This window comes from Ananas comosus, linkage group 4, assembly GCF_001540865.1.
Source record: "Ananas comosus cultivar F153 linkage group 4, ASM154086v1, whole genome shotgun sequence".
Classification (NCBI taxonomy): Eukaryota; Viridiplantae; Streptophyta; class Magnoliopsida; order Poales; family Bromeliaceae; genus Ananas; species Ananas comosus.
This window is the reverse complement of record NC_033624.1, coordinates 1,162,989-1,374,547: the sequence shown is the minus strand read 5'-3', so window position 1 is coordinate 1,374,547 and position 211,559 is coordinate 1,162,989. Positions and strand designations below refer to the sequence as shown.

The 211,559-nt window shown below is 37.2% G+C and overlaps 33 protein-coding genes and 1 pseudogene across 43 annotated transcripts in view; 16 read left to right on the top strand and 18 right to left on the bottom strand.

Moving 5' to 3' along the window:
• LOC109709326 (UDP-glucuronic acid decarboxylase 2-like) lies at positions 12,986–17,452 on the top strand. The gene is made up of 6 exons (XM_020231505.1): positions 12,986–13,762; positions 13,894–14,036; positions 14,883–14,962; positions 15,129–15,212; positions 15,865–15,939; positions 16,777–17,452. The coding sequence occupies exons 1-6, from the start codon at positions 13,149–13,151 to the stop codon at positions 17,104–17,106; spliced, it is 1,326 nt and encodes a 441-aa protein (XP_020087094.1). The 5' UTR covers positions 12,986–13,148; the 3' UTR covers positions 17,107–17,452.
• LOC109709325 (caffeoylshikimate esterase-like) lies at positions 17,596–23,151 on the bottom strand. Of its 2 annotated transcripts, none has more exons than XM_020231504.1 (8): positions 23,013–23,151; positions 22,571–22,664; positions 22,398–22,430; positions 19,891–20,037; positions 18,759–18,889; positions 18,462–18,599; positions 18,221–18,319; positions 17,596–18,108 (listed from the first exon to the last, which is right to left on the bottom strand). In XM_020231504.1, the coding sequence occupies exons 1-8, from the start codon at positions 23,031–23,033 to the stop codon at positions 17,737–17,739; spliced, it is 1,035 nt and encodes a 344-aa protein (XP_020087093.1). In that variant the 5' UTR covers positions 23,034–23,151; the 3' UTR covers positions 17,596–17,736. The 2 variants fall into 2 exon arrangements, with proteins under 2 accessions (XP_020087093.1, XP_020087092.1); XM_020231503.1 differs by lacking the exon at positions 23,013–23,151 and adding an exon at positions 22,814–22,955.
• On the top strand, positions 25,094–27,344 carry LOC109709645 (60S ribosomal protein L22-2-like). Its single transcript, XM_020231955.1, has 2 exons — positions 25,094–25,429; positions 26,962–27,344. Exons 1-2 carry the CDS (start codon positions 25,182–25,184, stop codon positions 27,104–27,106), a joined length of 393 nt encoding a protein of 130 aa, XP_020087544.1. The 5' UTR covers positions 25,094–25,181; the 3' UTR covers positions 27,107–27,344.
• On the top strand, positions 27,627–29,329 carry LOC109708702 (pentatricopeptide repeat-containing protein At3g62890). The gene has a single exon (XM_020230517.1). It carries the CDS (start codon positions 27,627–27,629, stop codon positions 29,094–29,096), a length of 1,470 nt encoding a protein of 489 aa, XP_020086106.1. The 3' UTR covers positions 29,097–29,329.
• Positions 40,066–42,151, top strand: LOC109708469 (50S ribosomal protein L18). Of its 2 annotated transcripts, none has more exons than XM_020230225.1 (2): positions 40,066–40,211; positions 41,549–42,151. In XM_020230225.1, exon 2 carries the CDS (start codon positions 41,573–41,575, stop codon positions 41,915–41,917), a length of 345 nt encoding a protein of 114 aa, XP_020085814.1. In that variant the 5' UTR covers positions 40,066–40,211; positions 41,549–41,572; the 3' UTR covers positions 41,918–42,151. The 2 variants fall into 2 exon arrangements, with proteins under 2 accessions (XP_020085814.1, XP_020085815.1); XM_020230226.1 differs by having other exon boundaries at positions 40,074–40,211; positions 41,505–42,151.
• LOC109709466 (dormancy-associated protein homolog 3-like) lies at positions 42,540–44,700 on the top strand. Of its 2 annotated transcripts, none has more exons than XM_020231724.1 (3): positions 42,540–42,750; positions 42,843–42,986; positions 43,847–44,700. In XM_020231724.1, the coding sequence occupies exons 1-3, from the start codon at positions 42,636–42,638 to the stop codon at positions 43,933–43,935; spliced, it is 348 nt and encodes a 115-aa protein (XP_020087313.1). In that variant the 5' UTR covers positions 42,540–42,635; the 3' UTR covers positions 43,936–44,700. The 2 variants fall into 2 exon arrangements, with proteins under 2 accessions (XP_020087313.1, XP_020087312.1); XM_020231723.1 differs by having other exon boundaries at positions 42,843–43,018.
• LOC109709399 (phylloplanin-like) lies at positions 49,030–50,088 on the top strand. Its single transcript, XM_020231614.1, has 2 exons — positions 49,030–49,266; positions 49,494–50,088. The coding sequence occupies exons 1-2, from the start codon at positions 49,104–49,106 to the stop codon at positions 49,784–49,786; spliced, it is 456 nt and encodes a 151-aa protein (XP_020087203.1). The 5' UTR covers positions 49,030–49,103; the 3' UTR covers positions 49,787–50,088.
• LOC109709227 (late embryogenesis abundant protein Lea5-like) lies at positions 54,445–55,275 on the top strand. The gene is made up of 2 exons (XM_020231342.1): positions 54,445–54,652; positions 54,859–55,275. Exons 1-2 carry the CDS (start codon positions 54,582–54,584, stop codon positions 55,088–55,090), a joined length of 303 nt encoding a protein of 100 aa, XP_020086931.1. The 5' UTR covers positions 54,445–54,581; the 3' UTR covers positions 55,091–55,275.
• LOC109709226 (bidirectional sugar transporter SWEET16-like) lies at positions 57,136–60,163 on the bottom strand. Its single transcript, XM_020231340.1, has 6 exons — positions 60,022–60,163; positions 59,876–59,912; positions 59,452–59,662; positions 59,171–59,332; positions 58,029–58,148; positions 57,136–57,670 (listed from the first exon to the last, which is right to left on the bottom strand). Exons 1-6 carry the CDS (start codon positions 60,053–60,055, stop codon positions 57,353–57,355), a joined length of 882 nt encoding a protein of 293 aa, XP_020086929.1. The 5' UTR covers positions 60,056–60,163; the 3' UTR covers positions 57,136–57,352.
• Positions 63,860–64,899, top strand: LOC109709354 (dynein 8 kDa light chain, flagellar outer arm-like). 2 transcript variants are annotated; one of them, XM_020231547.1, is made up of 3 exons: positions 63,860–64,021; positions 64,120–64,225; positions 64,602–64,899. In XM_020231547.1, exons 1-3 carry the CDS (start codon positions 63,881–63,883, stop codon positions 64,682–64,684), a joined length of 330 nt encoding a protein of 109 aa, XP_020087136.1. In that variant the 5' UTR covers positions 63,860–63,880; the 3' UTR covers positions 64,685–64,899. The 2 variants fall into 2 exon arrangements, with proteins under 2 accessions (XP_020087136.1, XP_020087134.1); XM_020231545.1 differs by having other exon boundaries at positions 63,860–64,225; positions 64,602–64,630.
• On the top strand, positions 65,812–70,287 carry LOC109708653 (malignant T-cell-amplified sequence 1 homolog). Of its 2 annotated transcripts, none has more exons than XR_002215806.1 (9): positions 65,812–65,916; positions 66,853–66,934; positions 67,042–67,109; positions 67,283–67,380; positions 67,566–67,702; positions 68,222–68,289; positions 69,136–69,199; positions 69,711–69,778; positions 69,858–70,287. XR_002215806.1 is itself a non-coding variant. In XM_020230466.1 (9 exons), the coding sequence occupies exons 1-8, from the start codon at positions 65,906–65,908 to the stop codon at positions 69,726–69,728; spliced, it is 546 nt and encodes a 181-aa protein (XP_020086055.1). In that variant the 5' UTR covers positions 65,812–65,905; the 3' UTR covers positions 69,729–69,774; positions 69,858–70,287. The 2 variants fall into 2 exon arrangements, 1 of the variants encoding a protein (XP_020086055.1); XM_020230466.1 differs by having other exon boundaries at positions 69,711–69,774.
• Positions 70,785–75,617, top strand: LOC109708651 (lipoamide acyltransferase component of branched-chain alpha-keto acid dehydrogenase complex, mitochondrial). Of its 2 annotated transcripts, none has more exons than XM_020230463.1 (8): positions 70,785–71,295; positions 71,412–71,564; positions 72,429–72,554; positions 73,334–73,737; positions 74,149–74,396; positions 74,688–74,776; positions 74,860–75,090; positions 75,274–75,617. In XM_020230463.1, exons 1-8 carry the CDS (start codon positions 71,104–71,106, stop codon positions 75,385–75,387), a joined length of 1,557 nt encoding a protein of 518 aa, XP_020086052.1. In that variant the 5' UTR covers positions 70,785–71,103; the 3' UTR covers positions 75,388–75,617. The 2 variants fall into 2 exon arrangements, with proteins under 2 accessions (XP_020086052.1, XP_020086053.1); XM_020230464.1 differs by having other exon boundaries at positions 71,181–71,290.
• On the top strand, positions 76,500–78,797 carry LOC109708652 (60S ribosomal protein L18-2). The gene is made up of 5 exons (XM_020230465.1): positions 76,500–76,609; positions 76,697–76,786; positions 76,900–77,028; positions 77,130–77,312; positions 78,401–78,797. The coding sequence occupies exons 1-5, from the start codon at positions 76,607–76,609 to the stop codon at positions 78,557–78,559; spliced, it is 564 nt and encodes a 187-aa protein (XP_020086054.1). The 5' UTR covers positions 76,500–76,606; the 3' UTR covers positions 78,560–78,797.
• On the bottom strand, positions 79,815–82,397 carry LOC109708909 (epoxide hydrolase A-like). The gene is made up of 4 exons (XM_020230838.1): positions 82,036–82,397; positions 81,071–81,253; positions 80,576–80,817; positions 79,815–80,284 (listed from the first exon to the last, which is right to left on the bottom strand). Exons 1-4 carry the CDS (start codon positions 82,315–82,317, stop codon positions 80,038–80,040), a joined length of 954 nt encoding a protein of 317 aa, XP_020086427.1. The 5' UTR covers positions 82,318–82,397; the 3' UTR covers positions 79,815–80,037.
• Positions 82,921–85,597, bottom strand: LOC109708908 (epoxide hydrolase A-like). The gene is made up of 4 exons (XM_020230837.1): positions 85,118–85,597; positions 83,842–84,024; positions 83,503–83,744; positions 82,921–83,342 (listed from the first exon to the last, which is right to left on the bottom strand). Exons 1-4 carry the CDS (start codon positions 85,403–85,405, stop codon positions 83,096–83,098), a joined length of 960 nt encoding a protein of 319 aa, XP_020086426.1. The 5' UTR covers positions 85,406–85,597; the 3' UTR covers positions 82,921–83,095.
• On the bottom strand, positions 89,313–92,261 carry LOC109708907 (epoxide hydrolase A-like). Its single transcript, XM_020230836.1, has 4 exons — positions 91,746–92,261; positions 91,268–91,450; positions 90,018–90,253; positions 89,313–89,769 (listed from the first exon to the last, which is right to left on the bottom strand). The coding sequence occupies exons 1-4, from the start codon at positions 92,118–92,120 to the stop codon at positions 89,523–89,525; spliced, it is 1,041 nt and encodes a 346-aa protein (XP_020086425.1). The 5' UTR covers positions 92,121–92,261; the 3' UTR covers positions 89,313–89,522.
• On the bottom strand, positions 93,073–94,426 carry LOC109708700 (annotated as a pseudogene).
• LOC109708522 (ethylene-responsive transcription factor RAP2-3-like) lies at positions 100,281–101,619 on the bottom strand. The gene is made up of 2 exons (XM_020230308.1): positions 101,315–101,619; positions 100,281–101,139 (listed from the first exon to the last, which is right to left on the bottom strand). The coding sequence occupies exons 1-2, from the start codon at positions 101,442–101,444 to the stop codon at positions 100,613–100,615; spliced, it is 657 nt and encodes a 218-aa protein (XP_020085897.1). The 5' UTR covers positions 101,445–101,619; the 3' UTR covers positions 100,281–100,612.
• LOC109708805 (putative GTP diphosphokinase RSH1, chloroplastic) lies at positions 109,461–120,778 on the bottom strand. Of its 4 annotated transcripts, XM_020230639.1 has the most exons (25): positions 120,397–120,777; positions 120,098–120,309; positions 119,554–119,721; positions 117,526–117,591; positions 117,307–117,399; positions 117,041–117,172; positions 116,841–116,942; positions 116,686–116,763; positions 116,534–116,605; positions 115,757–115,864; positions 115,558–115,655; positions 113,835–113,895; positions 113,673–113,735; positions 113,534–113,590; positions 113,009–113,110; positions 112,694–112,852; positions 112,175–112,306; positions 112,017–112,103; positions 111,874–111,945; positions 111,174–111,260; positions 111,001–111,091; positions 110,635–110,913; positions 110,211–110,272; positions 110,051–110,119; positions 109,461–109,960 (listed from the first exon to the last, which is right to left on the bottom strand). In XM_020230639.1, exons 1-25 carry the CDS (start codon positions 120,419–120,421, stop codon positions 109,856–109,858), a joined length of 2,580 nt encoding a protein of 859 aa, XP_020086228.1. In that variant the 5' UTR covers positions 120,422–120,777; the 3' UTR covers positions 109,461–109,855. The 4 variants fall into 4 exon arrangements, with proteins under 4 accessions (XP_020086228.1, XP_020086226.1, XP_020086229.1 ...); XM_020230637.1 differs by having other exon boundaries at positions 110,635–111,091; positions 120,397–120,776; XM_020230640.1 differs by lacking the exon at positions 112,694–112,852 and having other exon boundaries at positions 110,635–111,091; positions 120,397–120,778.
• On the bottom strand, positions 124,372–126,704 carry LOC109708953 (cell wall protein RBR3). The gene is made up of 2 exons (XM_020230928.1): positions 125,217–126,704; positions 124,372–124,800 (listed from the first exon to the last, which is right to left on the bottom strand). The coding sequence occupies exons 1-2, from the start codon at positions 126,462–126,464 to the stop codon at positions 124,627–124,629; spliced, it is 1,422 nt and encodes a 473-aa protein (XP_020086517.1). The 5' UTR covers positions 126,465–126,704; the 3' UTR covers positions 124,372–124,626.
• On the bottom strand, positions 130,139–131,810 carry LOC109708954 (multiple organellar RNA editing factor 3, mitochondrial). The gene is made up of 4 exons (XM_020230929.1): positions 131,373–131,810; positions 131,192–131,289; positions 130,838–130,903; positions 130,139–130,635 (listed from the first exon to the last, which is right to left on the bottom strand). The coding sequence occupies exons 1-4, from the start codon at positions 131,762–131,764 to the stop codon at positions 130,415–130,417; spliced, it is 777 nt and encodes a 258-aa protein (XP_020086518.1). The 5' UTR covers positions 131,765–131,810; the 3' UTR covers positions 130,139–130,414.
• LOC109709622 (endoglucanase 3) lies at positions 137,733–140,812 on the bottom strand. Its single transcript, XM_020231929.1, has 8 exons — positions 140,635–140,812; positions 140,335–140,541; positions 139,601–139,801; positions 139,427–139,519; positions 139,079–139,240; positions 138,733–138,844; positions 138,466–138,629; positions 137,733–138,377 (listed from the first exon to the last, which is right to left on the bottom strand). The coding sequence occupies exons 1-8, from the start codon at positions 140,680–140,682 to the stop codon at positions 138,045–138,047; spliced, it is 1,320 nt and encodes a 439-aa protein (XP_020087518.1). The 5' UTR covers positions 140,683–140,812; the 3' UTR covers positions 137,733–138,044.
• LOC109709621 (pectinesterase-like) lies at positions 144,984–151,666 on the bottom strand. The gene is given in 4 exon segments (XM_020231928.1): positions 144,984–145,774; positions 149,147–149,417; positions 150,772–150,842; positions 150,845–151,666. Coding segments are annotated over 4 exon segments (1,743 nt in total). The 5' UTR covers positions 151,551–151,666; the 3' UTR covers positions 144,984–145,079.
• LOC109708699 (pectinesterase) lies at positions 162,533–164,794 on the top strand (the record flags this gene model as incomplete). Its single annotated transcript, XM_020230516.1, has 2 exons — positions 162,533–163,472; positions 163,840–164,794. Coding segments are annotated over 2 exons (1,611 nt in total), but the record flags the coding sequence as incomplete, so codon positions are not given.
• Positions 167,013–170,573, top strand: LOC109708621 (pectinesterase-like). The gene is made up of 3 exons (XM_020230428.1): positions 167,013–167,690; positions 168,020–168,398; positions 169,737–170,573. Exons 1-3 carry the CDS (start codon positions 167,037–167,039, stop codon positions 170,429–170,431), a joined length of 1,728 nt encoding a protein of 575 aa, XP_020086017.1. The 5' UTR covers positions 167,013–167,036; the 3' UTR covers positions 170,432–170,573.
• Positions 171,211–173,394, top strand: LOC109708697 (pectinesterase-like). The gene is made up of 3 exons (XM_020230515.1): positions 171,211–171,903; positions 172,276–172,600; positions 172,700–173,394. Exons 1-3 carry the CDS (start codon positions 171,211–171,213, stop codon positions 173,392–173,394), a joined length of 1,713 nt encoding a protein of 570 aa, XP_020086104.1.
• Positions 174,021–175,089, bottom strand: LOC109709347. Its single transcript, XM_020231535.1, has one exon. It carries the CDS (start codon positions 174,850–174,852, stop codon positions 174,283–174,285), a length of 570 nt encoding a protein of 189 aa, XP_020087124.1. The 5' UTR covers positions 174,853–175,089; the 3' UTR covers positions 174,021–174,282.
• Positions 175,192–180,837, bottom strand: LOC109709346 (dual specificity protein phosphatase PHS1-like). 2 transcript variants are annotated; one of them, XM_020231533.1, is made up of 11 exons: positions 180,478–180,830; positions 180,335–180,382; positions 180,070–180,245; positions 179,417–179,636; positions 178,605–178,781; positions 178,362–178,522; positions 176,742–177,801; positions 176,512–176,658; positions 176,218–176,445; positions 175,851–176,008; positions 175,192–175,701 (listed from the first exon to the last, which is right to left on the bottom strand). In XM_020231533.1, exons 1-11 carry the CDS (start codon positions 180,556–180,558, stop codon positions 175,329–175,331), a joined length of 2,829 nt encoding a protein of 942 aa, XP_020087122.1. In that variant the 5' UTR covers positions 180,559–180,830; the 3' UTR covers positions 175,192–175,328. The 2 variants fall into 2 exon arrangements, with proteins under 2 accessions (XP_020087122.1, XP_020087123.1); XM_020231534.1 differs by lacking the exon at positions 180,335–180,382 and having other exon boundaries at positions 180,070–180,288; positions 180,732–180,837.
• On the bottom strand, positions 181,607–182,068 carry LOC109708695 (RING-H2 finger protein ATL64-like). The gene has a single exon (XM_020230514.1). It carries the CDS (start codon positions 182,066–182,068, stop codon positions 181,607–181,609), a length of 462 nt encoding a protein of 153 aa, XP_020086103.1.
• LOC109708586 (RING-H2 finger protein ATL17-like) lies at positions 186,768–187,738 on the bottom strand. Its single transcript, XM_020230389.1, has one exon. The coding sequence runs from the start codon at positions 187,615–187,617 to the stop codon at positions 187,081–187,083; it is 537 nt and encodes a 178-aa protein (XP_020085978.1). The 5' UTR covers positions 187,618–187,738; the 3' UTR covers positions 186,768–187,080.
• On the bottom strand, positions 191,414–192,536 carry LOC109708538 (RING-H2 finger protein ATL64-like). Its single transcript, XM_020230326.1, has one exon. The coding sequence runs from the start codon at positions 192,461–192,463 to the stop codon at positions 191,630–191,632; it is 834 nt and encodes a 277-aa protein (XP_020085915.1). The 5' UTR covers positions 192,464–192,536; the 3' UTR covers positions 191,414–191,629.
• Positions 201,770–202,810, top strand: LOC109708694. The gene is made up of 2 exons (XM_020230513.1): positions 201,770–201,907; positions 202,145–202,810. The coding sequence occupies exons 1-2, from the start codon at positions 201,770–201,772 to the stop codon at positions 202,646–202,648; spliced, it is 642 nt and encodes a 213-aa protein (XP_020086102.1). The 3' UTR covers positions 202,649–202,810.
• On the bottom strand, positions 203,848–206,523 carry LOC109709679 (60S ribosomal protein L19-2-like). Its single transcript, XM_020232004.1, has 5 exons — positions 206,357–206,523; positions 205,113–205,235; positions 204,488–204,801; positions 204,330–204,370; positions 203,848–204,240 (listed from the first exon to the last, which is right to left on the bottom strand). The coding sequence occupies exons 1-5, from the start codon at positions 206,466–206,468 to the stop codon at positions 204,216–204,218; spliced, it is 615 nt and encodes a 204-aa protein (XP_020087593.1). The 5' UTR covers positions 206,469–206,523; the 3' UTR covers positions 203,848–204,215.
• Positions 209,071–211,559, top strand: part of LOC109709556 (phospholipase D zeta 1-like) — a 14,179-nt gene continuing 11,690 nt past the window's right edge. The window contains exons 1-2 of the mRNA XM_020231840.1: positions 209,071–209,515; positions 210,447–210,548. Of these exons, the coding sequence (XP_020087429.1) occupies positions 209,300–209,515; positions 210,447–210,548 (318 nt within the window). The 5' untranslated portion in view covers positions 209,071–209,299. The remainder of the gene's footprint in view (positions 209,516–210,446; positions 210,549–211,559) is intronic.

Here is a 211,559-nt window from a genome sequence, read left to right as displayed (position 1 = left end):
TGCGTAGACTTAATCCACCATGGACCGGTCCTTCTAAATCAAATTATATTATTATTAAGTGATTTCCTGTACTTAGATTTTAAATATTGTTATTGCGGATCGAAGGTGCTTGAATAGTGTAGTTATTTCGTCTTCTTCGACACTTCTGATAATGCCCGCAAAGTGCAGCAGCTATTGATTGAGTAATTCAATTTTGTAAGGATCGATGATGTTCTCGTTGGTTGTCATGTCTTAAATAAGCGAGCCAAATGGCTAGAACGGTGTAGTTATTTCGCCTTTGACACTTTTGATATTGCGCGCAAAGTGCAGCAGCTATTTGAGTAATTCAATTTTGTTAGGATGATGTTCTAGTTAGTTGTCACGTCTTAAATTTGAAATTTAAATCAATCACTAGTTTTCATCTGTACGGTATTTGGGCATGCATGGGAGTGTGACATAAGTTGGCAACTACAAAAAATCTTGCACAACACTTTAAACAATAATTAGCGACGCTTTAAAACGTCGGCAAAAAAAATTTCGATGCTTGTAAAAGCGTCGAGTAAAGAGTCGTTAAATAAATATGTCGGGATAAATATACCGACGTTTTAATATAGCGTCGGAAAAAATTTGTAAATATTTGATAAAAATATATTTATTGGCGACGCTTAATCATAGTGTCACTAAATGCCAAATATTAAAGACGCTAAAATAAAACGTCGTTTAAAAAGCATCGTTTAAAATATATTTTATTGTAGCGCAATATTCCCCCTACAGAATATTCAGTATTTTAAATTGTGTACGTCCTTGTTGTGAGTAATGAGATAGCGGGAGAGAAAAGCTTAGAAACAATGCGAAGTGTACAAAATTAAATTTTCTTTTTTGTTATAATTCATGCGAAGAGTCTCATTATTTGGCTTGATTTAGATGGAGATGTAGTGTGTGTGTGCGCGCACGCGAGTGTGAGTGAGATATATATACTTACAGGCAAGACATATTGTTATTGTTTATAAAACTAGCATGGCAAGTATTTGGAAATGTGTAATTATGTGAAATAATTGTTATTCCTGGTATCGGAGATTGAGATTTTTTTGATAGATTCAAAACATAAACCTAATTATCGAGAGAAAATTAAATAAAATTTAGAGTCTGACGGAACTCGAACTCAGAAATTTTCTACTCCGATATTATGTTAAAAAATAGTAATTTCAATATATTCAACAGGAAATAAACATTTGTACTACTTGATATACCACACGTTCATTTCCGGCATTGATGTGCATAAAAAAAAAAGATGTTTGGTTAGTAAATAGCCATTAATAATAAACTATATANTATATATATATATATATATATATATATATATAGTGTGTAGAGCTACTATGCCACCGGAAATATAGAAGATTTGATACTTTCGATTTTTTGACCCTTAGATCAAGAATTGTACAGTATAGAGTAGAGTTACTATGCTATCGAAAATATAGAGGATTTGGTATTTTCGACTTTTTGACCCTTAGATCAGTTCCTTTAATTATTTTTAATTTTTGGATTAATATTATTATCCTGTAGGGACCACTAGATTCAACCCTAGAAGGGACTGTAATCATCCCAAACGTACAATTGTTAATCCAAGGGTTAAAAAATCGGAAGTATTAAATCTTCTATACGTACTTCCAATAGTATAGTAATCCTACACTATATATATATATAGGGTTGAGCTAGAATACTATCAGTAGTAAATAAGCCGTTTTACTACCGATTTGTTTTAAATGATAGAGCTTCCAAATTGACGATCGGCTCCGTTAAATATGATCTAAACCATTTAAACTACCTAGAAATCAAATTTCACGCACTTTCGATATTATTCTTTTATCCATCAAGTGAACAGAAAAATGAATGGCTGAAAATGAATACTCTTTAAAAAATAATGATAGGAGTCTTGTAATCAAGATCAAGAGTATAGATCTTGTTTTAAATAGTTTAAAGAATTTTCTAACAAAAATTCAATTGATTTGGATATCTTTACGCCGTTAAACGAGAAAACGTCTCTTATCGATCATTAAAATTACAAATTTTGAAACCCTTTGATCATTAGGCAAATGATGTNATTCTAGCAAAACTCTCTCTCTCTCTCTCTCTCTCTCTCTCTCTCTCTCTCTCTCTCTCTCTATATATATATATATATATATATATATTCTCCGGCCACTCAAAGGAAGCTTCTTAAATCCACTCTAACCAACACTTCTAATTTAAACCCAACTTTTTCCCGTTTCCTTTTGTCGGAAGGGATCTAACTGTGCATGTAGGGGCTCTATTTTCAATATAGCAATTAGTCACGTGGTTGAAATTTACAAGGAGAGTGCATTGAGCAAGGATTGGTGAAATATCAATGTTGCTTCAATGATAGAATATGATTTATGTACATGGCTGGGTTATTACTTACTAATGAGATTTCATATTAATTAGGATAATTGATAGGAATAAACAATTAAACTAGATATGATGTACTGGTCAAAGAAAAGGACTCAAAGCCAACCTCAATGAAAGAGTGAGGAAAAAGAAGAAGAAAATATTATTTCCTTTTTTCCTTTTTGGTACCAACCCTTGCATATTATAATCACTAGAGCTCCATAGGCTTTTTTTTAACGCACCTCGATCCCTACTTATTTGACATTTTGACAACTTTTTTAGGTCCTATTTTTGATGATAAAAAGTTTCTATTATTCAACTTTATTGTCGATCACTAGTGTAGTGTGGTGTATAATTAGCCCAAGTACTGTTTTTATAGGCTATTAATGTGTCTACAAACTAATGCGTCACATATACGTATATATCCTTAATTGAAAATGATCAAAAGCGTTTTCGATAAACCAATCTCTGGGTATCTCTCGTGTGTGCTTCTATTGTAAATCATTATTACTTTATGCGTGATACATTAGTTGAGCAATACATTATCATTCCACAAAGACAAATTATCAGGGTATCAGATGCCATATTTATTTAGATATTATTTTACATCAAAGCACGTGGTTAGGTGCAATTCAAACCTCTAGCAACTAATCATCATCTTAATTAACCATCATTGCTATCAAATAATGAATGCTAGCTTCTGATCCTAAGTAGAAAATTTAACAACCTAAAACTTTTCTCTCTCTTTCGCATGCGCGCCATAAACTCTATTTCTTTACAATGAAGAAGACAATAGAGAGAGAGAGAGATAAAAATAATCAATATATATATATACAAATTGAGCCTAACATTATATTATTTTTGCTTAGAACTCTCTCTACAACAAAAAGTAGATAGGAGAGAAGTGGACAACTTGGTAGATTGCATCTACCACACATTAATTAATATATAATATATATATTACTGCATGCATAAAAATGGCATGTTTGTATAACTGTTCTAACAAATGATTATGAATTAAATAATAAGTTTACCAAAAAAAGGAAAAGAGTTAAAATTAGTTGGTGGATAGCAACTTTGGAGCGATTAGGACAACATCATTAGATGAGTTGGGTGTAATTAATGAAGAGATATATCGCAAAAGAAAATGTTGCGTGTTGCAAAATTTGAGGCCTCGTCTATTGATATTATTAACTTTTTGTTTTTGTTTTACCTCAAATCATGTTTCAGTAACAACAATAAAGAATTTTTTTTTCAATAATAACAGTAAATTTAAGACTTTCATATTTTACAAACAGTTAAAAAAAAACTAATAATAAGATTGTACTGTAGACTTAATCTATAGACCAAGCCTAACAGTAATTTTGTACAATTTTCATAATTAATGCAAATGTTTTTAATTACGTGGTCCAAAGTTCGAATTTAGCTCGAATTTATTTACCCAAATGTGACCAAAATTTTGAACTTTGCTTTAGCCAACATGTTGTACGTGGACTATAAAAGTTTTTTGTTTGATTCCAACAACCTAAATTGATTGTATCCGAAGCGGTTGCTGTTGGTGTACAGTGTTCCTCAATGGGAATACAATTTAGCCTTTCTCCACTTCCATTTTGACCAAATTTAATCCATTTCATCGCTTCTCTACAAAATCAGTGGTGATTAATTTTCGCCCGAATTTAGATGGAAAAGTTACCTTCATATTCATTGGCTAATTTGATTTTAGGTAGTCTATCATATAATCTCTGTCTATATATATATCAATGTGTTCGCATTTTATATGTCATGCTTAAGACAAATAAGTGTGACATATAAATCATACAGGTATAAGGTGCAAATAGTTATCATTCATTTTTTTTAAATAAACTTAGTTAAAAATATAAAATAATTAGACTTCAAAGTTGGGATATTGGATATATACCTACCATTAAGCTCTTAAGTTCCTAACCAATTGAGTTAGGTATGGCCGTTAAGTGTTCATGACTAACGAACATGCCCTAAGGAGGAATTAAGCTTGACCTCATGACTAGTCTGATAATTAAGTACAATAACACTAATTAATCAAACAAAAAAAATCATATATTGAATTTTATTTTTGTTAATTACCAATTTAGGCATGTTTTTTTTTTGGCCCATAAACTTACAAGTGCATGTCATCTAATTTGGATATATAAATATATATATAGAGCTAGGCTGCTATACTATCGGTAGCACGGACGCTTCCGTGCTACCAAGTTGTTTTCAATGACGTCACTTCCAAATCAATGATCGGCTCCGTTAGACTTTATCTACATTATTGAAAGTATTTAGAAACTAAATTTCATAGTTTTTCGGTATCATTTATCTATCAAACGAGTAGTCTAAAAATGAATGACTGAAAATAAAAATCTAATAAAAAATGATGATAGAAGACTTGAATTTAAGATCAGATATACTGATCTTACTCTAAATAGTAAAAAAAAAAGTTTTTATAAAAATTTCATCTGATTTGGATTGTTTTACACCGTTAAATTTACAAATGCATCACATCTACCATTAAAATTGTCAATTTTGAGACCTTTTGATTACTAGCCAAATGATATCGAAAAATTTTGAAATTTAGTTTTCAAATACTTCCAATAGTGTAGATCAAGTCTAACGGAGCCGATCGTCGATTTGGAAGCCGCATCATCGAAAACAGCTTGGTAGCACGGAAGCTTCCGTACTACCGATAGCATAGCAGCCGGACTATATATATATATATATATATATATATATATATATATATATATATACTATGTTGAGCTATAATACTATCGATAGCAAAGCGGCTCCGTGCATCCATTTATTTTGATGATTAGAGTCCACCAAATCGTCGATCGGAACCGATGAAACATTAATCATATACCACTTGAAGTTTTAGAACAATTTCAAATCATCGTTCTTCGACATTCATTCTGCCTAATGATCAAAGGGTTTTCAAATTTCTGTAATTTATGGTAATAGAGATGAACGTTTGTTCGTTTGTAACTGCTAAAGATTTCAATAAATTGAATTTTTGTAGAAAATTTTTAAATATTTAAAACAAGATCTATACTCTTGATCTTGAACAAGACTCTACGTCATTTTAAGAATATTCATTTTCAGCCGTGTCATTTTTGTGTCCATGGTCGATGGAATAAGAGAATAATATCGAAAATGTATAAATTAATTGTCGTAAACACTTCAAAGTTGTAAGATTCATATGTCAACGATGCGATCGTTCCGGATGTTGGAGGCTCCATGCCTGAATAACAATGGGTCTGCAACGGAGCTTCCGTTTGTTATTCTTTTTATATTTCTATGGCTCAACTTCTATATATTTAGTATGTATTATAATATATAGTGAGTTGTGCTAGAATTACTCTCTCATAGTAAATGGGCGTTTTACTAGTTCGAGTTTTTTGTTTCGATGATGAGATTGTCTTCCAATTTGACATCGGTGCTCCGTTAAATATTAGCTAGTAACCATTTTAAATACTTACTTCTAGATAATCAAATTATTCATCTGTTGGGACTTTGCGTATTAATTTGTTCTTACATCCATCTGAGGTGAACAAAAAATAAGTGCTGAAATGGAATATTCTTTGAAATAATGAGAAGGAGTCTTGTAATCGAAGATCCAAGAGTGATAGGATCTTGTTTTAAATATTTAATAGAATTTTCCTAACAAAATATAAATTGTATTTTGATATTCTTTTACATCTGTTAAACGAAATACACGTTTTCTTATCCACACATTAAATTACAAATTTGAAACCCTTTGATCATTAGTTTAAAATGATGTCGAAAAGATTAAATTTGATTTCTAAAGCACTGTCAAAGGTATAAGATCATGTTCAATTTCGGAGCCTGCGATCGTCTATTTGGAAGGCCTTATTTCATCGTGAAAACAATCTCGATAGTGTAATTGACGCCCCGTTATCTATCTGAGAGTATCTAGCTCAATCTCTATATATATATATATTATTATATTATATATATATATCATATTTATTATTATCTATATATATTCTAATACACTTCTTTTTTTGCTTCTCTATATTTAACCCTTGACTGAAAAATATAGACAGAATGATATTTTATCTTTAAGTTGAGTGGCCCCATTTGGTTTATAGTATTTAAGTCCAATGGTTAGAAATAATGAACTAGAATTGATCCTCCATGGCTAAAAAACTGCGTAGCACAATGAAATTTTGCTACTTAAATAATAGCCCAGTCCCCAACTCTCTCTCTCTCTCCTCTCTCTCTCTCCCTCTCTCTCTTCTCTTCTCTCTCTTCTCTCTCCTCTCTCTCGTCTCTCTCTATATATAGTATATAGAGAAGAGAGAGAGAGACGAGAGAGAGAGAGAGAGAGAGAGAGAGGTCCAAAATTAGGTCTAAATCCTCCAAAGTCCAAATCAAAGCTGGCCTAATTTTATATGCGGAGGATGTACTGTTAGTTTCCACCAGATCGGGGGAGAGTCAAATGTTAAGCATTGATTTCTAATTGCATATATATGAAAGAGACTGATAAATAAATGCAATAATAATAATAAGTGGGATGATGAATGAGAATCGTGTCAATTGCTCTCACATAAGTTGTCTCATTCTTTTCTTTTAATCAAAAAAAAAATCTTCTTTGAGGCATATAAAATTATTGCCTAACTTTTCGTTTTCTTGCTAATTTGTTCACACTAAACTCATTTTCAAATTCCGTCGTCGTCTCACAAAGACTTTTAAGAACTGTTTGGTTCATAAGCAACTCACGCAGATCGAACTGCAGTTAAGATACTCACATATATATAAATATAGTTTAGCATTATTATATATAAACCCCTTCTAAATGTTTATGTGATCGGTTTTGAGCTGAAATTTTGGCCTTCGTGAATATTTCAATTAGTTAATGGCATTCTTTTTGATATGAAAATTCACATTTTCAGCAAGAAAAGCACTCAAATGAAAAAACTTGCACAAACCAGAATTTATTTTTCAGCGTGCAGATATTATTTGCATGCGAGTCTCAGTATTTTACGGTATAAACACAAATATATATAAGTTATTTCTTAGAGAATACATGTGGAGCTTCAATTTATTTGAGGGATCCATTTACGTCACATGAAGTACAAAACTCTCTTAAATTTTTAGTATTAAAAAAATTGATAAGACCGGTGAAAAAAAAAAAATAGATATTCGATAAAAATAGGGTATGAATTATATATCTAGTTTAAAATATATAGATAACATTATTCTTCAACAATTATATCAATATAATTTGAAAAGTTTCGAGGGATGAATCGCGAATTGCTACTTTTTGTGTGTGTGTGTGTGTTGAAAATGTCCGCAGGATCCGCCACTGATTGCTGGAGAAATTCCTACAAACTTTTGAATTAGTCCACATCTAGAGAGAGAGAGACAGAGAGCACTCATTTTCAAACACTAAGTAAGTGTTTAGCAAATAAAACAAGCCCATGATTTTACTGCACCAGGAATTAGACATGAGATCAATTCTACAGTTTAAAAGTAAAAACTCTAATTTATTGCTCCTGCTTCTGCTGTATTAAAAATATGTTAAAGTAAGTGCTTTTTGGAGAAGAGCTATTCAAATATGCATACCTTATTTTTTCTAATTTCTTTCTGGTGCCCAATCTTTTTTTCTTTTCTTTTTTTAAATACGATTAGATCCTTAACATTTAGGGTTGATTATGCAATTTATTTGTAACTTTTACTCTTTTTTTTCATTTGATCCTTAATCTCTTCTTCCGTACGTGTTCATCGCACCAAACCCAATCTCACCACTCTTAATATCATCTTTCATACCGGACTGCAATCATCTCAACCTCGCATACTATACCGGCGGTCTCTTTCAAAGCATCTGGCATTTTGGCATCACACCCTGCGTGCCACGGAGCTCTTTCTGAAACTGAAAAAAAGTCGGTACTGAGATTCACCAAAGGCTATATTATAACCGTGGTCTAATAGTTAAAAAAAAAAAAAAAAAAAAAGAAGAACCCAAAGTGAAAAACAATAACCAAGAGAAGAAGCCCTGGACGAAAAAGGGCCGTTAATTGGCCGTGAACAGTACAAATCACGTGGACAAATTGGAATGCGACGCGACACCTGCGCCGTCCGTTCAAAATGCGACGGCTATTGATTGTCGCATGTGCCACCATCCATAAAGTAAGCCACCTTTTTATATTTTTCATGGGCCCCTCATGGACGTGGTGGGCCCCATGATACATACTTATATAGCCATGCATGCACGTCGATTATGACATATCTCTACCATTCGTTGAAATATATTTTTGACACTTTATAAGTTTTTTTCAATCTAAACTACTCATTAACTCTAATTACGGATTACTTCCTTGAAATCAAGCAAATGATCCAGAATTTTCCACGCGTCATGCTCTCAGAGGCTGAACCCCAAAATCTTCTCGGAATAATTTAAAAGCCAAAAGCTTTAACACTCAAATCAGAATCCCGACAATCGAAAAAACTTTTTAGAATAACAACCAACTACACTATACAGCTGTGGCTGTTTCACGTCAAATTATTTTTCTCCTTAAAATTCAAATATATATGTCGCTTCAGATGCGACTAAAATTTTATTTAGATTTTTACCCCTTCCTTTATTCCAGGCCTTTACTTATACAAGCCACAGATGGATAAAAGTTCAAACTAAAAAACTTTGATTCAAAAAGGATTGAAAAATTATTACATTTTGTCAAAACAGATTCTAAACTGTTTTTTATTAAATTAATCTTTTAAGGCCCCGTTTGGTTGGAGGGATAAGCGGGGATAATGAAAGTTATCCCCGCTATTCCGCCAAACGGGGTGAAATTTGGCCAGGATATTTTATCCCGATCAAACCTTGCTATTCCCGGTTATCCCGGAATAGCAAGGGATTTGCTATTCCACCATTTTGATGGAATAGCACTATTCCAATACTTAATTTCAAACTTAATTAAAATTATAAATTGAATTAAAACTAAATTATATAAATATAATATGTTATATATTATAATACAATATTTTTATTATAAAATTATTAATTGTAATATATTAATATATATTATTTATATTTAAATATTATAATAAAATTTATAATAAATTATATTTAAATATTATAATAAATTCTTTTTATTAAATTTAAGTTTAAGTAGAATTTTAAAAAAATTTATAAATTTATTATAATAAATAGTTTTTATTAATTGTTCCCACCCCTATTCTTATTTTAAAAATTTAAAAATTAAAAATTTAAATTTTTAAAATTTATATATTATAATACATTATTTTTATTATAAAATTATTAATTGTACTATATTAATAATTATTATTTATATTTAAATATTATAATAAAATTTATAGTAAATTATATTTAAATATTATAATAAATTCTTTTTATTAAATTTAAGTTTAAGTAGAATTTTAAAAAAATTTATAAATTTATTATAATAAATTATTTTTATTAATTGTTCCCACCCCTATTCTTATTTTAAAAATTTAAAAATTAAAAATTTAAATTTTTAAAATTTATAATTTATAATCTCAAAATTAAAGTTTAAAATTTAAATTATAAATTATAAATTTTAAATTTTAAATTTAAATTTTGATATTTTAAATTTTTGAAATTTAAAATTTGATATTTTATATTTTTTAAATTTAAATTTGATCTTAAATTTAAAGTTTGAAATTTAAAATTTAAAATTTTGAATTTAAAATTTGAGATTTTAAATTTCAAAATTTAAAATTTCAAAGTTAAAATTTTAAATTTAAAAATATATATTTAAAAATTTAAAAATTTAAATTCAAATATAATAAGAGGATAATATGATTATTTTTTATTTATAAAATCCACTATCTTTCTTAATCCATCTTACCTAACCAAACGCTATTTTTTTTATTCCCAGGAATAACCCAATTTTCATCCAAACGCAAAATTGATCTAATCCCCGCTTATACCTCAATTTATACCTATCCCTGGAATAGTCATTTTTTTCTTATCCTCGAACCAAACGATACCTAAGTAAATATAATATCAGAATAAGCCCTAAACCCGCTTGATCCATTTAAGAGGCCCCAAGTTTTTTTTTTTTTTTTTAAGTTAGTGCACAAGGAATAATGATTTACTCGGCATAGACAATGCATGTAGCGCCGATGTTAAGACTAATTAATTATGAGTAACACATTTAAACAAAATTTTAACGTTTTAATGTGTGGCCTAATAAATTGACAAATAAATAATGCGAGAGTCACGCCTTTGTCATGGCCAGCTTTGTTTTGTCCACTTTGTTGAGTTTGAGTGGCGTCTGAATCTCTCGGAAACACCCCCTCTCTGCGGTACCCCCAACTATACGGGACCCACCTACCACCTACCCACTGCATTGCAAACAAATAAATAAATAAAATGTATTTTGAAATGGACCTATAAATATTAATTCTTTTTATTAATTAACACTTGTAAATTACCGACTATATATATATATATATATATATATATATATATATATAGCACACAGTTGGTTAAGAACTTTACATTTGATATCAAATATTTCAAATTTAAAATTTAATTATTTCATATTTATATGAAATAAATTAAGTGACAAATCTGTAAAACCCGTAAAATTAATAGCTTTATAGATAGCCGGTAACCTTTCTCTCTCTCTCGAATTTGTTTTTTCTTAAACAAGATTACTCACTAGTAATGATCATGAGATAATTAATTATAAAAACCCCACATGGAAATCAAATAATACACACATGATCACAACCACACATGACCCCACACGCAAAAGCCTAGCACCCTCCAACTCTATCGAGTCTACTGCATCCTAGCCGTTCGATCGAGATCGGACGGATGCGGTCCAAAGTCAAACGAAATTCCATTCCAATGTACAGCAGGGGTACAACCCTCCAAACCCAATACCATAAGAAATAATAAATCTTCCACATGTACAATCTTAGTAGAAAATTAATATAATAAATGAGATTAGTATTTTAATTTTCTCTAACTAACTGTTGCGTTAATACAATTTAGGGAACATGGGGAGCATCCGGCCGCGCCATCTCCGCCGTCCACGTGGCCCGGGGAGATATTATTGTTCTGGGATATAAGTTGGTCAATTTTGGATTTTAGGAAAGGGTTTTTTCGTCATTTGGATGACTTGGAAGCGTAGTGCAAACCAACTAACGTCGTAATCTCATCGCAACAATTGCATTTTACTTTCATAAATTTTTGAAAAAAAAAATTAGTACATGATCCGTATTATATGGACTGATTTTTTTTTAATTTAATTATAGAAATCTTAAAATGCAAAATAAAAGTTCTTTTTTTCTTTTATTCTTACTAATGAACCTAACAATTAATACATATCTTATATATTACTTCTAAAACTAATGGGAGGAAAATAAATTTTTATTTTTATTTATATAATAAATTAATAATTTCTCAAGTTTAAGTAGCTAGTTAATAAAAAAAGCTCATCTTTTTATTTATATCCGAAAAATAATAAAATATTAAATTCCAGACTCCTGGGATAAAGACAAACACTTTTACTTGAGTGGTGATATTACAATTTCTCTATAATTACGGAAGAAAATCTATAGTACCACACTTGCACAATATTATCAGTAACAAATTAATTATATATATATATATAATATATATGAGTCAGCTGGTATATTATCGGATGACGGAAGCTCATACTACCAAGTTGTTTTCGATGATGCTGAGCTTCCAATATGCATCAGGGCCGTTAAACTTTGTCTCACTATTAAAAATATTTGAAAATTAAATTTCATAATATTTCGGATATTATTTTTATAAACAAGTGTCTAAACAATATTGAACGGACTGAACAAAAAAAATCTATAAAAATGATGATACAAAAGACTGAAATTTAAGATAGAGATATACTGATCATTAGTTAAATAGTGAAAAACAACTTTTATAAAATTCATCAAATTTGGATTATTTTACACTATAAATTCCACTGCATCAAATCTATCATTAAAAATTTATTATTCTGAGACCTTTTGATCACATAGCCAAATGATATCGAAAAATATATAAAATTTATCTCACAATCTTCACATATTGTAGATTAAGTTTACGGAATCAATCGTCATTTAGAAGCAGGTATCCATTGAAAACAATTTGTAGTACGAAGACCCCGTGCTACAAAGTATAACACTATATATATAGTATATATATATATTATATATATTATATTTATATATATAAATAAAATATAATAAAATATTTTTTAATTAATAATGTTAAAATAGATTGATTAAAAATAATTTTATTAATTAAAATTATATATTAGTGATATAATATGAACTTCTTAGAAATTTTTTAATTATAATATAATATTATATACATTTCTATAATTTTTCGCAATTGCAAGGCGGCTTATGTAAATTGTCACTTTGCGGAAGGCGCTGTTACAGTCCACGTGGGCGGCGATTAGTGCCGTTGAACAATCCAACGGTGGAGATGATATGGTGCAACTTAAGACGTGGTGGTCCGAAGGAACATTATACTGCAACGACATCTCTCCCCCAGTTAAATAGCTCTTCTCCCCCCCCTCCCCACTACCGCACAACGCCACCGTTCACGCGACTCTTCGGGCGCGGGTTCCCCCCACCAAAAAAAAAAAGGCCCTCGAAGTTTCCTTCGTTCTCGAAAAAGCCCCCCTCGATAAATTTTTGCACGAAGGGATAAGCCCCTCCGGATCGGATCTGTTTCAATTTGGTGTCCTCCGATGGGTTCCGAGCTCATCTACCGCGGCCACGAATCGCCTCCCCAGGAGGTTCCCGGGTACTCCCCGAAGCCCGCGAAGCCGCTCCCGTGGCTCTCGCGCCCGATCCGGTACCTCGTCTCGGAGCAGCGCCTCCTCTTCGCCCTGCTCGGGATGGCCCTCGCGGCGATCGTCCTCTCCCTCGCCCCGAGCGGCGGCGGCGGCGGCGGAGGCGGCGAGGTGGCGGCGAGGGCGGCGGTGGCGGCGGCGGCGGTGGGGCGGAGATCGGTGCACCGGGCGGCGATCGAGGGGGTGGGGGTGGGGATGTTCGTGGGGGGGAAGGTGCCGCTAGGGTTGCGGAGGAAGGGGAAGAGGATCGTGGTGACGGGGGGTGCGGGGTTCGTGGGGAGCCACCTGGTGGACCGGCTGATGGCGCGGGGGGACAGCGTGATCGTGGTGGACAACTTCTTCACGGGGCGGAAGGAGAACGTGGCGCACCACCTCGGGAACCCCAACTTCGAGCTCATCCGCCACGACGTCGTCGAGCCCATCCTCCTCGAGGTCGACCACATCTACCACCTCGCCTGCCCCGCCTCCCCCGTCCACTACAAGTTCAACCCCGTCAAAACCATCATATCCTTAATTTTCTTCTTCTTAATCATCTTTCCTCTTCTTTTTCCTTTTCCTTTTTTAAATTCATTAATTAATTCGTTATTATTATTATTCTCTCTTTCTCTTTCTCTTTCTCTTTCTCTTTCTCTCTCTTTTGTGTTGTTGTTGCTGTTGTTGTTGTTGTTCGTTTGGCGAAGAGGGTGGGGGCCAGGTTCCTGCTCAGCAGCACCAGCGAGGTGTATGGCGACCCCCTCCAACACCCCCAGGTCGAGACCTACTGGGGCAACGTTAATCCTATTGGTATATATGCCTCCTCCCTTTCTCTCTACATATGCTCTTTCTACGTTTTTTGTCGGAACCTAAAACACACACAAATATATATATAAATAAATATATAGTAATATCACAACTTAATTTGTTCAATAGTGTTGATACGAGCGCATATGTTTGGTTTCTGAAGAAGATTATGGTTTGAGCTTTTGGAGGAAGCTAGCTAATAGTTAGTTTTAAAAAAAAAAAGCAAAAGCTGTAACATGCATTATTCTTCTGGTACTGTACGAGCAAGTGCTGTGAAATTTTTATTGCGTCTGAGACAAAGCAGGGCTTTACAGCTCCCAGGAATAATGAGAGCATTTGCTAAGTAATTCAGAAGGTTCTCTCAGCTTTTGTACGTGCATATTAATTCACAAGATAATAAAATTCTGAGATTCAGTTCTCGGTGGAACTAATGCCACCATCTTACAACTCCATTTATATGCATTATATTTTTATTATATCAAATATAAATATTAAAAATACTATTTTTTTAATATCTTAAAGTTATTAGAGCGCAATAATTATTTTATTTTAATATAACGTAATATCAGAATAAAAAATTTTCAATTTTTATTTAGTCAGAATTCTAATCCATTTAATCCACACTGTAAACCTATAAAAAAAAGCTTAATTGTAGATGCGAGAGGGACAGTTGTTTTACTTTAGTTTAATATTATAATTCAAATAATATAGGTAATGAGCTAGCTAGGTAGCACGTATATTATATATTATTAATTATGTATATTCGTTCTAAAAGATATAATATAATTAAAGAAAATGATTGGTAGTAGTAGAGTATCTGACACGTTATTTGTTGTGGGACCCACGCAGGCGTGAGGAGTTGCTACGACGAGGGGAAGCGCACGGCGGAGACGTTGACCATGGACTACCATCGTGGTGCCCAGCTCGAGGTAGTTACATAGCCTAACTTTTTCTTTTTTTAAAAAATTTTTTTTCTCTCGAGATAATATCTCTAATTAATTTAGCAAAAAAATAAAAGGTAATCTAATTTTAAGCTATTAATATTCGGTGATGCAATTGGGTGACATATCTATATCTACATGTACAAAAATATAGGTGAGAATAGCTCGGATCTTCAACACTTATGGGCCTCGCATGTGCATCGATGATGGCCGCGTCGTCAGCAACTTTGTCGCCCAGGTCTAACCACCACAAAACCCCCCTCTCTTTGATCAGAGTTTGCATGTTCATACCTACAAAATTATGTATTTACTTTTATCAATGCGCGTCGACTATCACTTTGACTTCAAATATTTAATATATTATCTCTTTAATTAAGTCGGTGCACATTTCACATCTCTATATATATGTACTAATACGTGGCACGAACCTAATGCGATCAGATGAATTACTTCACGTATGTTAGGTGCGACTACGCGTGTTCGGCCTAAAATTTTAGAAAGTTTTAACGTAGAGATACATTCCATATTGTTATATACATATTATGGTTTCAGTTTGTACTGATGTAAAGATTATTGTTCTTAACGCAATTCTCCCCTTCTAGGATTTAAGGGTTAAAATGACTTAATAGATTTAATCGCTATTTTGTATTTGTTAAGCGAGTAAAGTTGGGTATTAGAGTAATTACAGAATCGTTAGCACTTCATATGATTTGAAAGCAGTTCATATGTACTTATTTCTAAAATAGTAATCATAATTATCGATCAATCATATCCATCAAAATACGTGTTAATATGTTGTATATTGTTTTGTTAGATTAATTTAGATGCTAATTACTCCTTATTAATACAGCTACTGATTTTTTCTTCTTTTTTTTTTTTTTGTTTTTAAGGCTCTGAGGAAAGAGCCCATGACAGTTTACGGCGATGGAAAGCAAACGAGGAGTTTCCAGTATGTCTCCGATCTGGTGAGTTTTCATCCTTTTCTTTGCAGATCTCTCTCTCTCTCTCTCTCTCTTTCGAAAGTAATGTCTCTCTCTATTCTTTTTAATTTTTATTCTCCCATTATTATTGTTGCCATGTTTGTTTTTATGCACCTTTTGCTCTTTTGCATGTGCCGTGTGACCGTGTCATGTAGGGAAATGTCTCAATAATGGTCCCAAAAGCCCCAAAATGGTTGGAGGATTAATGTCACCAAAAAGCTTGACTCTTATTACTATTTACTCTCACTTTAATTGTTGGGTCACTTAGTTGGAGTTAATGTATCAAAAATGCATTAATTTGCATTAGATGATAAATGAGAAGAACAAAAGTGTAAGGGAATCTCTTTGCATTTCCCAACCAACTTAAATTCTGAATAGGTCAAAAAGAACAGAACTTATCTGAACTATAGACTATTGTGAGCTGACAATTCAATCTTTCAAAATTTTAATTTTACTATCCAATCTTTCAATTTGTTTGATTTATTTTGGTCAATGGCACTTTGACTTCATAATTAGAATACATTAGTATACAGCATGCAATTCACGTAATTATAAATTTATTAAACTAATTAACGTAAATTTTAAAGTCAAAGTATCGTTGACGGATCCAAAACAAAAAAAAAGTAAATTAACAAGATTATTATTAACTGTTAATATAGTTCAAAAAAAAAAAAAAAAATGGATAGTAAAATCAAAATTTTGAAAGATTAGATAGTCGATTCAAAATGGTCCGCACGCCTCAGAAGTTCCCTTTATTATTTGGTTGCATATCTTTCGAAATTTAAGTAGACGTTGCGATGATTCTTATGTGAAAATTGTCAGGTGGAAGGTTTGATGCGATTGATGGAAGGAGAACACATCGGCCCGTTCAACCTGGGTAATCCCGGCGAGTTCACGATGCTTGAGCTTGCGAAAGTGGTCCAGGACACGATCGACCCGAACGCCCGGATCGAGTTCCGGCCCAACACGGAGGACGACCCGCACAAGCGCAAGCCCGATATCACTCGGGCCAAGGAGCTATTGGGCTGGGAGCCCAAGATCCCCCTCCGCGAGGGCCTCCCCCTCATGGTCTCCGATTTCCGCAACCGCATTTTTGGCGACCACTCCACCTCGTCCTCCTCCACCACCACCGCCACCGCGGGCTCCTCTTAAGTCTTTAAGTTACGACCGTCGGATCATCATCGGTCCGAGTTATCTTTACGCAAGTCAAAGGAGGAAGAAAGAAAGGAGCAATAAGTGAACATACATCTACTTGAACTTGAAGGCTTACTATAAGCTTTGGCTACTAAATCAGAGTAGCTACGTAGAAGTTAGTAGTGGAATCATTTTATTGTTACCAATAATATTTTTCATGCTTACTCTGTATTATCATTTCTTTTTTGACCTTTTGTTGGTAGTTATTTTTTATTCTCTCTTATGAATTGTCAAAATGGATGCTTCTTTGTTGATATCCTATCTATGTCAAAATGAGACCATTAATACAATGCTTTCAAAAAAATACTGTTTGTTTTTGCTCATCTTTCCTTTTAATTTGAACGTATGACACAGGATTAGGCATACCGGAAAAGGTGAAGGAAAAAAGATATACCCTTCTGAAATTTAAACTAATTTTTATTTGACAAATTCATTTGTAACACCCTATTTTATAATGCTCAACACACCAATTTATTATGTTTTTTATTATTATTATTATTACTGTATCCTCTCGTCACATTTTATTTTCCCCCTTTCCACAGTGTTCGATGAAATGCCAACGGAAAACATTCCCCTTTCACGAACTCTTTACATGGCCGAGTGATGCTGCGTCCGACCCTTCCACCCGCAAAGAAAAACCCGATGCCGCGGCCGCCGCGTCTTGACCGGCGACGTAGGGCTATCGCTACCGATGGTAATGATGTCCGGCTCGGGCTTTTCGGGACAGCGTGTCCGGTCGTGGGTCCACCGACAGCTATGTTGGTCGAGCCACGCTACGATGTCGGCGAACACGGCCTCCACATTGTCGTCGGGCTCGCCGGCGGTTAGGCCGTGCCACATTCCTGGATATAGCTTGATTGTCTTGTCGGAACTTCCCGCGCGCTCGTACAACGCTCGGCTCACCTCCGGGTCGGTCACCGTGTCGGCCTCGCCATGAAGCACAAAGAACGGCAACTTCACCTGCAAATGTTGCACGACTTCAGACTAACTATTTTCGCAATTTGTCACGTATCATCAAAGATAATTTAAATTACAGTTAATGAGTCAGCATAACACACTTATTACGAATTACCTTGGATAAGCTGTCCTCGAGGTCCATGCTGGTTCTGAGCAACTCAAGCGCGGTCTTAAGGCGAGGCTTATCCTGGTAGATAAGCTTGTTGCTTCGTATCTGTTAATTCCAAAAATTAATTGGTATTAGATACTCCACAATAAGTGAAAAAAAATTACTATTCCACGAGGAATAAATTAACACAAAATATATAAAAATATTATTCTTTAACCGCTTAAGTTTTTGAAAAATAATCCTATACCTCTTCACGCTTGATAGGGTCCTTAAATGCGGAGTCGATTACGTCCTTAGTGGGGACAATTTTCCACTTGGGGATTATCTCCTCCACGCGCGTCAAAAGGTTCACCACTACTGGGTGGGGCTTCACCTTCTCGGATATCTAAACCAAAAATTATATAAAAAAAATATGCTTAGCTAAAATATTTAAGCAATAAATTTAAGACCAATTCATTTTTCCGTCCTGAGGAGTGGTTATATATTTGGTTAAATAGTATGAACGGTGAATTAGACAGTTAGAGTACATCTCGCGTAAAGTTACCTTGCACATGGGCGCGACGAGAACGGCACCGTCCCAGAAGGTGGGATCCTTCCTGTGAAGGAGAAGCGCGACGGCGCCTCCCATCGACTCCCCGTACAGAAACCGACTCTTCGTCCTGTTCTCTTCCAATTCTATAATCGCGCAACAAAAATAATGACTACTGATTTTTTGTAAGAAATATCAACAAAAGTTAGTAAAATCGGCAAACCGATAATGAAATGTCTTAACATCAATCAGAAGCTTGATGCATTTAAAACAAACCAGGAGCATAACGCATCCAAGTCGTAGCCGATGTATTTGTAATCGTTCAAATTAAACGGTTAAAATGCATTTTGTTACTGATGAATCAGTAAGTACCTACATTGTTCGGTACAAATCATCCATAATTGTCTAACTAAACCCTTTGAACCCAAAATGATGGGATGTGACTCATGTGACTGGTCACTTGCGTGTCCCTTGGAACATTAAATTATACATAAAAGCTTTTCCATGCTTTGTTATAGTATATAAGGAATATTGGGAGTGACATCTCAACAAACTTATTGGGAGTGATAGTGATTTTTTGCCCATCAATTTTAGAGAAAAAAAAAGTTAGTCATAAATGATTATATGTAACATCAATATTGCAGGTATACATCGTTCAATTTCAAAATCAAACAACGTTATATATCATAAGCTCTAAATCGTACTTAATCAGTACTCGTTACTCTGATTTTGAAAATTTGAAATTTGATAATAGCGAAAGCACGGTTTATCCATAAGATGACAAAAAAAGACTAGAACAAAAAACATGACACTTGTGATGTGATTGCTTGCACTTATATAATATATATAATACTATGTAGATATGAAAAGAACTCTCGCGCATACTCTAGAAATAAACGAGAGAGTAATCGTTTGAGTTATCTAGAATATGCTAAATTTTATATAACAATCTATTTCTTGCACGTACAATCTATATAATATGCTAGGCGTTTTATTGTTATAAGTTTAAGCTTTTGAATTGATTCTGTGTCCTAAGTATAAAGTCAACATACTATTCCAATAAGCAACATCATATATCAAAATCAGCTATAATTCTTGTTGATGTGATGGAAGGAAAGTTAGAGAAAAAGGTCGGAAATATTTTTACCGCAAATGGATTTGAAGAAACGATCGCAGTCGGCGACGATGTGGTCGAACTTCTTGATGTAGCATCGAGCTCCCATGGACCTCCCGTGCCCCTCGTAATCGATCCCATGAACTCCGTATCCAGCGGTGGCTAGCCTCGTCCCGCACCCTATCATCACCAAATTCAATTCAATACTATATATATACGCTCTTTTATTAGCCATTTTCGTCCAAATAACATCACCGCGCTATTCACAACAATGATCGAAGAAAATAAATTGGTATTAAAAAAAATTTGATCAGATTCAATAAATTTGATTCGCTTGTTGAAGTGTCACATTTTTTATAATTAGGATGGTGAAAATTAATGCAACTGTAAATAAATATAAATGGGTTCACGTAGTGAGCCCACACGACGCAATGGGACTGAGCCCGAATTAATGAGTCACAGAACCCGACAACAACCCGGGCTCGGATTGGTGGGGTAAATAAGGACAATACTTAATGCACCGTTAACTAAATGTGTATACAATTGCCTAAACCTGGTCCACCAAATCACCTATGAACCGAGAACACATCAGTTAAAATGCACTAGTTTTGCTGTGCTGCTGAGTGTATTGCTAAATCATATTGATAAATTTTTATTTTAACAAAAGTAATAAACTAATATATTATGAAAATAAAATTGACATATTAATTTGATTATATTTCTAACATCTATCTGAACCAAACACCGACAATAAAAATTAATTCATTCCGATTCCAATTCAGATGTCGAACCAAACAAAATAAGGTAATGAATCATTCCGACCCCGGTTTCAGCTTTATTCTCATTTCGATTTCGATACCAATTCCGACTTCGAACCAGACACACCCAATAATTGAACCGCAGAGATTGTAGCAAATTAAGAAATTAATTTAAATAACAACTTTCTTATATATCCTAATAAGTGTCATGATGGAGGCATTATCCTATTTACTTTTTTGGGCTTTATATTATTATATATATATATATATATATATATATATATAAGTTTANTACTCTCGTAGCCTAGTTCGTTGGACCTGGTCCACAAAAATAATTTCTCAAAGGTAAAAAATATGGTCCAAAGCAAAGTACAATAAAAGGGTTCCGAGCATGCAGTTGTGGGAAACGAATAAAAAACAACTTATGCATTAAATTCGGCATTTTAAATGGATTTTAGAGAATAATGGTTATGTAAATAAATTTTGGGGATGTGGTGGTAGCTCACCAAACATTAACCAATTAAAAGGATATATTGACCCAATAAAGGGAAAATATTTTGACCATGAATTCCAAAAAAAAATAAAAAACAAGAATTTGTAGGTCGAAATTATGTTAAAATGGCAAATAAATAGTACATATTACTTAGATCGGAATTGTGATAGTAATTTAAGAAACAAAATTTAATTAGGGTTACTGTAAGTTATAAAATAGAATAGTAATTTTATTTTGATATTTCTCTTTTTTAAGCCTATAGCGGGGACTAAGTTAACTACATCTGAACACATTCTAAATCAATTGAAGAGAAAAAATACCATATGAAAAGTGACAGAAATATAAAAACAGTAAATTTGACCAGTTTCAGTGCATCAGATCATCTCTGAATAATAATTTCTGTTATGTTCTCACTAACCCTTGGTAGTATATATTCTTTTCTAAAAAAAGCAGCATATGTTCAAAATCAAATACTTTCCATAGAGGTGCATTTAATATATATAGGTGGTTTCCTTTTATTTTGGGAGAGAAAGTATAAAGGTGGTAGGTGGCTAATAAATATTTTCTATCTTTTAAATAAAGCACCAAGAAAAAAAGAGAGATCATTCAATTCTCTCACCTCTCTCAATTATAAGAAATGCATGCCATTAAAGATGGAGTGTAAAGTGGTCTTGTTATTTATTGTTCCCTCTAGAATTTTCTCCTAAATTAATAATTACTAGTTTGGTTCAAATTATTTATTTCATATATTAACATACAAGTGCCCTTTAAAGTATTTGTTTAATTTGATCCTCAATAGTTTTGAAAATATACACTGTGAAAACTTTTAATGCCACCCCTAATGAAGAATGTAGTTTGATACAATTATTTAAATATGTTTCAGAATTAAGCAAAATTAGCAAAGTGAGAAAGGAGTGAAAATAGGATACAATGTATTTTTCCAAAGGTATTTTTCTTTCTCTAGCATATGTATGTCACATGTACGTAGAGATAATATATTCACATGTAACAACCAAAAAGCTACAAAACATTGTACCCGTGAAGTAAAAAGGCTACAGAGAATGAGCAGAGGGAGAAGTGGATTACATGTACACTTTTTTTTTTTTTCCTTTTTTTGAGACCTTGATTTTCTTGATTTTGAAATTTATATTGTACTAGGCCACACAAAAAAAAAAAAAAAATCTTGGAGCAAAAAAGGACAAAAAAAAAAAGAACCTTCTATAAATATTGCATTTGAGGACTATAGATTACTATAAAAGAACCTTTAAAAAGATTATTGATATTGTTACCTTTCATGAAGCCACTACATTCCATGCCATAGCCTGCACCAAATAAACAACAGGAATGTCATAAAATTATACTTAACAAAGAAAACAAAACACCATTCTTGTATAATTTTTTTGTTTTCCAATTATATCATGATATTTATTAATGATGATTATAATTAAGCATAAGAACATACCATGGCAAAGGAATACAAGTGCTTTGGGTGGTGAAGAGAGTGGTAACCATCTACATGTGAACAGTTGCACCCCTCTTGAACTCCTAATATACTCCTAAAAACATATACATAAAGAAAAATTAAGGTTTAATATATATCAAACCAAACAAGGAGATTACTAATGGGATTTAATAATAAACACACCAAAACAAAACAAAAAAAGAAGAAGGAGAAAAGGATTAAAAGAAATCTAAATGAACCCACCTCTTGGTACTCCACATCCATTTTGATTTATTTTAAGGATCTTCCGAATTTCAAAGCAACAAAAAGTAAAACAACAACAAGCTAGGAGAGGAATGTATATGTAAAGAGAAAGAGAAATATAGAATTTAGAGAGAGGGATAAGAGGATGNCAAAAAAAGAAGAAGGAGAAAAGGATTAAAAGAAATCTAAATGAACCCACCTCTTGGTACTCCACATCCATTTTGATTTATTTTAAGGATCTTCCAAATTTCAAAGCAACAAAAAGTAGAACAACAACAAGCTAGGAGAGGAATGTATATGTAAAGAGAAAGAGAAATATAGAATTTAGAGAGAGGGATAAGAGGTGGGTTCATTTGCAAAATGGATGTGGAGTTGATGAGCTTTGGTGAGGAGACAACCAAAGGGGAGATGGGGAAAGGGTGAGAGAGAGAGAGAGAGAGAGAGAGAGAGAGAGAGAGAGAGATGGGCTAAAGATGGAAATATGGCGTGTGCAAGTGGAGTGACACGTGCCATGTGCACATCCACATAGGTGACAACCTCTTAACAAACTCTCTCTCTCTCTCTCTCTCTCTCTCTCTCTCTTTAAAAAAATAAAAAATACAAAGTTTTTTGAACTTTTTTACTTGTTTGAAATCCTAATTCTCCCTGTTCTGTATTTTATCAAATAGTTCAATAAAATTTTCTCCTGAATCAAAGTTTCTATTTATATATTTTATATTTATTTACTTGTATGATCAGGACTACTATACTTTTATAAGTATAAAGTATAAACTTCTTTATACTTATAAAGTTTTCGATCGTTTGGATCATAGTAGTCGCCGATTAAAATGATAATAGTCTTCTAAAGTTGAGTGAGTGGTTGGTTGAATAGTATGTGACCTAACGGATGAAAATGGTTATAAGTATAGATTTGACGGTCAAAAATTTATGTGTACAAAAAAGTTTATAATCATAAAAATATAGTAGTCAGACTCTCCTTGCATTAATCACAAATAGATATATATTTTTTATTTTAGTATAGGCTTTAATCCTAGTACTTAACTATCTTATTTATAAAAAAATTATGTTTTAAAATTATTTAAAATTATGTATAAAATATATGATCAAACAAGTCTCGTCAAATAGTAACTTTATTCGAAAATAAATGCCTATTAAGCAATATAATAAAATTTAAAAATTAAATTTAAAAGTTCTAACTCTCTCTCTCTCTTCCTTGTACTCCCCAATTCACACCGAATTTGTGGACCCAAGAAGATTGGTTTCTTTCTTATCTTATTCTTAATGTAGTATTTTATCTTCTTATTTTACTGTGTTAGTTATCTCATTGCAATTTAAAATGAATTGTTTATTTGGGATGCTGTGGAGTGTTAAACAGCTCCTCTATTCCCATCTTTTTTTATTGCATGAAAAAGAGGGATAGTAACATGTAGACCAATGAGGATCCTACCATTGTTTTCAAACATTAGATTTTTGCACTTTTATTTATTTTTACCATAATTATTCCAAAGTGGTTATTGGTAGGTACTTCTCTTTTAACAATTTTTGATGTGACACTTTATTCTTGGACATTTTTTGAGTTTTATACCTTTGTGGCTTGGGGAGATTGGGACTTGAATACCTCATTTGATTAAGACTATTATTAAATAAATCCATCTAGAAAATATTTGAAGATTGGACAGATTTAAATATGGATTTAAAATTTGATTTCCCAATTTACAGTGTAAGTTTGAAACAATTAATCTTCCCTTTGAAAAAGGAATCGTCATACTAGGCACAAATTTCATTTTATGTTGAAATTCAAATTCTGATAATAAAAGTGAAAATAAGGTAAAAGTTCATAAACTTGATAAACTAATAAATTGTCACGGCCGAAAAAGTGAAATCAAAATATAGCTCAAAATTTTAGGATTAGATATGTCATTAAGAAAATATGTCTCGATCCTGATTTTTAGCGGATCGGGCTTGTTTTGAAAAGTGAGGGCAAAGTACAATAAATCCGGCCCAAATTCTTGGTTGTTCAACCGAGTTGGCCCGGCCATCAATTTTGGACCGGCTCCGGCCGAACCTAGGTGTAATATTTTGAGACCAAATGTAATTGGGCCCAAGATCGGAAATTGAGCCGGTCCGTAATTAGACTCGGCCCATCGGCGTAAGCCCAACAAACCGGTCCGGTCCAACTCCATTGCTCAAACGCTACATCAAACAAATCTCCACCGTTGGAACTTTTATACGACCCAACCGGGGAGCGGGGTAACACCGCACACCCTATATAAACGCCACTCACTCTCCCCCCCGCAAAACCCTAACCCTAGCCGCATCAGAGAGAGCGCTCGTAGAGAGATCCGAAGCGGCGGCGAAGGAGACGAAGATGAGCCGAGGAGGAGGGAGCGCTGCGGCGGCGGCGGCGAAGGGGGGGAAGAAGAAGGGCTCCACCTTCGTGATCGATTGCTCGAAGCCCGTCGAGGACAAGATCATGGAGATCGCATCCTTGGAGAAGTTTCTCCAGGAGCGGATCAAGGTCGCGGGGGGAAAGGCCGGTGCCCTAGGCGACGCTGTCATCGTCACCCGCGATAAGAACAAGATTACCGTCACCTCCGAGGGGCCCTTCTCCAAGAGGTGATGATCTCGATATCTCTCATCTTAATCTTATATTTTTGGTTTTTTGTTGATTTGAACCTTCTTATTGTGTTTCTTATTCGAGATCTGTATCATTGAATGTATGGCTGATGAATTGATGGTTGATAAGTTTCTAAAAATTTGTTTTCTATACTCTGAGATAGAAATGTTATGTGTTTTCTTTGTTGCTATCTCCGGTGCTTGATTCTATAGATTGATAGTGGGGAATATGTTTCTGAAGAATATACCATCAGATGAATTACTGGAAATCTAATTAAATTCACTATTCGATGAGAAATGATAATATTCTCTCTTGGACGGGAGATAGCAACAAAGAAAACACAGAGATAGAGGATGATGGTCTTTGTCATAAGGAGCTATGCTCATTTCTTATGCATATGTTTCAAAATAGTGGAAAGGAAGTACTTATGTTGGATTATTCGATTGCTACATTAAGGTCAATTTGAACTTATTGTAGTTTCGAAATGGATGAACTTTTGTTATTATTATTTTTTTCTTGCTATAATAGAGAGTACTTGTTCGATAAAATAGTGTCCAACCTGCCTGCCTTAGTAGTATATAGGGACAAGAGGATTTGAATTTTATGTCGTCCTAGCCACCTGGCTACTTTTTGTGTGGCTAGAGCAAAATGCAGAGGTAAAGAAGTTATGAAGAACCCCTTAACTATATGTCATATGGAAATATTTCTATATACCCCTCAACTTTAACTTTTTGGTCGACACTCTGACAAATGCTTGTCTTTGTATGAGCCATTTTCAATTGACGAGACTATAGTTTCCATTACAGTTAGCTGATAGCAAATTGAGCCCTTCTTTTTGATGGTTTGACCAATTAAACTGACTGAAATAGCTCAAATCAAAACATGCAAGAGTTGATGACTTGGTGGGGTGGGGTGTCAATCAAGATAATAAATTTATGTGTTTTCCATTTCAAAATGGTCTATAGTTTGAGGGGTCTTGTGCATTTTACCACATGCAGCTGTACTCCTTTGCCTTCAGCCTTTCATAAGAAATTTCTCTGATTTGCTCTCTAATATCTTCTATTTCGCTTATATTCTGTCTTACGACTGCCGGAGACAGAGCTCTGCAGCAATATAACGGAGTATTTCTCGATTGAGAAAATATTAGCTGCAATTGTTTTGCTGCAGCTGATTAATGGTATACAACTTGCACTAGCAGGGATTAACGACCTCTTCCATTAATTATTTGTTTAGTTCTTTTATCCATTAGAATGTACACAGTTTTATGTTTGGTACTATTGACTTGTGTGTGAGATTAAATGTCAATTAATAGTACAGTATCTTGCCTAGTTTACAAATGCTGCAATTGTGAATTTTTTTTTATGCTTGTAAATTTCTGCATTTGTTCACAGATTAGGATGAATACAATCCAACTGCAGGCGTGTTTCCTATTGAACAAAAATGTTTTGAAGCGGATTGTGCTTTCTGTGCCCCTTTTATCTTACTGACTTTGTCTTTTGGTCTGTCTTTTTCCGGCCATTTTGTTATCCAGATACTTGAAATATCTTACGAAGAAGTACCTCAAGAAGCACAATGTGCGTGATTGGCTGCGAGTGATCGCATCCAACAAGGACCGCAGCGTGTACGAGCTGCGATACTTCAACATCGCCGAGAATGAGGGCGAGGAGGAGGATTAGATGCTTTGAGCTTTCTTTCATGTTTTGTGCTGAGCTAGTTCTGGGTCATGGCAACTGCTTTTGTAGTTTCAATCAGGGATTATGTTACTCAATTATCTATTTATGGATAAGTAGTAGACAGCATTGATTTTGTCAGAAGTTTGGTTTTGTTACTCTCTTATCTTTGTTTTGATGTGGCACCAGCTTCTCTTACTCAATTTTTCAATTTGAAGTGTGTGAATGTGCTGGATTTTCTCTAGTGATGATTGATGTGTATCTCAGTTTGCATTCCTGCTAATTAGTTCTGGATTTTGTGTTGGAGATATATATATATATATATATTTTTTAGCGCAGGTTTAAGATTTTGTAAAACATCTGCAAAATTAAGAAAAGCTAGACTAGGAGGGTAAAAACCTATAATCCTATTAAATGAAATAGTGTATGCTAACTTCGAACTCTGCTCTTTCAAATTTTTGTTGAAACGCAGTAATAAAACTCGAGCGGCTTCTTCGACAAGCAGCACTTTCCACAATCGCGACGAATGCGATCGCTCATCTCCCTCGCCCCCCACATCCTCCTCCTCGGCTTCCTCCCCCTCCCCTTCCTCCTCTCCTCCCTCCTCCCCCTCTACCCCTCCTCCCTCGCCCTCCGCCTCTTCTCCCACCATGCCCGCCTCCCCGACCTCGCCTCCTTCAACTCCCTCCTCGCCGCCCACCTCCGCTCCGGCCCCCTCGACCGCGCCCTCCGCCTGTTCGACCAAATGCCCCGGCGGGACGTGGTCACCTGGACCTGCGTCATCCACGGCCTCGCCAGGCGCGGCGACTGCCGGGGCGCGCTCCGCGTGTTCCGCGCCATGCTGGAGAGCGGCGCCGCCGCCCAGCCCAACAGACACACCCTCACGAGCGTGCTCTACGCGTGCGCCAAGCTCGGCGCGCTCGAGCAGGGCGAGTGGGCGCACGCGTACGCGGAGCGCCGCGGCATGGCGCTCGACGCGGTGCTCGGCACGTCCTTGGTCGATATGTATTGCAAATGCGGGTCCTTGGAGAGAGCCCTCGAGGTGTTCGATAGAATGGGCGATAGAAAAGATGTCACGGCGTGGACCGCGATGATATCCGGGCTCGCTATGCACGGTCATGTGCACGATTGCATCGATCTGTTCGAGAGAATGATCGGATTAGGTGTTACGCCTAACAGCGTCACGTTCTTGGGGTTGCTCTCGGGCTGCACCCACGGCGGGTTGGTGAAGAATGGAGAAGAGTACTTCTTCCGAATGAGAGAGGAGTTCGGGATCGAACCCACGATCGAGCACTACGGTTGCATGGTGGATCTCTATGCGAAATCAGGTCTCATTAGCAAAGCATGGGATGTGGCGAACACGATGCCCATGAAGCCCGACGCACTGATCTGGGGAGCTCTTTTGAGTGGTTCCCAGAAGCTCGGGGACATAAGCACTTCCGAGGCCGCCGCCAAACAGTTGGCGGAGTTGGAGCCGACCAACTCCTCAGCTTACATCCTCCTCTCCAATGTGTATGCCAAAATGCGTAGGTTTGATGACGTAAAGAAAGTGCGAGCTCTAATGGATGAATTGGGTGTTAAGAAGACTCCCGGGTGTAGTCTCGTCGAGGTGGACGGACGCATTCATGAGTTCTTTGTGGGAGATCGGTCGCACCCTGATACGTGGGCGATATACATGATGCTTGATGAGATAATGGAGAGGCTAAGATTAGCAGGGTATGTAGGGAGCACTGAAGCGGTGTTCCTTGACTTGGATGAAGAAGGGAAGGAGATGGCGCTCTCGCTTCATAGCGAAAAATTGGCCATTGCATTTTGCTTCACAAAAACAAAGCCCGGAACGACAATAAGGATATTTAAGAATCTTAGAATCTGCATGGATTGTCATGTCGCGATAAAGCTTATATCTAAGATCTACGAGCGGGAGATTGTTGTTCGCGATGGTAAAAGGTTTCACCATTTCAGAGGAGGATCATGCTCCTGTAAGGATTTTTGGTGATTCATTGATTCACATGTTATGTATGTGACTACTATAAAATTGCATAGCTCAATAGATGTTTACTTAGTTTGTAGGAGCATAAAGATGCAACAGGGTCGGAATATAGTTTGTTGAGGATTGTTGGTGATTCAAACTTCTTTTCCTGTTTTTGTTTGATAAAGTTGTAGAAATTACCTGAAATGATCTTTTGCCTCTTTTAGATCAAGAGCCAACCTGCATGGAAATTTTCAATCTGCGAATTTGCGTCTACGACTATGGTAGGTTCATGAATCAAATATCTTTTCATGCGGTCAGGTTATCGGTTCGCAATGTGAAAGATTCTGCAACTGTTTCATGAAATCTCTCTTATTGGTATCTCTCCTCATTGTATCATGTTGCACTTCTCTTCAGACTAATTGCTTAATTTTCCAGGTTCTGGCATAGTTTATACACTACTGTAATCATTTTTTCTTTCGTATTACATTATCTAGTAGAAGTTTTATATGTCGCTGTAAATAGCAGAAGCCAAAGCAGAGCCAAACAAGTCCTAAATAGCATCGGGCAAATGCCCTGCATAGTCCAAACGGGCCGCAGGTCTCTACAATCTAAGTTATTGGAAATCATCCTACGGTAATTTAACTCGCGTGCTTAAGCTTTTGGATAAGAATGTGTTCTATCAAGCATGTTAACTTTTATTTTGCAGGAATTTAACAGATTCAACGTTTCTCAACAACAAAGAAAGAAGAAAACTCCACCAGTAAACGAATGGAAAGGTTCCTACCTCTTTGGTACTCGAATTCATTTCGATGTGCCCTTGATGTGTTAAATCCTAACCGTTCACTGAATTGCAGGCTCTGATTAAATCTCACAATTATTGTCTAGACCAAACTAACAAAGTTTGTCGCGGAATGCCCATCAATCTACCCTCGATTTCTTCTCAATTTGAATACCCCATCATTCGATAAGTTCTGATCCCGATTATGAACTCAAGACTTACTCTGGTACCATTTGAAATAAATGATTAAGTTACTAGAGAATAGTGGAAAAAATAGATCTTCGGACATAGTTCAGGAATAATTTTGCCTGTTCACAAAACTATATCTATATATGTTTATGTCAATTCTTAGCTCTTAGCAATTCAAGACCTAAGAAGACCCTAAAAAGGAGAGACTTATCAAACGAAACTAAGACCTGCTACAACAAACAAGAGCTAGAGGAAAGACGTGCTTAAGTTTCTTGATACATACTGCGCTCCCACAAGATGGGACGTGTGGAAGTTTGAAGGACCACCTCGACCTAATCTCACCACCCTCACTGCCGTCTAGAAAATCGAACGCGCGCGCACATATCGCACATCGCATCAAGTCCGATCTCAGCAACCGCATTGTCGTACTCCAAATTTATGACTACCTCGGTCTCGTACACGACACCTATTGTTTCGTTTGAAATACCCCACATTTTTGGCGTCGAATCGAACATACGAATACCAGCTACCAAACTATTTCAAAATCTTAAAAGATAAGATAAGGAAATTGACCGAGCACTTTCAGACCATGACGGCTATCTATATGAATAGTCAGTCAGACCATGACTGCTATCTATATGAATAGTCAGGGCTTTACAGAAGTTCTCAAAGATTTCATCAAAATTGATGAATTTCAGAAGATGATTGTGATCTAATTGAAACGAAATATAAAAGTTCGAAACCTAGTGGCCAGATTTAAAAAAAAAAAAAAAAACTTTAGGGGCTGAAGTTAAACAATTTAATCCAAGAAAGCAGTACACTTATCTTTGCACAAGCAAATAGGTAATTCACAAATAGGATAGTTAAGTAAAATGAAAGGTGGATTGATTGAATGTTCCTTTCCCTGACAGGTATAATTAAGGATTCATACTGATAAGAGTTTGTTGCTTTTTTACTCTCCCTTCTCTCTCTCTCTCTCTCTCTCTCTCTCTCTCTCTCTCTCTCTAATGTATGGCTCACTTGAATTTGTGGGTCACACCATTCTATGAATGATGGACATGTCTCAACATCTATACACATATCCAAAACGAACAAGTAATAAGCTATCCAAGGTTGAAAAATTGATCAAATATAAGGGAATTAATTGATTATTGCATCCTATCAACTTTCCTATCATATCATTATTGAGCATTCAATCTTTGACCTTTCCCCATCTTCACAAATCCCTTAGGTGTGGAAAAAAAAGTGTGTAAACAATTTGGGCACATTATTTCACATCTAAATATCCTAGGAGATGAGCCTGTTCCACGTTTTAGGGTTTCATCTAGATGCGCCAAAACCAGCCCGTTTGAAATCGCATATGAATTCAAACCTTTTACCAAGTTTAGATCAAAATTTTGATCTAAATTAAATGAAACCCAATTCAATTAACCAAAATTTTAATAAAGCCAACAAGCAGACAGATTCCTACAAAAAACTAAAACAAAAATAAGCTCGGAACCTTTCAGGTGTGACAAATGAAATAACAAAATATTCTCTTTTACAATAAACAACAATGCGAGAGATCTTAATTACTGCAACAGATAAAAAATTATCAAACCTGATAATTATTAACTCACTAAATTTAATCAAATTTAGTAAATTTACTTTTTATATTGTAACAAAGAAATGTATGGATTTTTGTAATTAATTGTGGTGTTGAATATAACACTTCCATTTTGCTACATCTCAGCTCATTTTGGGGACAGGAGCTCAGATTGCGGGTCAAATCTTATCTTATGCTGAGGAGAACACTCAAAACCTCACCGTGAATTAGATTCAAAAAATTGTGACATGTGTCTCCATGCGAATCCCATCACCTTCGCCTTTTAGGTTGGAGGGTCAGATTCATACAACAGCAGGTCAACTCTTCCAACTTTTTCTTTTTCTTTTTTTTTTCTCTTTTTTTTTTTTTTTTTTTTTTTTTTTTTTTTTTGATTTGATGGGTTCCACATGTTGCTCCCCCCTTTTACTTTTCACCGTGTATTCGTGAACCACATAAACAGAGGTATTATTGTTGAGGCAGATTTTCTAATAAATAACAAAATTATTTTGTAAATACAAGTCAAATAAAATTACTAACTTAGTGAGTAAATAACTTAAACTAAAAAAATTGGTAGCAAACGAAAATATCTACAAACAAAAAAAAAAAAAAAAAAAAAAAAAACTTGAGAGGGCCCATTTAAGAATGGTCTATGCAATTTGGTGCAGTAAAATCCAATGAGAAGCTGCCACGTGGGGGTGGATGTACAATGAAAGCTACAACCGGGGTTGTAGGGGGATGATGCGGGTGGGAGTGGGAGTCCCATCACACCGTCAGATCCCCCGTGAATTTCTCGCGCTCTTTTTCCCTTCCCCTCCCCTCCGTTGGGAAAAGCGCATTAACACCCCCGTGAGACACTCTCTCTGATCGCTTTGAGATGCGTGCGTTGCGTGTGATCTCATACTCTCACATCCCCTTCCCGAACACATACGCACCATCTCGATCCTCTTCCTAGACCGAGCCTACCATGTCATCTGCGGGTGTTTATTGTTTTGCACGAGGGATGCTCAAAGCTGTGCGCTTGTACTGGTCAGGTCCATAAACCAGGCCCACGTAATAAACTCCCGAATTTTGGTGATCCCCTGTTTATAACTTGGTCTTGGAACCATGACCAACCTAGGCAAACAGGGATACTACTGCACGTGTAGGCCACGACCATCCGTACACTTGTGTTCCAAAAGGAAAATATACTTTTAACTAATAATAATAATAATACTACCATAATAACATATTATTAATTTTTTTTTACGTGATAGATAATACGCTACCCGTTTCATTTATTTCATTTAGAAATAAATTTAGCTAGAAATGTGAATCAACTAGGATTCGAACTTGAATTTCGGATACCAACCACCAAACCCTTTGCCACTTATTCTAGGGATGGTCGGTCATATTTTATTGTTGATAAAATCAGAGTTATATACAACAATTATTAGTTAATTTATAACTAGCATTATATATATATATGTGTGACAGTACTTAAACATTTATTAATGGACTAGAGTTTTAAATTTAAACATAAGTCATCTAAATTAGGCCAACTCCTGTAGAACAAGTAAAAGTATAATTAATCTGAATAATAAACGCTATATAAGAGAACAGTAAATTGTAGTGGGGATAGGATAGTGTAGAATGGAGTGTACGTGCAAATTACGTTCAAGGTACATTTGGGGTACGTATAGGACGAGCCTTGAACGTACGGACCTATATAGTTGCGTGTCAACGTATAAGAAAACTAACGTAACTCGGGCTCGTGAATTGTAGGTTTAATATATGAAATATGAAAAGAGAAAGGTGTAGTAGTGGAACATAAGGTGCTCCTTCCTGCAAGTAATTACACAGTAAATTAATCACGGTGTACACTAACATTACAAATAAAGACACCACTTTAATTAGTTTATGCAAAGTTAAAGAACAATTTAAGGCTTTTATATTGTCATGCCACAAGTGCATGCATAATTGATGGTTATTGGAGAAAAAGAGGAAAAAAAAAAAAAAAAAACAGATGATATATAGAAAAGCCATGCACATTTAACAAATTCCTTCATTTTAATAGAAAACAATGCTTAATTAGGATGTGAATATGTGATATTAATGCAACAGTAACATTAGTAGACCAATTAACTCAGAGAATAGATGTAAGCTTAAACAAAGAAATATAGAAATATATATACACAACGAGGTCATAATATATATAACCCATAATTCACAAGAAATACCACATTGGTTTATATGCAGGACATATATATATATGTATGTATATATAAATAGGAGGTGGGTATTGTTTAAATGTACCTGGAATATTGATACCTTGTGCTAATCTTGGGTGAGCGAAATAAGAGGTACTGGCGAAGAAGAAGGTGAGAAGGCCATGGTGGAGAAGGGGAGCACGTGCAAAGTTAGAGAGAGAGAGAGAGAGAGAGAGAGAGAGAGAGAGAGTAACCACGGTGGGTTCCTTTGCACGTGCCCTGCTTCTCCAACAAGGACCTCCTCACCATGTGTACAAATGAAGAAGCTCTTGAAGAAGCAGCATATGCAGCTACATATATATATATATAGTTGGCTGAGCTTTCGAGTCTATAGTTTGTGGGAGAAGTGGTGTGGAGATGAGAAGAGGCAACTCCTTTATATAACAAGAGAAAAGGACAGAGAGAGAGAGAGAGAGAGAGAGAGAGAGAGAGAGAGAGAGAGAGGTGGAGTCTTGGAGTGGGTTTGCTTCTAAAGGAGATAGAGGCGTGGAGCAATCGAGTGCTATTGAGAGGGGAGAGGAAAGGGGGGGTGGGGTTTAAGTTTCAACTTTTTAAGTTTGAAGGGGTCATAATAACTCAATAAATATGTATATATGCCTCCTTATTTTAATGCAATTCGATCCTGTAGAAGACCCCGACTTTGTCGGGCCCCATAAAAACCTGTGTTCCACCTAAAATAATAAATGACTATAAAAATAATATTTAATAATATTTCAAATACAGAGAAATATGACTATAATATTTTCATCAAACCATATATCATAATTATTTCAAAAAAAAATTATGACACTAACTAGTTAATCTATGCATGCATCTAGTTTTGACGTACACAATTGTTCAATTTTTTTGACGGTAGTAAAGATGTGCAAGCACTAAACAGTGGGATCGTGACAAATGTTAAAGTGTACTTGTTACCTGTATGGAAGAGATTAATTAACATAGGATTAAAAGAAACAGAGGGATCCAGAAGAGAATAGGTCCACTGGTCACCATGACTTCTACGTCATCTACATGGTCGTACATAAATATCTCTCCGACCAAATATTAATTAATTAACTAATTTATGACGTATGTCTAGATAAGTTTAACAGTGGATACGTTTTAATATATGTAGTTTGGGTACGTTGTGGAGCAGTTGTTGAGATCTAAAGCTATAGGAAACTAATGAGGCTTCTCAAAATGGATAACATCCTACGGTCATGATCCACATGGCTCTTCTGTGAGATGGTCACTGTCACCATATATATATATATATATATATATATATATATATATATAATTAGGCTACTATACTACCTATATTATCGGAGCTTCGGTGCTATAGTCTTATTTTTTATCTTAAAATATTCAAATTAACGATCTACACCGTTAAATATGATTTAGGTATATAAAGTTTTTAGGAATAAAATTTTAGTTTTTTTCGATATCGTTTACTTAGTAAATAAATTATGTCAAAACGGTTGGTGAAAATTAAATAATCTTTAAAATTTAAGCATAAGACTTTTAAATTCAAGATCAAGAATGTTAACCTCAATCTAGATAATTTAAAGTATTTTCTATCAAAATTTGAAGAAATTTAGATTCTTCTACACCATTAAACTCCAAACTCGTCATAGTAGCCATTGAAAATTAACAATTTTGAAATGATTTGATCATAAAGTAAATTATGTTGAAAAAATATACAATTTTATTTCTAAAAACTTTAAATACCCTAGATCAGTTTTAACGGTGTGCATCGTTGATTTGAACACCCTAAGATCAAAAACGAGACTATGGTACCGGAGTCCCGGTACTATGACAGTATAGGAGATTAGCGCTATATATATATATATATATATATATATATATATATATATATATATATATATATATATATATATATATATATATATATATATATAATGCAANTAAGTCGATTTCGATAATAGAGCTTCCGAATCGACGATCCATACCGTTAAACGTTATTTACAGCATTTAAATTTTCTAAAAATCAAACTTTATAATTTTTCGACATTATTTACCTTACGATCAAAAGGTCACAAAATTAACAATTTTTAACTGCCGGTATGGAATACTTGCTAATTTAACGGTGTAAAAGAATCGGAATTTGTTGAATTTTTGATAGAAAATTCTATTCACTATTTAGATAAAGATCAATAACTTCGATCTTAAATTGAAGGATCTGATCATCCATTTTTAGGACGTTGTTCGATTTTAACCGTACATTTTATTCTCGCTTGATGGACTTTATTATGATTACGAAAATTTACGAAATTTATTTTCTAGAAGTTTCAAATACTCTAAATCATATTTAACGGAGTGGATCGTCGATGCGGAAGCTCCATTATCGAAAACAATTTATGAGTACGAAGGCTCCAATACTCATAAGAGTGTAGTAGCCCTACTCTCTCTCTCTCTCTCTCTCTATATATATATATATAGCCTTTGAAACAAATGTTACACAAGACATGTCACGTAATTTAGTAGGAAAAATATGAAGCAAAAGCAATTCTTAGGCAGCTAAGCAACAATGTTGGTAGCTTTCCCAACATCAACGTTTTAATCAACAATATCATTAAGTTTTAATTGTTACAATATTAACGTGTATTAATTATCAATAGGGGTGAATTGCGGATGTATAGACATGATTTTTACATTAAGTTCAACCATTATATTTTATAGTTTGTAAGTTAATGTTGAATTTGTATGTAAACATAGGATTAATTAAGCTCTCAGTTTGTACTTCTAACTACGTACATGCATGTTTTATGTTATTAGTGACAACACTCTTGTTATATTTAATTTCCTTTCATTTGTGTTGTTGGAAAAGCTCCAAGTGATGATGATATTGGGGATCAGGGAATTAAATATGTTGTGCAGTAAGAGGTGGTTGCATTTGCGAGACTTGCACGAATCATGGCAACAAAAGGGTGAGGACAAGAGGAAACCAAAGAAAATGAATGTAGGTGGGGCACTCTCTCTCTCTCTCTCTCTCTCTCTCTCTCTCAAATTAATAATGGGGGGGTGTGGGATTGGATTGTGGAGAATTTAGCAAGAGATACACCCACGGTGGGTTGCGTGAACCACAAGCAGTGTAGGGAGAAGGGATACATGATGGATGGACACATAGAATGATAGATGGAATAGCTAGATGGAGAAAGATAATAGGAGAGGGGGAGAGAGAGAGAGGGAGAGAGAGAAATAGACGTATATGTTTGAAATGCATGAATTTATATGTAACATGTGTATAGTTGTTTTTAATGTAGCTGGGGAAATGAAATGAGAGGGTCCCCATGTTGATTTGATCGCCCTTAATTTATGGCCCTCTACATTGCAACGACCATATGTCACGTCGTATGTATATGGTGCATGTAGTATGTAGTATGTAGTATGTACTTAATTGCATGCATGATTTACTTTTTATCTTATTAATATATTTAGCTAGGTTGTGATCGAGCAATAAGTGTATATGTTCTTCGTAAAGAAAAACAAACTAACCACACTTAATTGTGGTGCATTAATTATGAATTATGCCATAAAGGTTTTGTCATAACATACAATTTTATTTTTAATTTTTTTAAAAACTGAGTTGTAATTAATGTTAGGTTAATTAAAAAAACGTAATGAAATAAAGGAAATAAAATGCACGGTTACGGTGAAACCTAAATAGAGTAATTTGCTAGCGAATTCTCTTCACGCATATCGAACTCTTTAGTGTGTATTTTGTACTGGTCATAAACTATATCAATAGCATGCTTGATGAAAACAATTCGATTATTAAATAAGTACACGTGAGCCATGAAAAAATAAACATGATACAGTAGACTAAAGAAGAAACTAAACTATGAGACTGCATAATTTATAAACTATTCTGAAGTTTCTTTTGTAAATTCGACTAAAATAATTAATAGATAAGTGTGAGCCACGAAAAAATAAACATGATACAGTGGACTAAGGAAGTAATTTAACTATTAAGCTGCATAATTTATAAATTATTCTGAATTTTTTTTTGTAAGTTTTATTTGAGGTTTGGTGGCCTGCATTCATTGCCACCATCAGAAAAATGTGCTAAAAAATTCGATATAATGTTTTCAACACACTAGATTCGAAATACCTCATCTAGTAATAGAATCACTGGAAAAGCTCAAAGTAAATCATTATTAGGGCATTTTATACACCAAGAGCAATTGATGCTTCTGCTACTCTTTGGATTGTGTATGGATATTACACTTGATACTTCTTCTGGGAAAACACTCAATCCCTTTTAATTGGATACTTTTTATTCCCCTGTAAAGATTATGAGAAAGGACACTCAATAGATTCATATGATGATAGTGAGATGATATAGAGAGGAGGATTGGGTAGTGGCTTTTGGATCCTTTGAATTCTCACCATCTAATTAAAGGAAACTTTTCTGGAGCATGATGCAAGATGGGCGAGAGAGGATATTTGGGATTCTTAAAATAGTTTGGTTTGTACCTTTATTTCCCCATGTTATTGCTAATTTAGGTAATTTATAATGGTGTTAGTGAGTGAGAGAACTAAATTTGTTTCTTTTTCTATTTGAGAAATAAAGTACAATGTTTAACAAATAAAAATGTTGAAGCTTATTATGAAAAGCTAAAATAAGCTATTGTGCTACACAAATACATTTCAAAGAATCGGGCTTCTTTGATAGTTCTTTTAGATAAGATTTCTATCAGAAAACCGAACCAGTTCAAATGTGACCAACATCAATAACTTATTGAGTCCTAATTTCGGAATACATGCGCTCACCATGACNTTTGGAGAATAAGGTAGCATGCTATCCGCTTCATTCATTGAAAAAATAAATTATGCTACAGAAGTGAGGCAGCGGGGCCTCGAAGGAAAAAAAAAAAAAAAAACTACCGATAAGTCGATAAGAGTTTATTCCAAGAGGAAAGCAACTGATTAACCTTGCAAACAACTTTGAGAGGGTCAAGCCGGATCGATCTGAAAATTAAGTTGTTTCGGCTCTCCCAAATGGTCCACCAACAGGCCGCTAGTTTCGGAATCCTAAACGTCGAAGAGTGTGGACCCATTCTAGCCGCCCACCTGTCCCATACCCCTTGAACATCAGCTCCCAAGTCACCAGGCTACACACCCTCCATTTGTCATGACAGTGATGAATTTAGCAAAAACACAAGCTGTGAACAAATGATCAACCGTCTCTTCATCGGACCCGCACATTACGCAACCTGGGTCACCACTTCATCATGTTTTAAAAAGCTTATCGGATGTAAGTAGCCTCTTCTTAAGGACAAACCAACAGAACACTTTAACTTTAAGCGGGACACGGAGTCTCTAGAGTTTGCTTGCGCGGGCATCCCTCGTGCCTCCTTCATTCAGTGCAGAATAAGTCGACTTGACATAGAAGCGCCCCCCAGGGTCCCACCGCCAAAGGATCCTATCAGGGCGCAGAATGTTGATCATTTGTTACATCTGATAACCTTCTTAAAACAGGATGAACCGACTACTTAATTTGACGTTTTTGAAATGTTCCAAATTTTAAAAGTGTTTTAACTCCACACATCTTCAGTAGAAGCTTCTGCAACTATTTTGTAGTATCAGAAAAGGCAGAGCACTATAGCATTTTCGTGCTTTATAGTATCAAAACAGTTGCGTTCAGGTGTCGGGCCTAACTGTATCTTCTCCAAATCTCATAACTCTAATTACTGGCAACTAGAAATTCCAATTGGTTTATTTGAGTTGGGGCCAGTGTAAAACCCAAAGACCCTTTAGTTGAACCCATAGTCCGGCCCATAGAAGAGGCCCAAATAATGGGTTTGTTTACTAGTAAATTATTTAAATCAACAAATTGAAAGTTTTACTAAATTTAACAACTCTTTTAGTTGATGAAATTTGCAGTTTTATTAGAGTTAAAACTATCATTAATTCTAAAATGTCATAGTTTACTTGAAAAATTAAAATATACCCCCCAATTGAGTCAGTAAAATTCGATTTTTTTTTGTGAAAAATAAATTTAAGTTTCTTAATTTTTTTCCCTTTCCCCACCCCCTTTTTAGGGTCCTCTATTTCTAAATGGTGTATAGTTGAGGGAATCATCATACATGTGACCTTTTTGGGCCTCGCCCATTTATAGTTTTATGTAGCCGCTCGTTCGCCATGCGGATATGATGAGGGAATATCGGATCCTTTAAATCTCGGATCCGAATCCGATTTATTACCTCGCTAGGGTTCTTCGTCCCCCATATCCCGACTCCCTAGACTAGGCGATCTCTCGCAAAACCCTAATCCTCTCTCTCACTGTCTCTCTCTCACCAATCCTCGTGGCGGATCCCAATCCATTTGGTAACAAGGTGAGCCTTTTCTCCTCTCAAATGCATCTTTAGATCTTTATGTGATTGCAATGGAGTAGGTTTCTTTGTTTGAATCTGGCGTGTTTGGGTTTGAAGCCCCTTTCCCCCCCCCCCCCTTTTTTTTTTTTGGTTGACACTAGCTTTAGCTTTTTTTTCTTTTTAAAAATTTTGAGTTGTTGTAGTTATTCAAGTGGATTTTTGTTGAATTTAATGGCTCCGTTAGCTATAAACCGTGAAACATTCCAGTTTAATTTGCGGAAAAGTGATTAAAATTATTAAATTTGATGAGACATGTATAAAGTTAAGTGAGAGAAGTAAGGATTAGAGATGAGAAGAGTGCTTGATTAAATTTTCATGTGATCGATTACTTATTCATGTCATTTGTTGCGTATTGACACTACAAGTAAGATCTGGGATTTGGAATTGTATAAATTAGCCTTATGGCTTTTTCTGGTTCAATCTTCGGAAGTTAATTGACAAAAAGAAAAGAGGAAAAAGAAATAATTCTTTTCCAGATTACCCTCTCTCATTGTACACTTCTCGCATTTTTTTCCCCCTTCATATTAATGTATTATGTAGGTGTATACAAAATGATAGCTGTTACACGAATAAATAAAACCATGCAAAAGTGTAAAATCAGGCAACTTTTGTAAATATTTGGTTAACAAAATCAACCTTTCACTTTCCAGAATCGAAGTATATATAAACAATTTATGTTGCATAAATGTATATTGTACCTTATATTTCTTCTATAACTCATAGACATTCATATTATATGAATCGAGGAGAAACAAGTCACTCACTCCTATAGTACAGGGCTTACTACACATCAAAATTGGATACGTTAGTATGTTGTAAAATTATGTTGATCCATTTGTGGTATCTGTTCTAATCCATAATTTTGTTTAACAAAGGTCTAGAGTCTGCAGCTAGTAACAAAACCTTTTTCACCATCGATAGAGCATTCTTTTATAGTCAACTTCAGAACTTCTCTGAAGAATCGAGATTGTAATAGCCTACATCCTTGTCGTTTATAAGCCTTTTCTACTCTTGTTGCATGTCATAAAGGCCCTGTCGGGCTAGGTAGAGCTTATGCAGTAGTGTTGTTTGAATAAAGCTGTTTGAGAAAGCATGCATTACATTTTCATTAAGATCTCAGCAATAGCATCTCACGAGTAGAAGCTGAAGCTTCATATTGAAGTTTCTACTTTAAGAATCTAAAAGCTCTTTCTTGGCGAGAACAAGAGATTTGTTGTTTTTTTTTTCTTGAGCTAAATGTCTAATTTTCGGTAGGTTCTTCTTTGTTTGACACTGCTTCTCCGACCGCGACTTTGCAGAGCTTACAGGAAACTTCACCTGCAATGGTGATCCCTCCCCCAGTACGACCGGCCAGAATCACCAAGTACCTCAAGCCCTACCTTCTCAGGATGCACTTCTCGAACAAGTTTGTGAGCGCCCAGGTCGTCCACACCCCGACAGCCACGGTCGCCTGCTCTGCCAGCTCGCAGGAGAAAATTCTAAGGCCGAGCATGGAGTCCACGCGGGACGTCGCTGCGGCCGCCAAGATCGGGAAGCTATTGGGGGAGCGGTTGCTGCTCAATGGCATCCCCGCGGTCTCCGTCTTCCTCAAGAGGGAGCAGAAGTACCACGGAAAGGTCAAGGCTGTTATTGATTCTTTGAGAGATGCTGGGGTGAAACTACTTTGATGTGCTATGTATTGTTTTTGAATTTTATGATTTTCGTCAAATCTTCGAGAACTCGCACAATGTTCGGATTGAGAGATAGTGTAAGTTCAACCACATTTACCCTGTAGTATCGAATGTGATTTGAATTGAGTGTCTTCTATTTTTGTGGATCTTGTTCGTTAAAACTTATTCGGGGTTTAATTTGTATATTTGAATTACTGCGTGGATCTATTATTCCTGTTTGGGCTTCCTTTCTCTCTGTAGTTTTGTTTGAACCTTCTCATGTTATGCAAAAGCGCGTTATTATTATTATTTTTTAAGACTATTTATAAGTGAAAGAATAAAATCAAGGGCAATCTCGTTATTATCGAACCTTACCCTGGATAATATCGTCCATCCAGGTTCTCCCGCAACCGCGGATCACGTGATTACCGAACAGAGGAGGGCCACGCGGCACCTTCTGTAAGGCACGGCTCAATTCCCCATAACTCCTTATCATGCCAATCTTATCCAGTACACGTGGATCCCACTGCCACGTCACCATCCAGATCCTCATCGGCGGCTCAGATCTCTCCATCAGCGCCCTGATCACTCTCCTTGTTAGGACCAATTCTCCCTCTATAAATATCACCCCACTCCCATTCTCTCGTCCTCTTCTTCTTTCTACTCCCACTACCCAATCCATTAATCATCGTCTAGGGTTTATTAGGGACCTTTTTTTGTGAGTGGATCGAATCCCATGGGGCTTCTCGACAAGCTCTGGGACGACACCGTCGCGGGGCCGCGCCCGGAGACGGGGCTCGGACGCCTCCGGAAGCATAACTCCTTCGGAGTCCGGCCTGACGCCGTTAAAGGTCCGTTATATCCCTTAACCCTAATCTCCTTCCACCTCTAGCTAGGGTTTGGTAGGATTTGCCGATCATCTGAATGGTGTTGGTGGTGGCAGATGAGGCGGCAGCAGCGGCGGAGGGGGCGATGGGGAGATTGCGCCTCGACGAGGCTCCGAAAGTGACGCGGAGCATCATGATCAAGCGGCCCTCGGGATGCCCGTCGCCGGCGGGGACGCCGCCGCCGCTATCGCCCTTCTCCGGTGAGGCCTCCTCGCTCTTCAGTGCGTTTCATGTAATTATTCCCAATTATAGGGCTAATTTGGTAATTTAACTCGCCCTCGTCATTTATGTGGACGAAATTGCCCCCGCTTACCGTGGCGATCGCTATCAAGTGTACAGGTTAATTTCGGTATGGCAAATAATGTCTCTGTTACCGAAACTTCTGGATAGAGTTTGAAAGGACATTTTTACCCTTTTCATGCCAACATAGATCACATCGATTTGTTACTCTGTAGCAGTGTAGCGTAGTACCAGCAAATGAGATGACATCGATTTGGCTGGTGTAATCCTATACTTATACAATACGGACGAGTTATGTACGTATGCCATTGCTGAGGCGGTCTACAGTATACTTCGCTTTGTATGCAAAGTTGTGTGAGGGGAGACACCCACTTAATACGTATGATCCAAATCTCATTCTCGCAATTAAGATTTGCATCAAAATATCTTAAGCTGTATATGAACATCTAATAAGTTATGCACAAAAAAAAAGAAGAAGATGCTTTTTCCTTTACCAAAACTAGAATTACAGTATTTTATTAGATATAATTTACTTATATTATTATATGATTCCTTTCTGTTGCCACCTAGAAAGCTGCACACGAATTGGCGGTTGTGTTAGAACTATCTTTGAACAGTTCTTCATTTCATAGATTTGATTTGGAACTTGATATCAGAGCAGGTCTCTTAGTCTGGTTGCAGATTTAATAGTTCATTTTTGTGATACTCATTACTGATCAAATTTGTTCTCTTGTTCGTATATTTGTCATTTGAGCTTCCTCGCTCCTACATCTTGCTATATTTTGTCTAAGTGAAGATCTTTGCGGCTTGTGACGAACAGGAGGCCGGTTCAGAAGAAAATCATTATCAGATGCATACGAGAGAGGACGAAACGGACCGAAGAGCCCCGCTCCTCCTTTCGAGGCGTGAGCTCTCTAATTTGCTCCTCACATAAGTCCGTTCCGCTGCGGTAGGAACATTAACATCATGAGAGATGGGAAGAATGATATGACGTGAGTGAGAGCGTGGGGGTTTTAGTTGTACTCTAGTTGCCTATGTTTATATGTTTATATGTAGATGAAGTTGTGTTCGTGTTTGCGTGTTTGTGTGTTAAAGTAGCTTCTTTCTGTAGATAAGCAGGGTTGGGGTTTGTGTGGTGTTGCTAAAAGTGTATGGAACCCCCCTTTACTGTAGTGTTTCATTTCAATGTAGATTTCTAAACTTTGTATCTTACTGTCGACACCGCTTGAACTCTTGTTCGTTTTAATTTGAGTCATTTCCCTAAGAGTAGTTGGAGAGTTCTTTAGCAGCTCTGTTTACTACGTGTCACTAAATCAGGAAACCTGCAGTTTTTGTCAGCTAAAAAGCAGATAATGCCGTTAAATTTAACAGGAAATCATCTTCACATTTTAAGGAATCTCCAATTTATCTTAGGGCAATGGCTCAAATGAAAAAACAAAGAAAAGTTTAGGGATCTGTTTCTAAATGGCCTGTAGTCGAGGGGGTCTCCACATTTTTACCTATGAAGTTTGAATGTGGGTCAATTTAGTGCGTGTTGTTGTGGGTTGTTTGAGACCCAAGAGAGTGCGTGAGTGGTGTATCAAAGCTGTCTATGTTGTATGTCTCCTGCTCGAGTATGTGTACTGTTGCCTTGTTTATATTCTCAAGTAGATAGAGTTGGCTGGTTTTCGTTGTGTCTTCCATGATGCTAATTAGCTGTGTGCTTTGTTTGCATTTCAAAGTTTGTCATCTTTAGAAAATTGTGTGTGATGTTATTAGGCTTTTTTGGTGTGCCAGTGAACTGTTTGAAGTTTCGAAGAAGATTGCTTCGTAGCTCATTGAGATTCGAATATAGATTATAGATGTGATTCTGGTTTATATAGGCTCATGAAAGAGCAGGATTTCTTTGTGGTTGTTCCTCTGTAAATAGTAAGACTTCGCTTTCTCAACTACAAATACTCTTACTCTGTAAATGAATTGTCCTTCATTATTGAGCTTTCTCTGCTACAATTCTTCGTCTTTTTCTTCCCCATTTTTATTTCCGCTGCTTGCTTCTCTCTTTTAAGAGTTCGCTAGCTGCATCTCTCGTCGAAGTGTTATGTTTACAGTAATCTGAAGGAGCTTCTCTAATTTCTCATGCTAATCTCGTCTTGGTGATTTCTAGGTCTTCTTTAGCTCATTTAACTATGAGAATAAAAGAGGTATACTTTGTGGAATGCCAAATAAAGGCATAGGTGCTGTGCGTTCTCTCGCAGTAGATCCTTAATCAATGTTGACATTGTTCCTGCCACCGACCATTCTTAGAGCAAGTGGCAAAATGACTTGGTGGTTGATACCCGAGACTCAAGTTCGAATCTTTGTGGATTCACATTTTCTAGCCATGTTTATTTCTAAATGAAATAAACAAAGCGGGTAACATACTATCTTTCTTTTTCAAAAAAAAAAAGAAAAAAAAAAGACATCGTTCCTACCTTAAACTGATAATAAGCACCAAAAATTATAAATGTGGGAGATTTTGTTGCAATCAATCTAGTGGTATCATATGTAGCAAGTCTAATAGTAGATATAGAATCTTCACTGACTTTATGGATCTGAACCAAGTGTAAGTAAACTAGTGTCCTAATAATCCTTTTTTTTTTTTTGCTTTTTTCCTCGCAAAATAGCCCGATTGGCTTGAACATGGACAAAATGAATACTTGGTTCGCTTNTGAGAGTGATAGATAGCACACTATCCGTTTCGTTTATTTCATTTAGAAATAAACTTAGCTGGAAATGTGAATCAACTAGGATTCGAACTTGGGACCTCGGGTATCAACCGCTAAGCCCTTTGCCACTTGCTCTAGAAACGGTCGGTCTTTTTTAAGGCACTTAAACTTGGACCAATCTTCAAAGGACTTGGTGGTTGATACCCGAGACCCAAATTTGAATTCTAGTTGATTCACATTTACAGCTAAGTTTATTTTTAAATGAAATAAGCGAAGCGGATAGCGTGCTACCTATCTCTCAAAAATACTTTTTTAGTTATTTGTATTAAAAGTTGGCTTCTTTGTCAAATTCCACTACAAACTTGGCATGGGAAAAGGACTGCAAGCATGCGCAATGAAGCAATGAAAAGGCACTTAAACTTGGACCAAGCTTCAACCTAAATGCTATTCCTATTTAGGAAAGGAAATTAATATATTCAAAACAAAATTTTACTATTGCCTGAGCAAAGAGAGAGGATCAAATCACGGCTAGATATAATATATCTGCTCTAGCAAAATAAAAAATTATCAATCCCCTTATAAAGAAATTATAGCACTCAATCCCCACTTAATCCACTAGCTTCTCAACTTGCACCTCCTACTTGCTTGGCTTCTTTTAAAAAAAGGCAAAAAACAGAGCCAATGCAAATGCACTTTTCAAATGTGGGGCTACATATTACTAGTTGTGAGAGGTTGCATATTTGAAAAAGAGGAGACAAATCAAAACAAGGCCATGGTGAAACATACGATGATACTCTTTGAAAGCCGAAGTTATTACAGAATAATATTTAATTATACCACCGACGGTCCCTGGCGCAAGTGGCAAAAGGCTTGGTGGTTGATATCCGAAATTTGAATTTCGAATCCTAATTGATTCACATTTCTAGCTAAGTTTATGTCTAAAAAAAATAAACGAAACATGTAATATGCTATCTTTCTCTCATATAAAAAAAATATTTTACTATACATATATTCAATTTTTCCTTAAGCTTGGGCTCGAGACCTACAATAGATTTAAGAATGAGAGGAACCATTGGCTCCACGCCAATTTAGAATTTTTCATTGTAATTCTTTCTTAAGGAGCGCTAGCTTATACTAATTTTCTCATTGATAGAAAAACATTGAAAAGTTTTTTTTTTTTTTTTTTTTTTTTTTTTTTTTTTTTTTTTTTTTTTCTATNTTTTTCCTCGCAAAATAGCCCGATTGGCTTGAACATGGACAAAATGAATACTTGGTTCGCTTTATTTTCCTTCGTTTTCTATTTTAGTTTTTTTTTTTTTCTTTTTTTTTGTGAGAGATAGATAGCACGCTACCAGCTTCGTTTATTTTATTTAGAATAAATTTAACTGGAAATGTGAATCAACTAAGATTTAAACTTGGGACCTCGGATACCAATCACCAAGCTCTTTACCACTTGCTCTTGGGACGGTCAGTCTTTCGCACTGAAACTTGGACCAATCTTCAAGGGGCTTGGTGGTTGGTATCCGAGACCCAAATTCGAATCCTAGTTGATTCACATTTACAGCTAAGTTTATTTTTAAATGAAATAAGCGAAGCGGGTAGCGTGCTATCTATCTCTCAAAAATACTTTTTTAGTTATTTGTATTAAAAGTTGGCTTCTTTGTCAAATTCCACTACAAACTTGGCATGGGAAAAGGACTGCAAGCATGCGCAATGAAGCAATGAAAAGGCACTTAAACTTGGACCAATCTTCAACCTAAATGCTATTCCTATTTAGGAAAGGAAATTAATATATTCAAAACAAAATTTTACTATTGCCTGAGCAAAGAGAGAGAATCAAATCACGGCTAGATATAATATATCTGCTCTAGCAAAATAAAAAATTATCAATCCCCTTATTAGGAAATTATAGCACTCAATCCCCACTTAATCCACTAGCTTCTCAACTTGCACCTCCTACTTGCTTGGCTTTTTTTAAAAAAAAGGCAAAAAACAGAGCCAATGCAAATGCACTTTTCAAATGTGGGGCTACATATTACTAGTTGTGAGAGGTTGCATATTTGAAAAAGAGGAGACAAATCAAAACAAGGCCATGGTAAAACATACGATGATACTCTTTGAAAGCCGAAGTTATTACAGAATAATATTTAATTATACCACCGACGGTCTCTGGCGCAAGTGGTAAAAGACTTGGTGGTTGATATCCGAAATTTGGAATTTGAATCCTAATTGATTCACATTTTCAGCTAAGTTTATGTCTAAAGAAAATAAACGAAACATGTAATATGCTACCTTTCTCTCAAATAAAAAAATTATTTTACTATACATATATTCAATTTTTCCTTAAGCATGGGCTCGAGACCTATAATAGAATTAAGAAAGAGAGGAACCATTGGCTCCACGCCAATTTAGGATTTTTCATTGTAATTCTTTCTTAAGGAGCGCTAGCATATGCTAATTTTCTCATTGATAGAAATACATTGAATAGTTTTTTTTTTCTAATAAAAAAAAATCGAGAATAGAGAAGAGTACGGGCCCACTTTATCGGTTTCCAAAAGTACAATCCATTTTTCTTTTATCTCTTTAGTTTTATCAGTTAACCCGACCGTTCCAATTTTTTTAAAAAAATCAAGATTTTTTTTAAAAAAGATTTTCGCCCGTTTGGCTAAAAAAACAACTAGCTTCTTTGAAAAAATTTTGTCCAAATTTTATGAAAAAAATAGTATTTTCATTTTCCAATTTTTTTTAGGAAAACAAAATTACCAATTTTTCATAAAATTTTAAAAAAGACTGTCTTAAAAAGTTAGTGTTTTTTGGATTCAAAAGAACGAAAAACTAAAAAAAAAAAAGAAAAGAAAAAGTTTTCTACATATAAAAAAAATTCTTGTAAATTTTTCTGTTCCACGCTTTTTTCTTGATGAGTGCTTTTATTTAAGTGAAGGACTCAATTAACAAGTCTCGGAAAATATCCCATACCATACCTAGCTAGCTAGTATCTTCGCAATAGATATATATCCATTAACTAATTGCCCAAATCCAAGGACACTATGAAACTAAAAAGGAGGTGGGGACAGTCCCATTTGCAATCTAAAGCTAATCTAATCTAATCTAATGAGAAGGTTCTTCGTGGACCATCCTATAAAAAAATGAGCACGCGGCAAGGCCAATATTGTCTCATTTCAAACTGTTTCTGTGATCCAAAGTGTCAAAGTTAAGTGAACCACACGAACTGCAAATAATAAGAAAGAAAGAAAGAAAGAGTCATAGAAAACGGCTGCAAATTGCTCACTTTTTTGCCTATAAATACCAATTCCAATGCGAAGAAACTAAGCAAGCAACAAAAATCATAACATAACAAACTCTCATCTTAACCCCCGCTAATCTTGTTATATCATGGCGATATCGAGGACCCTTCTCTTCGCAATGGCGATCGCGGTTTTTGCCGGATTGGGTGCGCATCGGGCTCAAGCTCAACTGGGGAGAGCCCTCATCAGTGGCATAGTCCCTTGTAGCACTGGGAATCTGATCAATGCAGCTACTGCACCTGTGTTTCCAAGTAAAATAGCTAGCTATACCTAAATATTGTGGAATTTGTGCTTTTACGTACCATTTTGGATTAATCTTTTCAACAATATTGCCATCGATAGATAAATTCATTTGCTTCGGATAAAATTCACATACAAACAATAGCAAACAGTAGAATAACACTCTACGTAACCACGTAATTACTACTACTACTACTACTACGTACACTAAACAGCATGATCACTACCGGTACTGCAGATGCGACGGTGCAGGTCCGTTGCGGAAGCAACGTGCTCGCGAGCACGACGACGGACAGCAACGGAGCGTTCAGCATATCGTTGGACCTCGTGAGCTCGCTCCTGTCGGCGCTTATGAACAGCTGCAACTTGGTGGTGGAAACACCTCTAATATCCTGCAACGCCTCTCTCCCTGCGACCGGAGTCCTCCAGTCGGCGCTGCAGCTGCTCCAAGGAGGCCTCATCGGCGGACTCCTCAGCGGACTCCTCAACCTCGTCCCCTCGAGCTTCTCCTTCATTCCGCTGCTCGGATAATATTGAACTCTCTATCAATTATTTCTGCGCTTTCTCAAGGACATCACTGCAAAATGTAATCTAGCTATATATATATATATATCTAGTTATGAATAATGCACCCTAAGGGTGTTATTTATGCGCATGATAATTGAAATGAAGTTCTCACTAAGCTGGATGGTGGGAATAAGTGTATTTACGTACGTACATGGCTGTAGCTTGTGTGTATTTATTCTGTGCTTCTATAAAACTCTATTATATATGTACGTGTTTTAAGTGTTAACCTCGATCTTGTATCACTTGGGTGGTTAATTAATATTACAGAGTTTTTTTTTTTCGAAGAAGATTTTTGAAAGTGGGTGAAAATTTGGAGAAAAGAATCAACAAGCATACATATGACTCTCTTCGTAACATAAGTTAAATAATAAATAAAAATGAGATACCCTTTTTGCGAGAAAATACACAACAAATATTTACATGCACATTACAAGTTCTTAAGGGCTTGCCTTAAAAAATTTTGTACAATAAACATTACAAGTTCTTAAGGGCTTGCCTTAAAAAATTTCATATATATANAGAGAGAGAGAGAGAGAGAGAGAGAGAGAGAGAGAGAGAGAGAGAGAGAGAGAGAGAGAGAGTCCGACTATAATGCTATCGATAGCACCAAGCACTTGATGCTATCAAATTTTTTGTCATTAAATCTATTAAATTCGACAAAACTCAGCACATTCCTTTGCCAACACTTCAATATGATGGGCTGTTAACGTATAGACTTCTACAAAAAATATAAAAGAAAATTAATGTCTCTCCGATGGAGAGTTCCTAGCTACAAATATCTAGTGTATGCTAATTAATTGTAAAGCTCTTTCTCAGTGGCATTTTAATTGGGTCCCAATATTTACCAGCTGGTATATAAAAACTTTTATTGTTTTACTTTTTTTGAAAAGCAGGCATACAAATATCATTGTTGGTATATAAAATAAAATAAAATAAAATTGATTGCAACTGGTTTTATCAACTTTTGCTTGTGCCCGAGAACAAAGATAATGAAAACTAAGCAAATTCATCATTAGCACCATCATCAACATCATCCCATTAACTCAACAGTTTTTATTAAAATTGCTACAATATCTATGTCTCTATTTTCTCTTTATTACCCATCAGTGTTCTATCCATATAATTTTCTCTATTCTATATTTTAATGCCAATTTTTCCATTAGCTAGATATCATATGAATTCTACATCAATATTTCTTATACTCTATATACAATGAGAGAGAGAGAGGTCTATCGTGGACCTTCATCTGATGCGGTTCACGAAGATTACCGTGTTAGCCATGTTTTTTTGCTTTGTGGTTTTCGTTTTCTGATGATCTCACGTGGAAAATGAATAGAGCAATTCTCTTCAAAATATGTAAAAGTGTTTTTCACCGAAAAAATTTTTACACCAACATACCAAATGATCCGGAAAGCATTTTCGGACCGAAAATAATTTTTCACTTCACTTTCACATCAAATCAAACACATTCTAAACTTAAAAGTAAAAAAAGTAATTATTGCAAGCGTTCCCTCCAAACAAATTTAGGATTGACATGGTGATTCTCTTTTTAGTCAGAGTGGCAACTTCCTTATACTGTTTCTCATTGGAGGAGAATGGTCCGTAGTTTTTTTTGCAAACAACCCAATTATTTATGTGAACTAATTTATTTTTTCTTTAACTACAAAACATAGGACGACCGGCTATATCTAGCACAATTGATTAAAAATTTAACAGCTGGTATCTAAAATCCTCTTTTTTCTTTTTTTTTTGAGAGATAGGTAGCATGCTACCTGTTTCGTTTATTTCATTTAGAAATAAACTTAGCTGAAAATGTGAATCAACTAGAATTCGAACTTGGGTCTCGAGTATCAAGTACCAACCACCAAGCCCTTTACCACTTGCTCTAGGGACGGACGGTCCGGTATCTAAAATTCTGTATTCGAAATTTAGTTATTTTACATTTCTAATAGATCGAGTTCATTCAAAATGAAGTGGACAGCAACCTACATCTACACAAACCCGTGTTAAGTCCAGGGAAATATCTCATGAGCTAACCTAGTCTATTAAGATGAGTTTTCATGGACCATCGCAATGACGTCAATACATGTTGTCTTGATTCAAATTTTCCTTCTTTTTGTCTTTTTGGTTTTTGCAGTCCAGGTGTTCAAATGAAGTGAACGGCACCAACTGCAAATAAATGTTGGTATATATATCTTATAATATCTCATTATTTATGGATGTTTTTGTAATAATTGTACTTATTTTGCCATAAATAGACATTGCTCATACTAAATTTGGATTTGGAGTCTCATAATCTACTAATAAAAGCAACAAATAAATAGTCATAAAAGGCGGCTGCAAATCGCTTTCTTTAATTAATTTTTTTCCTGTAAATAGCCAATAACCACAAATTAAGAACACCAAAATTAAGTTATAAAATCATAATCTTCAGGATATCCTCAACATAAATGAATATAAACTTTAGACCATAAGTGTGTGAAGACGTGAACTTGGTCTGGGATAGATGGAAAGAAAGGAAGGGGGCGCAATCGATGAACAACGGGCTTATTAGAGTAATAGCCTGTTGGTAAGTTATTTGGGAGATCATGAATGGTGCGATTTTTTGGATGACCCGGACAGACCCATGTGCTAGAGCCTTCAAGATTAAACAGCTGGCGAACCAGTGGGAGCACCTTAGCTCAATGGATAGACATCAATGTAATCGCTAATAATTTACTCTTTTCTCCTCTTTTTTCTTTTTTCGCAATCTGTTTTGTTTCACCACTATCGAGGCCAGTGATGCCTCAGTCTTGTATCTTAATTCAACTTCGTAATGAATGAAACGGGTAACGTGCTATCTTTTTCTTAAGAAAAAAAGAATCTTCAAACCATAAGATAAAAAAAGGAATGTCTCCTCAATGAGTAATTCCTACACCAATTCTTCCTTATTGGGCCCCGATATTTTACCACTTAGGATACAAACATATCAAATTAAGATAGCACTGATGGTTCCTTATTGGACCCCGATATTTTACCACTTATTAGGATACAAACATATCAAATTAAGATAGCATTGATGGGGACATGCTTTATCAACTATTGCGTGTGCTTGAGAACAAATATTAAAGATAACGACGCAACAGGTAATCCTAATAATCAAGTACATCATCATCACCTCAATCAATACGCACCATCTGAATCAATAGATATTTTTAAAAACTCACTACAGTACATTTTATACCATAATATTACGCTTCGAATGTATTTGGCTCGAGTTGTGCAGCATTATAGATTATTTCGACATAATCATATATCTAAAATTTTTAAATATGATTATTACTGATATTATATTACTGCGTTTGATTCAATACAGTAATAAAATACTGAATTATTGTGTATATAGAACTACTTTGTTTGGTTTGTTTTATAAAATTCAGAAATTTTTATAGTGAAGTGTATATAGTCTATTCCAAAATTATATTTATGATCATATTTAATATTATTTTTTTTATAAATTATAAATTAATATAATTTGTACTTGATTAATTTTATTAATAAGCAATATAAGACATAAATTTAAAAAAAACACACAAGAAATCAAATTTATAAAGCCAACCGGTTTCAATCCATATAAGAATAAATAAAATAAATTATATTAAATAATCGTATGATCATATAAGAATAAATAAATTTTAATTTTAAAACTCATTTATGAGCAATATCATTAACTAAATATCTTAAAAAATCCTTCTCACCCCAAAGTCATTAAAAGACCTTTTTTTAAAAAAGAAAAACACCCATGTACTAAAACTCACAATCTCAGTTTGATTCCTTATTGTTTCTGTTATGGGGCAATGCTAAAATCTGGTTTTTATCAATTTTTTTAGCCCGCTTCCTCAATTTAGGATTTGGGTTTTCTCCATTAGATCTCTTGGATTTGGGGATTTGGGCAAAAGTTGTTGCTTTTTGGCTTTCTCTTGGGCGTTTCTTCAAACACCTTGTGCACGGAGCTCTTTGATGGATTGCACCTTTGCTTTACTTCGTGTTTAATCGTGGCCTCTTGTTTTTTTTTTTTTGGGTAATTTGTCATTCGATTCTCCTTTAATAGGTGTTGATTTGTCTCAACATTGAAACCAAACAAAGATTATAAACCATATAAACCAAATATAGTAGTATTATAGGAAAATCTGAACCAAACATTGAAATGGACGGTTCGGATTGTTTAAGCTTCTGTTGATGTGTTTCTTAAAATACGAGATATTTACCAACATTGCAATGAGTTAAAAAATAATAAAAAATAAATAATAAATAATGATTTACTCGGTGGGTCAAAACGGTGTGGAGGGACGGACTCGGCTTTGACGGAATCCGGCTCTTAGACGACCCAAGCGGCGCAAACTCCAACGCCACTCGTTACTCCCCCAGAATCGTCTAGATTCTACGACACCCCGCTCGCCACGTGTCGACCATGCGCAATACCCACGGTGGGCCCCCACCCTCCTGTGGGACCCACTAAGGTGCCACCTCCCGCTTCGGCCCAATTGTATTAGTGGAGCGACCCCCGCTGATCTACTCACACGTGTCGACATCTCAACGGGTCCCGTCCTCATCGACCCGTCTATAAATATCCGCGCTCCTCTCCGCTTCTTCCTCCTCCCCGACTTGCGAGAGAGAGAGAGAGAGAGAGAGAGAGGCGGAGCCGGTTCCCCCGCTGTAGCGAAGAAGAGATCTCTTCGATCGCTGTAGCGCGGGATCCCGGCCGCTTGATCAAGATCAGATGGCTCGCGCTCTCTCCAACGCAGGCGTGTTCGCGGCTCTCTACGAAGGCGTCGCCCTCCTCGCCAACCGGTAACGCCGAGATCTCGCCCCAATTAAAATATACCATAATTATTTTTTTTCATTTAGCGCTCTAAATATTTAAAAATAAATTATTATTTACATGATTACATCCAATCATAGCTAATCTTAAATCTCGAAAATCGTTCATTCACCTTTTTTTTTTTTTTACATACTTTAATATTTATAGAGATAAACGGTTGTTTCACATGATACAGGAGGGCTTACTCTGGAGCGGCGGCGGTGATGGGAGCGGGTAGGAGGGGTGGGACGGCGGAGGAAACCGCGGCGACGTTTATGCGCGGAAGGAGAGGCGCTTCGGCGGATGCGGAGGCGGATGCGGTGGCATGGTTGCCGGATCCGGTGACTGGGTACTACCGACCGGCGAATCGGGCCGGGGAGATGGACGCTGCGGGGCTCCGAGAGGTGCTTCTGAATCCGAAAAAGTGAAGCAGTGCTATATATGTATGATTGGATGGTCCAGAACCTTCTAGAAGTTTCCATCTGTCTCCAGTTGGCGTCCGTATGCTTCAAAAGACCGCTTGTGTGATGCTGCAGTTTCTTGCGGTTTAATAGTAGGTTGGCCGAGTTAAGATTATAAATAAAAATAGACACTATTATATTATATTTATATACGATGCCGCGTTATGAAACTCTTTAATTCTTTTATTATCTTTTCTTTATTTCACCCTTATGAAATTCCATGCATCTTAATTAACCTATTTTTGGAAAATTACAAGCTGCGTACATGTAGCTTTACTAATTAATCTAATGATTTTATTAATTGTGCTTAATAAATGAGGTGACACGAATTAAGCGTAGTCCTTGTTCCGCATATGTAACGGGTAACTTACAATAATAATAAATAATAATTTTTAACAATTAATGAAGCTGACGCGTTTCGTCACCGCAAGCACTGCGTGACAGCTTTGGCTCTGCATTAGATTCCACCTACTTGCCTTTTTCAAATTCAATGTTCGAGTCGTGCTTTTCTTTCTCGCCTCGAGCCCACAACACCGTCCTTAACATAAAAAAATAATAATAATAATAAATAAAAAATAAAGCGAAAGATTTTTTTTTTTTTTTTAATCTTATCTATGCTTACTTGAAGAGACGGACTGTGTCCATTTGAATATATGCTAAATATAAAAATATATAAATATCGTTCTCTAATCATTTAAATTTTTTATAGTATAATAATTATTTTACATGATATTAGAAGAGTTTAAGTGCATTATAGTGAGCTGGATTTTACTAAATGGCCTAAAGTTGGTAATACTTGATTACCAAGGAAAGCAACCAATATTGCAAATCTGTGGAATCTGTGAGTCTTTAATCAGATTATTCAGTGGCCTAAAAAGGCAAAGAGCTTTAAAAGTGTTAATAACCATCTCCACCATCCTTAACAATAGTAATGACTGCAAGATCAGTAGTGCTAGCTCCAAGTGAAAGCAATAGAAAGCAGGCTTAAAATTATTCTAGGTGCAAAACACTCTCTTTTCCATAGCAGGAAAAACGAAAAAAAAGAAAAAAAGAAAAAAAATCAACAACATAATCGTGGCCTTAACATCTATGGCCTTGTTTGGTCTAGCGCGGAGTGTCCCGTTACGGTGCTTGCGCTGATAACTTGGTTCTAACCACGTAGCTAAATAGGCATTATATCTGTTATGTCTCAATAATTTCATATCGGATAGAAAAATAATTCTAATTCGAATATATAAGCCCTATACACTAGTAATAATAACTGAACCTAAGTATTTTGGATTGGTAGTTTGGTCCAACAAGTTATTATTACTAACGGATCGAATCGTTACAATTGACATCAGAACCGAATATTAATTAGTCGAAAGTGTGAGAGCTACGGATTTTGGTGGGAGCTGGTTTGGACATGACGAGAACGTCGGAGTCTTAACAAGAGAGTTTGTAACGTCCCAATAGTTCCGCATCGGATCGAAAAATGATTCTCTTTCTATATGACTCTTTCTGAGCATCATATATTCATATAGAGAAAATTATAGAGAAACCATAAAAGTAATTGGATTCATTACAATGACTTCTTATCACCCTTTCCCAGCTACTATGGGACGATGTTGCAGAGTTTTCTACATTATTCCCAGAAGAGGCACATTTCATGGGAAGCACAATTTTTTTCTGTAAAACTTAAAAAAATACTATGTATAATGTATCTTTACTCAACCTGAATATCTGAAGTAATACCACATCTACAAGTAATGCCAAACACAAAAAAAATAGGGAGTACTTAAGTGAAACTTGGGTAAAATATCAGGGACATCCTATACATTTAATTTACCCCACCTGTAATATTTGGCTAAGGGAATTTGAGTTACTAGATGAGCTGGTGCTTGTTCTTTCAAGAAAAACTTAATGCTTTTACTTTGTGTTTTTTTGCCTCTCAAACCCTGTACTATAACATGAGATACTTTTACTTTGTGTTTTTTTTGCCTCATACAAGACAAATACTTGGAAGGAATGAATTAGTGCAACAAATAGGTTCATCCTCATAATTTTTCCTCATAAATAATAAATAATAACATCCCATTACAGCTAGCAGAATATGCTTAATTACTACAATCACACAAAAAAGAGAGTAACTTCTGAAATTGTACATAGTTTGAAAGTGTATAGATAATGAAATTTATGTTCATGTGTACACTTGATCTCATAGTAAGAGTCAAAGACAACTACTTAGGTTCATTTCGAGAGGTGGTTCTCCTCTGGACTCTTTATATACTCGTTCTGATACCAAATTGATTGTAGTTCATAAGCAGTCGTGGAAAGAGACTTCATGATGTTGTTAGTTAGGCTATGTTGACGGGCCGGCTTCGGTAGGCTAGCCCCTTTACTCAAGGGCTTTAGTTGGGCCATTTCCGCTTGGGTCATTAGGTGTGCTGAGCCCTCCTCCTCGTCCGGCTCCGACGCCTTCTTCGGCGGTGGCGGTGTTTTCTTTCTATAAATGGCATAGAGGATCAATTGAGTTGAACCCAAGACGAACCCAATGGCATTTGGGACCTGAAAGTGTACATCAATAACTCAATTACAACAATAATTTAACAACATTAATTTGAATCACGGAAACAACCTCTAATGTCAAAGATGAAGTAACATTTTTCGCCTTCCCAATCTTTTAATTAATTAGCTATATATTTATATGTCATTGATATACAAGGCCATTAAAATAAATGCGAAAGATTCATACCTTCAATTTTTTCTTTTTACCCCTTCCTTGGAGAAATATTAATATTTACCCTCTTCAAGTAGATATCTCCAAATATATACTCCATAATTAAGGAGAAAACAGTAAAAGTTCCAAGTAAAAAGACCTATAAGTAAAAAAGGCCAATGAACATAAAACTTATTGAGTACTTACACCAATGAAATAATCTCTCACTAGCACTGAATAAATGCTCCAAACCCCACCATTGAGGAAGAGGAAGAAGGAGAGAAAGAAGGGCATGTACTCCACACTCTTTGTTCTCACCACCATACTCTGCAACGCAAAATACACAAGATATACAAAAGATGTATTATCATACTCTATTTGAACACATTAAGCCATCAAAATAAGGATATAGGTAGTAATAATTGTATAATCTTTTTATGGTACTCGACATGCATGTAAAGTGTTCGGTACACAATTAATATTTCTTCTATGTTTTTTGCACTAGAATGGACCATGGTAGGTATGCTAGCAATTCTTGGTAAGTAGTCACTGTCCATTGTTTAATTAGAAAATTAAATTAAGGCATATTTAACTGGACCCAAATCACAAATTTTCCCTCTCCACATGTTTTAATTTCTAAACTTTCCATGAAAACCACAAATTTTCAATATTGAAGTGGTTTTGAAAAGGATGATAACTAACTAGTTTTTCTATTAGTTTTTATATAGTAAAACAATATGTTATGGTTCTAGCTTTGCAAAACTAATTTATTTAATTATTCATCAAAAGTTATTAACTTAAGAAAAATAGAAAAGATTCTTCACTGTGCCAATAGTACACTGACATGCCACGATCCAATAAAGAAATTAAATTATTGTCAGAAAAAGGAACTGCAGCAGCGTGGCCTCTCATCTATATATCTCAACATACATATACCCACCCGTTCCTTATCGCAAGTATCAAAAGACTTGATAAACATCTCAAATTCTAAATTTAGCTGTTTCATATTAATGATATTAATGATACATATCTCAATGTATATATTTTAATTTTCAACATTTTACCAGAATCTAACACATTTCAATGGAAAAACAATAGATTAGGTAGTTATATATAGTAGCAATGAAATGAAGATTACAAGCGTAAGAGATCTCCAACACCCAAACTAACAAATTATTAGCATGGTATTAGCATTCACAAAAATTCAATAAATTAATTTTATCTACCAATCTCCTAAAAACAACTTGTAAATTGAGAAATATGACTTTCCCTTCTGTTAAGTATTATTTTTAGTAAACATATATAGAGATTAAGATCAAATAAGAAGAGAAAGGAATTTGCATAATTACCATGGCCGCGAGTGGTGCCGCATACATTCCTATAGTCAACCCGGCGCATAGGACCCCCACGACAACTATGCGGACGCCCCCATGCAACGCCAGGAGCGTCACCAGCACCACCACCCCGAGAAACCCCACGTTCAACAACCCCACCAACTTTACCATCCTCATCTAAATCCAAACCCGAATTCAAAAATTTCAATTTCAATTTCAATTTCAATTTCAGAACGCACTGATCAAATTAATCAAACAAGAAATAAAAAATGGATCGACAAAGTTGAATAACTCACTCTCATATCATTCGGGGCGTAGATAAGAAAAATAGTCACGTAAATAGCTTCTAGTGCAGCGCCCGCGCCATTCACCGTGACGATTAGAAGGCCCCCGGGCTTGAGGAGACCGTAGAAAGTCCATAGAGAAGTGCTTAATAGAGTGATCACGTAGGGTAACCCTTTGAAGTTCTCAATTGATTTCTTCTTCACTATGCGACGAAACGTATCGCTGAATCAGATCATACACACAGGATATATGTACAACACGTTTAGTACTAATTAACTACTAAATAAAAAGATTGAGTGTAAGTATATATATATATATATATATATATATATATATATATATATATATATATATATATATATATATATATATATATATATATATATATATATGATCNTATATATATATATATATTTAGATGATCGATGAACTTACATTGGAGATGCAAAGACTAATATGGAGATCACATTACCTGCAAAAGTTAGCAAATATATATTAATCACAAAGTGTACGTTACGTGTCTATTACTAGCTAGTACAAAGAAAAAAGTTAAGGAGAACATAAAATTATATATATCGTACCCACAATTCCCACAATGAAGCTTAGATCAGCCATGGGAGGTAGAGAACTACAGAGTAAGGAGACAATAGTTGTGGAGAGGGAGAGGAATTAATAGTAACAATAATAATTAAGTAGGGAGGATGTGGTGTGGGAAAGAGGAGAGTAATCCATATATATCTAACTCATTTGATGTAGAGCGGTGCGCTTTATGTTTGTCACTATACAAACGGAAGCGTGGGGACCTCTCATTGTTCACTTTATATATATAAACTTTATATATATATATATATATATATAAAGATGAAAATGTATAGAGACCTCCCTCAAGTATAGGACATTCTGAAATACACGCCTAAACTTTATTTTTTTAATTAACATCTTCTAGGACCTAGCTTTTACCTCTTTAGAATTGAAAATAATTATAGTCAAATAATTTTAATCGATCATTCTACGAATTTGATAATATTAACTATTTAATAATAAATAAATCTTAGATAATTAATGATTCATCAATAGAGTTATAAAAAATTTCAAATAAAATATTAGAATTTGGTTTCAAATTGGGGTATAGGTGAGGGGCCTCAGTGCATTTTTACTTGTAATGTATCTCCTTGGTCTTTGCATGTTTTTAACGTGTCAAACATTATGCGGATACAATTGAGACACGTAGTAGTGGACAGCGGTGCAAAATTTGTCGATTTAATTTTTGTTTAGTAACTTTTTTGGTTTCGATTTGATGGGATATGTGTACTATTTTATCTACCATGTGTTACTCTTTCTACTTTTTTTGATTGAAATGTTTGAACAACTTTAATAAATAAATTAAAAATGGATAAGGATAAAGTTTGGTGAAGCCTTATGAAATTGAGTATTTTATATTATTATTTTACTTTCACTTTTTGACCTAAGCGACTTTGTCCTAGTTATTTTGATCTTAGAAATTATTGGCAATTTCAACATATGACAATGCATGCGCTAAAATTATCATTAGCTTTATTAAATCATATTATCATAGAAAAAAAAATGTAAACTTAATAACAAGTTACTAATGCTATATGTTGTTGAGAGGAACAAGTTAACTCAGTAACATGTGGGTAATAGAGAGTATGAATATTAATTAATTCCAACAACTCAGAGGTGATATGTTTAATTGGATTATAGAGCAAGGAAGCATGTGGGATTATTACAAAGACTCATTCGAGAAAAGTTATTTACATACACTCAAGAGAAAAAACCAAAAGTACTATATATAGTAGTAAATGTCGAGTTTTCTAAGGAGAAAAAAAAAAAAAAATGGGAATGAATTTAACACGCGAGATCGTTTCCTCAAGTTTAAAAGATATGCGGAGGAGACCACTCAAGTTCAAATAAAAAAACCGATCGTAATGTGATGCGTAATCACTCGGGAATTTTCTAGCATCTTCTAGTCACTCCAGTACAATACTCTTTTAGAACCAAACATTCCCACTCTGCATATAAAAAGGCACCGTTTTGGTGACGACGTTCTCAACTCTAATACCTCCATCTATTTATTGATTTTTTTATTTGTAAAACTTTACTAAAAATTTTATTATTACTTTTCATATTGTTCCACGTTAAAAAAAATATTCTCCTAAAAGCTTATCGTTATCCTGAGTCAATAATCTGTACATTTGCAACATAATTGAGAATTAGCTATTTGGAAATTACAACATTTTTTGAGAGAATATCATGCATGCATAGGCTTTCATGGTGATGGGTTTTGAGGACGTCCAGACAGAGGAGCTGGGGGATGATGTACTTGTAGTTTGGGATAGGTGGAAAGATGGGCCTGGAATGCGGATTAGGAGCGCTATAGGCTTTCCAAATTGGTCGCTTGCTGGTGGACGATTTGGAAGGCTAGAAACAATTTTATCTTTCGTAATCTTCTGCCTGACCCGGTTATAGCTGTTCAAAGGCTCAAGATGCTACTTTTTTCGTGGAAAGATCTGCGCTATGATTGACTTTTTTTTTTTTTTTCCTCTGTTCTGTTGTTTTTCTTGAGGCCCTGGCTGCCTCACCTCTGTAGCCAAATTTATCCATTCAATGAATAAAACAGGTAGCGTGCTACCAATTCTCAAAAAAATATCATGCATGCATAGGGTGATGCAGAAAACCGACTCATCATAGAAGCTATATATGATCCCAAGTTTCTGCGCTATAACGTTATCTGTAATTATCTGCGTAATGCATCATGCACCCTATGTAATATTTGATATTTGATACCTTGACATCAAAAAATAATATGATAAATTTGATTTTCTTTATTTCAGAATCCACATATATAAAAGTCACATATTTTAGAATAAGCTCGCTACTTCCATAATATATATTTTAAAAAAGAATCTAACAGCGTAGAAATAAAATATTGTTCTATCCTAATGCAATATAGATTTCTATCCTAATAAAAATAAAAATAAAAAGAATCTAACAGCGTAAAAATATTGTTCTATCCACATATATAGATTTCTAATAATTATAACTTCTAACTCTAATGCACATTGATTTTTCTGAGTTATTTTCTTATAGAAATGTGCATTCAATTATATTCTCAAATGCTGAAAATATCATATCAATAATAAAAAGTGATACATTCTAGACTTTTCCCTCCAGGAGGGGCTTGTTACAATGTTTTTTACTTGATAGATTCATGTAGCATGTGATACTGATATTTGTGAGTTAAGTCTTATAAAAATAATATTTTAAAAAATAACAAATAATAACCCCTAGACCCTATAAATCATCTCCTCGTAAAACGTTGTGAAATTAAACCCCACATTTAAACTCAATTTTGATTTGAATAATTGAGTAGGTGTTTGACTGTCATATTTTTTGCGACTTTTGTGGCACACAATGACTCAAGTGCAGTGGTCCGTTTGGCACGTGTGGTTGGGACAAAAATTTTATGGGACTATGCGGATGGGCGTCATGTCACCCATCCGACGGCCATCGATGGAAAGAAAAAAACAAAAAAAAAACCCGTATTTTTAGAAAGAAAGAGAAAGCAAAGGGAAGGGCATCCGTCGGATCGGCCACGTGGCGTTTGGGGACGGTGCCCACAAAATTTTTGTCCATGTGGTTGCACATACAACCCCACGCACAATTGCATAATTACACATTTTTTAGAAAATTGCAGCAGGAGGCCACACTGCCAGGTGAAAGAAGTCCTAAATTTCTGAAGTAAAAATCGTACTTGAATTATAGATTATTTTGATTTAGCTATCTAATTTTTTTAAAATTTTAATTATATTATCTAATATCTCAATTTATTTTATTTGACTCAGTCAACGATATTTTAATTTTAAAATTTGAATGCGTCATTTATCTATATATATTTAATTAGTATATTTCATGCAATTCTCGTAATTATAAGTTTATTAAAAGAAATAATTAACTTAAATTTTCAAGTCAAAATATTATTAATTGTTTTAAATTAAACCAATTGAAAGATTAGAAAGTAAAATAAAAATTTTAAAAGATTAGATAACTAAATTAAAATAATTTGTAATTCAAAAAATTTTATGTTTTTTTTTAATCTATTTTTAATTAGACAGCTATTTGGACGATGAACAGTAGGGCAACTAGTGGTTGTCTGGCGGCAGTCTTCTTTAGCAGTAACTTCCAGGCAGCAGTTTTGACTTGACAGAAAGGGGGCAGACTGCCCATGTGAAGGCCCCGGGGAATCCGAGCTCCAAATTCAGCACGCTGTCTGCCTCTCTCACTCTCTCTTCCTAGAAATTCGAAATTTAAACGCGTACTACGAAAAGATAGTTCGTTATATAGCAGAGATTGAGGTAACAATACAAAGAAAGATTGACAGAGACCTCGGGATTGGGGAAGGAGATCGGAAGAGGCGCGGGGATGGCGGAGGGGGCGGCAGCATCGGTGGCGCGATTGAGAGTCTCCGACAACAACCGGAAGAAACCAGCGGCGAAGATCACGTTGAAGAGCGCCGACATGGCGGAGGAGATGCGCGAGGAGGTTTTCTGCTGCGCCCGTGCTGTACGACCCTCTGCTAATATTTTTTGGCTCACATACATCGAGAAATGTAAGCTTATACATACCGTGGTTAAATTGCCTGTGATGAATATATATAAAAGGCGTTCGATGGACATGCGATGGAGAAGGACGTTGCGGAGTACATCAAGAAGGAGTTCGACCGGAACCACGGCCCGACATGGCACTGCATTGTGGGCGGGAACTTCGGTACCGGCATCTATCGATTTCCTCTTTTATTCTGGTTTACTTTGTTTAGTTAGTTTATCTCTTAGACATGCGATAAAGTAAGTACCCAATAATAGATTTCTTTCTTTTTTAAACTTATTTCAGCATTTTGTTACAGAAACACCAGATTTCTTATTTTGCCATGTTGCAAAATGCCTGTGTGAGTGACGCTAGTCGGTGTAGTAATCCAGGCCAAAAATCATGAACTAGTTATATATATTAAAACAATCAGCTTGATAACAACAACAATATATGATGGCTAAATGTGCGCGCTTATACTTTATTGAATAGTGTATGATCTCTTGTAGCGTTAGGCGAACTAACATTTTGTCTGCTTTTATTTATTCTTGCGAAACAGGTTCATTTGTGACTCATGAGACCAACCACTTCATTTACTTCTACATAGAGTCAAAGGCGGGCTTATTATTCAAATCTGGGTGAACAGGTCCATTTGCAGCTTCTATGCTTCACCTACATATCTTATTCTCCCAGTACGTAACTTGCGCTGGAACACAAAAGAATCCGAAGAAAATGGCTATGTTGCGAAGCAGAGTTCTCTGATTGATGCTCTTTAGTTCTTCTGTTGTTGTGACTGTGTTGTTTGTAGTATTATTGGTGCCCGTAGATTTTTGTACCAATCTGTTCAGATTTTATTAGAGACTTTTGATAGCAAGCGTGTATAATTTGGAATCAATTAAATATTGCAGCATAGAAAGTGTTTGTTTGCGAGCGCGTGCGCGAACAGCAAGTGCTTGCCACCTTTTTATTCTTACTGGAATGGTCGAAATCGACTATGCCTCTGAACTAGAATATGTGGACGAGAAAAAGTCTTGCAGGAGATACCTAACTTCCCACTAAATTAGGAATTGAAAAACCTTTTGAACTTCTGTTTGAACTTTTTGCTCGTGCCTAACTTGTTAGGGCCTTTTCCAACGGTTTTTTATTTTATTAAAAAGTAGGGAGACCGGCCATATCTACAGGTGTAGAGCCGAAGTGGCCCTGTGTACGCATTTTTGTGCCCAATACGAGCTCAACAGATAATGCATCACGTGCCGATTAGGGATGCAAATGGATCTAAATTGGTGGAGCTTCTGCATTCATCCGTTCAAAATTGTCTAAGTAGGGCATAAAAATAAGAAAAAAAAGTAATTGATTCCGAAATTATTCTGATCCGCTAAGAAAATAAAGAGGGAGGTGGTTGATCCATACCGATGTGCCAAAATTCACTACTGTTATGTCCTGCTCCCGAATGAAGTGATAAGTGGGAGAAAAAAAATATAAAAAAGAATCACCTCGTCATGAACCCGCTCACGCCCACCAAGAAAACGGGGCGAGGGTGGTTTGCATCCCTAGTCATGACGAACCTGCTACGCCATGGCCCAGCCCATGATGACCAGCCCATTATTGGCCCAACAGGTGACACGTCACGGCCAAGCCGATAACGGATCGGACCATTGTTGCCCAACAGATACCGCCTCGTCTCACGCGATCCGTACCATTTGCGAGTTCCCGACTCGGGTCGGATCGGATCGGATCGGATCGGCATCTTTCTCTTCTATTTTCGCGTCGCTCTTCTCCTTCTTCTTCCTCTCGCTTTGATTCGCCCCGCTCTCGATCTCCCGATCTCTCTCTCTCTCTCTCTCTCTCTCTCTCTCTTCCGCCATGTTCAAGAAGTGAGCTCTCTCTCTCTCTCTCTCTCTCTCTCTCTCTCTCTCTCTACCGTCGACATCGATCTACTTCTCGCACTCCCTTGCGATGGATCTTAAATTGAGCTTAGTTGCGTTACCTTAGGGTTGCATTGTTTTCTACTCTTTTGTTTTTAGGTTAAATCTGTAGGATTCTGGTTAATTCTGTGATTTCGAAATGGCCAATTTGGAGGGCGGATACTGCGAAACTCTATTTAAAAAAAAACACTTCCTTTTTGAGTATTTGATTGCTCGAAGCTTGAAAGTAGGAGCATCTAATCTGTATGCTTGATGTTCGAGTATTTTGGTACAATGTTTCTTCGAACAAGATGTGACGTGGACTATCGATTTGAAATTGATTTAATTTGCATGTTTGTATGGTTGTTAAATGCAGGAAATTGGCATTTTCAGTAACTAATCGGAGATTTGTATGAAAATATCATTAAGAACTTTGAAACTCGAGAAGTCAATATCGGATTTTTTTTTGGGCATTTGCAGTAAAATGCTATCTAACAATTGTTTTGAGGTTAATGTCTTATACTTTGACTTGAAAATTTTTTTGACCTAGGATCCAACGTTTGTTCAGAAAGTGCTAGTCATCTGCTGAAACTGAGAAAATTTTGCTTAATTGTAATTTGCCTATTTTGACTTAAGAGCTATTCTATTCGGCTGATCGAATTTACTAAATTTTTCACAATAATTTGATTAAAAACAATTGGAAATTGTTATTTCAGATAGACAGGTTACAATTGCTTCTTCTTCGTAATGATAAGTTGAGCTTTGTTAGTGCATAACCTTCTCTCTGTAACTTCTTTCACAAACTGCTAGTAACATCTGAGATCTGTTTAGTTTGTGCCCTTGTGTCGTAGTTGTTCCCACTGATATGACTAAATATATTTTCTTTTCTTTTCTTTTTTTGTGGAGGTTCTCTTTTGAAGATATATCTGCACAAAATCAAGTGAAGGCATCTGTTCAGCGAAAAATTCGGCAAAGCATTGCTGATGAGGTTTGTAACTTTTGAAGAGCACCTATCATTTGTTTACTATGTGCATACTTCAGCGATGATGATCTATAATTCGTGATTTATCTGTGATGAAATTACCGGTTTTGCAGTATCCTGGTCTTGAACCTTTACTAGATGACCTACTTCCGAAGAAATCACCTCTAATTGTTGCTAAATGGTTAGTCAATTCCCTCCTTTTTGTGGTGGCATTGAAATGCATGTCGATAGTTGATGTATAGTATACACGATTGTCTTTCAGCTGTTCGTGGAGGTTATTTGCTTATGCTACTTTGAAATTTTCTGAATAACTGCACTTGAAGTCCTGATGAATGTCTTGTTTTTCCTTTCTAGTCAAAATCATTTAAATCTTGTAGTGATGAACAATGTGCCACTATTTTTCAATGTCCGTGATGGTCCTTACATGCCAACTCTGCGGCTTCTTCATCAATGTAATGTATCTCCTCAGCCTTCCTGCTTTTGAATTATTTTCTTTACCTTCGCCATTCTTCGTGCTATAAAGTTTCTCTTATGTTGTATCATGAAATATAATTCCAATGTCTGTTGTGAGGGTTCCTTTGTTGGATTTGGTATTTAGAATGATTTCAAGTTTCTTATGAATTTCTTATTCTTTCAGATCCAGATATAATGAAGAAATTTCAAGTAGATAGGGGTGCTATCAAGTTTGTTCTTGCTGGTGCTAATATAATGTGCCCTGGTCTGACATCACCTGGTGGCGCTTTGAATGACGAAGTATTGGAAGAAACACCTGTGGTAAATTTTCTCTCGCGTCGTATAGTTCAATTTATGTGTTCTCTTTTATATAGAGTACTAGAAACTGGGCTCATCAGCTCCATGTTAAGCCTACAAGAACTTGTGAAATAATGGAAGAAATGGGCTAGTATAAGTAATCTGTTATTTTTTTGTGTATTTCTATTGTTAGTCACCGTCTTAAAACCTAATCTAAGTTACACTGATGAGCTTCATCTGTCATAATCTTTTAAGTAATTCCATTGAGATACTGTGCTTGAAACTTCAGTTGCTCTACAGCCAGTTGAGGTATAGGTATTTAACTTTGAGATACAGTAGACTAAGGTTACTGATCTGCAGTCACGCATTTCAATAGTGTAAGTAGCTCTACAACTTGTCAAGGATGGGCTACTCATCTTTGATACATGGTTAACCGTATAGAAGATTTTTATATTTTTAGCAGTTTAGCTGTTAATTGATATGCAAGCTCACAGTTTACTGAATGTTTATGGTGGTTGTTTTATGAAGCTTTTTTGATTGCAGGCTATAATGGCTGAGGGAAAAGAACATGCATTGGCAATTGGATTTACGAAGTTACCAGCAAAAGACATGTAAGTTGTGGCTTGTAATTTATACTTAGATGTGAGTTCTTTATTTTTTTATTTTTCTTACAGATGACTTCTAGAACTTTTATTTGTAATTGTATATAATCTGTCAGCACTTTTGATAATGAAGCCTGAAATTCATTGGAATTACATTATTGGTGCATTGTAGTACATTGGTGCTTGGCGAGTGCAACTAAGATGAAAATATTGAGATGGATGAATGTCTCACTTGAAGAGATATAAAAAAGAATAGAATTAGTCGACTGTAAGATGCCTATGATGGGTTTTGAGTTAGTTCATCAGAGAATGTTTTTTAATCAAAGCATGCCAACATTCAGTCAATACATGTTGGGTTGCTTATAAGGTCTTGAGTCGTACTTTTAATGTCAACTATATTGATACATATAATGTGCCTATAGTTTTGATGGTAACCCCTACCAACATTTTTTGGTCCAAAAGTACATTTTTGCCATCGTATTTAACAGACCTGAAAAATAGCTTACACTACAGTATTTTGGTAGAGTCTGTTGATCTTCACTTTCATGTAGTTGCTATCATAAAGTTCTGAGTTGTTCAGATTCAATTACTGCAGTACATCTCTTATTAGTACATGAATCCATGATTTTTACACATTCCATGCTTACTTATTACTAGTTATCAGGGTACAGTTATGCTGGAAACTATATGTGATTGATGCTCCTCTGTTGAATTGTTATTTCTTTCGTGCAAGAAATTGCTGTTAATTTGTTGGCTCAAAAGTCAAAAGAAATTTTACTCTTTGCACTTCATATTCTGCTCTCTTCAATTTCAAGTGCTTTGCCTTTGATCGATGCATCTTTTAAAATGTTGCAGTAGAACCGTTAATAAGGGAATTGGGGTAGATAACATGCACTATCTAAATGATGGCCTGTGGAAGGTATGTAGCTTCTATCCTTTATCTCTTCTTGATGCAATATCTCATCTTGATTCATCATTGTGCTCATTCTGTTTGCTGACAGAAAATTGATGTGACATTCTAGGTTTCGATGTCTTTCAGATGGTAGTAAGATAGGACAGTTCTTACACATCTTAATCTATTCGTACTGCATCATGGCACACAATGAAAGAAACATACAAAAATTATCAAATTTTAATTACATTATACATGAAAGAGACAATTACTTTCTCGAAGAAAAAAAAAAAAAACTACAGTATTTTGCACAACAAGATTAGGGAGAGGTAATTGTCAAACGACTATAAATGCCTTGTGCCAGCTTTTTTGGAAGCACTTTGGTGGATCTAATCTGTGCATTACAACTCTTCGTGAACAGCAAAATGATGATCGCATATAACTGCCCCCTTCATATTACGAGTATAACTATATGGAAACCTTCAATTACAATTTTCTTGCTATTTTTGTGTGGTAACTCATTATCTTTCCGCTGTAGATGGAGCGGCTCGAATAACTATGAGCACATTAGGACCGTTGGAATGACATTTTGAAGAGATTTTGTAGGTAAATCATTGTTTAACTGTTGGTGAACAGCCGAAAATAAAAATTATGCTCTCACTCAATATTTATTATATTCATGCAGGCTGCAAGAACTAGCATCTATAGGCTATAGCTGAAGTTTACGAAATGCTTTACGTCGGAAGCTGCTTTGAACGACGGCACTTTTATCTAGTGTTGTTAGCATTGGAACTTCTTGATGGTTGCTATAATGTGTGGACATTATACGATACCGTAAGTTAAGTTATGGTACCTAAAATTTATGAACTTCTTTTCATGAGTTTGCGTTGTTTTAAAAGCTCACGCGGTGGATTTTCTAGTACCTAAAAATTAGGTCCGTCTTGGACTCTTTTGGCGGCAGAAAGGAACGTCCAGCGTCGTCTTTTACTTCCGTGCACGTTCCTTATCCGAATTTTTACCTCTGCTAAGCTGAAGATAGAATGTACCCCAAACTGTAACTTCCTACCTGCACTTCTGTTATTTGTGGGCAACTATAATTATATTTCCTTCGATCAGGATGGTTGGATTCAAATAACGAATAAAAATTTGCGCCAGGATATGCAAAATGCTAAGTCCATCAAAGGGACCAAAAATAACCAAAACGAACTGTGTAAGTTCGAAGGTATACTAATTTATCAGTCACAAGTTAGTTGGATATTTTTCTCTCGAGGTGTGTGTAGATCACAATGTAACGAGAGACGCTTATTGCAATTTGAACTCAAGTTGTAACATAAAAATTTGGTGAGGACAGTTTCTAGTATAAGATTATTTCATCAATTGTTCTCATAGTGATTATTTGTATGCATTAGATCCACATAAATGATAGATAGACATTTACATGTTAGGTACTGCCCTCACTACATTCTTTCTTCGAAAGAGAAACACTATCTTTATACCTAATATTTACGTATAAATTTTACACTCTTTGTATCCAGTATCCGCTAATTTTATTAATTTCTTCTAAAATTAAGAATTCAAATTAATTTTCTAAACTCTAGTATATAAAGGGTCTAAGATTTACACATTTATAGGAGTGCATATGTAACATTTTCCTAAATAAAATACTAATTAATTGGGTAGTGGGTTTTGGGTACACTCTGGGGTCTACTTTAGCGAATACGTAGGAACCACCTCACTACTGTTTATCTGAAGTCCCATGCTAATCCTCGTCATCGGAGCTTTTAAAAGGGTCCCAACCCTTCTCTCTCTCTCTCTCTATCTCTCTTTCTCTCTCTCCGCTACTCCACTCCAACAAGAGAACTACCAAAATCGAACTCGTCACCGAACGCAAGAGGAGGAAGAAGAAGAAGCGATACTTCCCCGCGTCTCCAATGGCGTGGAGGCGCCTCGCTCGAACTGTTCGTCACCCTCGGCCGCTTCCCCCGCTCTGCGGCGCCGCGATCTCCACCAAAGCCCCTTCTTCCGAATCGGTTCCGCCGCGTTTCGGTTTCTCTCGTCTTCTTCCTCTCTCTCCCCTCGGCGCCGCTCCGATCTCGCCCACTTTCCCTCCATGCTCCGGTTCAGTGAGCTCTTCTCCCAATTACATCGTTGCTTTTCGATTTTTATGAGAAATTGAGAAATGGCTTTTGTTTGGATTGGGGTTTTGGCCCATTGTATCTGATCCTTTTTCTCGGTGTAGTTGATCGGTCGATGTGGTTTGGGGAAGGCGATGAGGTGGTTTTCAAGCCAAGCGTGGGTTGATGTGCCCACTGGTGGAGTTGTGGAGGTGCCTCTGGCGCAAACAGGCGAGGGCATCGCCGAGTGCGAGCTCCTCAAGTGGTTCGTCGAGGAGGTGAGAAAGATTTTTCTTTGATTTTTTTTATGATCAATTTACGGTTTGGGTCTTGTAGAAATTTATTTGATGGAGTAATTTACGGTGAGAGGTGATTGTGGTTTGCTTTTTCTTTTTTTTTTGTGAATTGAGTATTGATTTGTTGAGTATGAATGCTGTGTGGTTGGTTATAAGCGTAAGGTGCATAAAAATCTTTTTTTTTTTTTTACGTTGGCAGAGAAAATAATATGAGGAAATAGCATAGCACAAATAAATGGTAATGTTAAAGCAATTTGACATGCAAAATGCGGCTGCACAGATCATACTTAGGGCCTGTTTGGTCATAGTAGCGATTCTTTAGAAGTGGTCATTGAGTAGAGCTTCCCAAGCCATGCGCTTCACCCAATATTTGTCGTACAACTTCTATATTTGAGAAGTAGAGGTGGCGGCAACAGGATGGCCAAAAGCTTTTGGTTAACAACCAAATCAAAATAGGCTTCTGAACCAAAAAGAATGCTCCAATTTGCTGCTTTTGTGCCTGCTCTAGTGTGAAACTGTTAAAAAGGATTCAGTTCGAAATGTTGTTATGACTTTGTAAATTGCTGTACTCAAAAAAGACTCCTAAATCTTTCCTGTCTGCCTAAACCCCTCAGCACGTTGGCTTTAAGCCAAAAGCAGAAGCTTCAATTCGGATATTCCACTTTTGTGGTCAAGAAGCCTACTTAGGCTTCTAGTGTCAAATTGGATTTTCCACTACATAGTTCTCGTCAGACCAAACATACTGTTTCTTTGTTTGAATTGAAAGTTCAGTTATACTGATTCTTTCTCAACTATATAATTGTTCACAGGGTGGTTGTTAGATATTAATAGAATGTCCAATGGCAGGGTGATCAAGTGGAAGAATTTCAAAGGCTTTGTGAGGTACAAAGTGACAAAGCCACTATTGAAATTACAAGCCGCTTCAAAGGAAAAGTCCTTCAAATTCTTTTTGTTCCCGGTGATATAGTGAAGGTACTGCTGCATGAGCTTATCTGTGACAGATATTTATTAGATATAGAACAATTTCTTTGTATACTTTGTTTCATTTCACTATTTATGTTACTTTGACAGCCAAAAAATCATTTGTTCTTAGGTATCCTTCGTATCACTGAGTTACCCTTGTGTGTAATAAGGCTTGGTTAAGAAGATATTGGCCTATACTATACAATAGTTAGTGACTATTGTGCTTAAAAATTAGCTGTTTTACCGACCGTCCCTAGAGGAAGTGGCAAAGGGCTTGGTGGTTGGTACCCGAGACCCAAGTTCGAATCCTAGTTGATTCATATTTCCAGCTAAGTTTATTTCTAAATGAAATAAACGAAGCGGGTAGCGTGCTACCTATCTCTCTCTCTCAAAAAAAAAAAAAGAAAAAAAAAGAAGCTGTTTTCTGCACTAATTGTTGAACCATTCAATAAGATCTTTGGAATCCAGGAGATTTTATAAAGTTCTGTGAGGAGAAGTTCATAATTTCTTTAAGGGCATATGAAATATGCGCATTATTTTTCTTGCACATATTTTGGCATATATGCAAGCACTTCAAGCAGCTTTACAGTAGCTCAGGATATGCCGATATGAAACTTTAAATACATAAAATGTTTTGTTCATTTACATCTGTCCTGTCTTTCGAATATAGAGAGAAGGGTCTTTTAAAATTTAATGACTTCAAGCAGACAAGAGTTATTATTTAATTTACTTTTTGAATAGCTATTGTAGCGGAAAGATCCTGAGGCTACATAGTGTGATTTTCGTAGGTTGGTGAGACTTTATTGAAGATTCTTGTTGAAGACACTCCAAGCTCTTTAGACACTCAAAGTCCTTTGACATCTGTCTCTGATTTTGCTGGAGTAGATTGTGAAAGCTCATCAGATGCAGAAGAAGAGATTGTTGGGGGAATTTTAGCTACACCTGCCGTTAGGCACCTAGCAAAGCAGCATGGTATAAACATAAATGATATTCGTGGAACAGGAAAAGATGGAAGGGTTTTGAAAGAAGATATTCTGAATTTTGTTTCTAGCAAGATTACAAGCCAAGAACCACCTTCAATTTCACGAACTATTATTGATGAAGATGAACTTGAGCTACTGAACAATGGGAAAACATTAAATATGAATTTTGTCGAAAATCAACATTATGAAGATAAGACGATTCCTCTCAGGTAATTGTTTATACTTGTATCAGATTATACTGAAAATCAACATAATACTGCTAAGATAATGGCTAGAGCCATGGCTTCTGACAAGAGAAACTACTTTTCCAATCTTGCTACACCGAACAATGTCCTATCAATTGAACTCCTTTTCCAATCTTGCTACATTGAACAATGTCCTATAAATTGAGCACCAGGAAATAACAGAGTTTTCTTAAACACAAAGTTGTAAAATTTTTTATTATGTAAATAGATGATTTTGCAGGGATATTTATATGTGAAAACCCTTAATTTTGATTTATGCATTTGGTCCCTTATAATTTATGATAAATTATTTCTTGGGCCTTTTATATGGATCTTGTTCCAGTTTAGAGAAAACTTAAGCGCTAGTAGAATTGAAGAGAATGTTTAACATTTCAGGGGATATCAGAGATCGATGGTCAAATCAATGAGCATGGCTGCAAAAGTACCCCATTTTCATTACCTAGAAGAAATAAACTGCGATGCTCTTGTAGATCTTAAGGCTGCATTCCAAAGTGGAAATACAGATCAAAATGTCAAGCACACATTTCTTCCTTTCCTCATAAAGGCTCTCTCAGCGGCTTTGAGTAAATATCCTCTGTTGAATAGCTCCTTCCATGAGGAAGCCAATGAAGTTATCGTTAAAGGTATCTCTTATATTCTTTTTAGGTTTCAACATAAAGAAATGCAACTTGCTTTCATTTGATTTTATCTATTATAAGAGAATTTCACTACTAATTCAACCAGTTTCTTGGGGATCTCCTTTGAATTTCATGTTGTTCAAAATTTTGTTTACTATTATTTCATAGTGACATCTATATAAAATTAATTCGCGGAGTTGAAGGAATTTTATGCTTCGTATGATGCCACAACTATTGCTATCACTGCAGAATATCTCTTATGTACAGAATTTCGATTATACTGTCTTATTTATGTAGGTTGGCACAATATTGGAGTTGCGATGGCCACTCCTTATGGTTTAGTTGTGCCGAACATAAAGAAGGTTCAATCATTATCAGTATTGGAGGTCAGCTTTATTCTAAAGATACACTTATTATTTTGCTGTAATGCATGCAAGAATTGATTTAATCATGGCCATTCTGCAATCAGATCACGAAGGAATTGTCGCGGCTACAGCTGTTGGCATCAAATAACAAGCTAAGCTCTGAAGATATTACTGGGGGAACAATAACATTGAGCAACATCGGAGCCATCGGTGGAAAGTTCGGATCTCCACTTCTTAACTTACCTGAAGTGGCCATTATTGCAATTGGACGGATTCATAAACTTCCCCGTTATGATGATGATGACGAAACTATATATCCTGCTTCTGTAACCAATGTAAGCTGTCATATTTTGGGTTATTATGACTTGACCACCTTAGCTAGACGTCGACATATCTTGTATGTAAACATTGACGTATGGCTTTCATAAATTCACATCATGAAAATCCAATTAAGCATACTTTTGCAACATTTGTCGATGCAAAATCATCGCGTTTAACAGTGATTTATTCGCGTGCAGGTGACTATCGGGGCTGATCATAGAGTAGTAGATGGAGCCACAGTTGCTAGGTTCTGTAACGAGTGGAAGCTTCTGATCGAAAAGCCGGAGCTGCTTTTGTTACACATGAGATGATTCAGATAAAAATAGCCCAATTGAGTTAAAAATTCTGAAAAAGTTTGGCTCCTGAAGCTAGTGATTATTCAACTAGAAAGAAGCTTTTCTGAAATAAAGGCGAAAGTAGATATGTTTTGTTGTTGGAAAGCAGCAAAATAACCAATTTGTCTATGCATTCAGCAGACATTTGTATACATATTTATATGAAAGTGAAAAATGAAATTTGATCTTGATATATGTTGGTTCAATTTTCTTGAGTAATTGATATTTTGCTTGAATGAGCAATAATTTATGCTTAGTTGAGTTTTCGAAAACTTTTTATTTTGCTTAGGGAACAGGGGACAGTGAGAGATCTTCGGTAATGACGACGAAGTTTTATTTTTCTAAAAATCACGCAGGTGGATTTAAGTAAAAATTGTATGTCAATCTCTCAATTCGAAATTAAAGATTCTGGAGAGATAGAAATAGCTTTTAAATATTCAGTGTTTAACACACCTTTAGAAAGACCCTAATAGGTGAAATCAAGTGCTAACGGGGAAGCATTACGTAACCCGGATTCGCTATTCATCGGCACGCATTTATGCTCAATTCGAGTACATTTTGGACTCCTGTGGGTTCGGACCCGATCTACCCGATCCACTACCATTAGCTCGCTCCGATCGTGGTTACAACATTCCACTGGTACATGGCACGGTGCAACTTCGGGCCGGGCTGCAACATGGCACGGTGCTTAGCTGCCGTGTCGGCCCGGCCCGGCCTTTAGGGCCGTGCTGGGCCTATCCTCCGGTCTCATCTTTTCTCAAAAAAATTATTTTTTTTAAAAAAAATTAAATATTCGTTATTTTATAATTATCTGTTATAAATATTAAAGTTTTTTGTATCAAAATATAAATTTAAATAGAAAATTTAACCTTCATATTTTCAAATTATATTATTTTAAAAAAATTTTAAAGATTTAAAGGACCGGCTCGAAGCACGGCCCGGTCCTTGCCTTCTGAGCCAGAGAGCCGTACTGGGTCGCAGGCTTCATAGATCCGGCCCGGCATGGAGAGACCCGGATTATAATCCGGGCCGGGCCGGGCCGAGATTACTCTTGCCCGTTTTGATCCGGCACGGCCTGCACCTCACCCTCTCCTATAAATACGAAACCCCGCAAGCAGTCCAAAACCCTAGAAGTCGAAAGAGGAGAAGGAACCGCCGCAGCGAAGGAGGAGAAGGGCATCGCTAACCGATCGCCATGGTAATCCGTCTAATCGAAATTCTTTCTCCTCTTACTCTATTTCGCTTCTACTCACCTTGTTCGATCGGTTCTTCTTCTTATTCGTAGGGTATCGATCTCGTCGCCGGAGGAAGGAGCAAGAAGGCGAGGCGCACGGCGCCCAAATCCGACGATGTTTACCTCAAGCTTCTCGTGAAGGTGAGATCTCACGCAGATCCGATGGGCTTTTGTTGTAGATGTGATCTCTCTTTCCATTTTGAATCGGATTTGATAGGTTTTTAACAACTCTTTCGGATCCATTGTTGTATCAGCTTTATAGGTTTTTGGTTCGTAGGACGGGGAGCAAGTTTAATGCGGTGATTTTGAAAAGGCTCTTCATGAGCAGGACCAATAAGCCTCCGATCTCCCTCAGGAGGCTCGTCAACTTCATGAGTGGAAAGGTTTTGGTCTCTAATGCCTCAGCTTTTCTATCATCTCTTTCAGCTTAGTGACAAGGATCTGATTGTTTTCAACTTTTTTGTTCTGTTTTTCCTAAAATTAGGAGGGTAAGATCGCCGTGATTGTGGGGACGGTGACCGATGACAAGAGGGTTTACGAGGTGCCGGCGATGAAGGTGACGGCTCTGAGGTTCACAGAGACGGCGAGGGCGAGGATCGTCAATGCCGGGGGAGAGTGCCTGACCTTTGACCAGCTCGCTCTTCAGGCCCCTCTTGGGCAGAACACGGTATGGGCGCATTCCTATGTTGCTGTTTTTCTCATGCATTATGTAGCACGCTTAAATGTTATGATATGTTGCTTCACTTAAATGTTATCTTTGCACAGCAAATGTGAAAAAAAGGAGTTTTTTTCCTTTTTCCTATGGTTTTCTGGTTTAGTGCTAGTTAGGAATTACCGGATGACATTTGTAGCAGTTGCGGATAAATGTGTTTGCTTTTTTCCTTGAATGCCTTTCTTGCGGCGACTGCTGTACATGACGTTTGGAATCATATTGTTGTTTGTGTTGATGCAAATTGCAGTCGTTTACCTCTAAATTTTTGTCGTCATTATTGTTGACTTCTCTTTTGATTGTGAAAAATACACACTGTGGAAATGGTGCTAAACAATATTTAGATCAAGTGACTTTGTTGCTGTAGAATTGGCTTCTTTTGGTTGAGTGAAGGTGAATTATGGCTTGTTTTGGTTCCCAGTGATGTTCAATTTGACCATGCTAATACTGATATCCTTTGATGATATGCTATTAATTGTTCTGAGGGAATCAATATTTTGATGCTTCATGCCCTGTGAAGTTGTTTTTTCTTATCTGGGCCGTTCTATAGAAAATCTTATATCATTGAGCTCATTTTAAGCATTCCGTGACTGTTTTGAACCTCACGATGTTTTGAGATCTCCTTGTTAAGCTCTCTCTCCTGACCTCATTCATGTATGCTTCCAAGGTTTTGACTTTTGATGTTTATCCTGCAAATGTTGCAGTGATGATATGTTTTATCCCAGCTCATTATGAGATTTCCATTGAATGGAGTATCAAGGAATGGAGAATAAAACATTATCTGAGCATATGTTACTACAGCAAAATCTTTCTTCTCTCAATTCTCTTCTATATATTGTTGCATTTAAAATAATTGTCCTTCTTACTATGGTATCATCCTCCCTTTTTTTTTGGTGATTATGTACGTGAGTCAACCTATTTTTTAGTTAGTTTTTAACTATTGTTTAGTTAGCTTTTATTACTATTAATTCTGTTCTTTCACTTCATGTTGGGCATAAGTTGAATAGGATGAATGTGATGCTAATCTAATACGTGAATGTTTGCAGGTTCTTCTAAGGGGTCCAAAGAATGCTAGGGAAGCTGTGAAGCACTTCGGCAAGGCTCCTGGTGTTCCACACAGCCACACTAAGCCATATGTGCGTGCGAAGGGGAGGAAATTTGAGAAGGCCAGAGGAAAGAGAAACAGCAGGGGATTTAGAGTTTGAGTTGGTTGGCTTTTTTTTTTTTTTCTATATTTCGTCAATGGATTAAGAACAACTGTTTTCATTGTCTGTCAAGACTTGTTTCCAATTTTGTTAGAATGTTTCTTATTCAGGAAATGTCGATGTATGCTTGATCCTTTGTGATCAGGAAAGATTGTTTAGACTTGGGGGTTATGCGTGTGTTTCATCTGTTAAATGTGTTTGCTCTCTTCAATGCCTCTTGCATTAGAAGCCTGGTTTATATTTCTCTTACAGCTAGAATCTGACTGTTCAGTTAACAGCCATATTTTTGCATCATCTCTGTATCGGTTTTGTCATTTGGATGTTTAATCGTGAACTGGAAGCAGGAGTTTGAATGCACGACTGCTTGCAGATTCAACAGGTGCAATGAAAATTGTTTGACAGAACCTAATTGCAGAGCTGCCAATGTTTCCCTGAGCACCTAATGTATGCAACAGTTGTGGTGGAAATGGTTGAAGCAGAAAATGGGAAACTGCTCTTGCTTTGCTATACAGTTTTAGTGTAGGTTAAATATAGCTATCCAGTAAGGCAACGTAGTATTGTGAAGCGCCAAGTCACATGGTCGAGCCAACACTGTTTAATGTGGATCCAAACACTATATGAATCTATAGCAAATGCCCAGGACTCTATTGTGGTAAAGCAGAATAACTCCGAGAATAAACATTTTTCAACATAAAGGGTGAACTCTCATCACAGTGAGAACCCCTTCTTCACACCGCCTTTTCAAACTATAAAGTTCTTTCTCTTCATAGAAGGTCAATATTATTCACAAATGATTAATTTCCTAGAGTCCAGCTATGGTACTTGTAAAAGCACCAAGCACTTGATGCTTGTAAGTTTTTTACCGTTAGATCTATTTCTCGAATCATTTTCAACCATTAGATTATACTATTCAACCAACCACCCACTCAACCCTAGGAGGCCCACATCATCCTAACCGTATATTTCTTAATCCAATGGCTAAAAATCTACAAACAAATAACTTGATACTTTTAAAAGCATAGGAGCTCAATTCTAATTTCCTATGGTCCAAACAGACCAAGAAGTTTCAATCATTCAAAACTAGGAACCAAGGCTCTGGTCTCCAATTTCCTTCTCATATTGCTTGCCAGTAATCACAATATGAGCAACAAAAAAGCATGCAAGCATTCAATATCGGGATATCATACCTTTTTTAAATGATATCACTCTTGAAAATGCAACTGGATTTGGTGGGCAAAGGCGTTATAGATCATTGTTTTCCCAGTCATTCAACACTAACATTCAACTAGCTTTGCACACAAGCACATACATTATCTCATGCGATTATGCTAACAGCACAATCATTATTACAAGCCCATTACATGTAACTTTTCTGAAAAAAAGTGTAGTCAGTTAGAATTTACCAGCTTTAGTAGTACATATAACTGAAACAAGATAAGCTGCAAAACAAAAAAAATAAAAAAAAGTTCATTGGAGATCTAGAACTTTCGAATGAACTCATAAATGTGATCAGAGATCTCATTTGGCTTTTCTTGGTTAATGAAGTGGCCCACTCCTTCCATTACAACAACATCTTGAAGGAAGGGAACATCCTTCCTGAACCCACCCTCGTGTATGTAAGCTTGAACACCTGGGGTGTGGTAGGTCAAGTCCAAATCCCCCACAATAAATTTCACAGGCACTTTTATTGGCTCCCCTGTCCAAGGTGCTAATAGCTCCCAGTTCCTGCATATTATTGAACGAAAAATGTCACTCCATTTCAAAGTAGAAGAGATAATTACATATTATATGCCCTTCTAAATTATCAACTTAAAAAAGACAATCCTGAGTGCACTTAAACCAACAGATTACATTACAAGAATTAAAAGAACATGGACCAATCGCAGTTTATTGAATGCTAAGGAACTTTTACCCTCAGATTAACGAAAAAAATAGCTATGCTTGTTGGTTAAAAAGAGTCATGAAATTAAACTAAGCTTCTACATCATAGAGTAAGGTAAATCACGAGAAACATACAAGTTCATGCATCGGTAGTAGTTCAATCCTCCAGTAAAGCCCGACTGCTTGAATTTGCTGGCGAAATAGTTTATATCTTCTTCAGACAACCAAGAGGGCAAGTTAATTACTGTATCAAAGGAGCCGCCAAATCCTTTCTCTTTGGACACAACAAGAGCCGATGGCTTGCGATATGTTAAGAATTTCTTAATTAGTAGTGCGGTGTCAATGCGAGCAAATTCAGCTTCAGCCACTCCAGGTTCCTGCAGAGCATTCAAGCAAGTATGTAGTGATCCATGGAACCAGACCAGCTAAAGGAAAAATACTACACTCCTAAAAATTAGTAATAAATCCTCGACCTCCAATTGTAAAAATCAACACACTCTCTATGGTCACCATTGGATTAAATACATGCATGAAATGTAAAGAGGCCCTAAACACTGATATACCATTCTTGCAAAATCTATAACTAATTTTGACTGCGATAACATAATTCGATTTTATAAAAGGACTCGCCTGGAATCGGCAGATATAGTGATCTTCTCCAAAGATTGCCCTAATCGAATCCACCGGCCGTCGCGACGGGTGGCGGGCGTTGAACACAACGCTCAGGTTTACCAGCGCCTTCACCAAATCCGGCCGGAGCAAGCACAGGCTCCATGCCACCACCGCTCCCCAGTCATGCCCCACCACAAACACCTGTTCCAAATTGTAAATTCAAATTCAAATTTCAACTCTTCTTGATTTAGGGCCAATTAAAACTGAATTTAGTCCCTAAAGTTTGACCCGAGCCCTTATAATTTAGCATGTGAGCTCTTCTTAAAAACCTATGCTCCTGCACCATCTTTGTGTGTGCGCGCGCGCGTGCGCGCGTCAAAATCAAAATTTTGCAAGTAAAATCAAAATCAAGGACAAAGTAGATATCAAGGTTTTGATTAAATTAGAAACTTCCTAGATTGATCTTATATGAAATGGCTGAGGAATAATGTTAACACCTTCCATTCATATGCATGGTAGTGATCGGGTTAACCATATATATTGATTAAAGAGGTGATAAAAGAAACAAAAAACATAAATTTACGACATTAAATGGCGGATATGGGCATTTCATCTCACAATCTCTTGAAACTGAGCAGCTTAAGGCCGCCCAAACTTTCATACATACATATGAAATAATCCGAAACAATCGTTATTCTCCTAAAGCTCAAGCTTCCAAAAAATAATATTTTTAATACTTTACCTCCAACACTCCTCATCACGTTTATGCCCGAGACTATATCATTTTGTCTAACTCTCTCTCTGTCTCATCTACAACACTTTTTGATTAAGCCCAAAACGTGAAGTTTGAATTATAGTGAAAGAAAATTAAATAAAGTTAGGGTCATTTAATATTTTATACGCGACGACATGTTATCTTGGAAAAACGATAGCAAATGGTTGAGAAATAGTGGTAACGAAAACGGTGGTGCTAAATGAATTACTTGTTGTTGGCCGAGGGATTGGATGAGGGCGACGAGGTCGCCGATGACGTGGAGGACGGAGTAGGAGGAGGGACACGGGGGCGCGTCGGAGTCGCCGTAGCCGCGGAGGTCGGGGGCGACGGCGCGGAAGCCGCGGCCGGCGAGGGAGAGGATCTGGTGCCGCCACGTGTACCAGAGCTCCGGGAACCCGTGGAGCAGCAGCACCACAGGGCCCTCCCCCTTCTCCGCCACGTGCATCTTGATCCCGTTCACCTCCACCGTCCGATGCGTGATCGTCTCCATTCTCTCTCTCTCTCTCTCTCTCTCTCTCTCTCTCTCTTCTCTGATCTTTGTTCTTTCTTCTTCTTTTTTTTTTTTAAATGAAGCAGAGAGTTTTAGATATAATCTAATCTTATGATAGGGATGTGATCGTGTCAAATGCAAGGGAAAGGAAAGCGACGAACGGTGGAGGATTAGTTACTGTGTTTGCAAGGCCAGAATGGTCGAAATAGACGGCCGAATCTTTATTTCCGGATTAACCAATATCCGTGCCCATTGTTGGGCTGGAAATGGGCCTAATTAAACATAGCCCATCTTAAGACCAGCTTTCCGAATCTACATGCTACATTCGGATGTCTCAAGAAATTATCGTCGAAAACTTTATTTGGTTGAGATCTTGATTTTTGCTCCACAAATTATCTTGTATGATAATATATTTCACTCATGAGATGATTTATATTACAATCTAGTCACTTGGCCATACTACTCGTCCACCAAAGTAGGAGATTTGTAATTGGTCCATGCAAGTACTCTAAGAAAATTATCTGTGTTAACTAAAATTAATACATCAGCAATTTATAAAGATACTAAAAAAAAAAAAAAGTGTTAAAGTCATGCATTCACAGCTCATAAAAATAGTTAGTTTCTGATAAATTATATGAAACAGTAGTTGCACTCCAATAACATAAACTACTAGCGAACTATTGTTTCAAATAATTTAATAGTTTCGCCAGCTGCTTAAATTTATTCCTAAAACCACTTACTACTACACCTAATAAAATTAGCTAGGTACATTACACAATCAAAACTTTTTGATGAACTCGTAGATGTGATCAGCAATCTCCTGTGGCTTCTCCTGGTTGATGAAATGGCCCACTCCTACCATGATAACAACCTCTTGTAAGAGGGGGACATCTCTCTTGAACCCACCCTCGTGTATGTACTCCTTAGCACCTGGGATATGGTACGTTAAATCCTGATCCCCCACAATAAACTTGGCTGGTACTCTGATCTCCACTCCCGTCCACGGCGCCGTGAGCTCCCAGGTCCTGCACATTTGAAACAGTGAAAAGTTTTTTTTTAAAATTTAAATATTTCTATATGTTGTTGTTTTAGTGCATTTATATTTTACTATCCTGCAGGAGGTTGAATACAACTGATGAATAAAATGATAGAATAGTAAAATACAATCGCGGGAGAAATACTCACGAGTCCAGAGCGCGGTAGTAGTTCAATCCTCCGGTGAAGCCGGATTTCTCGAATTTGCTCGCGTAGTAGTTGATGTCCTCTTCCGAGAGCCAAGGTGGAAGCACAATTTCCTTATCAGGGAGCGATCCAAATCCGTTTCCTCTTGGCACAATAACCGGGAGTGGATCGCGGTATGTGAAGAATTTCTTCAGCAGCAACCCGGTGTTAATGCGAGCGAATTCGGCTTCGGATCGTTCCGGATCCTGCAGTACTGGGTTTATTTTGATCATTCGCTTCAATGATGAATTAACAAGGCTCAATTTAAGCTGTCCATTAATTTTATCGGAGTCTAAATTTGACCTGAAATGCGCATATGTAGTAGTCGTCGCCGTAGATGGCCCTTAACACCTCTAGCGGCTTCAGGTGCGGACTCCGCGGCTGGAAAGCCACGCTGAGGTTCACCAGCGCCGTCACCTTGTCCGGCCGAAACATGCACAGGCTCCACGCCACCATCGCCCCCCAGTCGTGACCCACCACAAACACCTTTCATGCACAAACACTAGGAACTTAATTATTACGCCTTTTCTTCTTCTTGTTGTTGTTGTTTTTTTTTTTTTTTTTGCTTCAATTTTAAGAGAATTTTGCGTATGTTTTCCTTAAAAATAGAAGCATTCATTCATGTGTATAGTACTACAAAAGTTACAAAATGCAACATGCATGTACTAGGCTAATAAATGTGTTTGTACAAGCTGAGAAATAACAAAAATAACCTTTTTGTTAGAAATAGTTTTTATTTCTATGAGAGTTTTCTCGCGTTAGAAAAGCTACCGTAAAAATTCTTATTTTTTCAATTGATGATATTACTTTTGGCATGAAAATATGGGCTATTTATCAAAGCATAGACACTTTTAAGCGGTATACAAACAAATATGCGGACGAATTCTTGAGCTCTTTATAATTAAATATATATTTTGTATATTCTGTTAGAGCGCATTTCATTCGCATTATATCCTGTCCGAATTATTAAGAATCTCGTAAATTTTTTAGAAAATTTAATGTGTTTGATTCATTATGCGTGAAATTCCGTGGGCAATGCAAAATTACTAACACTATAGGATTATACTAAAAATGTTACTGAAAAAGGGGATGGATATATATCTTGAATATACTAATTACTAGTAATCTTATAGCTGATGAAAATTTTCAAAATTTAAATTCAAAATCTAAATTTGAATTTAAAATTCAAATCTAAATCTTTAAATTTGAATTCAAAATTTGGATTCTAAAAAAAATTATATTTAAAATGCAAACTCAAAATTAGAATTTAAATTTAAAATTTAAAATAATATTTAAATTTTAATATAAAATTTTAAATTTAAATTCGAACTTGAGTATAAACTTTATTCTCAAAATTGCTAAAATCTACCAAAGGAACTAAATACAATAATCTTATATATACAGTAATTTATTTTACGTTATTGCACCGGACTAAATCTACTTACTAATGCAACACTATTAGTTCGAATCTTTTATTTATAAATTTTATTTTATATATATATATATATATATTTAGTCAGTACACGTGACATAATTTATTTGAGATTAAATTTGTTTTGAAAGTGATCGAAAAGAGGACCTTATCTTGACCGAGGGCGTGGATGAGTGCGACGATATCGCCGACGACGTGGAGCATGGTGTAGGAGGCGGCGGAGAGCGGAGCGTCGGTGCCGCCGAAGCCACGGAGGTCGGGGGCGACGGCGCGGAAGCCGCGGGCGGCGAGGGAGACGATCTGGTGCCGCCACGAGTACCAAAGCTCAGGGAATCCGTGCAGCAGCAGCACCACCGCACCCTCCCCCTTCTCCGCCACGTGCATCTTGATCCCGTTCACCTCCATCGTCCGATGCGTGATCGTGTCATCATCCATTCTACGTACCTCTCTTTCTCCTTCTCCACTCTCTACTCTCTCTCTCTAGATCTAGTCTATACTCTATAGTAGTGTGCATGATCGATAAGATATATATATATATATATAGAGAGAGAGAGAGAGAGTTATTAATCTACAGAAATATAAAGTTAGGGAAAGGGATTAATAAATGAGGGAGTTGGCAGAGGCTGCATTGGGGAACGGACGATCCGAAGAAAAGTGACGAGGCGAACTTTATCTCGTGGCAGTACTGCAGTACAGGTAGGTGAGCTGCTCTTTATGGAGAGCCTTCTCATCCTCCTTAGGCCAATTTGCATAAAAAATTCACTTATTTTGAACTTTTACAAAATCGGACCATCTTTTTTATTTTTGCAAATTCGGTCCGCTTTTTCAGCAAACTGATCAAAATATCCTTATTATTTTTTCTCTTTCCTCTTTCTCTCTCCTCTTCGTTTCTGTCGTTCTTTTTTTTTTCTCGCCGAAAAAAAAGAGGCGGATCGGACCGTCGCCTCCCTCCTCACCCTCCTTCACCGTTGCCTCCCTCCTCACCCTCCTCTCCACCGCCCACGACCCCCTCTCCTCTCCCCCGCCGCTGCCGCCGAGTCCACCCCCACCGTCGTCTCCGTCGCCGTCGCCGAGCCCACGGCCATGGCGGCGGCGGCCCCATGGCCGCNGTCGGGCGCGTTCTTTTTTTTTTTTTTTTTTCTCTCGTTCTTTTTCTTTTTCTTCTTCTTCTTCCTCCTGCTGGAGCACTTCTTTTTTCCCCTCTTCTTCTTCTTCTTCTTCTTCTTCTTCTTCTTCTTCTTCTTCTTCTTCCTGTAAGAGCACGGGGCGCGCCACGGCGATTTCCGGCCTCGCCAAGCGGCGTCCACCCGGCGGCGTTCTGCAGGGAGGGGTCGGCACCGGCGACCGCGAGCGCCGCGGCGAGACTGGGGGCGCGCGGGAGGCGGGCGACGAGGTAGAGCGGGGTGTCGCAGCCGTAGACGTCGCGCCGGTCGAGGGCGGCCGCGACGCGCGCCGCCCGGCGCTCCGCTCTGGCAGCGTCGGCCGCCGTCGCGATCTCCGACGACTGCTTCTTCTTCTTTGTAATGGTGTAATGGTGCACGCGGGCCGGTGCACGCAGCGGCAGCGGGCGGGCACGCGGGCGCGCTGCGGCTGCTTCTTCTTCGTCGTAATGGTATAATGGTGCACCATTACACCATTAATGGTGTAATTTCATGGTGTAATGGTGTAATGGTGCACCATTAGTGTAATGGTGCACCATTGCACCATTACACCATTAATGGTGCACCATTACACCATTACACCAATGCACCATTACACCATTAATGATGTAATGGTGCACCATTACACCATTAATAGTGTAATTTCATGGTGTAATGATGCAATGGTGCACCATTACACCATTTTTATGGTGTAATGGTGCAATGGTGCACCATTACACCATTAATGGGGCGTGGGCTTGGCGACGGCAATCGAGACGACGGTGACGGCGACGAAGACGACGGTGGGGGTGACGAGGGCTCAGCAAGGGGAGTGACAAGGCGATTGGAGGGTGACGAGGCGGTCGGCAAGGGGCGGGACGTGGGCTCGGCGACGGCGACGACGACGACGACGGAGACGACGGTGGGGGTGGGCTCGGCGGCGGCAGCGGGGGAGAGGAGAAGGGGCTCGGCGGCGGAGCTTCGCGTGAAGAGGGAGACGATCNCATGGCCGTGGGCTCGGCGACGGCGACGGAGACGACGGTGGGGGTGGACTCGGCGGCAGCGGCGGGGGAGAGGAGTTGGGGTCGTGGGCGGTGGAGAGGAGGGTGAGGAGGGAGGCAACGGTGAAGGAGGGTGAGGAGGGAGGCGACGGTCCGATCCGCCTCTTTTTTTTCGGCGAGAAAAAAAAAAGAACGACAGAAACGAAGAGGAGAGAGAAAGAGGAAAGAGAAAAAATAATAAAAGTATTTTGGTCAATTTACTGAAAAAACGGACCGAATCTGCAAAAACGAAAAAAGTGGCCCGATTTTGCAAAAGCCCAAAATAAGTGAATTTTTTATGCAAAAAGGCCTCCTCCTTAATCCATGCTTAATTACTCGCAAATTAATCTGCCAAAGAGATTTGATACTAATTAACGAATGCGCATAAATTAAGAGATAGGCTTCTTTATTTTTTGACAAATCTGTAAACATTATGCCTTAACCAGTTTATTAATTACCATATGCATACTATAAGTCTATGATATAATTTTTATACAAATAAATAACTTGTTATTTTTGTCTTATTTTTTGATCCTTGTAATGCTTACGCTATTAATGAACCAAATTGGAACTAAAATAGATGAGAGAAAAATAATAAGATCGTGGATTTATGTAAAATAATTGTGTTTTAAATTAAAGTGTAATATTTTAATTATTTATACTCTGCAAAAAATTTTATAATAATTAAGGCAGAGAGCTTACTAAGTACATACACCATAATGCGTTTCTTGCAGGTGTCACCGTTCAGAGCATTAACAGTTGTTAATTACTACTCGCAACTAAAATTACCATTCGTTGTATACATCGAGAGTATCTACAAGAGAAATGTTGTACTGATTGTTCAGGCGAATTCATTATGAGAAATAATACGGCACATTCAAAAATATATTTTTAAATCTTACACTCTACTTATTCAAGAGTACACTCTACTTATTCAAGAGTACACGCAAGGTTTTTAAGATATTGGGTATCAAAAAATAAACTTATGATAAAACTAGCATTATAAAATTAAATGTTAGGTAAATAATGTGTAAAATTTATACTTACTCTCGGCATGTAAATAGCATTGCTTATTCTTTATTTTTAGTTAATATATATTTTTAAATTTATTTTTTATTAGATCATCTTGTAAGTAATAAGATATCAGGATTCATTTTATTTAAATTTCTCGTACTGTGTTGCCGTAGATTTAATTCCTCCCATATTTTTGGGTTTAACCTTGAGTGTGAAACAACCGTTGTACTCTAAAAGCTTAAATGAGAGAAAATTAATATGCTAAGAGCCTGACGTGACTCGAACTCAGGACCTCCTGCTCTGATACCATGTGAAATAACCGTTATACTTTAAAAATTTAAGCTGTTAGAGAACGGTGTTTAAACATTTTTATATTTAACATTGAGCAGCACGGCTTTTGGCGCAACTGCTCAGGTTATTACTGTTCCAGCTTTAAATGCCGTTTACTTTTCCGGCTGCGAGACAGACACGTGTACTTCGGTGGGCATCTTTGAGAATTAATATCAGCTTAATACGTGTAACAAAACACCATTTTGTGGGCACTAAAGTGTACCTGTGTATAATACAACTCAGAATATTATTGACGAATTAGAAGATTAACATGTAGTTTCCAAAATTAATTAAAAAGGAGTATGTTGCGTGAAAGTGGTTGATCAATAATATTCTGAAGTACATCTCATGTAGCGTTGAGGGCTTTCCTTGGACAAGTAATGCATTTATTGAGATCTTGAAAAGCACCAGGATGTCTAGCTAAAAAAGATACTGTGGGGACTCCATCTACTTTTAAAGTATGCGGGAATTTAAATCACAAAAATCTTAGATGTACGGTTAGCGACTAGCAACAAGTTACATACAGAGGTGGTTTGGAGCTCTGGATCCATGGCCACAAATGTTACATACAGAGGTGGTTTGTAGCAATTGATTTTTAAGATCAATTAACCAAACAAGCAGTAAACAAATGTTATTAACTGATCTTCTCATTGATGATATTTTTAAATGCCAAATATGAAGTATCAATGAAAAATAGTCAGTTCCCATAGTCTCTCTTTATTTTCTGACACTTAATTTTAAGTCCATATATACGCGCCGTGCCCTAAAACTTTGCAAATAATATATTATAACCCTTCCCTGGACCTGTTGAAACTTTGATGAGACAAATGAAGGCTCCACATAGAAACATTACCAGTATGTTCAATTGAATTCACACATACAACAACACCCTCACTTCATATAATTACCGCACATATACTGACACCCACTAAGCTTATTTGTGTATATACTTACAATACGGTTACTTGCAAACAGCATGAATATAAATAATCTGTATAATTTAGCGAAAAAATATCATCACACACAATGTCAGAATTTCTTAAAGAAACTGGATATATGCTCGGTAATCTCATTCGGTTTTTCTTCATTGATGAAGTGACCCACTCCCTTCATAACAACCACTTCGTCGAGGTTCGGGACGTACTTCTTGAGACCACCCTTGTTGATGAAGTCCTGGATCCCAGGGATATGGTAAGTCAAGTCCAGATCCCCCACGATGAACTTGGTCGGGACCTTAATTTGCGCTCCAGTCCATGGCGCCGTGAGCTCCCAGTTTCTGTATGCAGTTCACATGATATTACTACTTTCGGAGGCATTACATACAGGTGAAATGTTAATTATTTAGGATATTAACCATTATAAGTACTATGTGTGCTTTGTCCTTCTAACAAGATTGTTGCGTAAGTCTCTCAGAAGTTCATTTGACAGTATGAAAAAGAGCATAGGATAATTAAAATGGCATAGGTTATGTTTCTGTGGAACTTGCACCGTGGACGAAACCAAAGTTTGTCGAGGAGGACTTACGTGTCTAAGGATCTGTAGTAGTTCAGCGCGCCCGTGAAACCGGTCTTCTCGAATTTGCTCGCGTAGTATTTGATGTCCTCTTCAGATAGCCAAGGAGGCAAAGGAATTTGGTCATTTGGCGAACCCCAACCTTCCCTGGGGATAAATAGGGGGCCGGGAGTACGATATGTTAAGAACTTTTTGAGTACCAATGTAGTCCCAAGGCGAGCAAATTCTGCTTCTATCACTCCTGGTTCCTATCATATCAAATGCAGGCATCATAAAGCTAAAAACAGGGAATTGCAGTATCAACCACATGAATTACCACGATTTTCAAACGTCAAATGCAAAGCATATATTAAAGATCTTTTCTAGATAACAGCTAAGCCAGTAAGGTTATGTTCCAGTTTACTCAAACAGGTGATACCAGAGAAACAAAGTTTCAGAGCTCAAAATGGGTCAAAGCAGAACATCAACAGATTTGCAAATAACAGTACGCATGTAAAATGCATAACTACATATAACATTCCTAATTTGTGCATTGTTCTTCTTCAAGGCATTATCATACTAATCTTAAATGTACCACTTATCATTAGTTAGTTTCTTCAGAAGAATACGATTTCAAAAAGCAATATAAGCTCACGGGGAAAAAAATATTCAAAAAACAATGTAACCTATTTCAGAAATACGGTAGATATTCCATGACTCAGGGTAGCAGAAAACTGTAGATATTTCTATTTGGTTGAGCTCAGTTAAGTAGAGGTATTTCAGTTAAGTAGAGGTATTTAACAATGGGAAAAGTAAAAACAATGAATTAAACCTGAAATGAACCTGGGGTTGAATACAAATCTACTTTGAGACAATCTACATGTAGACCAATTCTTGAAAATCATGAGCTTCGGGATCTAAAATTGAATATGAAATCTCATTGTATCAGCTATTAAAATTTTGAATTCTCGGACTACTTAATCATAGGTAGAAGAGCATCTAAAATTTATAATCTTTGTTGTCTAGTCTAGCAATAAATTTCAGATAGTTTATATTACATTTATCAGTAAAAATCTAGTTGTCCAGTTCAACTCCTTCCAATGCATGTCACAAAATATCAGCCTTTGTTTCAAAACTGAGCTTTGAAATTCTAACTTGACTATAAAATTCACACAGATATAGCTGTGTGCAGAAAACAATTTCCTAAAGATGAGTTAATAAATTGAATACTCAATACATGGGCAATAATGTAGTAGTGGCTTAAAATTAAATTTACACAATACCTGGAATCGGCACACGTAGTAGTCGTCACCATAGAGGGACCTCAGATACTCCACCGGCTTCCGCGCCGGGTTCCGCGGCGCAAACGCTACGCTCAGATTCACCAACGCCTTCACCTTCTCCGGCCGAAACATGCACAGGTTCCACGCTATAATCGCACCCCAGTCGTGCCCCACCACAAATACCTACTAATACGGTAAATTTAACCTTTTAAATATTAAAAAGTTTAAGAATTAACTCTAATAAATCTGAACTAAAACGACTGATCATGTAGAAAACAAATTCAAAAATATAAATTAACAGATAGTACCGTAGCTGACAAAGCTGTCACAACGCATCCACCTTACTTTCTAAAGATAAAATGATTACTGAATCATCAGTGACATGATTGAAATAGCAAACAAATAAGTCTTTGCCGTGAATTCAGTGCCTGCTTTTATTTTATTTTTATCTTTCGTCAAAAAGGACTAAGAATTAAACCTGATCGGAACCGAGAGTATCTATGAGGGCGACGAGGTCGCCGACAATGTGGAAGATGGTATAGTCGGCGGCTTCGGGCGGGGCTTCGGAGTCGCCGTAGCCACGGAGGTCGGGGGCGATGGCGCGGAAGCCGCGGGCGGCGAGGCCGTGGATCTGGTTGCGCCACGTGTACCAGAGCTCCGGGAATCCGTGGAACAGCAGCACCACAGGCCCCTCCCCTTTCTCCGCCACGTGCATCTTGATCCCGTTCACCTCCACCGTCCGATGCGTGATCCCGTTTTCTCCTCCGACGTCCATTGCGATCTCGGGCTCCGCAGAAGAAGCGCTACGGGGGCAGCAGCAGTGGCAGAGCCTTCGAATGCAATCCACCACCATTTGATTAGGTACGATTTGAGGTGTTTAGATGGGCCATTAATTGTACGGATTGAATCATTTTATCTTCGCGTGGGAGAGTGGAGGACGCGTGTAATCCAATTAAAGGGACTTGAGAGGTGGTTTTGTTCGTGGTAAGGACGAGAGTTCTCTGTCATCGAGCGTACGAATTTAATTCTTTGCGTGGCTTCTCGACTCTTCTCCCGTTCGCTCATGCTGTGAACGAGCCAAACAGGAAACAGAGTGTATACCCATTACTATTTACAAATAATGAAAGAAAGAGAGTGTATACCCATTACTATTTACAAATAATGAAACAGAGTGTAAATTAACACTTATCTTTTTGTAATATTGAGCAAGAACAGGGGAATGCTGACAAAGCAATTCTGATTCAGCGAGAAATTTGTTTGTTATAATAGAAAAATAAAATACTTGACGTGCATTGAGTAATGTGCTTATCATATAATCTTTTTTTATATATAAAATTGTTATCTGAGCACCGTAGGAGGAAAATTAAAATTAAAATTTTGTGGCTCTGATAAAAATTATGATAAGAACTTAATTAGGAACTAGAGTGAAAAACTCAAGCGCTAAATTACAGTGTGACATGAATAATTGTGCACCTTAACCTAGAAACCAATCCAAGGCTAACGAAGAGATGTCCTGTTTTCAGAAAAATAGCAGATTACAACTTCTCATTCAGAGAAAAATAACAGGGAAAAGCAAAGCAAGGTTGTTAACTCCCACCAACCAACCTTTGTAAGTAAAACTGCTCTGAGCATGCATGCAATTTTCAAACACACAAATCCTATGTCCTTGTAATCACTCTTTGCATCTAGCTTTCAATTACACTACCAAAAACTTAACGAAAATCCAAAGCAGAAGCTAATAACTCTGTACAAGAAATATTAGCCATTAACACTAACAAGAAACTAAGCAGAGCGAGAGTCATTTTTTAGAGAGCAACATAGTTAGGGAAGTCGCTGAAATTCCAAAGCATCTCCGGGGCTTCCTCTTGCTGCTCCATAACGCATCCTACTCCCTCCGCCGCAGCTGCCGCCTCCGTCGCCCCCTCAGCATCCACCACCGCCATCGGTGGATGCATCGGCTCCGTCGCCATTCCCGGTTCGACGTACTGCATCCCATACATGCTTACAGTCATCATCATCTCAACCTCACCACCACCATTGTCACCCACCATCGCAGCAGCATCCATTAATGGACGGTCGAGATCATGCGCCGAGGAGAAGCTATAGGCGCTGGGATCATGATGGGGCTGGGAAATTGGAGGAGGGGGAGGAGGGGGGAGAACAATGGTGGTGGCGGGTTCGTTGGGGAAGTTGACCTTGGCCTTGGAGCCGCGGATGGTGCCGAGCCACACGCGCACGCCCTTGCGCGGGTCGCGGATCTCCGCCGCCCACTTCCCCCACGGCCGCTGCCGGATCCCCCTGTAGAGGTTCTTCCGCGCCCTCTTCGCCCGCCGCGGCCGCGCCACTGCTGCTTCTTCTTCTGCTGCATGCATGCATGCATGCTTTAATTCCATGATCAAAAAATTAATTTTATCTTCCTAATGAAATGTTTCATTTAGCATCGATCAACTCTGCTACTAGTACTTCTAGGCTTCTAGCAACAATAATTTTTAACAAATTATACAATAAAAGAGAAAAAATTGCATGTTTTATTGCAACAGATCGAAGATGAGATTTTGTGGCCTAGAATTAGCTAGAAACTCCAATTGATTGTGTGGTCCTAATTACTATAAGAAGAAACGAGTCCCTAATCTAACTTGTACTTCTAATCGTCGAACTTCTAAGCCGAACGCCTAATTAGTGATCCAAAGTTAATTTTGAAAGTGTTTAACTTTAGTTTGGGATCCTATTTTATACATCAATCTCCATCGAATAAAAAAAGACATGAAAATCTAAATGTTGAACGTCTAACTTAAAGTACATATAAATGAGAACTAAAACTAAACTTAGCTAAAGGAAGTTCACCAACTTCTTGTAGAATGTACTCTTCAGCTTGTTCATCTGTCACAGAAGAGATCGAGATCGAGTTCAAAGAGAGAGAGAATTAGATTGTACCATTCTGGAGTGAAGCTGCATGGAAGATGCGTTCGGAGTCATGGCTGGTCTTCGAGGAGGCGGCGTCGGGCCAGAGATAGGAGGCCGACAGCGAGCGCTGCCGCGAGGAGGGATTAGCTCGGAGATGATGGCGCCGCCACACATAATTTCTAAAAAAAATTTTTTCTCTCTTTCAATTCAAAAAGAAGAAGAAAGAGTTTACAGTAGCTAGTAGAGAAGAGCAGAGACGAGAAGAGAGGAGGAGAGTGTTTTAATTTTACTTGGTGCATGCACAAGATGTCCATTATTATATATAGGGCTGTGAACTCGGTGGAAAAGGTGATTTTTTTTTTTTTTTTTTACCCTTTTTTCCTTTTCCTCGGATAAATTAAGATTGTTTCCATGGTGTTTCGTGGGGCACGACCGCGTTGTGCCCATGGCCAAGTTCTCATTTACTCGTTCTTACAGTGGCTATAGGATGGTAGGTGCAAATAATTGACCTTGCTCTCCTCACAAATTTACGATGCTAACACTATCTTCAATTCTTCATCTTATCACAAAATAAAATAAAAATAAAATGAATTTTTTTAAAAATAAACATTGTTCTTCGTCTTACCAAAAGGCACATTGTTCTTCGACTACAAAAGCTTCTAGCTCATTAGGATGTCGATGCTAATACGGCGAAAATCTAGTATACTACACCATTCTTTTCATAATAACATGAAAATGTTATTTAATTCACCAACAAAATGAAAGTGAAGTGGACAATGTCACAATGATATAGATAATATAATATGCACTATTCGTTATCCCTGTGATTCTAATTAAGTCATGGGCAATTTGTAAATTTCAAGCATGATAAGGGCAACATTAATATGCTTAATAAACAAGATGGTTATTCTTAAACGAATTTGCTTCCTACAGCCATATCCAAGCTGTAAGCGGAGACTCGTTGCGGTCGACTCACATTACAAAAACAAATTTGGCGGGTATTTCATTTGATGTTGGTGTACTGGCGGATCTTCATAGTTAACAGGCTATATATAAACATTTGTCTTTGTTCATTACCATGGTTAGGTCTATTTGGGATTATAAGAATATCACATTACGTAGAATATATAAAAAAAGTATAATGAAAAAATAGTTTTTATTTTCGTACATAATGTCACATTCAGACATTCTACATATTGTAATAAACTTGTTATGATATATTTTCTACATTCTCACTAAATAATATGACAATATATATATTTTTACATACTTTTCACGTAATTTTATTTTATCTATTAACGTTAGATAGACGTTAATACCAAAAAGACCCTTAGTCACGGTATTTTCTTTATCAAGTCACCAGAATTCATGAACCTATTTTGTATATGGTAAATAAAGTTTAATTCATGAATTAATCAAGTTGGTTTGAATTAGCATAATTACAACAATAGTATTAGATGTATATCTAAACAGTAATCTCTATAGCTTTTTTTTTTTTTTTTTGAGAAATAGGTAGCTAGCTACCTGCTTCATTCATTAACAGTAATCTCTATAGCTGTTTACATTTTTTGCACCATTTAACTTACATGGTGATATAAACCATTTCAATTAATAAAAAGTAATTTATATTCATACAAAATATGATTTCCATTCATAGATATTGGCAGCTATAATTTTTAGATATCTATTGTCTTCTAACTAGAAGCTCAAATTTGTACAGTAGTTTTACCCAATCATTCAGCTTATGACACGTGTCGTGACACTCCAACTTTTAACTTGCACATGCGGATCACCACATGCTAAGTCACGTTGCCTAACTCGGGTCCGGGCCCGGTCAACTAAAGAAAGATAAATCACTCATTAAAATAATACATGTAGTAGACCATTAAACCAAGGCACAAAAAAAAGTGAATTTAGCGCACAAAGTATTAAACGCCGCTTGTTTCAACCGCGAAGAAGGGATTTTAGACCGAATTGTTAATTACCGAAATGGTGTTTACGTGAGTGGAGAATTATATAAATTAATAATGTTGTGAGCCTCTGCATATATAGCATGAGGAGAAATTAATTATGCCAATATTTAAAGATAATTTATGCCTTAGTATCGCATAATTTATTAATAATCACAAAATTCTTAACTAGGTGTGCTAAAGATAGAGATCAAAGTTCTTCTAGAGAAGGAATATTTTGTGGTAATCTCCACTTAGAAATGTTTTCTTTGTTCTTTCTTTGAAAGGCGAGTTGGGTTAACAATATTACCCTTACTAGTGGAATTTTTCAAATGATATTAAGATGCTATGTTTTAGTGGGTGAATAATTTAAACCAATGAAAGATCAAGGTTGAATGAAGCACTTACAAAATTTTCTTTTAATGTTATGATAGAAAGCGTAATTAACTTTAAAAAAAAAGAGGATAGACAAAGTCATTAACACATCAAGTACATGACACCATTTCTCATACATATGTACATCTCAAGAAGTTTAATTTGTACCTTTGTCTTTTTCCTTTGACCAGTGTTAGGATTACAAAATCTCAAGGACTTAAATAATTTGATAATTTCAATGTGATGAGATTGTACAAACTAAAGCATATTAATGTGTTTAACTTTAGGTGGGAATACGAATATAACATAAAAAACCTGTACAAAAAGAGAGAGTTTAAAACTTATTTTGTTGCATATTTGACTTTATTTTTGCTAAGTTCATTTTTCTTAATAAATGAAGTAGATAGCTCACTACTTTTTTCTCAAAAAAAAGAAGATAACAGAGGCGTTTTGGTCTACGCAAGCCTTTAAAATTGCAGAAAAAAAAGAATACTATGATGTCTATATTATCGTTCTCAGAATACCCTTAAACTTCGTTAAGGGAAAAATGCAAAAAATATCAAATTGTTAGTCTCTTTATCTCCCATTAAGTTGAAATATTATAACAATGAGCATCTATTTCCTCTCATTCTTTGCTAATTAATTATATAAAACAACAATTGTGCTCGATCCAATAACTTAAGCAGATATTTTTATATATGTTTGGACTCAAGATTTTTTCATAGGCTTAAGGTGTGGACTCGAATTAAATGAGAGAAAATTAATAATACTAGAAATCTGACAAAACCTAAACTCATAGTCCCTGCTTTGATGTTATATTAAATTATTTGAAATGATCGTTGTTCTCTAATCGATTAAGATATTAGAGAACGGTATTCTCATATTTTATATTCAATAGCATCAGTTTTGATGCCCTTAGTAACAGGATAATCTTATATCCAATGAATAGCCGCCAATCGGAAAATAGGAAACAAATAGTAAAGAATTATAGCATGTTGTGAATCGTCATGAATGGCACTCAGGTTAAATTATCTATGATGACTAGAAGCGTTTGCATGAAGAATGAAAAATGCGAGTCAGTAACGTATCTTACGTACAAGTCTCTCCAATCTGCATCAAAATAGATACTGCATGAGCTCTTGCATGGAAATGACTTGGATTTAAAAAATATGCATTGGACCAACAAATTTAGTTTGTATGTCATTGAGATTAATTTAAAAGGATAATAATTCCATACATATTACTTATTATTATAAACACGTAAAAGCAATGAGAGGGACTCTTTTGATTTATAATCGGTTAACAAAACATACCCCCCCAATGCACCTGGCCATGAGCAAGACCTAAGTCAGGCCTAGTTACTTGGATTTGGGCCTCCAATAAACGTTGACAAAATCTAAATGGGGTTTGGATGGGCTTTAGTTAACTCGGACTTCGAATTTACGTGTGGATCCAAAGAAACACAACCCGTATGGAGTTGCGTAAATGTCTTTAGTAATAAATTATTTATTAAAAGCATCCTTAACATCTGCGCTTCAAAAGTCTTTATTAAAAGTATAAGAAATCTAGTTGAAAACGTAATTAAACAGTCAATAAGCTATTAGTACACAAAGTAGCATTCGTTAGATTCCTTTGGTAATAAGTATTTGATAGTGCTTTTTGGGCAAACATTTTCCACAAGCTATCTCTTAATTAGACTCTACTCTCACTTACCCTACTCAGTCAATTGACGAATCAGTGCGTTCAACGTGTGAGATTCAGCCAATTGACAAATCTAGAGTCTTGTTTTTTCACCTTAGTAGAAAATGATATTGTTGTGTATAAAGCATGTGCGTTAAATTCGATCAATGTTTACATCGTAAATATGACTAGATTCAATATCTCTGCTGTATTCTTTTTTTTTTTAGCAGTAAACAATATCTTACTCTGCACATAAATGAAATTTAGATAACCAAGCGTTTTGACAAGCTCCTAAAGTATTTGGCCAAATAAAAATATAAGAGCTTTAACCTTCGGAGTAGGCAAAAATAGGCTCCTAATTTTCAGATGCGAAACATCACTATCTTCCGCGGGTCTAGTGGGTTGTCTGGACTGAGCGCAACAACACTATCTTCCGCGAGGTGCTTTCCAATGCTACCCGGGCTTTTGAACGTGTCGCTTTTTTTACCAATGCCTGGAACGGAGCCCTTTGACCCTTGCTTGTCCCTTCTTCCAGCTCGGTCCCCACTTCTTCCTTTTCGTTATCCACTCCGTTTTTCTTGTTTACTTTGTTTAATCGGTAGGTGTAGAGTTCTTTATTTTGGGTTTTCTTTCTTGTATTTTTTCGGCTCTTTCAGGAGGCCCTAGCTGTCTCCATCATATACGTTTAGTTCATTTCGCTTAATGAATGAAGCAGATAGGTTACTATCTATTTCTCAAAAAAAAAAAAAAATTTTTTAGATGCGAAACTTCAATGCAAAGCAGCTTTTGTTTCTGCCGTATTAAAAAATAGGATAACTAAATCGAAAACTGTAGATTTTTTCAAATTCCGGGTTCTGAATCCATGGGCTCGCTTGTGTGGCGCCAACGGGTTGCGAGTGTGACCATATAATCAATTAATGGTACGAGTGTACTCCAAGACGTGCTGCTGCTTCCACATAATTCGATGAGAAAGGAAAGTTTTTGATTTAAACAGGCCTCGTCGTGTTGTGGGAAGTTGAAAAAGGCAAAGCATGGATGTTTTAGGCAACCAACCCTTAATCTCTCTATTTACGGCTTGTTTTTTTTTGTCGGTAATTAATTTTCTGATTAAAAGTGACTTTTAATTGATCCGAACTTCAGAAAAAAATTTCTGTTTTCACCATTGTTCAGCCCATAGAAAGCTAATGGCTTCAAAAACTAGAGTAGTTTAATTTTTTATTTATTTTAAAGCAAAAATTTACATTAGTATTATAAGAGAATGAGGAAAAAATTACATCCCTCCACTTTAATTCGGTGCAACAAACATATCCTTATATACCAACCGTTTCTAGCACAAGTAACAAAAGACTTGGTGGTTGGTACCCAAGGTTTCAAGTTCGAATCCTAATTGATTCATATATTCAGCTAAATTTATTTCTAGATGAAATAAAATGAAACGAATAACATACTACCTATCTCTAAAAAAAAAAAAAACAAAAAAAACAAAAAAAAAACAAACATGTCTTTAGATGCTTAACAAAAATGCTTTAGATTACCGACCATCCCTAGAGCAAGTGGCAAAGAGTTTGATAATTGATACCTGAGACCCAAGTTCGAATCCTTATTGATTCACATTTCTAGCTAAGTTTATTTTTAAATAGAATAAACGAAATGAATAGTATGCTACCTATCTCTCAAAAAAAAAAAATGCTTTGGATTATTGGCAATAAGGTCTCACATGAATTATTGACGTAGTAACACATGATGTATACAACATCTTGAATTATATGCGTAAATTACTGAGATTTCTCAGATCGTGTTTGCTCTTTGCTAATTGTTTAACAAAGAGCAAACATAATAACTAAGACCTCTTCTATGGACGTGTTATATAGCTTTGTTATCGTGTTTGCAGCGGTACGCATTTGATGCTTGCGTATGAGATTAAACAAGTTCATGTTCACAAATTTAGGTTATTATATAGTCATAATTATACTATATTATACTATAAAATATAGCAAATACAAATTTTTAAATATAGTATAGTGAAATATAATTAAATATATATTTAATTACTTTACAAGGCACCAGGGACAAGGAGATTCCAGCAAAATAGAGAGAGAGAGAGAAACTCAAATTAACGGATTTTTCATTTAACAAAAAAAAAAAAAGCCCTTTTCTCGAAACGGAAAATGGAAAGTACTATGCACATTGACCAGGAAATAGAAGTGCAGGGGAACGCCGCTGTCACGTGCACCGATGCCCGGCGCGGCGCAGTCTCCCAGGCACGCGCGCGCCGAAGCTTGCTAATTTACTAAGATTAATTAATTATTATTATTATCGCCTACTCCCCCTAGAAATCACACTTAAGAAACCCAAAACATAAGCGAATCCGTGATTAGCGATGAAACCGACAATAACCCCATCGTCGCATCTCAGCCGCCCATCAACGATCATCAGATCAGGCGAAGCTGACGTCATCCCACGCCTTCAAATACTCGACCGTACCGGTCCCCGCTCCCATTTCATTATCGAGTTCCAGAAACGTCTCCAATCTCGAGATCCGCTCCTTTATTCCCCAATCCAAAGCCCCCGTCGTCGTCGTCGTCGTCGTCGCCGCCTCCGACGACACCGAGCTCCTCCCCTCCTCCTCCTCGTCCTCCTCCGCGGCGGTGGCGCGGTGGCGCTTCCTCGGCGGCGGCGGCGGCGGCGCCGCCTCCTCCCTCCGATCGCCGTCGCCGGAGATGGGGAAGTTGAGCTTCGCCTTGCTCCCTCGGATCTCGCGCGCCGCCGCGTCGTACGCCCTCGCCGCGTCCTCCGCCGTGCTGTACGTCCCCAGCCACACCCTCATCCCCTTCCTCGGGTCCCGGATCTCCGCCGCCCACTTCCCCCACGGGCGCCGCCGTATCCCCCGGTACGCGCTCTTCCTCCTCCCTCTCGACGCCTCCTCCCCCTCCCCCTCTAGGGCCTTTTTCGTCCTTTCACCTCCTGTTCACACACACACACACACACACACACACACACACACACACACATTTTTCCACACGAGAGAGAGAGAGAGAGAGAGAGAGAGAGAGAGAGAAACTCAGAAACTCTTTCCTGTTACGCCATTGCGAGGCGATCTACAAAGATTAGAAACCCTAATTACGAATCCATAGATTACCTATAGGGTTAGGGTTGTTAGAGTCATCGGTAGCCGGAGAATCCAACGGCGAGAGATCCCGCGACGGGAGATCTCGGCCGTCCATGTTCCTATAGGTTACGAAATCGGAGATGATCGCTCCTCCGCACATGTTTTCCTCCGCAAAAGAGTTTATCCGAGATTAAGCTCTTCTCGCTTGCGTCCTCGCCTCCCTTTATATAGAGCCCTTAATTTTAGAATCTTTTTGCCCCTTTATTTTAATTTATTTTTTGACGTACGGATAATAGGGAGGGGAAAGGGACAAAAGGCGACGGTTTCTGATGCTTTTTCTGAATTATCATTATTTATTAATTTAAAGAAATGGAAAGAGGGTGTGGAACAGTGTGAGAGGGGTCGTGAGGGTCACGTGACATCGACCTTGGTTGGAGACCGGTGCAGTACGGTCTCTGTGGAGATACAATGCACCTGGGTCCCTGAGGGTCCACGTGACAGGTTGCGGTCCGTGGTGTTGCGTACAACGTGGTTGCCTCACGCAAAGTCGACAGCTGCTTCAGTAACGTCTGCACAGCCAGTCTAATGTAGGAAAATGGGGATAGGGAAATGCTATTTGTGCACTCAAGATGGAGTGCAAATTTTATTTTATCATTAACGTTCTAAAAATTTAGGTATTAATTTTTATTTTTTAATATATGAAAGATATAATAATAATATTAGTATGATGATAATATTGGTTTGGATATAAGATTTAAACTCACTTTTAAAATTTATAGACATAGATAGTATTGCTGGAGGGAGTAAATTGTGTAGGCCGCCTCTGAATTTTCATTCTAAGTTTCATTATGGTCCTTACACTTCAAAATTACATATTGAGTATTTTAAATATTTAGTGGTATTTTATTTTTATCTGTACATTTACAAAATATTTTGTTATAGTCATTATCATAGAATATTTACATAGAGAGAGAGACTATTAGAAGCACGGTAATTCTTGTGCTTTTAAGTTCATAACTATTCATCAATTTTGATAGATGGTTAGAATTAATATCTAATTTTTCTCTCAATTTTGATAGATGGTTAGAATTAATATCTAATTTTTCTCTCAATTTTGATAGACGGTTAGAATTAGAATATTTGAGAATCAAAATAAAACTAGAGATACAATTTATCCTAGAAAAAGTACTATTTATTAGACCTGGCAAACTGGTGGGTTGGATAACCCGTGGGCGAGTAATTGTATCCGCGGGTTACTTAGGCATGGGTAAAATTTACTCGCAAATTTTTGGGTAGCCAACATCTTTACCCATACCCGCCCGCTGATGGGCGGGTGGGCATGCGGGTTACTCGCAATTTTTTTTTTCTTTTTTTCCTTATATTTTTTAAATACAAATACATATATATATATGTTTTAAAAATATAGCATAATTTATTATTTAAAATATCATAACATACAATAAAAATATTTAAAGTCTTAAAACAAGAAAAAATTCGTAATATAAAAGACGCGATAAGAAATTAGGGTTAGAATTTTTTAAGATGGATAAATAAAAAAATATATATTTTAATTAAGAAAATATATTTTTTAATTAAAAAATATATGTGCTGGTATCCGTGGGTATCCGCGGGTTATTCAAAATGCCCACAGTTTAATGAGTACCCACCCGTTTTACCCGTAATTTTTTGGGTTTGAAAAGTTGGTATCCATACCCGCAAATTTGCGGATAACCCGCGGGCACCGCGGGTATGGGTCGAGATTGTCAGATCTACTATTTATAATAGTTATGCTACATAAAATATAGAAAAAACTTCAAATACCATCTCTGTGGTTTCACACTTTCACACTTTAGTACTCTGTGGTTTAAAGTGTATCAATTTAGTGCCTTGTGGTTTTATTTTTATCTTTTTATTATCGATTTTACTAATTTTTTTCGTTAAATCAGTGACAAAGTTAAAACTAAAGAGTACTAAAGTGAATATTTGATAAATCTAGATAGAATATCTAAAATTTTTTGTATATAATTTAACAAAATATTAACGGAGAAACTGATAAAAAGATAAAAATAAAATTACAGAATACTAACTTAATACACTTTAAATTATATGGTATTAAAGTAAAAAAGTACGAAATTATATGGATGGTATCTGAAATTTATCCCAAAATATATAGTAAATTAGTTTTATTATGTGATACGAGATGTTGAAAAGCTTTGTTTATAGAAAAATAGGTATTTTATGTTGAAATGACGTTTCAAAATTATTCTGAGTGAAAGACTCTAGACAGGGTTATAATGCCAAGCCACCAATTCTAAAACAAAGTCTTATACTTTTGTACACGGGAAGATCTTCCATTCAATTCTCAGAACAAATTAATCAGTAATAATTATTTTATAAATTGTTTTTTTTTATAACTGCAAATCAAGAGTTTTATTTTAGCTCTTTATAAAATTTGAAAGAATATAATTTGATAGAATAATATATTTTATACATAAAATAATATAGTTTATTTTAAAAAAATAGAAATGTGGTCTAACTATAATATTATTAATAGTATTTGGGTAGTATTTACTATTAATTTTTTAGACATCGAGAATTTTTTATTTAATGATGATACTATTATAAATCTAAAAAATAAAAACTTTGATAGGATATATTATTCATTTTTTATTAAGAGTATTATAGGTAGACTCTGAAATGTGTGTTACACATCCAAACGAAAAACAACTTAAAAGGAAAATTACAAATATTGCCGCGGGTACGTACAATTGCATCCCATACCACCCGTGCTTAGGTGGGATGTGGCCATTCCGGGGGACCGATGGAGGTCAATTTGATTGGAATTTTGCACCATTGTTTATCTGGGAAATAATTTGCACCTTTGTTTTGTCTAGGGATGTCCACATATTGATAAATTTTATATAGTTTAAAATGTATGCAGAGATATATATATATATATATATATATATATATATATATAATGGATAGCCACAAAAAAATTTTTGCTATAAAGTTTTTAGCCTTTATATCATTCTCTTCATCATTTCTAACCATTGGATTAAATATTATAACTCGGTGGGGACCACTTAACCCTAGAGGGACCACTCAACCTAAAAAACTAATATCATCCTAACTTACAATTTCTCATCCAATGACTAAAAACTTGATAGCAAAAAGACTTTTGTTATCAATAGTTTCAAACCTTAGCCTATATATATATATATATATATATATATATATATATATATATATATATATAATTAGGCTACTATACTATCTATAGTACCGGAGTTCCGGTACTATAGTCTTGTTTTCGATCTTAGGGTGTTCAAATTCACAATCCGCACCGTTAAATATGATTTAGGGTATATAAAGTTCTTAGGAATAAAATTTAGTTTTTTTCGACATCGTTTACTTAGTAAATAAATTATGTCAAAATGGACGGTGGAAATTGAATAATCTTTAAAATTTGAGCATAGGACTTAAATTCAAGATCAAGAATTTTAACTTTAATCTAGATAGTTTAAAGTATTTTCTATCAAAATTTGAAGAAATTTAGATTCTTCTACACCGTTAAACTCTAAACTCGCCATAGTAGCTATTAAAAATTTACAATTTTGAAATGATTTGATCATAAAGTAAACTATGTCGAAAAAATATAAAATTTTATTTTTAAAAATTTTTAAATATTCTATATCAGTTTTAACGGTGTGAATCGTTGATTTGAACACCCTTAAATCGAAAACGAGAATATTGTACCGGAGCCCCGGTACTATAGATAGTATAAAAGACTAGTTCTCTCTCTCTCTCTCTCTCAATCTCTCTCTCTCTCTCTCTATATATATATATATATTCGAGAGATAGATAGCATGCTACCCGCTTCGTTTATTTCATTTAGAAATAAACCTATTAGAAATATGAATCAATTAGGATTCGAACTTGAGATTTCGAGTACCAACCATGCATCGAGCCCTTTGCCACTTGGCACTTGCGCTAGGGACGGCCAGTTAAAAGCCTTTATATTATACATGTTAATACGTTGATAATGTAGAAAAATAATTGGGCAAACTATATTTTACCCCATAGTGATCTAGTGCATTTTTATTTTGTAATTATGTGCTTTAATAAGTTGCATTTAACTATTATGTCGTTTATTTTTTATTTTGCTAAAAAAATTGCTATCAAATAGGACAACAAAGTAATTTTTTTAGAAAAATTGTAAGATAAACTATTTAATGATAAGTTCTTACAGCAAAATAAAAATAAAACTATAGAGCAGTTAAATTGTAGATAAATTATTTAATGATAAGTTCTTACAATAAGATAAAAATAAAATTACGGAGTTGTTAAGTATAATAGGTTGAACCATAGAGTGTGAAAGTAAACACGCTTAACCGCAAGTTAGTTAAGTATACTTTTATAAATTATAGGATGATAAAGTAAAAATACCGTAGGATAAAATTGAAGTTTAACCAAAATAATATTTTAGAAAATTAGTAGCAATAATAAAAATTTGAGGAAACAGTGGCAATTCAATGTACTAAAATTTGTGAAAACTTTTACTGTTTTGTTAAAAAAGTTGTTGACGCCTCTCAATAAGCACTTAAGGTGTGTTTGTTTCACCGGAACTTTGAAAATGAAGTGGGATGATATAATTTTCGGTCGTAAATGTACACTTTTATTGTTAGTTTTATCATAACTTACCGAAACTCAAAATTTTTGAAATAATGTAATTAATTTCGGCCCACCACACAACAAAGTAAGTTACAGGGCAAAACGCAAGAAAAAATATAGAATGTTAAGCCATCTCGGAGATTTTCAATTTTTATGTCATTTACTTTCTGTCAAACAAATAAACAATTTGAAAAATTTTTTGATTCTACAGTTATTTATATAAACAAACAGCAGAAGAAAAAAGTAATCTTTCTTAAGTTCTAATTCACTCAAAAATCTACTTCAATCTCAACTTCATTTTGGGTGAAAAAAATAGGTCTTTAACACTTCTTAGTTCATTCTATGGCGGAAAAGTGGAAATGAGAACTTGTAACTCTTGTTTGAATTTTTTTATAAATAGTTTGACATCAAATAATTAATAAAAAAAAAAAGTTTGACCTAAAGTTTTAATGTTAAATGATTTTCATTATATATTTCATGTTCTTTTAACTCATATAAGCCTGATTTGGAACAATTTATAAGTTAATTATCGTACCGCTATTGAAGTAATAAAAAGAGATGTATCCAGGAAAAAAATATATAGAGAGATGAAAGTTTGAGCCTCTGACCAATCAAAACCTAAACCTCCTTCTATCAAAAAGAAAAAGAAGAGATGTTTTATTTATTTATCAAATACTTAGAGCTGCTTTTTTAAGAAAAAAGACATTCTAAACGAAGAAACCATATAAAAATGAAGTAACTAAATGATTACCGAGAGGGCATTACAGAGAAAGTTTACTGTACTACACTTGCACCAAATCAACAATAATAAATTAACCACATCTCCCCTTTTAGAAAAAAAGAAAACAAGAAAGATACTTTTTTATAATCATAATGTGATGGATTAATTGAAAATGGTCCATTTGATTGGTTGGAGGTGTCACGTAATTAATATAATTTGTGCATTTTAAAATTTTGTGACGTTATGGGAGGGTTGTACGTTTCTGTTTTCTGGGTAAGGGCCTGCAGGAAAAGAACCAAAATTAGTTGTGTATTGGGTCACATGTGGGAAACAATCAAAACCGTTCGTTTTTCCTGTTGTCTCGGCTTGGGTGGATCAGAACATTCTGGGCCAACTTGTGTTGGAGCATTGTGGGAGCATTCACTAAAATGTGTAAGCTAACTAATTTATGCTTTTAGGTTTTCCAATTATTACTATAGTGTCAGAGTTTGATTATCCATCTATTTTATCCAATATATATATATTTTTTTTGGTTCATATAATGTGGTTCGTGATACATGCATTGAACACTTAGGGATTTAAGAAAGATTGCATTACATGTGATTTTGTTTATTTCTATTGCATGCTCAATAGGCCGATTAAAATATATTTTTATGCCCCAGCGAATAATAGAGAAATACATATTCCTATTTTTACGCCAATTTTCTCTTGCCCAACGTTTTTGACCTGCCAATACATACTAAGGAACCCATAAAAGTTTTGAAAAAAAGTAGATATGGTTAGATATTTACTAAATGAACGATTTGTGGGTTCTCCGTACAATGGGAAGATCATGGAACAAAAGAAAAATGAACGGTGGGTATTGTCCGCCAGCGAAAACTATGAGGGCCATTTGGATGCACGGGCGCGCGATGGACGGTAAGAATGTGTCAGATGTTAATTTTTCGTTGGTTTGTTTTCCCAATTTTGAGCTTAATCTTAATGGTTTAGTAGCTGCTTATTAATCAGTTAGTAACTATCAATTTATTCTCTGTCGAGTGGTGTCGTGAGGAGCATGAATGCACCGAACGTGTCACCTGCACTTTTTAGGCAGTTGCAGTTTCGGCGCCCATCACAATGTGGGCGTGAAACTCTGTGCCTTGTTACTTTTGGCCTTTAGCAGATGCTTTGGCATAGCCGGGTCCTTGGTTATTTGGTTTTGGCTACTTGCATCTAGTGGTGCGTTGAGGATGGAAGAGTGCGCTGAATTTAGCTTCAACTTTTATCTAATTATATTTTTACACTTTATCAAATTATTTTTAAGATATATAACTAAAAATGACCGTGCAGTTGGTGATTTCAATTGAAAAGAAAGCCTACTATTTGATAGACTTCAGGGAGTCAGATTGCCACAATTGATGGTCTGAGAGTTTGTTTGCATAAGTGCTAAAGTTTATGGGACCTCTGTACATTTTTTTCCCTTGATCTTTCATGTAGATATATAGAATTAGGATTTTTTTGCTTTCAGGGCCCCTTTTTTTAGCACTTAATATTGGTTTGGGAACTCCATGATTTTTTTAAAAAAAGAAAAGTTACTGGTGGGCTCCTGATTTCAAAAGAAAATATTAGTGAATACAATCTTTAATGTCAAGTAATGGTTGTTAATGTGCTCACAATAATTATTTCACAAACGAGTAATAGTTTTCATATCTTCTAGTAAGTAATACAAAGAAGTTTTAAAAACTATTACAATAATAATTATGTTCAATTTAGAATTAAAACATATTGCACTACATGCTTCACTAAGGTGATAATGCGACATATGATAAAACTATATATAGAGAGAAGATAATATACAAAATCTAGTTATAAATATTAGATTGGGAAAAATATATATATTATACTAATCGAAATCTAAAAGAAAAAATGAAATAAAATAAAATAAAACGTACATAAGTAACAAAAACGTTTGAACATTTGAATTTTGGAATATTTGTGAGTTCACTATGCCGTCTCTTAAATTATTTGACCTGTGACACACTTAGTCCACCCGTAAGTTCCTGCGCACTGACTCAATCTGTTCTTAAGTACATCTTACGTTAGTCCAACGATCATATTCTTAAGGACAAGTACAACTCATTAGTGATGTAGATTAAGCATCGATAAACCAGCGGTACATAAATGTACAAAGGCATAATGCGTAGGTAATACTTTCTCAAAGACAACGAATAATTCAAATCAAATAGTAATAATTTCCCAAAGCCAATAAATAATTCAAATCACGAATTCTGAAATTGCATATTCCTTTTTAGTTTTAGTTTTAGAGTTTCCCGTCCTTCTTTATTCAAAAGATAAAGGAAAAACTTCAAAAAAACCCCCCGTAGTCTTTATTCAAAAAATAAAAAAAAAACTTCAAAAAACCTCCCTATAGTTTCGTAGTTTCTCACGTTGCCCCCCTGTAGTTTAAAATGTATCAAATTGTCTCCCTGTGGTTTCGTTTTTATCTTTTTGGTAACTTTTTCGTTAATATTTCATTAAATTATATATAAAAAACTTCATATATTTATCTAGATTTATCAAATATTCACTTTAGTACCCTTTAATTTTAATTTTATCACTGATTTAAAAAAAAAAATAATAAAATTGATAAGAAAAAAAGAAAAAAAAAACACAGGGCGACAAATTGATACATTTTAAAACACAGGAGGGCAAAGTTCCTTTGGTGCTCGTGCACCCAAGGAACTTTCATCTCATTAGCTGCTATGAGATTAAACAAAACAAAACAAAACGTCCAGAAGTTCCTAGAAGGAGAAAGAAAAATTCTTCGCAGTACAAAACAAATTAGTAACTCATAACTAGGCGTAGCAAAATATATTCTACAAAGCCAATTCTACCCAATCAAAAGAAATACGCCCACAACATTAACATCGATATTGGCTTCTTCTGTATTATTCGCGAGTACCCTATTTACTCTTTACCTATGTACACTCTCCTCTCTCCACAACTAGCTCAATTAGCTGCTGCTGGTTTATTTTAAGAGCTTCAACAAACAAATTGAGAACTCTCCTACACTTTAAAATTAATAACTCTACTTCCTCAGGTACAAAATTTAGTACTTACAACTATTATCATCGCTATTGCTGTTTGTCCCTGCAGTGCCCGATGCATGGCTTGGCGGAACTTTTCAGTTTCACCCCCTAACATTCGAGCAAATTATGATCATCCAAGGGACTCGACCAGCTACAACCAGACGACCAACCAAGAACGCCAAGGACAACGTCCACACTTGTGCATGCACTTATCTGCATATGATAGTTAGTTAGAAAGAGAGATAACTATGCATTAAAAATAAAATAAAGTATTTAAATTGGGTTATTAAAAAAAATTTGTACCAAATTATCGTAAGTTCCCTGAAAGTGAAACAGCATTACACCAATTCCTTTTCTTCTGTCAATCTCTGCCTGTTTTGTCAGCAGATTAGAGAGTTGGGTCAACAAAATTACAACAACACAATCTAGAGAAACATTAGTAGTTGGATTCAATTAAACATACCACACAGGAACATACTGTAATCCCACAAGCCGTTAACGCTGATGTAACCTCAGCCATCATACCTGAAATCAGAAGGCAGATGAGTGCAATATACGAGTGAATATAAATTAGATCAACTCTAATGTATCTCTGGAGTGGTCTAACCACAGCTAACATATTATGGAGGGGAAAGCAAAAAAATAAGTATCAAAAAATTAGGGCCTCATTTGGTTATGTTTATGCCTTTTTTTTATTATTCTATTGTTTGCTGTTAACTCCGAATTCTATGTAAGGTGATAGACTTCTCTAGGCTTATTATTGTTGGTTAGCTTGCAAACACATCTTCTGGGGAGGGGGAAAAAAAAAGCTGTTATCACCGCCGCATCCAAATGGCAATAGAGAACTTCCTGCTATGATTAGGCATATGAATGGGACAAAATCTTACCTCGCCGATCAATACATACGACACAAAACCACTGAACAGAACTTCCCTCCACGTTATGCCATGCAGCAATTTTACCAGCTTTCCAGCTTTCTAAACCGGGTAAAACCTCCTTATACATAGGAATGTTGGTGTGTATGAACTCGGCAAACGCGTCACCCCGGATAGCCGAATTCCCGTTAACCTTTAGACTCGCTTTTTGTATGCTCTTATTGTGTTTCCCATTAATCTTCGGGGTGTTGAAAGTACTCTTGACATGCACGAGATCTTCATGATTCATTTCTGTAAAAGAAAGCTTTTCTACATACAGTCTTTTCTCCCATATGGGTTTTCTTTCCTTCTTGGGCATAAAGGGAAGCATCTGCTCACCGTCACTCTCATCCTCAAGATCGGCGACGAAATTATTTACTGTATCAGCAGTTATTTCCGTAGCAGAAAGTGCAGCTTGGTCTCTCAAGAACTGGTACAAAGTACTTCGTTACTTATTCAGATAAGTAATGTTGGAGAACTAATGAATTAAAAGAAGAAAAAGGAGAGCCTACTTTCATGATTTTGTGCCTGGCGCTGCGGGTTTTGGCATGCTGCAACCACTGCTGATGCTTCTGGAAAGCAGATTTACCTGACAATGCCTGAAGAAGCAGGGAAACATATTGTAACTTCTATGCCTAGTGCTTCAATGTTTGGCATATGAATAACTTAATGAAAAAAAAATGTCAAAGAAATTCTACTGAAGAACATTGTTGAATCTACATGCACATGATCAATGGCTCAATGCAATCCATGAACTTTAAAAAGTGTCCCTTCACAGGTACAATAAAGTGGTAATCTATTCCTATGCAATTGGTTTCTGCACTATGAGGTACTAAGACCTCAGCTCTGATACTGTTAGAATTTTCTTTTGCATGTGATCACCAAGAACCAATCTGGAACCCAGTTTGCCACATGCTGAATAAAGGTTCCATATCAATCGGACCAAGGTTTTAGTCTGGGACCGTTAGATGCAGACCTGATCAGCCGACTCAGACCAGCTTAACTTACTCAATCGTATGAATGAATAAATCAGGTCTACTAATCTTCGATTCTTTTTAGAAAGGCCATAGGTTTTGTTTGCATAGTTGATATCCTTAGTTCGTGATGATGCAGGTCAGAAATGAGAAAAAGAAGACACGAAAAAGAATAACATATAAAGTAACAAAAACTAAGACACGAGAGAGAATAACATATAAAGTAACAAAAACTAACATTATATGTGATGATCTCTACGACTTCAGCATTTGCTAGCACATGCATCGGCGAGACAAGATTACCATTGACCTGAAAAAGAATAGGTGAATGTTTTTCTCCTAGCTTCAGTTAATAGTCAGCAAGTAAATCAGAGAACTTACTTTTGCCGCAACCATTTTGTTTCCAATTTCAGTGTGAATCAGATAAGCATAATCGATAACTGTAGCTCCCTTAGGTAGATTTTTTATCTGCACAAGAGAATACATCAACACGAGCTGATATTTTAAAGGTATATCTTTTAATTTTCAAGTTAACCAACCTCTCCTTTTGGTGTAAACACAAAGACACGGCTCCCTAACAGATCTCGCATGATTGTATCTACAAATTCCCTTGAACTCATGTTCCCAACAAACTCCTCTTGCCATTCTCGGATTGCATTGAGCCAGCCAATCTACAAGAATGCATATACAGCTAAATAGACCATAAAAATTGTTTAATTCCCAAAATAGGTAGAAATGCATGAAACACCCTCAATCATAGGCGATTTTGAAATAGCCTCTGAATTTCCCCCCTTTTTTGGATAGACATTTTCTTCAACTTCGTTTTGATTTTGAACCATTCCTTCAGCTAAATGGGGCATTCTATCAAAATTAACAACCCATTACTTGCTAGCCTTTAACTACTAACAGAATAATTCAAAAATCACAACAAACAAAAGTTGAGGGGATGTCAATCAGAAAAGATAAAGTTCAGGGGGTCTAAATGATCCATAGTTAAGGAGTCTTCCTCACATTTTTACTGCCAAAATTTTGATTACCGATTAAAGTAGCTTCTTTACCCTAAGAGCAATGTCACTGTTGTTTAAACATATTGTCTTTCCTTTAGAATTTCTCCCATTTGACAATCCATGTCCCGCATTACCAGAAAATACTCCTCTTCCACTGTAATGAGCTGCAATGCCTCTTTCAGCTATTAAATTCATATCTTCTGTTCTAATCTGTTAGTAAGAATAAATGAAACAGAATTTAAGAAAAATATAAAAGCGAAAAGATTAGACAACATAATAAAGAATTGCAAACCTCCACTTAGTAATTAAAATTTGGACTCTCAAAGTTCAAAGGCAATAGCCAACATAGTGAGTTAAAAAACTAACCTGAACTTCCAAGCGAAACATGGTCTCATAGAGAAAAGGTATCACTGTTGTATGAAGGCTTTGATAGCCGTTCGGTTTTGGAGTCGCAATATAATCTTTCATCTGTTCAGTATCAGTATTTAATGGCAGAAATTAGTAGCACTTACATAAGCAAATGGTAAAATGAAAAGAAAATCCCTGGAGTACCCTGATATTGGCAACTTAGTCTTGAACTTTTTACTTTAACATCTTAGTCCCTAAATTCCATCTCTGATTATCAAAAAAAATTCTAAATTTTTCTGGTGTAACGATGACTTTACACCTCCTCATGTAAAATAACTTTTGAAACACAGTTTTATAGGAAACAATCACATGTTGCCAGATATATTCAGGCCACATAAAATTGCAACATATGAAAGTGTGTGAGGACCAAAAGTGTGCAAGTGAAAATTTTTGGAACTAAGGCACAATATCAGTATAGCACAGGCTGTCCATACATTTATGCTAGTAACTAGAACGATACAGTAGCATATGCAGTTAACTCACAGCTCGAGGAATGGGAGTCCAAATACTATGAACAAGTCCAAGGACGTGATAGCAGATCTAAGCAAAATAAAAATAAATGAGCACTGATTGAAAACTAATGAAGCAAATTAAAAAAAGAAACAACAGAATGTCTTGTCACCTGATGTGCATTACACAAAGGCCCAACTCCAGCACTGGTTTTTGGCTTTATAATAATGCGAAGCTGTTTTAAAATAACAAATATATCAAAACTTAATTTAACAGAAGGCACACAACTATTAAGACGCCAAACACTTTCAATCAGCTTGTCAGGAGAACAAACCTGAGCAATTTGGTTAACTTCATTTATTGAGCTTTTGGATTTCAACACAGCTTTATAAATGCTGAAAGTGATACAAAGAGTAATTAATCAGCAAAAGAACAGAAAAGTAAAAGTACCAAGAGAAGTAGCACTAATCATTATGTTCCCACTAAATGAACAAAGAAGTCAGTTTGAAACCAAAAGGGCAGCTAATAATGTTACATTCAGCAGAGAGGGAAATTTTTTGGCCATTTTACAGGAGATCAGTTCTATTGCCAACAATTTTCAAATTAGACCAAGTAAAATTAGAAAAATACGTGACTGGTGCATCCCCAGATACATCAAGGATAGCAAGGTGATAACGTATAGCAATGGGGCAGTGCAAACTGCAAAGCACCAAAGACAGTAGTTCACCACATAAATGGCTTGTAAAATGCATGGGTAAAGGAACCAATAGGAATGTACCAATCAAATGTCTCTGTAGTTAGACCTACCAAATTCACTACAGTGAGAGAAGCTCTACAATTGAAGCTGACCAATCTATTGATGTCATAGCCAACACTAAAGCATGCATTCCACTTTTGCATATGTTACACAAGCATGAGATAGAGAATCAGTAGAGAATGCAGAAAACAAAGGACAACCAGCTAGATAGGAAAAAGAAATCAATGGATGGCGGAACAAGAGAAGCCCCACAAGTTGATCCCAGAACAAAATCCATAAAGGTTAAAAGAAGGATTGCAACTTTCAAAGAAGGCAACGTAATTAAATACAGTCAACCAAAGGAGAAGCTGATCAGATTAAAGGCTGTCTGATTTACCAGAAATTAATGAAAAATGGGGAAAAAAATTCAAATCCATTTAAACCTTAAAGAATAGGGTACATGCCTGAAAAGCTCATCCAAATGCTTTACTGGAAAACTAAAGAATATATATAAAGTTCAAACTCATTCTGCACGCATAAGATATAGCACAATTGTAATGAGGAATTAATTCCATCCAAAGAATAAGGAGTCTTGAGAGAAAGCAAGGAAGAACAAAGTCACATTAGAGAAGGTAGAGAAGAAAGACTGATAGCGTGTGGTAGGCTAAAAACCTAAAATACTTTCGACTTAGATAAAATTTTTCGAACATCACTTTCATCATCACCAGTTACCTCTATCATATCAAGTCATTACAAAGAATGAAATGGTGTGAACATACCCCATTAAGAGCATATAAATTTTTCCATGAAATCAACGAGGAAATGTAGTAATGATAGTTTCAGATATAAACTATAGTGATACAAATATTGCAAGAGCACTCTGGAATTCCATGTATGTTCAAAAGCATAATATCGGACACAGAACGGAATAATGCATCTAAAGATGCACAGCTTTGATGCATGAATTTCAACAAGCTTAGCTGTATGCTTTCATTCAACATAAGTTGAAAGCACTAAGATAAATGAACGTATCAAAAGCATCTAAAGTGGACTCATGTGATCTCGTAATTCTTCAAAAATCTACATATACTTAGACACATATGGATGCAACACATAAAATGACAACCCTTACAGAATAAAAGATGTTGACTATCAGAATATAGAATCTAACTGCTAAGTAATTAAGTTAAAAACCGATTCCTATAGTCTTTTTACGCTAACAGCAATAATTATAAGCATGTTGTTTTCTGCATAAGACCACGATCTACAAAATATGACAACATAGTAAGTCAGTGGATGGAATAGAGATTCCTGGCTTAACCTGTACAGTTCCTTACAAACAGAGTGCACTTCTGTTTCCACTGTCACAAGATCCAGAAACTGATCCTCCTTAATTCTTTGCCTCAAAATATTCTTTGCCTGAAGAGACAGGAACGTAGAAAGCATCAACATATTTCATCAAAATTAAAAATTTTGTCCATCATTGGAGCTTAGAAAACTTCAAATGGTCAAGTAAATACCTCTTCTAGTTCTTTCTCATGATCTCTGTAAAGATCTTCAACTCTTTTCTTGAGCTCAGCAAAATCACTAGGATTTGTATACATGAAAGACAGGTATTCCAGTTCTGACTGCAAGGAAATTACAAATTCGTCAGATGGAAAAGTAAAGATCAAGGAATTGTATAAGGCTCAAACCTAAAGAACACCAATCATAATTATCAACACATAACAAGCATACAAATACCAAATATAATCAGAAGCCCTTTGTGAAATCAGAAAAACCCTACCGAAAGAACTACAATGAAAGAGCTCAAAGATATAACAGACACCTATTCTAAATACTTCTTTGAATTCAAAAAACTATTTTTCAATTGGTAGACCTATCCAATGGAAAAAATTTCAAATTTCATACTACTAAAATTTTACGTCTTAGAGCTCTCTGCAAAAAATTGAGTTATCCAATAATCTGCTCTAGTTCCATTGCCCTGATTTCTAATTACAGATTTTAATTGCATTGTTTCACTCATAACAAATTTGGGACGTAGAAGGAGAAGAAATGATTCAAACATTTTCAATAGTAATAGACAGTAAACTAAGTAACAAGTTTGACCTGAGCCATTATTCATGATGCTGCAAGTTCTGTCAAGCATATGAGGACAAACAAATACAAAATTTAGTATGTCAAAGGGCAATCATCTGATCAATCACCCAAATTATTTCAGAGAAGTGTTTATAGCTAGAACAGGAACTGAATCAGCACAAGTAGGATTTTCTCAAAAGAATTCCATTTAGACATACCTTTATTTGGTACATTCCAATAAGCTTCGCTAAAGGTGCAAAGACCTGTTGTGTTTCCTTTGCAATGCTTGACTGTACAAAACAGTAATACAAGGTATAAATAGAAAAAAGTCAACTCCCGAAACCTTAAATTATTAAGCTATTAACCATACCTGTTTGTGGTGAGGCATATGTGACAGAGTACGCATATTATGTAATCTGTCAGCCAATTTGACAATAATAACGCGAACCTAGAGAAACATTTTGTTTAGCTTTCAACAGCAACGATGAGCATTTAAAGAGATTAATACAGTACACACGATAATACCTCCTCCGTCATGGCAAGAAACATTTGTCTTAGATCATCAGCCTTCACATCTTGTACTGAATTGTTAGCATTCTTGCACTGAAGCTTTCCCAACTTCGACACCTGATTTTATGTATAGTTCAAAACCTAACATATATCTGGATCACATTATGGGCATAATACATATGACCTTCAAAGGTGATGGCTAGAGCAAATTGTACCTTCGTCTCTCCCTCAACAATACGACGAACAGTTGCACCAAACTCCCTTTCTATTCTTTCAAATGTAACCTTATCAGTATCTTCAACAGTGTCATGTAACAAACCAGCAGCAATTGATTCCCAATCAAGTTCCTGAATAAATAAACCCAATCTCAACCTACTAAACATGCTTTATATATTCGCATATATTTATTTGGTAAAGTATAAGCTCTCCAGAAATTCATAAATTGAAGCATTAAAGTTGGTTCTGCAACCAATCAACGTACATGTTCTGCAAGAATGCGGGCAACTTCAACAGGATGAATTATAAAGGGTTCTCCGCTACGCCGTTTTTGACCATTATGGGCTTCAAATGCCAGCTGGACAAACCGACAAGATAACCATGATATAAATACCCTCTTATATGAGCGATCTTATATGTAGTTCAATAACAGGACAATGGAAAGTTCCAAAAATAAACCATATTAGTTTCCTGTCAATGTTACCTTTAAAGCATCATTAACTAGTTTCAACTCCTCTGGTGCAAGATAAGAGATGGCTGGTTTCAGATACTGGTAAGACAATTATATCAAGGCAAGTGATTTAAGCTAGTAAAAGCATATCAACAAGTCAATTATGAAGGCTATCAGTGGCTCAATTAATCACATAGTAGCATGTAAAAAAGGATGAAGAAATACAAGAACAACGCACCTAGAATATAGCAAAGAAGAAAATTAATAGATTGGGCTTGAACAGCAATCAACAAATATTAGTTAAATATAACCCAAGAAAGAGACACTAGATAAGAAAATTAAGCATAAATATTATCTAAATATCGCCAAAGAAACCTTGTTTTCCTTCCACCAAATAACCATACGAAGGTTTCATAATGAAAAAGAAGAAAAATATAAGATCATTGAAACGAAAAAGAACTGGATTCATTTGTCTACTTGAACATAAGACAACCTAACAGGTTAAGAAACAACAATAATGTTCTAGCATGTTCAGCATTCCGATAAACATACAAACAAACAAGTTGAAATATTGATTCCCACAGTTGATTTTACAAAATATACATTGTTCCTTTCTGTGCCCACTAAGTGCTTCTATCCAATAAACAAATTAAAAGAAAAACTAAGGGTGTTCAGCGCACTTCTTAGGGGCAAAACTCAATACTCAAGTTAGTTTAACAATGGAAATTCCTCCTTTAGAAATTAGTATAACAAAATATATGATATATATATATTATATATATGATATATATATATATATATAATACTACGATCATATTCTAATCATATTATCATATTTAACGAAGTGGATCGTTGATTCGGAAGCTCCATCATCGAAAACGACTTATGAGTACGAAGGATTCTATACTCATAAGAGTATAAGTAGCCCTACGTCGATATGAGTCCGGCTATTATACTCTCTATGAGTACGATCGCCCTCGTACTCATAAGTTGTTTTCGATGATAGAGCTTCCGAATCGACGATCCACACCGTTAAACGTTATCTAGAGCATTTAAACGTCTAGAAATCAAATTTTATAATTTTTCGACATCATTTACCTTACGATCAAAAGATCACAAAATTGACAATTTTAAAATGGCCGGTATGGGATATTTGCTAGTTTAACAGTGTTAAAAAATCGAAATTGGTTGAATTTTTGATAGAAAATTCTATTTACTACATAGGTAAAGATCAATAACTCCGACCTTAAATTGAAGGATCCGATCATCCATTTTAAGACGTCGTTCAATTTTGACCGTTCATTTTTATACCCGCTTGATGAACTTTATTATGATTTCGAAAAAATTACGACATTTATTTTCTAAAAATTTCAAATACTCTAGATCATATTTAACGGAGTGGATTGTCGATTCGGAAGCTCCATCATCGAAACGACTTATGAGTACGAAGGATTCTATACTCATAAGAGTATAGTAGCCCTACTAATATATATATATCTATATATATATATATATATATATATATATATATATATAATTAGGCCGGAATACTATTAATAGTAAAACGCTCTTTTTGCTATCAAGTTTTTAACCCTTGGATGAAAAATTGTAGGGTCAGGATGATATTAGTCGGTTAGAGTTGAGTGGTCCCCCTAGGGTTGAGTGGTCCCCACTGGGTTATAGTATTTAATCCAATGGTTAGAAATAATGAAAAGAGTTGATCCAAAGGCTAAAAAACTGGTAGCAACAATGAGATTTTGCTACTAATAGTAGCCCAGTCCAACTCTATATATATATATATATATATATATATATATATATATATATATGAGGGCATGAATATTCCTCGAGTCTGGGTTGGCATTCAACATTGTAGGATATTATGGTCTTACAGGCAACTAAAGGTGCCACATGGAGCATAAAGCATAACCAGAATATAATCAAAGAGCAATTTTAATTGATAAAAAAAATGTAAGAATGCACGGTGACCATAAAATCAATTAAAGAGAAAAAGGCAGCAAAATATCAATCAACCATCAAGAAATTTGAACTCCTCCATACCTCCCATAATGATTCCGGAGAAACGGTATCAAAGGGTTCTGAGTATGAAGAAGAGCAACAGAGTGTCCATGTTTTGTCAGAGATAAACGTGACCCTTCGAGACAGAACATCAGCAGTTTCTCTATGGCTCAACTTTCTATTGTTGAGCTCTTCGGTTCCCCATGCAACCTGTGGTTAAAAAGTAAAGAAGTTACCACATATATTATTCATTAATCCCAACCTTGTTCAAGTAATATATTTCCAATGTAATTGACACATACATATCAACTGCTATAATATAGTTACAAAATCTTAAAAGTAAAAAACAGAAGAAAATTGAATTGAGATATTGCATATGCCTACAAAATTATTTGTTCTTGCAACAAAATCATTAATGAAAAGACATATCAAACTCGTGAGAATCATTCCACCTAATTTCCTTCACCGATGCCTCACATTCATCAATAGGTTTAACTTATGATCATAAAGAAATTAAAATGAGAACATATTCTGGCAGATAAATTAGGGTTTTATCTCCCAAATTCTCCAAGGCCCAAGAACTCACCGGGAACCCCTGCGACAACGAGCTCCGCCGCCAACTCCGCCGCCCCCTGGCGGGGCTGTCATGGTGGTGCGAGGAACAGTGAGCGGTGCTCGCGAGGGAGCCTGTGAGAGCCCTCGGTGCCTTCCAAGCGCACGATAGCACACTGCATTCGTAGCGCCCCCCGCTTCCTTCCCCTTTAGGAAGCTTGCACCGATTCACGGACTCCACAAACACTGAGGAATCGCACACACACAAAACCCTAAATCCCACCGATTCAAAAACTCAAGAAAAAAAAAGAGAGAAATCGGAAGAACCCTAACCTGATATCGACGGGGAAGAAGCCATCTCCCGCCTCGATTCGCGTAACGAAAAATCTCATCGAAACGCGAGGGTTCGATCAGTTTGATACCTCTCTCCCGATCAATCCGAAGCGAGAAACCGCGAATTCCTCACCGATTCATCGATTGAGACGAAGAATTTAAGAACCTCAACAACAGATTCGAATCAAAAGGTCGATCGACGACGAAAACGAAGAAGCTAACAGGGATTCGAGTGGAGAGCTTGAGAGAGAGAGAGAATGGGTGTAGAGAGAGAAGTGAGACGAAGAAGAAGAGATAACGAGGAACGCGAGGCCACACAAAGGCCGCAGCTCACCAGAAGAAGATTTTTATTTTCTACAAGAAGCAAAAATATTTCCGATTTTTCTTTTTTCTTTTTTTTTTTTCTGATGCGAGGTGGGGCATTAAAAATCGTTCTCCGAGTAACTGTTGCGATTCGCGAGCCAATCCCGGCCCTTGAATTTTGCACCGCGTGGACGAAAATGCCCTTGGAGCTTTTGTGTAATGGACTGAAGCGGTATATTCCGCAACCGCTCAGCCGCCCGACTAGGACGAGGAACGGACGGTCGTGATTGGAGGAAATTGCCACCGTGCGATCTCGATCAGAAGGTCGAGATTTATTACGTATTCCGTAGCGGTGTGCCGCAATAAGTAGGTGCGTTTACAGGTGGATCGATGGAAGGAAATGAAAAACACGCAGTGGTGTTGCAGATGTTGGACATAGAAGTACGTTTGTGGCAAAGGAAAATACAATATATAGAAAAATGCTTTTCTTTTCTCGAAAATCCGTAGGCTCTAAAAAAATTTCAAAAATTTACCCAATTTTTCTTTATAGTTTTTTCCGAATACTTGACCACTATTTGAAGTCAATCTAAGGCATAAAACATTCCATCAAAATATAAAAAAAATTATATATTATTTCTTCTTCATATAAAGATATTTAAATAGCCGTTATGCAAAAACTTAACTAAACCAAACAAACAATAAATTAATTTGATAATTAGGAAAACGTGTTGCACGAGATTTTGCATAACTGTATATGCCACTGTTATCAAGGTGACCCAAAGCAGGTTAAAGGTACTTCGATTGGGAAAAATGAGAGACACATTCATAAAATGCGCATAGGCAATTGGATTGCAAATTTAAAAGGGAATTAACAAAACAAAAAAGCGCACTGGTGCATGGTAATGCTCCAAATAGAAAACACTTATCATTGAAATGAAGCACTTGGCATTAAAAAATGATCTCCTTTTGGAGGCTTATCATTTGATCAACTTGGAAATGGTCATCATCCCCCAAAAAAACTACTTGTTGAGTACTTTAAGCTCAAAGAAGTGGTCAAGCTTGTGTTGTGCTTCTACTGGTGGTTTGGTATTACCACAAATAGTATTAGTGTGCCAAAAAGAATTGCTCTACCCAAACGCATTTCGACAATTACTACAAAAGCCACCTAGTCATCAAGATAAACGAGGCTAAGAACTTGCTGATTGGTACATGAAGTTCCAAATTCGAAATCTATCGCTTTCTTACGGAAACACAAACACACCTGAAATAGGACATTACCTAGTTGCAAGATGAAAGTTCCAGCATGACCTGACTTCAGAGAAGACCCCAGGAAAATCTCACAGAAGCAACAAAGCTCAGGAACTAAATCTGAACACTTGTATGGCATAGCATTGAATCAAGCACTTGTATGGCAGCAAGAAAAGAAAATTCCCCGATAGTCAAGTTATCACCGGATGACCTTTTCCATCATGCAAATAGAAAAAGGCTCTTAAAGGGTTACACAGAACAAATGCACACATGTACATACACATGTACACAATTGCACAAACCTACATGAAGAGACACATACAAGGCCAGAGCCAGACACATTAAAACTGCGATGTTTCAAATTCAAAACCTGCATGCAATCATCTAAATTTTCGTTATGGAGCCTATCTGACTGAAAAATCTGTTGACAACTTTGTAACCTTTCAGATCATCACCAGTTCTTCGCATTTTCAACAAGATGTTGATTTTACAAATTATTCTCACAAGCTTCATTAGTTAGTCAATGCTACTCTTGCACTAAAACATTGTAGTTCTTGTCCTAAGGCTACAAATTCTAACTTATTTTCGTCAAATTCATTTACAATTTCTTTTCATGATTTTACTAAACTAAACTATTACTCAAATCACTCCAGTGGCAGCATTACACAATAATCATTCTTGACTCACTAGAGCACTCATTTGTTAGAAGCAAGCTTCACGATATCCTCGATAACACTAATCGGACACAACACTACCAAGTTTACATATCATATCATACACATGCTACATTGAGGCTCTTTAAGTTAGGAATATACATAGAAGGAAATCCTGTATAGAAGAACAAGAGGGCAAACAAGATTGGGAAACCATGGGTAGGCACACATAATAAATAATTCAATCAGCTATTTGTAATATTATGTAACATATCATTTTAAGATCCTCATAGAAAAAGTTAAATTTACAAATTCACAAATTCTTAACTGACATGTGCATGGCTCATAAAATGAGCAATTCTTCTGATGCAAAAAAATTTGGTTTACTATAGAAAGTAAACAGCAGAATGAATACATACAACACATAAGAAGACGTATGCTTTTGACTGAGGCACAAGAAATGCAACTGAGAGATCTTCCATAGGACACCTTTTCTTACTCTATCCATACATGGCATTAAGTCCTCAACAGTGAACCTAAATCAATACATATTCCTTCCCTGATGTCATCATGAGTTCTTTTGGTTCTATTTCATATTCTATCTTACTACAATTAAGCAATGGGACAAAAGACTATCTGATGAAGCTTTATGTAAAGCATTGATTTACTGCCTATTCTGTCCACACTCTGATTAGTTGCTGTATGAATGGACGAAACATTTGGGCTATGTCAAAGCTATCTTTCATTTTTCCCTTACACATATAGTGGGAGCAAGCCCTGCCTTGAGCATGTAACCTAACATTTGCTGTCAATATTTACTCACTCAAACCAGGCTAATATCACATAAATGGTCTTCATCAAAGAATGAGTATACTTAGATCAAATTGATCAAACAGAAAATTTTCAGATGAGTTCAAAACTAACACCTTGGTAGCACAGCCTTCTCATTTTCACAAAGTTCGAACATGAAATCCATGTTGGTAAAAGAAGAATAAAATGGGAGGAACTCCCAAAGCAATCAACAATGCTAAAACATCTGTAGTCACCAACAAAATTTGAAACTCTTTTCCAGTATATGAATTTGATTGCTAAATATACCTCAAGGATTATCACAAAATTGTTACTTTAATCTGTCAGTTACATGACATTCAAATATCATAATGACAAGAAAATTAAAAAAATAAAATAAAGAGTAGCCATAAACTTTTATATAGCATATTAAAGAACAAAAAGTTCTATAAGTTGATTTGATGTCTGTCTGCAACAGTGATGATAGAAAAGAAAAGCAAAGAGGCTTCACTACTAAAGAACAAACTATAGTGCCAAAAAAAACAAGTCAATACAAGGGCAAAAAAAAAGCTTATGATACACCATATACAACAAATGGTGCAACATTCGTATGCATGTTGTGCAGAGCAAAGCTAGAAATAAGCTAAAATTTCATCATTTGTCTCTTTCCACACTAAAGGTAATTTTATTGTTGAAGATATCTATAAAGCCAGGAAATAGCCAGGTAAAATGAAAAGGAATTATAAAACCAAAGGTTTCTAGGTGTTACTACCAAATACCAACATAATTGAGAAAATATCATGAACAGCAATTTCAGATTGCATGGAAACGTTTAACTTTTGGGTGACCATAACAAAAACAAAGAACAGGCCCTTAGAGTATAAATTTCAAAAACTAGTGCAAGCAATCCCAAATTGGTATTATAACCACAAAACAAGATAGAACTTACTTCTATCCACATCATGGCTGTTGAGCAGCAACATTTCCGAACAGAAACCAAATTGCAGCACAGTCATTACATCAATAAGAGAAAAGTTTGATACAACAGCGTGGAACCATACATGTAAAAGAATAAGTTCAAATTTTATATAGAGCATAAGAAGGTATTTCCCTCTAAGAACTATAATTATTCCCCAACTCATATAACCAATAATAAATGCAAATTGAAGGGGTTCATCAAGTCTACGTTTGAGACAAAGAAAGCAATGAACCAGGCGAGAAATAGCAACATCGATCTTTAATCAGCCAATTTATTCAAACGGTGAATGGTACTTCTTGCAAGTCTATTACCCGGATCAATCTTCAAAACCATCCTCAGATCCTCAGCGCCAAGCCTGTACTTCTCAGAGCTCTCATAAAGAAGAGCACGCTGTAATAGCACTGACACATTCTCACTATCTTGTTCCAACACCTGCAAATTAACAAATAAAAAAAAAAGAAAAGGAATCCTTCAAAATGACAAATTAAAAAGGCCATATAAAGGTAATCTGCACCAGCTATCCTCAACTCTCTAGTGTAGTATCAAATCAGTCCCCATAGCTCTGAATTGTTACAAATGGACAACTAACCATTGCATTTCATTGCTAGTTTTACCGTTTGTTTCTATTTCTCTATATCAAGTTGGAAAAAAAAAATATCTACATAACCACCATCTAAGAACCACATAAACAACTTTTAAATTTCTTGTAAGGTGATTGTGACAGTTCCATCCAATATAACCGACATTGCGCAAAAAATAGGGACTAACTTCAAACCTTGTAAGAAGGTTGAGAAACACCGGTGCAGTTTACTGTTAAAATAAAAGCTGAAATTTAACCACTCTAGCACCTTTGAACAGTCAGCAATTGCCTTCTTATATTCGCCAACTTCCTTGTAAGAAGAAGCCCTGCAGGACAAAACCTCAGTAATGGAAACACTGTCGCTGGATTTCTCTAAGAGCACAACAGCCCAAGTTAGCCATTTTATAGCATCAGCATACTGCCCCTGCTTATAATTATCCATCCCTTTGGCTTTGGCGGCTGAAGCCGAAACACCTGATGGAGGCGGCGGGAGCCCTTCAAGCTCCGTTGTGGTCCCGCCATCATCGTGGGCTGCGAATTCTGCCCCCAAGTCCCAATCATTCGCCTCTGGGAAGCTTCCGGTGGCCTCCGGAGATGCTCCAGAAGGATTGGAAGATGAAGAGAAGAACATGTCTAATGGATCTGATCCAGATTTTGCCGGAGCTGGTGCAGGAGCAGGTGCAGGCTGATGAGTCGGCGGTGGAGCATAAAACGAATCCGCTTTCGCTGATGCAGCATTCTGAAATGCCCCAAAAGAGTAGTCGCTGTCAGGGGAACTAGCCCGAACAGGTGGTGGCGTATTCGATTTCGAAGCTGGTTTCGATCCAAAGTCCATCAACGACACAAAGGGATCCTTTTTCTGGTTCAACGGTGGCCCACTGAGCCCTGCCGAATTCCCGATCTTGGTGCCGCTTCCGAGATTATTACCAGATCCCGCCGCAGGTCTCGTAGGAGCGTTGTTAATGGGATTAGAGGAGGGGGGAGCAGTGGATCTGGGGAGGGAATCGGAGAGATTGCCCATGGAGAAGGTGGATTTGGGGGCGGCCGCTGGGACGGCGGATTTGAGGGGGACATTGGAGGCGGATGAGGAGCGGCCGGGGCCGAGGGCGGAGCCGAGGAGGTCGCTGAAGAGGTTAGGGTTTGATTCGCGGATGCCGAGGCGAGAGGAAGAAGACGAAGGGGGAGCGGCGGAGGCGGCGCCCCAGCTCTTGCCGAAGATGTCCCCGACCATCGAGGCGGGTGGGTTGGAGAGACCGGTTCCGAGGGAGGAGGAGGAGGACGACGACGACGAGGAGGAGGGGGGTTTCGCTGGTTGGTGAGTCCACGAGGGTTTGGAAGGGGGTTGGGGGGTCCATGGCGACGAGGGTTTGGAGGGTTGGTGCGTCCATGGCGAGGAGGGGGTGGTGGTGGAGGGGGAAGGGGAAGGGTTGGGCTTCTGGTCTCGGAGGGGGCGGGAGGAGGTTGAGGAGCGGCCGGAGCCGACGCCGAAGTCGAATTGGTAGGAGTCAAAGTTCATGGCGGAGGTGATCGGACCGAAGACGACGACCTAAAATGGAGAGGGAGAGAGAGAGAGAGAGAGAGAGAGAGAGAGAGAGAGAGAGAGAGAGGAAAAAAAAGGCGAAGCGAGAAAGGGCAAAGGGGAAAGGGGAAAGAATATTATAATCGAGTTGGGAAAGCGGTGCCGGGTGGGAGCCAATGGGGGGTATTTATCGGGTAAGCACTAGGATACGGCTAATGTTTTGCTGTCCCTGTGATTCTGTGATTTTGTCCGGAACAATTAACCAGATAGAGAGGGCCGTGGGAAAAAAAAAAGAAAAAAAAGAAATACTGATTCATTATTATTTATCAGTTTTTTTTATATTCAAAAATTACAATTTTACAAGTAATTCGTTTTTTGAAAAAAATTAGTATTAAGTATGAGGTGACTCCAATAGTTGGGATGGCGATTCGGAGAATGGGGGATGGCTCTCATGATTGAGGACTCTCCACCGACCGGGGCTAGTCGGCTCGGGATCCTCTACCAGTAATTGGTAATAGTATGGTTCGTGTTAGTGTAACCAAGACAATTTTTTTTCCCCTCAAAAATAAAAAATGTAGTTGAAAAGTTTGGATTGTTTAAAAATACCATTTTCAACTAAACGCCTTCAAATTTTTGAGAGTTCTAAAACTTAAGGTCGGCTGCATTTAACAAATGCACTTCTAAATTAGGCCAATATAAATTGACTCCTAATTAAAATCAGCGAGTGAAGACAAACATGCTGTAAGCCTTTGTTCTTAACTTCTAATTCATACATGGAAGAGTTAGTATAAAACAATAATGTTTACTATTTACAAGCACTAAGTAATTATTTGAACTTTTACTATGCAACATATTGTGCCGAATATCATATTGAATATCAAGCTAATCCATGAAACAGATTGACTAAGGTTTAGTTTGATATTGAAATCTATCTATCGCTATTAGATAAAATGGAGTTGAAAAAAAAGCATATAGGAATATGCTTCTGCGTTCTCCGGTGGGACCGTAGAAAGTATATCGTAACTGATTCATTACAATATGCGAAATGCGATATTACGTACAGAAACAAACAGAATTTTTTTTCAACGTACTTTTTCACCGCACGTAACGCAATCTCGCAATCTCTCTGCAATCCCAAACAAAGCCTAACTCGAATTAAGAGCCTGAACTTAAAAGGCCTCTGGAAAATTAAATACCTGGATAGTTATTTGTTTATATTTTAGACTTAAAAATTGCTAATATGTCTGAGATGGATGTGCTACCAATAAACAGGCCACATAAAGCATTTTTTATTGATAATGCATCTTAACTAGAGGAGACCTGGGCCCAATCACGAACAATGAAACAGCCCGAGGAGCATTGATAAATTATTACGTAAACGTGACAGCGCATACTAGAGTGCTGAGATGCTATTTAAAACATCATCATTTCAAGCATTAAAATTCCTCGTAGGGGTATAATACAACGTGTTATGCATAAGAAGAAACATCTACAAACTGAAACATTTAAACTACCTATTGAATAAATAAAAAAGCTTTTATTTGGAAAATTTTCGCTTACGCATCAGAAAGGATTATAAGAATTGAATGCGTGTTGCAGCTAAAGATTTATATGCTTCAAAGAATAATAATCCACGATTCTAGCAAGGCTTTCGAATCTTGTTTACAGGAAACTTTATATGCCATCTGTTGGAAATAGATATTTAAAAACAAGCAAGCTAACATAGGAAAGCGTTGTGAAACTAAAATATTTAAACATCTGGTCCAGGGGATTCTTCTTTTTCCTAAATACAACAGGGTTTGGAAACATGAGTTCATGAAAATTGATATACAATGTAGTTTTTGGAACATCTACGAAAAGAGAATATTAGTAGTAATTTCATACAACTAACAGTCTTTTTTTTTATCATATAAGGCATCTCAAATCTCATCTTTAGACTACAAGTCAATAATAATAATAATAATAATAATAATAATAATAATAATCGTGCAAGCTAAGCAGTCGGAGAAAAGCTCTTCACAAAACAATTATAACAAAAATAAAGTAAACGTTGATGAACCTTAACCAAAAATATAGCTCAATTTGAAATGGGTACCTTAACTTCTATAAATTTGGATTTTACTATTTGACATTATAGTATATTTGATTTAAATAGTGTCAGAAGTTAACAGCAACAATATTTTTAACTTATTGAACAAAAAATTCAATAGCTTGATGGAATATTTTCTAACTTCTCTGACAGAAAGTGACTGAGTTCTAACAGAACTAAGAGAATTTTGCGAAATGAGAAATAATAAAGGTTGTAGAAATCAAAATCTTAAAGTTCAGGTGCTCATTACAAAAGGTGCAATAGTTCGGATAAGGTTAATACAGATCTAAGACTCTTTGTAGAGTTAAACATACTGAAGAGTTATTCCATGCCTCATTAGTTTCAATCCTAAAAATTAAGCCAACTCCGTATTTTGTCAAACTCTGGCAAAGTTGGAGAGTACTAGTAAAACCTTTTCACATCAACCTGAAAACCTTATCGCATCAGCCTCGTTTGAAGCTGTACCAAAGTATCGAGGAAAAGCGGAATATTATTGCAACCTAGTAGCATGAGCTCAAAACTTTCAAAATCCTATTATCTTTCTCTCATCCAAATCATTTAATTTGCGATTTAACTATATCTCATCATCAAACCCATTGTTTAGAGGCCAACTGATCAATCCTACAACAGAGCACCTAGTTCAGTGCATCCTTTAACTTGATTAAAGGTGCTAAATTGCTGTTAATTTAGCTAGGTCACAGGAATCCTATCTTGCCAACTATCTTTCCTCACAAAAAAACCTCAAAAACCTTGCTTATTCCAGCCCAAAAGCCAATACTGCATAAAAATCAGTAGGCTCGGAGATCCTTAAATATTCACAAAATTGTTTTATCCTAACCTGGATTTCATGGTTTCAAAAAAAAAGGAAGGAAAAAACACAGTTTATAATACAAATGATAAATCAAAATGCAGATCAAGAGAGCAACCACAGTCAAGACAAAACCTCTTGCGGACAGACAGCATATTTCATAATATGAAAGTCTCAATAATTTTATGACTAATCTAAACTATGACATCTAATTCCTATTGGCTTCAGTAAGCTTATACTATGAGGCCTTATGTGACAAACTGAAAGTTGTAGAATCTGTAAACATCACATGGATGAAATCATAAAACATATAGGAAGCAATTAAATGCAATCACTTCACCAAGAATAACAGAAGAAAGCAGGTCATAGCAACTCAAATAGACCAAGGACTACATATAAATACTTAAAGACTAAGCTTTTAGCAATAAGAACAAGTTTTATGCATTACCGACTAAGAGTAAAACATTATATCCAATTAAAATCCATAATAAAGTAATATAAAGACACCAACAGTTTGTTTGACCCCTGTGGTAGGGTGTACCATTGTTTGATGATTGGATTTGTTTTTACTAGTGCCACTAGGAGAAGTAACATGCCAAAATCTCCCAAACGGCTTTTCTTCACACAAGAAGCTAAAGCTTCAAATTAGACCTTTTGCTTTTTAAGGCTCAAATCTCATTATAACTTGCCGCCATAGTAGAAGCTCCAAGCATATTTGTTTACCAAAACCTAGACTAGAGATGACTGCTGCTTAAAATACAAGAAAAGGCTTGATTAATCAGGTACTAAAAGTAAAAAACTAAAATAATAAAATACAGCTTAGCAACTCAAGAGTGTTTCTGTTCATAAAACAGGGCCACACAAACGATTATAACCTACTCATAGTGTTGTAGTTGAAACAAAGACAACAAGAATTTACTTACATAAGATTAGAAACTTCAGTACCTAGTTATCCGTTTAACAAGCTTCATTTGGTAGAATAACAAAAATAACTTGCTTGCGAAAATTCCAATATCAGATAAAACTATAAAAGAAAACATTAAGAAAACCTTATTTCCCTTCTCTTGGTGGTCCACTTTGATACCCTTGCTGCGAATCTGGAGCTCTCTGCTCTTGAGCCCATGAACCTCTCTGCATTGGTTCTCTCCTCTCAACTTGCATGGTTTCACGCCGCCTGTCATGCCGAGGGCGAGGCCTATTCCTTGTTGTCTGCCTCTCATTGAACCGAAACTGTGGTCTATGGATAACCTTTCCATCAATGAAAAGATCTCCTGTTGCACATGACAAAACAAAATGTATTAATAAACAATTATTAAGGGAAACGAGTAAGCCAAATAAACATGTAAGAACACTATGACTACTGATTAAGAAAAACTAAGTGATTGGTCTTTAATTATATACACTATGTATATAAATGAAACTTACTGCAGAAAAAAGAGAAAATGACACATTTTGTAGCTACTTTATACTAACCTCCATAGTCTTTGTTGGGAACATCTAAGTAAGAATCAGGCAACACCCACAGTACACCAGGGAGTCCTGCAAATATGAGTATAAGTATTCATTGATATCTCCAACTCGAGGAATCAAATTTTGCCTAGCTCTAACAACTGTTTCATTAAAGTTTGTACAACGTCTCCCGCCGTAGCGGAAAAGGAAGCTCCAAATTGGTGCTTCTCCATTTAGAATCAGAAGCAAGTTTCAGCTTTACACCACAGTTATGGCCTCTGCTTCTCAAGAAGAGAAGCTGTTAACTAACCACACGAGTAGAAATTACGAAAGAACATGAAATCCCTAAAAAGTAGCAAAAATCCATCGCACGATCACCTTTAACTTTGTACGAGAGCTCTTCCGAGATCAGCGCGCCGAAGCCCGTGTACGTCGTCGTGCACACTGAGTATATCTTCTTCTTCGCCTCCTCCTCACTAAAAAACAATCCAGAAGCCTCCACTCATAAACGAGTCAAAACCCTAACAAATAGATAACGAAAACGAGGATAGATCACTACCTCCCAACAACTGCAGCTAGGGTTTTGACATAGGCGGCGACCATCTCCTCCTCCGAGGGTTTAGAGTCTTGCGGGAACTCCATGACGATGAGCCAGTGCTCGTAATCGCACCCGTCGAGGAGGATCGTCTCCTTCGGGGGGCGATTGCTCCAGTTAGGAGAAGGATCGTTGAGCGGAGAGTATCCCGATCCCGAGGTCGTCTTCGTCCGAGCTGGGACGGCCCATGGTGCGGCGGCAAGGGAGAGGCGATCGGCAGCGGCCGCGGCGGCTGCGGCGGAGAGGCGGAGAGGGAGGAGGTGAGAGGAGGAGAAAGGGGAGCGAATGGGTGAGGAGGAGGAGGCTAGGGTTCGGGAGATGAGGGAGGAGAGGGCGCGTCGTGTCGCCGCCGCCATTGTTGCGAGCTCGAAATGGGAGTGGGAGGTCGACAAAGCCAATTGAGGAGAGGTTATGTGTTTGAAATATCAGAGGCGTTATGGGCTATTACTGGACTCATGCAATGTAGGCCCATATTCAGACCATTTTGAAGTCCATGAGAGGGGTGATTATTGGGCCGATATTGTATAGGCTATTATATGGACCAGAGGTCGCAGTGCATTTTTGATGGAGCAAATTACACGAGAAAAAGAAGAAAAGAAAAAGAAAAAAAGCAAAAGGTGTAACTCAAGTTATATACATTTTATTTGTTGAATTTATTTATCGGTGGTCGTTTCTGAATCAGTATCAAGGATTTGAAATTTATAAATGAAATTTAGTCAAGGGCCATAGATTCAGGCCCCATTTACATGAAGGTTTGGGCTTTGACATATGACAACTAAATTTGAGAGTTGTTAGTACTTTTGCTGCAGCAGGTAGCCATTAGGCGCGCCAGGGGGGTGGGGGGGNGGGGAGTTCAACCACCAAGTCTACTTTGCCACCGTAGTTTATAAAAGCTCCAGCTAAGTCAAACAGACGTGGATGGCTTCTTTAAGCTCTACCATTTCCCTTCAAAAGAGCATTAAAATAATTGCTTTAATTAAATACTGATTTCACTGGCTCCGTCGCAAACTGAATTTTATCAAATTTTTTAATATAAAATATAAAAGATGTTTAAATTTTGAGATGGATAGTCATATAATTTACACTCCATTTATGGACGTACAAATAGCATTTCTTAGAAAGATTTGGATATGATCAGTAATGGCACTGACACGCATCAGTGGTCCTCAAGATTCTAAGATACCACCCATAAAAGCTTAGGATTCTCTCATCTTATTTGGTACTAAAGGGTTGGTCTACTAGTTTAAATAGAAGATCTTCTGGGACATACTCTTTCTCTATTTTTCTGGCTTTGGATCCTCTTGGAATTCTCAAAAGTTAAAGGTAATTATTTATGATCATTAGATACTAGTCAGGATTTGTGGCTTGCATTTCCCCTTTCTCTCTCCCATGCTTGTCCAGCTTTAGAAGTCCCAGTTAGTCTAAAGTTCCATGATCTTTTCTCCAATAGCAACGGTTTGTTGTTGGATTAAATGTAATAATTAAAGTTCCAAATTGCATTTTGTTGTAACTTCTCTTATTGAGAAACATAAATCGAGTGCCTGGCAAGCGAAAAAAAAAAAAAGTCAAATAAATAAAATTTAGCTTTTGGTTGAAGCACTGGATTTTTAAATTCAAACCATTCTTTTGGAGGTTTCTGTTTCTGCTTTTACCTGTATTTTGAATGCAAAAATGAATTTTTTTTTTTTTATAAAGGAGATGTTCTTAAGTAGCTTTGCTTGAACAACATTATTTTGAATCAGCCCTGACGGGAAGTTCACGGTGAAATCAGCCCTGAAATCAGACCAGATAGCGTGAACTGGAGATGGAGCCCTGACGGGAAGTTCACGGTGAAATCAGCCTACTCGATGTTGAATGACGGGGGTTTAAGGGATGGCCGAAGCAGCAAGATCTGGAGAATTCGAGTACCACTAAAAGTAAAAGTTTTTAGCTGGATCGTCCTCAAGAAGCGGCCTCTAACCGCCGACAACCTACTCAAGAGAGGCTGGACGGGAAATACTGTTTGCGTGTTGTGCGGAACTGAAGAGGAGACGGTCGACCATTTATTCGTCCGGTGTGATTTCTCAAGATTCCTAATGGTCATGAGCTTGGATAACGCCCGGCTAGGAAATTGTGGGGATGATGTGACCACGGTATGGGATCGTTGGAAGACGACAGAGGGGTCACAGCGGTCTTGTACTACAATATCTGGATTGATAGCCTGCTGGTGGATCATTTGGGAGGCTAGGAATAGTGTGATATTTAGGAACACTCAACCGGACCCCCTCCAAGCAGTCCACAAGATTAAACAGTTGATGAAGATTTGAGACCAAGTTCTGCTAGGCCGACGGTAGTGGTTAACAGTAGACGAACTTCTTCTTTTTTTCTTTTTTTTCTTTTTTCTTTTTTTCTTTTTCCTTTTTTTAATCACCCCTTTCCGAGGCCGACGTTGCCTCACCCATGTAGCCTAATTCATCCTTTCAATGAATGAAGCGGATAGCGTGCTATCTATTTCTCAAAAAAAAAACATTATTTTGGAAGTTAAACTATGCTGCGCTAGTGTTGTGGTTTGTAATTTGAATAAGCTTCGAAAGGACCTCTATCTGCACTCCAAATATTAACAATCGTAAACTAGACAAATAATTTAGTCCAGAGCTTTTATTATAATTAAAAGCTAAGGTGATTTTCATGTAAATTTTACTCTGGAGCTTCTGCTTCTATTTGGATAAGAACTTATTAAAGGCCTTCGGTGGAATGAAAAACTGTTAGTACTTCTAAATCCAGCTCTACTCAAGCAATATGTTTTGTAAAAGCTTTCAGTTATCATGGCTCTAACTTCCTACTATGTAGTATTTTAACATGCCAGTAGTATTTTAACATGCCAGTAATATATCATGGCTCTAACTTCCTACTATGTAGTATTTTAATTATGGGCTTGAACACTGCTCCATTATACCTGGCACTGGTCTTAATTACTGTCTTTAGTTATTCATAGATAGACAGAGAAAAAGCAATTGCTTATTAATAAAAATCTGGGATGGAATGTCTTTTGGTCTGCCATTTTCTGGGATTGACCAGGAGGATCTGTCATCACCAAGTTCTGAAGAAGAGACTGCTGAACCCATGTTCTCACTTCAGCTCCACATGGGCTGCTGCCAATGTACTGCTGGAACAAAATTATGAATTGAGAAATCCCCACATCACATGCCTTAATAACTCTTTAACTTTTATTTTTTGTTTTTTCTTAAAATATAAGAATTGAATTAAAGCAAAAAAAAAAAAAGAAAAAGAAAACTAAGTTGTTGAAGACTATGGCTACTATACTCTTATAAATATAGAGCCCTTCGTACTCATAAGTTGTTTTCAATAATAGAGCTTCCGAATCGACAATCCACTCCGTTAAATATGATTTACAATATTTGAAACATATAGAAAATAAATTTCGTAATTTTTTGAAATTATAATAAAATTTATCAAGCGAGTATAAAATAAACGGTCAAAGTCGAACGACGTCTTAAAAATAAATGATCGGATCCTTCAATTTAAGATCGGAGTTATTGAACTTTATCTATATAGTGAGTAGAATTTTCTATCAAAAATTCAACAAATTTCGATTCTTTTACACAGTTAAACTAGCAAATATCCCATACCGGCCGTTAAAAATTGTCAATTTTATGACCTTTTGATCATATGGTAAATGATACTGAAAAATTATAAAATTTAATTTCTAGACATTTTAGATGCTCTAGATAATGTTTAACAGTGTGGATCGTCAATTCGAAAACTCTATCATCAAAAACAAACTTATGAGTACAAGGTTGATCGTACTCATAAGAGTATAGTAGCCTTGTTGAAACCAATAACTCCAAATAGCATTAAATATTTTAGAACATATCTGAAATGTCACAGTTCAAGAAACAAACATTATAAATAAATAATTATTATATGTATACTAAGTTACTAACTAACACATTGCCTGTATTTAATTTGGGGTACTTTTTGAATTATTGCCGCATTAATCAGAACAAAAAGTCCAACATCACATGCCTGTCCAACATCACATGCCTTACACATGCATGTTTCTCTTTTTGTTTTTTTTTTTTTTTGAAAATAAGATTTGAACTAAACAAAAACCAAAAAAAAAGAGAAAAAGCCCCACATCACATGCTCTAATCATACAATGGCCTTGGTTTATGTGGTGCTAATTACTTGTTCAGTCCCCTCACCATCTTGTCTCCACCAATGGTCAAAAAGCGTGTTTGATCAACTCACATGACTGATGACTCTATCCATGTACGTACTTGTTTTGACACTTTGGTAGATAAGTTGCTCAGAAGATCATTTACTTTTCTTAAAGAGAAGTGGGTCTCTTTCCATCTATCAAAATGGGTAATTGTTTGCCCTAATTGATGAAAGAAATTTGCACCGAAACGCTCAGAATGGAGCTTCATATGGTTTGGCCCAATGTGCAATGACCACATAAGAACTAAAGGGAAAAAAATATTTTTAAAAAATTTTAGATCCATCACCGGATGAAAAGCTGCTATAAGAGAAAAAATTCTAGAATACAACGGATATATTGGTGACGTGGCGTAACAAACCAATCAAAAATTTTCTTTTACAAATATATGTCACATCATGATTATAAAAAAAATATTTTTATTGTATTTTTGTTTGGAAAAAAAAAAGATGATTGGCTTGTTATCGATGACGTGGTGCAAATATGATAGTGTAGAATTCCTCCTACAAGAGAGTGTTACGAAAGACTACTGAAATATTCTTTAGATGTCCTATTAGAAAATAGGCATCATCAATCCACAGTCAAAAAGTTTTAAAATTCTCAATTATAATATTAAAAAGAAGATGTAAGTTGTTTTTGTTGGGAATCCGATATTCGTCCTGGTATCGAATTTTTAAGAATCCGTAACTTGCTCCGATACCAACTGCTGTTGATTCGGTATCGAATGTTAAGATTCTATAATGAAAGCGTCGAATCGGATCTTTACCATAAATTCATATTTTCGGCAAAACTGATACAATCACAAAAGAGAAAAAAAAATAAAATAAAAAATATACAAATATAAGAGAAGATATATTACACATGACTTATTTTTTGCATAGAGTAGTTACAATCCGAGTCCTATCATTCTCTTATTTTCTATAAATTTATAAAAGAAAAAAAAAATTTCTCTCTCAAACATGCATCGGTGCACAAAGTGCATGTAACTACTCATAAACAGGACTCTCTCTTCCACAAGAGTTTGACATCGGCCGTACTCTCTCTGAATCCAACAGCTTTAAAACGTGGCCGTCGTACTCCTACCGAGTTAATTAACCCCTTAAATGCATCACTCAAAAGATATACCTCAAATCTAGTATAATGAAGATTTCTACTTCAATAAATATTTAAATTTTAATTGATAGATTAAAATATTTATCATAATTTATTTAGATTTATACTATAATTAATATTTAAATTTTAATTATTTTTATTTAAATATTAATTTTTATTTAATTAAAAATAAACTATAAATCTAATCAAATTCTAACAGCTTTTAAATTCTCAAGTGTGGATATATAGGTCACACGCTTGCACATATTAATTTTATTTCAAGTGACAGTATCCAGCAAAGAGATACCAATCTACTGTCCTAGATGGTGATTAAATAAAACTCAATCTTATACATTCTCAACTTTTATATACCTCATATGTTATAATTTTGGTCATCAGAACAGATACCATTATAAATATGGCAAATATATGGTTAGCTTCAAGTAGTAGATATATACATTATAAATATGGCAAATAACCGAAAATAATAAAATTTAACAGGAATAAAATATGCTGATTAAATATTATTCTATTTGGTAGAATAGCTTTTCGTTTATCTCCGGAACCAAACGGGCCTAAGTTTTTGTAGCATGTGATAAAAAATTTGGCTCTTGGAGTAATATAGTCAACATATTCTGAAAACGCTGCTACAAATCTTTGGGACGGAGCCCGTTATTCCATAAATAGTATATACGGCAACCTAACCTCATAATGAAAATAAATAAAAATAACACGTACGACTATTCCTATACTCTTTCACATGATCATTTATTTCAAATTGATGTGGTGTTACAGCACGATTTTTGATGTATGTTACAGCAATGGTGGCAAAATCCATCTGTGACATTTATGCTTCTTTTTTAATATATTTTTCGTATTAGTCCCTCAAACTTAAGATAAAATAGCATAAAAATCGTAATCAACCCTACATTAGCGTCAACTGAATTAAAAAAAATTTGAAATAAATGAAATAAAGAAGGAAATACGCAGCCACGCACAAGACCCAAACAACGTAAACACAAGTACACAAGAGACGAAGCTCTATTACTACTCGCGTTAACACACTAGAGACAAATTACAGCTCCCCCACACACAACCCAACGCAAGAGTCAAACTTTCCCTTGCATGGTACACCGTTCAAAGCTCGCACCAATCTCCAAGCACATCACACCACACAAACCACAACTAAACCCTACCTTAAACTAACCAAGACCCTCCCGTGCGTTCCTTAGCCGCACTGGGGTCCTTAACTAACTAAAACGACCGATTAACTAAACCTCCCATAACCGTAATTAATTAGTTACTAGTAACTATGCTTAAACTAATTAGAGTTGGCCATAGGAGTGGGCGAGGTAGGCGAGGGCGCCGACGAGGGGGGCGTTGATGTAGGTGGCGGGTTCGGAGTGCTCGTAGTCAGAGCGTTGGTCGGGGAAGCGGTCGATGGCGTCGGGACCGCCGACGACGGCGCCTATGAGGAGGTTCGGGTTGGGCGCCGATGAGCCGAGCACGGCGAATCCTGTAGAGCATCCGATCGGGGCCGGGTGCGACGCCACCGACGGTAGCGATGAGCCCCGGTGGTGCACCCTCTCCGGGAAGTGGGCACCGTACCCGACCATGTACGATATTCCCATGGGGTTCTCCCCTAGCAAATAGTCCACCTACGTGCATGGCTCCACCACAATCAGAAACATATCATGTTATCCAAAAGATCGGCCAATTTAACAGAAGGAAAAAACAGTACAGTACCTGGCGCTTAGCGATAGAGCGGAGCTTTTGCGGGGTGACGGAGACGCCGCCGCAGGAGACGGTTTGTTTGGAGAAGGAGAGGTACTTGGCGTATGTCAGGAGGAGGAAGGAGGTGGAGGTCACGTATTGCATGTTACTGTCACTCATCTTAAATAGTAGCCCTCCTATGTGTATATATATATATATATATAGTCCCATGCATAATATTGTTACACTCATATACAAGTTGTTTTTGTGTTAGAGAGAGAGAGGGAGAGAGATTGGGACCTGGAGTGTACTGGGTTTGAGAGGAAGAGGTGCCCGGAACGAGGGAGCAGATGAAGTTATCAGCGTGGCCCTTGTAGTCATGAAGTGACTTCACATTTTGGACTAGAAAAGCCTGAACAAATAATAAATAAATTAAAAAAAAAAAAAAACCCCAAGGGAGAGGGATTTGGTTAGTAACCAAGTGACAAAAACCCATATCTTAGATTACACAAAAATGGGCTTGTTTGGTCCCTTGAACAGGAACTAAAGTGCAAAAAGAAAGAAAACAAGAAGAGGTTTTATTAAGTGTGAAGTACTAATTATGAGAAAAGAGAAAAAAAAAAAGGGGGGGAGAAAAGAAGAAGACCTTAGAGAGGAGGATCCTGGCGCCCACATGCTTGTTGTCCCAGCCAAAGGTGTTGTCGGTCTCATCAGCTCCAAGGGTTTGACCGTTGACCTCAATGTAGCTCAGGTATGTGGGGTCCCTCGTGGCCCTGTGGAGCCACGCCGCTCCCCACAGTAGTTCATCCTTCAATATTTAAAAAGAGTTAAAAACCCACACAAACACATTTTAATATTATTTTTTTTATTACAAGTGAAAAAAAAGAGCCTTTAGTTTACAAGAAAACAGTGTTCGAGAGCCCCTTTATGTATTAAATAATATGCCATAATAGATAACTCGACAAAACACCAAGCATTGCTCTAACTAATATACCTGGTAGCCAGAGTAAGAGCAGTAGAAAGGGCACACAACATTATTCAACCCATCACTGTAGGAGCCTCTGTGCTTATCAGCAAACTCAAACACCTATAACATACGCCATTAAGTGGGCACAATAAAAACAAAAGTACTGTTAAAAAGAAGGGAAAATGGAGTGTAGGAGAATACACTAATGGCTCTTCTGAGGAGGAGTTTAGAGTAGGATGGGTCAGATCTTCTGAACACTAGAGAAGCAGAAGCTAAAGCTGCAGCTGTTTCAGCAGCTACTTCTGTGCCTGGGCTGCTGCTATCTATTTTGAACACTGTTCTTGGGGTGTCCATGTCCTCTGGCCTCTCCCAACAAGCATGGTCCTTGTTTGCATCTCCCACCTATTGTTTCAAGCTAATGAGGTTAATCTATTAATTCCGTAACACTAATGTAGCATTGCATTATTATCTATTTAATGGAGGCTTTTACAAGCCAAGAGGTCATTTGGTTAAAAATAACACTTACCCCGTCCTTTGAAGAGTTACCCAACAGGAAAGCCGTAGATAACCAAAGAAAAAAAAACAGTGGAAGAGAGAGAGAGCAAGGAAAATGTAGCAAATTTATGGGTTTTTACTTGTAAAAATAACCCACATTGCCCCTCTTCAATAGCCAAAAGAAAGTAAAGAACGAAAAAAACAGAGGAAATGCCAAGAGACTGGAAGGTTAGGAACAGAGGAAACAGAGAGCCACTTCCTGTTGGTGTATAGAGAAGCGTATGAGTTATTATACGAAACTCGGCAAATTTTTGGCATGTTTTTCGTTCGAAATAATCCACATTGTCCTTGTTCAAGAGGAAAGCAAAAATAATAAAAGAAAAATAAGGAAAAGAACAGAGGAAACCCAAAAAGAGGAAGGGCAAGGAGGAGGAGAAAACCTGAACATAAATGGTATCAGGGTGCGCAGTAGCTTTAAGGAGATAATCCGTACCCCAACGAATAGCTTCTTTTGCATTCACAATCTCCCCCTTCATCAAACCCCCAAACTCCAACACACTCCAAGATAACATAGTTGTGGTGAAAGCCATAGGAAACCCAAACTTCACATTGTCCCCTGCATCATAGTATCCTCCCACCAAGTCCACCTACATTGTCCCCAACAAATCAAACTCCAAACACTACAAGGAAATAAAACAAAAAGACGGAAAAAGAATGAGATACATGTATAGAGCATTTACATGCATAGTGGACCCATCAGAGAGCCCAGAGTCTCTTCTCCAACTCATCCTCTCGGCGGGAGCTTCCCCGAGCGTTGCCCTTCGAAGAAGAGAATGGACTTGGAGAGCGCGTCCCTGTAGTTATGGGTGGCGACACCATGGTTTTTGTTGGGGTTGTTTTGGTGCCCTTTTGCTGGGTACGCATAAGCCATGGGAAGTGAAAAGATGAGGAGGAAGATGAAGAGAACAGGGGAAGGAGAGGAGAGCGCCATTGAGAGATACTACGGACTATAAAAGTGTGAGGCCACAAAGGAGAGAGTGTGAGAGGTCACTCTATTTATAGAGGTAAAGTAGCAAAAGAAGGGCTCTGCAACTCCCCTGTTTTGCTATTATTGTTGCCATTAGGGACACACTTAAAAAGCTTCGCCCCTTCATTTATTAGCTCTGTTGTTTTAGGCTTAAGGTTGTCACATGAGAACCGAGAGTAATAACTAAACTCCCTGCATATTTGAAAGGGGGCTATTACGTTTATATCCCTGGAAACATAACCGTTTATGTTTTAATTTGTGTTACAGTTTCCATTTCTTTTTTTAAAAAAAAAAAAATTACCCTTACAAGCTAATATGTGTGTACACATTATTTCGCATCGACTAGGATTCAAATTGCGGGATTTAAGGTTCAAGAAAAACCTACATAAATACTTGGATATTTGGAGTACGCAAATGCCCTTGTAGAGTAGAGTTGTGTCCATCCACCTTGTTGGTTCGGTAGGGTCAAAAAGGGAAATGGACACTTTTGGTTCGTTCCAAGCTAGAGTGGGTTCTCCGATGTGGAGAGGTCGAGCATAAAACGAACGAGCATTTAATTAGTTTGGCTGCGTCTTAGGTAGTTTTAGACTGCTAACGGTCACCTGCCAAGTCTAAACTAGGTCCCCTAGTTTGGGGAGAACATAGTAAAAATGTGTAATTGATGGATAATGCTTAATTAATAATAAAGGTGTACTAATACATTTTCTCTTACATAAATTAAGAATTAGGAGCACGAAAATAATGGTAATTTAGTATGGTTGGCAATGGCTTTAATTAGTACTCCAAAGTGACCCCAGAAGAGTACTATACTGCATTAACCAATTTAGTGGACCTGATCTAACTTGAATGAACTAACCCGTACTCAACCCGTTTGTTCAGAAAATCACGTTATCAGGAAATTTTTGGTGTCGTTTGTCGTAAGTTATAAACTTATAATCTTATTTCAAGCATCTAAACAAGAAATTTTAGTAAAATTTCTAAGCCTATGCTATATCTTTTAATTAATGTGTGAAACTCTAGATGTTGATAAAGGTACTAGAATAATTTAATGAAATGTATATAAAAACCATCAACAAACTTCACTAAATAAAGCGAAAAAGTTATTCTCAATCGCAGCATTTAATAAAAATCATCGAGCAGCTTCGCTGAATAAAACAAGAAAGCTATTATTAATTACAGCATTTAATGAACCGCACTTTCTATACTAAAAAACTAATTGAGGTGGTCTCAATTTAATTATTTCATCTGTTCAGAGTCTACAAGAAATAACAGTGGAGAAAAAGGTTTTCTTAAAAACAAATTTTATGTACAATAATTTTCCTATTAAAGAAAAAAAAATTAATTGAAATAATAAAAACATGGAAAATACTGGGAGGAACCACGGCGCAAAAGTGACCACCACATCTCCTGGAATCTCGCACATGCATTTCCCGCCATTCGCTCACGTGATACGGTGATACGGTGATAGCACGCAATTCGCATAGAACCCCTCAGTTTTTTGTTAATTTTGAAGCACACCCCCACCACCTCGAAGATCTCGCCCCTGTAGGCCGTAAAAGTTTTGCTGAATTCGGTCTCCTCCGTTTCTCGCCTCTTTTCAGTTTTCGTCAGCAGATTTCTCGGAGGAATTAGTGCCCGAACTGCGTCTACCACAACACACTTTCGATTCACGAAAAGTACTCTCTTTATATTTATTTTTTAGTCTATATTTTACATTTCTTTTTGATCATAAAATTTATATATTTTTTTAAAAAAAAATTATATTTAAAAAATTAATGTGATAAGTAAGTAAATATTTATCACTAGATTTACACCCTAATCTTGAAAATATAGAGAGCATAATTTTTTCAATTCACACTAATTAAAAAGTATAAGCAAATTTTATAATTTTTTTCTGTTTACATATAATTTCGAATATCTTTTATTGATCCTATCAGGATTTAGAACTGTAGGTCCATCTGATGGTTTTTTTTTTTTCCATGTCATGTTTTTAATTTAAATCTTATTTTTTCTGTGTTATCTACTAGCGTCATAAAAAAGAAAAAAAAAAAGATGGTCCACAAATGATATGGTGTACCAGGTTCAAACAATAATTTCTCAATTTTCTGAGCTCTGAGGTTTGGTTGGGACCGCTGGAAGAGTAAGCTAAAGTGTAATGAAAAAGTATTTTAGTTATTTTCATAAAAATAATTATGTTGTGTAAAATCTTCATGATGCAATTATGATATAATTTTTTCTATTTTTATCATAAAATACTAAAGAATAAATATATACATTTTTTAAAATATTTTTTATTCAGATTGTGATTTTATAAAATCAATATTATATGTATTTCTCTAAACTAGAGAAACATTTTATATCCCACTCATTCTAAGGTCAAAAATTTTAACTTATTTTATCAAATATTTATATATAGGCTCACCTTTCTCGCGTGGTTCACGGCTGAGTTGGGCCAGTGCACAAAAGTAGAATGAATGCGACCGACCCAGCCACTTCAAAAGGAATCCGATGCCCCGATGATGCCCGTTGGAGTACTACTCCATATCATAACGGCTAATAGCCGTTGCTACGGTTGAGGTCGCCGTTAAAGGACTCCTCTCACGTGATCTTCTGTTTCCCCACTAGGGTTCCAAAAATTATAGAATGAATCGGATGCATTGGTGACGTGGCGTTACAAACCAATCAAATATCTTCTTTTAGAGATACATGTTCCATCATGATTATAAAAAAAATATTTTTATTGTACTTTTGTTTGAAAATAAGAAATATGATTGGTTTGTTATTGATGACGTGGTGTAAGTGTGACAGTGTAGAATTCCTCCTAGGGTTCGTAGGGTTTCCCGGCCTCATTGTTTTTCCCTTCCCCTCGCCATATGTTGCCAACTGAAGATGCCATACTCTTTTGTTACGAAATGACAATTCATATCCCTTATTAGAATTCGAACTTAGGATCTCAGACACCAACCACTAATCTCTTTACCGCTTGCGCTAAAGACGTTCAGTACCGTCGAAATATTATTAACAGACAGTCTACTTCATACTATCCATTGCTATATCAGATAAATTTTAGAGTCAGAAGTTTAAGCCTCAGTATGAGCGAACGTATCAAAAAATAAATAAATAAATAACACCCACATTTTAATAATGTTTGTCGCTAGTTAGAGCCTGTTGATAGCTAGAAATATGAATGCGAGAGATTTCTCTATCTAGCGCGCTAAGTTTTTTCTGTTTCATTTTTGGTTCGGCGTGCAAATTTTACATTACTTTATATATCTTTTAATTATTATATTCTCCTTTACAGGTGAAACGATGTGGCAAATAAAGAGAGAAAATTAAAGATTAGAAGAGAAAGAGTGGTCTTTTTCTCTTCTGGCAAGAACTTTGTAAGTTAAATGATTGATAACGGCCCATTACCATGTCCAAACAAGATCAAAACATACCAAAGAGGCCCAACCAACCCTTAGGCCTTGATCCCAAAAATACAACGATTGGAAAGCCCAAAACAGGCCCAATATATATAAAGCCCAATGTTAGCCCGGTACACTACACAAAAGTTACAAATCATGTAATGTTCCTTTTAAACTTTTTTCTGTAGGTATCATAGGCACTATTTATTTATTTTTTGAACAATGTTTGGGGCACTGTAATTTCTCTCAATCATTTATAAATTTTTGAGCGTAGAATTTAATGGTTACATGGCAACGATTCTATCAGCAAATGTCTCAAAGAGCTAAGGGTTAATGCTTCTTATTCTCATTCAAGAAATATTACTTCAAAATGATCCACTTAACGGCAAAATTAGCACCCTTTAATTGTTTAGAATTCAAAATCAACTAAGTGCCTTTTCAATTTATATTTATAAATAAATAATTAATAATAATTTCTAACCAGAAAATTTTTTGTAGAAATGCCAATCACACGACAAATTTCATTCTCTCTTTTCTTTTTTTCCCCTTCAGGTACCTTAAAAAGAAAAAACACGCACTTCATTAAGAACTAAGCTCGCCGCGTTGACTAATTATGGGGGTTTAACATAAGTTAATAGATAGCCACCAATAAAGCTAAATGAAAAGGAAAAGAAAATAACTGACTCTGAACTTGATTTCATTAATCGGAAGGTTAACAACAACGAGAATGAAATTAGTTACTAATCTCACACTAATTCAACCCTACAGAGAATGGGATCGAAGTCGATCCGAGCCAGTGATCACCCTGTATGAACGATCCTACCGTGAAATCGTTCGCATCTGCGGCGCTTGTGATGATGTGGTACCCAGGCCACTTTACCCGACCTGCCGTGTTCGAACCCGGCCCGCGATTCAGATACTCTCCATAGTACAATGTGTCCAAACCGAAGTTCCCGTTCCATTCCAACCACCCTGCAGGGTCAATCAGGCTATCGAGAAACGATTGCATGTACACCGTCCTCGAATACTTCTTCCACGGCCGACCCAAATATGTCGAGAAGTTCGACTGCACCGGAATTAGGTCAGCAGCCGCAGTTACTTTACATTTCTGGATCGAGATCCCCGTGTTCTGGTTCGGGTCCTCCCTGCCTTGTGCCGTGAACACATTTTTTTGGTTTGGATCGGGTTTTCGGGCGTACAAGTTGCAGTTCTGGAAAACAACAGCCGCATTTCCGAAAATGAAATCTATGGTTCCGTAGATGTCGCAATCGCGGTAGAACTGGCGCAGGGAGTGCACGTATAGAGTGTCCTGGTACCCGACGAAGCTGCACCGGTAGAAGGCGGAGAGGTCGGAGCCAGTTCTCAGGGCCACGGCCTGGTGTTTGCTCGGTCCGGCGGAGTTCTCGATTGTAATGTCGCGAGCGAGGAATCCGTCACCAACAATGGCTGTAGAAAGAAAAATTCGGAGGACATGTATAAATGTTGAATTTCCGAATAAATAATAATCTACGATGTAAACACTGCTTTGTTTAACTACCATGCATGTTTTATTCACGAGTTCCTTGATCTAAGATTGCTATAACAGCCACCTCTGAACTTTCAATGCCGACAATTAGATTTTCTAAATTTTATTAAATAGTTCATTTTGTATATAATTTGAGAAAGCTTCACATACAAAAACATTTTATTTATTCCATTCTAACATATAAAACAAGAAGTAATAAAAATCTGCAATAAGATTCATCCCATTCTTTAATTCTTGTACTTAATTATGCATTAAAAGGTAAATTTGTTATATTTTCCTAACTTACAAATTATGTTCAAGACCTCCTATCAATGCAGCTACATAATTAGTAATTTTGACCGAATAAAAATAATTGTGAAGATTAAAAATTTATATACTTATAACTAATAGGGCGAAATTTAGGAATGCTTTTATATATATATATATATATATTTCCATCATTCTCAAATAAGGAAGTCCAGCTAAGCACATGGACAAACCCAGCTAGTCCAAATCACGTACGGAGATGCTTTAAAATAGGTGCAGAGTACACCCGCGCGCGACAATTTAGGGCAAAAATTTTATGGATATAGTGTTCATAAAATTTAATTTAAAGATGTCTTGGATGAGTGCCGCGTGGCATCCAGACACTCTGGATAGGCGCCGTGTCTCCCCCACCCCCCTGCTACTCTGCTTTTTGGAAGAACTGGGGGTTTGTTTCGGTGCACCCGGTGCACCATCTTTGCTTTAAATTTTATTTTTTATTTTTTAATTATAATTTAATAATATAATAGAGATATATTTTATTATATTTTAAAAATATATTTAAAATTAATTTTAAACCCTAAACTCTAATCTTTTTATATATTTTAAAAAAAATCATAATATATAACTACATTAAATTATTATAATTTAAAAGTAAAAAAATTAAAGCAAAAAGTAGTGCACCAAATGCACCCAAAAAAATAAAGTTGCTCCGCTTATGAGGCAGGTGCCACGCGGCGCCCATAGGGGGCATCCAAATTGCTTTTTATGAACACTATGTCCATAAAATTTTTGCCCGATAATTTATTGTCACGTCAATTTTGCTAGCAATGGACACGACAGTAGGTGCACATAAATTCTTTACGGCCTCGGCACGCCACGGATTTTATCTTATATTTAATTAATGAGTTTTGCTATTCATATACATTGCTATTCATATACATAATAATTTATTTATTTATTTATTTTGAACAGCGCCCGCAGTCTCCACAACTTCAGACAACTATCGGTTCGATATAAAATAAACTAAAAAATTATTTACGATATAAAAAATAGATATTATTTGATTCCATGTAAAAATATTTTTTTATAAAATTATTTTTAAATTTTTTTAAAAATTGTATTTTTTGACAGAAAATAAAAATGTACAATGTTGTATATATATTTTTTAATTAACATATAACTTCCACCAAAGAAGTAACCATGATTCCATTTTTTTTTTTTGGTTGTAATCCTAGATAAAGCTAAAGACTCCTTTATTATTGTCATTTTTGTTAGACTTAAACTATAATTTTTAACTTTTTGTACAAATTTACTTGACAAGATGTTAATATTTTGCGACACCTAACAGTATGAAATCACTATCATATTAGAAATTTTGTAAGCTTACTGGGCTGTAGACTTAATTAACAAAATTAAAAATAATATAAGATAGAATCTATATCTAATCATAAATTATTAAAATTAAAAAATTTAAATGTAACCTATCGCAAAGTTGGAGTAGGAAGAGTATGGTTCCACATTTTCTTCATTATTTTATTACCACAATTCTTATAATCAATGTGTGTTAAACTTGCTATTAAATAGAATATCACAAAAATACTTACATTATCATAAAAATATGTTTATATTTAATATCTTTTGAATTTTTTACTGTAGTAAAAAATTCCTGAGTCTGCTAAAAGAACTTTTTCAAAATAAATTTACCCAACCATCACTTTTACAATAATGAGATTCTCTAGAGAAAGGAGCTCCCCGATACGGCTTTTGGTGGAATGGGACAAAAAAGATAACGTGACATGCATATATATTGCTCTGCTGCATTCGAGAAAATTGAAAAACAGTACCAGTTAATCCAGGGACTAATTAATGAGATCTCTTTTATTAATTTAATAGTGTTACGAGGCGTCGCAAAAGCTAATAAAACACAACTTACAACGTGCATGATGACAGAGACTCATTAATTAAATTAATACGAGGTTTGTCCTTATAATCCAGAGACTAATGATTTAATTAATACACGTAATGTAGCTTATAAATGAAACTCGTTATTTCATGTAATACTTTCGACTATAATACAATATCTTTAATTACTTGTTATTTATAGTAAGTAAATGTGCGTGCCATTTATTTATTTCACCCAACTTATTATCACTAACATGGGCCCGTTTAAAGGAATGATGATATATATGACCTCCTTTAATTTAATGTATCTGCTACATTATTTCATCACCATTGGTTATTAATTTTGGCCCACAAAGTTAACAGGGAAAGACAATTAATATTATCTGAAAATTAATCTATAAAATATCTTAAAATATGGCACAAAGTAATTTAAATCTTTCACCATCACATTTTACATCTATTTTCAGCAAACCTGCTACTAAACCTGCCACTATTTATTTTATTCCTAAGAACAATCTAATTTTTATCCAAATACAAAGTTGATCTACTTTCTGTTTATATCTGAATTTATAACTATTCTTAAAACAAGCAGTTCTTATTTATACCCGAACAAAATACAGTTTAAGAGTTTCTGAGTATAAATATTTCGTTCTTAAAGTATACATTGGCATCAGGCCCATAAGCAGAAGCGTTAAGACAAATTCTTAACCCTTTTTTATAAATGTTTCTAGTAACAAATCTATCTTTCCCGTATATGAACTTTGTATGCCATATTTTAATTTTCAAATTGTTTCATACGAAACGGAATTAATATGCTACTAATAATTTTAAGTTAGAATTTAAAAATTTATACCTAACTATTATTATTATTATTATTATTATTATTATTATTATCACCGACATTCTTCTGGATGACCACTTTTTTGCAAGAGGACAACGACCCTCGTAAGGCGCATCCAGTGGTGGATCACATTCACATGCTATCCCACTAAACAATTCCACAGTGCATGTACCTTTGTGACCGTTGTACTCTCGAGTATTTCGTACTAACCCTATCTGTTTACTGTGTAGCGCACATTCAATTTAACCCTAGATAAAACTACTAAACAAATTAAGGATCAATAAGGTTTAGTTTGTGTACTCACCGACGGTGGCCGACCGAAAAGTGGTCCACCCGTCGACGACGTTCCGGCTCGCCTTGATCACCGTCTTGCCGATCCCGTCCCCGATGAACATGATGTTCTTTTTGCTCTTTCCGACCTCCACATTCTCGAAGTATCCGCCCGCCTTTATGTAGATGATGAACCTCGTCGCCGTATTATTGGGGGCTGCCGCCACCGCGTCCCCCACCGTCATGAAGTTTCCGCTCCCGTCCTTTGCCACAACTAAGTCGGGCTTTGTCGTATTTGTTGCCGCCTTTTTTTGAACGTATAATTGTTTAAACTAATTAGTTACTTAACATGTCGACATCCATACATATTTCAATTTAAATTCATTAAACTTATACATGAAAACTAGATATCAACTTAAAAAAGAAAAATTATGAGTTACAATTTACAAAAGTTTTTGTACGAAGTTCCAAACATAGATATTTCTGAATAAAGTTTATATAATCAAATGTATATATCCTTTCAAAAGTTTAAAAGTATTGTAATTTTGTTTTATACCGGAAAATGATAAATAATTGTTTGTTAGTTTCTATCATTGCAAGGGTTGTGCACTAGATGCGAAATGATAGTAAAAGATATTTTCAAGAGTAAAATGGTGATTGTAAGTAGAAAGAGTAGGTTTCAAATCATCCACAATGTGTACGAATATATTTGACAATTATTGAAATTCTAGAGAGATAGATAATGTGGAGGTGGAAACTTTTTCACTGTGAGAATTCCCTTTTACGGATCGATTCGAATCAGTCTAAAAATTAGATTGTGGTCCGACCTAGGGGTGTCAACAAACTGATCACGAGTGAGCTGGGGCAACTCGTGTTCGGTTCGTTTAACAAACCGGACACAACATGGCTTGTTAAAGTATCGAGCCGAATAATTGACTCACAAACAGACCAACAAACAATAAATTAAATAGGTTAAATTAGATATATATACAAAATAAGTTTATAAAATTTTATCTATTAAACTTTAATCTAATGATTGATACTTTATATATAAATAAATTTTTTGATAATTAAGCTTGACTTTATTTTTTTTACTAAAAATAAAATAATAAAAATATTATATATATATATATATATATATATATATATATATATATATATAAAAATATATAAAATTATATAAATATAAAATATATATATTCGAGCTATTATCAAGTCAAACACGGACGAACTGACTCCAGCTCGTGTTCGGCTCGTTATTAAAATTGGTGAAAATTTCAACTTATGTACAACTCTTTTATTAAACAAGCTGAAAATTTCAGCTCGTGTTCGTCTCATCTACTAAACGAGTGATTCGATCTCGAGCTCAAATCGAATAGAACATTAGCCGACTCGCAAACAGCAAGCTGGATTGTCAGCCTTTGTCCGACCCGACCATTAAAACACTAAAACACTGGCTAATTATTTTTTCTCCCGACCAATGAGCATTTCTGGTCACGTGCTAAACGTTCCACCCGTAAAAAGGGTCGAGATTATTAATTCTATGCGGAGACAAAATGTACTTGAGGGTTAAAAACACAACATGGGAAGCACCCACTAATTAATGACGGTGATATCATAACACTAATAATAATAGTAAAAAAAAAAAAAAACACAAACCTGCAGCAGCCTCCGGTCGGCCGGCGACACCCACCTCGGGAATCCCCCCGACACGGCGCCGTAGCCCTCGGGAGCTTCTTCACCATGGCGAGCGTGTGGCTCACGAGGTGCGACACGCGGTCGATGCGCCCCTCGATGTACGGCCGCACCCACCCGCCCCCCGACCCTGCAGCTCCGTCCACGTGCGAGAACCCGTCGAGGCACGTGTACTGGTTGGTCATGGCGGCGGAGAGCGCCGTTTGCACGTCGCTGACGTTGGCGTCGGAGGCGGCCCCCTCGGCGGTGAGCTCGGCGGCGGCGGCGCGGAGCTCGTCCATGGTGAAGTCGAGGAGCTCGAGGCAGTCGCCGAGCGCGAGCTCCTCGATCGGGGTGAGGGCGCGGCCGTAGCGGCTTCCGGGGCGGAGGTAGGAGGAGCAGTTCGCCGCGGAGGAGAGCACGGCGTCCTCCGTGCTGTTCACCACCTCGCAGATCACCTCCGCCAGCGGCTTCTTGTGCAGATCCTCCACCGTCGACAGCGTGGCCTCGCACAGCTCCGGGTACAGCGCTCCCTCGCAGTACGCCGCCGCCGCCGCCGCCGCCGCTGCAGCAGCAGCAGCAGCATCAGCATCAGAAGCTTGGAGGTGGGAGTGGCGGCGGCGGAGGAGGTGGTAGTGGTGGCGGTGGCGGCGGCCTTGGTTGGTGGTGGTGGGTTTTTGGATAATGAGGAGGAAGAGGAGGAAGAGGAGTAGGAGGAGAGGGGAGAAGAGGAGGAGTTTGGTTCTTCGAGTTAGAGGGAGCATGGTGGAGAGTGAGAGTGAGAGTATGGCAGAGTGTCGGAGAGTAGGGATGAGGGGGATTACTTTATAGACTTAAATAGTGCTGGGTACAAACGAGTGTATAACGGTGTAAGGCCGTACTCTTTCTCTTCTCTTTATTTTACTTTTTTTTTTTTTTTTTAATCATCATTTTTATATTGCAGGATGTAGGATAGGACTTATTACAGATCTAGCTAAAGGGTGGAGTCAAAGGCTCGGTTGTTGGGAGTTGCATAATTTTGAACTTCCAGCTGGTTTTAGAACGGTGTACATATACTTTTTGTCCTACAGCAAGGTATGGAGAGTACGTACTATTGCATGCCAGTGGAAAGATTAATTGCGCAATTAGTTAGATTAGATTGGATCGAGTGTATGAAAAGATACTTCATGGACCTGGTGATTGTGTGTTATCTAGCAAATCGAACTTATTAAAATGCAACACATGACCTTTAATAAAACATGAGCTATGGCCCAGCATGGATTCGTCGTCTAATTAATTACTGTAGCGTTAATTAAGGGGGTGCGTGGTCCATTCGAAATGAGTGCGTAGAGCCAGGAAAGTTCAAGGGGTTGTTTGAAAACAGAAAATCAAAAAATGATATATTTTTGAGTTTCAAAAAACAATTTTTCCCGTAATTGTCAGTGGGACTCCCGGAAATATTGCGACTTTGATGTCAAGAGAAACGCCTGCAACATTTTGAAAATTATGAGTTTAACATTAAATCCATAAAAACAAAGAGACCCTTATTCTCTTCTACTTATGTTTAGAGCTTTAGTTCATCAATGCCACATTCACTCCCACCACTTTTATTATCTAATTCGAACCAAAATATGTAATCGCATTTATTAGCTACTATTTGTTTCCAACTAAAATAGTTACATTTAATTAATTTGTTACTATAATAGTATTTACCTCCAACTAAGTGCTTTCTAATTGCTTAGTTTTAGATCGTCTATAGCATATACGTACTATTTATTTGGCTCTGTTGTAAGGTGCGCAATTATTTTATGAAGTTTGGTTTGCTTTAAAATCGGAACGGCGAAAAATAGATCCAGAAAATAATTTAATGCAAGAAAAGAAAAGATAAGGAAAGAACACACCGATATTTACGTGGTTCGGCCAACGGCCTACGTCCACGGGCGAAGACGGAGCAAATAATTTATTAATGTCGAAAAGGCGGAGTACAAAGAAGATCTCTCAAAAGAATCCCATAATCCAAATAAATAAATTGACGCGCATATGCATATTGCATATCCAAATTACCACGTCGGTACAATAAGATTCTTCTGCTCGGCAGGTTGACTTAATTAATTTGGCACCAAACACCGACAGCACCCAAGAAGGAAAAACAATGATGGCTAATTAATTAGAGGATTGCATGCCGGCTTCATTAGAGCTTCCCTCTAATTAGAATAGAGTTTTATCTCCCTTCACACGTTGTTGCTGGCCGTTCGGATGGACCACCAGATTTAATTAATTTTGCATGGCTCTTAATTGGGTCGCTACCTCATTAACTTGGCCGTAGCATGTATATATAATATATGTCTCCTAATTAGAGTCTAATTCTAATTCAATTAGAATTACACTCCTAATTATAATCCATATATGCCAAATTAAATCTAAATAATATCTAATCCCAATTAGATTAGGATTTATCCTCAGAATTAGATAACAACAAATCTAAACCAAAAATAACAATCTCCACCTTGGTTTAATTTGTAGTTTAGCCGCTGTGTTGAGATCGCTATAAAACTCCACCTTGAATTTAATTCACTTTAATGCTCCTTAACGCTCCGCGCTCCGTCTTCTCCAAACGCCCCATAGGGCCTCAAATGCTGCTAACTGCCACCAAGTCCAAACAATGTTTGAACTTGGCAATAGTAAGGGACTTAGTAAGCATATCCGCCGGATTGTCCTCAGTACCAATTTTCTTAACTGTCAACGTGTGTTTCCCAATCACATCCCGAACAAAGTGAAACTTTACATCGATGTGCTTTGTCCTCTCATGAAATATTTGATCTTTAGACAAATGAATAGCACTTTGACTGTCCGAATAAATAATCGTCGGATTCCAACAAGAAGTAAGCTCACCAAATAAGCCTCTTAGCCACATAGCTTCCTTCACACCCTCTGTCATAGCAATATATTCCGCCTCCGTCGTAGATAAGGCGACAATAGGTTGTAGTGAAGCTTTCCAACTAACTGCACATCCGCCAATAGAGAATACATAACCTGAAAGTGATCTCCTCCTGTCCAAATCACCTGCAAAATCTGAATCAACATATCCAACCACACCATCCTTACACCTCCCAAACTCCAAACAAGTGTTAGTGGTATCTCGTAAGTATCTCAAAATCCACTTAACAGCCTGCCAATGAGCCTTACCAGGATTGGTCATATATCTGCTAACCATGCTCACTGCATAGGAGATGTCCGGCCGTGTGCAAACCATGGCGTACATGATGCTCCCGACAGCACTAGAATAGGGAACATGTGACATGTACTCCCGCTCATCATCGGACTGCGGTGATAACTCGGCGGAAAGTCTGAAATGCGCCGCAAAAGGAGTGCTCACTGGTTTTGCGTCTGTCATCCCGAAACGCTTTAAAATCTTCTCTATATATTTCTCTTGTGTCAAATGCAGTAGTCCTGACTTGTTGTCCCTCTTAATTTCCATACCAAGGATTTTCTTAGCAGCACCTAGATCTTTCATCTCAAACTCACCCTTAAGTAAAGTCTTCAATTTATTTATCTCAACTATGTCGCTGGAAGCAATTAACATATCATCGACATAGAGCAACAAATATATGAAAGATCCCTTATCAAGCTTTCTGAAATATACGCAACTGTCACGTTTGCTTCTGGAATATCCGTGACCTGTCATAAAGGAGTCGAACCGCTTATACCATTGTCGAGGAGACTGCTTTAAGCCATAAAGCGATTTCTTTAACAGGCAAACATGGTCCTCCTTCCCTTCAACAATGAATCCCTCCGGCTGTTTCATATAAATTTGCTCCTCAAGTTCTCCATGCAGAAAAGCTGTCTTAACATCAAGCTGCTCAAGATACAGGTCATTCATGGCTACTAACGATAAAAGAACACGAATAGAAGTATGCTTTACGACGGGTGAGAAAATATCATTAAAGTCCACACCTTCTACCTGACTGTAGCCCTTAGCAACTAAACGAGCTTTATACCTTGTATCTTCCACGCCGGGGATTCCGTCCTTTTTCTTGAAGACCCACTTACAGCCGACAATTTTCTTGCCTGTAGGCGGTTTTACCAACTCCCATGTGCGATTCTTATGGAGAGACTCCATCTCCTCATTCATCGCCACCAACCACTCTGCAGAACTGGCACCGGAAATAGCTTGATTATATGTCGAAGGTTCACCTTCTTCTTCTGTATCTTGTGCCACTGAAAGAGCGTACGCAACCATATCTTCATAACCATATCTCTGCGGTGGTTTGATCTGTCTCCTCGCTCTGCCTGTAGCAATGCTCTGCCTCTCAACTTGTGGGGTTTCAGTTACTGAGGTGTCTGTCGACTGAACTTGTTCTGACTGAGAAGAATCCTGTGACTGAACTATACCATCGGTCTCTACCTCCACCTGCTTGCTAGCACTCGGGGTCTCATCAGAAGAATTACGGTTAGGATATAACATAGCAGATTCATCAAATGTGACATCCCTACTAATAATTAATTTAGACGATTCAGGACACCACAATCTATATCCCTTAACCCCCGATGCATAACCAATAAAAATGCACTTTTTAGCCCTAGGTTCTAACTTGCCTTCATTAACATGAACATAAGCAGGACAACCAAATATTCGCAAATTAGAATAATCAGAAGGGCTACCAGACCATACCTCCTCCGGAGTTTTGCAATCAAGTGCTGAATGTGGAGATCGATTCACCAAATAGCATGCCGTAGAGATCGCCTCTGCCCAGAAACTCTTCGCTAAGCCAGCATTAGAGAGCATACAACGGGCCCTCTCCAAAAGAGTTCTATTCATCCGTTCGGCCACCCCATTCTGCTGTGGAGTATGCCTAACGGTTTTATGTCGAACGATCCCTTCCTTCTTGCAGAATTCTTCAAACTCTGACGAGCAGAATTCCAAACCATTGTCGGTCCTTAAGCGTTTGATCTTCTTTTCAGTTTGCTTCTCAATCATGACCTTCCACTGCTTGAAATAATTGAACACCTCATCCTTACTTTTCAGAAAGAACGCCCACACTTTACGAGAATAGTCGTCAATAAAAGTCAACATATATCTAGCACCACCATGAGTAGGAGTACGAGAGGGTCCCCAAAGATCAGAATGGATGTAATCCAGAGTACCTTTTATTCGGTGAACTGCTACCTTAAAGCTGACTCTCTTTTGTTTGCCAAGAACACAATGCTCGCAGAAGTCCAACTTTTCTAAACTCTGACTACCAAGTAAACCTCTCTCGCCCAACTTCATCATGCCATATTCACTCATATGGCCCAGTCGCATATGCCATAATTTGGTGCTATCTGAATCTGACATAGAGGAAGAAGTCACCGCTGCTGAACCTGTCACAGTGGAACCCTGTAGAACATATAACATGTCGGACAACTTAGCCTTCATCACTACAAGATTCCCTTTAGCGACCTTCATTAATCCATCAGCTGAAGAATACTTAAAGCCTTTAGTATCAAGTGTACCCAATGAGATCAGATTTTTCCTCATATCCGGAACATGCCGAACCTCAGATATAGTCCTCACTACTCCATCGAACATTCGTACCTGAATAGTACCAATTCCAATAACTGTGCACTTAGAGTGATTTTCCATCAATACATCTCCACCTTCAATAGGCATGTACGTCGAGAACCATTCTCTATGCGTACAGATATGAAAAGAACATGCGGAGTCCATAAGCCACTCATCCTGTCTGCGTGTCTTATCCGTAACTGTAAAGACGATATCATTTTTATCTGATTCTCCTGCTGCAACACTTGCTTCTGCTTCAGTATTGGTGTTTTTCTGACCCTGATTTTTATCACCGTTATTCTTCCGCTGCTCTTTATTTTTCAACTTGAAACAATCAGCTTTTATGTGACCCTTCTTCTTACAATAACCACAAATCAGATTCCTGTGCTTTGACTTTGATCTAGATGTATCTCTATTACCGGAACCCTTCTCCCGAGACCTCCCTCTAGCGACCAAACCTTGTCCTGAAGCTCCACCTGTCTCGTTGCTTATCTGCATGTCAATTCTCTCTTTTGAAAGTAAAGAGGATTTAACATCATCGAGACATAGAGTATCTCGTCCAAACAAGAAAGTCTCACGAAAATTCTTATAAGAGGGCGGTAGAGAACATAATAATAAAAGGGCTTCATCTTCCTCCTCGATTTTGACATCTATCGAGCGGAGATCCATAATGATAGAATTAAATTCATCTAAATGCGACTTAATAGAGGTACCTTCTGCCATGCGCAACATGAAGAGATGTTGCTTCAGATATAACTTATTGGTGAGAGATTTCGTCATATAGAGAGACTCCAATTTAAGCCAAAGTCCTGCTGCGGTCTTTTCATCCAAGACCTCGCGCAATACCTCATCAGATAAATATAATTGTATTGCCATAAGAGCTTTATCATCAATCTCCTCCTTTTGCTCTGTTGTTAACGAATCGGACATCTTTTCTTTTCCCAACAGTGCCTTCTGCAATCCTTGCTGCGTCAATACTGCACGCATCTTGACTTGCCATAATGCGAAACTGTTGGTCCTGTCAAATTTCTGAATCTCGAACTTCGTCGTCATCTTAATCCTCAAAGGGAATAGAAAGGCTCTGATACCAGTTTGTTAAAATCGGAACGGCGAAAAATAGATCCAGAAAATAATTTAATGCAAGAAAAGAAAAGATAAGCGAAGAACACACCGATATTTACGTGGTTCGGCCAACGGCCTACGTCCACGGACGAAGACGGAGCAAATAATTTATTAATGTCGAAAAGACGGAGTACAAAGAAGATCTCTCAAAAGAATTCCATAATCCAAATAAATAAATTGACGCGCATATGCATATTGGATCTCCAAATTACCACGTCAGTACAATATGATTCTTCTGCTCGGCAGGTTGACTTAATTAATTTGGCACCAAACACCGACAGCACCCAAGAAGGAAAAACAATGATGGCTAATTAATTAGAGGATTGCATGCCGGCTTCATTAGAGCTTCCCTCTAATTAGAATAGAGTTTTATCTCCCTTCACACGTTGTTGCTGGCCGTTCGGATGGACCACCAGATTTAATTAATTTTGCATGGCTCTTAATTGGGTCGCTACCTCATTAACTTGGCCGTAGCATGTATATATAATATATGTCTCCTAATTAGAGTCTAATTCTAATTCAATTAGAATTACACTCCTAATTATAATCCATATATGCCAAATTAAATCTAAATAATATCTAATCCCAATTAGATTAGGATTTATCCTCAGAATTAGATAACTACAAATCTAAACCAAAAATAACAGGTTTGCTATCACAAAATTCACTGTAAATAAATCTTTCAACATTTTCTTTTTGTAGCTGGATTTTAAAGTCTTGCATTTGGATTTTTAATCCTTTTTCGATCTTATAATTTACCTGCTACTAATTATAATAGAAATTACATACCAATTAGTGTTCTATTATAAATGATGCTGTTAAAAATTAAAAACTAAAAATAAAAGCTGATCGAGCAAAAAGATATATACAAAACATACCTTGAACAAGAGGTTTATTCCCAGCACGGAGTTCAGCTTTTTCTTTTTTTTTTTCGGCTTTTAAAAAAGTAATTCGTAACCCAAAATGGGGGTGATTCGAGCTCACCAAACAATGGGGGGCCAACCTCTGATCGATAAGATAACTTTAGGGGAAAAAGAAAAAAAAGTGTAATTAAAGAGCTAGGCCAAGGCTGAAAGAATCCTGTGGAGTAAAAGGGATCGATGCTTAATTTATTACAATATTTTTTTAACTTTTGTTGATTGGGTTTTGTTAAAAAAAAATAACAATAATAATCGTAACTTGTCAAGACAAAATAAATTATTAAAAACGTAACCCATCATAAAAAAAATGTTTTCTTCAATTTTATTGCTAACAATATTAGGTGGAATCGACCACGGCCTTTTTAGTGAGAATCAGCTGAAAAGTACACCCATGAGTGTACAGTGTGACTTACGTTGGATCAACTATTTATTGAACGGGAACGAGACCCATAACTAAAGACAAGCAAATTCCCTTCTCTTTTGTTGCTTCATTTTGTATGTAGTTTGATTTATATTCCATCTAATTGAAAAGAAGCCCCTTCTTGTGCTGTACACGTGTCCACAATTGATAGCTTTACAATTAAAGACAATTTGAGTGAGAGCCTAATAGAACGTGGCATGTTGGCCTATTTCCATTTCTTTTCTTACTTTTATTATCTAAGCCCATTACTGATTTCTCCACCATGTAAAGGGTTATATCTGATTTATCTAGTTCGCTGCACGTACGTAGCCTCTCTGTTTCATTTTATAACCTACTTGGATATGGCATAATAGCTTTTCTCTTTTAACTCGAATAGTAATAACATTTTTGATAAAAATTATATTGTTCCAAAAAATTGAAACTAGTTTTCGAACCATATATACAAGCAATTATGTGGAAGTCATAATCATGCTCTTGCTGCGCTCGATAGCTAATTACAGTGATTTTAATGAAAAATTATTGAAAATTCTTCAAGTAGCTCTATTTGAATATTAGCACCTTTGGAGAAGCTTCGGTCAAGCCAAATAGTGAGTGATGCTTTTTAAAAACTTAGCATGGTTTGAGCTCTTCCATTCAAACAACAAGGATTTTTTGCATTGGATATATGTTTAGTTCATGACATGGAGGAGACTTTAACATAGTACAAGAAAGGCTAATCTAGGGGGGGGGGAGGGATGTACTAATATATTATCCCTTGGATTCTTATTATAAGGACAAACTTCAAATATTATCCATGTGGTTTTGCATTTTTTTACTTTAGTACTCTGTGGTTTAAACTATATCAATTTAATATCCTCTGATTTTATTTTTCTGTTTTCGTCAGCTACTCCGTTAATATTTCGTTAAATTATATACAAAAAACTTTATATACCAATCTAAGTTTATTGAATATTTATTTTAGTAGCTTTTAGTTTTAACTTTGTTACTAATTTAGCGAAAAAAAATTAGTAGAATGGATAATAAAAAGAGAAAAAATGAAACTGCGGGGTACTAAATCGATACACTATAAACTACAGGGTATCAAAGTGAGAAAGTGAAAAACTACGGGGATGGTATTTGAAGTTTTTTTTATTATTATTTGAATATTTAGAGTTTGAAAGTTGTTGTTAAAAGTTAAAGAATTTGTAATACTCAAATAAAAATACACCACCTTAAAGCTTGTTTTACTAGAGATTGGATCTACCAATATTTACAACCTGGGAGATATCGCCAAAGAAAAGGGGACGATAAAATGATGTTTCCCTAAATTAAAGAACACAGCGAGAAAGGTTTTGTGAGAAGCTATTGGTTCACGGGAACGGCGAGAGACCAATTGATCAATAGATCACGTGGCACGTATTTATGAGACGAAAGATGACCCCGCTATTCACGCGAGTACGTAGAACTATACGCGCTACTTATTAATGTACGCACTTATGTAATACAACTAGCTAGCAGCCACTCTTTCACCGACACTGCGACATGTTCAGGAATTTGTGGGCTTAACACTCCGAGGATCAAAATTCAAATGTGTGACTTGCACGTGGTTCGAACCACTCCAATAACTCGAGTCGATAACCGACCGTCCCTAGAGCAAGTGATAAAAGACTTGATGGTTGGTATTCAAGATCCAAGTTCGAATTCTAGTTGATTCATATTTCCAGGTAAGTTTATTTCTGAATGAAATAAACGAAGCGGGTAGCGTGCTATCTATCTCTCTCTAAAAAAAAAAAAAAAAAAAACTCGAGTCAATATATAAGAACACTATTATACATATATGATATACTGGTCAATTAATTATAAACTTTATGCATGTTTTTGTGCAAAAAAAACAAAAAAGGGGCTAAATTACAGAAAACTTCGTTATTAGTCATCGGTTTTTTCACTTTTTCTTCATATCATTTAAATATCTATACTTTACTTTCTTGAAAAATAAAAAATATTCACAGAGGTACGGTATTAATTATGATAGTGAAATGACCAAATTGTCCCTCACCACCTTCGTCTCCAATCTTTCTCGGTCGTCGTCTCTTCTTTTCTGTTTTTCGCGTCTTACTTAACCGCAGTTCCAACTCTATTTCCTCCACCTACTTCCTCTCTCTCTCTCTGCACCCTCGTCACCCCTTCATTTTGATGATGGTAGGAGGAAATTGGGATGGACATGGATGGAGAGGTGGGTCGGCTAAGGAAGAGACAGCGAAGGAGCACGAGAGCGCGCATGTGTGGGCGTGGATGGAGGGATGGCGGAGTAGGGCGAGTCGGCGTGGGCGGCGAGAAGGGAGGCGGCAATGTCGAGGGAAGGAGGCTGAGAGTATTTTGAGTATAAAAATATATATAATAATAGAATGTAAATGAAACTCTAAGGAATACTGACGGCAGGAACCAAAGTGAACATTTCTGATTTTTTAAGGGGGCAAAATATAGATTTTTAAATTGGAAGAAAAAAAAGTAAAGAAACGAATATCGATAAGAAATTTTTTTGTAATTTAGCAAAAAAAAAAACTACTTTTTTTTTTTACAGACCATTTAGTACAAGTCATATATGTAGCTATCAAATGCCCCATTGTGAACGTAATTAAGGAAAATCTTGTGGACCTATTTGTGAAGGACAAGAATGCTAATTTATTGAATCTTGTACCTACAGTTAGAGTAGACAAAATTTTGGTGGGCATCCGTCCCCAAACAATTTGCTTGGGGACGAAGCTGATGGGCGCCACGTGTGTACGGGCGCCATTGCTACCCCCTCTCTCTCTCTCTCTCTCTCTCTCTCTCTCTCTAAAAATTGGAGCTCACAATTTTTTTATTTTTTTTTTATTTTTATTTTTTGCCGTTTCGGAGGGTCGCGATGGACCACGCGGCGCCCAATTTTGTTTGGGGAGAATGCCCACTAAATTTCTGTCCAGTTAGAGCCAACAATTGGATTGGCCCATGTCCAATTTTAGCATTAGCTTGCTCTCAAGATAAAAAACAATAACCTGGACGGCTTCCACCACATCACAGATAATATCTCTTCTTAAAATTGAGAATGGTTACCACAAATAAACATGTATTTGTGAACCATGATTTCCTAGCCCGGCCCATTAGACCAGGTCCAAGCCATAGCTAAAAACTCAACCTCGCCAATAAGTATTTAATTATTCGACTCAAAGAGAAAACCCCTCTCCACGAAAGTGAAATTAGAAATAACTTGTTTCATTTATTCCATGATCGTAATTAACCTTCTCCCACTTTGAGTTTTTACAGCTGATTTATTGGTTTGTTTCCCAAAACAATTAATTAACTCGAAAATTAATGTCATATTTACTCGTGAATAATCCTACTCTAACATAATTAATATATCATGTCAACTTCTCAAGCGAATCCCAAGTTACTTATTCCAAGCAAAAAAAAGGGAATAAAACACAACGTGCAACCAAAGCATGCTCCTCCGAATCTTACCAAATTAGAAAGCATGCATTATTTGTCCCAAAAGGTCGTATAATTAACATATAATCCCTTAGATTTGATTTACCAATCACAACATTATTATAGTAAGCAAAGTATAAAAGGAGAAAAGAACCTCCTTTCTTGTGCATCAAACTATACCCTTCCTCCTTTAGACCAAAGAACCTTTCTATATATGTTGCTAGGAGTGAGAACATATTGTATATATACATACATACATAACTCCTCTTGGACACTCATAACTCCAATGGCGCCTCATAATACTAATAACAACCTTAATCTCTTCTTCTTCTTCCTCTACCCGCCATTAACGCACTATTCAAGGACTCGTTTCTCTCTGAAGCAGAAGCGTTCGAAGAATCACTACTACACCAAGCGTGCTTTAATATCGATGAGCATGAAGCGTGCATATCACGTCTAAAATTCGCGCCTGAACGAGGCGATCCACGGGGGCCTCTCCCAATTCTCCATGCGGCGATCCGGGGAACAATCTCCGACGCAGTCCGCACAGTCACCGGCATCTCAACCCTCGCAACGCACGTCAAGAGCCGGCGGGAGGAGATGGCGATCGACGACTGCGTCGAGCTGCTCGGCTACTCTGTCGACGAGCTCGAGTGGTCCCTCACCGAGATGGTCAACATCGACATCGGCGTGCCCAGCTACGGCTCGCGGCATGACGGTAACATCCGCGCGTGGCTCAGTGCAGCGCTGGGGAACCAAGACACGTGCCTCGACGGCTTCGACGGAACAGACGGGCGGGTCCGACTTGCGGTGGAGCGGAGGGTGGCGCACGTGACGCAGCTTGTGAGCAACCTCCTCGCCATGCACAAGAGGCTCCGGAGCGTAATTCTCCACGTCGGGCTCCCGAAGAACGTCACTGAAGGGGGCGGCGCCGACCGGGGGTTCCCGACGTGGATGACACCGGAAGAAGAAGAAGAGTTGGTGCACGCGGGCGCAAAATCCATGCGGGTGGACGCCGTGGTGGCGGCGGATGGGTCCGGAAGGTTCCGGACGATCAGCGAGGCTATAGACAATGCTCCGAGTTATAGTACGAGGAGGTATGTTATAATGGTGAAGAGGGGGGAGTATAAGGAGAATGTGGTGTTGAAGAAGAAGAAGACGAATATTGTGCTTGTCGGGGAGGGAATGGGGTTGACCGTAATTTCCGGAAGTAGGAGCTTCATGGCAGGGTGGACCACGTTCAGGACTGCTACTTTTGGTAAGAGCCCATATATTATTTTTGCTTATGATATTAGTGGACCTAATGGCCCATTAAGGTATTGGGAAGGACCGTGAATTACTAGGCTCATTATTGTGGCTATACTAGGCCCATTTACTACTAGGCTCATTAAGCTCCGAGCCATTTTTCCGTATTCATAGGATAGAATGGTCTAAAACATGGTAAAATAAATGTATTACTTGTAACCCATATAACAAACACATTTAACTTGTGAATTTTCTTGTTGTGGATAGGAAAAATTGAGTTTTTGGCATCATAGTGAATAAATTAGTACCGCTTCAGCTTGCATGATCTTCTTTGTTTCTTATATATTGCGGATTGATTATTGTATAATTGACAACTGCAGCTGTGTCCGGTTCGGGATTCATTGCGCGGGACATAACCTTCCGCAACACGGCGGGCCCACAGGGCGGCCAAGCGGTGGCCCTCCGAGCCGATTCGGACCGCTCCGCCTTCTTCAGATGCAGCATCGAGGGCTATCAGGACACGCTCTACTCTCACTCCCTCCGGCAGTTCTTCCGCGACTGCAACATCTACGGCACCGTCGACTTCATCTTCGGCAACGGCCTCGTCGTGTTCCAGCACTGCAACATCTATCCGCGAAGACCCCTCCCCAACCAGAAGATCACAATCACGGCCCAGGGGCGCAAGGACCCGAATCAGAACACGGGCTTTTCGATCCACAATTGCTTCGTAAACGCGGCCTACCCTACGTACTTGGGCCGACCCTGGAAGCCATACTCGAGGACAGTTTTCATGCAATCGTACTTGGGACCCGGCGTTCAGCCGGCAGGTTGGCTCGAGTGGGCCGGAAATGTTGGACTGAATACGCTGTTCTACGGAGAGTACATGAACTACGGGCCAGGGGCGTCCCTCGGCCGGCGAGTCGGTTGGCCTGGGTATCATATTATAAGGGATGCGGCGGTCGCTGGCATGTTTACGGTGCGGCGATTCATCGGTGGGCTTTCATGGTTGCCGGGAACTGGTGTTCTTTACACAGCTGATTTGCTCAAATAGATTGATTTTTGGTTTTTTTTAAATTAAATTTAAGTCTCGTATTATATTCACTCCAAAAGAGGAAAAGAATAGAATTATATAGTTTAGTTTATTTTACGTTTAACATGATCGGTAACAGTATTAGTAGTTTAAACTATTATCAAAGCAAACCACCACTAGGTGCTAGCCTATAAAGTTAGCCAGGTTGGGGAAACAATCTAGTAGGTTAGTTACAAGGTACAATTAGTAAACTTTGCTAACATTTTGCTAACATTTCTACCACCTAAAAAAGATTTATTTTACTATGCATTGATTATATTTTTATTTTGGTACACTTTTGAGGTGCTCAAAGTCATAAGCTACCAATTAGCTTGTTGCCAAACTTAATTCGTCCCTTCCAATCTTTTCATTCTCTCTCAGAATTATTCTCTCTCTCTCTTTCTCTCTCCATCCCCATGCATTAATGTTGGAATCTAGCAAATCAAATGCCACCTCTCTCTCTCTCTCTCTCTCTATATATATATATACATATATTCCTCTCATCTTTGACTCATATCAAGCTAAAATCCAAATTTCTTGTCTCAGAAACGCGTCTTCGAATTATGTTCCTCTCATCTTATACTCATGTTATGTTGGCTCTTCATTTCGAAGCCTACGACTTTATATATCGCTAAAAAATTAATTACTTACTATGAGTTTGGTGATCAAATCCACTACTTTGCTTTCGTACGTATAATAAAATTTACACATAATTAAAGTTGATCCAAATCGGACCATTACTGATTCTTATTAATTTTCGGATCGAATCAGCCAAATAGGCCGATCCAATTCATTTCCACTCCTAGCTATATAGCCACCTAGTGCTTTGTGGCGGTGCCGCACCATCTTCGTTTAATAAATAAAATGAGGAAAAAAAAAAAAACTCAGTGCTTAGTGCTTCACAAATTTACTAAACCAGTATGTATCTCATATACTTGTTGCGTAGTGTTCTCTAAAGTCAAAATTAAGCATTAAATTAATATGCGTATTTAATTAAGCATTCCCTTAATTGGTCCACGATTGCCATAATTTGCATAAGTATTTAATATTTTGTGGATGTCTCAATCTTAGTGTTCCGTTTGACTTTGGTTGGCATGCACAATGCGGTTGACTTACAATAATTTTACTTTTTGCACCGATTGTCGGTGATATTAAATTCAGCTTATGGTTAATTGGTGTTTGCTTTAATTTATACCCAAAGTTAATTAAGGCCTAATTTAATTAAATTTTAGTTTATCATTTGTTTCAAAGGTTCACACCTGTTTAGAGATTCAACTATATATCAATACTTGCATCAAACGGCCAATAGGGAGAACATGTGGTGGGTGCACTAAGATCACATGCAAATGCACATGCGCATCATATGTAGAAACCAAAACAAAAATAAAAAGGACATGTAACTCTTCTTTTGTGAACTTAATTTTCTTTAATAAGGACATAAATTGTTCATGGTTACAATTTAGACATACAGTTTTAAACGGTGAATGGGTTCCAAGTCAATTTTGACCTCAAAACTCTAGATTTAGACCGGTGAATATCCACATACTGTGGGTCTCAAAGGCCATCATGGTTGGCACATTGTTTACCTTGGAGAATATCAAATATAAAACAAACATTGCTAAGGGTACCCCAAAAGGCTTCTTAAAAATTAAGCTGTTGATGTTCTAATACAATAATTAATATGTTATGCACAAATTGGCGTTTATAGTGAAAATTAACTAGCATGCATATTAGCATATATAGAAATAATAAATACTAAATAATGGAAGAGGTTCGTCAATACGATGCTCCTTGGAAATATTGTTGATGTTTTTTTTTTTTTTTGAGAAAAAGATAGCAAGCTATCTGCTTCATTCATAAAGAATATTGTTGATGTTATATTAATATTTATTCTGTGGAAAGCTTTAGATGGTTTTTGTTTATAAAAATCATTTTAGATTGCGAGTATATCAACATGTTATAGAGGATCTTTTGCGATGATTGAAAACTTTTTCTAAAACAAGAAACTATTGTGTACAGATCTTTTGAATGGTTGTTTGTACAAGTTATTCGTATGTTTGTATTTGTAATATCAAAAAAATTAAATTAATTTACTCGTACAGTTCAAACGCCATTACAGAAGTGTCAGTACATTCGCAATAACGCAAGGGAAAACACTTTTTGGGTCAACCAAAGCATTTCCGAGCTATTGACTCCTTTGTGTTGACTCCTGCCTAACTATGCATGCATCTCTCTCTCTCTCTCTCTCTCTCTCTCTCTCTCTCTCTCTCTCTCTCTCTCGTATCAGTGTCCAGAATCCACCTCCATTATTTGGTCTCTCTCTCTCTCTCGTAGCAGTGTCCAGAATCCACCTCCATTATTTGGTAAATTGGTATGGTCTTTTTCCACTCGTTTCTTGGCTCCTTCCACGTTGACTATTAGACCCACACAATCCTTTATATAAACCACTCCCCTCTTGACACCACCCCTCACCAAATAATACAAAGCTCATCTCACTAAACCCGCACAATGTGCTCCACCACCATCACCATTCCCTTCCTCATCTTCTCCTTCCTCCTCCTTTTCACTCCCTCCCTCTCTGCCCCACCACCGCCACTTCCAGTCCCTCCGTCCACCGCCTGCAATGCCACTCTCGACCCGTCCTTCTGCCGATCGGTCCTCCCCTCCCGCGGCTCCCAAAACCTCTACTCCTATAGCCGCTTCTCCCTCGCCAAGTCCCTCGGCAACGCCTACAAGTTCCTCAACCTCATCAACCACTACCTCTCCCCTCACCGTGCCTCGAAGCTCTCCCCTACCGCTGTCGCCGCTTTGCAAGACTGCCGCCTCCTGTCGGGACTCAACATCGACTTCTTGACCTCCGCAGGTGCGACGTTGAACGCCACCAATGCTCTCCTCGACCCGCAGGCCGACCAGGTGCAGACGCTGCTGTCGGCGCTCATGACCAACCAGCAGACGTGCCTTGATGGCCTCCAGGCCGCCGCATCCGCATGGTCGGTCAAGAAAGGCCTCGCCGTCCCCATCTCCAACAGCACTAAGCTCTACAGCGTCTCCCTCGCGCTCTTCACCAAGGCTTGGGTGGCGCCCAAGTCAAAGAAGCCGAAGCCCAGGAAGGGCCTCACCCCATCGCGGCTCCCCACTCGGAGGAGCCTGCTTTTCCATGAGGTAGTCTGAAATAACCATTTTTCTCTAAAAATTTACGCACACTTTAGTCATGTAATATATTGATAATGTGACACCGCTTCCTAAGCATTATAATTTCTAAATGTACATAAATATAGAGATACCTTGTACTACACTTGTAGCCCTGCAGTGTAGTAATTTTTTTGAGTCAGGAAGTGAATATAACAACACTATAAAAGTTCCAGGCTCAAAATATCTGATACATTTTACCTAATTGGTTTTTTCAGTAAAGTTAAGAGATGGGTTTTTTAAAAAAATCTTTTAAAAATGTTTAAGTTAAGAATTTTATTTTAATATTGTATGCTCAACAGGTAGAGTACATGGGTCGACACGACGAATTGCCTTTGAAAATGTCGGAACCGCAAAGAGAGTTATTCGAGAAGAGGAGAGGGCGGCGGCTGCTTCAGGCGTCGGAAGGCGCGATGGTGCACGATATCGTGGTGGTGAGTCAGGACGGGAGCGGGAACTACACAACGGTCGGGGCGGCGGTGGCGGCGGCGCCGAATAACTCGGATGGGACTACTGGATACTACCTGATATACGTGGGTAGTGGGGTATACGAGGAGTATGTAGTTATTCCGAAGAACAAAAAATTTCTTATGATGATTGGGGATGGGATAAACCAAACCGTGATCACAGGAAACCATAGCTTTGTCGACGGTTGGACCACATTCAACTCCGCTACATTTGGTGAGTTCGAAAATAAAAATTCTTGGTTCAATTAAATGAAATTTTGATTTTCTTTTTTTGAAAACAATGAATGATTTGTGGAAATATTCTAAGAATAATTTTTTTGGCTAATGAATGAAGGTGGATGAAAGAATCACAAAGAGCTCTTGTGCATGCTAATTTCAGAAAATAGAAATCGATTAATCACAATTTTTCAATTTTTTATTCTATAAATAATTGGAGATCAATAATTACACTTGGAATTTTCACACTTCTATAGTATTATGTCCCTTATCATTCGAACTATAGTACATATTGAATATTACTCTATAGCTGGCAAATTTTCTTAATCGCATGTGCAAAATGTGATTTTCATTGCAATTTAGGCTCACTCAAATTCAAAATTAAATAATTTTAAAAATTATGGTCCCCTCTTATCGATCCACGCTTGTCAGGGCAATTTGAAAGTGTTGTATATTTGTTGTTGTTGTTGCATTGTGTCATTAATTATCTAGGACGAAGTTGCCTACATGCTTTCTAGATCTCTCTCTCCAAAAAATTTTTTTAAAAAAAATCTAGGACAAAGTTACAGTGTTTCCAATTAAGTTACATGAAAATTTGCTACATTGTTTGGATTAATATATAAGAGGCATGTGACAACTCACTCGGCATAAGTTTGTTTCTAACTTGCATTAATTATTATGAGCACTTCACTAGTTAAACTAAGTCGAATGGCTTGAGATTGCTCTTGTTGAGAATTTTTCCCATTAATATATTTTACTACAAAACATACCTAACAAAATTAGGTCACTCAGAATTGTCACACCCACAAAAGACAAAGAAGATTAGATTAATTTATTACCGACAATAATGAAGCTAGAGTACCATAGGGTTTCAAGAGTTACAATACATACATTGGTACTAAATCATAGATGTTACTACAATTTCATAACTAGTTAGTGACAATAATGATTTCGTGACGTAATATATGGATGCATGCCATTTAATTTGTAACATAGTTTGATGTTGAGCTGTATATTCCCCAAAGAGCAAAATATTAAAGAAAGGCGCTTATAGTTATATACCTAATATAATAAAGACAAATATATTGTCATCACATTTATGTCAATGCTTACAGCTAAGTGGTAAAACACCAATTCTAGAATTCACTTTACTGCACCATGAACTGAGAAAATTAATTTTAATAAGATAAGAAAAAGATATTTTACTACAATCTAATTGTAGATCTTGTTTACCACATTAGAAGATTCTTAATGTTGATGTTATTAATAATTAAATTATTTTTGAAGGAAACTTCTAAATTGGTACTGATCAATCCACTTATTTTTTATTCTGCAGCTGTTGTTGGACAAGGGTTTGTTGCTGTGAATATGACTATTAGGAACACCGCAGGCGCAGCTAAGCATCAAGCGGTCGCGCTACGAAATGGTGCAGATCTCTCGACCTTCTACAGCTGCAGCTTCGAGGGGTACCAAGATACCTTGTATACCCACTCCATGAGGCAATTCTACCGAGATTGCGATATCTACGGCACGGTCGACTACATCTTCGGCAACGCAGCGGTCGTGTTCCAGAACTGCAACATCTATTCTCGGCTACCCATGAATGGCCAGAGCAACACCGTCACGGCTCAAGGCCGGATTGACCCGAACCAGAACACGGGCATTTCGATCCAGGACAGCAACTTCGTGGCTTCGCCTGACTTAGCAGCAGATCCTAAGTTCGCGATCACATACCTGGGTCGTCCGTGGAAGAATTATTCGAGGACGGTGATCATGCAATCTTTCATGGACAGCTTGATTGACCCATCGGGGTGGATGCCGTGGAACGGAGACTTCGCGCTGAGTACGCTGTACTATGCCGAGTACAATAACACCGGACCAGGGTCCGCGACGGGCCAACGAGTCACATGGCCCGGGTACCATGTGATAAATGGAACCGATGCGGCCAATTTTACCGTGACTAGCCTTGTTTTGGGGGATAATTGGTTACCTCAAACTGGAGTGCCTTACTTGAGCGGGTTACTTGGATGAGATGCTTAATTTGGCCTTATTCAATTTGTAGTTGTAACTAAACTTTGAATTAGCAAACTATATTTTGCTTATTTAGGTCATTCATTCGACTGTATTACATTAGTTAAGCAGTGTTATGGTCTTATTATGATTAATAATAATGGCTCCCTTTTCTTAATGTATAAAATGCGGAATATTGCAATACCTGATCGTTTAAACTAGAGCATGTATACGGAAATGATTTATCGTAGTCATAATAGGGTCAGGCCGGACCTTTACTAATTCGGTCTAAACGCGAAGTTTATAGTTACTGGACAAGTTGGGCCTGAATGAGTGTGAGCCCAATTGCCCACAACATTTTCGGCTCAACTATATGATCTTTTGGGCTTTTTTATGAAAACCAAACCCACTTATGTTCATAGTTTAGTGCCACGCTGGTTGCTTTGGCCCATTAAATGTACACTCCCCAACCACTAAAAGAGATTGTGGTTTCTTTGACATTTTCTCCTTTGCAGGGTTGGAACTTTTAGTAGAGAGGAGCCTTTATGTCTTAAGGAAGCAATGGTTTTTAATGCAAAGCAAATCATTCTTCGAGAACGGGTTACGGGATTGACCAAGAAAAGTGTTATGCTTCAACGGTGATCTATTTTCTTAATTATTCTATTTCTTAGTAGTAAAATAGGAAACATGCATGGAGGTATAAAAATAAAAGAAAATTGCTCTGCTTAGCATTTCTCTTTGTCAATGGTAATACCCTTTTAAAAAGAACACTCCCCCAAGCTCCGTTTCCATTTTCCAAAATGGCTCCCCATAATACTCGTACACATATTACCACCCACATTCTCTGGATCTTCTCCTCCCTCCTCTTCCTCTCCACCTCTCTCCCCACCGAGCCCTCCCCCTCGGCCCCCGTGGACCCCACCACGGCCTGCCACGTCACCCCGGACCCCACCTTCTGCAGATCCATCCTCCCACCGGGCGGGTCCCACAGCCTCTACTCCTACGGCCGCTTCTCCCTCGCCGAGTCGCTCTCCAGCGCCTACCGTATCCTCACCTTCATCGACCGTTACCTCTCCGACAACACCGCTTCACAACTGTCACCAACCGCCATTGGAGCACTTCGCGACTGCCGACTCCTCTCCGCCCTCAACGTCAACTTTTTGACGTCTACTATATCGGCTTTGAACAACAGCACTGACGCGCTGGTAGACACGACAACAGAGACGGTGCAGACGCTGCTGTCTGCTCTCCTCACCAACCACCAGACCTGCTGCGACGGCCTGCAGGCTGCGGCGCCTTCGTGGTCGGCGCAGACCGGCATCGCAGCGCCTATGTTTAACAGCTCGAGGCTGTACAGCGTCTCCCTAGCCCTCTTCACTAAGGCATGGAACCCTGAGTGTAGGGGAGGGAGGTACCGCGGCGGGTTCACGCCGCCAAGGGTTCGGAACCCGCCGCCGGGCCGACGCCATGGAAGGACGCTTCTGTTTCATGAGGCGGAGCTGGCCCCGCATGGCAAGTTGCCGTTGCGCATGTCGGCTTCAAGCGAAGAGGTGGGTGCCTTCAGATAGATGACTATTTAAAAAACTGCTGATATACTGGCATGTCATGCGTAAAGCATTTGCCGACCAACTTTTTCAGCATTAGCTAATGCATATAATTAATAATCCATGGTCAATGAGTTACTTCGAGGTTAGAGATCAAATGTTAATTCTACATCCATTTTGTACTGACTCTTATATGTCTCGCGGATCTAGCATATTTTGGCCATATTTATCATGCAGCGATCGAGTTGATGTGATAAGTATATTCTTTAATAATAGGTGGTATTTGTTTAGTAATATATAGTTGGATCTTTTCTGTAACAGCTCAAGAGGAGGTTAGGCCGTCGGCTACTCCAAGCTGGAGAGTCGACTGGGGTGGTGTTGATAGCCGACATGGTTACAGTAAGTCAAGACGGAAGCGAAAACTACGCAACCATCGGAGCAGCGGTGGCGGCGGCACCGACGAACTTGGACGGAAGCACCGGATACTATCTGATATACGTGGTTGCAGGTGTGTACCAAGAGTATGTGTCGATACCTTCTAATAAGAGGTATTTAATGATGGTCGGCGATGGGATCAATCAAACGGTGATTACAGGCAATCGCAGCGTGGGTGATCGGTGGACCACCTTTAGCTCAGCAACATTTGGTTAGTATATGTACATAATATGTCTTTAAGATAATAACATTAAATGTGATTTTTACCCAGTAATAACGTGTAACTTATCTCTCTAATGGTATCTTAAAGCTGTCCTTGGCCGAGGATTCGTGGGCGTAGGGATGACAATCAGGAACACCGCAGGCGCGACGAAAGGCCAAGCCGCGGCCCTCCGCAATGGTGCCGACCTCTCGACGTTCTACAGCTGCAGCATCGAGGGCTATCAAGACACACTCTACGTCCACTCCATGAGACAATTCTTTCGAGAATGCGATGTATACGGAACGATCGATTTCATCTTCGGTAACGCAGCAGTCGTGTTTCAGAACTGCAACATCTACGCCCGGCTCCCCTTATGGGGCCAAGGCAACACAATCACGGCGCAGGCACGGTCGGACCCGAACCAGAACACGGGCACGTCGATGCAGGGATGCCGGTTCGTCGCGGCCCCTGAACTGGCTGCGGCGCAGGGCCTCGTGCGGACATTTCTCGGCCGGCCGTGGCAAGCGTACTCGCGGACCGTGATCATGCAATCGTTCATGGACAAATTGATTGATCCACGAGGGTGGACTCCGTGGTCAGGGAACTTCGGGTTGAGTACATTGTACTATGCCGAGTACAAAAACAATGGACCTGGTTCAGGGACTAGTGGACGAGTAACATGGCCCGGATATCACGATATAATTAGCAGCGGCGATGCGAGTAACTTTACAGCGAGTAGCTTCATTTTGGGGGATAATTGGTTGCCACAAACTGGTGTGGCCTACTCAAGTGGGTTGCTTTGATTTTTTTCATTTTTTTTTAAATTTCTTACTAATTACGTGATTTGAAAATGTCATTGCATGTTGAACACTTCAGCAATGTTACGGAACAATTTTGTTTTCGTTTTTTTTAAGTTGCTTTGTTTTGTTTCGTGACATTTGGAAAAAGCTATTACTTACCTTTATAATTCAAAAGAGTACTATATATATATGAATTGTATTTATGCTAGCAAGTGGCCAATTTGATGTCAAATGGTTAGGGTGCATCCCAAGTTGTTTCTCGAAATTTACACCCTTTTTTTTTTTTTCCGTTGGTGTGGTTTGATCACCCCAACTTCTGCAAAAAGCTTTTAATAGAAATTTTGCTGCATTAAGAAGAAAGAATTTATCGCATACTCCAACACAAGCCCATGATCTAGAAGTAATACAGGGTCTACCATTAGATTTTATCATAATTCAATATATATAATGCTAACATTGATAGATATAGTATAATAAATAAGCTCATGAAAAGCCATGTGAGAGCAACTGAAGGCCTCGACGTACGCATATTTTGATACAAACAAATTTGGTCCTACGTAAGAAAAGTCTACGTTTCATCTGAAGGCACATAAAAAGCAAACGAATAAGTCTCCTAACTTGGCAATATCTAATGTGTAAATTATAAATTGTTCAATTAGTTAACCATATGCATGCCTATGAAGTACGTGACAAGAAATATCGTCGGATTTGCAGTACCCAACATATAATAATGGTAAAAATTAAAAAAGAGATTAAAATGTAGCTAGCAATGAACAGATGGATCATGGATGAAATGAATTGAATTGAATCATTTATTAAGGATTAAGAGGAATATATATATATATATATATAGGAGGAGGAGGAGGAGGAGGAGGAGGAGGGATATATGAATCAGTGGAGGAGGCGGATGATGGAGATGGCGATGCTGCAGAGCCTGCTGACGTCGCCGTTGCGCTTGGTGAGGACGTTCTTGTGGTCCGGCACGGCGCGGCACCCGTCCTGGCACACCCGGACCCCGGCCAGCGCCGCCTCCGCCGCGGCCGCCGCGTCGGCGAACTTGCCAGCCTCGAGCGCCGCCGCCGCCCCCTCGAGCTGCTCCACGGTGTCCTCGTACAGCTCCTCGCACTCCCCGAGGCACTCCTCCTCCCCCTCCCCCGCCGCCCCCCGCGCCTCCGCCTCGTCCCGCAGCCGCGCCACCTCCTCCGCCGTCCCCGTCGCGTTCCTCTCCGCCAGCCGCACCGCCACCGCCGCCAGCCCCCGCGCGTCCGCCGCCGCACCCCCCATGTCCACCGCCGTCAGCGCCTCCACGCACAGCGCGGAGTGCACCGTCGTGCACTTGCACGTCTCCTCGATGACCTTCTTGTTAGGGTTAGGCTGTGATGCGGCAACGGCGATTGCGAGAGAGAGGACGAGAGGGAGGAAGAGGAGGAGGAGGAGGACGGAGGGCGATGCAGCAGCCATCGAATTAATAATTTTGTTTTTCTAATTTAAATTTGAAGATGGCAGGAATATAATCAGCGTGGGAGGCGGAAATGTAACATATATTTTCGCGGAATTTATAAAAGGAGAATTTGTTTTGGACCGTCGGAGAAAAGCAGTGGCTTTGCGCGGTTTCAGGGCTCGGAGTTTTGGACCCGGTCTCGGATTTCCATATTTAGCTCATGGTGGTTGGTACGTATGTTGGTCTGCGCTCGTCGGCCCAATAAGCCCATTAAAGATGCGCCCGCTTTAAGCTACGTGCGGTTTCTGTAAAACTGCTTTCTCGCGCAGCCTTTTCTAGGGGAAGTGAAAAAAGTCAAGGGAAAGAACAAATACATGTACTTCTAAACGGTTATTTGGTTATCTTATGAAATTGGGGACATTTTCTCGCTCTACAGATACATGTACTTCCAATTAACCAACCATAGCTAATTCACAGGAAATGTGGAATATCATCATCATCTGCGAGAAAGCCGATCATTCAACGACTGCGGAATCTTTTGAGTCGGGCTGACGCTCCCGCCGCGGCTTATTTCAAGCATTTCGAGAGCCTTCTGAATCTCCATAGTCATGGCACTATCTACGCTTCCCGACGAAAGCCTCTTGTGCGACTTTTGGAGATGGAGCTTTAATGAGCTCGTGCTCAGCCCCGCGTTCTCTCCGCATATTGGGCAGACTTTCATCGCCGGCCTCCTGTGCTGCCAATGCATGGAAGCTTTCCCGTGAAGCCGCTTGTCGAGTTCCAAAAGTACTTTGGCAAACCCGTCGTTGGGTTGAGCTCGGCGGTGGACCTTCTTCAGCATGTTCCATGCTTCGGAGAGAGTGTAGCCCCTGCGGAGTAGATGATTTCATTATAATGTAGATATGATTGTTATTCGTTGTTTAGAGGTCAGGTGTTTGAAAATTTAGTCCGCCGTTTTCATGTCAGAAACTTGAAGTATCTCTCTGTGAACAGCATTTGAAGGATCATAAATTCTTACTTTCTCAGCATTAAATAAGCAAGCACGACAGTGGCGCTTCGGCTTTTCCCTTCGAAACAATGGACCAGTACTTTCCCGCCAGATTTCTCAACATTGTCGATAAAATCTGAAGCTTCCTCAAAGAGATCACTGATGTCGGCATCCTCATCATCGCTTATCTGTGACAAGAATCAGAGATAAGTAGAGACAGATATATCACAATTGCATATCGGCGAGAAAAACAAAATCAAATAAACATCATGATGGACAGCTCAACGGAGGCCATAAGAACTTGGTAGGCAATCATGCTAGTTGTAGAGGGTAAATAAAATCTAAGGTTTTCCAAGGTCCAAAGAAGTTTTCGTGGGAAAATGAAGAAGGTTCTTACTGAAAAATTCTTGTACTCGAAAACGTCGAGATACTGAGAATCCGATTGCCCAATCTCATTTGAACATAAGCACAATATATGAGTTATACCCAAGTGTTGAAGGGTGTACATAGACCTCGCAGCGAGTGCTCCACCAATAAACAAGTTACCTGTAACCAGAGATGGCCGTTCGGTATTCGCAGCGTCAGAGATTAAAGCTATCCTCTCAAGAATATGCTCGAGTCTCACCTGAAAACAGTAATACTAATGTAACTTCGTCTCAAATTTCAGTTTGGAGGATACATGACAAATTACCTTAAGCTCATAGGCATCTACAACAATGTTGTTATCACTTCCCTCGAAGAATCCCGTATTAAAATTGTTATCTTGGCACAATTTGACCACATCCGTCCTAAGCAGTTCGTTCCACTGATCGATTTCTTTGCTCAACTCGGTGTCTGCCTATATACATGAAAGAAGAATTATCACTAGAAAAGTGAAACTTGTTACGGAAAATAGTCATTTTTCTATAAGAAATCCTTTACCTTGTAAAACTTATTAAAGTCCCGCAGCTTCATTGTCAATCTAAGACTGCGAGGCGGTTCTCCACTCCCTTTAAAATATCGACCGTGCCAATTGTCCCTATAAAGAGGAGAAACCGAATCCGAGCTTCCACGTGATCCAGAAGACGACGTAGACTTTGGAGTAAATTTCTGGTGCATTTCGGCATCACTAGACGGTTCACTACCCATCTGTTGCTTAGATGTAGGGGGAGAAGAGAACCCAAATCCAGTTGAATGTATCGACGATGAATCTGAAGTCCCAAAATCATCTTTCTCAGATTCTCCGGAGCTTTTGTTAATAATGGAAAGAAAAACTCGTAGAAGGCCATCCAACTTTTGGTATAGTGTGAGAAGGAAAAGATGGAATCCTTGCAAGTTCCTGAGGGCGGCGCGAAATCCGCCTCGAAATTCATGAACAGCAGCAGCCATGTCGGCCTCAGAGAGAGAGGTACATGAATCGATCGCAGGAATTACCTCTTCTGGTCCAGGAAACCCTAGTTTACCACCGGATATTTCATATAATAAATTGGAGGAATAGTCTGCATTGTTCAATATGAGCTCGACTAATTTTGGGTATCGCTCTTGGTCTTGTGCACGCTTTCCGGCTGGTGGTCGGCGAGGAACACCAGAATCAATGGCCACAATATGAAATTTGTCATTTTTCACTTCATAAGTAACTCGTCCTTTTCTAAATGAATCCGAGTTTTGAGACAATATTTCGGATTTGACCAAACCTAATCGACTATGTGCCGAGTTTGATCTTCTATCTTTCTGAAAAACACTAGATAAAATTGGATTAAAGCCTCTAGAATGATTGTTGGCTTCTTCCAAAGCATTCATGTTTGCGGATGCTGATCGATCAGCAATCATGAGATTTGCAGTATTACCGCGCCAGCCAAGCTGGCGGCAGGGGAGCCGATCCTCATTCCGAAGTATAAGGTCCAACATCAAGACCCTTCCAAGGGCGAAAGCAGTAATTTTGGCGGCTTCTGGAAAATCAAATGCATGCGAGCTCTCGAGTAAAGGTGAGCCGTGAACATAGCTGCATGATAAAACGATGAGGATATCAAAGAACGGTGTAATTGGTTTATCATGGGCTAAATGTGGGCATATATCTTGAGATATCAACTTATTACAACTTGGTTCTTGGAATTTTTTTTCTTTTTTTTGAGGGGGGAAGTTGAACTGTTAGTTCCGATCTTTTCTAGTTTTTCCGCTGTCATTCCTGAAATCATTTTCCATTAGAAATTCCCAAGGCATGCTCTAGACATGACCATAGATAATCAAAATGATTTTATTTTTTTGTTTATAGGGAAAATTTACCAAATACTGTGCAAACCAAATAGTGAAAGCGACAAGAGGGCCATCTAACACGATAATAGTCATGTTTAATTCACAATCCCAAAAGAAAAGTCGAGGATTTCAGAACAAAAGTGAAGCCGGAAATGACATTTGAAATATTAGGTAACATCAACTAATCAGGGACCAATCTGCTCAATAATTTTCTTTTTTTAAAAAAAAGTAGGGAGTAAATAAGTCTAAATATCCAAAAATATCTGAACATTTAACCCACTTAAAATTTTAGAAAGGTGCTGTTCATACTTCATTAGGAAAAGGCATCGGCTCAACTCAAGAGCTTCCAGCAACTCCGAACAAGTCATTTCACCTGCTTCATCTCTGTTTGAACCTGCCGCTTCTCGTGCCTTCTCAGTGGCATCTTTTATCCATTGCCATTCGGAACTAGAATTATGAATTACTCTAGCCTGCCATTGTTAAGAACAAAAAAATAAGCTAATTTTTGCTGAAATAATAAATTTGTCCTTTTTAAAAGAGAAAATTACACACTTGAGGAGTATGCAGTCCGAGCCATTTTGCCAACTCATAACCCAAACGTTCAGATTGTGTGGCCATCCTTGACGATGTAACTTTTATAACAGCAGCTGCTTCGTTTGGCAATTGTTCATCATTAACTGGAGAATTGAACAAAGCAAAGAAAACAACTCCACCAGAATTTACTGTCACCTGTACAAATTAGTTAAAGATTACTTAAAGAGATGCAAATGATGAGTGAGACCTGTCGAAAGTAACATAAAGTAATAACTAGTTCAAGTGAAGAATGAGGACCCAGCGAGCAATTGATAAGAAAAACTCAAATAAGAAAATGTGAGAATAAGTCATGTAATTAAACAAACATATCACTCTGCTCCAATCTGTTCAGTAATGCATTTCAAAATTTTTAAAAGAACTACTCGCATTTTCAGAAATTGCCACTACATCATTCACATCCTATATCCTGAGAAATTTGCATTTGATGACGCAATACAACTTTTGTATCCTTTTGCTTTCTTCAACCTCCATTTTTTACGTAGTAAATTATTGGAAAGATTACTCAAAGCATACATTTCTGGTGCCTGTTGGGCACTTTCTGGAGCAGCTTCTCCTCTCCAAGACATAGTAACAAGTGTTTGAAAGGTTGAAAGCTATGAGCACTTGCAGTTGGAATGTGGCAAAACCTGAAATGAACTTCTAACTCCTAAAAGCAAAAGATCCAATTTGAAGCTTCCGTTTCTGCTGCAACAGAAAGCTGTTTGCCATAATTTTATGAATCAATTGATGGCATTTCTTCAAATATATCTACTTAGAGAAAATCACCGTACCTCTAGAACTTTGCTCATTTCATCTTCAGAATGCTCGGTGCTGCTATTGTGTTCTGTGTGATGAAGAGACGATAACAAATCCCAGGAGAAGTCGCTCGATTCAATGTCCAACATAGCAGCCTTTCCCAGCCTGTCCCATAAACTCATCTCTGGCGGCTGGTCACATTCTGGCGTATTAACAACATCGCCACCAATCTCACTTGCATCTGTTCTCCTACCACTGCCCCCCCCAAAAAAATTTATTGCAATAAGGATAATATCAAGGCTAATATGAAGGACTCACTAAACAAATCAAGTAATACATAACGTAAACGTCCAATGAACTCCACGTAATGTCTCATGCTTAAATTCCTGACAAATGTTCAAACATATTCCACCACAAAAGGTTATGAACAAAAACAGATTACATCAAAGAGCCCACCATTGCATTACTCTCAAACAGAAACATTCACCAACTATAATTGGACCTACGCCGTAGGAACTACAGGATCTTACAATGCATTAAAAGGAATCAAATTTGCTAATTAAACAGCATGTAACTTTTAACTAATGAACTGAATCTAACATAGTATTACTCAATGGTATATACCATTACTCAATGGTATATACCATTACTGCAATAAAACCCAAAATTGCTACTGTTCTAAGCACACCTCTGATCATGGTGGCTAAGCGGGGAGAGGCACCCGCTCGGCATCGACTCCGTCCTCGAATTCCGACGCGGAAACCCCGAAGGCCGAAACCTCGCACTCCGCTTACGAACCAGCGCCAGCCATTTCTCGAACGCCTGTCCGGGGCTCGACAGATCTCCCAATAGCAGCGAAACCACCTCCACAAATCCAAACAACACCATCCTTACAATCATTGAATCACTAGAAAAGGGGAAAAGCTTTAGGAGTAGCATTGATAAACACTTACCCTAGAAGAGAACTTGATCTCTCTCTCCTCCTCCTCCTCGCCTTTTTCCTACAAAATAAACGAAAAGGGGGCGAGATCTGAGAATTGGGCATGTGGGTTTCGATCGGGCGACAACAATTCGAAGGAATCATTGCTGATCGTACCTTGGGGGGTAAAATGATGGTGGGGGAGGGGGAGGAGGAGGAGGAGGAGGGGTGGTTCTCCTCTGGATCTCCTTGTTCCATGAGAAGAGGAAGAAGAGGAACAAAGAAGGGGCAGGGGTAGAAAAAGTATAGGGTTTGTGTGGGTAGGGGATTATCTTAACCCCTCATTGCTTTTGGCTCCTTTTACCCTTTTTTTCCCTCTTTGATTTCAAAAAAGGTGACCGTTGCGGGCAACGGTCGGGGAGTGGTCTCACCTTTTTCCGGGCATGGGCGTGCCCTTTTCTCGCCACGGCGAGGGAGATGGGGATGATGAAGAGAGAGAGAGAGAGAGAGAGAGAGAGTGCGTGTTCTCAGTGGACTCCCACAGTTGCATAATAATATATATATATATATATATATATATATATATATATATATATATATATAAGTGGGGGTGCGTGTGGTGGTTCTAATGGTGCTCTCTGCATAGCCTCAGAGGTGTTCCTTTTTATGGATTTNTTTTTTTTTTTTTTTTTTGGGTCGGATTTTGCTCGAGAAATTACCGTATAGAGAAAATCAGGATGAGACACCAAGTTTTTGTTCGGTACTAAATGGAGCATTTTCTTTAAAATTGTTTTTAAAGAAAACAGAGGAGGACTGCTGATCTGTTTAGAAGCCAGGTTCTGAAACTGCAAGCAACTGCTAATAACACAAAATTGCAGGTGTTTGAAACACGTTGTTTGGAATGAAATGTAATTGGATTGATTTGGACTTTTTTTCCTTTTTTACTTTATGTTTTGTTTAGACTCAATAAAACTAGAAATGCGTAATTTACAAAATCACTAGTTACATAACATAAGGTAGCTAAGTACCAATCTTTAGATCGTGTGGTTTGAGCCTGTGTGCTTAAAATTGAGGGCTTGTGGAGTCAATATAATATTTCTATTTTTTGTTTTTATTTTTTTTGAGAGAATTATGGGCTTAGCTCTTTTACAGCCCTATTTTTTGTATATATCAGTAATCGAATTGCATAATTTGCACTAAATAAATCTATCTCAGGGAACAAAGTTTTCTCTTTTTTCTTCTATGAGAAAAATAGGGACCAAAGTGTATAACAATATTTGCAACAATAACGGAATTATAGACTCAGTTAAACCGTGGCGCGACATAATGGACATGTAGAACGAGAATCGAGCCACGCATCTATACACTCTATATGAAAACTGTGGTTACACCTCGGCAGTAGCCGGCCCTTTTCGCCGTCTTTGAACTCCGCCAAGCACACCGCGCACTCTAACTTCTTTCCATTCATCCCCGCCGCAGAAGGAGAAGAAGAAGAAGAAAACACGAAGACGGATAGTTTCGAAAGGGCTTCGGAAGCGGTAGCGGTTGTCGGCGTCGCAGCTGAGGAGGCGGTGGAGGTCGCGGCATCACCGCCTCTCCGATGTAGCCTGTTTTGGATTAGGAGGAGGATGCAGCAACAGCATAAGAGGATGGTTAGGAGTGCAAAGAAGGTTATGAAGCTTGTGAAGAGGAGGAGGTGTCCAAAAGTGAAGTGGTGGCTGTGATTGGTGGTGGTGGTGGTGGTGTTATGAGAGGAGTCATTGGCCATATGATCTCTCTAACAACTTAATAGAGGTATTAGGATTATGTGAGGGGTTTTGAAGGGCCAGGTTGTGTCCATTAATTGGTGGAATAAGTTGGATGATAATTGATTTTTGATATTGTTTTATGAGTAATCTGCTGGGTACCTCAGAAGATACCCCAATGTACTTTAATTTTAAGCTTAAGTACAAACTTTAATTTGGTATTTACAACTCTTACCAAAGAAAATAATTGTGTCTTTCCAGCATAATAGTGGTTTGATTTTCAAAATTAACGTCCAACTTATTGTCATGTCTAAAATTTAAGATGCCATATATATGCAATATGTCATATGTGCAAAACTGATTTATCAGTTATATTTTTTGATCTCGTTCTGAGACGTCTTGCGAGAGGCTAATAAAACTGCGATATTTAGAGAAAGGGGATTAGCTCATAAATAATGCAGGGGATTAAAGAAAATGACTGGTTAAGTGCTAACTGCACTGAAATTGTCAACTAGCAGATATTTAATTACATAACCAAGAAGGAATACAGCTAAAAGTCCTTTCCATTAAAGCTAACAATGATGTCATTGTTTATTCCAAACGGATTTGCTCAACAAGCTTCAAAAAAAAAAAAAAACAGCAAGAAAATAAAAGTTATTTAAATTGCTACCCACTTATTATACTCGACTAATTTAATTATGGTCTATCTTCTGTGTAAGAAAAGATTAAAATTTGTCTTTGGTGTTCCCCTTTTTTTTTTGGCATTTAGGATTGAGGCATCTCTTTCATGGAGAATAAGGCTCACGCTATTATTTTAGCCAATTGTTTAATAGGGAGTTTGGCCTCTTTGGACTCGAATCAGGAGTTTTCCTACTGCAACTCAAACCCATGAATCCTTGACCTCATCTTCTCTCTCTCTCTCTCTCTCTCTCTCTCTCTCTCTAATTTATTTAGCAATTATCACTGGGAATCCAATCGGCTAAGTAGAATCAACTCGTGCATGACTCACAACATAAATTAACCTATAATTTTTTTTTTTTTTTGTCTGTTAGCCTTTTTCTGGAGGCCCTGGGTGACTCACCCTTGTAGCCTAATTCATCTTTTCAATGAATGAAGCAGATAGTATGCTAGCTTTTTCAATATATATATATATAGTCTCGAGTGTTGTCAAATGTTGATGAAGCTAAAATTATTATAAATAAAAAAAAAAAAATTTTAGTTGGATCAATAGTATGAACACTGGTTACTAGCCGTAATTTTTCTGTATTAATATTCCTCTGGCGTAGGAAATCGACTTACACCTATTTACCAAAAAAAAAAAAGACAATCCAATGGTGCCATTTTTTCTCAAAATAACAAAAAATAACCATGTCTCCAAATCCACCAAACATATATATATATATATATATATATATATATATACTCTCACAAAAGTGATTAACATATAAATTAAAGAATCATTTCTCTCTCTCTCTCAAAAAAAAAAAAAAAAACATATAAAAGAATCACTCAAACCAATAATCACACCGAATTAATTACATGAATGCATGTAACAACTAAAAACTGCAGCAAGCCTCCTGAGCTAGCAAGCAGATGCAGCCGCAGACATGGCGGTCACCATGGCGGCAGAGGCAGCCGCCATGGCCGAAGAAACAGGCCCATAAGACGGAAGCAGCGACGAAGACGGCGAAGATGACGCTGATAACTATGAATGGCGTGGAGTTGCCCATTGTGGTTAATTTCCTTTAGTTTCTCATCTCAAAGAAGTGTTTTTTCTAGCTTTATAGGTGTTCACAAGTACAATGCAAATGTTTTCTTTTGACTTGATCTTCTGATTGACTGCTGACAGTTTGTAAGTTTGATCAATTCATTGTACGATTGACAAGTATTCGTAGCCAATTTGCCATCTTGTCTTGGAATTAGAGTGAAGAAAAGAAGCATCTCGGGATCTTCCGATCTCAATTTAGAAAAATATTATTGAACGTTAATGAGGGTTACTTGTGAGAAAGTTGATGTATAGTTGTGTGATCTTACACTTATCTCCATACTAAATAATTAATAGCCCTGAATTGCATGGAAATAATTAACGCATGCAATTCAAATGCATTTTGTTTCAGCGTAGAACGGGTAAAGAAAGAATATAGCAATCACTAGAATATGTCTCGATCTCTCTCCCTCTCTCTCTCTCTCTCTATGTTTATATATAGTTAATTACTTTGAGGTTTCCTGAGATGAAACTTCACTTCTTTTTTATTTTTTTCTGAAAGAGAGATCAGAAGCAACTTGTTAGTTATATCTATGAAAACCTAATATTCTTGATCCAGCACAATGTCAACTAAGAGTAACCAAATAGTCTGGCAATGAGCTGATAACACGCACCATCCTATTATTTTTTTTACTTTACGTACCCAGGATGCATGAATTAGTTAATTAACAAGAGACGATCGAGGAACACCAAGTAAACAAAGCTGGTTGAGTTCTCTAGTTGGGTTCTCGATCTCTACTCTACCACCTGGAGAAAGAAGGCTTAAAGAGCCACCGAATCGACTGTGACTCCGTACCGAGTGAGTCGAATCCAAGCCAAGCCACATATCCACGCATTCACATGCAAATTGCACCACATGTCATCACATATATTCACATGCAATTAAACTACGTAATTAACTACAGTTCTACTATTAAGTAACAGTAGAAAAATCCTCTGCCTCATCGCAAGTTCAATTTATTGAAAACAGCTTTCACATTTCTTGAAAAATCCAAAATGCAGAGGCTCATGGCTGGTTAGGTACACAGATTCTTTTTTCTTTTTTCTTTTTTTTGAGAAATAGATAGCTAGCTACCTGCTTTATTTATTAAGCAAAATGAACTAAGCGTACAAAATAGAAGTGTCTTAGGCCTTTGAAAAAAAATCAAGCATAACAGAAAAGAAGATAAAAACAACAAAATAAAAAACAGAAAAAGTAAAAGGAGCAAGGAACAAAGATGATCAGAGATGCTTGGACCACGCGCTGGTAAAAAATTTGACCTGTTCGATTGACTGGTCGTCCGGAAAATGATATTATTTCTTTTCGTCCACACAACCCACCAGATTCCGGATAAGAGGGTTAAGCCTCTTGATCTCTTCGTGGCGTCAGTGATGTCGGCTGTTTTGGTCCAAAGATCTCAGACGTCACCAATTGGACATCAACCGGTATATATATAACCGGTCCCTCCGCGATAAGTAGAAGGTATCAAATAAAAACGCAGTTACAAAATAGATGATCGCAACTTTTCGAGAGAATAACACAGAAGACACAATGTTGATCCACACTCATCCCTCGAGTTAGCAATCTGTCGGCAGTAAGTAATCTTTTTTAAAATAACAACCAAATGAAAATTTTAATTTTGATCGGAATTTTCAAACTCCAGATATGTTGATTCATCGTGTCCCTCTGTCCCGCGTCGGTGAGGAAGTGGTAAGGAACACAGATTCTCACAGCATACTCGTGAAAACTAAAACTGGTTTACAGTCGAATTACAAACGGTACGTAATTTCAAATACCATCTCATGAGGCATAGAATATGTAGACAAAGAGCGCGCATGCAAAGAGAATTAAAAGGGGTTCTAATCGAGTCCAGCTTCTCTAGGGGGGGAGTCGCGCGGCGGCGGTCGCATCTACGTTCATGCCCACGGTGCTGCTGCTGCAGGCACCACGGTTCTGACGGTTCTGGCGCTGGTGGCGGACGATGTAGCCGCAGATGAGGAGGAGGAGGAGGACCGCGAAGAAGGTCATCAGGCCAGCAAAGAGGAGCTTGGCTCCGGTGGTGTTTCGGCCGGTGCATGGTGGGCTCAGTGACCAGAGACAAGGGTCATAGACGCTTTCCTTTGTGGACATTGTCATCTTGTTTTCTTTTGGAGGTTGTACCTAGCTAGCTAGGGTGCATTTTTGTATGTATTTATATATATATATATAAAAGGGTGGAAGGAAATTAAGTTACAAAGAAGGGCTTGGGGAAGTTGGATAGATTCCCATCAATGGAGGAGGAAGTTATAAAAAAAAAAAAGAAAAAAGAGTTGACCATTGACCTTGCTCAAGTGCATCTTTAATATTAATTTAGAAAATGTAGATTGTGTGCAGAAAAATTCTGTGCAATATGTTTTTGTATAGGATTGTTCGTTGATTGACTCAAGACAAAACGTACCTTACCTATTGGTCCCCATGGTTGGTGCATGCATGGCCAATGATTTGGATGATATTTATACTTGTAGATAATTAAACCAATAATGTATAGAAATTTTCTGCACACTTAATATGCAATTTACACAAAATGCTTTGGATATTTTTACAACTATTGAACAAAAATTGTGGAGAGCCACCCCAATTTCATCTATTTTTCTTATAAATTTTCTACTTTATGCACTTTAATCGTAAGCTTATTGAGGAAGCGGTTCACTGTTTAGAATAGAATCTCAATGGATGGTAAAAATTGTTGAAGAGAAAATAAATTTAAAAAATAGGAAATTCTTTCCTAAATTATAGAGAGAGAGAGAGAGAGAGAGAGAGAATGGCAACAATTTCTAACTTAAACCGTGATCTCAACAGCATTCCACGATCACAAAATATCTAAACTTTATATAAGAATATAAGTTAATTTATTCTTAATCTTGTCCATCTCCTTTGACTACGACTGCACAACGCATCCATTAATTGCTGGGAACAGCTCCGGTTTATGTGATTCCAAAGCTTCATTAATTACACTTCCAACTAAAAAAATAAATAGTATAATTCAATTTTACTATAAAAAAACAACCACCCCATCAAATTGTTAGTGGAACGTCACGTTAGCCAAACCGGCGAATTACTTTTTTCCAAATTGAGAAATAAATAAATAAATAAATAAAGCTTACATAAAAATCTAAATTAACCAATATACAAAAAAAAAAAAAACATTTCTTCTTCATCCCGTAATCACCATAGTACTTGCCGTGATTTTTTTAAAAAATACAAATAAAAAAAAAAAAAGTTATCGAGCTAACCGAGAAATGAGTCCGAGCTCACACGGCCGAGTCGGGCTCGAGGTCGGAGTCGGGCTCGAGCGAGGCGCGACACAGGGGGCACGTGGCGTGGAATTGGGCCCACATGTCGACGCACTCGAGGTGGAATCGGTGGCCACATCTGGGCAAAACCCGGCCCCGATCCCCGTCTCTGAACTCGGCCAAGCACACGGCGCACTCGGCCGTGTTAGGCGAAGTCGTCGACGAGTGCACGAACACGGGCAACCCGGCGACGACTTCGGGGTTGGGCTTGCGGAGGCGGCGGTGGTGGGGGGTTCCGGGGGAGGAGGAAGTGGAGCTCGGGGAGGAGGAAGTGGAGGTGGCGCCGGGGTTGGGTTCGGTGGGGTTGGGGGAAGTGGGTTTCTTCCAGAAGATTCGCCAGAAGTAGAAGTAGAAGAGGAGGATGAGGAGGATGTTGAGGGTAACGAGGCACGCCGAGAGGAGCCGCCCGTGGGCTCGCGCGGCCCACTGGGCCGGCCCGGTCGGAGGCGGGTCGACTTGGGTCGGGTACGTCGCGTTCGCGCCCGCGAGAGACATCTATCTCTTGAAGCTTATAGAAAGAGAGAGAGAGAATTTTGTGTAGTAATGGAGGAGGAGGAGAAAGAGAGAGGGAGAGAGGAGAGGAGAAGAGGGATTGGGAAGGGAAATATAGAGGTTGCCTTTTGTGGCTTATCTTGATTAATTAATTAATTAATTAAGAGAAATGCTGTTGGTACATGTTTGCCCTTAAAAAAAGGATATTTTTATATGTTTGTCCTTAACATTATGTTAAAATTGAGGAAGTATACTTGTAAAGGAGGGAATTTTATAAAATGCTTCTTATGAAAAGATGCATAGAAAAAGAGTCAAATGTTCTTCGTTTAAAATCGACGTAGTTAAATTTGTCTGAATAATGAATTATTTGAGTTGGCTATTTAAGTTTTTAAATTATTTTATCTGAGCAGGTTGAGAATATGTTAATTTCAAAATTTTTAGCAAAGCATTATTTTCTTTCGTCGACAAATATGGTTTTTAGGATCCAAGTGCAAATCCTAATTTGACGGTGACATTACCGCAATTTTGCTTAACTTGGCCTTAAGCTGCAGTTGACCGTAACATATTTTGCGTTTCTATGCCCGTTGGGTAAATCAAAAGGGAAGGTCTAGCAATGTCTCGCATATATAAGTTAGCATCAAATAAAATATTTGTATACGATAATTATATACTTTTCGGCTTAGATTTTGACCGGATAATTTAATTTTAATTTAAGCGAGAACCAGTGAATCTGTTAGCTGTTCAATACAAGTTGCCAATTTGGAGCTGGAGGATGCCAATGAAAGGTTAATATTTTATTGACCATCCGTGACGTAAATGGCAAAAATCTAATGATTGGTATCTAAATTTTAATTATTTTATATTTTAAATTAAAATTATTTTTTAAAAATTAAATGAACTTAATGTATGCTATTTTCTCTCTAAAAAAAATTAATATTTTCATAAAATTTTAGCGAAAGTAAAATTATATTGGGGAACCATACCATCATTGTTGGATCCAATCTCATTCAATACAACACATGATCAGGCGAATTAGGTAATTCCAAACCAATAGGACAATTTTGGTTCAATCTAGATACAGTTATCTTATATTATAAGCAGAAGCAAAAATATCTTAACAGAATTATATTTTAAGTAACAAATTTGTAATAATTACATCAATTTTTAAAAACGTATCACTAAATAAGTTTGATAGAGATAAATAACTAGTAATTATTGTATGATTAACTGTGTGTTTGTTAAATTATATGACATTTACAACCGAAGAAAAAAGTAAATATAATATATATTTGTGTAAATAGAGGAAAAAAAACAGTAATTATATAGAAACCGCCCCCAGTTGATCCAATTTTACTTATTCTATCGTGCAAATCCTGTCATAGCATTCATGCTATCGACACCATTAGGTCAATAGCAGGTCAAATCTTCTATTCAAGTAATAATGCATATAATTTAATAATTTTTTGACAAAATTCATTTGAAAAATAATGGGACGATGACATGGCCTGCTGAATATGAAAGGGTTGATTTTTTATTAATTATTTTACACCAAGCACCTGAGAAAATCTCTAGTTTCTAAAATAAATGAACCGAGAAGTTAATTTTGAGAGTGGCGCAGTATGCTTCTCTAATCATATTTAACAAGAGATGCATATTTTGCAAATCTATGAAAATAATTTAAGTTCTCTGACAAAGCATTGACAGTGAATCTAACGGATTTTTTTTTAAAATTTAGTTTCAGAATCTTAAAATTATTTGTTCATACTTTTGTCAAAAAATATGACGTTCGTAGTTTCGTACACATTGATCAACTATAAAATGTTAGAGAGAGGGAGAAGGACGATAACAGCATCTAAACCTACAATGTAATCAAGTTAATTTTGATATCAATAAAGATAAATTATATTTATTGTTTTTAGTTATCCTTCGCTAATTAAATTTGATGAGAATCTGTAAATAGCGTAAGGCTTAGTATTAAGAAACCATCAGATATTCCTCTTAAAAAATAAATTAAATTATTTTTTGTCGTATATTTTACGGTACGTGCATGTACTTAGATTAGTAACCATCAAACCCATAACGCATGATCTTCCGTACCGGGGTGAAAATATTGCAAGATCCGGATTTATGGAGACAAAATAGAGGACAAAATACAATTGCGACTTTACATTTGAAATGTTACAACAATTGCATATATACTTACCAAGCTTTATCATCCAGTACCCGACTCAAAAAATAATATTTATTTCTCTAGATTTGTTGGATTCAATGATCATAAACATCTGCACCGGATCTGTCTTTGTCTATTAAATGCTTGTAATAACATCTAAATTTACATTATAATATCTAACTTTGTTTATTTTAAGTATAAAAAATTATTAATTAGAAGTAATGAACTATTCAAAAGGTGGGAACAAATAAGTTTTGATAGTTGCTTCTCGTCCCCAAAAAAATTCTAATAAATAATTTGAAAGCAGCTACGTATTTGGACAAAAGTATAATAGTGCATAAAATTATATTATTTGGTTAAAATATGATAAATGAAATAAACAAAGTTTGAGAGCTGCAAAATGTAGCACAATTTAAAGATCAACCAAACAAACTTTGTGAAAAATGTAATACTGCATGAAAAATTATGTATCTCTTCCAAAATATATCTTTTGGTCACGAAAATTGCCTAATGTTAATAAAGTCTAGTTACTAATTAATTTTAAATTGTATTAAAGTTTATTTTAATTGAGCGCAATTATTTGTATAGGAATAAGCACTTCTTAGTAGGGATGCAAATGGATCCGGATTGGTGGAGCTCCGCCCCGATCCGCCCCGAATGGCGTGGTAAATGGGAACAAAAAATATAAAAAAATATAACCCGCCCTGAATCCGCCCCGATCCGCCAAGTAAATGGAGCGGGAGGTGGGATACTCTTTTCTTCCTTCAATCCGTCTCGATCCGTAAAAAATCCGGCTCCCGCCCCGATCCGTCCCGAATGGAGCGGTAAGTGGGAGCCAAAAATAAAATGAAAAGTAACCCGCCCCGAATCTGCCCCGCTCCGATAAGAAATGGAGCGGGAGGTGGGGGAACTCTCCCGCCCCCATATCCGCCCCGTTTGCATCCCTACTTCTTAGGCCCTTTGGAGCATTCTTTCACCAAATGTAATAAATTTTTAAATAAATTAAAATTCAGAAAAAATTCATTTTTTTTTGCTGTTTATTTCTATAATTTTGAAATAAAAGTTTCTCTAATTTGTTATTTATTATTTAGGAAATGAACGGCATAAAAGTTCAAATTCCCCATTGGTAATATTTTATTTTTCTTATTCATAATTGAGAATTGGACTGGGCTATTATTAGTAGCAAAATCCCATTGTTACTACCAGTTTTTTATCCTTTGGATCAACTCTTTTCATTATTTCTAACCATTGGATTAAATACTATAACCCAGTGGGGACCACTCAACCCTGGGGGGACCACTCAACTCTAACCGACTAATATCATCCTGACCCTATAATTTTTTATCCAAAGGTTAAAAACTTGATAGCAAAAAGAGCGTTTTACTATTAATAGTATTCCAGCCTAATTCCATAATTGATTTTTGTTCACGATGTACAGAAATTAGTTATGATATTTTAAAAGTTTGAACCGATCGGCCCCAATGCAAGTGACAAATGACTTGATGATTGATACCCAAGATCTCAAATTTGAATCCTAATTGATTCACATTTCCGGCTAAGTTTATTTTTAAATAAAATAAATGAAGCGGGTAACATGCTACCTATCTCTCAAAAAAGATATTTTAAAAGTTTAAGTTTGAACTGAGCAAGAAGCCACCATGCACTATCAACAAAAGTAAATATTTACAATGAACAATTATTTGCCAAACAAACTGCCCTACGCAGTGTGATAGTTTTTTTTTTTTTAAAAAAAGAAAAATTAGGTACCCAAAAATCTACATTACCCGAGTGTATTATACAAATGAAAGAATCTTTACAGTGATAAAGGAACACTTCCTCCCAATCTTACACCGCCGCCACCCCCGGTAGCGGCGGCGGCGGCGCCTCTTCTCCCCGCTCGTGGTCGGCCTCCTCTGCACCTCTATAAATCCTCAAATCCCTACTCAGAAGCCTCCTCAACAACACCATCCGGCTCCCCGGCGATTTCTCCCCAAACCCTAACCCTAACGCTAGCACTAGGTCCTCCTCCGATCCCCTCCCCACCTCGATCCTGAGGTCGCCCATTCCGGGTTCTGATGACGAAGATGGATTCACACACTCAACGGCGGCGGCGGCGATAAGCGGCGGAGGTGGCGGCGGCCGCTCCACTGCGGATCGGCAGAGGGGGCAGGTGCTGTGGGAGAGGAACCACATGTCGATGCACTGGATGTGGAAGCGGTGACCGCACCGCGGGAGGGTTCGCACCTTCTCCCCCTCCGCGAACTCGCTGAGGCACACCGCGCACTCCGCCACCACCCCCTCCTCCTCGTCTCCTCCGCCCCCGCCGTGGGAGAAGACGATCACCGGCAGGGATCCGAGCACAGCGGGGTCGAGGCCGCGAGGGGCGGCGGCGGCGTCGCCTTCGCCGGAAAAGACGAGGCGAGGCTCGCGGCGGCGGAGGAAGGAGGAGGAGCGGCGGAGGATGCGCCACCGGAGGTAGAGGTGGAGGAAGAGGACGAGGAGTACGGAGGCGAAGAGGACGACGACGGAGCACAGCATGATCTTACCACTCAATTCGTAGCCCTGCGGCGGAGCCACGGCGGCGCCGCTACCTCCGCCACCGCCTCCCGGCACCGGAAAGGTACGGTTACCGCCCCTATTCCGTTCCATTTTGACACCGTGAGTCTCCTCCCTCTCCATCGCCCCTTTTTTTAAAAAAATTAAATTTATTTTTTTTTATTATTTTTTTTTTTCTTACGCTTTGGAGCGGTAACGAGAACCGAGCTCGGTTTATATAACGCGCGAGCGCGTGGTGCGCACCGGCGCAACCGAGATCAGCGGGAAAGGGCATTATCCCCCGCTCCCTAAAATGACGAAAATGCCCTCCATAAGGACGCTACATTTCCTGAGGCGATAGGGGCAGGTAGTGGGTTTTTTCCACAATTTTGAGAGGGACCCGACGTAGGTAGCACGCACAGTGCGCGTGACGTTGGGATAAGCCAAGGAGGGAGTGGGCTCGAGTGGTGTGGACCCATTTTGGATCGGATTCGAACCGGTGATTTGGACTCGAGTGGGAGTGAGGAAGCTTCGTGTGGGGAGGGCTCGGAGCGGCGACCCTGCGCCCGGGTCACTTTTCGAAGTCTTCGAAGAAACTTCGTGCGTGGAGCCCACCTTCGTGGGGGCCACGTGTCACAGAGATTTTCACGGTGGCCGTTACATTGAAATAGTTTTCTCTTACCCTGGCGTCCTATCGCCGTGCCCTACGCGGTTTTCCTTACGGTGGCCCACCTTTCTCACCTTCGTACCAAACCAACACAAAAAAAAACACACACAAAAAAAAAAAAAAAAANTTGCCGAGTGGTTTACTAGTTTGGTACTAGAGGGTGATTAAATATTTTTACTGTTTATAGATCCGACGCAATGTCATATTAGTTCGTTCCAGTGTCGCCGCCCGGATTTTGATTAAAGAAAATCTTTTACTTTTAGAACATCCTAACTCTGCAAGGAAGAAGATTACCGTGTTAGTGCGAGAGCTTGTTGGAGAAGCTCTTGTACCTTATTTATTGAACTCCCTAGAGTTAGAAATAGGAGCTTCAAATCTAGAATTTCTGTTTATTGTTGTGGATTCTTTGGTCATGTATTGAGTTAAGGTTACGGAGTTTCTTGCAGACCGTTGAAGATTGACTCTTGACGAACACAAGTCAAAAGTCCTAAAAATTGACAAATAGTGCAGATCTTGTGGTCCTACACAGCAAACCATTGGCCATTGAGTCATTGTCGTCCCTGGTTACGAAAACCTACGTTTGCCTAATGTTTTCTAATGTTTGCTAAATCTGCTTCTCAAGTAGAAAGAGAAAGAAAGGTAGCATATTACCAGCTTTGTTTATTTTTTTTAAATAAACTTAGCTGAAAACGTGAACCAATTAGGATTCGAACTTGAAACCTCAGATACCAACCACCAAATCTTCTGTTGCTTGCGCTAAGGACGGTCGGTTCAAGTAGAGAAGTTGCTGCACAACCTCGGCCAAGTAGACGCTGAATGTTTCAACCCCATATCTAAGGGCCCAAAACAACACCTAATAGATTTTAAAGCACCAAATTCGTGTGTGAATTGAGTCGACAGGTCGGGCCTTCTTTTGCACAAATAGTGATTCCAATCATAAAGAAAGTTTTTCAAAGACTGTTTGCTAATTGTTTCTCAAATAATAATTTGAACATTATATTGTTTTTGAGAGAGAAACAGGTGGCATGCTATCTGCTTTGTTTATTTCATTTAGAAATAAACTTAGCTGGAAATGTGAATCAACTAGGATTCGAACTTGAGACCTTGGGTACCAACCAACAAGCTCTTTGCCACTTGCTCTAGGGACGGTCGGTAACATTATATTGTTACTTTAGTTACAATTAGTGTTATTGTTCATGGGAAAATTTAGCGATGTAATGGATGAAAAGTATGTTGGTGTATGATGATAAAACCTGTAATAACAGATGAGTGTCGTTCTAGCTACAATAAAAGTAGCTAGTAAGTTGTGTATGAAGAGAGGAAACAATCCTGTTCCCTTGTGGCATTTACTCCTCGCTCTCTCTCTCTCTGTTCTTGTCCTCCTCTTCTTTCGCCCCTCTTTTTAATCTCTTTAGTTTTCATTCTTAACTTGTCCTTCAATTTTTCTTTCTGAGAGTGTGATTAGTTCTGAAATGATTTGCGAGTAATCTTCTTTATGTGGCAAACCACATGCCTCTTACCATCCTTATTTGCAACATAAATTTTGCATGTGGAACAACTAGTAGCAATTTGGAGAAGTAGCTGAGCAACTTCTTTGCTGATATGATTATAGCCAGCTTCAAAATTGGACAGCAAAATCATCTTGAGTAGAAAAGATGGGGCAGACACATCGGATACCTTTGGCTAGGACTAATTTTGAGTAATGCTTTGACTGCAACATTTTTATTTGCGCAGAGAGTAGTTGGGTCGATCTGATACAATTAGTTGTCCGATTCACAGCTCAAGGCGCCATCAACTGCCATATATATATATTTCTTTGAGAGATAGGTAGCATGTTACCTGCTTCGTTTATTTTATTTAGCTGGAAATGTGAATCAACTAGAATTCGAACTTGGGATCTCGAGTACCAACCACCAAGTCATATTTTACTTGTCAGAAATTCAGTGTGTCCAACTATTCTGTAAGTATATAGAATGGTGTAGAAATTGTATTTTTAAGTTAGATATTGTATAACTATATTTGCTAAAAATCAGATCCTAATACTTATAGGATGTTGTATTGAAATTGAATTACTAATCCGGTACCGTAATTTATCCTAGAGCAATCTGGTATTTTATGATTTTGAAATTTAGAGACTTTCGTAATGGGTGATGATAGTANAGAGTTATTATGATATGAATATATTAGACTCAGTAAATTTTATTAAGTTTTATTGATAATGAAATTAAACAAATTTATTCGTCAATATTGAAATTGAATTACTAATCCGGTACCGTAATTTATCCTAGAGCAATCTGGTATTTTATGATTTTGAAATTTAGAGACTTTCGTAATGGGTGATGATAGTAATAGATTTAATTTCAATATTGACGAATAAATTTGTTTAATTTCATTATCAATAAAACTTAATAAAATTTACTGAGTCTAATATATTCATATCATAATAACTCTTTGCTTTCCTAATCGGCATATTGTATTTTAGAATTTGTGAGAATGGGTAGGCCTTACAATTTATCTATTTATTTAGGACTAGGCCTTTCTATTGGAAAATGGGCATTTTCCTTGTAGCCATGCTAGTTATAATAGCCTCCATAAAAGTCTACATTAAACACTCTTTATTTCTTGCGTTAGAGATGATCGGTATTAAGATCAAACTTCTATATTGTTTTACTAGCTACTTGTGATAGAAAGGGTCGGTATTAAGAACAACTTCTATATTGCTTTAATACGTTTGATTACGCCAAAGGATGTGACCATTCGACTCGGCCCTTTTAGATTCAAAATTTGATAGGAGTGCATTTAAGAGAGAGCCTGTGAAGGATCCTGCGTTAGAAAATTTTCCTTCTCACTGTTGGATCTTGGGACATGCATGTTTCTTACTGCTGCTTTCAATATCTCTCCTTCTCTTCAATTTTGGAGTATTCGAATAAATTTTACAAGATTAAATTACAATCTTTGAATTAAGCATCGTAGCTTGACAATCCTTTCTGAATTGTAGGCTTACATTTTTCATACGGTAAATCTAGGTGTAAATTTTTATAACTAGGTGTGTATTTTATGGCCCGCTCATCCAAGGGCTTTTATTCTTAATTTTTATTGTCAATTTTTTGGGAAAATATATAAAACTTATTAGAACTGTTGACCATTTTGCTTAGACTATTTTATTGAAATTTCATATTTATAAATTTATTAAAATAAATTATTAGATTACATTTTGAAGTCAACATGATGTTGACCGAGTCAAACCAAATTGAAAGATTAGATAGTAAAATTAAAAATTAAAAATGTTGGATAATCAAATTAAAATAATTTATAATTTAGATATATTATATACTTTTTTTTTATTTTAACTAAAATTTTATTTAAATTTTTGTAAGTTTTATAACGGAAGAATTATAGAAAATTACATTTGCAAGTAAGGGTTTGGTTCAACGTAAAATCATGAAAATTAAGTTTTAGTGGGAAATAAAAATCAGTGGAATTTTTTTTTAATGTTTTGTAGTGTTTAGTTTGTAAAAAAACAAAAAAATATTATTTAATATTTGTTTGATTGAAAAAAAAATCATATTTATTTGGTTCAATAAAAAAATAATTAAAAAAATTTTACTTTCGTTTTTCAACGAAAAACAGAAAAACAGTAAATTTTTTTTTTCAATTTTATAGCAAATTCGTAAAAATACTTTTACGATTTTTTTTTTCTTTTTTTCATTGAATCAAACAAACAGAAAAAAAAAAAAAAAAAAGAAGAAAGTTTCATACCGAATTTTTTTTTTATTTTTTATTTTTTATTTGGGATCAAATGGAAAAATTTTGCTGACAATAATGAGAGAGGAGGGAAAAGCTGTTGAGTGAGTAGTAGGAGACGCTAGTAGTTAATTAGGAACTTTTATGAGGCCCCTGCTTTTGTGCTTGACTAGTCACGGAGTAGCATGGGTAGGAGGGAAAGAAAGGACAAACAAAGCACGAGGAGGCGGCCACAAGCATCGGAACAAAGGACGTCGTCCCACGCTCCGTGCCTCACCAGCAGTTATCATTTCATGCAGCTGCTCCTGCAATATTTATTTGTGGCCCTCCGTGAACTCCTCCCCTCTTTCATTACTAGAGATGTCAACGGATCGGATTCGGAGCAAATTTTTAAAAATTCGAATCCGAACCCGACTCCAAACCTGAGACCCGAATCTGAATTCGAACCCGACGGATTTTAAAAATCCATATTCAAACCCGAACCCGACCAAACATCCGAAACCCGAATCCGAATCCGAATCCGAAAATTTGAACCCGAAACAATTTTTTTTTTTTAATATTTCAAAATATATTATATTAAATTTAAATTTTTAACATACAAATTCAAATGTAACATCAAATTTTTATATATATATTATATATAATACAAAATAAATTCGGGTTCGGGTCGGGTTCGGGTTCGGGTTCGGGTCGGGTATAATCAAAATCCATATCGGAATCCATATCCGTCGGGTTTTTATTTTTCATATCCATATTCAAATTCATATTTATATTCATCGGATATATTCGTTTTATTCAGATTCGAATTCGGATAAAATTTTGAATATTCATATCTATTGACATCCCTATTCATTACCCAGTACGACAGTGTCGGAGCGTATGTACGTAGGTACTCATTTGTAGATCTTCTTCCTGTATCTAGTCTTGCACAGTAGGCAAAATGCTGGCGGTTTCCTTCTTTTTACTAAGGTGATATATCCCATAAATCAAAATATATTTTAAAATTTAGTTACCCACCCTGATTATGCTTTTATTTCAAAAAAAAAAAAAAGGCTAGTTGTAAATAAAACGGTGTGACTGCCACATAGTATACCTCCTCTGTCTTTGGGCATGTTTACTTCACTCTCAAGGTGCATATTCCGTAGACTTTCGATAAATTAATATTTTGTTTGGTAGAAAATGAATTTGATAACAACTAAAGTATATATATAATGTGTGTCATCTACACAAACAAATGCTTTCATCTCTCTACACGTAATCAAAAGCTGGGGTTTATGGGAGAACAACAAACCAAGTGACATTTGAAATGAAAGGCGGTCTTGAGTTTTAAAAGTTTTATAGCATTAATTGACGTTAGATGAGACGACTTCTTTTTTTATGTTCTTTTTTATTATTTTATAATTGTTGTCTTTTNGCTCGGCAGAGATACGCTTGCATACTCGGTTGGGTCGCGCCCACGAGTGCCGCTCCGGAGTTTGGCTTTGTGCTTTCGCGTTGATGTCACTGACTAATTTTGCTATCCACGGACTGTTTTGCGTAGAGGTAGCGTGGCTTAGACAGGCGGGACGGGTGCGTTCACAGTCCCCGGGACGGGTGTGTTCACAGTCCTTATTGAGATTGGGTCAGATTTGACAGTTACTACAGTTGGATAGTGTAGTGGCAGGTAGCTGTAGATTTCTTTCCAGCTTTAACTACTAGTTTGTTTCTGACTGTAGTCTTAGTGGGTGGACCGATGATGTTGAGGGCGGTACCAACTGAGGACTACTTGTTTTTACAGTAGTTCTCACGCCCAGTTGTTACCCTGTGTTTTGCAGAGCCTGCTGTTCCGGCTGCTGCGTCTTCTGGGACTGATCGAGGCAAGGGCGTCGCGAGCTAGAGCCCTACCCGACGAATCGCCGTGCTAGAGGATCCCCAGCTGCAGGTATCAGTGTTTTTATTTTGAGCTTATGTACATACTGATACTAGAACTCGCTGGAGCGAGTGTTGTTGTACTGGTTTGTTGGTATGTATATAAGATTGGTTCGTTCTACCTGCTTACTTCTTTTCAGCTCTACACTATTGTTTGTAGTCTTGTATTTTTTACAGATACAGCTATCGCTTCGTATACAGAAAAAATTTCTTTGTATACGGCGGATTTGTCGGCGTGCCCGAGGAACGTGTAATCCGGGGCGTGACATGTCAACCGGTCGGATTCGGGGCGGATTTTTAAAAATCCTAATCCGAACCGACTCCAAACCCGAGACCCGAACTCGAACCCAACGGATTTTAAAAATTCATATCCAAACCCGAACTCGACCAAAAATCCGAAATCCAAACCCGAAAATTTGAACCTGAAATAATTATTTCTTTTTTTAATATTTCAAAATATATTATATTAAATTTAAAATTTTTAAAATACAAATTCAAATATAACATAAAATTATATATAATACAAAATAAATTCGGGTTCGGGTCGGGTTCGGGTTCGGGTTCGGGTTCGGGTTCATCAAAATCCATATCGGAATCCATATCCGTCGGGTTTTTATTTTTCATATCCATATTCAAATTCATATTTATATTCATCGGATATATTCGTTTTATTCAGATTCGAATTCGGATAAAATTTTGAATATTCATATCTATTGACATCCCTATTCATTACCCAGTACGACAGTGTCGGAGCGTATGTACGTAGGTACTCATTTGTAGATCTTCTTCCTGTATCTAGTCTTGCACAGTAGGCAAAATGCTGGCGGTTTCCTTCTTTTTACTAAGGTGATATATCCCATAAATCAAAATATATTTTAAAATTTAGTTACCCACCCTGATTATGCTTTTATTTCAAAAAAAAAAAAAAGGCTAGTTGTAAATAAAACGGTGTGACTGCCACATAGTATACCTCCTCTGTCTTTGGGCATGTTTACTTCACTCTCAAGGTGCATATTCCGTAGACTTTCGATAAATTAATATTTTGTTTGGTAGAAAATGAATTTGATAACAACTAAAGTTTTCTGTTGTTAATATTTTATTATTTTTTCTTGTATTTTTTTCTTCAGCAGAGTAGATTGCAGTTAATTACGATATTTTGAAAATTTTGAGTTCTGGCGGAAAGTAAAGTTTACAGTGAACCAAACAACAAGAGGGTATTTGGGGTCGAAAACTAATGCACATCTCTCTACTTTCGTAAACAAACACATCTACTGTGTGTAATATATATATATATATATAATATATATATATATATTTATTATATATATATATATATATATATATATATATATAGTTTGGAATACTATCAATAGCACCAAACTATTGGTACTATTGATTTTTTAACCCTTAGATTGAGAAATGGATGGTTAGGATGATATGGGCCCCCTAGGGTTTAGTGAGTGGTTGGTTGAATAGTATAGTCTAACGGATAAAAAATAAATAGGGAGTTAAATCTAACGATGGAAAATTCGATAGGACCAAATCCTTGGTGCTCTCGATAGTATCCCAGCCGGACTCTATAGATATATATATAATTTTTTATTCTTGTAAAATTTAGATAAATTTTTAAAATTTTGTATTTTTTTAAAAAATATTAAGATTAGTATAAAAAATTGGTTCTTGATGATGATCAAATATTAGGCCACGCCAATAGCGGGTCAGATCTGGTTCCTGGTCAAGATTAATTCGTGGGCGTGACAGTTTTTAAGAGCTATTTTAGATTTGCACTTGGTCCAAACAAGATATCAGATCGGACGGCGTTAACGGGACGAAATAAAACCCGAATTTGCTGCAGATTTTGTTGGATCTCTAACAGTGAATGAACTGTGTGGCCCTGGTCCACCCTAAGGGCGTGTTTGGTTCGAAGTCGGAGTCGGAATCGAAATCGGAATCGGAATCAAAATAAGCTGGAATCGGAATCGGAATGACTCATTATCTAATTCTGTTTGGTTCATCACCTGAATCGGAATCGGAATAAATCATTTCCATTGTCGGTGTTTGGTTCGGGTGGATATAAAAAACGTAATCAAATTACTATATTAACATTATCTTTATAATATATTAATTTAAATTCAAATTAAATATTAAATATTAAAAAATTACATCAAAATTTTGAAATAATGTCAAAATTTTAAATCTATGTTTTTTTAAAAAAAATTAAACTTTGAAGTTGAGTGGATAATTCAAAATATGAAACTAAATTTTGATCTATTCAAATTCAAACTTAAAATTACAATTTAAATTTTAATTTGAATCCATAAATTAATTTAAGTTTGAAATAAAATTTGAATAAAATTTTATATAAATTAAAATTTAATTTAAATTCAAATTATAAGTTAGATTCAAAATATTTGATTAAATTTTAATTTTTAATTTAAGTTTAAATTAAAATTTAAAATAATATATTTAATTTTTAAATTTTAACTCATATTTTAATTAAAAAATTTGAAAAAAATAAATTTAATCCGAATAAATATCCATTCCGTCCGGATTCAACTTTCAATCCGGCCTCTTAGGCTGGATTGAAAAACGAGGTGATTGGAAAATTCCCATTCCAATCGGGAATCGGAATGGAAATGGGACTCCCGCGTACCAAACACTCGCAAACGGATTCACTCATTCCAATTCCGATTCTAGGATGAAAAAGAAGCGAACCAAACACGCTCTAACATCTTAAAAACAGGAAGAAAAGTTAAAGGAAATTTGCTCCGGTGATCGATCAGTCCTACAAAAATAGGAGGGGAGCATAGTTTCTATGGTCTCCATCAGTCCTACGAAAAATATCATATTGCTTTCACAAAAGCTTCACCATAGTTGCCGCTGTCACTTTCGAGTAGTAGAGTTAACAAAAGCTCTTTTGAATTTCCGAGAATCTAAGTCATCAAATCTGATTCTATTTATACTTTTATATATAGTGTCATTGCTTAGATCAGTTGGTTAGTTATATATTTTTTATTTCGTAGAAAATCGGACTTGGAAAGGTGTATGCATTGTAACCTACAGCTGGTTTAAAAAAATTAATAATAAAATAGACTTCTTAACAAATTTTTTGAGTGTGTAAACTTTAGGTCATGGTGCTTCTCAGTTCTCACAGAAGAGAAGCTATTTATAGGCCTCCGCGGTCTACTAGACAATGTCCACCCAATAAGTTGTGTCTCGAAAAGGGATTGGGGCCCACCCGAAAACAAAAGAGGACAAGCTCCCCAACGGTCATCTTTGCCTCTACCATAGACGGTCCCAACTCCCAACCAATCCCTTACTCTTTCTTTCCTTTCCTCCCTCGGTGGCATTTCAGCAAATAGCCCTTTTATACAAATACCACACCAGAAAGAAGCCTCACAACACTTGCTTTTTGGTTCACCAAAAGGTAGTGTCCCCCTACCTACGTCGCCCATTGTCTCACGGTCTCACCATACTACCAAAATAATAATAATAATAAATAAAAGAAGGTGCTGGAGGAGGCGCGGAGGCACGTGCGGCGCGGGGAGGCGCGTGGTTCGGCGCTGGACTCGCTGCACCTGAAGCTCAAGAAGCCCATATCCAAGGAGAAGAAGCAGAAGCAGCAGCAGCAGCAGCAGCGCCACCGCCGCAGCCACTGGTGGCGAAGCGCCGGCTCCGCCCTCCTCCTCCTCTGGAAGCGCCCCAAATCCAACACCGCCGATCTCGAGGCGGCGGCGGCGGAGGCCGGGGGCTACGACCGCCCGCGGTACCCTCACCAGGGGGCGGTGTCGGGGCCGCTCTACGTTGCCGACGGTTCGTCGGCGGCGGCGGGGGAGGTGGGGTGCCGCGCGATTCGCCCCACCTCGGGGCCGCTGGCGGCGGCGGAGGTGGGGGCGGCGGGGGCGGGCATCCCCTACCTCAGCCTCCGCGATCTCAACCTCCTCGACCGACGCCCCGCCGCCGCCGCCGCTCCCGCTCCGCCGCCCATGCCCATCTACCTCGTCACCTGAACCCTCCTTCTAAGCTCCGCTCTTCGCGCACTCCCAAGGAACCCCTACTCATCGCCTCTCTCGTGTTCTCTTCTTTTTTTTTTTCTTTTTTTTTTCCTGTGATATCGTTCTCTTTTCCTTGTGGAAAGAAAGAAAGGGTTACACCTTTCCCCCATTTTCGCTCTTTTCTTTTTCCATTTTTTTCTTCTTCAGTTTGTTGATTGTTACGGTGATGTTGCGATACTGCCATATTGCTTACGTAGGATTTCGGGTTGGGCCCGTGAGTGAGGGGCCATTCAAAATCCGTCGATCGTTATAATAGCGGACAGCCGGACACAGACATATCATTTAAATAAAAAATAAAAAGAAAAGGACAACAACACGCTAGTGCAGAATTTTACATTTAATTTAATATTTAATATAACAAAATAATATTTTAACTGCACAAATAAATTTTTTTTAAAAAATATTATTTTTCTCGATTTTTTTTTTTTTTTGAGGAAACCAAATATAATCTACACTTTCTGCTTTTTGTTTTGCCAAAAAAATATTATTTTTCTCGATTTTTTTTTTGAGGAAACCAAATATCGATTTTTTTTTTGAGGAAACCAAATATAATCTACACTTTCTGCTTTTTGTTTTGCCATCTAGGTGTGTGTTCTGTAGTTATTATTCTAATTTTTGTAGTTATTATTCTAATTTTCCTCAAGGGCCTGTTCGTTGGGCCATCTGAATCGTGCCTCGGGGTTCAAATTCTTCACAAGTTCAGATTATAAAAGAAAACCACATATCACACTGATAGAAGGCTACACCCACACCGCCTCTTTTTGCCTCTTTTTGTTTCTGATTTTTGAAATAAGAGCACTACAATGCGGATCATCATAGATGGCCTGCCACCTTTGTCCTGTTATACAATCTTTTCTGTATTAAGATTTGTCTAATCAAGATAACAAAAATGTGCCAGTTATAGCATTCCGCATTCGTAAAAATAAACCACATTAGTAGTTATAACAAAAGTTATCTGTTCGACCAGAAAACCATAATAAAGGACGGAGCACAAGACAATTTAGGGCATAAAATATGAACTGCGACTCCCCGCCAGAGCAAATTTGATCGTACCAATGCTCAGCCGGATTCTCTAATTTAGAACGTCTATTTCTCCCCATGAAGCAATTCCCATGAAGCAATTGAATAAATTTAATCCACTTGCAGGAATTAAATGAAGCAGCATCAACAGAATTAAACATGTTGAAGGAGAACAGATTTTTCTAATAGTGTGTACATGAGGCGAGGAAACCATAGCGCATTTACAGTGGTTGACACTTAAATAACTATGAGACCATTACACACTAACAGCAAATGTATGATGTCGACTGCCGACACAAGGAAAAACTCCCGAAAGATATTGCGATGATAAGTCTTACTTAAGAGGTCATTATATCTCAAAGGCACCACCTCAGCAATAAAGATTAAACAAAAATATCACAAAAAGAAAAAGACACTCAGCTCCTCTGACTTTAGAACCCAAAAAGCATTCGCCAAGCTACCTTGCACCTCATCTGTGCGTCTTTACTGCATTCTTCTAGGTTCACTTCTTCCCCTTCTTAGAAGCCCTACAATAGAACACGACATTCCAAATCAAACCCCTTGATTAAAACAAAACATGCTTTAAAAAAAAAGGTTGCACAGAAAAGGATATTACTCTGTTGCTTGAGTAGGGGCCGCTGCTCGTTCTCCTGGACCCTATTTAGCAGAATAAGGTTGTAAGCCATCCCACACATTTCCAAATAGTTTTACATGAATCACTGTTAGAGCAATCCTAGCATTTAAGTAAATTCAAAAATCGACACTACAATATACCTGAGCTAACCGTTCCTCCCTGCGAGCGATCTTTCTCTCTCTGCTGGCCTTGCTCTTGGCTCGCTTGGCTTCAAACTGGTCGGATAGTGTCTTCTCTCTCATCTTCTCGGCCTTGGACTTGTGGATGTGCTCCATAAGCACCCGCTTATTCTTGAACACATTACCCTTCACCTTCATATAGGTGTCGTGGTACATGTGCTTGTCTATCTTCTTTGATTCTCGGTACTTGCGCAACAAGCGTCTGAGAACTCTCATTCTCCGCATCCAAAGGATTTTAGTAGGGAGCCTAGCTTCCCTCGTACCCCTTCTTTTACCTGAACAACCAATTATAGACGAAGTTAAATAGGCAATACAATACCAACTGGCTTCTGGAATAGCTTGTCAACTCCAAAATAGTTATAGAAATGTTAACAAACACTTCTCCTGTTGCAAAAACCCCAAAAACAGAAGCTACAATTTGAAGCCTCTGGCTTGCTGCAATGGGAAACTGTTGGAAAGGATATCAAAGAAGCAACTGTAAGTGCTTTTCCAAACCGCTTTACCAACATCACACCAATTCTGCGGAAGTTCCAGTCCATGAATGAATTACGAGTAATCGTGCTTCCTACTCAGGTCATGAATATACCATATCCAGAATGCCGCCCCTTCTTCTTGGCTTCATGTTCTCTGCGCGCACGAGATCGTGAATGGATCTTCATGGGCTTCTTGATAATGAAGCCATCCTTCACCAACTTTCTTATGTTCTGCCCTGCAATTCAAATAAAACAGATATTTATCAGATTAGCAATTTTAAATATTCATTAAGGGGCAGTGTCCGCAGATATATAACATCACTAGGTAAGCATTAACGGAACTACAAGAAGATCAGCTCTTAGGTTAAGGATCAAAAGTAAACATTAACCAGAACCAACAAGGCAAAATTGTTTAAAGTGATCGAAGAACATGTTCGACACATTCTAGAGAGTTTTACCGCATGCTACATGCAAATCAAGAAAGAAACCTGGATGACATTCTTAATACACTCAATACAAACAGACAATTATGCTTACGAATAGAATGACTCACCAAATATCTCCTATTGCATTAGAACTCGGTTGAATTGAAAATTTCAACAAAGCTTACGAATTTTATGATTTAAAACTTGCTATTGCAGTGAAAAATGGTCAAATTGAACATTTTCATCAAAGATTTCAGATGTTATGACTTAAAAACGTACAGATACATATCAAGGAAATTAAGATCAAAACAGCTGGCGGATGAAAAGAACGTTGGTAAATATCTAATAGATTTCAACACCATAACACTCTTGTGAATATGGTTGCCGGATTCCACCAACAAGTTCTCCAGAGTTGTCGATTTAACATTGTGAATATGTAATTCTATACATCAACTATAAATATGCAATAGAATTGGAAAATAACACCAAACTTATGCTTCCTCATTCGGTCGTGTCGATGTTCTAATACAAGTAAAAGTTCTGCTCCATGTAAGAAAGATTAACTCCGCTAAAAGTATTAGAACCATTTCCAATCAACATCTAAAAGTTTCTTTACTATATCTAGTATTAGTAATTATCACTTTTTTTTGTCATTCTTAACATCGGTGAATATTAAGTTCCAAAAATTACTCTTTAATTTTCGTTTCTACAAATCAACAGTATCGAATCCCCCAATTTAATCCATGCACAGTGTCTACAAGCGTAACAATTCATCTCTACATCCATTTCACTGTTTAAGAAGCTGCAAAAATAAGACCCACCAAAAGCAAGCGCGAAATCACGTGAGAACTCGAATTTAGGAAACCCTAACCCTAGCCCTAGATTCCGAAACACTCGGATCATGAAGAAGGGGAGAGAGAGATGAAGCTTACTGGAATTGGCCATGGAGATCTCGTTGACCTCATTGGGATCGAGCCACACCTTCCCCTTCCCGCAGCTGAGCACGCTCGCGGCGAGCCGCTTCTGGAGCTTGAGAGAAACCATGGCGATCGCCCGCCTCCTCGCTAATGGCGGTGCTACGGAGACGAAGGGTTTGCGCCATGCGGCGGAAACAGCATTTTATAGGATGGCTATGGAGGGTTAGGGTTCGGCTCCAAGGGCTTCATGGGCCGAATTGTAATGGGCCGGGGCAAGTTTCCTGAGACTTCCTTTGAAAAGCTTCGTCCCCTTAATTATGGGACTTAAAATGACCATCAAAGCCCGGCCCAACATATTGTTAGGCTTGGGCTTGGGTTTGGTCAGGTCGTACAATGAGGCTATTCGGGTCTAACTTAAACTCAAGTACTATCCATTTGATATCAATCCTAAAGTAGGTTTTTATGATAAACTCATTAATTTTATGATCTCATTCATTTTTGGGTCAGTTAAAGGACCGTGAGAAGAGTGTGTTATTGATAATTAGAAAGTACTGTAAAATTGTATTTATTTATTTGTGTAAATTACAGTAATTTCAGTTGTAATATAAATTTTACTATATGCTTTTGTTAACTCCTTTCGATCAAACAGTACTATATACTTTTTATTATTAAATGGATCTTAGCTGACTAGATCCTAGGCAATCGGACACTTAACAAATATAAAATGATGAGATCCGGTTGAATTTTTTATATCTTTATTTTTCGACGGTCTAGGATCATTAAATTGTACTCTAATTTGACCCAGTAAAATATATTCGTATTCTAAACAACTAAATCGCATTTAGTATATTCATATTCAAATGATATCTAGTTGAAAAAGTACGGAGTGAGAATATCATCTGAATTAATAATAGACTTTAATAACATAAAGACAAGTTACGTTTGATGCCACTTGGGGACTAAAAGTCACAATGGAAAATGCTTCGCCACGGTCCTTAAAGTCCCATTTCACCCAAAACTGGGTTCGAATTATGACCTCATAATTCTAATTTTTAGATGGAGCTAACTTGTGGAATCTTTCACGTAAGCGGTAACTTGCTAAAAAAACAATTTGACAAGGCAAGATCCTCATATGCGACATTTTTTTTTGAGAGATAAATAACACGCTATCTGTTTCATTTATTTTATTTATAAATAAATTTAGCTAGAAAAATGAATCACCTAGGATTCGAACTTGGAACCTCATATGCGACATTTGATAAAATAATATAAGGTTTATATTATTTTTTAGTACATCAGTAGCATTATTTTTTTAACAAAAAGAAAAAATAAAAAAATAAATTTTAATTTTTGTTCATAATTTAGCTTAATTTTACATTGTCATTCCGTAGTTTAAAATTCGACTTAACCGTCATGCAATTTAGGCTTAGTTTGAAATTGCGGAGAGATTGCGGTGAGAAAGTATGTTGAAAAAATACCATGTTTGTTTCTGTATGTAATATTGTGCTCCGTATATCACGATAAGTCAGTTACGATATATTTTCTGCGGTCCCACCGGAGAACGCAAAAGCATATCTCTATATACTTTTTTTTCAACTCTATTCTATCTAATAGCGTCGGATAGATCTCAATACCAAACTAAGCCTTATTTACTTTATTATTATGCAGTTCAAAATTTATAGTTAACTATCCTCTGATTATTAAAAAAAAATGATTTGTGAGCTGTTGAATAATAATACAATAAAAACGCGCTTAAGTAACAGAAGAGGAGATTGAAATTTTACCCGAATAAAAAAGAGCAAATGGGTATCATAGGATGGACGCTAGCACCTGAATGGGATATTCGTATACGGCGTATGTTTATTATCCAAACTAAGCTGTCACATCACTTGCTACTCCGTTTCAGTTGGAATAAGTGACAAGCGAACTCAATGATTCATCAAATGACTATTATGCCCATGCCCATTTTGATCATCCAAATGGTCCCTGATTAAAGGGCCAATGTTTGAGCCTACATGAACACACTCCCCACCCCACTCTTTGTAAGAAAAAATTTCTGCGATTTTCAAAATGATAGATATTCAAATTCAGAGTGCGTTTATTGTTTTATTCAATTAGAACTAGATTTGAAAAAACACTAATATTATTTCAAATACCTAAGCAATTGCAAGATTTAATTGCATATTATATAATATAGTACTTTATATGAAATGTTTTTAATGAAAGTAACTTTTGTTTACAATCGATATATTACAATTACAACAAAATATACATTCAGTTTGAGCTTTTAGGATTTAGAAAATTTCATATCACCAACAATAAAACAATATCTGAAACTTTTGAAATACAAAATAAATTTTTTTGAATTTGTTTGAAATATTTATACTTTGTAAAAAATAGAAGTTCCAAAATAAAGATATTACTTTTGAGGGTGCGGAAGTTTAATTAACTTCCATATTTTAGTGGCATTTTTTTTTATTTATACATTAACTTATAATTTCTCACTAATTTCTAAATTTGAAAGTGGAAGCAAAGCAAGTGCAACTGGGGAGTGGGGACTTTAGATTCGTAACCCAAGGCCCCACCAACCAAATATTTTCACAAGGGCATTATAGTAATTCAACAAGGCATTAATCACCAAAGCATTAATTAATTAACAAGTAATAATGAACTAATGAAGATCTAATTTAAGACGGCCCTTCTCTCCGCCTCCAACGGTCTCCCTCTCCCTCCCCTCGTTGTATATATACAAACCCCTCTCCCCACCTCCACCAATCCACATGCCTTCGAAGATTCGCATCCTCCTCTTTCTTATTCCCATTCCTCTTACCAAGAGACGCCATTCGTAGGAGCACGAAGAGCGTGTGGAACCCTAGCGCTTCTCTCCGAGATCCGATCCTTTTTCGCTCGGAATCGCGCTCGAATCCGCCGCAAACACGGAAGCCTCGGCGTTCGTTCATGTTCTCCGATCGACCCCCCGTAGAGGGGGGCCACTGCTACGTTAAGATGCCGTCGGAGCCGCCGCCACCCGCGGCGGCGGCGGCTGCGGCGGCGGCGGCGGAGAGGATCTTCGACGAGCTTCCGAAGGCCACCATTGTCGCGGTGTCGCGGCCCGAGGCGAGCGATATCACGCCCATGCTCCTCTCCTACACCATCGAGTTCGAGTACAAGCAGGTGGTGCGCTCTTTCTTTTTTTCCCGACCGCATTCTTATTCTTTACTTCGATTTTGTTGCTCGGAAATTGGGGTTTTGTGATCTAGGTTTTCTAATTTGGTGGGAAGTTTCAATTTCGGGGGTGATTTGGAAGCGGGGAATTGGAATTAGGGACGTAACTTTTATATTCAAGAACGGGATTTCGTTAGCGAATTTTGTGCTTCTTGCATGTGTCATGAATGCGTTGATATGTATGTGTTCCGGTTTGTTAACTTCTAATAGTTTGTAACTGAAAGCAAATGTTCTTTAGGGAGATTTTGTTGGGTTTGATAGCGAGAGGATCTCAAGAATGTTCAATGTAGAAAGATATCTAGTTGTCTTGAAGAGTTGAATTTGACGGGCAATCGAAAATATGCTGTGTTTGCATTACCAACTGTTTTCCTGTTTCGGATGGTTGTTATTTTGCAGATAATGAGTTGATTATTTTGATATATTATTTTGCATGTAATATTAGAAGTTGTGATGTTTTCCTTTACAATCTATGTATTTTTTTTTTTAAAAAAAATTGCTCAGAGTTCCGATGCTGCTGCTAGTTATTTCTTGAAGTACTTGGATCATTCTTCAATGCGAGGATACCGTAATGTTGACAATGTAGAAAGTATAGCTATTGATTTGAAAAAGAATATATACTTAAATCCTTTGCAGGATATCATAATGTCATCTGCTCACTGAAAGCCACTGCTTTAGTTTACAACTAAATTTTTTGTTCATCTTATTTTTATCAGATTGTTCTGAAATATCTTTCTTCTGCCCCTTCTTTCTGCCGCCATTTGTTGGAACATACAATTGGGTTATGTTTGTAGATATGTGTATAAATGCAGCCACAGTATGATGTTTATACCTTAGCCTGGTCATGTGATATCTGGAATAACCTCTCCATGTCTTTTGTCAGTTTAAGTGGTGTTTAGTGAAGAAAGCTTCACAAGTGTTCTATCTACATTTTCAATTGAAGAAACGTGCACTTCTCGAGGAATTTCATGAGAAGCAAGAGCAGGTTTGTTTACGTGTCATTTTGATAAGCTCTTAGTTCATTCTTATCACCCTTTTTAGAGCATCATCTTTTGTACAATTTTCTACTGCATTAGTAGTCATCTTTATAGATTAAGTTTTCTAGGTTCCTCTCAACCGTTTCTGCTAGTTCAGCAATGAAGAAGGATATTAATTTGGGTAGCATTTTGTGGCAATAACTTTTTCCTTTATCCTGTGGTAACTGTGGTTATAATAGTGTTTTGGGACAGTCTCGAGAAAAGTAATTTTTAGTTTGGTTTTTCACTACAGTGATTGGAGGGTGATAAATATAATATAAAAATATTTAAATACCATTCTCTAATAGCTTAAGTTTTTAGAGAATATAATTCAACATAATATCAGAGCAGGAGGTCCTGAGTTCGAGTCGCGCCAGACTCCTATCATTATTAATTTCCTCCTATTTAATTCAAATCCACGTCATGAGCCTACAAAAAGTCTCGAGCCCAAACGTGAGAGGAAGTATTAAATATAATATAAAAATATTTAAACACTGTTCTCTAATAGCTTAAGCTTTTAGAAAATAACGGTTGTTTCATATAATTTAATAGAGGGATATCTATATTGATGAAGATAAAGTGAGGAATAGTGCAATTCTACGGCTTGAATCCTGAAAAGTCATTTTCAGCTTGGTTCTTTATTATAGGATTCACTCAAATGTTTAGAAGGATATATATATATATATATAGTTCAGCTGGTATACTATCGGTAGTACGGAAGCCTCCGTGCTACCAAGTTTTTCTCGATGATGCGGCTTCCAAATCAACGATCGGTTCCGTTAGACTTAATCTACACTATTGAAAGTATTTGAAAACTAAATTTTATAATTTTTCGACATCATTTATCTATCAAACGAGTAGTCTAAAAATGAACGGCTGAAAATAAAAATCTCATAAAAAATGATGATAAAAGACTTGAATTTAAAATCAGAGGTACTGATCTTACTCTAAATAGTAAAAAGAATTTTCTATAAAAATTT

Bases quoted from the DNA above. Each gene is read 5' to 3' on its own strand.
- LOC109709227 (XM_020231342.1), top strand. From the start codon at position 54,582: ATGGCTCGCGCTCTCTCCAACGCAGGCGTGTTCGCGGCTCTCTACGAA. The intron at 54,653-54,858 runs GTAACGCCGAGA...CACATGATACAG, and splicing joins GTCGCCCTCCTCGCCAACCG to GAGGGCTTACTCTGGAGCGG.
- LOC109708538 (XM_020230326.1), bottom strand. From the start codon at position 192,463: ATGGAGAGGGAGGAGACTCACGGTGTCAAAATGGAACGGAATAGGGGC.
- LOC109708652 (XM_020230465.1), top strand. The intron at 76,787-76,899 runs GTGAGATCTCAC...TTGTTGTATCAG, and splicing joins ACCTCAAGCTTCTCGTGAAG to CTTTATAGGTTTTTGGTTCG. The intron at 77,029-77,129 runs GTTTTGGTCTCT...TCCTAAAATTAG, and splicing joins TCAACTTCATGAGTGGAAAG to GAGGGTAAGATCGCCGTGAT.
- LOC109709226 (XM_020231340.1), bottom strand. From the start codon at position 60,055: ATGGCTGATCTAAGCTTCATTGTGGGAATTGTGG. The intron at 59,913-60,021 runs GTACGATATATA...TAACTTTTGCAG, and splicing joins CTTCATTGTGGGAATTGTGG to GTAATGTGATCTCCATATTA. The intron at 59,663-59,875 runs GTAAGTTCATCG...GATCTGATTCAG, and splicing joins TTAGTCTTTGCATCTCCAAT to CGATACGTTTCGTCGCATAG.
- LOC109709622 (XM_020231929.1), bottom strand. From the start codon at position 140,682: ATGAGTTGGAGAAGAGACTCTGGGCTCTCTGATGGGTCCACTATGCAT. The intron at 138,630-138,732 runs GTCCCAATCTCT...ATATACACATAG, and splicing joins TCAAACCCAGTACACTCCAG to GAGGGCTACTATTTAAGATG. The intron at 138,378-138,465 runs GTACTGTACTGT...CCATGCACGTAG, and splicing joins GCTCTATCGCTAAGCGCCAG to GTGGACTATTTGCTAGGGGA.
- LOC109708651 (XM_020230463.1), top strand. From the start codon at position 71,104: ATGGCGTGGAGGCGCCTCGCTCGAACTGTTCGTCACCCTCGGCCGCTT. The intron at 72,555-73,333 runs GTACTGCTGCAT...TGATTTTCGTAG, and splicing joins TTCCCGGTGATATAGTGAAG to GTTGGTGAGACTTTATTGAA. The intron at 74,777-74,859 runs GTCAGCTTTATT...TTCTGCAATCAG, and splicing joins AATCATTATCAGTATTGGAG to ATCACGAAGGAATTGTCGCG.
- LOC109709347 (XM_020231535.1), bottom strand. From the start codon at position 174,852: ATGGCTGCTGCATCGCCCTCCGTCCTCCTCCTCCTCCTCTTCCTCCCT.
- LOC109709399 (XM_020231614.1), top strand. From the start codon at position 49,104: ATGGCGATATCGAGGACCCTTCTCTTCGCAATGGCGATCGCGGTTTTT. The intron at 49,267-49,493 runs GTAAAATAGCTA...CCGGTACTGCAG, and splicing joins TACTGCACCTGTGTTTCCAA to ATGCGACGGTGCAGGTCCGT.
- LOC109708954 (XM_020230929.1), bottom strand. From the start codon at position 131,764: ATGGCGGCGGCGACACGACGCGCCCTCTCCTCCCTCATCTCCCGAACC. The intron at 131,290-131,372 runs GTAGTGATCTAT...ATTGTTTTTTAG, and splicing joins CTAGCTGCAGTTGTTGGGAG to TGAGGAGGAGGCGAAGAAGA. The intron at 130,904-131,191 runs GTGATCGTGCGA...TCATATTTGCAG, and splicing joins GCTCTCGTACAAAGTTAAAG to GACTCCCTGGTGTACTGTGG.
- LOC109708908 (XM_020230837.1), bottom strand. From the start codon at position 85,405: ATGGATGATGACACGATCACGCATCGGACGATGGAGGTGAACGGGATC. The intron at 84,025-85,117 runs GTCCTCTTTTCG...TGTGCATGAAAG, and splicing joins ACGCCCTCGGTCAAGATAAG to GTGTTTGTGGTGGGTCACGA. The intron at 83,343-83,502 runs GTGAGTATTTCT...TCAAATGTGCAG, and splicing joins TACTACCGCGCTCTGGACTC to GACCTGGGAGCTCACGGCGC.
- LOC109709466 (XM_020231723.1), top strand. From the start codon at position 42,636: ATGGGGCTTCTCGACAAGCTCTGGGACGACACCGTCGCGGGGCCGCGC. The intron at 42,751-42,842 runs GTCCGTTATATC...TGGTGGTGGCAG, and splicing joins CCGGCCTGACGCCGTTAAAG to ATGAGGCGGCAGCAGCGGCG. The intron at 43,019-43,846 runs GTAATTATTCCC...TGTGACGAACAG, and splicing joins CGCTCTTCAGTGCGTTTCAT to GAGGCCGGTTCAGAAGAAAA.
- LOC109709679 (XM_020232004.1), bottom strand. From the start codon at position 206,468: ATGGTTTCTCTCAAGCTCCAGAAGCGGCTCGCCGCGAGCGTGCTCAGC. The intron at 205,236-206,356 runs GTAAGCTTCATC...TTTGAATTGCAG, and splicing joins GATCTCCATGGCCAATTCCA to GGCAGAACATAAGAAAGTTG. The intron at 204,241-204,329 runs GTAATATCCTTT...GTTCTATTGTAG, and splicing joins GCCCCTACTCAAGCAACAGA to GGCTTCTAAGAAGGGGAAGA.
- LOC109708702 (XM_020230517.1), top strand. From the start codon at position 27,627: ATGCGATCGCTCATCTCCCTCGCCCCCCACATCCTCCTCCTCGGCTTC.
- LOC109708522 (XM_020230308.1), bottom strand. From the start codon at position 101,444: ATGTGCGGAGGAGCGATCATCTCCGATTTCGTAACCTATAGGAACATG. The intron at 101,140-101,314 runs GTAATCTATGGA...GTGTGTGAACAG, and splicing joins TAACAACCCTAACCCTATAG to GAGGTGAAAGGACGAAAAAG.
- LOC109708621 (XM_020230428.1), top strand. From the start codon at position 167,037: ATGTGCTCCACCACCATCACCATTCCCTTCCTCATCTTCTCCTTCCTC. The intron at 167,691-168,019 runs GTAGTCTGAAAT...TATGCTCAACAG, and splicing joins GGAGCCTGCTTTTCCATGAG to GTAGAGTACATGGGTCGACA. The intron at 168,399-169,736 runs GTGAGTTCGAAA...TTTATTCTGCAG, and splicing joins ATTCAACTCCGCTACATTTG to CTGTTGTTGGACAAGGGTTT.
- LOC109709346 (XM_020231533.1), bottom strand. From the start codon at position 180,558: ATGGAACAAGGAGATCCAGAGGAGAACCACCCCTCCTCCTCCTCCTCC. The intron at 178,782-179,416 runs GTACGGTGATTT...TAATTTGTACAG, and splicing joins AAATGAGCAAAGTTCTAGAG to GTGACAGTAAATTCTGGTGG. The intron at 178,523-178,604 runs GTGTGTAATTTT...TAACAATGGCAG, and splicing joins TCGGACTGCATACTCCTCAA to GCTAGAGTAATTCATAATTC.
- LOC109708909 (XM_020230838.1), bottom strand. From the start codon at position 82,317: ATGGAGACGATCACGCATCGGACGGTGGAGGTGAACGGGATCAAGATG. The intron at 80,818-81,070 runs GCGAGTCCTTTT...AATGCTCTGCAG, and splicing joins ACTATATCTGCCGATTCCAG to GAACCTGGAGTGGCTGAAGC. The intron at 80,285-80,575 runs GTATGTTTCTCG...AATAATATGCAG, and splicing joins TACTACCGATGCATGAACTT to GAACTGGGAGCTATTAGCAC.
- LOC109708653 (XM_020230466.1), top strand. The intron at 67,110-67,282 runs GTTAGTCAATTC...TTTCCTTTCTAG, and splicing joins CCTCTAATTGTTGCTAAATG to TCAAAATCATTTAAATCTTG. The intron at 67,703-68,221 runs GTAAATTTTCTC...TTTTGATTGCAG, and splicing joins TATTGGAAGAAACACCTGTG to GCTATAATGGCTGAGGGAAA.
- LOC109708907 (XM_020230836.1), bottom strand. From the start codon at position 92,120: ATGGTGGTGGATTGCATTCGAAGGCTCTGCCACTGCTGCTGCCCCCGT. The intron at 91,451-91,745 runs GTTTAATTCTTA...CCGTATTAGTAG, and splicing joins ATACTCTCGGTTCCGATCAG to GTATTTGTGGTGGGGCACGA. The intron at 90,254-91,267 runs GTATTGTGTAAA...TTGATATGATAG, and splicing joins ACTACGTGTGCCGATTCCAG to GAACCAGGAGTGATAGAAGC.
- LOC109708469 (XM_020230225.1), top strand. From the start codon at position 41,573: ATGGTGATCCCTCCCCCAGTACGACCGGCCAGAATCACCAAGTACCTC.
- LOC109709354 (XM_020231545.1), top strand. From the start codon at position 63,881: ATGGCGGAGGGGGCGGCAGCATCGGTGGCGCGATTGAGAGTCTCCGAC.
- LOC109708695 (XM_020230514.1), bottom strand. From the start codon at position 182,068: ATGGCCAATGACTCCTCTCATAACACCACCACCACCACCACCAATCAC.
- LOC109708694 (XM_020230513.1), top strand. From the start codon at position 201,770: ATGGTGCTTCTCAGTTCTCACAGAAGAGAAGCTATTTATAGGCCTCCG. The intron at 201,908-202,144 runs GTCATCTTTGCC...AATAAATAAAAG, and splicing joins AGAGGACAAGCTCCCCAACG to AAGGTGCTGGAGGAGGCGCG.
- LOC109709325 (XM_020231504.1), bottom strand. From the start codon at position 23,033: ATGGATGTGGAGTACCAAGAG. The intron at 22,665-23,012 runs GTGGGTTCATTT...ATATGTTTTTAG, and splicing joins TGGATGTGGAGTACCAAGAG to GAGTATATTAGGAGTTCAAG. The intron at 22,431-22,570 runs GTATGTTCTTAT...TATTTGGTGCAG, and splicing joins ACTTGTATTCCTTTGCCATG to GCTATGGCATGGAATGTAGT.
- LOC109708586 (XM_020230389.1), bottom strand. From the start codon at position 187,617: ATGTCTCTCGCGGGCGCGAACGCGACGTACCCGACCCAAGTCGACCCG.
- LOC109708805 (XM_020230637.1), bottom strand. From the start codon at position 120,421: ATGGCTTCTTCCCCGTCGATATCAG. The intron at 115,865-116,533 runs GTATGTCTAAAT...ATTTCCTTGCAG, and splicing joins TTGGAATGTACCAAATAAAG to TCAGAACTGGAATACCTGTC. The intron at 113,736-113,834 runs GTTTGTTCTCCT...ATTTTAAAACAG, and splicing joins AAGTTAACCAAATTGCTCAG to CTTCGCATTATTATAAAGCC.
- LOC109709326 (XM_020231505.1), top strand. From the start codon at position 13,149: ATGGGTTCCGAGCTCATCTACCGCGGCCACGAATCGCCTCCCCAGGAG. The intron at 13,763-13,893 runs CTTAATTTTCTT...CTCTCTCTTTTG, and splicing joins CCCGTCAAAACCATCATATC to TGTTGTTGTTGCTGTTGTTG. The intron at 15,213-15,864 runs GTCTAACCACCA...TTTGTTTTTAAG, and splicing joins TCAGCAACTTTGTCGCCCAG to GCTCTGAGGAAAGAGCCCAT.
- LOC109708697 (XM_020230515.1), top strand. From the start codon at position 171,211: ATGGCTCCCCATAATACTCGTACACATATTACCACCCACATTCTCTGG. The intron at 171,904-172,275 runs GCGGAGCTGGCC...TTTCTGTAACAG, and splicing joins GGACGCTTCTGTTTCATGAG to CTCAAGAGGAGGTTAGGCCG. The intron at 172,601-172,699 runs GTTAGTATATGT...GGTATCTTAAAG, and splicing joins CTTTAGCTCAGCAACATTTG to CTGTCCTTGGCCGAGGATTC.
- LOC109709645 (XM_020231955.1), top strand. From the start codon at position 25,182: ATGAGCCGAGGAGGAGGGAGCGCTGCGGCGGCGGCGGCGAAGGGGGGG. The intron at 25,430-26,961 runs GTGATGATCTCG...TTTGTTATCCAG, and splicing joins GAGGGGCCCTTCTCCAAGAG to ATACTTGAAATATCTTACGA.
- LOC109708953 (XM_020230928.1), bottom strand. From the start codon at position 126,464: ATGAACTTTGACTCCTACCAATTCGACTTCGGCGTCGGCTCCGGCCGC. The intron at 124,801-125,216 runs GTGCTAGAGTGG...GTTAATTTGCAG, and splicing joins CAATTGCTGACTGTTCAAAG to GTGTTGGAACAAGATAGTGA.